Consider the following 288,358-nt stretch of genomic DNA (forward strand, 5'->3'; position numbering starts at 1 on the left):
CCCGTGGATGTCATTGTAAATCCGACAAATATTTACTGCTTTACATCTCATGCTGTTCGGCTGGCGACTGGGCTTCTCAGCCAAGTGATATTAACACCATGAATCACAACAGGCAAGTGGATACACTAATCTGTTTTATGAGCTGATCATATTCACCAATAGATATTGTCCGACTAGGAGCCTCTCAGAGTTTCTATTTTGAGCGCAGACATAAGAACACACGACTGTCTTTTTACAATTAGGCGCCCATTTCGCTATCACAATATGTAATCTGGGATAATCCGTTTGAAACATTCATGCAACGATAAGACCACAAATGAATTATACACATCGTCTAGTTCCCTGTGTAGCACCACCCAGCGCTCACGCAATTAGGGGCATCATCTCCCTCTATTTTATATATAAAGTCACACAAACGTATATATGAGACAACCGATCCTAGCTACGTAGGCTCTTTTTTCTAAGCGCAATCAATTTGTTTACTGAAAGCATGCCGAGATTGCACGCTCAAACTACATATCCCATCAAACCTTAGACGTTTTCACGCATGATCACGTGATACTATTCAACGTCATCGCGTGACTCCACTGCACGCAACCATTGTGCTTAATTGGCCGCTTCCTGTACTTCTAGGTACCTCCCTCTATGACAGCCTAGACGTCTAGGTACCTCCCTCTATGACAGCCTAGACGGATGTCCGGAGTACCGACGGACAGGTAAGCGCGCCGGGAGCCACAAATGTTTGGGTTTTCTGATTTGGTTTTCTGTTGCACTTCTGTAAGAATAGGCGCACGATAGCGCGTTGCCCTTCTCCTTGCAGCTTGCATCTGGAACGAGGATAGTCTGGTCTACGTATTTTCTCAAGTGTACAATTAAGTGATAGCTCGAGCTAGCGTTTTTGTTCTCTGTTGCACTTCTGTAAAAATAGGCGCACGAAAACGTGTTGCCCTTCTCCTTGCAGCTTGCATCTGTAACGAGAATAGTTGGGTCCACCTATTTCTTTCAACGCATCCTGTGCCCTCCTTCACTTACTGTTTTCATAACACTTAACGGATAACTCGAGCCAGCGTTCCCGATGATGAGCGCACACAGAGCAGCATTTAAGCCCACATAGCTGACTCTTGTAAACGTTTGAGTATGCGAATATTTCACTTCAGATTGTATGTGATTACTCGCAAATCAGTCAAAACGTGTATATACATAAAACAACCTCAGGGTTTAATCTGTTATCTCAACTTATGCAATTGACACAGTTTTTAGTCCCTCCTTTATTTTTCCTTCTTCCTTTCTTCCTTTAGAGCGGTGCTCCGTTTCTACCTGCGCTGTAGCCAGGTGAGGTGGGGTGTGTATTCCCCGCAAACCGGGTGAGTGGATATCACTATATCCGTCATTTCTGTCTAAGATAAAATGGCATTTACAAAATGGTCCATTAGATAGGACCCAGTGACCAATAATAGAATTGGCTAATACAAATAACCACATACAGTATGTGTTGTGTAAACTATCGTCAATAACTGTGTTTACCTTTTTTTGTTTTGTTTGTCTGTTCGTCCACTGTCATTTTGTGACCATATGGATCCTCTGAACAGGCGAATTCCAGGTGATACAATTTCATTTATTTGTTCACATTATGCAGTAGCATTAATATTAAGGTCCTGATGAAGCAGGAGGAGATCTTTAGACTCCATGTCCACCACAGAAACATGTCGACCTAGTCCATCTGAGTAGTTATTTGTTCGACACTACTTTGCACTGTTTTTACCTTTGGGTGTGGATAGGATACTATTAAAATATTTTTTCCACTTCCACAACCCAATCTTAACCAATTCTTTTTACACTTAGCACTGTCACTTCACTACATTTTTTGCACTGCTATTCAGTTTTACCCCCTGATGCCATTCAATTGAGCCACTACATCTGAGTTCTTCTCCACTTAATTAGGCTACAGTCTACCTAATCCATAGTGGATGTACATCACTTCCTTCGGCTGAAGGATCCCAAATGATGTAGGGCGGTACAGGACGGGTATCTGATGGGAATCATTGATGGTCACCACGTATCATTCTTTATGGACTTCGTGACTGTACCCCTTAGTTAACACAGTTTTTAGATAGTTTCCTTTTAGTGACCTATTGTTATTTCTATAATTAGTTGATAATCCTTAAGGGACGATAACAATGCTCGGTCAATAAATATTCCCTTCTGACCCTCCTTGTTATTACTGTTGTGAGGTAGCCAATACTGCGTACCCAAACTCCGTCAAAACGTTCTTGTTCGCCCATGGAATATGAGTCTCCTGGAGACAAATAATATCCGGCTGAATCAATCGTATTTCGTGCAGCACTCGCCTACGTTTAAGAATATTATTTAGGCCACAAACATTAAATGAACACATACGAAAATTATGACTAGCCATCAAATCTTAATTTGCACATTAGATGATGACTCCCACAGTTGACAAAAAAAAACAATACATTTGCTCTTGAAGCTTTATAGCTTTGAACTGTCTTTTCCCCCTTTAACCCCCACACAGCCCCCCGTGACCCCCCAAACCCTCCACCAACCCCACCCCACCCACCCTCCCACCTCATGTGACCCTCCCCCAAAACTAAGGCAAAAGGGCCTACCGCCCTGTAGATGTGTGTGAGAACAACTCACAGTGTTTGAGCGAATCCGTTAAATAGGGAGAAAAAAGCATGAGGGTAGAAAACCAATAAAGTAAGTCGATCATGCAATACTTATAACAACCCCTCACACTAATGAATTCAGATATTCCTTAGCTGGGGCCTCAGATGTAAAGAACCGGTTCTGCCCCTTGTACACAATTTTTAAAGTAGACGGCTGGAGAAGGGAAACTTGTTCACCCATCAGTTGAAATGGAGCAATCAGCTGACGTAACCGCCAGCGGTTCTCTACAGTGGCATGGCAATAATCTGGGCGCACAAAAAAATTCCACACCCTTCCCAGAACGCTTGTTATCCGGTCTTGCAAGGTCGTATAGTGTTTGTCTTGCCAGAAAATTGTTTAATGATATCAAAATAGCACATGGACATTGAGAGCCTTGCGTGGCTCATGCTGGTCACTGTCGAAATGGAAAGCGATGTGCCCGTTGAATCTCCTGAGACCAATGCCACTGCTTAACCTCGGGGAAAGCCTCCTCAAAAAGTTTGACGACAAACTGCCGTATGTCCTGTCCCTCACATCCTTCGGGCACACCCAAAATACGTAAGTTATTACGGCGTAGTCTATTCTCCAAATCAACCAGTTTTATGTGGACATCATCCTTCTGAGCCTTGAAACCATCAATGTCAATTTGGTTGTGTGTCACTTGATCTTCCAATGAGGAGATACGGCTTTCTGCCTCTACCATTCTTTCTGTAAAATCGTTACATGATTTCGACAGCCGCCACACTGTATTCTGGAGTTTTTTACAGGCAGTATGAGTTTTCAGATGCTCAGCCTTAGCCTCCAGGGGTTGATCCGAAATTGCCTTTAAAATGACATCTAGTGCAGCTTGGCTTGTAGTCTCGGGGTGTAGCTGTAGTTGGTTTGGTCGACTGAGCCTACTTGGCCTGATTGACCCGGCGTTGAAACTTGGTCTGTATCAGATACATCCCCACCAGAGATTTCATCACCCCAATTGCTATCCACTTGTTGGTTTACCACAGTAATAAGCGTTGTGTCCTTGATGGTAATCTCAAGCGATGAGGTCTCCGCCTCGTCATCCAGGTCGCCCTCCAAATCAGAGCCCCCAGAATGTTCAGACAGTGAGTAAAATTCACTATCTTTACTACTAATAGGATCTCCTGTCCTGAGACATAATTAAAAGGTTTTCTAAATACACTTTTAGTCGTATGCCCCTTTCTCATAGAAAAGCCATAACTACTCTCCTCACCTTTGTGAAGTACCATGGAGCAGAAGATAAATCAAATGGAAGGCACTGAAACTGATATAACCTTCTCCTCCATCGGAACTGCAGAAACTGCTGACTGTTCCTAACCAGGTGTCCTTTAGCAACATATCCCTCAAACAATGGATTCCCCCCCACCCTCAATTTGAAATGTCTGCAAACTAAGTACTTGATCAGTTCTTTTAGGTTTATAACCAGTCTCTATCCTTTGTCTTTTTTATGTACCAAAATCCCTGTACTTATAAAGCCTTTTGCATTCTCTTCTATCTGTGTAATAGCTACTTTCTGAAGCGTGGTTTCCATCTCAGAGTCTACAATCAACTCCTTCTCTTTTGTCAACATATCTCTCTTTATTCTTTCATTTGTTGTGGAGACTCCACAAACTATTTCAAAATCCTAAACTGTCTTTAAGATCCATGGATATTGTGTGGTCTCTTTCCACTCTTTACCATAACCCCTTTAGCGTCCTCCTACCTTTTCTTGGATAAAATCAAAGACAGTCCCTGTACTCACCTCGAGGTCCTTGGAAACTGCAACTTGTGCCTCTACCTCTTCCTGGTTGTCTATTTCTTCCTCTACTCATGTAGAAAATTGCTGCGGGTCGATATCCCCTACTGTATTCTCGTTATTGACTATTTTAGTGTGACCGTTGAATCCCTTCCTAAAACTCCAGCCCTAAAACCCTTCATCATATTAACCCGTGCTTTGTCTAAAGCTGTGAACGTTTCCATATATTTACCTAAACTCTTTACTAGTCCATCACAAAATAATAAACATTTAGGATCTTCACTAGGTTATTTCTCAGCCAGATCACCAAACTTAAGGCTACTTTTCATAGGAATCGCTTTCCTCCACTCAGCCATCAAGACTGCATTTGCATTACCAAGAAGAATAATTGCCCCCTGGCTCCATCATCTAGTTCTAAATCCACCTCATTTTCATTAATATTCGCTTCCTCTGCCATGTTGAAGATCCTGGCTAAAGGACCCAAGATGTCTAACTGCTTACCCTGGCATTGTTTCAAAGAGCGCTCTAACCCCCTCCTTGGGTCTCTGCCCATTCTGAATAAGAAACTGATCCTCTCCGGTTCTAAATTAGGTCTCATGTATACTTTCTCTTCTATTATTGGCTGTGAACATTCTGCATTCAGCACTCTCCTTATCCAATGGTTTTCTCAACCATTCCTTTATAAAACGGCTTCCAAGCTTCATTGGCCACCATTCACAGCTTCTTGGGTGTCTAATGTTATAAGGAGAGAACATATCCTCTTCCAACTGATTCTTCAGGACCTCTTTTGAGTTTGCCCTCAAATTTACCACAAACTCCTCATCAAATTAATCATCCTGAGTTATATCCAAGATATACTCATCCAAATCCCTGTTCTTATTGCCAGGTGATAACATATCATAGTTTTTAAACTCCTCTTCTATTGTGTCATTCAAGACACTCACTCTTAACATGTCAACAAGGAACCCTTTTTTTGTGCCGCTAGGGACACTTATTTCTCATGGAGTCAAATCCACCTTTACCGCCTTTCCTCATATCCACTTCCTCTGTCTTTTGTCTTTAACCTTTTACCACCTTATTCTTTTCTCTTCATTCTCTGATAAAGAAATAAATTCCTCACAAGAGTCTCTATATTTTCACTTTTTCTGTGATAAAATATTATCCAAAGTTTTCTTAACCTGCACTCTCATTTCATTCCCTATTGTTTTTTACCGACCTCCTCATTAACGTCACTCGACACCCCCACACTAGGACCTTGCTCTGCATCCATTGTTATATACTAGCCCTCGAAAAATAAACTATTTGTTAATATTAATCTCTTTCAAGAATCAAACATCAAGTAGTAAAATATACTTACAATCATCTCAACCAGATAATGTGACTCCAAAACAGTAAAGTACAGATCATAAATAATAAGGGTTTATTTTGAAAAAATGAGGCACCTTATTTCCTATTCTTTTCAAAGGTAGCGGGAGCGCACTTGTTCTGGAACTGCTGCAAGGCCACACAAATGGTATGAATGTGTTAGACAAATGCTCATAACTTAAGAACAGAGGCACTATCCCTGGCGGCGATAGTAGCTGTGTAGTTGCATTTAACTAATACTTCCATAAGAAAACTTATTTTTTGATTTGAAAGCAACTTTGACTCTATTTGATGATTTTTTACGAATTTTGGCAGACGCTTTGTGTGCCCATCTCAGACGCTGGATTCTAAACTTTGTGTAGCCCAATCAACGGAAGGCATAGTTTTTAGTGCTGTTCTAAAAGTAGCCTTTTGCAAGTAAAGTCCCATAGGAATTTTGCCCTACCCTAAAGCAGAAATTGTTGAATCAAATATACAGAACTTGGTGAAAATAAGGTCACTTTTTCCATAATAGACCTTTTTTGTGGTAGGGTTGATTTGTAAACCCTGTATGGTCATTCTTTTCATTATTTATATTTTAAAAGTTTCAATGAGTTTTTAAAAAGTTTAGATTCTGTATGTCTTCAAAGTTGGTTTTTAGAGCTGTTCGGTCTGAGAACACATAGGGGCTGATTATGATGTTGGTTGGACTGACATCTGGCCCTGCAGCATAGGGTGGAGGGACCTCCCATGGCGCTCTTGACAGGCTCAAGGAGCCTGTTGGTGCATTGGAAGGCACCATATTCCCCTATGATGGCACTTTCCGCCTCCCCTTTCATGGCAGCCCGCCCGCCATGAAAAGGCAGGCGGAAAGTGACTTTGTGGCCGCTTCGCCCACCGGCCCTCCGCTATGGGGTCTGGGGGCCACCTATGATCCCCCTCTAAACATCTCTGCACTTTGTGGCAGGCACCAGTGCCACACGGTGCAGAGATTTATCAAAACATGCATTTTACAACGAAAGCTTGAGCTGCAGGCCTTTTCTGCCAGCCGCACAAGCTTCCATAGTAAAATGCATGTTTGCGACTGCCCTATGGGCTGTCACATTGTAATCCTACTTTTGAACCACCGACCAAAGGCCGGGTTGTTCCAGACCAATACAGTGTTCGCCCGACATTGTAATTAGGCCCACAGTTAATTGGAAAACAAGTGTGATAGGCTGATGTAAGTTTTCTCAACATACTTGGGGGAAAAACCCACAATTGGATTGGCATTTATGATTGAAGAAATTACAAATACCACCACTAGCCAAAGCAAGAAGTTTGAGGAGTTAATTAGGGGTACATGATGCACCTCCCAACCCCAGTGGGTATCGGGTACCATATCAGAAGGACAGATAATGGCACTTAATCCCAGGTAGAAAACCTAAACGGGCACAAAGAGTTTGAGAACCAAAAACTAAAATAATGCTCTTCTGGTACTTGAATTTAAAAACGTGATCAAAAACAACCAAAAACAGCTTTTTGTTCAAGATTACTCGGCTATGATTTGTGGGAATATTCCAGTGCCTTTGGCCACAGAGGGCAACAGCTAGGGGAACTGGGCACATTGGACTAGGTGCCCATGCATGGCCTTGGGCAGAAGTATTGGTGAATTTGTTGGGCGCAGGAATTGGGTGAAATTGGGGCCCCAGGACAGCTTCCTCTGCATGACAAAAGGACATGCACAGCTGGGCCTATTCCAGGAATCCATGTGCCTGTGTTTTCTGAGGTAGGGCACATAGAGTGGTCAGAGGTCATGCTCTACACCCAAACCCCACATAGCACCTCAAAAAAGGCCAATTGCATCTGAACAGTACAGGAGATGGGCTCAGTGAGTGGAACAATTACAGGTCAAGTTCAATGTGCTTTCGTGCATGAGGCTGGGCACACGGTTTGGCCAGAAGTGGCACAGAGCACCCAGAGTCTGCTGCATATGACTGAAGAATGTAAGGATTCTGGGCCATGGGAACTGGGTTCAGAGCACTGCCATAACCCATGCCATATGGTTTAAGCCTGCTGTGTAAAATTAAAGCTCATGACCAGTAATCTCCTGGTCCAGGCAAGCTGGAGATATAGTGCGACCAAAGACAGCAGGTTGAGCCCAATTTTCAGGTGCAGTGGACTTTGTTGTACATGGGCTAGGCATATGGCATGGCAAAAAGGGACACTCTGCACCAAGAGTTCACTGCATATGACTGGAGTTTCAGGGCACATGCTGTCTGCCCAGACGTTACTGTTCATAATCAGACTGTGTACAGCTGGTTCACGGGTGTGAAGCTTGAGAGCAGAATGCGCAGCTTGTCCTTACGGTTGCCAGGTAACAAAGTACATCAGAAAAGAAAGATTTACTGAAAAACCTTGTGTAGAGAAATATATGGTTCTTTATTGAAAAGAATAATAAAGCTTTGTGTAAAACCCTCGCTTTTTCCCCTAAAAAGCAACATAAATCTAAGGGTCATTAACCCCTTGTGTGCTCCTGACGGAACCACTCCATCATTAGCCACGGGCGCACTGTGCTAATGACGGAGTGGTTCCGTCACGGCGCGGCCGCCCCGCCCATGATGATAGAATTCCGCGTCTGTGAGGCGTGTTCTATTGAGCGGGCGGGGCCATGATGGAACCTCTCCGTCATTAGCACAGCACGCCAGTGGCTCGTGACGGAGTGGTCCTGTCACAAGCATGGCGGAGCCGCGCGCCCCCCCCCCCTTTCCCCTAGCGCAGCGGCGGAATTACCGCCGCAGCCAAGGGGTTAAGATTATTCCCAAAAAAACTCAAAATGAATGTAAATTGTCAGTTCTACTAAGCAAAGACAGCAAAATACCTACCATTGTGTTGCTTATGACATCACACATGATGTTAAAGGCGACAGAACAAAATACATTAGCAGTGAGTTGAGGCACTTTGCACAGTTTTATTAGTGTTGCAGAAATTTCTTTTCTGGATACAAGCACTGGCGCAATGACAGTGCTACACAAGAACGCATTTCTGTGGCTGGAGTGCAGACATCAATGCTGTACCTAGCACGGTTAAAGGCGATGGTGGTGAAGAGCAAGAGGCAGCTAGAAATTATGTGGAGACTCCCAAGCAGGCGGAAGAAGGTTGAGGTGATTCCTAGAAACTGTATCATTCAACATATTCCTAGAGGTCTCCAGTAGGGCCCAGATGAGCCAGTCCTCAATTATTTTGGCATGGAAGAACAAACATGATAGTAATGTGGTTAAAGTCCCCATCCCACATCAGCAAATACTTATGCTGGTAAAATATTTCAATCTGTATTTTGTTTTGCATTGCATATGATGTACCTAAAGGGATTAATGTGAGAAATGTATTGATCTAGAAGGAGAAATGTATTTCATGTAATCTGTTTCAAATTTTATTATTATAAAAATCAATCTTTAAATGGTTAAAAAAACACCATCATGACGTTCCATATTTTTTAATTATCTGCTAGGAACTAGGTCGTGGTACAAAGAATCCGAGCTCTCTGAACGCAAACTGAATCCCAGTATGGGAGAATAATCAACGACCCTGTTAGCACACCAAGTCTGCTGCTGTTAAGTCGGCTATTGGTGTTACTCACCTTGCTAGCACAGCTTTTGCTGCTGACCCAGGAAACCTGTCCTACCAATATACAGACACAAAGTCAGAATCAAGCATTTCACAACCTACATACACCCTGGTATGGATTTGGTCAACTGGGCTTTGGTCCTATTAGTTAAATGGAAGGGGACCTATAAGAACCCCTTAGTGAGAACTGGGTTTGCTGCTAGACAGAAATCACCATTTTGTCTACATAGTTTCTAGAAAGTTATTTGTCATCACTCTACATTATAGAAACACCATAAGGCAAAGAATACAAAGTGTCTGCTAGTGATTAGGAATGCAATGGTGGAATAAAATGAGGGGATGTTACTAATGTTGGCTAACATTTCTTACTTGACAACAGATTGAGATTTCTAAATACTATTTTCACAGAGAACGAAATTAGAACACTGTAGAATTCTATGTATACAATAAGAATATAATATATCTAATATTTCTTCTTGAGAATTCTGTGAATTATCAAAAAGTGGTCTAGATGTGAACATGATGAAGATCGAATCTTTGTTCTGTTTCAAATAAATACCTTTTTACAACGTTTTCTAAAAAAGTGTCTGCAAGGAGAGTACAAATAACATTTCATGCACTTTTAATGAAATTCACAATATCATCTACTGCTAGTTTTGCAGATGGGAATGCAAGTAAGCTACCATCAAAAAAGCCGATCTCTCCATGGAAGCCATCTCTCATATGGTACCAGGTCACGGGAACTCCACTGTTCTCAAGTCTCTTCTTGTACAACAGTCCATCATCTCTAAGCACATCATATTCACATGTCAAAATGTAAGCCTTTGGTAGACTGCAAATGATCATATCTTCAGATAGAAGTGGAGAAGATGCCATTTCAAATGCATCCTTGACCTGGTCAAAGACATTTTCTGCCTCTAAACTGACTGTATGTGGCTTATAACCTCTTACTTTAAACTCATCAGGGATATTATCAGAACTCAGCCACTTTTGAAACTTTAATTTTTTATCGCCTGGAACATGCTCGCCTTCTAATACTTCTTCAATCAGAGAAATATCCCCATTGAGGTATTGCAGAACATAGAACGCAGCACGTTCACGGTACAAAATGGGGACAGAGCGGTTCTGCTGGTAGGATGGCAGATTGAAGTCTGCCATCTGGACCAGTGGGTAGATGAGGACCTGAGCACATGGCTTTGTGAGACCTTTTCGGTCCACCAGTCCTTGACACACTGCAGCAGCGAGGGTGCCCCCAGCACTGTCTCCACTAATAATGACCCGGGAAGGATCCACTCCATAGTCTTCTGCCGTCTTCAGAAAATGCACTGTGGCCTTGAAGCAGTCTTCATAGTGAGCGGGATATCTGTGCTCCGGTGACAATCGATAGCTATAAAATTAAAAATATTAGCATTACATTTTGCATTTATCAAACAGACATAATACCTGGGAGAGGGTAATATTGTGCAATGGGCCGAGCACCTTCTGCAAGACCACTATTTAGGTACCAAGAAAAATTCGGACAGTGATGTGTGCTAAAGAATTTATCTTACTAGTTGAATGCTATGTAAATCTCAGTATTTTTAATGAATACCTCTCTAGGGGCCCGATGTAGGACACCAAATACCGGTCGGTAACGGCCGATTTCGGCCGTTACCGATCGGTATTTGGTTTTTGATATGTAGGGGCCTTAAATTTTACAGAATCAGTAAATTTACCGATTCGATAAAATACAGAATCGGTAAATTTACCAAATCGGTAAATCTAAATGTAGGTGGCACTGAAAACAGTGCCATAGGCTCTTAAGAATTCGTTATTTACCACAAAATAATATTTTGTGGTAAATAACGAATTCCAGTGTACATGCACATCTGTGCATGTACACCTGTGCCATGTGGCACACATACATGCCCTAAGGGCATGTATGTGTGTCACTTGGCACACAAGCCAGAATCCGGGGTGCAAAAGGGTGTCAAAGTGACACTCTGTCCCCCTTGACAATTCGTAATTTTACCGAATCGGTATTTACCGATTCGGTAATTGACATTGATTCCTATGGGTCTCAAGGCCCATAGGAATCAATGGCAATTACCGAATCGGTAAATACTGATTCGGTAATTACCGAATCATACCGATTCGGTAAAAATTACCGAATTATTTCCTACATTTCATTTACCAAATCTAGAATACCGAATCGGTAAAATTCGGTATTCTAGAGTCGGTAAATAGATGTACTACAGTCTTATTGATCACTTGCATGGTCACTAAATTAGTGTCCAACAACCGCCATTGTCTATTCAAAACACTTCCCAGATAAAGGAATAAATCTATTTATGTCAAAGCATTACAGCCATTGAAGGCAGCACTACAGGCTGTGTTAAGGATTAAGGCCCACAGTTATCGTTCTTTCATGCAATGCAACACAGAGAAACAACGTGCTGCTCTGCACTACGTGAGAGGATAGGAATGCACCATATCTACCAAGATATGGGGCATCCTGTCCTCTGCCTGTTTTGGTGCACAATTAGCAGACTAGTGCCAACGCAGGCACTCTTGTGCAATGGAGCAAGGATGCGTGCATTACAGGTAGTGTTGTTTTTGTGCAGGAAGGGACACCCGCAAAAACAAAAACAATCCTTATAAGTGTATTAGTCTCTCTAAGTATGCTGAAAAATGCACCACACTTAGAAAGAGGAATCAGCGAGGAAAAATAAAGCTATGTCTCCTTGTTGCACCTCTGATGAGAAGGTGTACAATTCTGAAGCATTCCCAGGTCCACCACTGTTGATAAATCTGAGACTGCCTCAAAATACATGGGTGGACGTGTGGAACACCCACACTCCACCCAAATAACAACCCCAAGCACGTACAGTAATGGAAGGTATTGACTTGAGCTGCCTTGCATTACTCCAAATTTACAAAGCCATGCAGAACCATGCAAGGTGACCTAGCGTGGCTTGGTAAATCTCATCTAGGTTTTGCGTGCCCCTTGCATTGCCTTGCCTGGAACACAGGCGACAAAAAACTTTCTTAAATATGCCCCTAAATTTGCAGGTGCATCCCAGGAACCAATCCATCACATGTACAAGCTCACTACCTATGGTCACTTTTGCCCAGAAAGCTTAAATTCAGTAACTACATTTCCATGTGCAGAATAAGCAAAAATGACTTATTTATTTAGAAGTCTCTATTTCAGGAATAGTGAACACAGCTACAGTTCCGGCCCCCAACGAAAATGGCGAAAGTCAGAAAAGGCTATGATTGGTTTTTAAAGTGATGCAATTAGCAACAGAACAGAAACAATTAGCAACAGAACATAAACCTGAAATGTTTATAGGTAAGGGTGTTAATCACGTGAACATTTGGGCTGTCACAACCTTCCGCAAATGCATAGTTTTTGGTCACGATCTGATATGAAGAGAAAGCTAGATATAGAGCTATACGTAAAAACATGGAGTGCTTAGGAAGTCCTTAAACTTTTTTACTAAATTTAAATTAACTAAATACAATGTCAGTCCAAATTCTTTTTTCTATCATGCATCTTCCTTCGGTCCAGCCAATGCACAAATATTGCTTGGGAAGCCAAGTAAGTATTATTCCAAAGTTGGCTTGATGTAATGGTCATTAAAATACTGAGATTCTTCTCATAGATTTCAACATAATGCAGGAGCCAAGGTATGATATTTCAAAGCAAATGTATTCTTTACAAAATAGAACAGCAGCCCAGTCAACGCGTTTCGTCCCCAACAGGGACTTCATCAGGGATTAGACAATGTTTTTTTTTTCTTATAATGATGCTTTTCTGGATAAATATATCCCAGAAAAATGCAGGCTTAAAATAAATGTATCTCCCATGGGACCTGCTACATTAAGCAGAATGGCCATTGCTGCTGTTGGATTTTATAAAGAATAAGTTTGTCAAACCCAAATTTGGAATAATACTTATTTGGCTTCCCAAGCAGTTTTGTTCATTGGCTGGACCTCAAAGAAGTTGTTGCATGATTGGAATAAGAATTTAGACGACATTGTACCGAGTTAATTTAAATGACTTTTATTTGTACTTCCTTAGCACTCACTTTTTATTTATATTTGTTCATTTGAATTTATGGTTTCTGAGCGGTAAAACCATTAGAAGGTTCAATGTGATTGTACTCATACTACGGAAATCACGACTGCGCGGCTGGATAGAACCAATATTGCTCTTAATGAATGTATGTGCTAGTTCTACGGGTTTAAACATCAAAGCATCTATAAAATTTCATGTAGCGGCAACCGATTTGCAGAATTCAGCAGCCATTTAGCTGTCTAAGGGTGCAATTGCTTTTCACATATATGTCATGGGCTGCCCTTGTTAGTTACGTGGGTTTATGCAGGGGAGAGATATTGTCCATCACGTTGAATGAATGAATGAAATGGCATTTGTAATGCGCAACTATGCCCAATGGGCGTCAAGGCGCCTAACTCAAATAACTAGCTGTCAGTAATCAGAAACAGAGCTTACTGGTATGCTTTAATGAAAAGCCAGGTTTTCAGTGATTTCCTAAAGAGGTCAAGTGACGGCAATGACTTGATCTCAAGGGGGAGTGTATTCCACATCTGGGGTGCCAGAATGGAAAAGGCTTTACTCCCCCAACTGGCCTTCTTGGCTCGAGGGATTACCAGTTGGTTAAGCTCACTGGAGCGTAGGCATCTGTTCGGGACATACCTAGTGAGTAGGGATCCAAGGGCATCAGCCGGTCCTGCAATTAAAGCCTTGTATGTTAAACAGAGAAGTTTGAACATGATCCTTGAGGGAATAGGAAGCCAATGGAGATTCTTCCTCGCCAAGGTCATAGATGACAGCCAAGGCAGGGCAAGAGCAAAACGCGCTGCCGCATTTTGTATGACCTGCAGGCGCTTCAGAAGGCCCTTGTTGGCCCCGGCGTAAAGTGAATTACAGTAATCAAGCCTTGAGCCACCAAGAGCGATCACAACCTGCTTCCGTGCCTGTGGGGAAAGATAGTGGACGATCCTTTTCAGAGTCCTGATGACGCCCCAACAGGTAGCCACCGTTCTATTGACCTGGAGCTCCATAGAAAGCTGGGTGTCAAAAATGACACCAAGGTTCCTGGCAGATTGTGTGGGTATGGGGCAGATGCCTAAAGATGGGGGCCACCACTCACCTGACCACATGCCCTGGTCTTTGCCGAAGACCAGGACCTCTGTCTTGTCCCCGTTCAACTTTAGGGAGTTGGAAATCATCCACTCTGCAACAAGTTGCATGCAGGACCTAAAGTTTGACGCGGCTAGATTCACAGAGTGGGTCAGGGATACCATAATCTGCGTGTCGTCGGCATACGACACTACCTCCATCCCCTGAGATCTTACTAGTCTTGCAAGGGGGGCCACGTAGATATTAAACAGGGTCGGACTCAGTGCCGACCCCTGTGGCACCCCACATTGCAAAGACTTAGCAGGAGAGAGGTACTCTCCTAGCATGACACGCTGCTCACGTTGATGTAGGAAGGAGCTCAGGAGACTGAGGGCTGGTCCTTCTACCCCTGCCTCCCTTAACCTAGATGTTAAAGTAAGGGGAGACAGGGTATCGAATGCTGCTGTAAGGTCCAGCAGTACCAGCACGGTGGTTTGACCCAGATCGACTTTCCTGCGGATGTTATCCATGACTTTAGTCAAAGCAGACTCCGTGCTATGCAGCTTTCTAAAGCCATGTTGGGACCCATCCAAGAAGCCTGAAGCATCGAGGAAGTTAGAAAGATGAAAGTTCAAATGAGTCTCCAACATCTTGGCAGGGGCCGGCAGGAGAGATATGGGTCTAAAGTTCTTCAATATGCCGGGGTCTAAGGTGGACTTTTTCAGAAGAGGCTTTACAATAGCTTTCTTCCAGACTAGTGGAAAAGAACCTTGTTCCAAGGCTCCATTCATTACTTCCAGCATCGGAGGAAGTATGATATCCCTACAGTCCTTTAGTAATTTCAAAGGGACTGGGTCCAGTGGGGAAGACGATTTCGTTTTGTCCAAAAGGAGATTGAGTCCCTCCAAGGAAAGAGCAGGAAAATGATTGAGGGACTGGGGGGCATCTATATTCCAAGATTCAAGCAGTTTGATTCGAGAGAGGTCCTCAGCACTCAGAGATTTCCTCTGTGATTGTAGAGCTATATAGATATCATCTATTTTATTATAGAAGAAGTCTGATATGTTGTTACATAGCTCCTGTGAGGCAACCACGGGATCTGGTACCTGGAGAGAGCACAGTGAGTCCACAATTTTAAAGAGCTCTTTAGAAGATGTTAGAGAACAGGTTAAGTTGGTAAAGTAGTCCTGTTTTTCCTTTATCACTCTACTTTTGTATTCTCGTAACTGGCTCTTATAAACTTCTCGATCTTTGGGATCCCAGGATTTGCGCCATCCTCGTTCCTTCTGTCTGCATTTTTGTCTAAGAAGCCTCAGGGCAGTTGTGAACCAAGGGGCAGTTGGCTTCTTTCGAGCTACAGATTTCAGAGAGGGGGGGGGCTAGTTCGTCTGCGGCTCTGGAGATAGCATCAGTAAGTTCTTGAGCCGACTCATTCGCCACCCGCTGGGATGTGATGTTAGTATTATGGATGAAGGGGGCCAGAGCCTCATTTGTAAAGTTTCTGAAACTCCTTTTGAAGCATTTTTTGCCAGTGCCCAAATCAACATCAGAGCAAGGGATGTCCAGGGACAGTGGGACTGCTAGATGGTCAGACCAGATTATCGGTACCGGCGTGCCGACAGTTAATCTGGAGTCATTAGAGAAAATCCCATCAAGGGTGTGCCCCGCCTTGTGGGTCGGGTGTAAAATTCTTTGGACAAAGTCGCAGGCCTCCAACGAATTGAGCAAAGATGAGGTGTCTTTCGAGGGCCTATCCTCTAAATGAAAATTAATATCGCCCAAGATGGTAAGATGAGGTCTACCAAAGTAGGGTTCCAAAATTCTAAAGAGTTCTGGGCAGAAATTAACTCTGGAACCAGGGGGTCTGTATAGTAGAATTCCAGAAAAGGAACTCGATGGAGCATGTACAAAACAGAAATATAAGGCCTCGAATGGGTCCGTAGGAACCGATAAGGGTTTGATGGTGCAAGAGATTTTGGATTTAAAGAGAATAGCCAGTCCACCACCTCTGCAACGTTCTCTATCTAACCTCAGGAAGGTATAACCTTCAGGTATGGCCAGAAGAAGGTCGTTACCAGAGGAGTCAGAGGCCCATGTCTCGGTGACAAAAACCCAGTCAGGTTGCCTCATGTTAACAAAACCATGAAATTCTATCCTGTGTTTGATCAAGGATCGTGCATTGATCAGAAAGCCCTGTTTGGGTTGGGAGATGAGCCTACCAGCCACAGGGGGAGGAGGATTCCTAACTGCCTGACTGGAGAAATTCAAAGATAATTTACAAAAGGGGCACGACCGCGCCTTATGCAATACCTCCGGTATGAGCCGATGATGACAGAGATGCAGAGGGAGTCTCAGAGACAGCAATGTACGAAACAAGTCATCCCGGACAGAGGAGAGAGATAGAGCGGGAGTCCCAGGGTCCAGCCCGTCCTGCAGCCCGTCCTCAGCGCGGACGGGCGCAGACGGGCTGAACTCTGGCGTAACTCCGGCGTCAGTCTGGCGTCCCCGCAGCGCGTATCCGCTGCGCGTCAGCATGACTCAGTTATATACCCGCCTAGCGTCCTACTGGCGACTAGAGCGTTACGCCTGCCTATTAGCGCTAAGAATCGGCACCATCCACACCCAAGATGGCGCTACGAAGCGGAACTGCGCCGGGAAGCGGACCCGCCAAACAGCGGTGAGTTTCCCTTAAGTTAGAGTGCAAGTAAGGGCCAGGCGCTATCAGGCGCTATTAAAAACAGGGGAAAAATTACACCAAACTGAAATAAAATATTAAACAAGGTTATCTTTAAAACGAGCAGCAGCTCGATTCCTGAAGTGCACAAAGCGCATGCACCGGTCAACTGGCAGCTAAGAAGGAAGAACGAGCAGTTTACCTCGGTTAAATACACGCCTAGCGTCCTACTGGCGACTAGAGCGTTACGCCTGCCTATTAGCGCTAAGAATCGGCACCATCCACACCCAAGATGGCGCTACGAAGCGGAACTGCGCCGGGAAGCGGACCCGCCAAACAGCGGTGAGTTTCCCTTAAGTTAGAGTGCAAGTAAGGGCCAGGCGTTATCAGGCGCTATTAAAAACAGGGGAAAAATTACACCAAACTGAAATAAAATATTAAACAAGGTTATCTTTAAAACGAGCAGCAGCTCGATTCCTGAAGTGCACAAAGCGCATGCACCGGTCAACTGGCAGCTAAGAAGGAAGAACGAGCAGTTTACTTCAGTTAAATACACGCCTAGCGTCCTACTGGCGACTAGAGCGTTACGCCTGCCTATTAGCGCTAAGAATCGGCACCATCCACACCCAAGATGGCGCTACGAAGCGGAACTGCGCCGGGAAGCGGACCCGCCAAACAGCGGTGAGTTTCCCTTAAGTTAGAGTGCAAGTAAGGGCCAGGCGCTATCAGGCGCTATTAAAAACAGGGGAAAAATTACACCAAACTGAAATAAAATATTAAACAAGGTTATCTTTAAAACGAGCAGCAGCTCGATTCCTGAAGTGCACAAAGCGCATGCACCGGTCAACTGGCAGCTAAGAAGGAAGAACGAGCAGTTTACCTCAGTTAAATACACGCCTAGCGTCCTACTGGCGACTAGAGCGTTACGCCTGCCTATTAGCGCTAAGAATCGGCACCATCCACACCCAAGATGGCGCTACGAAGCGGAATTGCGCCGGGAAGCGGACCCGCCAAACAGCGGTGAGTTTCCCTTAAGTTAGAGTGCAAGTAAGGGCCAGGCGCTATCAGGCGCTATTAAAAACAGGGGAAAAATTACACCAAACTGAAATAAAATATTAAACAAGGTTATCTTTAAAACGAGCAGCAGCTCGATTCCTGAAGTGCACAAAGCGCATGCACCGGTCAACTGGCAGCTAAGAAGGAAGAACGAGCAGTTTACCTCAGTTAAATACACGCCTAGCGTCCTACTGACGACTAGAGCGTTACGCCTGCCTATTAGCGCTAAGAATCGGCACCATCCACACCCAAGATGGCGCTACGAAGCGGAACTGCGCCGGGAAGCGGACCCGCCAAACAGCGGTGAGTTTCCCTTAAGTTAGAGTGCAAGTAAGGGCCAGGCGCCATCAGGCGCTATTAAAAACAGGGGAAAAATTACACCAAACTGAAATAAAATATTAAACAAGGTTATCTTTAAAACCTCGTTAAAGCCATTTTCAGGTGAACGATGTCCATGATGTTTAAACAGTCTCCCATTTAAGGATATTGAAATAGGCCATGTTCTAACTGAGGGCAAAGGGGGAAAAAGGAATAAAGGGAACACGCTACCTTTGTGAGGATTCGATGTAGTTCTCTGATCTATCTCAATGACTGAGCTGCAATGGGATGCTATTAATAGACCACTATTGGTGAATGCACATTTGCATTTGGCGCGGCAGCCGGGCAGTTGAAAACACCGGGGAAGGGAATGCAGCAAACCTAGATCCAGGCAGTATGCAACGTAAAAGTGAAGGCTAGAAGTAGCGTCCGTTGATGGTCTGATATATGTTGTATGGTCTGTGACAGAATGAAGGAGGGGCTAGGCCCACTATGAAATAAGAGGACAACAGTGAAAAAAGAGAAGATTGAAAGGGAGGTGATTGCCACAATTTGGAGTATAAGATTATGGTACAGTCAGTTTTGACACAAAAGGTAAAATTGCAGCTAGTGCACAGAAGGATCTCTGGAACAAGTAATCAAAATAGTGAGCTAATGTTAGGGTGCCCAAATATAATCAGTCCCAGAGCACACACTTTGACCAAATTATTGATAAAAATACAAATAGCAGATATCTTAGCACAGGCATATGAAGCCTATCCAGTCTGTTTCACTCGTGTGATTATTTGCCTCTGTCTGATAAGTTATGAATATAAAAAACTACTTGCAACAATATTTTCATAAGACCTCAAAAATGTATATTCAGCAGCTGTGATGGACTCCTTGGAAAATGAATTCATTTTATAGGCTTCATTATGAATTGACCAGATTGAGGGACACGTAAAACAGCTGGTATTCCAAAACTTGAATACAGCCCTCTTTGACCAAAATGTGGCATAAATAACTTGAATACTGGGTGAAAAACCACATGATTTCTCCCATTTCCAGCACTATTACACTTATATTTACTGCTTGCTCTGAGCAAGTGATAAATGTCAGCAAAGTGCAGTGCAAGTCAGGAGCTCTGTGGACAGGCTAGGAAGGAACTATTTTGTCTGCCCATTTGGGGTTCTGAGGGAGGTTGGGCAGGGTTGTGCTTGTGACTGCAGCCCTTGCAGTTTTAACAGGTGTGTATCCGAAACTAGTATACGATTTAGTGGAGCAATACAATTTTTCTACCGGCCTTCAACTGGACTTCTAGAAATTGGCTTATACGTCTTATTTTCACAGAAGAACTTGAAGGCCCTAATAGACTTTTGATGTTAATGTCAATTGTGATTGTACTACCTTATTACTGGGGAAAATTAAACGCATGGATTTCTCTCAAGATTTTTCACCCGGAGATACAGGGACCACTAGGCATTCAGAGTTTGAAACCCCATCTAACCAGGGCTCTAGATACCTGGTCACGACAGATCATTAGCCTCACTAAGCCTCCGTCGCCCTCACAGTAGATGTGGGTGTGAAGTCTATGTCTAACTCAAGGGAGGTGGTGCATCCCTTAGCCAGTCACAATACTGCTAACACCAGCATGACAGCAGTGTTGTGACTGGTCTGAGTGCCCTGGTTCGGCGCTCAGGCAGGGAGTGGTAGGCTGTGCATGTTCTCCACCTGGCCTTGCAATACAGCCGGTGGGGAACATGCGAAGTGCACATGGCTTTTTGGCCAGCCTAAGACAGCCAGCCAAACCATCATGTGCACTTATGGTGCGGCAACCACTCCTCCCTGTGAGGACAGCTAAGCCCCGTCCCAACCTGGCTCAGGATGCATACAAACGCTAAAATGATAGTAACATAACGTTATTGACGTTGCGTTATTATAATTTTATTTTTCCTTTGAACTCAGTGGGGAGAGGCTCCTCCACCTTAGTGGAGGAGCCGCAGCTGATAAAATACATAATTAAATAAAGTTCCAAATCAATATACTAGTAACACCAGGGAATCTGGCTATGCACGGTAAGTACTGCGATCAATAAAGATTTTGTTAAAAGGGAAACAACGCTTTAGTGAAGAGGATAATACCACATCAATGCTGTTACAAACCCATTAAAAGGGCTAAACACTATTAACTAATAGTGAATGATTGTCATCATTAGCAAATCTAAATCAGTGCTGTTCGATTCTCAATCTCCCCAGCAAAATGGTTACTATATTACAAGTCACAACGGGGCCTACCCTCAATGACGAGAGGGTCACATCATGATCTGGTCCACAGAAATAGAAAAAAGTCCACAAACACAGAGGGGTTTTCACAAGCCACACAGTTCCATCCTGGTCCAGAAATCGAAAAATAAGAACAGGTGCATGGAGTGGGTTTCATGGGTCAGCCAGTGCTTTAAATGGGCCGGTACTGTCCGGTACGGAGCACTGGCACTTTTTTATTTCAAGAGGGAGAGTACCGGCACTTCTGAAGCGAAATGGTATACTTTTAATTGGAGAGTACCAACACTTCTCAGATACAAGCAGGTACTCTGGTACAGAGTCCATGCACTTCTATTTTTCCATTTCAAGCACTGGGGTCAGCCTTCCTAGATCTATGGTATGGGTAAGAGAGGGTTTCAATGTGCTCTGTCCATGTATCTGAACTCTTTGGGCCAGCTGGTATCTTCCACGTAGTCAAAGTCATCAGGATCAACAGGGTAGGTAGGCCATAAGGCTTGTTCCTAGCCAGGAGGAAACAGCCACCAGTCCAAGATCCAAGCCCAAAACGTTGAAAACAAGCTGGAGAGAAGCTTCAGCCTATGTATCTAAAATGAGGCAGTTGGCTGTGAACTTCAACCTATCGGTCACGCCAGCCATGCAGGATGGGCGGCAGGTTCCTTCCTCAGGGAGGAGTCTGTGAATGTCTTCTTCCCATAATGCAGTGTGGGAGTCCCTGCTAGATGCAGAGGGTCGAGTCCAACTTTGAGGGACCTGCTGTGGCAAGACTTCTTGTCAATTCCATCCGCTCCGCATGGAGAAACTGAATACGGCTCAGGAAGAAAGACTGGGCGTTACTGGTCCTCTGCGGGCCACAGCAAAGCTCTCTCTTGCAGCGGATATTCCTGCGTAGATACATGTTCTTGATAATCTACAGATAACCCTAAGGACAGGTGCTTTAGTTGTGTTTAAGAAGCATTTTAAGGGAGTACATTCTGATAATCATTATCAGTCATTTATGTTGCTGATTTTTTTAGCCTGAAACAAAATGTCAATGTCGAACAGTATCCACTGGCTGTATCACCGGTTCACATGCGAGATAGGATGCCACCTCCAACCTTCGGAGCCTGTGGGGCCAGCTTGTGTTGGGGATATCTTCATATGTCAATAGTATCGTTTGTATAACGTAAACAGATTTTGACAGAATTATTTTAATTTTTCCCGATGGAGATATTTTTCCTTTATCATGTTAACTTTTGAAATACCACTTACGTAAAACGAAATATACACTATTTTATGCAGTTTGGTTCTCACATCAAGGACCACATCATTTTACCCCGACAAATTCAGACACAGCCGGCACAAATCACCTTATGCCACGTGGCCAACATCATTGACAAATTTAAATGGCGCAAACAAAAACGTTTTTGCGTGATACATCCCATAGCCTAGAATCATCTATTCAGTGTTGCACCATGCTGTTGATCGGCTTTTTTGAAAAAAGACTTGCTGGATGGATCACATATATACTTGAAATGTTTCTAATTCGTTAATTTGACAAAACCCGACTTTTCCTTTTTTCACATAAAAGTGACTAAAGTTAGACAATCCTCAACTCCGTCTCTTTTCATTATAAATAAAACATAACACTATAGGCAATATACCTGCTGGAGAGAAATGTATCTGAAACTGGCTGGTAGAACGCTCTATAAAAGATCAATGGCATAGCTAGTAAGGGAGTTGAATGGATAACGCCTGCTCCCTTTAGAAACCTCTGGCTTCCACATTCAAATACCAGCAGGGCTAACTCCGCCTTTCATGCTTCTGGGTCCAAACAATAAGTCAATTGAGATGCCAGTAACAATTCAGCATCTAGAGATAATTCAATTTGTGATCTGTATTATAGACACAGGTCCCGATTCACAAAGTCATTTTCAGTAAGTAATATACCTTTGAAGCCATCAATGTCTCCATTTACATCTGTCGAGCATCCAAAAAAGTATACATAGATGGCGTAAGTCCATTTACTACTACGTAATTTGACATCGCGGCTATGTGTAAGCGTAATTGTGAAGTCCTAAACCCCAGGGAAGGGGTCCGGAGTGTGTGGATCAAGGTATGGTTTGCCTTGAGATTTTATGAGCGTCTGCAAACTTGTGACTTTGTGGGAACTAAACAAGCGACTCCCCAACCCTTTGAACTCTGAAAATTATGAAAAATATGCCCTATCAAAGGTCTGGGCTAAATCCACTTCTGATGGAAGGGAAACTGAAGACCCCACGCTTTGTGTGGGCGTCCGAAAGCAGATTTCTTAGGAGGGGGGGGGGCTGTTAGATAGGGAATCGTTTAATTTTCTATCCAACACCTTCCCTACGGTCAACGTGGGCTGGAGTTGGAATAGAAAATTAAACTATTCCACTATCCAGCACCCTCCAGCGAAAGTCGTAACGACTTTCGTTGTAATCCCCGCGTTGTAATGGCATGCAGGGTAAAAGCCCGCCTTGTAATGCCATACAACCATGAGTTACAGGGGGAGTGGTACATAGTCATACTTGGGGTGGCCCCATTTTTTTTTTTGTATGGCCTCCCAGTGATGGTAGGCTGTAGATGTGGTAGGAGAAAAGTAAAGAAAAGAGTGAATAAGTAAAGAGAGAGAGAGAGAGAGAGAGAGAGAGATTACAGGGTAGGTACTATAGTATCATTGAGAGCATTGGCATTGGCATTGGTGTACCTTTTCATCGTTTGATACATTTTTTATTGTTCGGTAGTTCGTTCGGTGGTTTGGTTTTAATGATGGTCAGAAGGGGTCAAGCACTTATCCAGTGGTTCCCATAGATGTCTGGAGTAGGTTTTCCATGGTGAGTATCCTATCGCTAGGGAGTCGGCTCCTCTTAGGTAGTCCAGCACAAGGCGGCCAGTAAATCAGGTAAAGCAGATCTAATTTTCCAGCATAATTTAATGAGTGCGGTCATCCTTTTAGGGGCTTCATAGGATAGCCCAAATTCCAGTCAGGCTTGTGCTTGGGAAATATGTAGTGGAGGATAAAAAATGTGTTTAAATAAGACGGACTGCAATTGATTTAGGGTGGGTGCATCCTTTCCCTTCAACAGTTCTGAGCCGTAATTGAGTGAGGGAAGAAACTTGCAAAGAGCAGCTTGTGTGCCATAGCCCTTCTTTGGAGCAAGTGCCCCTAGAACGTTAGGCCAGAGTCGATGACCACATCTAGATATTTATACGGTCTGATCAACTCTAAGTTGTTCCCTGCTGCTTTCCATTTGAATTTAATGTGATGGAGAGTGGACTTTTAAGGTGAAGTAGATGACCTTGGTTTTCTTGTAATTTAGATCCAAACCCAGTGTTTCTGTGTTGGAAAGTAATGTATATAGCCGACGCTGGAGACCAATTGGAGTTTGGCTACATAGAACTATATCATCCACATATTGTAGGCACCACACTGGAGGTCATTGCTTATTTAGGTGGATCGCTTTGTACTTCTTATAGACTGACATCTAGGTCCGACATGTAGATGTTGAATAGGCAAGGAGTGAGCACACACCTCGGCTTCAAGCCGGTGTGTTTAGGGATCTTTACAGTTGTTCTAGCACCCTTGCCTATTTCGACTCGCAACCAGCTCTCGGAGTACAGGTTAACTATGGCCCCCAGTAACTTCAGGGGAATGCCCCATCCAGCCATCTTCACCCAGATACGCTGTCTTGGGACCACATTGAATGTGGATTTTAGGCCTATAAATCAGGAGTAAAGTTTGGAGGTTTTGTGAAAAGCTTTTTCAACAAGAAGACTCAAGGCAATGAAGTTGGACATGGTGCTCATACCAGCTCTGAATCCCGTTTGGATGATCAGTATGATATTTTTGGATTCGACAGAGGCCTCAACATCTTTTAATAAAGTTTTGCATCAAGGGCAAAAAAGGCAATCAGTCTGTAGTCTCCTGGGTTGGAACAACAACCTGCTTTGAATATTTAAATATAGGCTGGAGCACACTGCCTCTCCAGGCAGCTGGAATGATGTTGGTGGTAAAAGCGTGATTAGACAGCGGGTTCGTTGGAGTACTTGTACACACAGAGATGCACTACTTATAGGTCTATTGTGAATATTACAGAAAACCCTTAACAATGAATATAACATTGTAAATCCTTCACATCAATACACAAGATGTATAGCCATCTCAATTCAATATTGCAATCAACAAACTGAAGAAAGGTTTACTTACCCAACTGACACGACCACGGATTCGGCCTCCCTTGATATGTAACGACACAGGTGGTCATACGAATCTGAAAAATGCCACTGCACCATTAGTAAACTACGTACCATCTATTTACCTGTTTTCTATTCATATCGGTCTACACTGCAATGTGCATATTTAGAAAACAGTAACTGGCAACTTTAGACTAGATTAGGATTTCATCTGTTGAATAAGCACATGTAACAGCAAAAAAAATGAAAAATACAAGGTTGGTGTTGAAGGTAAAATAATAGCCCCTGGAATCTCAATAACCTACAGGTTGCCACATGTTATAGACTTCTGATCTCCAGGCTATGTTAAACCAGATTACTCACCGGTAATCTTCGCCGCTCCTAGTTCAACTTCACCTTGTCCTTACTCATTTTAATAGCAGATTCAACCCTGTGTGTAAATCGGGCCTTTTCCGGTGTCATTTGTACCCCTAGAAGAGGTGTCAACTGTACATTGTGATCAGTCTGTATGTGATGTGCATGAACGCTGTGCACTCTGTGGGGGATGAACACGCAGGCAGCACTAAATGGTGATTACCATTAACAGAGCAAAGTTCAGCCCAGCTTCCCAGCTTTGGAGTATCCTCAAAGTAATGCACTTTCAAGACCATGGAGGAGCTTTCTGATAGTCTGCTTTCTGACTGCAATATCCATTCAACCCAGATACTTTCTCATAGAACAAATACATGCCCTGTGTATCCCCTTCTCCTCTTTTACATAGCAAAAGCCTTTCCCCTTTGTCGGCTGCCTGCCCTGTGTCTCTTCGATTCCACACCCAAGTAGTCGCCTGCGGCTTTCTCTTTCATAAGGAGATGGTAAGCAGTCGGAAACCTCTCAGGAAGTCTACACTGTCTCATACTAACCAACATCTCATTTTATTGTTTGGAGCTATTCACTCCAATCCAGTGAGGTAGAACTCACTGGCAATATGATTGGTGTAGGTATGACTTAACAGATATGGTGCAACCTGTGAATGATTCCTTGCCTTCCCACAGGACTCCCAAAAACGATAAGAGGGGTCTACCATAGCAAAATCCTTGTATTAACTTTGGACTTGGTAGGAACTCTGCAGCTCAGCTCCGGTCGTAGAAGATCATTCAATCAAACATTTGGAAAGCGCGCTACTCACCCGTGTGGGTCTCAAGGCATTAGGAGGGGGACGATGCAGCTACTGATCAAACAGTCAGGTCTTGAGAAGTCTCCTGAAGGTCAGCTGGTCATGGGTCTGTCGCTGGTTGGTGGGGAAGGTGTTCCATGTCTTGGCGGCGAGGTAGGAGAATGATCTGCTGCCGGTGGTCATTCGGAGGATGTGTGGGACGGTGGCGAGGTCAACGGAGCAAAGCTGGTGGTTTGGGGTAGAAGGTGAGTCATTCATTGAGGTATGCTGGTCCGGCATTGTGGAGAGCTTTGTGAGCGTGGGTGAGGAGCTTGAAGGTGATCCTCTTGTTGACCGGGAGCCAGTCCAGGTCTCTCAGGTGGGCAGTGACGTGGCTTCGGTGAGGGATTCGGAGGATGAGGCGTGTGGAGGCGTTTTGTATGCGTTGAAGTCTTTTCTGGTATTTGGCCGTGGTTCCCGCATAGAGGGCGTTGCCGTAGTCCAGCCTGCTGCTGACGAGGGCTTAGGTGACCGTCCTTCTGGGTTCGGTGGGGATCCATCTGTAGATCTTTCTGAGCATGCAGAGGGTGTTGCAGCAGGAGGAGGAGACTGCGTTGACTTGCTGAATCATAGAGAGTGTTGCGTCCAGAATGAACCCCAGGTTGTAACAGTGGTTGGTGGGTGTCGGGGCAGTTCCCAGCGTGGCCAGCCACCCGGAGTCGTCCCATGCGGAGGGGGTGGAGCCGAGGATGAGGACTTCCGTCTTGTCAGAGTTCAGTTTCAGGCGGCTGGTCTTCATCCACTCTGCGACAGCCTTCACTGCCTCGTGGAGGCTGGATTTGGTGGTGGCTGGGTCCTTGGTGAGGGAGAGGATCAGCTGGGTGTCGTCGGCGAATGAGGTGATGTTGAGGTGGTGTGCTCGGACGATGTTGGCGAGAGGTGCCACGTAGATACTGAAAAGGATCGGGATGAGGGATGATCCTTGGGGTACGCCGCAGGTGATCGTGGTGGCTTTGGATCGGAATGGGGGAGGCAGACTCTCTTCGTTCTGCCGGTGGGGAAGGAGGTGATCCAGTTCAGAGTTTTGTTGCAGATCCCTGCATCATGGATGCATGTCCGCAGGGTGTGGTGGCAGATGGTGTCGAAGGTGGCCGAGAGGTCCAGGAGGATGAGGGCCCGCGATTTCGCCGTTGTCCAGCAGGGCTCTTATGTCCTCCGTGGTGGCAAGGAGGGTAGTTTCAGTGCTGTGATTGCTTCGGAAACCGGATTGGGAGGAGTGCAGGATGTTGTTCTCCTCAAGGAAGAGGGTCAGTTGTCTGTTGGCGTTCTTCTCAATGACTTTTACTGGGCACGGGAGCAGGGAGATGGGTCCAAAGTTCTTGAGGTCCTTTAACTCCACCTCGGGTTTCTTAAGTAGGGCGGTGATCTTGGTGCGTTTTCAGCTCTCCGGGAAGGTATAGGTCTTGAAGGAGCTGTTGATGATCTTCCAGAGTTGGGGTGTGATGATGGAGCTTGCTTTGTTGAAGATGTGGTGGGGCAGGGTCGGAAGGTGAGCTGGAGTGGATGAGGTTCATGATTTTGATGGTGTCTTCGTTGTTGACGCTGTTCCAGGACAGCAGGAGGTCAGTGTGTTTGGTGGGCGTTGATTCAGGGGTGTCGACATCTGTCGTCGGAGTCTGGGTGTCGAAGCGGATGCGGATGTCTGCGATCTTACGGTGGAAGAAGGTGGCCAGGGAATCGCAGAGTTCTTGCGACGGCAGGATGTCGTAGGAGCTGGAGCTGGCGAGTTCCTTTACGATGGCGAAGAGCTCTTTGCAGTTGGGTGCATTGTTGTCGATGCGCTCTTTGAAGGAGGTCCTTTTGGTGGGTCGGATGAGTTGGTGGTGCTTGCGTCTGGTGTTCTTGTAGGCTGCGTAGTAGTCTGGTGTCTTGTCGTGGCGCCACTGCTTCTGGAGTCTTCGTCAGATTTGCTTGGAAGTCTAAAGGTTGGCGTTGAACCAGATGGCTCTCGTGTCAGTGCACCTGCTTGAGGGTTTCCTGATCGGGCGAGGGTGTTGGCGCAGTCTTCGATCCATTGTCTGAAATGGAGGGCCGCTGTGTTGGTATCTGAGGGCTCGGATGGAGGGCCTTGGGCGAGGGTGGTGATGAGCTTGTCTTTGGTGACTTTGTTCCAGCTGTGGTGTGGGATTTGTTGCGGTTGGGTGTGTGCGGTGTGTTTCTCTAAGGAGAAGTGGATGCAGTGGTGGTTGGTCCAGTGGGAGTTCAGTGGTGTGGCTGAAGGTGACGTGGTTGCTGGAGGAGAAGATGGGGTCGAGGGTGTGTCCGGTGGAGTGGGTGGATGTTGTGAGGAGCTGTTTGAGTCCGAGGTTGGCGAGGTTGTCGATCAAGGTTGTGGAGTTGCTCTTGTATTTATTTATTCATAAAACTTATATAGCGCACAAATACCGATTGGTGTCTCGGCGCTGATACCTACAATTGCAGAGAGGATCCTCGTCAGTGTTACTGATTGAAAAGCCAAGTTTTCACCTGTTTCCTGAATATTAACAAGGAAGGGCTGAGTTTGATGTGATCAGGTAGTGAGTTCCATAATTTGGACACTGCAACTACAAAACGTCTATCTCCCCACGTAGCTTTTTTTGTCCGTGGAATTTGGAGAAGCTGGGATGAGGAGGACCGTAATGTTCGGTTAGGCGTATATACACACAAGGCCTTTTTTAAGAACTCTGGTCCTATGTTGTTCATAGCTTTGTACGTGATACAGAAGGCCTTGAACTTCGTGCGACTTCTCACCGGCAACTAGTGAAGTTGACGAATAACAGGTGAGATGGAAGAAAACTTAGGGGTACTGGTCAGAATTCTTGCAGCTGCGTTTTGAACCAGCTGTAGTTTGTTAAAAACTTGCTCTTGGCCGTTCAGCAGCAGTCCATTACAATAGTCCACTTTGGACAATACCAAAGAGGACAGAAGGGTTTTACCCGCCGTAGAAGGGAGAAACGGTAACAGTTTCTTCACCATTCTCAGCGGGTAGAAAGAGGTTTAGACTACTGCGTTAGCATGACTGGTAAATGCTAATTTGTTGTCAAATTGAACCCCCAAGTTTCTAACCTTGGGAACTGGTGTTGGCGGGATGTCCAAATCGGAAGTCCACCATACTGGTGATCAAGACGGGGTCAGTTCACCAAATATCATGACCTCCGTCTTGTCCGAATTTAACTTTAAGCAGTTCTGATCCATTCACAGACTGATAGCTCTCATACCCTCCTGGAAATTCGCAGCCACTGCTCCTCCATTTTTATGTATCGCCAGGACCAACTGGGTGTCATCGGCGTATGAAGTCAACCCAATTCCATATGATTTAATGACCCTCGCCAAGTCCGACACGTAGATGTTAAAAAGTGTCGGACTTAGTGAGGATCCCTAGGGGACTTCATACGGCAGAGAGAAAACGGGCGAGTAAAAACTCCCCATCTTCACTGACTGCTCTCTGTCAGCAAGGAACGAGGCCAGAAGTGCCTTGGCTTTGCCCTGAATGCCTATGGCAGCGAGACGGTCGATCAGGAGGGTATGATCGACCGTGTCGAAAGCTGCAGACAGGTCTAATAATATCATGACCGCCGCGCCAGCTTGATCCATGATCATTCAGACCTCCTCCGCCACCTTTATCAGAGCAGTCTCTGTCCCGTGGCCCTTCCTGAACCCAAACTGGGTGTTGTCCAGTATGTCATTCTGGTCGATGTAATTGGCCAGCTGGATATTCATTGCCTTTTCAAATATTTTAGATGGATACGGGAGAGAGGCAATGGGGCGATACATTTTGGGCTCTGATGGATTGAGGTTTGGTTTTTTTAATAAAGGTTTTACAATGGCTTTTTTCCAGATTGAAGGATAATCCCCCGTTTGAAACATGGAATTACAGATGTTAGTAAGCACTGGAGCTATCGAGTTGGATACAGATTTAAGAACTGTTGGTGGGCACGGATCCTGAGGTGATCCTGATTTAACAGTGTTCATGAGTTCTCCTATATAGAGTTGAGATAGCGGACTAAATTCCTCCAGAGTGGAATTGGGGAATGTAACACCATTATTCAGGCCGGATGGCTCAGTGACAGTTTTATTGGAGAAATTGTTAAAAATATCTTTAACTTTTGCCATAAAGAAGTCCGCGACGTTGTTACAGAAGGTTTGGGAAGTCTCAGTAGTGACAGATGCAGGTGGATTGGCAAGTTTTGAGACCACTTGATACAATTGCTTGTTTGAGTTTTGGGATGACTATTTGTTTACTATAGAATTTACATTTTTCTATAGTTATAAGCTTCCTGTAACTTGACAGAGCTTGTTTGTAAGTGTCTCTGTCGTTGTTATCGTATTTATTGCGCCAACGTCTCTCTAAATTACGGCATCGCTGTCTTTCTAATCTTAGGGGTACCGAGAACCAAGGGGCAGAAGGTTTTATGCAATTGGGCCGCAAGTTTTTAACAGGTGCTAACAGGTCAAAGGCGTTATTCAGCCATTGACCATAGTCTTTAGAAGCTATGTGCGGATCTGATGTGTCTTGTGGTCTCGTAGCCTCCAAGGTAGTTTGAAGTAAAGTAGAATCAATATTCTTCCAGTCACGACAAAGGACCCGGGGACCGTTGGGAGGGTGTAAGTTTTTGTGTTTCGCAATTAGAATGGTAAATTTCACAGCTGAGTGATCCGACCATGTAAGCGGAATTACTGTTGGGGAAGTGATATAAGAATTATTTGTAAATAGGCCATCCAAAGTGTGGCCTGCTCTATGAGTGGAAGTGGAAACGCGTTGTATTAGACCAGCAGCCATGAAGTCGGCAATGAGTGTTAGCGAGTCTTTGTCTTTAGGATTTTCTAAATTGAAATTAAAATCTCCCAAAATAGTATAATCCGAATTGGCTGCTGCCGGTTCTAATAAAAAATTAGTGGATTTCAGGAAAAGCGTGCGTGCGGCAGGAGGTCGATAGAGCAGAGTCCCCTTAAAAGTTTGTGTGGGAGAAAGTGTGATGGTAAAACACAAGGCTTCAGCGGATGTACAATCTAATGATTCTGTCTTTATTGCTAAGTTGGCTCGGTGAATTATTGCTAAGCCGCCTCCCCTTTTTTCGGACGATCTATCCTGTCTAATAGCGTGATAGCCATTCGGGGTGGCTATACTGAAGTCAGGGCCAGATGCTAGATCTGCCCAGGTTTCCGTTACAAACAGGATGTCTATATTTTGGTAGGAAATTAGTTCCCCAACGTCTTCTCTGTGTTTTATAAGGGAGCGCGCATTAATAAGTACACAAGTTATGTGTTTAACATCATTCCCGGGGGCCAGAAGAGATGATGGTTGTACGTAGGGTAATGTAAGCTTAAATAGGCAGTTTGGACTAGAGGACGAGAGCAGATTACTAACGGAGTCTGTATCAAAATGAGTGCAACCTAAAGAATTTATGTATGCGTTCTCGAGGTGGAAGTTCGGGTCTCCGAGGAGAATGTAGTCTGTGGAGGCGAGGGCCTGCATCCTGATGAGGTCGGTGATGGAGTCGTTGAACTGCGGTTGGGGTCCCGGGGGTCTGTAGACGAGGGTTCCTCTGAGGGTGGTGTTGTGATCGATGTGGATTTGAAAGTGTAGGTGTTTGGCCCTGCTGGGGGAATATTCGGTGCTGGTCGAAATTCTAATGGTGTTCCTGTGGACGATGGTGATTCCTCCTCCTGGTTTGTTGATTCGGTGCCTGCAGGTGATCTTGTTGCCTTCAAGGATGGTTATGGATATGTTGGGAGCCAAGGAGGCGTTCATCCAGGTCTCTGTCAGGAAGGCGATGTCTGGGGAGGATGAATCGAGCAGGTCCCAGAGTTAGACGGCATGCTTGTGGACTGAGTGGGTGTTGAGTAGTATGCATCTGAGATGGTTGTGGTCTGCTTTAGTGGGGTGGGCAGGACATGCAGGTGTGTGCTGGCAGGTGTTGCGGCAGTTTCGGCAGGTGAAGGGTCTGTGGGTGAGTTTCGTGTGGCCTGGAAGCAGGTGGAGGATGGGCCAGCGTTGAGTGCGTGGATGGTGTTGGCGTTGTAGCGGCATCTGGTGTTGTGGCGCTCGCGGGGGCCAGGGGGTCTGGCTCTGGGCGCGGTCCAGGCACGGGCGGGCGCAGACAGGCTTGCCTTAGGCGAAACTTCAGCGCGACCACGCAGTTGTCGCCATATGAAGGGGAGGGTGGCGGGAGCGGGCCAGATCTGGGCGGGGCCACAGGGACAGCAGTGGCTGGAAAACTACGCACAGCACACAGGGAACTGAAAACTAACACTGGGAGACTAAAGTAAGCAGGAAATACGAAGAAAAACAAGATAAAGCAGGACTGCTCTCTGACACACCTGAACTTATGCGCACCAAGAACAGCTCTTCCCAAGCTGAGAGGATCACAGAGATATGTCTTTTCGAATTAGATCATTTCAGTTTGCCCCCCTGACTGAGGCTGGACACCCAGAATTTTTTAAACCGTCTTTCAAAGAAGAGTCATTGTGAACAGGTTGCTCGCAGTAACCAGTCTGAATAAATGGGTTAAGAAATTTCTCCTAGTCCTTCAGGTATTCCCCAGATAAAGTACCACATATCTAGCACCAGTATCTCCTTCTTTGTCCATGGTAAAGAACTAATACCAAGTGATTTCTAGACTTTGCGAAGAACTTGTGATCTCTGCCAGACATAGACTAACCATAGAATACCATGTTAACTGTATTATGGCGTCTTTTAGCCTAAGTTTGTGGTTCTCAACCTGTGGTCTGCAGACCCCCAGGGTTTCTCGGCACCTACTCGGGGGTCTGCACCTGTATAGAAACTAAATATTATCAGCAGATTAATAAAGTGTACATAAAGAAAAAACTGTAAAATTGCATTTTTTTTAAATGTTCTGCAATGTGAAGGAATTTGAAATTGGTGGCTAAAAATGATGATGTTATCCTTGGCTTGATTTATTGGAGTAGTGCAAGAACAGCAAAAACACTGAATTATATGGACGATGGGTAGCCTCAATTGAAGCACTGACAAAAAGAGCATCATTAGGAGCAAAAAAAGACAAAGTTATATGCGCGAGTTTAGCATATCGCTTTGTCCTTTTAAATGAAAACACTAATTTAAAAAGCAGCAACCTTCCCATTTAAATGTTAAAAATATTTGTACAGGTTTGTAAACAAAAATAAATAAATATATAATCATTTGTGCATTTGTTTGATGAATACTTATTTGTGTGTTTTGTTTTGAAGTTCAAAACGAAGAAATTGTTTAGGCTGAGGTCCTCGACTTCAAGTAATGGCTCAGTGGGGGTCCCCGGATTTCAGTAATGATTCCTTGGGGGTGCACAAAAGTTCGGCTTAGGGAACTCTATCGTAAGTGCTATACATATGTTTGGTGCTGTAGCTTTCTTGTTTTTGTCTATGTCTTAATTGTCTGCGCTTTTGCAATTTGCTATTTTAATTAAAGAACCACATTCCTTTTGAAATATAACTTTGACTGGCCTGTGACCTCTACAGAGTGTTTTTACTTTGAGCCTTTCTGCATCTTTGTTCCAAACACGCATTACCTCCACCTTAAATATGCAATCACAATACCCCTACTCAAGATCTAAATAGAAACCCAAAGAGTAGTACAAAATCATCAAACACCCTGCAGAACCAGGGGTAAATGACTTACTGGCCAATTAACTGCTCTGTCTCTGCTATGGTAGTTGATTTGTTTCATTTTTTTAGTTTCAATATTCTGCATACATGAAGCAGACACCATGTTGGATTCTTTCTGTCTTAACTATGAAAGTTCATTTGCTTCTTTTTCTTTCATTATTACATAATTACACTTTTGGTTTATGTAATCAGATGTTTATGATACAGGAAATGGAAAAATTATTTCTCAAATCAGCAAGGTTATAAATAAACACGGCCAGGTAATTAAGTTCCTTGACCAAAGGTAAAACTAGGTTGTCAAATGTCATTACCAGACTGCACGTTGCCAAAGGACTGTTGTGCTGCCAGGAGAGACTGCCATTTGGACTACTTTCTTGTTGTGCTGGCCTGCTGCCTTTTAGGCTGCTAGAGGGACTGCCGCCTTGAAATCTGCCTTATGTGCAGGCCTGCTGACTGCCCACCTACTTTCGTGCCCTCCAGTGTTCTCCAAGGGATGGGTGGGTTGCTTACCCTCCACGCTGTTCATCTGGAATCCCAGCGACTGAGAGCATTCCATTCTTTCCAGCATGACTGCCATGACTGGCTGTTGGACTCGGAGTCCGGCCATTTTAAAATCCCCAAGGGACAGTGCATGGTGAGCGCTCTTCCTTTCAGTCACATTGGGGAAGCGCTTCGTTGTGCCAAGGAGTGTGTTGGGCATTTCATGCTGGGCCATTGTGAAGGGCAGACGCTGTGGGGGAAAGTTTGTCTACACCAGGGAGTGTCTTGAGTGCTGTGCCCGCCGTGCTCCAGTTGAGGACAGCGAGCTACGCCGTAGGCTGTTGAGGAAGCCTACGCACTCCACTTGAGGTTCAAGTCTTGCGAGCGAGGCCGATTGTGTGCCGGTGTACATGCCCCAGCCCTGCCTTTATTGACGAGCTGGACTGCAGCGCGCCTTACCTCTCAGCTTCTGCATTAGTCCCTGGAGGTCCCGGGATGCAGGGACCGTGTTTCCACCCCCATTTCTGCAGCCGATGCCCAGGTCAAAGGAAGTCTCGGATGCACCCTGGACGGGAGGAGTAGCTCTGGGTGACTGGCAGTTGCACCACATCCTGTTTGGAGTCTCTTTTGAAGTGGGTTCATTGTGTGAGTGTGTTGCACAAACACTTTACACATTGCCTCTGATGACATGCCTGCCTGCTCTGTGCCAAGCTATCAGAAGGTGAGCACAGGTTATCTTTGATGTATAACTTACTTACCCTGACTAGAGTTGTGGGTTCTGTCTGGCTTATCCAATCAGAAACCCCATTTCTAACACTATGTCTTTAAATTTTTTCTAAAGAATAGATTATTGGTACTAGTATAGGTGGATAGAGGGAGAGAATTTTAAGTTTTGAAAACTAAAAAAGAAAAAGGATCAATCCAACCCCGAGAATCATAGGAAGAAAAGCAGATGCAAAGTAAACATGCAAGCAAGATGATAAAGTAATAAGAGATTCATAATGAATCCGGGATCACATCCATAAAAAAGCTCAGTGGCCCTCCGCATTCTAAAAACAGATACTACATCTATGATGGTAATCTCTGGAGTTGCAAAATTTCTGGGGAAAGCATGGCAAATACGAACAAAGCTTGCTTTTGTATTTTAAAATTTGTTTTTATCTAATTTTACATCTCGTGATGAAATTGAATTTACTTTTATGAAACTGTGTTATCGAATAAAGTATTACACCACCGGATATTGGAGAAGTCTGAACCAATGTGAAGCAAATTAGGATTTTGAATATGCTCAACTTTCTAAATAGAGAAGATATTAGCCATCTGCAATAACTGTGTAATAAAGAGACAAAGATGTATCTATACTCTACTGCCCTTTGAGGTGGGGAAAGGAAAAACCTTTTTTTTATATAACCCTCACCCACTCTAGTAGTGGCATGCTTCATCATCGGGTTCACCCAGACTTCGAAAGGTCAGTGTGGGCTCAAGCATATCCCAGGGAGCTCTTTCGAGAAGTATATGTTTTGGGGGTTATATACTATTAGATATAAGAAATCCTCATTCACACCAAGGTATCCTTTTACTCGCAAGTGAGTGGGAATGGTTAAAACTATGAATATGAGGAGCAATCAGGATATTGTGGTCCTGTGATCCTAAGCTAAAAACATCAACATGTTTTTGCTCTACTCTATTGGCCTAAAAGAGGTTATGGGCATCCTTCAGGGTGGTATCAGAGAAAAAGAGTTCCCCCAATGACGCACTCTGCAACTTTTGTAGATAGATACATAGCATGCAAAAGATACGTTTTTGCATGCAGGAAAAAAATAGGTGTATTCGCTGTGAGTTTGGGGTACCTGTAAACAGAAAGCGAAAAGGTATACTACAATTTAATCCATGCATACCTATGATTTGTATTTAAATTTATCTACTCATGTTCTAAATATTTTTAGTTTTAGCCATTTTTTGTCTTTGAATATCGTCCTTGTAATCTGTGTTTATGCCTTGCTGTTAACACCTTCGATGCTGCTGATGGAACCGTTCCGTCACGCCCCTTGGGTGGGCTGTGCTGGTGACCGAACGGTTCCGTCATGGCCCGGCCGCCGCGCCTGCGCGGCGCTGATTTCGCGCCTGCGCGGCGGGTTTAATTAAGCGGGCGGGGCCGTGACGGAACCGTTCCGTCACAAGCACAGCTCACCCGCGAGCCGTGACGGAACGGTTCTGTCACCAGCGCGGGTGAGCCGCGTGCCCGCCCTCGACCGTTAGCGCTGCGGCGGAATAGCCGCCGCAGCGAAGGAGTTAATATTATTGCAAGGCTCGTTATACCATGCTTTAATATATTTCAGCATATATCAGATTTCCAGAATAATCTTTGTTGCGGGTATATTTTAAGTACCTTGAAAAAAACGAGGGCGTGGCTAGCAGCCAACGATGGCGGCCGCAGCTTAGGGAGGCTCCCGGGTAAAGGCGGCTTTCCACATCAATCCGCACAAATATCCTGACTCACTCCGGCTCCAGAGGGGGAACCGGACCCAGAGACCGTGCAGCAACCGTCTCCAGAACTTTCCGGTGCGGCGGAAGCCCGAAACAACACATTGCCGCGGGCCGAAGGCGGAGGAGGAGCCGGGCCTACACGCGGCCACGGGACCACGGAGCCATAGCCTGGTCGAACCCAGCCGGAAGCAGCCAGCAGTCGGGACCGGAAGGCCGGAAGTGCCGGCTCAACGACCGCCTCCTTCCAAAGACCCACGAACTCTCTCCGAAACGACCGGGGCTCACCCTCCAACCTCCTGTTGACCCTCCCCGGGCATACTCAGCGCTGCAGGAGACTCGGAAGACGACGGATCCTCCAGGTTCGTCGCCGCCATTACCCGGCGGAGACGACCGGGGAAGTCACTGCGCCGTCCCGACAAGAACCACGCCATGTCGCACAGAGGCCCCAAAAACACAACAACCCAGGCTAAGCTGGACAAATTTGCATATGACCGACGCTCGCCACCGCAAGACCAACGCAAGACCGTTGGAGGGAAAATGGCGGAGGCCGAGGCGGGGAAGAAAGCCACACTGGACGATGTCCTGGCGGCGCTGGCGCAGGTACAAGAAACTGTGGGGGCCACGGCGACCGAAGTCACCTTAATCAGGGCGGACCTGCAAAAGATGAACGAACGAGTCAAGCAAGTCGAAGTGGTCACGAAATCATTGGTTGAGGACGTGTCCGAACTGCAAATTGCGATGGAGCGCCTGCAAACGGACAACAAACTCCTTAGGGACAAGCTGGACGACCAGGAAGGTCGCTCGAGACGCAATAATGTCCGTATTCTAGGCGTTCCGGAATCGGAAGATACAGGGGCCCTAGACCTGTATGTGGAAGATCTGGTGAAGACTCGGCTCCAGCCTAAAGGCCTATCGAACTTCTTCTCGGTCGAAAGAGCCCACCGAGTTCCGGGAGGGAAGCCCAGGACCGGAGGCCCACCGCGACCAATACTGGCGAGGCTGTTTAATTTCCGGGACAGAGACGCCATTTTGCAGGCTGCCAGAGTGGGGCCGACAATCCAGATCCAAAACTCCAAAATCGCTTTCTTCCCGGACTATACAGCGGAGGTATCGAGAAAGAGGAGAACGTTCCTGGAGGTTAAGAAAACCCTACGGGAGAAAGAGCTACCCTACTCTATGATATTCCCGGCCAGGCTACGGGTGGTAGCGGACAAGAAAGTATGGTTCTTTGACTCCCCCGACACAGCCCGGGACTGGCTGGAGGGCTGGCACACCGTTGGACGACAGCGCAGAACGAACAGACAAGAGTCGGATCGCAGAGGAGGCAGCAGGAATGGCTCGCAGGCGTCAGGGCGCGTGGAGGGCGCAGAACGTTCGCCTTCCCATGGCTTTGAAGGGGGAGGCGACACTGAATGACTCCGGCGACGGCCACTGAACTGCATTAACTCGCCGGCCACCGGCCTTAATTTGTCTTTCACAGCAGCACGTTGACTCTGGCATGGCAACCCCGAGAGCCTACAGGGGAACCGCCAACCCGGGGAGGCGCTCTCCCCCTTACAAGCAAGTACTGTGTCCATTGGGAAGGGTAATGCACTCTGCTCAGTTGGGGTGGCGGGCAGTTGAAGGTCCGTTAAGCAGGGGGGCAGGGAGGGGGGTTCGTTTTGAATGGTTTTTGTTTGGAATGGGTACAAGGGGTCGTGGACATTGTTTCAGGGCTTATGGAATTCGGGGAACACTGTTGAGAACAAACTGTGACACTATGCCCCCATGAGGACTCTGACCACCTCGCCGCGCGGCGGCGCAGCCAACAGATCAGTCCCATCTCTGGGGCGCTACAGCGTCTGTCCCATACTCCCCGATGGCTAGTAATACTGTACAGACGGGGAGTCTGAACCCCACAGAGGCACAGTGCCCGCCATTGACCTTGCTGTCCTGGAATGTGAGGGGCCTGGGTGATAAGGTAAAGCGGGGATTGGTTTTAACTGCTGTGAAGCGCCTGCGGCCTACTGTGGCCCTATTACAAGAAACACACCTGATGGGGGGAGCTACTAAGGCCCTGGATAGGCGCGGTTACAAAATGTGGGCCCACTCTGCCTTCACGTCCGGCTCCAGGGGAACCGGCGTACTCGTGCAGAAGAACTCACGATTCCTGCCCCTATCCACCAAAACTGACGACCAGGGCTGCTTCGCGGCCGTGCAGGGGCAATGGGAAGGGAAACTCCTGAATCTGGTGTCAGTGTATGTCCCGCCTGCCTTGCACTCAGTGCACCTCCCGAGACTAGGAGAATTCCTCCTAACTCTCCCTGAGGGTGCGATCATTCTGGGGGGAGACTTCAATGCTGTCCAAGACCCACAACTGGATAAATACCCCACTCCAAACCAGACTGGGGGGGAAACATATTTCCGACGCTTCACCACGGCCATGGGCCTGACCGACATATGGAGACACCTACACCCAGGCATGCAGCAATACACCTTTCATTCCGCGGTGCACGGTAGCCTGTCGCGCATAGACTACTTCCTATCCCTAGGGGAGGCCCTTAGCCAAGTAGACACTTCAGTGATTCACCCCCGAGGTATTTCAGACCACTCACCGCTCACACTGACGCTTTCTCTACAGACGAAAACACGTAGGCGCATCTACCCCATACACGCATCTTGTCTCAAGATCCCACAGGTTCGCAAGGCACTTAAACAAGCCACGAAACATTACTTCCTCGAGAACTCACAATCGGTGCGCTCCCAGGCGACGCTCTGGGAGGCCTACAAAACGGTTCTGCTGAGGAAATATAAATTTTATGGTCAAGAAATGTTCCCTAACGTGTACCCCACCGTCTCCATGTACGAGTTTAAAGTGCATGTAACTTCCCTCCTGTGCCAGCTATGAAGACGCAAATACATTTGCGTCCAACGTTAACATGTCCTCTTTCAGACCCGCCATGAACGGGTTGAATATTCAGTTCCTAAGTATGCTATGCCAACGTCTTTTTGTGGTGTACTTTACACGTTTTTCAGCTCTGGCGAAGTAGGCCCTGAATTCTGCCATCGAGCCTTTTTCTGCCTTCTGACTCTGAACGCCTCAGCCTGGGCTGCCTCTGTACCCGTGACCTCTGCCTTACTCCCTGCGCGGCTCACGGCGCTTAGCTCAGCCTGCTGCCTGCCAAGACCGAATTCAACCTTCGCATTATCTGTTCCGCTCCTCGAAAATACATTCCTACCCTACTAGTTTAAGTAAACATCCCCCAGCTGCAGAGCAAAGGGGCTGGCCTCACTGTCTCCGTGCAAGTAATTCATAGCCTCTGTTACCATGGTAGGCCCATGCCCCCTCGCATCTCATGCAGACACTTAGACGCTTATACACGCACTCACAGCCAGTATAGAATAGCTTCTGCCCCAGAGACCTTTTCCTTCTAGATAATATGGTTCCTAAACATCAGATATCAGATATGATAGTGGTACAAGTTGATCTGACATGCCAGACTTCTGTCTCTTTCCGCTAGTGTAAATGTCAAGTCCCCTGCACCCTCCAGCTTCACGTCATGCCCACGTCATGCAGCTGCGCGCGCATCCAGACTTCAGATTACTGCTGACATTGCAATATTCTGCTTTGCACCCACCTACTTGTGACACTTACATGTGACGTTTCTAGCACACGCCTCTATGATCACGCCTAGTTCACGCCTTCTAATTACGTATCACTACTACGTGTGTGCTCTTATCTTGTCTCTCTCAGCTGTTACGCCTACTGTATTGGTTTCTATAATATGATTTAAGTATATAAGCTATGTATTGTCAATAAAATATTGCTCTATCCCTTCCTGCACCCCAGTGGTGGCAGGAACCCGATATCCGATCTGGTCCGATCTGGTACCATGACCATTCCTTTTTAAGGAACAAAACCCCTAAGAACTCTAACACCACGGACTCTGCCTCTTTCTTTCCGATTGAGTTATTTTTGTTTAAGTACTTACCTGCATAGAAATTAAGACGGTAAATCAAATATTTACCACATTATTCTGGCGCCCGAATAGGGACCCCTCCCCCACCCCACGCGCCGGTTGGTGCGTTGCAAGCTTTGCCCCCTGCCATCAGTCAAGACGGAACTACGCGTACCCGCAGGATTTCCTGTATCTCCCTCTGGCCCACGGAGGTGACGGAGACTGCGATCAGCACCCAGACGAGGCGGTGAGGAGTGCGGAGGATCCCGACCAGAGCCTAGCCGAAAGAAGCAAGGTCCGAGGTGTCAAGAGGCCCACCAGTTTCCGAAGTATCCACGTGTCGAGTCGAGTCCGGTCCAGTCCAGTCGAGTTTTCCGAGGCCTTCTGTTTCCGTGCTTCCCGGTGAGTACCATTGCTGGGACGTATCTAGACGGGTGCATTCTTATGTATCCGGTAAAGACGGGTTTGGGTACACAAACGCGGTCTGCACTGTTTTAGACAGTGTATCTGTACTGTTTAGCAGTATATCAGTTATTCAAGTTCTTGCACTGTCTTCGACAGTGTATCTGTGCTGTTTAGCAGTACATCTGGTTCCGAGGGTAGAGATATATGTTCAAAATGTTCTCTCATGTGATTAATGTCGTGGTATGAGTGATTGTTTAATGTGCATTATTGTGTTTTTTGTGTAACTAGTTGTGTTCAGAGTTCAGTAGCAAGGATTGAGTATCCAGTATTAAGTAGACAAGATGCCGTTTTTCAATAAGTTAAAGCAGATAGGAACTAGGAAAGGGATGCTAGAGGAAGAAATTCCTATCCCCCCTAGGGACACGCCTGGAAATTACATGTACCACAAGCATGGCATAGACGCCATACTGTATCTAGATTTATGGGCCGAATCTACTAAGCACCTAGAAGAAAGACACAGATGGCCCGCTACAGGAACATGGGATGCCGAGTGCATCCTGATAGTAGAAGAAGCACTGTGGAGAAAGAAAGCCAGACAATCACAGAAAGATGCCATAGAATTATGGCGTAAAGAATCACATAAACGAGCCGAAAAAGAACTCCGAAGAGAAGACAGACTTAGAGAAGCACCGGATAGAGTCCGAGAAAACAAATTAGTTAATGAAGGGATCCGAGTAAAGGCCGAACAAGTAGACCGCGCACGAAATAATCTTGTAAACGGCATGTACCTAGTGGCCGAGGGTTCGCCTGAAGCCATTTCAGAAATACCGAAAGATCTGCCGCCACCATTAGTTCCAACTAAAGTAAACCACAGGACCACTAAAGACATATTCCTGGCTTCCTATCTAGATGATGTAGCGCCCGCTTACACCAACCCACCTGCCCGTGTACCGCCTACTGACGGTGATGGAGGTGGCAACCCGCCTCCAGACCATATTCCGCCATTACCGCAACAGAGTTCCCCCGTTCGACAGCCTGTCCCTCCACCCCCGCCACTTCCCACACCTAAGGTTAAGATACCAAATCCGTCGTTGCCTGATCCTATTAAGAGACAAGTTCAGGCACACATACAGACTCCACAGAGAGATGATGCCCAAGCCTCCGCCCCAGGAGGTGCAACAGGGGGTTTTCAGACCCCGCCAGCAACACACAGGTTACACGTTAGGGACATGCTGAAGCCATATACACCCCAATCACCCCGTCTCGACATACTCAAAGAACCCCTTCCAGTTTGCAGATATGATCCAGTACCTGGTAAAGATGACAGAATGTTGATAGCATCACTACGTTTGCGACAAGCCACAGATTACCTAGTGTTATTCCCGGGGATGACTGATCACCTAGATAGAATATATCATTTTTTTCCAGACTGGGGAAAATCCTGAAAGTATTAAGGAGGCCCTGGCACACCAGAAAGTTGACACTCAAGCATATGTATTACGTTTTTTCATAAATTGCTTAATAAGAGACCGAGACAGGCCTGGGGTAGACCAGGAAGAAATGGAAGCACTAAACAGGTGGGGTCAAAATATAGCCGAAGGAAAGCATGATAAACAGAATTGCATAGCTAGCATGTACAAGAAAATAAGAAAAGCAGTAATAGAAATACACGAAAAAGAAAAAGAAAATGGCTCCTCCGAGGAGGAGGAAGGACCTGAAGAACAAGAAGCGACTACAGATACGATAGCGTATGTAGGTAAAGGAACTTACCTTAGGAAAGGCATCCGCCCAGAAAGCAAGAGAGTTTTTCTCTCTGGCATATCAAAACCGAGTTCTCCTGAATATCTGTTTCAAGACACAGATAAAATGCTTCGAGAACGAATGGGGTACCATGTACTAAATTCTATGGATGAACAAGAACTAGCCCGGTCAGCAGTACTATGGGCTGACAATCCTAATATATACAATGATGACACAGTAGCACATACATTTCTGAACCTTTCCCCAGACGAGCAGAAATTAGCAGGTATATACATGATTCAGCACCTCCTCACGTTATACAGAAATCAACATTCTGATCCAGGTCCCTTACCTGATACGTTAGAAGCACTAGTTATGAATAGATGGAGAGGCCTAAGTACCAAGTTAATTCAAATAATTCTAGAACAACGACACAGATATAACACTTTCTTAGGCCCACAATATGTTTCCGCTCCGCCCCCAGAAAGGAAAATGTTTCATATGGAGCGTTTTGAAAGGCAGAACCCATTACGAGAAGTACATCCAGTTATGGGTCCCGATAATGCCCTGAAACGTGTGTATGTATACACACCTCTGACCAAGTTAGAATTATTGGAGATGAAGAAACTAGTACCCTGTCATGATAAAGATCCCGCAGGTTTTCACAGAGAACTTAAGGATATGTTACTAATGGGAGATTACACCTATACTGATATTATGAAATTGTTAAAGGTTCTGTTGCCTACCGGCATCTACGAGAAGCTCAAGGAAAGAGAATGGGAGGTGGGAGAGAAAAAGATTATATGGACTGAAATAGAAGACGAGGAAAAAATTCGTACTCCAGGGCTAGGCCTTGGGGAAAAAGCTAAAGCATTACCAGGTTTGATAGTACAGGTCTTGCCAAGATTACTGACAACTAAAAAGGAAGACTGGGATGCAATCTCAGCCTGTAAACAGAAACACAATGAAGATACTAGTGACTTCTATTCAAGATTCGAGAAATGTTTTATTATTAATAGTGGCCTGAAACCAAGTAGCGAGTCATACCCACACCTTTTTGTAAGTAAATTAGTAGAGAATTCCTTAACGCAAGTTAAGAATCGAGTATATAAAGTCGAAAGCACATGGCAAGCAAATACACCATCCCAGATGTTACAAAATCATCAGAACAGAATTAGAGAAGAACAAGAACATGAACAAAGACGTATGAAAGACACGAAAATGAAAATACTAGTTGCCCAGACAGCCCCGGCTGACGGTCAGAAAAAGGGTGGGACACAGACAAATAATTCAGCAGCTCCCGTTAAAGGGACATGCAACTATTGCAAGCAGCCAGGTCACTACGTACATGAATGTCCAGTCCTGAAACACAATATAGCAACAGGTAAAACTAAAGAAAGACCGCATCCGCCTAGACAAGACCAGGGCCAACAACAGACTTCGCAGAATTCACAACCGATACATGCTTCATCACATACAGGACAGGCCGCAGCGGCATCACAGCCACAGCCCATTGCCGCGACACAGCAAGTTTCACGGCAGATGTGCCAGTATGCCCAATCTGATTATCCCGATTATCAGCGATACACATGAAACAGCCTAGAGAGGGAGGTTGGCTTGCCTCTTATTGAGATTCCTATAGATCAAGAGGGTCCTTATGTACACAGTCAAGTATTGGGAAAAGACAGAAAGTTTTTAATTGACACAGGGGCAAGCCGCACCACAATCAGCCATGATGAAGTCCCAGGGGCACCCCTCTCAGGCTCACAGAATGTTTCCCTTGGTTTTTCAGAACAGCCTATTGTAAATGAAGTATCGAAACCTGTCCCTTTAGCAGTAGGTCCATTATCACGTGTTACAGACTTGTTACTAACGAAATCATGTCCAGAAAACTTGTTAGGTATCAAAACATTAAAGGCTCTAGGAGCTGTGATATGCTGCTCTCCGGAAGGAGTTAGACTTTTCTTGCGAGACTTCAAGGGTCACTATGTATTACGAGAGTTTGATGTCAGATTGAAAAATGTACCAGAACACCTGTGGGCACAAGGCCCAACTGATGTAGGCTGCATGCACATTACACCATACCGTGTTACACTCAAGCAAGGTGTTGTTTTACCCCGAATCAGACAATACAAGTTACCACCCGATGCTGTAGTGGCTTTACTGGAAATCATTGAAGAGCTCATTGCCCAAGGAGTGGTCGTAGAGACCGACTCCAATATCTGTAATTCCCCTATCATTCCGATTCTTAAACGTACTGATCCCAATGCACCGCCAGTATATCGGCTGGTGATTGATTTACGAGAACTGAATAAATGCATTGTTCCACAGTACCCTGTGGTTCCCGACATCTCATCCTTATTGACTGCTATTGATTCAGAAGCGACGTTCTTTACCGTAATTGACCTCAAGAACGCCTTCTTCAGTGTGCCCATTGATCCAGAGAGCCAATATCTCTTCGGATTCAGTTTAAATGGACGAAGTTTCAAATTTTCACGCGCACCTCAAGGATTCACAGAAAGCCCCAGCATCTATAGCCAAGCACTGAAAAGACAGCTTGATTGTATCCAAATGCCAGTTAACACTGCCCTACTGCAATACGTCGATGATCTACTGATCACCGCATGAAGTGAGCCCGAATGTGAGCAAGCATCACTGACAGTTTTACATTTTCTGGCCGACAAGGGACACAAGGTGTCTCCTTCGAAGCTACAATTCTGTGTTCAGCAAGTTGTGTACTTGGGTCACTTGCTGTCCAAAGTGGGGAGACAGCTCACTCCTGATTGCATCCAGCTAATTGTAAATATGCCGCAACCCCAGACACAAAAGGAAGTGCGGGCCTTTATAGGCCTCACCTCGTACTGCAGACAATGGATTCCTCAGTATGCATTTCTAGCTAAACCACTCATTCAGTTGACAACACAGGAGGCAGCGACTTCGACTGCTCTCCCTTGGACTCAGGAACATACACAGGCTTTTGAGGAATTAAAGAAAGCTTTATGTCAAGCACCAGTTCTAGCTACACCATGTTACAGCAAACCTTTTACACTTTTTGTTACAGAACGTGATGGTACAGCGTTGTCTGTCCTCACTCAAGATCAAGCAGGTTCACATAAGCCTTGCGCTTATTTTTCAAGTACATTGGATTCAGTAGCCCAGGCACTCCCTGCGTGCTTAAAGTCAGTTGCCGCAACAGCCTTAGCTATCAGACAGAGCGATGCAATTGTATTAGGACATCCATTAACAGTACAAGTTCCACATTCTGTAGAGGTCCTTCTAAACCGAACCCAGACTCAACACTTGACTATAGCACGACTGACAGGTTATGAATTGACGCTATTCCAGCCACACATAGAAATCAGACGCTGTAGCATTCTAAACCCCGCAACATTGTTACCTTCAATTATGACAGATCCAGCCCCGCATGATTGTATAGAGATCATTAATGCAGTAACAAAGCCCCGACGAGACTTAACAGATGTTCCATTGACAAATCCAGACCTGACACTTTACGTGGACGGTTCATGTATGAGAACAAGTACAGGAGAATTAGTGGCCGCGTATGCAGTGACCACTGAAACTGAAGTCAAAGAAACACATCGTATTGACACACTGTCTGCTCAAGCGGCGGAGCTCATCGCTCTGACCCGAGCCTGCATACTAGCCAAAAACAGGAATGTTAACATATATACAGATTCCCGTTATGCTTTCGGAGTCGTACACGACTTCGGAGTGTTATGGCAAGAACGAGGTTTTTTGACCTCTCACGGTGCCAAGATCCAACACGGTTCCCTCATTCAAGCCCTGTTAGACGCAATACATCTACCTTCAGGCATATCCATCATGAAGTGTAAAGCACATACTAAAGTTACAGATTCTGTTTCCCAGGGTAACGACCTGGCAGACCAAACAGCAAAACATACAGCATTGACTCACACCCAGACAACTGACGTGACAAAGACCATAGTACCGACACATTGTATGACAGTTAAAGATCCCACACTAGATGTAATCGACATTCAGACACATGCCACTCCAGAAGAAATCAAGAAATGGACTGAACTAGGAGGGATTCAGACAGATCAAGGATGGATGACGAAGGGAAAATCTACATGGTTTCTCCCTGACTCTATGGTTCAAGTCATAATAAATACAGCACATAGTCCAGCACATCTAGGAGAAAAAGCTATGTTAGACAGTTTACAGAATCTCTGGTACAACAAACACGTACGAGCAGCAGCAAAACAGAAAGTGCGTACTTGCATGATCTGTTGTCAGTTCAATCCAGGTAAAAGTGTCCCTGTAGAGCAAGGTGGATTTCATCCTCCCGATCACCCTTTTGAAGTCCTCCAGATGGATTATATCCAGATGGACCGTTGTCGAGGATTTAAGTATGTCCTCGTAGTTGTTTGTGCACTTTCCCGTTGGACCGAAGCATATCCAGTCCCAGATTACACTGCCCCGACCACTGCCAGGCAGCTGGTCCGAGAATTCTTCCCACGGTACGGCTTGCCTCGTATCGTGTACTCAGATAACGGACAGCCATTCTCATGAAACAGGTTTCCCTTCTGCTGGGATATCAGTGGAGATTCCATTGTGTCCGACATCCCGAGGCCGCTGGCCTTGTAGAAAGGCATAACCAGACATTAAAAACACGCCTTGCCAAAATCTGTAAAGAGAAAGGGGTCAACTGGATAGTCGCCCTGCCAGTTGCACTGTTTTACATGAGAATGGTCCCCCATTCGAGATCAGGGCTATCCCCGTATGAAGTGGTTTTTGGCAGACCACCGAATATGTGGGGGACGACCATGCCTAAGAAAATTACCGATGTTGATTGTAATATGCTGACAGATTACCTTGCCTCCTTGATGTCTGCACTCCAATCATGTCGTTCACAGGTTGCCGCCGCCTTTCCCGACAACACTGATGTAAAGCCACACGATGTCCGTCCCGGCGATACTGTGTTGATTCGCAACTTCGACAGGAAAAGCCCGCTGGAGCCCCGCTGGAAAGAGCCGAAGATCGTCCTTCTTACCACGAGGACCGCGATTAAGGTGGAAGGCCGAAAGGGGTGGATCCACACGAGTCATATTAAAAAATGCAACGAACTGCTGCCAGAAACTGACTCGTCCACCCCCTCAAAGGACTGCCTCGAATCTAGTGACTGTAAAATTCCCAAGCGAGAGAAAACTCCCCAAGAGGAGTATCGAACAAAACTTCGATCTAGCAAGTCAGACAGTTTAATTGTTTAAGTCCTCCCCTAGGTGAATCGGTTAAATAGTTTCTGACATGTATCCCCTAGATCGAGATAGAGAGAGAGAGAGACAACTCAAGAAACGTACATACTGTAAATCACTCCGCAGTCACTGTATAGTGACATTATTGGTTATGTTTTTTCTAAGTCTTTTGATTATTGTTGCTAGTATACTATTGCCAATATACTACCCTATCTTCAAGCGTGAACAATCTGCTTACAATGTAACTGCCGAACATTCTTTTAGTGAATTACCGCCTCATGAACTATCTTACAGACTTGCGCTGCGCAACAACACATTCATTAGTATGTTACATCACTCCCATCAGACTAACAATGCTACAAACTGTTGGATATGTGGCCGACTCCCTCCCTACCAGAAATATAAGGGAGTTCTGCCTCTCTTTCCGTACCCGTTCACTCACAATGGCTCCTGTGGTGCATGGTTTAGATTAATTAATTCTTTAGATTCTGATATTGCTGTTTTCGAGGGGAATTGGATTTGGGGAAACCTGAACCTAGTTCTGCTCAACGTCTGCTACCCTGACAAGAAGGGACTTCCCATTAGGACAGGAACTGATCTAGAAAATGAAGTATATGGATTAGGTAATTACACAATTAACCTCATGATTCTTACTGTTGAATCCGAAGCTACACCAGTTCTCCCTGCTATGTCAGTATTACCAGTCACAGGTGACTTATGTGTCAGAAAGAAGGGTTCAGTACACTTAGGTCATAGTAAATGTACTACCGTGGTCGAATTCAGTGATCATGGCAAGTCTTCCTTTAGAGCTACTCGTCATTCCTATTTTGTTTGTGGTCATACCGCATACATACGCTTACCTCCAGATTGGGATGGTACCTGTTATATTGCCTTCCTTCTGCCACCTGTTTTCCTAGCCCCTCCTGATTATCACAGAAATACAAATCTAGTAAAAAGTAGACTCAGAAGAGATCTCCCGATTGTCGACTATACTGAAACGGCATGGGAACAATACACAGATTTCAATAAAGGATTCTTTTTCTTCACAGGCCCCGTCCAAAACAGTAAACTAATACGTAGATTAACCAGAACACTCGAAGCAGTAGTGAACGAAACTACCTCCGCTCTAGGCAACTTAACAGAGGAGCAGTCCGCCATGCGGGTTGTTGTTCTTCAAAACCGTCTTGTTATTGACGTCATCTTGGCAGATAGAGGCGGAGCTTGTAAGGTCATCGGGTCAAGTTGCTGTGTTTTCATTCCAGAAAACGCGCCAACGGTATACCAAGCTATTACACGTCTTCATAGAATTGCAAGTTTGATACATCAGAATCCAGGCACCTGGACTTGGTCCGGTTGGTTCTAGACAACATTGACTGCTTGGGGATGGAAGATCCTATCCTTCCTAGGCGTTGCCCTTGTCATAGTATTCAGTTGTTGCTTATGTCTACAATGTGGGCCAGCGATTTGTGGGCTGTGTGCCACATCGTGCATTGCACATTCCAGTTTCCGCTCAAAACGCAAAAGGAAGAAAGAAGAGCAAATGATGTTACAAGAACAGACTGATCGATTCATGAGGATCGATATATCATGAAGGGTCCGTAGGGAACAAGGAGGGAATGAGGAAATATAAATTTTATGGTCAAGAAATGTTCCCTAACGTGTACCCCACCGTCTCCATGTACGAGTTTAAAGTGCATGTAACTTCACTCCTGTGCCAGCTATGAAGACGCAAATACATTTGCGTCCAACGTTAACATGTCCTCTTTCAGACCCGCCATGAACGGGTTGAATATTCAGTTCCTAAGTATGCTATGCCAACGTCTTTTTGTGGTGTACTTTACACGTTTTTCAGCTCTGGCGAAGTAGGCCCTGAATTCTGCCATCGAGCCTTTTTCTGCCTTCTGACTCTGAACGCCTCAGCCTGGGCTGCCTCTGTACCAGTGACCTCTGCCTTACTCCCTGCGCGGCTCACGGCGCTTAGCTCAGCCTGCTGCCTGCCAAGACCGAATTCAACCTTCGCATTATCTGTTCCGCTCCTCGAAAATACATTCCTACCCTACTAGTTTAAGTAAACATCCCCCAGCTGCAGAGCAAAGGGGCTGGCCTCACTGTCTCCGTGCAAGTAATTCATAGCCTCTGTTACCATGGTAGGCCCATGCCCCCTCGCATCTCATGCAGACACTTAGACGCTTATACACGCACTCACAGCCAGTATAGAATAGCTTCTGCCCCAGAGACCTTTTCCTTCTAGATAATATGGTTCCTAAACATCAGATATCAGATATGATAGTGGTACAAGTTGATCTGACATGCCAGACTTCTATCTCTTTCCGCTAGTGTAAATGTCAAGTCCCCTGCACCCTCCAGCTTCACGTCATGCAGCTGCGCGCGCATCCAGACTTCAGATTTCTGCTGACATTGCAATATTCTGCTTTGCACCCACCTACTTGTGACACTTACATGTGACGTTTCTAGCACACGCCTATATGATCACGCCTAGTTCACGCCTTCTAATTACGTATCACTACCACGTGTGTGCTCTTATCTTGTCTCTCTCAGCTGTTACGCCTACTGTATTGGTTTCTATAATATGATTTAAGTATATAAGCTATGTATTGTCAATAAAATATTGCTCTATCCCTTCCTGCACCCCAGTGGTGGCAGGAACCCGATATCCGATCTGGTCCGATCTGGTACCATGACCATTCCTTTTTAAGGAATAAAACCCCTAAGAACTCTAACACCACGGACTCTGCCTCTTTCTTTCCGATTGAGTTATTTTTGTTTAAGTACTTACCTGCATAGAAATTAAGACGGTAAATCAAATATTTACCACACTGCGGGGCCAAGCCATTAACACTATAACCGGACATAAGAGGCAGCAAACACAAGAACTGGCAGATCTAGAAATCGCCTTGCAGGAGCGGACCGGGGCTTATGAATCCCACCCTTCTCCCTCCACCCTACACGCACTTACTCTCCAGCGGCAGCTCTACAATGACCACTTACGGACGGTAGTTAAGGGTCACATCGCCGACACTCAGAATAGGGTCTACGAAGTAGGGGACAAAGCAGGGAAGATGCTGGCGTGGCTCGACAAGCGTGAGGGCAGCTCCAGGGGGATCCAGGGCCTAAAGGATGCACAGGGGGTGACACACACTGACCCGAGACATATAACGGAGTTGCTAGCGACCCACTTTGAGCAAGTATACACCCCAACACGTCAGGTTACATCGGAGGAAGCCAGGGCACTCCTCACGCCGATTGCAGTCCAGACCCTATCACCAGAGGCATCGAGCGACTTGGATGCGGACATTACAACCGACGAGGTTCGGATGGCCATTGCGGCATTGAACCCGGGCAAGGCCTCGGGTCCGAACGGGATACCGGTAGAATGGTATCAGGTAATGCCAGACACCCTCAGCACACACTTGTTGGGAATGTTCAAGGATTGTCTGGAGGGGGGCTCCCTTCCGCTAGACCAGCGTGTGGCGACTATTGTGACAATCCCAAAACCGGGCAAACCGCCGGAGGAATGCTCCTCGTATCGACCTATTTCCCTCTTAAACGCCGAGGTGAAAATCCTGGCCAAACTTCTGGCGCAAAGACTCCTGCCCCATCTGTCCACGATTATACACCCGGACCAGTCCGGGTTTATGCCGCACAGGAACACTGCTCAGAATCTGCGGCGGCTACATGGTGTCCTGGCTCGATCTGACACTATCACAGAACCGGCGGTTATACTGGCGCTCATTGCCAAAATGGCATTTGACCTGGTGGAGTGGGAGTACCTCTTCGAAACGTTGAAGCGGATGGGGTTTGGACCTCGCTTCCTGGCATGGGTCAGATTGCTCTACACGGCCCCGGTGGCCCATGTGGTGGCAAATGGCCATATATCGCGCACTTTCCCGTTGGGAAGAGGCACACGGCAGGGATGCCCACTGTCACCACTACTGTTTGCTATTTCGTTGGAGCCCCTGGCGACTCTCATACGGGCCTCTCCTCTCCTCAAAGGTGTACCGGGGACCGGGGGTTGGGAAGACCGCCTGTCTCTATACGCAGATGACATGCTCATATATCTTACAGAACCTGAGGAGGGCATACCGGCCCTCTTGCGCATCTGCGACACATATGGCAGGATCTCCGGCTACACGCTGAACTGGTGCAAGTCGGAGTTGTACGTTTTGCGAAGTCCGGCTCCGACTCTAGACGATACGTGTCCACTGCGACTGGCGGGATCGTCCTTCAAATACCTAGGCATACACGTTACTAAAGATGCGTCGGAGTTCATGGATAAAAACCTGAAACCGCCCATGGAGAGGCTCAAACGAGATGTCGAGTTCTGGTCGGGCCTCCACTGACACTCCTAGGTCGGGCAGCCCTTTATAAGATGATGGCGCTACCGCGCTTCCTCTATGTCCTCGAGAATTCACCATACCCGGTGCCTCCCAAATTCTTTCAGAAGGTGGCAGCACTGGTCTCCAACCTCCTCTGGGGCGCCCTCCCGGCAAGAGTGGCACAACCCAAATTGCGCAGGGACTGGTACAGCGGAGGAATTGCGCTACCAGACCTAAAACTATACTACTGGGCGGCCCACCTCAAACCTATTAACCAATGGATCCACGCACCACACACCGAGCCGGCATTCCATTCCGACAGGGTGCAGCTGGGCGCGGAGGGCCTGTTGGGACCGCTGTACGATCACCGCAAGGTACGGACCCTGGTCGGCCCTACCAAATTAACAGTACAAGTATGGCACGCGGCGACGACAGCTCTGGGCTGGAAAGGAAAGATCACGAAGATGACACCAGTGTGGGACTCCCGCGCACTGGGCAACCTTAGGAACACCAAAGGGTTCACACAATGGGACACAATAGGTATCTCTACGGTGGGCGATCTGTGGGAGAGGGATGAAGTGGTACCCTTTGCCCGCCTCCAAGAACTCTATGAGCTCAATGATAGGGAACTATATAGGTACATTCAGATCCGCCACGCCCTGCTTGCAGCTATCCCGGCCAACACACCACTACCAGACTCTTCACCCTTGGAGGACCGCTTACTCACAGACTGCATGATAGAACGTGCGACGTCCCTCACTTATCGCAAATTACTTAATAACACCCCCGAACCCACGTCCCGCCTGAAAGAGAAATGGGAAGGGGAAATTGATGACATGGACGAACACGAATGGAACGAAGCACTTGGGTCCCCCAAAGAGGTAGGCATCTCAGCACGCATGCGACTGGTGCAATTTAAGATCCTTCACCGGGTTTATTACACGCGGACAATGCTGCACCGCATACACAGAGCACCACACCCCTATTGTCTGCGAGGGTGCGGGGAGGAGGGCACGTTCTTCCACACCATATGGGACTGCCCCAAGATACAGGAATATTGGAAACAAATACACCGCACTCTCTCACAGACACTTAATCACTCTATCCTACCTAACCCAAGACGGTGCTTACTGAACATCTGGGAACCCACCGACTTGTCCCGTTATGAGCAGCTTTGGGTCACGACGGGGATAATGGTAGCAAAGAGGGACATAGCGCAACGCTGGGGGGCAGTGGATCTCCCAACTAAATCCCAATGGTGCCTTAACATGGATCGTGTGATGTTAACCGAACGGGCAGTCTACTCCAACCGAGCCTGCCCGGTTAAATGGAATAAAATATGGCTGAAGTGGAACGAATATAGAGGGGACATTTGCGAGCCCTTGCGGGAGGAAGATCTGGATGATTCTGATGACGAGGATGAAGGAGGGTAACTTAGACTGGTTGCCGGGGTGAGATGGCAGTCCTACTTGTGGCGGGAGGCAGCTTATGGGCACCTGCACTGTGGATCTATGAGGGGGAGGGGGGTTCTTGGGACTCGGAGGCGCACAGGTACTGACCAGGGACACCGAATCTTCATGTTCCCGAGGGACGATTGTAATCTGTACTGCACTGATTCATACCAGACCAAATAACCATTCCTACCTGTTAATGTTCTAGGTTTGTTATTTTCCAAAAATGAAAAAACTCCATCAAAACCTCAATTCCTGCGTTGAATAATTGCTCAATATGCACTTTTACTATTCCAGTATGTCCTGTCATGACCTTAATGTATCTATAACTCCGCTACTTGTTTTACTGGAAACACGCTATGCACTGATCCTTGATAGCGGCCGGCCCGCAGGGTTGTAGGCGTTCCGCTGTGTAATATGCAAAGTGCAATAAAGGTTTTGGAAAAAAAAAAAAAAAACGAGATTTACTCATGCTATTAATCTAAACCCAACTGTAGGAGGCTGGCTTAGTATTGGTGCTCACTTATGTAAGTGTAGCACTCTTCACTAATCCAGACAACTCTTATGATGATTTCAGTGGTTTTAGACAACCTTATACAGCTCTCTAAGGGGTAGCTGCGGAGAGCAGCCTTCAGGCTTAGTCCTCCTTAGGAGGGTAAAGCAGCTTGTTTTACCAGTACTAATTATATAGTGTTGGTTAAGTGAAAAGAACCACACAATGTAGTTATAAAAATATGTATTTATTATAAACACTCACTAACACATTGTAATATCTCCTACTCGGAGATATAATCACAATAGACACAATACTTTAGTAATAGAACACATAACTATCACAAATACAGAGTGATCTCCAGGGGGAGCCCAAACCTATACTAATGAAGTGAAATGCCAACCACAACCTAAGTTGAGACTGACCCAAAAGTGGTAGAAATAGCCAGGGACCCAAGGAACCACTCAAGATAAGTGTCTAGGAACCCCACGGTGGCCATGTGCAGAGTGGAAACATGACTAAGTGCTCAATACAAGTCAATGGGTAGGTCGCGGTTGCAGTTTTTAAGAAGATGGACCCTTCCCAGAGGCCCCTGGCCCCTTACCCCTTGCATGTGCCGCAAATGTTTGCGCTGTGCGGGCGATTTTAAAAGTGGGCGGGATTCAGACAGAAGGGGTTAAAAAACCCTGTGGAAGATGGTGGATTGAAGAGTCACCCCACCCGTGTATCAGTCGAATTTACTTACATCTTCAAGGGTCCCTACCTCCTGCAAACCTGCTTGTTGATCCACTCTCATTGGCTGATGGTCTTACAATAACTTGAGTGCCCATTATATCCCCCAGGGCCATTTTATAGTCATTTAATTAGTGAGGCCTGTTCTCGCGTCTGCGTTCATTGTGTTCCACTGAGTCATGTAGGTACTCCTCAAGCTCGAGCCCAAGAGGAGGTATTTCTGTGTGAGACGTTGAGGAGGGGGGGGGGGGGGGGGGGGGGGGAGTGAATGCCAACATGGTTGGCCGGTTTACAAATTCCTGTGATAGCGTCAGTGTGGCTCTGGAAGTGTTAGTGTGCCTACTTCTCCTGAGAGTAACCACAATTGCCTAATTGGAAATTCTAAAGATCCATGGAACCCTTGAGAAAGAGAAAGTTTAGCATGGGGTGATCTGTAAGATATTATTACAGCGATCAGAAGAGAGTCTAGAGTGCTGTCACCCCATGGTTTTGTACAGTTATTCTTCCTATTGAGGGTATTTTTCTAAAACTTTACATCAATCTTTTGCCGTATAAAAAAAGAACATTATACCTTGTATATGAATGTGGTTAGCAGAGGGTGGGCATTCGCTGTTTCTATCATAGATTCAGTTGATGCCATGGATTCTCATAGTTCAATCCTGGTACATTTGTCTGCAACCTGTAGACCCACCTTTGTTCTTCTCCAAAAGTTTGTTGGTGATGTCATTACGTGCAGTCATTTTCTCATTGATTGACCATCTTAGATCTTGGTCTGAATGATTCTTCTTGATAAAGTCACTGTGCTTCTATGTTCACTTATTTGAATTTAGCATTTTCTGGATGTAACGCAGACCACATGGGCATGTGATCATATAGACCACATTGCTGTTGCAGTTTGTGTGAGAGTTATGTAACAATGGGGTAACCCGAAGGACCACTGGACCAGGGTACAATATGGTATATAAAATGTGTGTCACAAGGGGGATCAGTTGCAAACAATAATGAAGAAAAATAGACTTAATCTTGAATATTTGATCACAATAAGACATCACCATATGATTTTCAAGAAATGATTGTGATTTCATTTCACATAACCCGGAGTCACTGACGGAGCAGCCCGCAGCCGTAGGTTACTGATCAACCTTGGTCCCGAAACTGATTCATCATGATAGTTACTTGCAAACTTTCCAAGAGCCTGGTGGGCACAACCATCATATTTACAGTCTGAAGTTTCTTGTTGTACCATATAGGTGCCATCGCCTCCCCCCTCCCTCTTTCACATTGGTCCACTGTCGACGCTTCAACCATAGGGTTGAATCGTCGACAGTGTTGTTTTGTGTGTCAAACATAGATGACAGAGAATGTGTATCTGCATCTATCTACTTATGTTATGATTTGCCATATGTGCACCTGCCAGGTGTTTGGCTGGATAAGCTGAAATAATTTATTTCTGATGTGTATAATGTACACTACCTTCCATTCTCACATCACTAGCACAAATCCTTCCTATGCATTTGTCACCCCACATTTTGTGCACCAATTTTAAACAAACGTCTAATTTGACATGCATTGTGATCCCTGACTTGATCTATTCTTGAACTTTGTGATGAAATAAAATCACAATATTTCTTGAAAATCATATGGTGATGTCCTATTGTGATCAAATATTCAAGATTAGGTCTATTTTTTCTTTGTTATTGTTGTGCAACTGTTCGCCACTGTGACACACATTGCAGGTTGTGTGGGCTTTCTGTTCCCATGTTGTTGCCAAACCCAGGTCACGCATTTGTGTATGTTCAGTCAAGGGGCATACTAAAAGTTACCACAGGGCTAGTGGCGTGTTACTGGGGGTAGGTCCCATATTGTGGATTGGCATTTAGGTGCCTCTTGCCATGTGTTACTGCATACTAATCTATCCCTTATGCTCCTATTTCATTTGAAAGAGAACATTGGTTTAGAAAAGTCTAAATGACTAGAAGTAAGAATACGCAGAGTTCTATTGATAATTTTTGTGATTTTATCTGAGATAGCGACGTAAGTGCTCTCAAAAAGTGTCAGTCTTTAGCTTGGTATTAGTTTCAAGGAGGGCTTCCCTTGGGATATTCTGTGCTCTTTTTATGGCCTTCTTTATGATTTTTTCGGGACAGGCCTTCTCTATTAGTTTTTTTGAAAGACACTCTGCTTCTTTTTTGCAATTCTGTAACTCTGTGCATATCCTCCTGAGTCTCAGGAATTATCCCATGGACAGATTCTGCCCTAATGCCCTAGAGTGTACACAAATGCGATCAGTAGGTTGTTTATACAAGGCAGTTGTCAGCATGCCATCCTTTGCTATTTTGGTAACATCCAGGAAGGATACTGTATTTCTGTCTGCGGTCAGAGTAAACTAAAGAAATGGATTCTCCAGTTGAGCCATATTATGAAGGAGTCAATGCTTGTTGTGTCTGGGGCATGCCAGATTATAACAAGCATTTGCAAAGCAATATGGCTCGCATTTGAGAAACTTAGAGCTATTGGCATTGTAAATGACAAAGTCTTTTTTGTATGTGTTTGGTTGGAGTGGAGTGGATGTATGTGGTTTGTAGTGGAATTATGTGGTTTGAATTGGAATTGTTAGTTGTGGAATTGTGTACGAGTAGTGTACCTGTGTGGTGGAATTATGTGACTTGGTGAATAGATAGGGGTGAGAGGTGCAAAGAATGGACAGAAAGGAAGATAGAGAGTGAATGGTAGTTTGTGCACGAAGTGGTGAATGAACTCTAGACCGAGGTGGTGCTCAGGTGGTAAAGAGAGATACTGAGGTGGTGCTGAGTGATGCTTTGGTGGTGCTTAGGTTGAGCTGTACTAGTGCTCAAGTGGTGGTGAGTGATCCTGTACTTGTGCTGAGGTGATGCTGTGATGTGCTGAAGCGGAGTTGGTGCTGCGCTGGTGGTGGTGGTGGTGCACTGTTGAGGAGGTGGTGCTGTGCTGATGCTGAACTGGTGCTGTGCTGATGCTGAGATGGTGCTATGCTGAGGTGGCTGTGCTGTGCTGAGTGATGTGGTGTTGCTAAGTCTTGCTGAGGTGTTGGTGCTAAGCTGGTGCTCAGATTGTGCTGAGCTGCTGCGTAGGTGGTGCTGAGCTGGTGCTCAGGTGGTGCTGAGTGATGCTGAGTTGTGCTTGCGGTGATGTGGCGCTGAAGCGAAGATGGTGCTGTGCTGATGCTGAAGTGGTGCTCCATTGATGTTGAGTTGCTGCTAAGGTGGCGCTGCTTTGGTGGTTGGGCTGCACTGGTGGTGGTGCACTGATGCAGAGGTGGTGCTGTGCTGATGGTGAGATGGTGCTGCGCTGATGTTGAGGTGGTGCTGCGCTGATGTTGAGGTGGTGCTGCGCTGGTTCTGAGGAGGTGCTGAGTGATGCTGTGCTGCTGCTACCTGCTCTGAAAACCATAGCCTGAAACAAAGACGCCTGCTTTACAGATAAAACACACACTAAGGGGCCTATTTACAAACCCCTCGCACCGCTGATACATCACTTTTTCCCATATAAAAAGTGACGCCGCTGCGGCGCAAGGGGCTTGTAAAGAAGCCCTTAAGAGAGGGACACACTTGGGACCGGTTCCAGACCCCGCATTAGAATCAACATTCCTGGTCTCCAACATGACTATAAAAGGGGGCTGAACCTTCCTCACTTCGCTCCCGAGTTCTCACAGACTAAAGCAATTGCTCTCCACTTAGTACCACTTTTCAGATACAGGGCTAGGCACTGACATAACTCTGCCAATGCTATTCACAACGAGCCTGCAACTTTAAGATTATTCTAAGCCTGATACGCTATTGCCTATCCACCCTGTAGTACCTGCTACATAACACTGTTCCCAGAGGTATAGTCCTTGTGTGGTAATTTCGTTTTGGTATTACAATGGCCGTCTCTTGTATAAAAGATGAGCACTGAAGAAGAGAATCATTTTTGCATTCCATTCGGTAACTGTTGAGATCAGAGACTGTACACACCACACTACCTCACTTAAAAGCCTTGGACTACTTGCCTCACCACCCTAAAGGTCAAGTGCTAAAGGGTTTGCCGTACCATAATACGTCATGCCCCAGAACCGCAGCAGTAACAGTCCTCAAGCACCACGACTGTCACACAGCAACCCTGAATACCATGTAGGCTCCAAGCAGGTTACCTTGCTAGTCTTAAAATGTGACCCTAATTTATCTCACTTTCTAGTTATATACTGTAGGTAAACTCTTTGAGAGAGAGATTCACACGCTGGGAGAATTTCTTGACCAAAAGTCATGCTTAAACAAAGGATTTGACTAAAAAAAGATCTTTGCAACTGTTTGCTATAATTCTGTCAGGTTGCTGATAAAGGTGTCAGAGAAATCAAGATGGAAGCTTTTACACATTACAAGTTATATTTAAGAATTGCCCACTGACTTGGGGAAACTGTGAACCCAGAAGTATAGGATGTCACAGGGAAAGACATTGGACTGATTAAAGGGGTGGATTTGAAGAAATGGTTGTTTAACCAAGTCTAAACCGATTGGGCCTGCAGAGCGCCAGGACACTGCGTGGAGTAACAGGGTATATGTAGCAGCTGCAAACTTCGAAATTTACAATAAGAAATATTAATAAGGATCAAGGCAAAGTAGCATGCCTAACCTTAAAGCCCACATCATGGAGTTTAAAAGTTTGTAACTGAACACATAGGCTATTTGCAATGCCCATGAATGCAATTTTAGGAAACAAAGAGGAAGGACATCCACTGTCTTTTGGCTTGGTGAGAGGGATACTTTAGAAGGTGATGAACACACAAGCCAGTAGTAGGGCCTGCCACAGGCCCCTGAAACACAAGAAGATGTACCATTTACCTGCTCGTGTTATTCTCAGCATTATCCTTTAACCCCTTCGAGGCTGATGACGAGCTGGGCTCGTCATGGTGTAGCCTCCTCAAACACTGATGACGAGCCCAGCTCGTCATGAACAATGGGAATTTTAAAGGATCAGCGCAGGAGGAAAATAACACTAGCATCGATGGTGTTAATCTGTTTCCCCTCGCTCCTGCAACCATGGCCAAGGACACCAGTGGAGATCCCAATGGTGGGAACACATAGCTATTAGTAAAGAGGGAGCGAGGAGAAGAGAAGTGGTTGGCACATCTCTGGTCAGTTGGTGGTGTCTGGCTTCTGTCCAGCAGCAGTTGTGCAGTACTAAGTTTGAGGAGCTGCATTCAATCTCAGTTGCCACAACCAAGCTACAGAGACACTCCAACAGGGCAGTAAAACTGAAGGAAGATGGAAACTCAGTAAATAAGCTACCCTTCGCCCCCTGAGGTGGTCACCATATGCAGCGCAAAGAATAAGGACAGCTTTTTCTTTTTCTACCTAGACACTTGGCACAAGGCAGGTCTGAAAGACACCTTTTTAGTCCACAGTTATCTATTGCTCCCAATTAGACAGATGGACGTTTGGCCCCTATTAAGCGGTACATGTAATTTACTGATAAACCGCATGCCTAGAGCATCAAGTAGAAGACTTCCGGATGCAATCGGGAGCAAAACTCTGAAATATGTAAACAGAATATAGCATGCTACAACGCTTGTTTTCACATCGTGTTCCATTACAACGTGGTCGTTACACCGACCGCGTTGTTAGAACGCAATACCTTTACAACGCAAGTCCTTAGATCGACTTGCACTAGATGGTGCTCCAACCTCAGGAAGTATAATTTATTATTCTAACGCTGCCCAGCGCAACAGTAGGGAGGTGTTGGAATAGTAAATCATACTATTCCTTAGGTGGAGTGCCATCAAAAGCAAGTCGATCTAATGACTTGATTGAAATGGCATTGCGCTGTAACAATGCGGTCGTTGTAACAACGGCGTTGTAAAGATAACGCAGCCATTACGACTGTATTGTAAAGGTGTTTCCCATGTAAACATCATTGCTATAGCAGACTCAAACAAGCATTTACAATGCAACGGTTTCGCCTTTACAAAAGTTAGAGCTATTGGCATTGTAAATGACAATATTTTTATTTATGTGTTGGTTTTGAAAACAGATAAATAAATGTCATTGTTATTTACAATACCAATAGCATAATCTCTCGCAAATGCTAAACACACACACCCACAGAGAGCCCCCCTTCAGAGCCCCACCCACACACACACAGAGCCTCCCCCACATAGAGCCTCCCACACACACCCACACAGCCCGGGCGCGAAGCTTGACAAACTGAAAGCCCACGGCATGGGGGTCTCTCCTGAGCCCACTCCCCAGAGTGACCCACTCTTTGGGGGAATTGTCACTTCCCCTAATCCCATTAACACTGTTGGACTACTCCAAGCACCCTGGCGCCTTATTACCTTACGATTGGAAGGCTGGCAGGAGTGAGTGATTGTGTGTGTGAGTGAGTGATTGAGTGAGTGAGTGTGTGTGTGAGTGAGTATGCGAGTGAATGAGTGAGTGAGTGAGAGTGTGTGTGAGTGAGTGAGTACTTTGCACCATAGCACAACTCTAAATGAAATCACTAAAATAATGCGTTTTCTGCTTTTACACCCGCCATTCCCTTAAACAACACCATGCAGCTTTATAGATAGGCCGGTGCAGCATAGTTTTCATTGAATCCGTTAATAGCATGAAAACGGCGATCACGCTAAGAAAGCGGTTCGAAGCCTTACTAGCGATAGAAGGCACTATCAGATAATCATAACACACTACAGCTCCTCCAGCCTGAACGGAGTGATCTCTCCCGTATGTTTTACATAGTTCTTCATACAGCCTGACAGTTTTTTAACACTGTCGGCTTTTGTCAATAAGAAAAGAGGGGAAAGGAGTGATTTGCCCAGGATCACCGCATTAAAGTACTTAGTCACACATGCAGAGCTCTCTGACATCTTTGTTGATCACAGTGCTCTCCGAAAAGGAGCCTCGCACCCAGCGCTTAATTTGCATATTACCGCGCTGCCAGTAAAGCAGTCTAGCCTGTCCACAGGGCTGGGAACTCTTTATTATGGTTACCCAGCAAAGTCAACATTGTTTTAGCCAAAATCCAATTGAACTGCCTTTGGTAGCCGCGCCGGCCGCTCTCAGCCACGTGTGGACATCCGGCTCGTCGGAGTCTGTGAGGGGTGGGTCTAATTTTGCCTGGTGTATTTACAATAATCAAATAGATCTCTACCCCTTGCATACGCTACATGGCATCTGGTACGGAGAGCGTACAAGGCGACCAGATCTATGCAATATGTATGAAAGCAACGTAAGATGGAGGGAGCACCATCTCAGCAGGATCGGACAGGGTGCCGTGTCGAAGCAGCACGACAACTCCATGCACCAGCCTTCAATGCACCACTTGAGGCACAGAAGCGCCAAGCACCCCCAGCGAGCGCCGGGAAGCTGGTGCGCTTCTCTGCACTTGGGACGGCAGGCCAGGGGTGCGCAACTCACTTGGAGATCCCTCGGCGGGGTCGGGTCATCGATGACTCGGTCTACTCTCTCCGCAATCTTCTTTGGACGAGGCTCCGGCAGCTTCTGAGAAACGACCCGGGTGACGAGGACCAATCAGGTCGCGGCTCTCTCGGCGAGCCCCTAGTGACGTCAGCGGGGTCTTCCCAATGGCAACCAACCACAGCGCGTCCTCGCTATGACACGTCGCCGGGAGAACCAATCACAGCGCACTGGGTGGTACAACTAAAAACCCATGGCGGTTTCATGAAAAACAACGAAAGCCTACAGCATCCATCGTACGTGCCAAGGAAAAAGTTACAGCGGGAAATCGAGTGAATTTTTTTTTTATAATTGAAAAGAAGCAATGATTAGCAAGCGTTCGTAGGAAAATGCAGCACCTCTTTAGTTATAGAGGGAATTATTGCACCTATGTTGGGCGATGACGTGCTTGCCTCGCTATGGAAAGACACGGACAGCGGGGGGGACGGGAAAGGAACGGACAGCGGGAGGGGGGACAGGAAAGGAACCACTCACCTGGACTTCCTCGGCCGGCCGCCAAATGGCCCAAACAAACCTCGACGAGCCAAAAAAAAAGCCCCGCCCACCGCTGCATGACGTGGCCAAAAGAGAGAAATTCTCGGGAACGCCCCTGAATCTGGTCCGGCCTTGACGGACAGATCCGGCACCCAATGACTAGCCTCCATTTATGGAGCTAGCCAATGGGAGCCGGGGGACGTTCCTGAAGTCATTATTGTAATCAATGGATTTCGCCTGCGCTGAAAAGCTGCGCAGAGCGCAGCCTTCGGCAGGCGAAACCCAAAAACGGTTCTAAATGCATTGTAATAGGCTGTAAAAGTAGGAAACGTCCAGGGTTTCTGAATATGAGCAAGAGACCCCCAAGTTTTCACATCAGTTATGAAGTTGCTTATGTAGATATGAAGTTTAGGTTAGCCACTTAAGAATACTGTGGAACCACATCACCTTGTTGTAACCAATCACAACATGCCATAATGCGGATAGCTCGGTGTCTGTTTTCTTTACTTGCCCTTGAATGTCAAGAACTCCAGATAAGTGGTGTTTGAGGAGAAACGAAAACGCTCTAAATGTGAACTGGCCATATTCTTTCTACGTATGTTCTCCTGATTCCCAAACTTGACAAACAGAAATGTTTAAAGTCTTTATTTTAGACTCCAACTTTGATTTCCGTTAGTGAGTCTCTACACGCAAAGGCCAGATGGCCTAATGCTTAATACATTTGTTCAATACCAATATATGAGGAAGGAAAAAAGTCAAAAGAAGTTTTGATATATAAAATTTTCTGGTGGAAAAGTGGTGGATATGGTTTGTATGGTTGTGTTTATTAATGGACTGCTTTCTGCTCAATTTGCCAGCCTTGATTGCTCTTCCATATCATACCCCCTTTTCGGGGGTCTTGCTGTTTTGGTATCCTTTTACTCATGGAACAGTATATCTGCATGGCGCTGTCTGGATTACGGGGTCTTCGCTTTTAACCCTCTTTTTGGTGTACGGGAAAGAACCATCCTGTTTCCCCTGTGGCTAAGTCTTTGTTATAAACGTACATTTTCATAACTAGCTCTCACATACCCTCAGGCAACAAACACATCGATATGCGTTGCTTCCCAAAACATGATACCTGCACCGCAGTGGTCCTCACATATCACATAAAAACACTTCCCATGTAGGCTCAAAATAATACCACTACCCTCCCAACTAAACACCCTACGTGTTATGGCTTGGTACCTATGTGGATAAGTGCTTCAGTGCCCCACACAAGCCATACAAAAGCCACAATACTGCAGACATCCATTTTGCTCTGATGACATCTGAATAGTGGTGGGGAGGCTAAAAGTGAGTGTGTGCCTAAATGAGGAGATTCATGCCAAACCTGGAGAGCTACCAGCTGCCCCATTGGCACACAAGGGTCCTAGACCTCAATTTAAACAATGTATAAATCAATCCTCAGTTGATTATTCAAGTGAATTCAGAGCATATAATCAATCACCAGCTCATAGTAATAAATACAAAACGAACAATAAAGCAACGGACTGAATTATTACCAAGCAATTTTAATTCATTGCTACATCCAAATGTTTTTTTCTTATTCAAGAGCTGTACGATACCAACTCGTTCTTACCAAAGGATCACAACAATATAATCAATATATTAGATATTTTCCAACAGGTTAGTAATTGTATTTTGAATAGATTTTGTTTTTTTAATGTATCTGCATGAATTGTATTGCATTTGCACTTTTATGGCCTAAGACCAAAATAAAGTTTTATGAAACCTTTTCATTATAAATAATAAGCATCTCAGAGGATTAGCAGAGGAGGTACTTCAGCTGACACAGAGGGTCCCTGCATGCTGAGACTTAACCATGCAGTGTTCTCACATCTCCATGAGGGGTGTCCAGTTTGTGATCACGACAAGGTCCTACATTCTCTCCCGAGAGGTAATCGAGTTGGATTAACCCCTGGGGGGCTTCTTGGCTCTACACCGACACACACCCTAGACATACACAGAGTAGGGTTTGCATAGTAGGAGTATGCCTGATTACTACTTTGTTTTATATGCCTGCATAAATATACTCTCTTAGCACCATGGTGGAACTGTATCGGTTATTTACTTTTTTGGTGCTTGTAATCACTTTCATCTGTTTCTTTCTTTCTTTCTTTATTTATTTATTTTATGCGTTTTTATATTGCGCGGACTTTACCCGAAGGTGTCAGAGAGCGTCTTTCTATTTTTTTTTTATAACAGACTTTATTGATAGACTGCACACATTCCGCAGAGCTTTGCACACCAGAGGCATCTGCAGGGCAAATATACGACATCAATTGAAATGCAATAGACTTTTCTTTTTATGAACAGATATATAAGCAAAGCAATACTAGAACCCCACACCCGGCCCCCCAACTCCCCCACCCCGGAACCCACCCCCCGAGTCGCACTAGATCTGCCGCCCGTCTCCTACACATAGCACGCCTAAAGGACTGCACATATATACCCGCTATCATGGCCCTGTCATCACACTCCCAGAGGGTCATCCCGTTCCACCGGCGGCTCAAGCCACAGGCCCCTGAACTAAGCCCAGCGTTTCCAGATACTATAATGCTTTCGTGGGCATCCTCAGGCTGCACAAATCGGCTGCTCCAACCCCATACAAAAATCTAACCCTCTTTTCCATGCCGCCACAGAGGGGCCACGCGGATCCTTCCATGCTCTAGCCACATCCCGCTTTGCCAATATAAGGCACAGCAGCAGTAAATGCCTCTTATAGACGTTGTCACCCAGGGAGCTCCCATCCCAAGACCTCAGACAAGCAGGCCAACCCCCCCCCCCCTCCAGAACCGATCCAGGGAAACACAACTCCACACCGTGTGTATAAACGTCCCCTCCTCTCCGCCACATCGAAGACAATCCGGAATGCAATCATTCCCGCCCGCCATAGCCGCACCCTAGTGAAGTAAACTCTATGGAGGTATTGGATAAGACGTAGGCGCATCGCTATGGCCGCACCCCTGGGGGCTGCCAGCGCCTCCCTCCTCCTCCAACTCTTCCACGTCCTCCTCCCAAGTCTCCCAGAGCTTCTGCAGTGTGGGGGAACAATGTGTGACTAGTGACTGGTATATGCGAGATATCTTCTTCGTCTCCAGATCTCCCATGAACACCTTCGCTTCCAGAGGGCTGAACTCTGGGAGGGAACAAGGGGCGAGCGCATGGCGGAACTGAAGGTATTTAAAAAACTGAGAGCGGGGCATACTAAATTCCTTGCTAAGATCCTGAAAGGACTTAAGCATCGTACCTGATAATACATCCCCTAGGGTCGAGATACCCATACTGTCCCATCCCCGGAAGCCCTGTAGCACTGCGATCCCAGGTAACCGCCCATTATGCCACAGGGGGGTTTCACCAGTCAGGGTGTTCTACCATCCCATACGGCGCAGAGCCTGCCTCCAAATCTGAAACACCACCTGCGTGGCCGATGGTAGTGCCTTCCGTAACGGCGTTGTATACAGAATAGTGTGTAGCGTGTGAGCCCCCATAAGATAGCACTCCAGAGCGTACGCCGGGTCTCCCCTGTCTCCATACCACCAATTGTTCAAGACTAGGAGGTGGGAGGCCTGATAGTAGGAGAGAATGTCGGAGGTCGCCATTCCACCACAATATGTAGATAAAAAACAAGTGCGTAGCGCCACACGTACGGTGCCCCCTTCCGAGAGAAACTGCCTTAGTACAGAATTTACCTGTCGGAACCATTTGGGCAGGATGGGGTATGGGTGGTTTTGAAGTTGGTATAACAGCCGAAGAAGAGCTACCATTTTAAAAATGGCCGACCTGCCATAAATCGTAAGGGGCATACGGGACCATGTCTTGAGATCCGCCCGGACACGTTCCCACAACGGCGCAAGATTTCGCTCCCAGGAGATTGTGGGTACCTCAGAGAGAAACACCCCCAGATATTTAATGCCCCCCACTGCCACTTGGAGAGTTGATGCCCAATCCCCCACTCCCGAACGCTCCCCCAACACCCATAGGGTGGACTTGCGAGGGCTCATAAATAGCCCCGATGTTTCTCCGAAAATTTGCATGATTCGCAAGAGACGCGGCCCGGACCTATTGAGGTCTGTAAGGAAGAACAGGACATCATCCGCGTACAGCGCGATCCTGTCGGAAGGTCCCTGCGCCCCCCAAACCCTCGTAGTTTCGCATCAATGCGCACCCACGCCGTCAGATGCTCCATAGCCAGAGCAAAGAGATACGGTAAGAGAGGGCAGCCCTGTCGGGTACCACGCCCGATGGAGAATCTAGATCAAATGGCCCCCGCCACTCGAACCGAGGCTGTCAGGTCCGTGTACAGAAGCTGCAAATAAAATAGGAAGCGGGGCCAAAGGTTAAGACGAGGGAGGAGCGCAAACAGATAGACCCAGCTCAGCGAATCAAATGCCCTGTCCATATCCACCAGAAGAAGTGCTGCCTGCTCCCCCGCACTCCGAACCGCCGCCACCGCCACATGCGCCCGCCAGATGTTGTACCTGGTCGCCCTCTAGGGCATGAAGCCGGCCTGATCCAAGTTTGCTAACGCTTTGGCTAAGACTTTTGCCTCCACATTCAAGAGAGAGATTGTGCGGTAGGAAGCGTGGTGCTCTGGGAGCCGGCCCGGCTTGTGGAACACCACCACTTCAGCATGTCTCCAGTCTGGAGGGAGGCTACCTAGTTCCCGGGCTTCTTCCAATGCCGCTCTATAGTGCGAACCCAGCTGCAGGTGGTATTTCTTAAAGAATTCACTAGGGAACCCGTTTGGTCCGGGAGCCTTCCCCGGGTTGAGCTCACCCAGGGCCGTACCCAGCTCCTCATCCGTCAACGGGAGCTCTAGGCGCTCCCGTCCTCATCCGTCACCGCACGGGGCGGCAGATCGGCAATAAACGTGTCCACTATATCCTCATGTAGGCATTCTTTCGGGGCATACAGATCTGCATAATATGCGGCAAAAGTCTCCGCCAGCTCCCTCGGGTCCGTAATCAAGGCCCCCACTCCATCTAGTATCCCTGGCAAGGTCTGCGCTTGGAAGGCGCCCTGACACAACTGGTGCAGCATCGTACCCGATTTGTCTCCCCACTGATATATCCTGCTGCGCGTCGCAAGGCATATCTGCCGCGCCTCACTTATCAGCAGAGAAGCGTAGGACTGCTGCGCCAGGAGTAGCCGCCCCATGCAGGTGCCGCCATGTGTCCACCCAATCCAAGCCCCTAATCAGGTCATTCAATTTGGTGGATTAACCCACAACCGTGCCTCCCATGGGCCTATACCTGTCTCTGAGCACATCCATAACATCGTTCCAATCCCCTCCTACTACCGCAAGCGCGTCGGGGATGCCAGCCCACACAGCAAACAACTTCTCAACTAGCGACCATTACAAAGGGGGCGGGGCATACACGCATCTTAACACCAAGGAATCCTCCCCAACCAGGCCCTTAATAAACAGGTATCGTCCCTGCGTATCAACCCATTGAGTAGAGTGGACAAGGCGATTCTGCGATGCACTAAAATAGCCACCCCCGTAGAGCCCCTAGCAAAGCCAGCATGGAAAACTTGTTGGTAACCATACCGCTGCAGACACAGAGCCTTGGTACCTAGCAGGTGAGTTTCTTGCAGCATTAACACATCAGCTCCAGCCCTCTTAACCTGTCGTAGCACCGCCCCCTCTTGATCTCGTCTAGGACTTCCCGCACATTCCAACTAAGGACACAAAGAGAGCCTCAGGAACCTAGAGCCTTATCCACATGCTCCGCCATCAGGGAACACCCAGAGCCAAAGCCCAGATCCTGGGCCATGAAGGTCTACACACAACAAATGTTGAGACCCGCATACAATTGTACGACTCATACCCAACCCAAACAAGACCCCCCCGCAACAAACAAGCCCCCCCCCAACCCCCAACCCCTTACCCCATACCTCAAGAACGTTGAAGTACCCGTCGCAGCATAGGAGACTCTCGGCCCCCAACCTGGAACCTGAGGCCGCCCACACCAATGGATCCCCCCCCAACAGCCCATGAAGCCCAGACCCACCCCCAACAAGCACTGGACTAATGGGGGGAGTCCGCCCTCAATGCAACCCCCTCCACCCCACCACAGCGCACATTAATACATAGCCATGCAAAAAGAAAAGCACATCAGCACCCTCCTGCCCACCAATTAGAAAAGTCAAGGGTCTACGGTCTGTTGCCCAGGAGCCTTCTTCCCCTTGTCCGAGGCACCGCCAGATGTGGAGCGCCGCCTGGACCTGGATCTCCAATTCCCCCTCCTCCGCGACACTCGGGAGGTCTGCAACTGTGCTTCGCTCAACGATGAATCCGACTCCAGCCCTGGCGGCGTGTGCACCCTCACCTTCACCTTCACTGTTTCGTCAGTCCATTTAAATACCTCCTCAGGAGTATCAAAGAAATGAGTGCGGGACTGAAAGACCACCCGCAGGCGGGTCGGTAAGAGCAAGGCATAGGGGAGCTTAAGATCTCGGAGACTGGCCTTGGCAGCCATGAATGATTGCCGCTGCTGTTGTACTAGGCGCGTATAATCCGGGAAAATCAGGATACGTTGGTTCTCATAGAGTAGGGGTTCCTTGGCCCTGGCCTGCTGCAAGATAGTGTCACGATCATGGTAGTTCAGCAATTTAGCAATCCCCGGCCGCTGGCGAGCCCCCACCGGCGGTTTCTGCGTAAGAGACCTGTGAGCCCGCTCTATCACAAAGCATCTAGAGAGGGTATGGGGGGGAGCCAACTTTCAAGCCACTGCGTCAAGAAGCCCTCCATGTTGCCCTTCTCGCAGCCTTCCGGGAGTCCGATGAATCGCAGGTTGTTCCGCCTGGCCCGCCCTTCCGCATCCTCAGCTCGGAGCGCCAGGCCCTTCTGAATGTTCTCCATACTGGCCACCCTACGCTTCAGAGCCGCGACGTCATATTCCACCCCCGAGATTCGGGTCTCCACCTCCGTGATGCGGGACACAGCGTTTCGCAAGTCCTGGCGAAATAACGTGACATCCGAGCCTACGGCTCCTATTTTTGTGTCCAACATATCCCGGGACTGGGTAATGGCTACCAGCAATGCCGCTTTGTCTGGTCCGGAGTCTTGCTGTCCCCCCACAGCCCCTGCACTCCCGCCAGGTCCCGCAAACTTGTCTATAGGCTCATGTTTTGTGGTCCTGCCACCGCCCTTGTCCCGGGTCATGACCGCCAGATGTAGGAGTCCGCCCAAGATGAAACCAGCTGTCGTGTCCACAGGCAGTCCCACACAAACACCCAGTGGCCACTGATGCGCCCCCGGGCCGCTCCCTACCGGACAGAGTACCTTCGGGCCAGGGCCCGCAGTCCAGTCCCGCGCTCCCAGCTCCAGGCCTGAAGAACACCAGTGCCCACACTGTGCCACGAGACACTGCTCCGGGCCCAGCTCCACACTCCTCACCGCCGCAGCCCGATCCGACCACCGTAGGATGTTCTATGGGTCAACACCCCCAGGTCACAGCTCCGGACCTCAGGGAGACCCCTCCAGCCCTGCACACTGGCGATGTCGCAGGTCCTCGCCCCTCTGTCGGTTCCGAGCTCCACCCCTCATTCACGGGGCACACCTCAGCGAAGGACACCTGGCCGGTCGGGGCACACTCTCAGGCCCACAGCCAAGGCCAGAGGAGAAGACAGGCCCAGGGAAGAGCCGCCCCACGCCAGTCCAACCACGCCTTCGCTGCAAACCGGAGTCCTTTCCCGAGGGCCGCTGTACCCCCGAGCGCCCACCGCAGTCACTAAGGCCGGATCCCACTTCCGGGCGGCGTCAAACTCGAGCCCCCGGCTCCACCGCCAGGGCCGGACTGAGAACCTAAACCAGCCCTGGCAAAGTGCTCGGCCGGCCCCCTGGGGGAGCGACCGAGCTCTTTGCGGGCCGGTTTTCAGCCGATTTTGTTACAGGGCCGGTTTTGCAGCTATGCTGCAAAAACGGCCCTGTAACAAAAACGGCCCCCAGGGCCCAAAACCGGCCCCCACCCTTGCGGCGCACCGGGGGTTTGCCCGGTGCCCGCAACGGCCAGTCCGGGCCGGTCCACCGAGCGGCACAAGGCCTTACCGCACCGGAGCCCTGAGGGGATGGGGGGGGAATGCACCTCCTTCGAAGCTTGCTGCCCAGCAGGAACTCCGGGGGGGGCTGGCTAGCCCCTCTTGCACCCTTCGCGAGTCACGCTGTGTCGGGGACCTGCTCAATCCGCCACAGACGGCAGCGCCTTCCACACTCAGGCCTCCGGGACGCGTGAAACTCGACGTCCCTGGCTTCATCCAACCGAACCAGGCAGCACAACGCAGGATACTCGGCTCCAAATACCGGGCACTCTAGACCGCCCAGATCGCCACCGGAGTGTCGCAACGGACTGCTAATTCAGGATCGACCCCCTCCGGACTGCGGGTGAGTGGAGGAGGACAGGATAATTGGAGGATCAATGCCGGGCTGGACGGAGCTTGGCTAAGCCACGTCCACCATGCTGGCTTGCCAAGCCACGCCCCAGTGCTTCTGTCTATTGATTATCGCAGCATATGTATTTTATACAAGAATAACTTTGGTTCAATAAATATATTGAAAACATCCCTTTGTATATTCTCTGTATATTTCTCTGAGAACAAGGACCATGAGTGACTGACCGGAAGGGTTCTAGATCTGTTACCATGATACCAAAGGGTCAGGGTTGTCATGTTCTCTGGTTGCCATGAACTATTTGCGCCGTGTGGGTTAGGGGGGCTTATGGTGGCACTGTGAGCTAGCTGGTCTTTAGGCCATTCTGAGCATCATAATCGAAGTTAGACATAAAAACACAATGTGCAGATTCTACACATCCACAATACCCACATGGCATGTCCAAGGAATCATCCATTAAAAATCATCCACATGTCACTGTTGTTACATCAAAGTCAGGGGAGACTCACTGAGTTTCATAGCTACATTTATACAATTTTTTCAGCCACTTTGAGTCACGCTGGAGTGCTTAGGAGTGCAAATGCTACTTACCAGTATGCATCTGTTCTTGGCATGTAGGGCTGCTGACATTCATATCTGTGCATAGATCGCCGCCTAGTGTTGGGTCCGGATGATTGCACATTGTTGTCCTGGAAGAGTCTTCGAAGTATCACGAGATAGGTGGCTCCTCCCCTGGACTACAGTGCGCATGGGCATCGGCTCCATCCCCAGATTGTTTTTAGCCATTGGCAGAGATGGAGTGAAGAATGTGAGTGATGACCATGCTATGAGCATATATATATATATATATATAAGAAGACTGCAGCTGCTACAGGCGCCGGGGAGGAGGGTGGGCGATATGAATGTCAGCAGCCCTACATGCCAAGAACAGATGCATACTGGTAAGTAGCATTTGCAGTTCGAGGCATGTGGGCTGCTGAATTCATATCTGTGCATAGAATACATAGCAGTCCCTCCATTAGCGGCGGCCGCCTGTGCCAGCTGCAGCAGTTTGAAAAAGCGTCTTGAGAACAGCCTGACCAACAGCTGCCTGCTGTTTGGAGTGCACGTCTACGCAGTAATGTTTAGTGAAAGTATGTGTGGTAGACCATGTGGCTGCTCTACAAATATCCTCTAAGGGAATGTTACCTAGGAAAGCCATAGAGGCCCCCAGCTTCCTGGTGGAGTGGGCTCTCGGTGGGATAGTGAGAGTGCGTATAGCTTTAGCGTAACAGATCTGAATGCATTTCACAATCCACCTAGCGATCCCAGCTTTGGAGATAGCGTTTCCCTTGTGGTGTGAGGCAAAAGCAACGAAAAGCTGCTTGGTTTTGCGGAAATCTTTTGTCCTGTCCACGTAGTACATTAAGGCTCTTTTAACGTCAAGGGTGTGGAGCATCCGCTCCGCCAGTGTCTCTGGGTTTTGGAAAAACACCGGCAACTCGATTGTCTGGTTCATATGGAATTGAGACACAACCTTGGGTAAGAATTTAGGGTTAGTGCGGAGCACAACCCTGTTAGCATGTACTTGGAAGAAAGGTTCCTGGATGGTGAGCGCCTGCAACTCGCTAACCCTCCGTAGCGAAGTAATCGCTACTAAGAAAGCAACCTTCCAAGTCAGAAACTGAAGCTCACAAGAGTGCAGTGGCTCAAAGGGAGGACCCATCAGTCTTGTAAGAACCACATTGAGGTTCCATTCTGGAGCTGGTGGGGTCCTTGGTGGAATGACTCTTTTGAGTCCTTCCAGAAAAGCCTTGATAGCAGGGACCTTAAAAAGTGACAGGTGTTGCCTATTCTGGAGGTATGCTGCCATAGCAGACAGGTGAATGCGGATGGAAGAGTACGCCAAATTGCATTGATACAAGTGGAACAGGTAACCAATGATGTTTTGAATGGAAGCATCTAGCGGGTCAATATTGTGGTTAACACAGTAAATGACAAACCTCTTCCATTTAGCCGCATAACAAGCTCTAGTAGTGGGCTTTCTTGCCTCCCGAATGATGTTCATGCAATCGGGAGGAAGATTGAGGTAGCCAAACTCTAGGACTTCAGGAGCCAGATCGCCAGGTTGAGCTGTTGCGGGTCTGGGTGCTGAATGTCACCATGGCTCTGCGTCAGAAGGCTGGGAGTGAGATGAAGCCTTTGATGCGGTACCACGGAGAGTTCCAGAAACGTATTGTACCACGGTTGGCGAGCCCACGTTGGAGCAACCAGGATGAGAGTCATCGAGTGCTGCCTGAGCTTGCGTGCCACCAGCGGTATCAGAGGTGCTGGGGGAAAAGCGTACGCAAATCTGCCTGACCAGTTCACCCACATCGCATTGCCCTGTGATTGCGGGTGTGGGAACCTGGCGGCGAAGCTTTGGCATTTTGCGTTCTCCTTTGTGGCGAACAGGTCTATCTCTGGATCTCTTGGAGTACTGATGGATGTATTTCCCACTCGTGCATTTGATGGCTGTGCCTGCTGAGCAGGTCCGCCATCTGGTTGTCCTTGCCCGGGAGATGCTCCGCCATGAGGAAGATGTTCCTCTGAATGGCCCACTTCCACATGCTCTGAGCCAGATGAGACAGCTGCGGAGAGTGTGTGCCTCCCTGCTTCTGAATGTAGTACATGGCTGTCATGTTGTCCGTCCGGATCAACACGACCTTGTTGCACAGATGTACTTTGAACGCCTTTAAGGCCATGAAGATTGCCATCAGTTCCAAGACATTGATGTGCATCTTCCTTTGCTGTAGTGTCCATAGTCCCTGCACCGTGTAGTGGAGTACATGCGCTCCCCATCCCTGGAGAGAAGCGTCCGTTGTCAGGATAATCTGCGGCACAGGCTCTTGGAATGGTCGGCCCTTGCAAAGGTTTTGTGGATTCCACCAATGTAGAGAGTTGTAAGCCCGACCGCTCACCAACACTAGGTCTGTCAGTTGCCCATGAGCCTGAGTCCACTGACGTGCCAGGCACTCCTGAAGCGGACGCATATGTAGCCTCGCGTGCGGAACAATGGAGATGCAGGAGGCCATCATGCCTATCAACTGCATGAACACCTTCGCTGGAGTGTTGAGGTCTGAATCGTTGGATTAGCGTTTGGATACTGGCGATTCTCACTGAATTTGGCTGCGCAGTGGCTGCCAGAGTGTTTATAGTCGCGCCCAGATACTGCCGTACATGGGCGGGCTGGAGATGGGATTTCGGGTAGTTCAGAGAGAATCCCAGATCGTGCAGGAGATGAATGGTGCGGGACACGTGGTCGGCGCACTGTTGTTCTGTTTTTGCTTGAATGAGCCAGTCGTCCAGGTAAGGATAGACGTGGACGTTCTGGCGTCGCAGATGCGCCGCCACAGTCGCCAGGCACTTCGTAAAGACCCTTGGCGCTGTGGTGACCCCGAACGGCAGAACCCTGAACTGGTAGTGCTGGTTTTGGATCGTGAATCCGAGATACTTCCTGTGGGAAGGATGCAGGGGGATATGAAAGTATGCGTCTTTTAGGTCCAATGTAGCCAGGAAGTCCCCCTGTTGAAGCAGAGGGAGTACCTGCTGTAACGTGAGCATATGGAAGTGCTCCGAGAGAATATACCAGTTGAGGGGCCTGAGGTCCAGGATGGGCCTGAGGGATCCGTCCTTTTTGGGGATTAGAAACTACAGAGAGTACACTCCTGTACCCCTTTCCTGCAGTGGGACGAGCTCTATTGCGCCTTTTTGCAGCATGACCTGAACTTCCTGCTGCAACAAGAGCAAGTGCTCGCCGGACATAGGACGGCTTCTTGGAGGTATGTTCGGTGGAGTGGAGGTAAGTTCCAGACAGTAACCGTACTGGATAAGAGACTTGACCCACCTGTCCGTGGTGATGGATTTCCACGCGGGCAGGAACTGCTGGAGTCTCCCCCCGACCGGTGTTGTGTGGTCGGGGGGCAGTGACAAGGCGTCACTGCTTGTTGGCGGCGGTGGACCTGGAGCTGTTGTTTCCACGTCCCCTGCCCTTGATGTTGTTGCCTCTGTAGCCACCTCTACCCTTGTTGGTGTACGAGGTTTGGGTATTGCCTTTGTAGTACTGGGTGGATTGCGATGCCTGACCCCTTGAGGTGCCTCTGGTATTAGAGCGGCGAAAGGAGCCACCCCGAAACTGCTGAGACTGAAGGGCCCCCATAGACTTAGCAGTGTCTGTATCTTTTTTCATTTTCTCAAGCGTCGCATCCACCTCAGGGCCGAACAAATGGTCAGGATTACCGTCTGGTTCAGGATGGTTGTTTGTATATCAGGTTTAAACCCTGAAATCCTAAGCCATGCATGCCTTCTGAGCAACACACTAGTGTTGATCGCCCTGGATGCCGTATCAGCCACATCTAGCGCACATTTTATGGAAGCGTTTGTGATGAGCTTTCCCTCTTGAATTAACATCTCCCCTGCCTCCTTGTACTGGTCAGGCAAGTGCTGCAGTAGTGCTTCTAGGGTGTCATAATGAGCCCTATCGTAGCGTGCAAGTAGGGCCTGCGTGTTAGAGATGCGCCAAATGTTAGCTGCCTGTGCAGCAATACGTTTCCCTGAGGCCTCAAATATTTTCGACTCTTTGTCCGGGGGAGGAGCGTCACCAGTTGTCTGTGAGTTCGCCCTCTTGCGAGCGTTGGAAACAACCAAAGAGTCTAGTGGCAAGTGTCCCTTGATATATGTTGGATCCGAGGGCGCTGCCTTATATTTTTTATCAATGTGTGGATTGATGACACGTGCCCGAGTGGGCTCCTTGAAGACCTCCTGCGCGTGCTTGAGCACTCCCTTGAGCATTGGCAAAGTTTTGATTGACTTTTCGGCCACAGAGAAAGTGTCAAATAAAAAGTCCACATCCACGGGATCGGAGTGCAGCTCAACATCGTGGTTAGCCGCAGCTCTTTCGATTAGCGCGTTGAAGGCAGCAGAGTCCTCCGTTGGCTAAGGTTTTGCCGCAAAGAGATAAGGTTCCTGACCCGACTGCGGGTCCTCAGGGTCGTCTCCGGCTGACCAAGGTTCATGTTCCTCCTCCGGATCCGAGTACGCCGGATAGTTGTACTCGACCTCCTCCTCGTTGTCATCCCCCGCGGTAGAGCGAGTTGGGGAACGCGGCAGGTCACTTGGGGACGCCGGCGTCAGAGGCGCTGAAGTACCCGCAGAGTCCTTTTTGTTCTTTAGAGGAATGCGAAAGTGTTCCAGCACCGGCTCCGTGGTGATTTTTCTTTTGAGGAGGGACAGTTTCCCAGTATTGGCGTCGATGATGACTTCACGACGTTCTTCCTCCGCGAGTGGTTGGAGCCGAGGTTTAGACACTACCTGAGACGCTTTGGGCGTCGACACCTCCTTCGAGGGCACCCCCGCCCCCTGATTCGAAGCGAAGGCCTTCGGCATCGACTTCGGCGGTAGGGTGAAGCGGATAGGCGTCTGTGCCTTGGACGGCTTCTGCGCGGGCTTCGACACCCCAGCCTCAGGGTCGGTAAGCACTGCGGCCTTTCGAATCCGTTGCAGGGACTCCTGGACCTTCTTCGTAAAGGCTGGAGAGGGAGTGACCGTCTCGTTTGATTTCCCAGATTTGGGAGTGGTGTCGGCGAGAGGCACCGTCTTCGGAGTCGACGCGGCACCATCCTTGGCTCCGACGGCCGGGGAAGCCAGAGCTTTGGGATCGCCTTGATGCTTCTTCGAAGCCTTCTTCGGGTCGTCGACCGCAACAATCTTCGGCGCCGACGCAGCCGCGTCGGACGACTTTGCCTTCGGCACCGACCCTGAAGCCTTAGGGTCGGCCATGTTGGCGGGACCGTCGGCCATTTTGGATTTTTTAGGTTTTGACGCCTCCAGAGCCTTCTGTACGGCTTTCACTTTCGGTTTCGAAGCCGGAGCTGTTGAACCCGAGGGCTTCACTTTCATTTTTGTAAATGTGAGTGGCACCTCCAAAATGTCCGTGGCCGGGCTCGTAGGCGGGGCTGCTGGACTAATAACAGGGTCTTGGGTAAGGCCCGAAGGCGATCCCTCGACCTGGGCCGCATAATGGGGGTCGACCCCTGAGTCAGTCCGGGGGTGCTCCTCCTCGGAGCTATCCCCCACGGTGGCAATGGCCGTATCGTCGTCCCCTACCTCGTCGTCGGCTTCGTCAAACTCCTCGTCCCCTGCGTCATAGGCCTCCCCCTCGGACGCGGGGCTAGAGTCCGAAACCTGCTGGACATCATCGTCTCCGACTTCTTCCTCGAAGATGTTGTCCGGCGGGGGCGCCGACAGTTTGGCCTGGAGTCTCGCAGCCCGACGAATCTTGAGGGTCTTCTTGCACCGGAACTTTGAGCAGGCCATGCACCTGGCCTCGTTGTGGTCCGGCGACAGACAAGTGTTGCACACTGGGTGCACGTCGAGGTGCGAGTATTTCGCGTTGCAAACCAGGCACCGTTTAAACGGAGTCCGTTCCATGTCTGGAGCGTCGTGTAGGCCTGTCCGCGCCGACATCACGCGGAAGGGCAGCGAGAGTTCGGAGCTGGAGAAAACAGTAAACCTGAACGAAAACGATACCGGCGCCAAGCCTAAAGACCTTTTGGTCTCGAGTGAAGAAAGTTAATAACTATCGGTTCCGACAGAGGGAACCGACACACATCCGAACCCAATGGCGGAAAAAAACAATCTGGGGATGGAGCCGATGCCCATGCGCACTGTAGTCCAGGGGAGGAGCCACCTATCTCGTGATACTTCGAAGACTCTTCCAGGACAACAATGTGCAATCATCCGGACCCAACACTAGGCGGCGATCTATGCACAGATATGAATTCAGCAGCCCACATGCCTCGAACACTATGTACCATTTTTCCATCTCCTTATACCATGCGAGTGATTATGCAAACTGACAACATTCAATATATATGAATATACATGTTTGTTTCTCCTTCAGAGTTTAACTAAAGGGGCTCACCCCCACACCTCGCCAGTTCTAGAGACTTTATCTGTGAAACTCTGCGAGTCCCCCCTGACTTTGGTGTAACAACAGTGATATGTGGATGATTTTTAATGGATGATTCCCAGGAACGTGCCATGTGGGTATTGTGGATGTGTAGAATCTGCACATTGTGTTTTTATGTCCAACTTGGATTCTAATGCTCAGATGCAGGTCTACAAGTCCCTATGGGCGCTTTTACGTGTGGTGCGTGCTCTTTTGTGGCACAAGAGGCCTAGGTAATACCTCTCCCTATAACCTTTGGACAGTTGGGTCTTGGGGTATATGAGTGATTACTCTCTTCTTTAACTTTCCTTTTGTATTTCACAGAACATGAATTGTGTGTTGATCAAGGCATCTCTGCATGACTAGGAGCATTCTCCACAGATGCCGGAGGTAGGATCAGATGGGACCTCCCTTTTTGGGTCCTGATGAATGCAGAGTAACTCCTTCTTTATGGGCACACCTTTCACGGCAGAAACATGTCGACACTTTGGCAGTAAAGGAGGGGTGAAGGAATCGCAATTCTCTCTTTTCACCTCCGTCCTTCAAGTTTTTAATGTAGCCAGATGGCACTAGAATAAATATGGTAGTGGTTACACATCTGAGCTAGTTTTAACTTTCACTGGCTGCACTTTATCTTCGGTGATCCCAAGACATTTGATTGTTTGTATTGTCTTCCCCTCCATGTTGCTCCACCCCAGGTGTTGGTCTGCCCTATGATGAAGCATGTCACAATTTTGTGAGTGAGGGCAGTTTTTCCACAGTGAACATATGCCATTGTTTTCTATGTATACACATTTCTATAGACTTCTTCCTTTCCTTACTCCTCTGTGTTCAGTGATTGGATGGGGAGGCTGGAGTGGGGAGATATCCTCTCCCCCTTCTTATTGTGGACATTCAGCTCTTGTTGCAACCTAATGCTGGGACTCACAGGGAATCTACCTTTTGGAAAAGCTACTGGGCATTAACAGGCCACTAAGTGGCCACAAGAAGTAATTATTAAACATTCTGAACCATTGGACTGAAAGCTGAATTCCTAAGATGAAATAAATAAAGCATCATGGATACGAAGTGCAATTTACACTGGTGCCGGTGTGTTTGTTCCTCTACTAGTGGGAAGCAAATTCATAAGCAGTCATGGGAGGAAGGCGGCATCGCCCCTTCGAAACAACAACAAAAAATCAATGATACGAGGTGTATTTTAAGCTGGGTACCGGTGTGCTCATGACTATCCTGGTGGGTAGTATTCACAGGAGGAAGGTGGCATCAGCCCTGATCAGTAGAGGACAATTGGAGCTCAGTATCGGGATCCGCAAAAATCATCGGGATGTGGGCCCTCCTGATGCACATTGCAACTAATATAAGATTAAAAGAACACTGTGAGAAAGTGCCATCTTTCTTGCATTGGTATGCTCCAACTTTTCGCTGAACTGAAGATGTGCTTTGACTGAGTGTGCCCTGGGCTCCTGCCAACTAGGTGCCCAGGGCCTGTGTTCCTACCCTAAAACTGTATTGAACCTAAAACCCAATTGGCATCTCTGGCCACCTGTCAGCCCTTAGTAAATGGTACCCTAGGTCAGTGGTTCCTAATCTGTGCCCCGTGGCACCCTGGTGCGCCCTCCAAACTAGCCAGGGGCGCCGCGCTCCAAAGCTTTAAGATTTTCGAATTCAAGTCATAAATTGCCGGTAACATCTTAGAAATGTTTATTTAGTATAAAAGCATAAAACCTCTTTGTCCACCAGATGGCAGCAGAGCATTCTTTATTGAGAGTGCAGTACTAAATGTTACTAATGAAGATGATGATTAGATAGACACGTACTGAGAGCGGAGAGCCTAAGTGAGGACTGGGACACCTGGCATCCCTCCAGACTCCAGTCAGAGTTACATTGCTAGTACCCTGTATCTGATTGTGTGCTGTACAATTGTCAGGCCCTTGCAGTTTTAGTCCGGAACTTTTGACAGGTATCAAGTCCTTACACTAAAGTTTCCAGGGGCTTACCAACTTGAATGTTTTCATTGATAGCAGGGCAAACTAACTTGTCTAGTGGCCCCTAACGAAGGAGGGGCCGTTTTAATGAATCCTTTGGTGAATATTTTATAAACGTTGGAAAGGTGAAAAGTGCACGTGGATTTAGACCCTGGCATGCTTGCAGACTGTTGGGCTGGCCTGTAGATGATTCATTTCAAACAAATGCTGTATTAGAAAACAGTCATTCCCTCAAGCGCTGTGAAGCGCTCATTGATTGTTCATACTGCTGTATAAAAACACCCATACTGTAACTTAGCCGCTACGATGCTCATGCGGTGGTGTTCATTTTTGGCCCAGTTGTAACTGTAGGAGGATGTTTTCAGCCTAAGGTGCGTGGACCCAGACAGATGCAGATAATCACTCGAGTAAGACAGAGGTTGCTACTTTGTGTTTCAGAAACATTGGATGGTGGTGGGGGGGAGTGCCGTTGCTAACTGTAAAATAAATACTTCCCATTAGTTTTAATTTTGGGATTTAGTGCACAATCTGCCACACGTCCTCTGCCTGCCATGAATAATTTGACTGCATGTACTATGCGTAATGCAGACGTCTAAATATTTCGAGTCTCCCCGGAGACCCTTTTGTGTGATTTTAGATTGCTGACATTTCCATAAACACAACACATGCGATAATTTGAACTGTGTTCATTGTTTCTATCACTGTTAAGTGTAGAAGGTAATGTATTCAGTGCTTCTACGAAGAGGAGTTACACTGATGTTTTTACTGACCTAAAGAAGTCCATTGCATGTGAAATACGAGGGGTGCTATTGAATGTTTTCAAACCCCCCAAACAAATACCCTCTACTTTAAGTCGTACACACAAGTTGAAAGAAGCGCCTAGTACACGTGCATCACATTAAAGTATTCAGATTTACAACGGCATTACAGTCACCCTTTGTGCACCTGACACAGTCCTCAGACTAATCTACAACCTCTACAGCACTGCAGAACACATGTGCTCATCAGGAGCACCCACCCTGAGCTAAAACGAAACTGAGATAGGAATAAAGTACAACCGACCCCCAGCATTGATGGTGCTCGAGCAGCACAGTTCAACCAATGCAGCTCAACAAGAACAGTGTATTCCATCTACAGAACCAAGTTAGATATAGCCTTGCAAAACTCTGCCCTGACTTTGTGTCTTAGCTACAAAAATAAACTTACCATTAAAGCTGTATTTCTGTCATAGATGGCTAGACAGCCCACAGCACAGTTTTAGCTACAAAGTAACCACAAACATTTACTCTGAGAACAGACTGCAATATTTGGCTTCCTGAAGTTATAAAGTACATCTTCCTAATGTGAATGAAGTCATTTTTCTTCTTATAAATATAAAAGAATTGACATTTATTGTGTGTGAAAAATGTCCCAATTGAACTAGGCGTTCCATCCCATTCTATACTACAGGAGTACCCCATGACTGTTCGGCATGTCATGGGGTACATGACCCAACTTTATCCCAATTATTTTCAAGGAGAAAAGTGTAAGTACTCCCGCGGCTGGACTTACATCCATCCACCCACAAAAGAATTTCACATAATAGGAGCCGCGGCCAACAACCAATAAGCCAAGGGAGCCATGGGTTGAAAAAGTTTGGGAACCACTGCCCTAGGGACCCAGGGCATGGTGACCAGAGAAGACCCTAAGGGCTGCAGCACTTCTTGTGCCACCCTTAGGGGCCCTGTACCCTGACACCCACACACTGCCTTGGCAGGCTGAGTGTCTAATTACAGAACTAAACAAAGAGTCGACATGGCACGCATCCCAGTGTGCCAGGCCCACAAGATCCACTGCCCTGCCATACCTCAGTCACCCCTCTAGATGGGTGCCCTATGCCAGTGGTGTGGGCAGAGGTGCATGAGCCCTGTGCCCCTACAGTACCCAGGGCAATTCCTGGGCACTGTAAGTGCAGTGATGCAATTAAGAGTATATGGTGCTGGGAGGTTGTTATTACGAACTCCACAGCACCATAATGGCTACACTGAAGACAGACAAATTTGATATCAAACTTCTCAGCACATTAAACCCACACTGATGCCAGTGTGGGATTTAATGTAAAATGCACTACAGAGGGCATCTTAGAGATGCCCCCTGAAACCTAACCTACAATCCACGTCTGGTCCGAGTAGCTGCCGAGGCTGCCACACAGCAGACATGTTGCTGGACCCCTGGGTGGAGAGCCCCCGCTCTCCTAGGCCTGCAACAATGCACATCCTGGGCGAGGTGCTAGGTCCCCACCCCCAGGATGGGCAGGGGGAAGCGTCAAAGGCTTGCCGCCTTTGTGAGCTTCTTCAGGCCACTTGCTGAACTCAGCAACTGGCCCCCACCGGTTCTAACCCTCACTCTGGCGGGAAGACTGGTGGGAAACCCTACGTCAGGCAGGGGGGGTTTGCCACCCTGTGCCAACCCCACCCCTCAGGTGGGAGAGGCGAGGTGAAGCACGACCCTAGGCTCCGGCCATCTTGAGGATGGGGAGCCCTGCCCAATCACAGCTAAGCTCCTGCCCCCTCCCACAGGAGAGGAGAAGACTAGGAGTGTACCCACCCCAGGCCAGGGACCTATTGGTCACTGCCTTTGCCCTACCTGTAACGCCCCTAAACTTAGTATTTAGGGGCATCCTGAACCTTCCTTCCTCAGATTCCGATAAGAAAAGAAGAAAAAAGATCAAGAAGAAGAAGACCCGCCGTTCAGCTGCTAACAGGACGACACCAACTGACTTAGCCCCAGCCCTACCGGCCTGTCGATCCTGGAACCTGCTCCTGCTTAATCCCGGCGACTCCTGCGGATAGCAACCTTGGCAAACCCGGAGGACCTGCCTGCCTTCACCCTCTGAAACACTGGGACTCCCATAAGCAGAGGCTCTGCTTCAACAACGATACCCCTGGTGCCAGCCAGGAACCACAAACCCAGCCCACTCGGCACCCACTGAGTCCGGCCCTTGCCCGAGTGATCCAAGACCACGAGGACGCCCCCTGCTGACTGGGACCCGAAGTCCAGTGCCCAAAGACCCTCCTCGATGAACCAGACGACACCTGCAGCCTCAGAACCAGGGACCCCCCAACCGCGACCAGCTGAGGGTAAGATTTCCCGACACCAAAAGACACCCCTGCACCTGGCGCCCTGCGGCTCCCTGTGCCTTCCTTTGGTGTACCTACCTCTTCTCCAAGATCCCAACTTACCTCTCGAAGTGGTGGTCGTACCTGATGAATCACCGTCTCCGAGTCTGCAGCCTTTGTTCCCTTTCTACCTTTTCCCTTGAAACACATTGAGCGCCCGACGGCTCCAAAGCCCCCTGCACCTAGCCGCCCGAGTGCCACTGGAAGTACAACTACTACCCTACTCTACTTCCCCACTTGCCCTGAATAAGTGACCAGGAGCTCAGCTCCCACAGCCGCGTGGCCTGTCTGCTTGCAGCCACCAACAGAAGGCCCCCTACCCTCCATTGGATTGCATTGGGCCTACTCTCTCTGCACCCGGCTGCCCCTGTGCCACTGAGGGTGTAACTACTGTATCTTTCCGACCCTGGGAGACCCCTGAGTCTATGCCCAGAACCTTAACTTCACCAGTCGAGTACTCACCTGGAAACCGATAACTCACTTTCCTGCCGTAGGAGAACATGGACTGGTTTGACTCGAAAAATCTTCTACGGGTAAAGTTTTGAAACTCTAAAATATTCCTATAAAATGAGCCGAGTAACCAATTTCGAATTACTCACCTGGAATCAGGAGAGGAGCCAGAACTGTACCTTTCAACCCAGTACCGAACCGCAAAGGTAATTTTAACTGTACTTACCCATAACCTGAATTTTCTCCCATAGGAAACCATTGACTGCTTTTCGCTGAAATTTCATTTGTCTACTTTTGAAAATTACAAATATTCCTTAAAAATCGTACCAACTACTGAAAAGTAATTACTTACCTATCTTAGGTAGAGATCCCAGTTCTGAAACTAAGAGTACAGTCCTGTATTACAAAAGTAACGAAAACCTACTTTACCTGTGACTTGAATTTCCTTCAATTGAATAACATTGCAAGTTTTTCACTGAAAACTTTCTAAGTGTCAACTTTTAAAATACCTTTATATTTTTTAAAAATCATTGCAATGACTAAAACGTTTTTACTAAACTGTTTTCAGCTTACACCCAAGGACTGAATCTAGGATCCAGTCCTGGAGTTACAAAAGTAATCTATAAAGTAATAAACTGCATTTATGTAGAAAAACCCATTGAGCTCAATGTTAAATTGTGTTTAGAATCGTGTTGCCTATTACAACCAATGTACCTATTGTTTTTACAAAGTTTATTGCCTTTCTGCAATATAACTTCCTTGAGATCACTAATATTGAGAAAAGAATACTTTGATACCGGTTGGTTCTAAAAATAAAACAACTATATCTTTTGATATAAAAACAATTGGCCTAGAGTTCAGTTTTTGTGTGTGTGAAACCTTTTGCTTACTGAGTGTGTACAACAAATGCTTTACACTGTCCTCCGGTACTGCCTTAGTGCTCGACCAAGCTACCACCTTAGAGAGTAAGGTCATACCTGGCTTTAACCTCTGTTATACCTCTGGGGATTGTGGACTCTATACACCCTGTACCTTACTTTGGTCCAGTATATATAGAGCCACTTTCTCCCAAACACATCATGCGATTAGGCAAATCCCGGTGCCCAGTGGTGACCCAAAAGAGGAAAAGGAAGCTGCTAAAGCAGCCAGGCCAGCCATTGGCACCAACACCTGTTTTGGCGTCACCATAGAAAATTGCAACAACTTTACTCCTGGAGGCCTCCAGACCCCCCCCCCCGCACCCCCCTCCCAATACCCCCCGCCCCCGGGAGATTAATAACAGGCTGCGTCAACAGAAAATTACGTCAAACGTTACCTACTTGAAAGATGTGGGTGGCTTATTCTTGAGTAATTAGAACATCAAAGGGCTTCCTGTCCCCTTAAACCCCACAGTGCTGGTACAAAATCCCCCGAGAGGACCATCAACCTCAGCGGGCTCAAAATCCTGCAATGGCCCGGTGACCCTTAAAGATACCCTCTGGATACCCTGGTCCCCTAACAGTATGACATGGCCAACCATGGCATGGATGTTGAGCCGGCAGTTGGAGTCTGCATAAGGGCCAAAACCAGCCTTCGCACTTAGAGCTCTTAGAAGATTCAGAGCTGACTGAGGAAACCATGATAAAAAATGTAATTATTCCTCTGCCAGTAAAACATTCCCTGCAGCAATCATTTAGTCCATTGTTGGGGGTGGGGGAGAGGGAGGCCTGCTCCAGTTAAGAAATCAATTACAGGAGGAAGAAAAGAAATGCCAAATGCTGATGACTGAATCATCACTGGGAACAGGAACGGATCCTGCAACAACAGTACAACTGCACTGAGAAGCGCTGTGGCAGTGGCAACTCCTCCCACAGTGATGAGCCAGAAGGGGCCTATTTCAACTCAAGAAAGAGCCGACAACCTGGCTGGCACCGTTAAAGAGGACTCGCAAGCAGTTGAAAATGATGCCTTGTTCCTCCACTCGCAGGAATGGGAAGTGATGCGTGTTTTATATGGCAATGAGACACCAACAAACTCTAGTCCCAAACCAAAAGGATGCAAGAATCCCCAAGGGGCTCTTTCGTCAACCGTGTTAACAATTCTGCGTAGCTCAGTAGAGGTGCTAAACTTCTAGGCAGAAAATTGGACACACAAATTAGCCTCCTGAACAATATAGTAAGTGACTGGTATCGACAGGAAAATTGCAAACAAATATTCAATAAAGAGAGCACAGACTAGGACACAGAACATGGGGAAGAGGTTTGCTGATCCCCTGTCCTAAAAAGGCTGGCAACACTCCCAGAGATAATTTTGAATCTACTTGTTGACCTTAAGGATGTGATTATAGATGGGCCCCAAAAGAGGTTGGACACTCGAAGGCTGAGGCAAGCTACTCAGAGGCACCACTGATAGTAGAGTCAGAGGGGCTGCAGTGTGGTAACCCTTCCGGTTGGAAGAAGGATGACCTTGGGGCCGCTGGTTCCGACCCTGGGGCGACACTATTATTAATGACATGCTCACTAGAATTTGACAGGACCCAACACAATATGGATTGATCATCATTAAAACAAAAGAGAGCAAGAGAGAGAATGGGTCGTAACAAAAAGCTCTCATGGTCAAGTAGGCTGGTAGCCTACCCAATTTTCAGAACAAGTTCCAGATCGCCTCTCCATCCTAGGGAAGAAGATCCCCATGAGCAACAGTCTGCTCTGGAACAAGGAAGAGGATTCAGCGATAATGAACACCTCTAAGCAAATCAGTCCTTTGAATGAAACACATATACTTGCTGGAGCCGGCCAGGAGGCTGATCCACTGGTCACCTTAGCCCCAGCCGTGATACACTATCACGACCCACACAATACACTATTATAGGCCACCAGTGCAAACGAGCCAAAAATCACACAGGACAGCATCAAATATGGGGCCTACTCTAAACATCAGAATTGGACCATGAAAAGAAGTAGGAAGCATACCTACTTGCACTGGGGCTGGTGTTGCCTACCTTACTCTGCATAGACTTCATACCCCTCCAATTAGGGGTTTATATATTACAAGAGAAACTGCAGCCATCACTGACTGGGAAAGCAGAGTGCATCCAACAAGAGTGGTACAAGAAGCCCCCAATGAAGAATTCAGAAGTTCACAAAAATTGGCTTGCACTTTATTCCACCCTGAATATATCTCCAGGGGCCCTTTTTATATCCTAAATAGAGGCAACATCCTCAAGCTCATTCGGCCACTGGATGGGATGGGCGAGGCCGCCCCAAAACAATACAGTGTCAGGTCAAGTCAGGTCAATGGAATGTATTGATACAGGCCCTGCTGAGCTAAATGAATCAACTAATGTAGTATGGGGCTCTTTTGAGATGACTCAGAAAATTCTGAGTGAGGCCGAGATATTCAAAGGCTGGAGGATTACTTTCTCACCTTTCAAGGCAACCGGATAGCCTCATGTCCTGGAGTAACAAAAACATTTTTTTCAGCACTGGCTTGACCAAGAAGTGTCTGCTCTGTCCTAAGGAATGCACAGATTAAATCCCCGGAAAACCCCATAAGGAACAGGCAGAACATCTTTGTGGTAGGCCAGCAAAAGAACCAGATGCAGCCGCAGGGTGGGGTTGGATGGCGGGTATCCTGAACACAACCAGACTTTTACAGTGACATGATACCTCTCCAATCCCTAATATTGACAACACACTTAGGATTTGTTCTTGGAATATTAATGGCCTGGCACAAAAGCTGGATGATCCAGAAACTTTCCAATACCTCCACAGCTTTCAAGTTGTCCTTCTTCAAGAAACCTGGGCTCAGGCCACACTTCAACTTGAAGGTTTCACAAACTTTTATATTCCTGCAGTTAATGTACACAAAAATCGATGCAGCACAGGCAGACTGCCAATTTATGTTTCAGCTACTAGAGAGATTGAATCCCTACAGCAAGAAAGTTGTGAGGCTGGCCTACAAATTGTGGTTATGAATCTCAAGACAGCAAACCGCTTTGTTCAAGAAAATGATAATGGCAAAAGTTTACATCCAGCCCAATGCTGCACCTAGGGATAAACTAAAGGATAAGCTGATTGGGACAATCCTGGAGCTAACTCTAAAAGGAAAGGACTATGAACTGATAGTCACAGGCAATTTCAATGTGTCTAACTAGTAAATTGTGCACACAAGGCCCAATATGCCCTTTGGATGAAACCAACTCAGGAGCCCCCCAGGGGCAAAAAGAAGTCAGCAGAGGCCTACGTTTACAAGGTAACCTAGAACATTTAGGTTTTAGAGCATTAAATGGCCAGTATAACCCCAATAAACAACCTGGGCCTTCGTGTTCAACCAGTTCCGGAGCATCACTTATTGGGTATACATTTGTTAGCCTTCTACTACTGCAGCCTCATACTGCTCATGGATTCTGCAAGTTATTGGAAAGCAATCACGGGACACAAAATAATTAACTTTAGCCATAGGCTTAGAAGCTCATGCAGCAGCAATGATCAGGGAATTCCAGCTTACGCTATTAATCTCAAATGCATAAAGTGTACGGTTGCCTCCTTACCTGAATTGACACAAGAGGCTAAACTTTTCATATACAACAACTCCACTCCCTCTAGGCAAACTGTTAATGGGATCAACAGATCATACCCAAGGGTGGCCACCTCAATATCTCTGGAGACACCTGGTGTGATTTCCGGCTCAGTCATTATAACCAAGGGGCACAAAAGAAACAACATAGGTGCAACTCCGAATACTTAGGTCCAGTAATCTCACAGCAAATTCCCACATAGGGAGAGGGTACAAATATCAGCCTGGTGCGCCGTCAGTTCATGCTCTGTTCAGAGGCACAATGCAAGGGGATGCAGGGAAGGGGCGCCGGCCCCGAATGGCATCCCACCAGTGATTTACAAGGAGTATCATTGTTCTGGGCCCCGGTCTTTAAAACCGCTATGCAGCTCCACAGCATTCCTTCCTCATGGAGGGGCTCAATTCTTCCCCCAATATATAAGGTAGGGGACAAGGGTGACCCTGGAAACTACCATCTAGTAGCCCTAATTGACAATAATGCAAAAAACTATGCAGGCGTTCAATTAGAGGAATTACATCATTGGGCTGAGGCGCACTCCATTATTCCTGTGAAACAAACCTTCTTCATAAAACAAATAGGGACCACAGCAAACATCGCTGCTGGCTGATTCTGCAAAATGAACTAATACCCAGTTGGCTTGAGTTTTATTGATTTTAAATCAGCTTTTGATATAGTGGATCAGGGAAAGCTTTGGCAGGAACAGGCCAGCCTAAACATCCAGAATGGTTTGTTGAAAGCCTTCGAGCTATTACACACTGACAAGTGGGTCATGATTAAGGTATGGAATGGTTCCCAATTACTCTAGGAAAATTAAAACAATGCAAGGGCTGAAGCAGGAATGTGCCTAGACTCCAACCTTATTTAACTTGTTTCTTGCCGACCTTACTCCTTTACTAAATGAAATGATTCGCACAAACTGGGGGGGGGTGGGGGGGCTTCCAGTTAAAGAATGTACTGTATGTGAATGACCTACTATTTTCAAGTGGAACCAAGGTTGGCTTCCAGCGCTTGTTTGATGTAACCATCGCCTTCTCTGTAAAAAATGGGCTGACCATTAACAGGAAAAAACAAAAATATTATTAGTGCAAGGAAAAAATGCCCAGAAGCTTACCTGGTTTCTGGGGGGACAATAGAAACGAATCAGTAAAACGCTTTAAGTATCTTGGAGTTTATTTTTATGGAAATGGAGGATATAGTGACCAATTGGAGGACGTAAGGAAGAAGGGCAACGCATTGGCTTACTGCCTGATGTCTCTATATAACAAACTTAATGGCCCCACACTCACGCCAATCTTGTAGGTGGCATAAGCTAAGATCCTCCCAACTCACATCTATGAGAGCGAGGCACTCCGGGGTAAGGGATTGTGCCACCCTGGAAGGATGGTTCTTAAAATATACAGGTCAATCTTCCAACTACCTCAGAATAGGGGTGGGTGGAGCTCACGGAGTTTCATTCTGTAGAATTCTGTGGCGTTACCGAAAAACTCCATGAGATTCCCCGGAGTTTCTCAAGTGGGTGGAGTTCACTTGAAAGCCATTGCTATAGAAATCCAGCCCATCCTTCAACATGACAGTGCACAAGTTGCCAGCAGCAGTCAAATAGAGAATATTACTTACAGTAACAGGGCCAAGGTGCACTTCTTGAAGTACAGATTGGGGTTATTACATTTATTAAAAGACCATTAGAAGGAGCTAGAGCACGCCGTCTGTCGGTTATACATCAAGAGCCAGAGAATATCACCACGTCTTTTGCCTGTGCTGCTCCGGCGTGGGGGACCCACAGAAGCTCAGGTGCCAGAAGTGAAAAAACCGGGGCATAAGATTCTGTAGGGAGGCGGTGCTAGCTTGTTTTGATCCAGCAGACATTGCAGGAATTTCACCATTGTGTAATTCAGACTAGAGATGATAAGAATAGGGCTTTGGGGGGGAAGAGAGGGCGATCGACCACCGGGCGGCCTGCCCCGCCTGGGGGGTTATGGGCCGGGGGCCAGCCAGGACTCAGTGGGCGGTTTGGGCTCTTTGGGCAATGTTGGGCTCCCTGGGCTGGTTTTGGGCTGGGGCTATTATATAGCCGCTCATTTTATGTCACGGGCCACCATTTTGGTGGTTGGTGACACGATAGCTGGTGGGGAGGTGCAGTGGGCTTGAGCTTGTTACGTGCTTTGGTGGTGGCGCTTTGGGATTTGGGGGCGGTGGCCTGCGACATGCGTGGTGGACCTGGGCAGAGCGTTGGGTGTTTCGGCGGAGCATTTTGATTGGTCTTATGGTGCGTATGGAGTACCCCAGGGTGTTGGAGGCGATTTGCCTCTTCGAAGACGCGGGCCGCACTGGCATACTGCGACCGACGTTAAGGTAAGGACCCCCTGGCGGGTTTCGAGCGGAGTCACGGCGGCGGTGATCACTTGTGAGCCGCCGCGGGCTTGGAAGTGCTTGACTGGGGAGGCGGGGGGGGGGAGCGGCTGCACAACGCTCCTTCTAAGTGGGCGCGGCCCCTCGGCCGCCGTTAGCTTTTCGGGACGGTGCTGGGGGGGTGGCATGTCCCTCACGGAAGAAGAAGCCTGTTGGGGGGGGGAGGCTTGACGGATGGTCCGTGTCCCTCATGGAAGAAGAAGCCTGTGGGGGGGGGGAGGGCTTGGTGGATAGTGCACAGCTGAGGGGGCGGGGCGGGAAGACACCACGAGTGGTGGAGGAGGAAGGACACGAGCAGGGCGGTGGGGGGACGCCTCGGCGCCGGTGTCTAGCGGTTGGTCATCACCTTTGCTATTGGACAGTGAGGAGGAGAGGGATGGGGCTGGGGGGACTGGGGGAGCTAGATGGGCAGGTGGGGGAGAAAGGGGGTACTGGGGAATGGCCTAAGGTATCAAGGGGCAGGGGTGGCGGGGAGGGGGATGATGCAGGGGCGTGCATGGGGAAAGACAACCGGGGAGCATGGGGGTCACCCAGGAGGTACTGGGGGAGGGAAGTGAAGGGTGGGGAGCGGGGGGGACTGGGGGAGCTAGATGGGCAGGTGGGGGAGAAAGGGGGTACTGGGGAATGGCCTAAGGTATCAAGGGGCAGGGGTGGCGGGGAGGGGGATGATGCAGGGGCGTGCATGGGGAAAGACAACCGGGGAGCATGGGGGTCACCCAGGAGGTACTGGGGGAGGGAAGTGAAGGGTGGGGAGCGGGGGGTGCAGTGGACCGTCAGCGCTGTGGACCCATGCCGTCACTGGACGTAAGGGAAATGGCTGGAGAGGGTGCTGGAAGGTCTGCGCAAGAGGTGGTCGGCCGATTGGGTTTGCGGCGCCGTCCGACCTGGCGGGTTTTATTGGTGGTTCTGGGGTCTTGAGGGGGGTTCAAGGGGGTGGCACGGTTCGTTGGGAGCTGGAGTCGCTGGAATGGAGCGAAGGGGAGGGGAGAGAAGGGGACGATTTTGAGGAGGGGGTGGGGTGTCAGGAGAAGGGGAGGGGGAATGGGGCATGGCGTTCCACCCCGTCTCGGCAGGGGGGTTTTCCTCCAGTGCGTTCGGGGTGGGACGGGGATGGGGAGGTGGGGGCGCGGGGGAGGTTCGGGGATGTGGCCGCGTAGGGGGCAGGATTAACCTCGGCATATCGGGCTCCACTTTCTTTTGGCAGGATAGGATGGCAAGGTGCTTGGGAGAGCGGCATGCGGCTCCAAACCACCGACAGGATGGGCCGGCTCTGCCTTATGTGGGCGGTCGCGCTCCCGCTAGTGACCACACAGTTCAAACAGATAGGAGGAGGAGCAACAGGTCCCCAGTGGCTCCACCCTGATGGGTCGATTCGGCCGCCGGGGACGGGGTAGGAGTTCCGATAGTGTGGATCGGGACTCAGAGGAGCAGCATGCAGGACGGCAGAGAGGGAGTGTGGATTTGAGTGAATTGCTGCATGCCTGCAGGGAGCGGGCAGGCTTGAGTAGGCTGGAGCCTGCGGAGGGCGGCCTCTGGACAAACCGGTCAGAAAGAGGCACAGGGTTGACGGGGCTGAAGTCCGACAGGGACGGCCCATTGCAGTTGGATTACGATGAGAGTGTGGAGGAGGGTGAAATAGTGGAACAGGGGCGTGTGGAGGAGGGTGAAATAGTGGAACAGGGGCGGGGTGAGAGTGGGGACGGGGGGCTCGGAATATTGCTGTGCCTAGTCATTTGCAGAGAGGTGCAACCAAGCGGACCAAGGATGATACATTGATGGCCCCACCTGCATGACTTGTTAGGCGGCGGGATCCGGTGCGGACGTCGACCTTGACGCCAGGTAAGGCACAGCACAAGATAGAGAATGGGCCGGTGGTGGGTGCATCACGGGCCAGGGTCTCGGTCGGCACGGATGCGGGGATGGGTGGGCAGGATGGTGAGGTGCGCTTGATTAAGGGGACATACGTGAAGGACACGGGCGTGGGTCCAGGAAACAAGAGCGCAGTGGTGGGGTAAGGGAAGGAAGGTGTGGAGCGTCCAAGAGAGGTAAAGAGAGCCATGACCTCCCGGTGCGGATGCTGCCATATATGGGAATCACAAAGCCCTTGGGGGCTCATTTGTTGTTGGCCACCATAGAGAAAATATGGAAGGGTGAGTACGTGGATATCTTAAAGCTCCTACACTGGGAACTGACGGCAAAAGAAGGGTGCAAGGAAGTGGAGATAGAGCTCCCCATAGGCCGAGGGTGCCCCTGAGCATCGAGAACTGGTCGGCGGGTTTCCTGATAATTGCCATTGTGTACTGTGAAAAGTACCCTGACAGGTCCATTGCTCTTTTTAAATACATGGATGTGTTCCGGCGGGTACAGGTCAGGCCTGGTCGCACTATGACGAGGAGTTTCAGGCGTGGCTAGCCTGGGACCCGGAGGCAAAATGGGGGGGAAATTGACTGCCCGTGCGATAATTTAGCACCCCAAACAACAATGCACGTGATCCTTTATTGTAAATTTTATGCTAAGGAATGTGCCGGATGGATTATGCCTTTTTTAAAGCAGGGAGCGTGGCGGAGCGTGGCGGCAAGGTCGTCCGGCTTTCCTATTTTTACAAATATTGGACAATGTGTACTGTATTGGAATCATGAGTGGACTTCAAAGTATATGGAGGAAAAGGAAAAGCATAACTTGTTAGCTTTTAAACTGTAAAATTATGTATTGTTGGGCTAGTTGTCTATGTAATGTACTTCTTAATGTTTATTTTAAATGAATTGATTTTTTTTGTATTTTCTGCTTTTATGATTTTATCAAGTATCTAAAATCGAATAAAGCATTTTCTGAATCTGAATCGGACTCATACCAGCAGACCATGGGAGGGGCCAAGTTCCGCAAGACTGTATATACGGCCAGTGGGAAACAGCTCGCGCCACGCCCCTTTCCATCCAGTCTCAACCACGGAGGGGTTGGGCAGGGAGGCAACCCCGCTGGGGGCACAATTGGAGTGTGCTGAGACTTCAATAAAGGAAATTGTGCCAGGCAATATTATAAGTTCCGGCACGAATGTTCAAAATGCGCAGGACGACACCCGGTGGTGCAATGGTCGGGGACAGGAGGAAGCAGTCATGGTCAGCAGTCTGCATCGGTGGGGCATCAGCCGGGGGTAGAGGGGATATGGGGACAGGAAACTATGGGAAAAGTCTCCTACGCCAATTAAGCAGGACCGGTTGGAAACCTTCTTGGTGTCTTATCAACGGATCGAGGACGCGGAATTGCTGAGGCAGGGCTTTCGGGAGGGTTACCGGCTGGGGTATGAGGGTCCACGGGCGGCCAGGTGGGCCGAAAATTAGAAATCTGCCAAGGTGCATGGGGCAGTGGTGCGGGACAAGTTGGGTAAGGAGGTCCGGGAGGGGTGGATGGCAGGGCCCTTTACGATGACACCTGAAATGAAATGATGAAATGATTACGCACTTGTATAGCGCACGACTACCCGTAGGCATCTCGGCGCTTGTACGAATACCGCCGAGGAACCCTTCCTGGCCTTTCCCTGTGAGGAGCCCACTCCTGGGCACCCCCAAGGTGAAGTCAGGCATCCTCAGCGTTGTTGGGGCCGTATTAGAGATTAAGCAAGCTATTGCCCAGAGGTGCAGAGTGGGACTCATGATTAGAATAGGCACCAAAGTGAGAATTATCAGGTCCGAGGACATTGAGCCCGAGACCCGCCGAGGCGGGACTTGAACCCTGGTCCTGGCCAGACTACTGCATCAGGGTCTGCCGCTCTAACCACTGAGCCACACTTCTCTACTATTAGGGACTAGATCATCTCCCCAATTGAGGGAGGTACCGAAGAAGGAACCTGGACAGTATCGGCTGATACAGCATCTGTCTTGCCCAGAGGTGGCGTCGGTCAATGATTTCATAATGGCCGAACTGTCTTTGGTATCCTACTCCTCTGTGGATGTGGCGAGGAGGTTGGTCGCGACGGTAGGGGCAGGCGCTCTCATGGCCAAATGCGACATCAAGTCGGCTTTCCGGCTGCTCCCGGTACACCCAGAGGATTACCAACTGTTGGGTATACAGTTTGAGGGGTCCATATTTGTGGACAAAGCTTTGCACATGGGATGTTCCATTTCTTGTGCCTTGTTTGAGCATTTCAGTACCTTCTTGCAATGGGTTTTTTCGTGGCGCACGGGCAAGGAGATGATGATGCACTATCTGGATGATTTTTTCCTGGTGGGACTGCCCGGTTCAGCAGACTGCCAGCAGCAGCTGGACAGTTTTACAGAGCTCATGGACTACCTGGTTGTGCCCCTGGCGCCAGAGAAAACGCAAGGTCCCAGCACAGTGCTGTCGTTTCTGGGTATTGAGCTTGATTCGGGGGCTATGGAGGCCAGATTGCCGGGAGATAAGAAGGTGCACGTTGCTGCATTTCGATACCATGTTGGTAAAAAACAAGATGACATACGGGAGGTCCAAGTTCTTTTGGGACACTTCAATTTTGCATGCCGGGTGGTGAGGGCAGGGCGGATGTTTTGCAGGAGACTGGGCTTGGCCCTGTCCGGCCTGACTATGCCACATCATCACATGCTCTTGTCGGCGGGCACGAAAGAGGATCTGCACAAGTGGCAGGCTTTTGTGGAACGCTTTAATGGTATCCCGATGGCCCCCCTGGAAGACTGAAATGGCACGTGACCATCTCCTCCGATGCGGCAGGGCAGGAGGTTTTGGATTGTACTGGCAGGGGAGGTGGTGTGCGGAGGAATGGCCATCACAGTGGAAGAATGGGGGATGGAGCATTGCCGTTTTGGAACAATTCCCCCTGGTGGTGGCGGTGTCCGTGTGGGCGCGGGAGTTGGCACACAAGAAAGTGATCTTCAAGGTGGATAATATGCCTGTAGTACAGGTCGTGAACAGGCAGTTAGCCAGGGAGTCGCAGGTGCTCAAGTTATTGAGAGTGTTTATATTGCTATGTTTGGAACAGGATATTTTGTTTCAAGCCAGGCATGTGCCAGGGGTGGAAAAATAACATTGCGGATGCTTTGTCTCGTTCGCAGTGGCAGAGGTTCAATGGGCCAGCCACGGAGGTGGACGAACACAGGACACCAGTGCCATTGGGGCTGTGGTCTGAAGGAGAAAAAGGGTCATTCAACTGGTAAGAGGGTCAGTGGCCACCTTCACGTGGAGGGCGTATGAGCAGGCTTGGCAGGAGTTCCTGGACAGTGGCGCGTTGTGACATGCCAGGTTATGGGTGCGGGCGAACAGGTGGTACAATTTATTCAATCGATGATGGACAAGGGTCTGTCCAAAGTGACAATTGCAGGCAAGCTGTCAGCCATCGCTTTTATGGGGGAAACGTGGTGGGGCTATGCGCCATAGGCGGGTTAATTGGGCATGCGCTTAATGGAAGGTTGGGCAAGGGAGCGTGGCGCTAATGCTCAGCAGCGCCGGCCTATAACAGCGGGTATGCTGAGGGGCATGATACGTCGCATGCTGCAGATAAGCCACAACGGCGAAAAAGCAGTGCGGTTTTCCACCTTAATGTTGTGGATCGAATTCGGGGCTTTTAGGGTTTCGGAGCTCCTGGGAACGAGGGGAAAACAGGGGGTACGGTGGGGGGAGGTGGAATTGTGGGGCAGGGAGGTGGCAGTTCTTTTGCGGTGCTCGAAGACGGACCAATGGGGAGCGGGGAAGTGGGTGGGTATGGGACCTGTGGTGGATCAGACGATGTGCCCCGCGGCATGGTGCAGGACTCTAGCAGCAAGGCCGAGTCTAGAGGCTGGGAGGTTTTCCGCCGGGAGGTGGGCGGCAGGGTGACGGCAGCCCATTTACTTTGGGTACTGAGGCGCACCCTTCAAGACATGGGTGAGAACCCTGGATTATTTGTGACGCACTCTTTTCGCATAGGTGCAGCGACGGGTGCAGCGAAGAAGGGGTGGGGGAGGGACGATCTTATGCGCCTGGGGCGTTGGAAATCGGACTGTTATAAAACCTACTTCAGGATGCGGGGCGTGGGTGAGGGGGAAGGGTGAATTTCCTTCCATGTTTCTCACAAATATGTCTTTGCAGGTGCGGTAATGGGCCGGCCGTGGAAGGATTGTACATATAGTCATCATAGGAGATTATTTTGTGAAGCGATCGGAACGTTACAAATGGGACAAACACAAAAGTTTAAATTTAGAATTGGATCCTAGGTTGTTTCGTTGTTATTGGCAAGGGAAAGGATGCATGAGGTGGCATGAATTGTTTCCGGCACTGAACAAGTTAGTTAGGGGTGGAGTTTGTCCAGATGTATTGACCATTCACTTGGGGTAGAATGATTTGGTGCAATGCAAGGGTTTAGCTTTGTTGAAACAGATGAAGCAGGATTTGTTGGAGACTCGGAGGCAGTGGTCCAATTGTCATGTCATATGGTCCGAATTTATACCCAGGAGATGTTGGAGGGGGGCGGAGCGGCCGGCGGCCATACATAGGGCTCATCGAAAGATTAATAGGGATAGGAACATTTTTTGCGATAGGGAGGAGTTTAGAAGGCTGGAGCATTCGGAGCTGCGTTATGCAGGTGTAGTTATTTTGGAAAGATGGGGTTCATCTGTCCCGCTATGGTATGGAACTGTACATAATTCAGCTTAAGGAGGCTTTGGACAGGTCGGTAGGTGTATGCAGGTACCCGAAGCGACATTAGCCCTAGTTTGGGGGGGGGGGGGTCGAAAAAGTCAGGGAAGCTGTCTTTTTCGAGTGGCGTTTATTCCTGGGTAATGGCTTCTACAGCGGTGTACAGTTACAGTTTTATTGGTTGTGAAGGTCACTTCGGAGCATGCAGGAAGGGGTAAGAGCATAGGAAGTTTATGTAGATAGATAGGTGAAGAGAAGTTAGGAATTGCAAGTTTGGTGTTAGAACTGTTGCAGGGGTAACCTTTTTAGGGGTAACCTTTTTAGGGGAGGGGGTGATGGGTAAAGTAGGCTGACAATATTTAGTGAGGTTTAGTTTTGCACGGCACAGGATAAGGGAATTTGGATGTAAGGTGCACCTGTTTCCAATAAAGTGGCCTTTTTCACACCAATAAGCTAGTCTGTGGTCTGTGCTGCACCCCCTTTTGGCCCAATAGGGGTTTGGGGGGGGGCAACCACCAGGAGGCCTGCCCCGCCAGGGGAGTTGTGGGGTGGGGGAGCCAGGACTCAGTGAGCGGTTTAGGCTCTTTGGGCTCCCTGGGCTGGTTTTTGGCTACTTTTGGGCTGAGGCTATTATATAGCTGGCCATCTTATGTCACGGGCCACCATTTTGGTGGTTGGTGACACGATAGCCGTGGGGAGGTCCGTGGGTTTGAGGTTTTTAACCTCCGCCCTCCCAAAAGAGATGTGGCTGGCGTTTTTGCGGATTCCAGAAGGGGGGTTTTGTTGGTTAGCTGTTTTGTGTTTTTTATCTTTTTACTTACGGTAGTTTTCATTGGGAACAGGTGCATCGGGGGGGGGATTTTGTATTTGGGGTGGTCGCTGGAAGCAGGTGCTGGTGTGAATCATACTGGTTATTTGGGGGCGTTTTTCCTGGGTAATGGTTAGTACAGCGGTGTACAGTTACAGTTTCATTAGTAGGGAAGGTCACTCCAGGAGCATGCAGGAAGGGGAAAGCTTATAGGAAGTTTATGTAGATAGATAGGTGAAGAGAAGTTAGGAATTGCAAGTTTGAGGTTAGAACTGTTGCAGGGGGGAATCTTTTTAGGGGAAGGGGTGTGGGGTAAAGTAGACTAATAATATTTAGTGAGGTTTAGTTTTGTACGGCACAGGCCAAGGGAATTTGGATGTAAGGTGCACCTGTTTCCAATAAAACAGACTTTTTTACACCAATAAGCTAGTCTGTGGTCTGTGCTGCACCCCCTTTTGACCCATGACGACGATTAAGGATCTAGCTGCTGGGGGGGATGGGGGGGGGGTGGCTGTTGGAGAATTTGCTAAATAAGTATTTACATTCTTAGATCTTCTGCTGTATCCTTAATTTCCCAGAATTATGTCTAAATTCTTGAAGGAGGGAGTATTTGCACTTTAATTTTGATTCACGTTACCCCAAACATTGTGATAACATCGTAATTGGCCACTCGTACTCCTCACCCATAACGATCACCGGTTTTAGGCCTACACATTATTGTTAGCATTCGTTTATGAATTTTTAGAAAATGGATTTTACAAATTGAACTATCACTTTCATGTTTTTATTCTATATTAATGGTCGCACTGCACCCTAGACCTTATATTTAGTCCCTTCGAAGCAACATAAGTTCTTACAATTTTAAATGGGTTTTAAATTATCCTATTGTTATGAAATCATGATGATGGGTCGATTTTATGTGTTTTGCATACGTGCTTTATTATGTATTACATTACAATGGTTATTATTATTCAAGCAATAAAGATGTATTTACTACTAAAGTATGCCCTGGTTGGAGCATTACTCATATACATAAACATGAAGCTTTCTTAAAGTGGATGGTTTCTTAAATAACCAATATCAATGAATGTCTTTTATGAACTGTTTACAGGAACCATAAAAAGACACTGTTGAGCTAAGTCAGAAAAAGCCTTTGCCAGTATAAGAGGTAGTACGGGTGGGGGCTTTAACATATGACATGTCTTTGACATTCGTCTCGAAATGTCCAACAACATTTTAGTAAACATGCAAAAAGGGGAACGGTCCTCCATATTTCAATCAATTGTATATGAATATTCCCATTTTAGAAATGTTATGGCAAATTCACAAAGGTATGTAAGCAGTGGCGGCTCGCAGAGGGAGTGCTGTGGGTAGTGAGGCATGGTGGAGGAGGGTGGGGCGTACTGGTGTCGGACATACAACGAGCAGGAGTAAGGTAAGTAAATGAATAAATAAAACTATTTACCTTGCGCTTGCTGCATCGCTAACTCGGCGATGCAGCGAGCGCCAGGTAAATAGTTGTATTTATTTATTTATTTATTTACTTACCTTACACCTGCCCGTCATATGTCCAAATCCACTACCCTCCCACTCTGCCCCTCCCCGCCTCGCCGCCCTTCCCCTGCGAGCCACCACTGCACATAAGAGTATATAAAACAGTACTGGAGAAGTACCACTACACATAATCCAAATTGCCTTTTTGAATAGGGCCCTTTGTTCACGCTCGCAGGTACACAAGTTATTGTGCATGTCAGGAACATACTTCCACAAATAATGGAACCATCATAGGGTAAGCACATAAAATCAATTTTGTAAAAATGACCAGATGACAACATTTTACTTCATACCCGCCGCAATACCGGATGGGGGATTCATAGGGCATAACTTTTAGAGCTTTTTTATTACGTAGGTGTTATTGTTATAGTCTATCTTACCTATGCTTCCAAACATCCAGCCACCTCCATGAAAGAACATGATTCCTTTCCGTCCACCAGAGGATGGTGATTTAGGTTGGTAAACTCTCACTGGGATCTCATCAAACTGCAAGTCTTTGATGAAGAGTTTGGAGTCCTTGCCCACATTTTTTCGTAAGAGTTGTTCTCTTACGTATCGAGTAAAGGTGACTTGGCTGCAAACACCTAGATTTTCCAAAATCTTAGCCTATTGATTTAAAAAAGAAAAGATACAATGTTAGAGAGAGACAGACAGATAGGCAGAGATAGTAAGGGACAGAGGGCCCGGTTTAATATCTAGCAGCCGTTCTCTGCCAGGGTGACATAGTAAATTATTTAGTCGCCATCCCAGAGGTCCTAACTGCCAAACCTTTTGAAATGTTGGTCGTGCATTTAAAGCATTGACAAGAAAAGTTTTTAAAGCAGTTTCTGCAAAAGTATTGTAACTTCGTCATACGGCTCTATCAAATATGACAGACACATACAGGAAACCTACTATTATGTTTTATTTTCAAAAAGAAAATCCCTACGTGGGATTTTATTTTTGAAAATAAAAAACAATGCCCCACCTTTAACTCTTGAGTGGATCATTTTTGCACTTTTCACTGCCGTTTACTACTAGGGTTTTCCTGTCAGTTAAAACTGATCTGCATGTCCACCCATCTAAATTATGTGGGCGGACATACTGGTCAACCTTTGATGGCCCTTAGTCCCTCGGGCTGTCGTGGGGTGTAACCACGGCGGAGCTGGTGTAGTCTTTGCTGTTGTTACACCAAGGGCCACCCACATGTAAATCGGGTAGGCCATTATGTTGGCGGAAAGGATTCTCTGTCGCCATTGCGAAGGAGTACCCTTTTCAGCAACACATAAATTAGGCCTAGAGTGTCTCACCTGGCACATAATGTAAAGCTAGCTATGGTATTAAAGGGCATTCAGTAAATATTTTATTGTAAAATTTATTAAAATCATCACAATCAAGATAACGCATCGTTATTTAAAAATGAAACACGTTTGAAACAGGTCCATCATTTACAGCAATTAAAAGGCAGTCAATGGTAATAATATCAAACATCAAAACTATTGCTTTTGCCTCTATTTATCTTTACAGAGATGTCAAGAAAGTTTTCAAATATGCATAATGCTTGCTAGTGATTACTGTTGCAGCTGCATTTTTCAGTGCGGATATCATTTGCTTTCAATAATTCAGATAGCCAAAAGCTCCTATGTGATTAAAGGCCTGCACACAAATAGAATATGTAGTAGTCAATAATAACATTTTGAGCAAAGTATTATTTGGGAATGAATTCCAGCAACTGCCTTTAATACAGACACAAGGTAGCCAGACTCACAGACAATTCTAAGCAGTCCCAAAGAACAAGTTACTTACCTTCAGGTAATGTCTTATCTGGTAGAGACATGATCTAGCCGCAGATTCCTTACCTTTGAACTTCCAGGCGTCAGGTTGGATCTGGAAGATTTTTTTCTTAGCTAAACCCCTGCGTGCCGGTAGGCGGCGTTGGTCAACTCCGCGTGACATCTTCGGAGTCGTGTCAGCTGTTTTAATGACGTTTGCATCGTCAATATACCCTGCCACTCTGGCGCCCTGACGTCAGTACTTTTCACGACTTTACACGCCAAAAGTGCGGAGCCATGAAATTAATGACCATGATGTGTTAAGAAGACAGCTAGGGCCCTGAAAGGAAACAGCCCTGACACTAACAACAATTTAGCATGCGGGAAGGATGGGTGGGATGGTAAGGAATCTGCGGCTAGATCATGTCACTACCAGAGAAGGCGTTACCAAAGGTAAGAAACTTGTTCATCTGACAGAGACATCTGGCAGCAGATTCCTTACCTTTGAACAGATACCCAAGCAATACCTCCGCCATAGGGGAGACTGCAGAAAGTTTTAGACCAAAAAATCCTGCAGAACAGAGTGGCCAAACAAGCCCTCTCTGCGAACCTGAGAATCAAGGCAATAGTGTCTGGCAAACGTGTGCAGAGATGCCCACGTGGCCGCTTGGCAGATATCTGCAATTGGAACCTCCCACTGGAGGGCTGTGGTGGCTGCCTTCACCCTGGTAGAATTGGCCCAAGGCCTTCGGGAGGCTGGTTCTTTGCCAAGGCGTAACAAATCTTTATACAGAGGATAAGCCAATGGGAGATAGTCCTCTTCTGAACAGCACGCCCCTTCTTGGCTCACACGTGCCCTACTAAGAGTTGGTTATCCACCCGGAACTCTTTAGTGCGAACAAGGTAGATCTTTTTGGGTCCAGACGATGCAGACGCTCCTTTTCTTTGGAAGGGTGCAAAGGTGCATAGAAAGTGGGAAGAGTAACGGACTGTCTCAGATGGAAGGGAGTTACAACCTTGGGCAAAAAGTATTCCCTAGTTCCTAGTAGCTCTTTGTCCTGAAAAACTGTCAGGTTTGGAGGCTGTGATAACAGTGTCTGCAGTTCGCTCACCCTTCTCGCAGAGGTAATGGCCACTAAAAAGGCTGTTATTATCTACTCACAGGTAGATTTGGCTTTGCCAACTACCAAGAGTATCAAACTTCAGGACTCTTACACAAGATCTCATCATTCTTCTCCAAATTTGTATAAAATATCCAACAAGCAGAAAAATCTTTGGAAGTGGCCAGATGTTGTAAACTGATCTACCTTTTCCTTAGCCTGCAGGCAACAACATTATTATTCAATTTCTCTGCAACACTCCTGGTGTTTTTTGCTTGCATCTTGGGATCCACACATTTTACTAGAATTAGCCTGTAGCTCCACATTTACAGCTTTACCAGAAACAAATTATTTCCTCTACAGGCTTTCCAATCTATGTTCCACTTGCTTAGCAATAACCAGAGCTTCCTGCAACATTAACCCCCCCTTTAAGGTAGGACTCCTAACACACTGCTTCAGCTTTCATGACTGATCCTGAATGTTCTTCCAAATGATTGCCAGACTAGGCTGCAAACACTAATCCCTTAAACCAGTGGCTCTTAACATTTTTACTTCAGTGGGCCCCCATTTCATCATTACTGGAACCTGGGGCCCCCATCGGATTATTATTGGAATACAAGGACCTACATTGAGTCATTACTGGAAGCCATGTACCCAGGCCTAACCTTTATCGATGATCTGAAGCGCAAAACAACACACAAAAAATACATAAAAAGCATTTATCAAACAAATACACAAATTGTAAAAAAATGTTTTTTTTACAAATATACTTTTTCAAAAACACAATTTGAATATTAATGGGAAGTTTGGAGCTTCTCTAAATTCGATTGAGGCCACTCATCATCCATACTAAATTATGTTTAATGCACTCGCACTGTTCGCACAAATCAATCTCCCCACTATCTTAATGTTTAACCTCCAATTTCAAATTCCTTCACAGTTAAAGAATGTTTGATAATTTGCTTCCAGACCTGCCAACCTAATAAAACATTAAAAAATTTCACAGTGTGAGGAAGGGGCGGGACCTTCGATGGAGCAGGCCTTGTTCCGGGCACTTTCTCTCTAGGAAGCATTCCCTCGTCGTTTCCCACATACTTTAAAAATCCCACCAATAAAATAAAAAAGCTTGCTGAGGATACTGCAGCGAATGTCTGGAGGTGTTTTCGCACCCATTAATGGACACCAGCAGTTCGGATCCAACAAAAACAGATTAAAAGCACTATTGTGAGGTGGGTTCCAGCCGTTTTCCCTGTCACCATGTGACATTGGCTACTCACCAGGTGACCATGTGAAGAAGGGAGCCTATATCGTATGACATATTAGACCACTGTGTGAGTTGGCAGGTCTTTGCTTCTCTATTTCTATACATGTTATTAATCTGTTAATACTATTTTGTTTTCTAAGCAGTCGCGCCCACCCCCCTTAATAGGCTTCACCAGTCCCTGGGGTTCCCGGACCGCCGGTTGAGAACCACTGCTTTAAACACAGTGACAGTGAGTTCCTACCAAAATATTTGATCTCCACAATCGTGTAATTTGGAATCAAAATATAAATAAAGTTTCTTAACCCCTTCAGAGCTGATGACGGAACCGCTCCGTCATCAGCCGTGGTAGCGCTGTGCTGATGACGGAGCAGTTCCGTCATGGCCCGCTCGGCGCTGATTTCGCGCCTGCGCGGTGCATTCTATTGAGCGGGCGAGGCCATGACGGAACCGCTCCGTCATGAGCACAGCTCAACCGAGGCTGGTGACGGTGCGGTTCCGTCACCAGCATGGGCGCGCCGCGTGGCCCCCCCCCCGCCCCCTTAGCGCTGCGGAGGAATAGCCGCCGCAGCGAAGAAGTTAATATACACTTCTTATTTATTCGTACTCATATAACTCATTAACTTCTCTTTAATCCAGGCACACATTTTTTTACCTCTCTAGCTCCAAACAATGTATATATAATGTGTGAGGAAATAGATTATTAGTTGGGGTGGTTGTGAGATCTCTCAAGTAATAATGTCACTATTCTGTATCAGGTGCACTTAGGTTACTTTAATTTAAACATTATCTCACTCCTTGGTAGTTGTGGCATAGAGCATTCGGGAACAACCAAAAGGAAAAACAAGTGTAAAGCATTTGTCAGTACCAAAGCAGTTAATGAGTAAGAAACTTGACAGTAAAAATCCAATTCAGATTTATAAAAATAGGATAGATTTTTATCTTTATTAAGACCCTCAATGACCAAAATCTCATGAAGGGGATTGGAAAAATGATTTTTAGAAGCTTTAAAAAGTTTCCTAGCACCACAAAGAGCAAAGCACCAACCACAGGCATATGGTCCCACTAGACTGGGTCAAAGTCAAAAGTTAAGGTGGACCATGATGGAGTGCAAGACTGATACAGGGACCAGGTTTGTCCCAGTAAAAAATTAACCTTCTGACTTGGTCTTTTTTTCTGGAGGAACTTTCTCAATGGTGGAGCGAGCTGCTGGCTGAGTTTGACGGGGGCTTGACGAAAGTGGGATTCTACGAGGCACTTGTGCTGGTGAAATCCTTCACGTTGTAACTCAGTAACTTTTCTGGAAGTAGAACTGATTTCCGTGGGGCAAATAAACAATTTGAATCATACTGGTGATGCGACAACAGTGCCTGCTGTTCAGCGGCGGTCCCATGGTCGCCTCTGGTTCTTTTATACAAAAGTTCAGAAAAGGTTTAGCTGTGTCCACTGTTAAAATCTTGAGGGGGCGTGGGTGGAGACCATTCTAACACCAGACAAGGTTTCATGAGCTTTTGGGAGTCATCCTATGAGTTAGGACTCAATCCCGTTAGAACGGGTCAGCTAGACACTTCTTTGTTTCAGGCTTCTTGCAGCTTTTGTGTTTCAGGAGCCCAACATGTGGCTAGCAACAAGCCCTTGTAGACCGGTCTACTGCCCTGGGTTCTAGTGGGGGCAGGTCCAGCCCTTGGGGTTTCTCTCCACAGTAAAAACAGCAGGCTTAGACCTTCTTCGAAGTTCAAGTCCTTTGTTCAGCAGGTGCACCCATTTTGTTTTCTATAGGTTCGCAGTGTTCAGAGGAAGGTAGCCAGGGGTGCCACTTTTATGCCACTCTTGAATTTTTGGGTGGGGAGAACTCCCTAACCGATAAGAGTAACATGTCTATGGTCAACCTAACCCACTCCTAGATCTCTTCCTAGGGATTTGGTACTAAACAATCCCATAGTGCATTTCTCAGCCCAAAACACAGATGTCAAAACCTTTCTTCTCTGGGTCAGAGCTATGGGCACACCCTTCGTGTGTGTCCAGGATAAAGAGGAACTTCCCCTGCAGAACCAGTTCAGGGACAGTTCTCCCCACTGGGATTGGGTTCCACTCTGGCTACTTAGGCATTGGCAGTGGCAGACCTAGGTGTGGGTTACATTTGACTTTGACAGGGACTGTCCCTTTGACGTTTGTACAGTTGGTGAACACATTCCCCAGGCCATCGTGACAGGAGGAATTCACACCTCCTCCCAACCAAGCCCTTTTGTTCCTTTCCCCGATATCAACTCGCACCTACCAGAAGGCTGTTGGTGACAGATGAGGAATATCTTTGAAAGTGCTACTAGACGCTTTGAGCAGGAAAATGCCAACTTTCTAAAAGTGCCATTTTCAAAAGAGTAATTCAAAATCAGACTTAGCCATCAAATTGGATTTTAAATTCCTATTAATGAGACCTTGAATCATCGGTCTAGCTAGTCCCAAACTGAAGTTACACATTATGAGATGTTTAATGTACCCCCTGGAGCTTATCTATGGGAAACCAGCCTTACCACAGTGAAAAAAGACTTGAGACATTTTTACTAGCAGGATATGTACAACTTAAGTACACATGTGAAATGTCCTACATTTTAAATACGTACCCTATGGCCAGTTAGGGCCTAACCTAGGCGTGACTTATAAGTATTAAAAAGAAAGATTAAGGCCGGTAAAAAGCTTATTTGCCATGCTAGGCTCCAGTGTCAGGCCTAGTGTTATGTTTTCACTTTGTCACAGTATTGGTGGCACAAACGGAGCTAAAATCCACTAGTGACATTCAACTTACAGGCCCAAGGAAAACTGAGTATCAAGCAGTAGGGGCTTTTAGGTAATTTAAATATGCCAATCAGGGAGTAGCCAATTGCACATGTACCTTAGGGTCAGAGCACATGCACTGGGGGCTGGACATCAGCGCACCAGTGTTCAGAGTCCGTAAACCAGCACTAAATCGAACTAAAAGTGAGGGGTGATCCTGCAAAAAGTGAGCTTCCTCCCACAATGCTGGTCTTCTCTCAGTCATAAAACTAAGCCCACATATGACTGATACAATCTATCCATTGACGTTTTTCTTTTGACTTCATTATTGAAGGGAGTCCTGGATGATGGGAGCAGGCACCTTTATAGCAGAATATTTACATTTACAGACATCTCCCACTTTCACATTCAGAATACCATTAACATCACGGGCTCTATTAAGTTACCTACATTATGTAAATTGTGCTGGTTGCAGTGGGGCTACCTCTACAGTTCTCACACTTCGCCATGGTACTATGCAGTAGATGTGATTACCAAAGATCTGAAACACACCGTGCCTAACTTGCAGCACTGCTCTTTCATCGAGACCCTTGCACTTTGTATTGGGCTTGAGGACACCCATGAGGGCGAGGGCAACTTTGGTTTCCTCCCTACAGCTCACTATTACCATTGGACGCATTGGTCCACTGAGTCACCAGACATAGTACACAGGCCTGCCCATCGTTCAAGTGGGCACCAATGAAAGTTTTCCTAAAAACCCACGAGCCAGGTCATGAAAGAACCTCTTAATTTTTAACTTCATGAGGCAAGCCATTGCGGATGTCAGAAACTCCCCACATCAGAATTTGTGGGCAATCTTCGAGTACAACTATAGTAAATAAATATTTTTTTAAATCATAAACCGGCTTGCTGTAGTCTGGCTGTGCATCATAAACATCACAGAGGCGTTTTCGGAGGTCATACACATTTTATTAGACACTCACTGAAGTAGTTTTAACTGGAAGTTTAGAGTACACCCTCAGATGATTAGTTTGCATTTTTACAGACAGCTTCTCTTCCAGGAAAAGGTGTAGGTGCATCAGATAGGTAAAATATATATATAAATGTAGAACATCCATTCCAATGAAGGAGCAACCATTGGCAACAGAGCTAAAGTAATAGAAACAAAAAAAATCTACAATTATCCGGTATTGCACAACAGGATTTTAATCCAGATGCCCTCCTGCTTTAGCACAAACAACGGACCACAGAAGTACATATAACAGTGTCCATAGTAAAAGGTAAGCAATGCAGTAGGACAAACATCAATTTGGTTCTGAACTAAAACGTCATCAATGCAGCATGTTCTACCACTGATGACAAACACAGTCCTCATTTTACCATAAGGCGCGAAACGTGTTGTTTTAGGCTGGCCACTTTGCAGCCATTCCAAAGTGCACATATAAAATAAATTTTGATAGGTTTAGAAAATTCTGATTACATTTTTATGAGACAAACAAGACCAAAACGACAAAAATCCAATATGTAGAACCGGAGTTATGAGTTTTTAAAGAAGAAATCAAAAAGTAGTGCTTAGAAGCAAATAGCGCTTAGGGGTTACTTGAGGTCGCACTGGACTGGAATAAATCCAAAGTTCAGGCCGGCACTATGAAGGGCTGGCCGGCTACAGGACTCACGCAGGTCCTTCTGAAAAAGGACCTGGATAGAGAAAGTGTCAGCCACGAAGACTCGCTGCGTCAGTGCCAATGATGATGAAGACTTCTTCAATGAACCCCTTTAAGATGCAGGCACTGTGTAATCATTGAGCCACGCTGTCTGTCGTCACTGAGCTGCGCAGTCCAACAAAGCGATGTCGATCAGCTCCTGTGTCGGCATTGAAGTCTTTGATGGCCCTGAGACTTCAGAACAGGGGGCAAGCGAGCAAACCCTTGGAATCACTGTGGTTTCAAGTGAGATGGGTTCAGTCCTTGTCCTCAGCAGGGCAGAGATCAGCAGACGCAGACACAGCACATTAGAGAAAGCATTTGCAATGCAATAGTTCTCGCATTAGTAAAGTTTGAGCTATTGGTATTGTAAATGATGATGCCAGATCAAACACACACATTACCTTAAACTCTTTAAATGACTCCTGATACAACAGATTCTGCTTGAGTCTAAATCCTTATGGGGTATGGGGTCGATACCAGCCGCGTTCAGATAGGAACTCGATAGGGCACAAAAGCGTGGAGAACGAAAACAATTCAAATAAGATAAGCCAGAAGGGAAATCGATTGAGCCTTTGTTCGTGAGAGTGGCATGTACACTGAGCAAATAACTGCTGTGTTTATGATAAGCTAAACAGGTGGAGCTAGGTTTCGTTAATGGATTTCAAAACAGGTTGAGTTTGAACGACCTGTTCTGCTGCTCTGTCCCTCTCAAATATCTGTATTGACCGAAGCCACAGAGGGTTGGAGCACTTATCTCATCTGGATGCAGAACGACTTTTATTTACTTTATCGTTGGCAGGTCGGGCTCGCTCGTATTTGTGTTTTCAAGCATTTCAGCTTTCATCTCTTCACATGAAACAAAGAGGCAAGCAGATAGGCCAGTACTAAGACCCTTTTTCAAGTAAGGACCTTCACAATATCTCCTGTAGAGAGGTTGTTGTCCCAGCTCCAATCTTCTGCCACAGCCAAAAGAAGCCCGAGAGCTCCCCGGAACCATTTAATGAATGTTAACGTAAACCCCTCAGCTGCTGAGATGTTTCCTATTCCAATGTGTAGTCCCTTTTCTGATGTTTGAAGCACATCACATTTAAGCTATATAAGAAAACGAACATACAGCAATTATTTTTTTTGGGGGGGCGGTAGATTGGGGGGGGGGGGTGCTGTGCAAGAAATCACGGTTTGCTGTGCTAAGTTCACCATCTTCTCTGCTTTGAGATACATTTTTACTACAGATTTTCCATGTTATAAATTAAAAGTCAATTTCTCCGATTTTCTGTTGCTTATACCTGCAACTTGTGAGAGAAACCATGGGTGAACACCAAAGCTATGTGTCTAGAAACTAGAAAACATTTCTAATCCAGCAAGAGGGCTTTTATATAGCTCGCTCAATAGTCGAAAAAAGAATAAAATAATGAGGAAAATAAAAAGAAATGGGTGTCAACCTTTCTCTCTGTATTTTATTTTTATTTTTTGGGGCCACAATGGACAATTTACAAAAATAATATATTGTTACGTCAATCAGATTCTTTCTGGTCGTAAGGATATATAGATATATTAAGATTTATTTTTTGCGGGTATGAACTATGCTTCAATTTATATGGTGATGTCTAGTCAATGAAAAACCTGCTCGCTATTTTGCTTTAATTTGCTTTCACAAGAGAGCACAGGTAGTTAGTTATGCTTTCAATCTTATATTACATTAATATTTTCTTCCCAAAACCAAATTGGACCCCTTGGTAAATAGTTTGTAAGTATTGCTGGTCCTCAAGAACATTCAGGGTTTTCACCGGATAACAATCACCAATGAGCAATAGTAATGCAATAGCGCCACCAAGTGGATACAGAATGGATAAACTTCGATTTAGTGTGACTTGGCTGATTTCTATTACCATTTGATACATATAGCCTGCCACCTAACGGTAGTATGGAAACTGCTTCAGAAAAATACCAATGGAAAGTTGTGTTCTTCACGAGACCACGCGATCAATGCGAGAAGTGGAAAAAGTGCATTGTATACAGAGGGCAGCATTCTGGGTACTTTTGGCAGCTCTCTTGCTTCCCCTGAACTCCAAGCTAAATTTGTAAAATAATTATAAATCTCAAGGAGCAAGGTGTTTCTTGCGAGGCTGCCATCTAATGCAGGGCCGGCACTAGGCATTGGTAGTCTGGGCCGCTGGCCAGGGCCTTGCACTCAGCCCAGCATGGGGCCCGCACTGGTGGTGTGCCCTGTTGTTTCCCTGGCGATCCATTTCAAAGAAAGGTGTTGCCTTGCAATTATGTTCCATGGGAAGCCACCCTCCCTGGGCCTTTCAGGGATGGTGTCTGGAGGCCTAGGGGAGGGTGACGCTTCCTCTTATCCCAACTAATAACTTTAGGACGCCTAAATGCCTTCTGTGAATACCAAAATTCTTAAAATTAGGATTTTTCTCAATTTAGTAGTAATTACTACTACTAAATTGAGAAAAATCCTAATTTTAAGACTTTTGGTATTCACAGAAGGCATTTAGGCATCCTAAAGTTAGTAGTCCTAACTTTACTACTACTAAATTGAGAAAAAACGTAATTTTAGGACTTTCGGTATTCACAGAAGGCATTTAGGAGTCCTAAAGTTAGGAGTCCTAACTTCTGTGAATACCGAAATGAGTAAATTCATTCTGTGAATACCAAAAGTAGTAAGTGCATTCTGTGAATGCCAAAAGTAGTAAGTTCATTCTGTGAATACCAAAAGTAGTAAGTGCAATCTGTGAATACCAAAACAGTAGTAAGTTTAGGATTGAGTCTTAAGTTCATTCTGTGAATCGGGCCCAAAGAGACTGTGTGGTGTCTCATGGGTATAGTTTGTTTCCATAGGTTGAACTTTGTTTTGTTTTAATAAAGTTTGGGATGAACGTAGTTTTGTGCTGGACACATTCTAGTGTCTCAGCAGACACATGCTTGCCAGCCACGTCCTCGAGGGCTGGATACACTTGCACCCCACACTCATCGTCCACAGGTGTTTAGGGGAATCATGCAGTCACTTCATCATAGGTAGCTCACACCTTGGTATTGTGCTCCCACCTTGTAATTGTGCTTATTTGGGTACATAAAGTCTTAACTAATTATTCTCGATAAGTAATACTATGTCTGAGTATTATGTTCTTATTTTTCGTCTGTTAGAGCAAGATACAAATCCCTGCAACCCTCTTGTCTTTGCCAATGCTTATTTATCATTGCTGGCTCTTCTTCATGCCTGTTTGCATGTAGTTAACTTCCCGCACGTGTTTACCGGCATTCGGCTTTCACGTGCGGTCCATGAGTAATCTGGCAGGCTCAGCTATAAAAGGCCGTTCAAGACACGTGGTGGCGCTTCGCTTCATCTGAGAGTCACCGCAAGTGCAGCTGTCGTCTCCGAGTTCCCGAACCCCTCCCTTCTCAGCTGATTCCTGCAGAAGCTCCGAACACAGTGAAGTCCATCACGAGTATCCTTTGCGGGGTAACCTCAATTCCCTTGACTTACCTGATCTTTGGCATTCCGATTGGCAGTCTTCATCTTATCCAGTCCTTTCGTCGCTGGGTTTTCATCGGATTCCTTCACACGGCACGTCACCTCCGGTGGATCAGGCAGTAAGACAATGTTAACTCCGTCCTTCCTGTAACAAGGAACCTTTTTTCCAATAGAGACTATTTTATTTATTCCCTTCCTCCCTACCACTAAACGAAGCCTTCCTTTTGTATCGTCCGGTATTGTGATATTTGCAGAGACAAAGACAAGCATTGGTAAAAACAAAATCGAACCAACAACTTCTTGTGACTTAAACAGGAAACAACCTTTGATGCAACCAAGACTGTTAAATTGTTACTTAAAAAGCTGTGAATCATCGTTTTGATTGTACCAAAAAGTAAAAGCATTGTAGTAAGTGCTTAGTTGGGATAATTGACACCGGTACAAACGTATTCAATATGTAAAGCTTGATGCTCAAGCTTTTGGGTAGTTTGTTTGTTTCTTATTTTTATTTTACAGATCAGAACCCCTTTTATCTTCAATTTGACTGCAATCATCAGGTATGTGGAGTTTACCATGTGTTACCTGAATTAGAGAAACTAACCATATTAACCAGTTGCTAGTTGAATAACCAATAGTTTCATTTGACATTATCACAATTCATGGTCTATATTTTGTTTCAAGGCATTCACAAGTCACGAAGAGTTTGATGATTGTGCAAGTGTCCGCTAGGGCCAGAAAACTGTAGGTATGTTATCATAGGTCAACTAAAAGAATTACATGTTTTAGGTGAATGTTCAAGTGAGTAAGTGACTTTACTTCTTGCATTTTGTGTAGCACCAGTGAGACACCAGAAGGCCCGGCACACTTATTAAGAGAAGCATCGTTGGATCTACAAGACCAGTGTTTTGTTTGTTTGTTTCTCTCTCCACTTCCCCTTTCCCTTGAGGAGCAGTCAGAGTACTCAAGTGTTAGTAATCCTTGGTACCTGATTAATCCATAAGGGAGTTGGGAGTTTGCAGCATCAAAGAGAAACAAGAACAGCAGTCTCGTGGTTAGAGGCTCAACAGCAGGTGTCACGAGTGATGTGACCCTGCAAATAAAGGGGCCCAAGTGCACATGCTCGTGGCCAGTTTAGTAACCATATACCAAGTGTCTGTGTCATTTAATGTGGGCCTTGGGCCGAGGGAGCGTGGCTAGCCAGCCATGATGGCAGTCGGCTGCAGATAGAGCTCCGGCTTCACCCGGGGATTAGATCCTGTTGATGGGCTTCCAAGGGGGCCCAGACGTCTCAGTAGCTGTCAGAAGTGGTGCGGATACTCCTGGAAGAAGTCCCTGCTCTGGTTTGCTCACGGCCATCCTAAAAAGCGGAGCGGGCGAGATGCGGCCTTGTGAGGAGACGAGCCGGGACCTCCAATGCGGGTGGAAGTGAGAGGTAGGGCGGCCCAAATGACTAATCGAGCCGCGGAGGGTGCCATTGCCATGCTCTCTGCTGGGAATTAGAGACCGGGGGCTCCCGCCGACTACCCTCCACAGTCCACGTAGTCCTGCATGACTGGGAATACACCCCGCCCAACCTGGGGGCCTAAACTGGACTCGCCGAGAGGTCACGCTGGCTGCAGTCGCAGATTGCCCTACCTCCTCCACCATTGTCCGGGGGAGACTGATCGTCGGACCGCGGCTCGGAAGTTGAGAGAGACCGATGCCTTGAGTCGTGCGAGGGAGGAGGTCTGGACCGAGGCGATAGTCACAGTGAGAGGGGGGAGCGTCCAGTCCGTGACATAAGTCTGCCAGGGCAGTGAAGACTATTAATAAGGAAGCAGAGTCCCCTTCCCCCCTCCCCCCCCCCGGTGAAGGACGGTGGATGCATCCTGGTGTACTGGCTGATGGGCACGGTCGCTCCTTAGGGCTTGATGATACAAGACCGACTGGATCTGAACCATTGTGATCGGAGTGGCCCGAGCAGATCTGTTGTGGCTACGGCCGGCTTTGCCTTACTGTGGGATCCAACAGGCTGTGATCCTGAAGCTCATTCTCGCCCTTCTACCCTAGACGGGCCCACTCTGCCTTTGGAAGCTCTTTTGATACCACATATTGGCAGCCCTGGCATTGGGTTACTTTGGACCGCAACATACATAGGGTGGACTGCCTTTGGCCCGGGGAGGTCGGTGGAGGGGTCTCCCTGCTTCTTTCTAAGTAGATCATGGTTCGAAAGGGGGCCAAGGGGCTGGAAGGCCTGGGAGATCAAGAGGTGACACGAACTGGATTAGGAATTGGAGACAGCCGGAAAGTACCCGGGCAGTGTGAGCTGGAAATGGCGGGGAACCATCAGCGGACAAATTGGACTTGATCCTGAAAGAAATACGAGACTCTAGGACTGTTATGGAGCAACAATTGGGAGCCCTAACCACACATTTTTCCCTCCTGAAAGCTGATCATGATAAGCTAGTGGATAGGGTCAAGGATCAGGGCCTGGCCCTTACAGATCTAGCGCTGAAGGTGGCAGACCATTCTTCCTCCATACAACAACACCAACAACAGGTTACTTCCCTTACAGATCGGGTGGAAGACGCAGAAGGTCGAAACCGACGTAACAATATACACGTCATAGGCCTGCCGGAACGATGCCAGGGGAACCGCGCAGCAGACTTCATGGAGCAGTGGTTTTGTGACCACGTGGCCACTGAGGAACTCTCCCCATACTTTTGCGTGGAAAGGGCACACAGAATCCCAGCGGGCCGGCCATTGATAGTGAAAATTCTCAATTATAGGGACCGCGACATCTTATTACAGAAGGCTCGGGAGAAGACAGCGGTTCACTTTGAAAATCACAGGATTTCCTTATACCTGGATTATACTAGCATGGTCCAGAAACAGCGTTTGTCGTACCAATCAGTAAAGAAGAAGTTACAGAGGATCGGTTTGATATATGCTCTCCTCTTCCCTGCCTAACTGAAGGTCATTCATGAGCAGAAGACACACTTCTTTGAGAGCCCTTAGATGTGGAAGAATGGCTGGAGGTGATGGAATTGGCAGACAGTCAGGGATCGGCGCAAGGACAATTGAGTCTGACCCCGGAGGGTGAACCGGAACAGGAGGTGCAAGAGTCTCTTGGACCTGTCGGTAGAAATGGACGTACTGGCCTGACAAGGAAAGAACAGAAGAAAGACCAACTGGGAGCACTGGCGGCTGCGGGTGCCTTCCACGAGGGCACGCATAAGATAGGTACAGACTCGGAGGATAGTGCGATCCAGTCTGACTCTGATCAGAGTGCTGTTTTATTACCTACCATCACGCCCAGAGCTACAGATGAGATCATTGACAATTGAAAGCATTGGCGAGCGTATCCGGAAGAAGACATGGTGACAGCATTCGTGGTATCCTTTGTAAACTGTTAATTGATGCAAAGTACAGTATGATTGTGCCTTGAGGATATGTTATGCTGCTGATAGTCTGCCCACTTGGAGATAGGTGGGAATCTCAGCCTAGAATACGCTTTTTGGATATTGAGTGGGGGGGTGGGGGGGGGGGGGGGGGGGGGGTTCGGACGGACGGGGGTCTGCTCTTTTCTTTTGGGGCCCAGATGTGTTTTCCTGTCATCCTCCCTTCCATTCCATGCTCACTTGCTGCCATATATCCTCATTTTCCCCGGGGTGCTTTGCAGTTGAGCACTCGGAGCCGGACACGAACAATGACCTGGTGGTGCTAATGGTCTGCGTTCCCCCATTGGCGTACGCACCACAAGTTGGAACGATATATTGTTTGCAATGTTGTTGGGCCCAGCAATGTTCAGATGCTGTGCAGAGTTTAGTTGGGTGTGTTGTTTGATTGTGGAATACGGGAACTCCTGGTCGCTACACATAGAAGATATCTCGTCAGTGCTACATTCCTTTATACACGAACTAGGAGACACATATGACTGAGACTGCAGGAACGTATCAATTTATCACCCGGAACGTCCGTGGGTTGGGGACGATTCAAAAGTGTCACCGAATTCACTCATTCCTTCTTAAACACCACACACAGATCGCATTCTTCCAAGAGTCCCAACTTACGGCCGCAGAATCACAGAAATTGAGGAAGAAATGGAGGGGCACAAAATATTCTACAACTTACTCGGCTTTCTCTAGAGGCGCTGCTATATGGATACGTCATGGGGTCCCATTCGTAGAGATAGAGAGAAGAACAGATCATCAAGGCAGGTACATTCTAGTAAAGAGTACACCAGATGGGAAATTGGTAGTATTGGGGAGTGCGTATGCGCCAAATTATGACCAGGACAAGTTTTTACATAAACTAGGAGTGGCATTGGCAGACTGGTTGGGGATACCCTGGGTGCTGGGAGGAGATTGGAATGCGGTCCTAGATTTACACATGGACTGATCACATTCCCCCCTACAGGCGGCTGGAGCTAGCAAGCTAACTGACCTGTTTGCCTCTTGGGTTGTTGGATGGTGGTTGGTGGATGCATGGAGGGAGTTGTACCCCACCCATAAAGAATATTCCTTCTACTCTCCCATACATACTTTACACACTAGAATCGATCAATTCCTTTGCTCAAGTTAGATTATTACCTCAGTGAAGAAATCAGAATATTTAGCTAAGATGTTCTCCGACCATCGACCCCTTACTATCACTCTTTGATGGGGCAGGGTGCCGACCCCGGTGCCTACGTGGAGGCTCAACCCCTCTCTTTTAGAGGATCCCCCATTTCACGACTCACTATCTGTGGCACTCACGGATTATTTTCGATTAAATTGGGATTCCGCTTCTTCGAACTTGATGGTTTGGGACGCCATGAAAGTTGTGCTCAGGTGGGCAGTGATAGGGAAATTGGTGGAAGCTCAGCAGGAGGTACTTAAGAAACTGTGCGATGTTGAAGATAGGTTGAAGATTCTGGAGAAAGAGGTAAGGCTTGACCCGGGGAAGAGGGGAAACCTGCAGGAGGGAAACCTAGACCATGCAGAAGTTTTAGAAACACTGCGACTGATCGATTATAAAGAATATTTGCGCCGCCAGCATGCAGAGGCGGATAAGTCCGGTACATTGTTAGCTACATTGGTACGGGATCAGCCCGACCCACCAACTATCACCCAGGTACGCGATCTGCAAGGTACATTGGTCTGTACGCAAATGGAGATCAATCAGGCCTTCCATGCCCATCTGAGTGGCCTTTATGCACCTAGGGCTTGCAACGATATGCCGCTTATTACGGAATTCCTGGCTGATCTCCCTTTTCCGGTATTGTCGGAGGACACGCGAAAGACACTTGAAAGTCCTATCACGCAGCATGAGATACGCGCTGTGATCAAAAGCCTTAACCGCAATAAGACCCTAGGCATGGATGGGTTACCGGTGGAGTTTTATTTGACGTATTCAGATATTCTAGTACTGGTATTGGAGAAAGTGTATAAAACGGCGTTTGATGAGGGGCGGTTGCCGGAATCCACCATGCAGGCATTAGTTACTTCTGTTCCGAAACCGGGCAGCGACACACTAGACATAACGAATTATAGGCCTCTCTCTCTGCTCTCGACAGAATACAAGATCCTCAGTAAAGCGTTGGCAGTTCTGACCCAATCTCACCTCACTACACTTATACATTCGGATCAATGCGGCTTTCTCCGGGGTCGTAGTACTTCTTTAAATACGCGCAGGTTACATGCCCTAATGTCGTCCTCGCCCCTGGACCTGCCGCGAGCAGGTTGCATAGCGCTTGACCTGAAACAGGCGTTTGACTCCCTGGCCTGGTTATTTATGTTTGAATCGCTGACACGTTTTGGGTTCTCGGACGTCTTTCTATGTTGGATACGCCTGCTATACACTGACCCCACGACAAGGGCACATACGGGCCGGTATGTCTCCGACCGATACTCAATACATAGAGGCACTTGGCAGGGCTGCCCTCTATCCCGCTCTTATTCGTTCTAGCGTTGGAACCACTGGCGCTGGCACTACGTAGTGCCTTTGACCAGAAGGGCATTCTGGTAGATGGGTCACAACATTTGATATCTATTTATGCAGACGACATCATGCTGTATTTCCGAGATCTAGAAGCTGACCACACGGAGATCTTTGATTTGTTTCAAAGATTTGAAAAGGTGTTGGGCCTGGCGGTGAATCCGGGGAAATCTGTGGGATTTTTCTTTAAAGAAGACATACACCTCTCTCATATCCGATTTGAAACGTGCCCGATACCGGTAACCCCGGACTCTTTTAAGTATTTGGGCATAATGGTCTACAGGAAACCGGCTGACCAAATTGATGGGAACATTAAAAGTGCCATATGCACGACTCCGTGGCAGTGTGGGCTTCAGGACGTCACTGCCACTGTCGGTAAAGGGCAGAGTTGCCATATCTAAAATGATAATGCTTCCCCGCCTGTTGTACTTTTTTGTGAATATACCTGTACCTCTGCCCCAACACATTTTTAACTCCATTAACACCCTGCTGATTACCCTTATCTGGGGCACTGGTCGGAGACGCATTAGTTTGCGTAAGCTCCAGCTAGGAACCAAACTGGGGGGTCTAGGTGTACCGGATTTCAAAGGATACTTTTATGCCAGCCAGCTACAATGGCTGTCGTATTGGGTTGCCGGTAAGAATCTTCAGGAGATTGCCTACACGAGAGAGCGCATTGACTGTGGAGAACATCACTCTCTGTTATTACCAAAGGCCCGGATACCCCCGAACTGCCCTCCCCTTTTGCACCTGGAGCTAATGTGCTGGAGAAAAGCGTTATCCTATACATCCTCAATACCTTCCTACGCGACGAACATACCATTACTAGGTATTCTGACACCACACGTACTGCACTGCCGACCTGGATGGACCACGGGATAGACGAGGTGGGTGCCTTTTTTGGTGATGAGGCAATGTTAGACTTCGAATCGTTCATGCAGATCACAGGAGCCCCCCCAGGCACGTATTTATTACATGCCGTGACCTCACATTATATTAGGAGCATGCGGGCACCCCTACGATTAAAAACTACACAACATGAACTGGTATACTTCATGTACTATATGGGCGAAGGGGGATATCTGGTTCATTGGCTCTATACAGGGATCCGGGAACATGCGGCAATCCCGCTCACTACACTCGGAGCGTCCTGGGCACAGGATTCTGGTTTAGAGATAACAGATAAAACCTGGCAGCTTATACTAGAACACCCGAAGAGGGTATTGCGTAATGCTAAATTTAGCTATATTCAAACGATGGTACTTCGCAGGGTATACCTCACACCAATGAGAATTCACTGTATGTTCCCAGACTCCCCCTATTATTGTCCCGGTGTCAAGGCGAAGAGGCTGATTTTCTTCACATGTTGTGGTCTTGCCCACGGTTATTGTCCTATTGGGACGACTTATGTAAGATCCTCCATACAATAGCACAATTACCTGTCCCGTTTAAGCATGGGCAAATTTTGCGAATCTGGCGTTCGCAAATTTGCGTATTCGCGAATTCGCAAAATCCGCGAACTCTCGCGAATTTGCGGATTTTTGGGGGGTTTTTGTGTTCGCAAGGGTTTCTGCCAGTGCGCGAGGGTTTTGTACCAGTTCGCAATTGCGAACTTACTTGTCGGCTTGCAGCGGTCGCGACTATGTTGTTTCTACGTCTGGTTCATCATCACAGGTTCACAGCACCCTCTGTATCAACACTGCCACCCTCTGGTTCATCACTGTAGATTATGGGGGGGGGAAGCAAGCACACCTGCCCTGCTTCAACTGACATGAATTAATTTGGGGGTGATTTATTAATGTGTCACTGAATTTAAACTTCCAGTCTGGCACCTGCTTCCTTATCTGTAATTTACTTTCTGTTGCAGTGCAATTTTTTTCCCAGGACCTTTGTGGCCTACTTGTAGCTATTCTATGAGCCTGCTGTGAGGGTCAGAGCAGGGTCATAGAATAGTTGCAAGTAGGCAACTGAACTCTGGAGGGGCCCCTCAGGAAGCACTACAAGGAATGGTTACTAATGATGAGTTTGAACTTTTGCACCTGCTGAGTGCTTTCAGTTTTGCAAAACTCGTTTTTCTGCAGAACAGCAACTGTAATGCCCCAAACAAACGTAGGCAACTGAACTCTGGAGGGGCCCCTCAGGAAGCACTACAGGGAATGGTTACTAATGATGAGTTTGAACTTTTGCACCTGCTGAGTGCTTTCAGTTTTGCAAAACTCGTTTTTCTGCAGAACAGCAACTGTAATGCCCCAAACAAACGTAGGCAACTGAACTCTGGAGGGGCCCCTCAGGAAGCACTACAGGGAATGGTTACTAATGATGAGTTTGAACTTTTACACCTGCTGAGTGCTTTCAGTTTTGCAAAACTCGTCTTTCTGCAGAACAGCAACTGTAATGCCCCAAACAAACTTACTTGTGAAAGTTGATTTCTAATCCAAAAGTGATCCAAAGAAAGTCAAAAAGGCCTCAAATCCAAAAAAGTGCAGGCAAATGTCAACCTGAGGAGTTATTCTGATAAAAATCATCATTTTCAGAAGGTTTATGCTGCTTGCTGGTGGATTTCTTGTACAGAATTGCAAATTTTGTAATTTTGCGAGTGCGAGATTGTTGCTGCCCGCCGCATCTACGTGTTCGCAATTGCAAACTCCCGCGATAAGTGATCACGGCGTACAAGCTGTGCAAGGTGGCAAGCCGCGATGACGTAATCGCGGTCGCCAAACTCCCGCGGGATCCTGCAGTAAGATCCAAAATGGCGCAGCACTCGCAAAATATCGAGAAAAACAACTCGGCAAACGCTGAATGACGGTAAGTGAACGCCAAGCGCCGCAATATTGTATCACCAAGCAAAAAAATCCGCTGCGTGCGAATTTGCGGATTTTTGGCAAATTCGCGAGAGTTCGCGGATTGCGAATTTACCGAAAATCCACGAAATCCGCGAGCGGAACGGATTTTACGCCCATGCTTCGTCCCGTTGGAACCCTTGTACTGTCTGGTGGGGATGCGAAAGATGTCAAAGGCGTGGAAGGTTAAACTGTGACTTATTGATCTGGCCATGCTTTTAGCGATTAGATGTACAACGATGAGATGGAAATCCCCGAGGTCCCCTAGTGTGCATACATGGCGATCAGACCAGTTACAGTGGGGCAAAGGAGAAGGTGCGGCCTTGAGACGGGAAGAAGAGAGAGGTCATAGGAAACAACCTATAGCGATGGACTGGGATGTGAGGTTACTGAACTTGGAAGGTTTGGATGATGAGATGCTTCAGGTAGATGAGTTACAATAATTGGTCAGAAGCCGGAGGAAGGGTCTGCTGAGGGGCCTTGCTTTTCCCTCCCTCCCATGAGAGGAAGAACAGGTTTTCCTTTTCCCTGTAAGCTGTAGAAACACCGAAATATATTACTAGCCCTAACGAACATACTGGAATTTAGTATGAAGCGACCAGGAGTGGGTGGGATAGAGGGTGGGCAAGGGGTGGGTAGACTGTTGAGGGTGGGAGGATAGGGTTGGATGCATACTTTTGACCCTGCTTTTGACAAAGTAAAGGATAAGTTTGTAGATATGAAAACTAACTGTCATTGATGGACATTGGGGTGATGTTATACTATTCTTTTGTTCTGAGAAGATGTTGTATGACTGAAATACGATATCGTCGAATATGATTAATATGTAAAGGCTAAAAAACGAAGAATGAGACTGATCTATGTTTGATCTGAAGCACTGTAAACTTGCCTGTACAGTCTGCAATAAAGAGTTAAAAAAAAAAGTGGGCCTAGTGCCAATGACACTACAGAGACCACAACTCCTCCCTCAAGTGGGGGACTTATTGTAACCTGTTCAGCGAGCCGAACTGTATAATTTTGATAAGATTCACTTAAATGTTTCATTTTAAATACAATTCTGCGCACAAATTTGCTATTAAGGCAAAGGCTCTGAAAGGGCACTTATGAAATAGTTCAGTACTGTCTTGGTGTGTCAGCCAAGTATGTATCCCCAAGTATAGTGCACGATCACCTGTCCTACTATAATTTTGCGAAAACAGTGGCGCAAGTATGCCAGTTTAGACACAATGTTGTTTAAAAAGAACTTTCAGAGGCCAGTGTGTTATAAATAGGGTTCCGAAAATGTAAGTTTAAATAGCCCATTATTTACCATTGGATAGATCTATCTTTGTACTTTTCAATTTGTCAATTGTGCTATTTTCAAGAAGGTTCTCTATCTTATATCAGGACTGAAAACGGGGAAGGGGAAGGATGGAAAAGTAAAAGATTACACGCATCTCCCAATCCGATGCAGCACAGTAAAACTAGACTGTTTTTATAGGCTCATATAGCAGTGCTGTCACTCTGGTTACAGAGACCTTAAAGGCGTAGACAGCAGGTGGATACACTAATACTACAAAAAAGGGTAACAGCTGTACTTCTTATTACTCAAAATCTTTAAATACATATTTGTAAACGCATTCATTTTGCAGACATACTTGTTGCCTTCATTACTACTAAAGCATCCACATTCCCTTCCATGCAGTGGTTTACACACAATCGATTTCAGTGCCTTATGAACAATAAAATGTTGTTCTATACAAAGCAACTTTGAAAGCTGCACAATGTAGCGCACTGAATTTGTGTGAAGACAAACTTAAAATCTTTTCTGTATTAATTTAAATATACTCTCATATAATGATACATTCATGGCTATATGTGCCATTAATAACGTATCTACTCAGTCATCCAAACGCCCCATCCCCACATTTAACCTCCAGTGCCCTCTCTTAACTAGGACAAACCAAGCCCATCAGATGGATGGGCTTAAAGCCACCAACCTTGTACACATGTGTTTGTTTCCCGATGATGTGATGTCATAAAAAAAAAAGTAAAATGTCATGAAATAGATTTTCTCAAGTGTCATGTGGTCAGCAATAGCAAGGTCCTGATCTGGAAACCCGGTCACAAATCATTGAATGTGATCTTCTTTATTGTCAACTTCGTGCCAAAGGGAAGAAGCAAACAAAAGATGAAGGTCTGTTAAATGAGGGAGTAACCTCCCTACTGATGGGGCAACATCCATCCTGAAACACTTGCCAAACCGCCAGCACACTTCAATGAAATAACAGCCCCCAACCCACCTACAGCACCAAACAGGGTCCCCGGCACAGGGGTAGCTCAAGCAGGAAATATGTGATATCACTGCCATCATGGAAAACCACACGTTGGCACCTGCCCGACACCAGCACCTCCACCAGTACAGCAAACCCCACTCATTCAACACTAAAACATATCACCTGTTTGAGGAGGGTGCATTTAACTAACCTACAACAAGCTGTGTATAGTGTGGTGTCATGCCAGTGACGTAACTGGTGCGCGCCAGGGTTAAAATGTTGTCCAAAGGTGGGGGGCGTTTATAATGTTACCCGCTCTGCGGGTCTAGTTGGAGTGGCCCTGCGGTCATGTGTTACTGTTACAATAAATAACTGGGTAGCCGGGCATGGTCAGACAGAGAAATCTTGGTTTCATCTATCCATCTCCACAACAGTCACTCTACAAAATTGTTGGAACTGACACTTTCCGGTTGGCTGAGGTGATGCCTTAGTCAGGCAGAACCTACCACTCCCATCAGGTGCGAGGACTTACACACACTGTATAACCTGCGCTTACCCTTGGGTAGTTTGGCACGCTTATCACAGAGGTAATGTGTAAAACATTTGTACAGAACTCACGATAAATACATGGAGCATCACAAAAAAAGACTTCACACGTGATGTATGTAAACAACTTTTGTATTCAACACACATAAAAATCAACACCATGAACATCTTGTCTTTCTTGGCATAAAACACACTCTGAATTATTGCTTGCAGTTCTAGGCCCAAACGTGTTAAATTGACGTTAATAATATGCTCACTTGGGACAGATCCTATTCTAAACCCCAACCCCAGCACCCTTAAGAGGTGCAATGCGATGTCAACCCCAGGCCCACCCTCGAAAATCTTATAATTCAAAACAACACAGTTATAGGGTGCAACCTGGGTCACAACAATATCAGAAATATGTACATGCGAAGAATTATAAATAACACATTTTAGCAGCACCGTGGGCCAAGGCCGATTGGGTAAACCAATGGCAAACGTAGTGATCTTCTGGCAAGAAATCAATGTGTAAAGTAGAACTGCCGGCCAGTGTTGTGAAAAACAGATGGTCTGCAGACTGTCACTCCCACACACACACTCACTCCGCACCTATACACAATGCAACAGATATCAGGAAAGTTCGTACAATTCAAGCTTGCAAACATACACACTTAGCACCCAAATGTGGTGCAACCGATACCCAGCAGTTCAATTGATTTCACACTGCAGACTCCGTGGCCCAAGCCTCCTTTCACCCTCCAGCTCACCCAGACTGTCATGCGCACACAGATGGAAGATAACCAGCCCTCCTCCCCATCAGATACTAGGCCGCACGCGGCCGAAGTCACACTTAGTCAGTTTATAGTTAGCAGGTCTAATTAGAAGGGGTTGCCAGACAATAGAGAAGTTCCCCTACAGGATGCAGAGCAAAAGCTGGCTGAGGGCAATAGTCGGTCACTCACAAGCAGGGCACAAGTCCTAAAAAAAGAAGTGGGGGGGACTAATCTAGTAAATCAGTATGCAAGTTGACATCACGGCATGTGACATCACGGCGTGTGACATCACAGAAAGTGGCATCATAGGAAGTGACATCAGATCCTAAGCCCTCACATATATGTTTAACATTTATATCATGAGTACATTGGAGCACATTTCGAGTATACAGGGAAACCCTCCTGATTTAGGCAGAAGATTCACACTTTTGTAAGATATACTTGAAACAATGTTGCCTTTTGTCAGCGTAAACTTTCTCTAGCCATAGTATTTTACAAGAAAAAATAGTGATATTTAAATTATTACAACGGGGTAGTAAGCACTATATAAATGCTATTTATTTTGTGTAAGTACTAGGAAGGACCAACATATCTGACATTCTTACAGCGAAAGCATATCTCCTAAACAGAGCCTGAGCAAAGTGAAAAGCTGCCTCTCTTAAGTATGTGTGAAGTGCTAATAAGGTGTGAGCCTTTGTTTCCCTTCACTGCATTTGCTTCTAGGCGTGAGGCTCCTGGCTGCTGCCAGCCAGGAGACTCGAACAAAAGGTGGCCTGATGACCCCTAAGATTTAGCCTTTGTTATGGGCCCAGCAGGAGTATTAACTAAGAAAGCCCCTCCCCGCCTGCACGTTGTACATAGAATAGAAAGCAGACAAAGCAGACAACAATGTGCAGGCGCTACTGTAGTTGTTCCGGTGTTTACAAATTACACCGGAACGAATTCAGCATATTTTTCAGTGATGCCCAACATTTTAGCAGGGTGGATAGCATCCTCTCTGTAAAAATAGTGGGTAGACATAACGGAAAACACATGGAGAGCCCACTTCAAAGCTACATACAGTACGATCTCACGCTCAGATGAGTTAAACACCCTTAAATCTGCAAAACCAATGCAGACGGACACCAGGGAGACAACAACTCACACAGCTTTAAAACAGACAGCTACAGAGAAAATTGAGACCAAAACTGGCACACAGCAAACCAAAAATCCACTTTACGATCGGAATAATCAAAAAGAGGATACTCCTTAATTAGAATCCTGGGAGACAACAAGGTCAGAACCATCCGAAAACCACCCACAGAACACACAAAAGCAGGTACTGAAAATCATAAACTTGCGATAAAATGGAGCACCAGGGCCAAAGGGCCTGACAAACGCATTATTCAGACAAGATCCATCCTTTTGGTTTGGCCATCTCACTCCTTTCTTCACATACATCCTAGAGCCCAGCATGATTCCATACTCCTGACGAGATAGCATTTTACAACCAATATATAAAGCAGGGTCCCGTTCAGATCCATCCAATTGTAGACTGATAGCACTCTTAGACGTTGAGGCAAAAAACTATGCCTCAAACCTGCTGGCTGACCTGGAAGATTAGGTCAGCCGCATAAATCTCATCCCGAACACACAAACGGGATTTCGATCAGGGATGGGCACTCTAACAAACATATCCACAGTTACTCTAGCCAGCCAAGCATTTGCAAAATCGAACATTCTGTACGAGTGCTTTGTAGACCTCAAAGCTGCCTTCGATAAAGTACTGAGACCTAAGCTATGGGAGAAAATGAAAAATGGGGAGCCCCAACCAAACTACTACAGGCAATCAACAACCTTTATACACAAACATGGGGTTCAAAAAAAAAAAAAAAAAAAGGGGAGATGAGCAAAGCCTAACAAAGAAAATTTCAACTAGTAACGGCCTAAAACAGGGGTGCGTGTTGGCCCTGTTTATTCAACATCTATACAGCTGACTTAGAGGAATATCTTCGCTCTTCACAAGGCGACCCCCCAAAACTGGGGAAACATCAATAGTAAGTCCAATATTCAGACGACATTGTCCTATCTCAAGTGTTCTTATGTTTGCAGTGATTGATTTTCCAACTAGCAGAATATACTGCTCTACTTGTAATCAACCACCAAAAATCGAAGGTTGTGTGCTTTTCAAACTCGCACAAAAATGCCCTAAATTCATCTGGACGCTAAATGATAAACCTTTGTTCCAGGTATATACATACAAATATCTGGGGTTCCATCTAGACCGCCAACTCAGTTTTAAGCAACACCTGGCCTCGGGGATAATAACAGCCAAACAACTGCTATTTGCATTCAAAATCTTGCAGAAAAATCTTAGCAGTTGTTCAACTAACCATTTGCTAAAGTTCATTGTGGCAAAAATGTTGCCATCCATATCGTACGGTCCGGAAATGATGAATGCAAAGGACTTGACAGTTTTAAATACAGCGTAATCCAGTCTCTTTAAGAAATTGTTCTCAATCACACGTCATATTTCACAAGCACAGATAAGACTAGAATACGGTCTAAAAAAACAGATACCTGCAAGACAAGGAGTCTTGGTTAAATACTTTTGGAGGATGAGGTCAGCAGAAGACAACACCATAGCCCACTATTGCTGGCAAGAGATCGAAAAACAAACCAGGCTAAGCAAATCTGTGTTCCCAGTTATAAAAGAATCGCTTTCCGCACTAAAGCTAGATGCAGTTTGGCTTACAAGAACGACCTACTCAGGGTTAAAAAAAACAGCGAATAAAGCCATCAAGCACAATCACTGCTAATAGATAAAGCCGCCTTGGCCCACAAAACTCATGCATGGGCCATAATGCCATCTTACAAAACATTGAAACCCCAACCGTATTTGTCAGACCATAAAAAAAAAAAGCAGAACTTGACCCTACTAACGCTGGGCTCATTTCCCTCGAAAGACCTTACTCCAAAATGAATACAGACGTTGACAACAAAGGAATGCCGCTTCTGCGGAGATGGATAGGAGGCATTACTACATCTTCTATGTATTTGTCCTGCGCTACAAGATACCCGGAAAACCCTCCTTCAGGAAATACTCAGGAGAGAACAAATTAGGACCTGCAGAGCGGCTGTCCTAAAATGTCTTGTAGGCTCGTCAGTTCAACTGTCTTGCAAGGCAATTACATTTTGGAATTTAGCGGCAAAAGAACTAGATAAGAACTAATGCTGAACTGAACCTGATAAAACAGAATTGCTTTGCGCATTTATTTTAAATTTCGCTCAGTGCTTGCAGTATATTATATCCTGGAGAAGCAACAAAGTTCAGGTACAGTTTTAACCAATTCATCTAGAAGCTTGCTCTCCTTTATATAAACGAATCCCCATGTGCTTATTCTTTTTATGCATTTTTTACTAAAAGTATTTCATTATTAGTGGGTGAAAACCGTCCACCAGTGAGTACACCCAACTTGTGCCTTGCTCATAAGGGTTCCGCAAGGGCCTTCCTGCACCATCCCAGTACTGCAAAGCACAGGGGTCAAGCATTCTCTTGACCTGCTCTGATCGCTTTCAAAAGCATTCCTCCAGCCCAGTCAATCACTCTCACCACCCGCCCGGGCTGGGTGAGGAGAGGGCAGTTGCTCCGCCACGCTGAGGGCCAAGAAGGGACAGCCGTAGCCAGGCAATCCGGGCACAACGTCTGGTGCACAGTGATTCGGGTCTCACCTGACAATTCTGGTCACACACACAGGCGCAAGTTCAGCAATGCCTCACAAAGTCGAATAAGACACTACTACAGTTACGGCCCCACCTCTGAGGGTCACAACCTGTGAATCGGACCAGCACGCAATAAGCATGCAGTCAGCGTGTCAAGCGAGGGAGATACAGCAAAATTGATGAAACTGGTCATGTCGGGTCCTGCAACGGGTGAATCTGCTTACAGCCACCAAGACCCTTATATGATCCAAGGTGTCTACGATGCAGAGGTCACATACCTTAGATGCAATCAAGACTTCTGGGGCTCTGCGCAAGACAATCCGGCTTCAGGCACAATTCTTAGTTCCACACTCACACCACACTAACAGTTGGGATCCAGCAGATGATGTGGGCACTTAAGAGGGCACCACTCTCCAGGTGTCACAGGTAGACGTGTGGGGCCCTCGTAGGAGCTCCTTGATGTCCCCGAAACCTCAGAAAGAACAGGGGGCAAGCCAACAAGCCCTTGTAGAGAACATTTCAGGGTGCCTCACAGCAGCAGGTAGCCAGCTCAGGCCTGCCACTATTCAGTAAGGGTGCACACACGCTTTCAATAGCTGTAATCATCCTTGTGCACAACAGATTCCTCCGAAACCCCATCGGTGAAGGGCGCACACTGGCCTGAAATGGTGGGCTGGACATATGGTTAGAAACACCATAAGTGCAAAAGCACATACCAGCCTACAACGGGCGGAAGGCCGGACATATGTTCAAGCACCTCATTGGTGCAAGTGCGGGGACCTACGTGCAATGGCAGGCTGGTCACAAGTTTGAAATCATCATAGCTGCCACTGAGTACACAGGCCTGCCTGCAATGGCGGGCAGAACACCGACTTACAACCGCCATAGGTGCCAGTGCGCACACACAAGCCTGCAATGGCAGACCCGTCCTATGTTTAGACACCTCAAGTAAGCACCGTTTCCTAATGTGTGTAGGAAGGGCACGTGCACTTTCATACTGCCTTTACAGTGGGAAAGTGCCCCAGGCCCCAAGGCCACAACAAGAGAATCAGCCACACCCAGGAGGTGTGCCATGGGGAGAGCAGACCCCATAGGTAGGATAAGCCCATTGGGAGTTCTTTCCTTCCCTGGCAGCGAACAGGCAGATGTACCTACCTGCCCTCTCACATATGCAGAGCTCCACCCCTCAGGAACCTACCCTCCGGCCACTCTGGGGGAAGTTAAAGGCCCCCCTCAGGATTGGCTAATGAGTGAGAAAGGACAAATTGATCATGATACATGTTTTACAGGCCATTCCAGTGGGTGATACAATCGGTGCTGCATCCGACTACTAGCCAATACAGTCCCCGCCTTGGGTATGTGATGTACCTTTTTACAGGACACTTACAGGTAAGACACCTAACCCAATCAAGTAAGCACCCTATCCTGGCATGTATAGGAAGGGCATGCGCACTTTCCCACTGCAGTACAGTGGGTAAGTGCCCAGAGTCCTAAGGTCATGAAACAAGAGTTTGCAAAACCAGGAGGACAAACAGCAAAACGTTTTGGGGAGATCCTCCTAAGAAGGGCCATGTCCAACAAGAATCCTCAAGCCCTCTTTTAACACTCAACATTTATACCTGGCCATTGAAACCCCACCCCCTCCCATGCCCTTCTGAGTTTCCATTTTCTTCCGGGAAAGGTTTTGAGACTGTTGACTTTATCCTTTTTTTTTAACTGTCATTTTGATTAATTTGTCTTAATTGTGCAGGGTGTTCTCGGGGGCTTGCTACACCCTCAAGTTTTAGGACTGACACCAATGAGTGGACTTGGGTGTACTGCTCTCACTACTCAGCACATCCTACTCTTCCCCACCAGTCCTTAACCACCCTACAAAAGGGTGGTGTACAATGTTGTTGACTTACCTTTGGGTCTTGCTATTTTCAGGAAGTAGAGTGATTACCCATGGTCTTATTGGTATCGATCTGAACAGGGCAATGTAGATTTAAAACATTTTTATTTACACATGCGAGACTCCCATGGGAGGGTAGCACCTAAGGTTTTAAGCAAGTGATGGGAAAAGGAAGCATACTCTGTAAAGAGGATTTCCTGTAAACAATCCAAGCTTTATACTAACATGGCTCTGCACCTGCCATACAATGCTCTCTTAGATCAGTGGCCAGCATTCCCAATGTGCAGAAACATATTTTGATCAATCTGCCCAAGGATCCTGTCTAAACTACAGAGGGTGTCAAAGAAAAATTAAAGGACAGGCTAGTTGCGGGCAGTGGTTTTGGCTCCTAGAGCCAAAGCCATGAGCCTAGTCTGTACACAATTAACACATTCTTTAGAAAATACAATCAGTATCAACCAGTAAATCAAGGAAAGGATATTAGACGTTTTCTTTATATATGTCATACAACCATCACCATTGGTTAATTTAGTTTCTAGGCTAATCAGATACCTTTAAAAATATAAATCCCTGGTTTTGCTACCACTTTTATTCTTTATTTGTCAACCCTCCTGTCATCTACATTGAGTCCGCAAAAATGGCAAAACCCCAAAAGAAGAATCGTTCTATACCACATTACAAGAGAGAGATTAACAGTGATGTAATGTCAAGATCCTTCTGGAACAACCATCAAGTTCATTTAGGTCATAGTCGCTCTGACCCTTACGCCACATCCTCTATTTGCAGAGCACACACTGACAACAATTGACCAAGCCAATAGTCCAGGCTGGTTTTAGGTGTATGTCAGTAACTACGTTATTATATGGATGCCAATAGCAGAAAGCTCAGAGAGGCATCAAAAAAGCAGTCAGGTGGTTCACTATGAAATTCACAGAAATGTAGTTTACTGTTTAAGCCATGCCTATAACTACATAGACCCCCCCCCCCCCCCTCCTCCGGCCGCCCCCCACCCCCCACACTTTTTTCATCCCACTCGAAGCCCTGCCCGAATGGATACAAAAAAACTACTAAACTTTAACAGACACAATCATTTGGAGGAGAAGGTCTTCCGTTTACCTTTAATTAAAAAAAAAAAGAACAGTTTCATGCTGTGAAGCCCCACCGGCTCCCCAAACACTAGTGCCAAAAAAGAGTGCAATGCAGTTTAATATACTAGTACACATACTCACGACTAGTTGTGCACAGACAACATCCTCGCAGATTTAAGCTGTGTAAGGACTCACTCTCGGCGCCATTACGGAGCAACCATCCTCAAATACATTTAAAAACGCAAACTGGTAGTTCAGTGCTTTACTGAGCATGCCTTACGGAGCACGAGTAAGCAACGTCAATAGGAGGTAGACTCACCAGCACTGCCGTGCCTATCATCATGCCGTGAATGAATCTCAGCTTCCCAGGGTGGGCTAACCCAGGAGGAAAGTCTGAATTTACATATTCAAAATAAATCACCCCGGCTACCAGCAGGAAGAACAGGCAGATCAGCACGACGACCGGAATCCCCAGTGCAACGATTCCCAACCCCATGTTGCCTGCTCGTGAAGGAGCACAGCTGCCCTCTGCCACGGCACTTGTTACTTCCTGGTTCTTGCTGCGTCAGCAGGTTGTGCATGAATTAACATACAAAACGAGCCCAATGGCCCTTGGAAAAAGAGAGCGCAACAAATGGGAACGATTTCCCAGAGTCTTCACCTGATTAAATTCTACCCCCAGGATCATATATAGCAGTCAATTAACGCTAGTAAATAGTTCAATTTGTCCTGCTATCAAATAATTGTTGCTGCAAACTTCATAAACTCAAGTCTCGAAGACACCTTCACCAAGTTTATTAATTTTAACCTACAGCACTGGGCATGATGCTAGAACTGTTAGGCCCACAAATGTAATTTGGAAAAAAAAAATGTTTTTGTTCCAGATTGCAAAATGGTGTTAACTGAAAAACTTGAACTGGCCAAAAGCGTCAACTACTTGGCAGCTAAGCAACTGGCTCAGATGCCTGATCAACCGGTGTGACCAGGGCACCATGTTCCAGTTATGAATTTATAGTCGACAACATAATGCCTTTTGGAAATTGTGGTTTCAGATTACGTCCAATACAACATAGACATGATTCCAAGAATTCTTAGGTGGCCCCATGTCATGTGTCCAGCAATTCCTAACCTTTTTGAAAGCTGCACTTTGTATTCTGGAAAAAAATACTTTTTTTAAAACTTTTATTTTCAAATGAAAATGCACCATATACCACCTCAAACTCCCCCCCAACATTTCCCCAACATCGCATGGAGTCTTGGATTAATTAAAACATGGCTGGCAGAAGATGTCGCACACGATTTGGGGTTATATAATAGATATCCAAAGAGTTAAAAAAAAATTAAAAAATAAAAACTTCGATTGGATCATGGCATCCCTTGTAACATAGAGTAATCGGACAGGCCTATCACTTGCTTTCTAGTAACTTCAAGCATAGCACATGGGCTTTCGGGTACCTGCCTTTGAAATGGACTAGACAGAACAAGTGGAACAAAAAAGGTTCCCTGTACTGGTTTGTGTAAAATACTAATTGCCAAGTGGTTCCAGATCCTATGCCACTCATCCTGGCTTTTCACGCAACAGTTCAGTGCTTGTAGGATATGTTAGTACCTTTGAATGCGAAAGCAATATTTTAAATCCCATGTTGTAATGTGAAGTTGGCAAAAAAAATGCACTGCACTGGACAAAAGAATCACACATAACATTGGGCCACTTGGTAGCTAAGAACCTAAAACTATATACTGTTATCTCCTACAGATCTCAAAATGGGATGGCGCTACCCGTGAGCGCGTAGCATAACTGCTGCACTGTCAGAATGAAGAGAGTGGTCTCCTGTAAGACCACTCTAGGAACACAAGGATGATACTCACCATTTCCTGTAATTCCTCCAAGCTAACTTCCTCTTTCAATGATGTACTATACTCATTTTCAAGAACTGGGAGGTCAACTTTTGCAAGATATTTAGCTATTGCTTCCTATGTGCCCTTACAAGTCTCCGTATGTAATCCAGAATAACATGAGGGGAGACCTTCATATTTTTTTGCTAGGTTGCCGAGTAAGGGCCCCTAATTTGTTTTTGATGAATTTAACAATAATCTGCAGCTGCCCGTGGCCTCCGCAGGGGGCCACTCAGGAGGGCGACCCTCTAGTAGCAATGGACTTCCCCCCTTTTCCATCAAGGGGGGTTGGCCACAGGAGGAGTCTCCTCGGGGGTCGTGGGCGTGCTGCGTCACGTCTGGTGCACCAGGCAAGGCCATGTTTTCTGCCTCTTGATGCACCGGACACACCGTGGATGCCTGGGGGGTGGACACGCCATCTCCCATGAGCTTTGTAATGTTTTACTTTATCGTTGCAGGCAGAGTTACAGGGCGATCTGGAAGCATATGGGTACATAAGGGCACCTCAGCGCGGCACATAGGGGTACCAGAGCCTAACCCCAGGGGCCTTATGGGAGGTTCCTTGAACCTGTGTCGGTGCCCCGTTAGTCCTTCGGGCGGTTGTGAGCCTGAGCAACCGGGGGCTTGCCTAGCTACGCTCCGCCCGAAAGGGGCAAGAGTATAAGGGACCAATGGTCATGTGATCCTGTAAGGGGATCACCAGAAGGTGCAGTACATAGGTAGTTCGCCACGGTGCTGCTTGGATCTTCAGGCGGGCAGGAGGTGAGAATGCTGCATTCAGTGCAGTGTTGAGGACGCAGGACCCCACGGTGCCGCTCGGAGAATTTATCAGCAGACTGCGGGCGGTCTGGCTGCCTCGAGAACAGAAGGATTATTTCTGTCTCTGGAACAATACGGCGTAGTCAAAACGCTGGCGATCACGAAGTGGAGTGTATATCTACACGCACATTAAGTAACTTATTAGGTATTACCTGAAAGTAACTGATTATAGCAGCACCGTCGATACTGTTTACCCATTGATTCCAAAAGATATTTTGTTTAAAGTGGGATGTTATTATTTTAATCCTGAGGAAGGTTTTTGGCTTTGAGTAATTATATGCCATAACCGAAACGCTTCGATGCAATGTTGTGTGGAGATACACTAAGTCATTGAACAAAGAAACTCCTCTGATTGTGAACTTAAATATACAACTTGGAGTAGGATTCAACTATCTGTCCGAACTTGTGTATTCTCCTCTTTTTAATTGGAACTATTTTCCTTGTGTATTGTCCCATTTGTTCTGTTATTAATTTATGATGTAACATTATGTACTGTTTTTAATACTGTTTTTAATATACCAAAATAAAATGTACATTTTTTGTATGACTGTATCATGTTTATCATTTGCTGCTTCTAGTCTGTGGTATTGAAATTAATTGTATATATGTATGTTTAGTTTTGAATTGTGGTTAGCCTATAAGTTCACCCAAAGGGGAAACTTTATTGACAGTTTGTCTTCTGGTACCCTACCCCTTTGGATTGTTTGGGTCCCGCTCTTTTGTTAGAGAGAATGCTGCATGCCCTTGGATCGTCCGTAAGCTAACCCACAAGATGACATACCATTGTATGTAATAAACCTGCAGCAGTTTTTCCCAAGTTAATACTTGTGTGGTGTGTATTTATTTGCGGGATGCATGCTAAGAGGGGGGAGGCAGTTGCCTTGATGCTACTATGACTGTCCCCTTCCCTCTATAGCAATTATATGTAATACACACCCAGCTTTTTTTTCTAACTTCAAACTTTAGTGCACCCTTCTCATTATCTAGCTTTGTCAATTTCACATAGATTACCATCTTGAGTAGAGCCTGTTTGTGACGTGCCTAGTAGGATGGTTTTCCAATACTAGTTGGGAATGTTGGATTTCCAACTACCATAATTTTGCTTGCGCTGTACATTCACATATTCCGATGGAAGTTGTCCTACATTAATTTTAAACAAAAATCAGCCAGTGTTGTTTCTATATATTTAATTTAATCCTGATAATTTAGCAGCGATTTATCACAAGACCACTGCGTTGGAAGTGGTCTGAAACAGCATTGTGGAATCAGCAAAATAACTCTTTACAGTGCTCCGAGACACTGCTCCATTGAATCATGAAATGACAGCTATCTCCCCATGACATGAGTGCAAGAAAGGATTCTATCCATCAATATTGGGAATGAGAAATTGACTAAAAATTAGAATCACGCCTTCTTAGGTTGGACTTTCAGCATATATCTACATCTCTTAAAGAGTTTTAACGACTGAATTGTCTTTTCCGGGACTGTAGTATGGGATATCAAGGATGGAATATCGAGGTCACGCAATATTGTGAACAGAATATTGAAGGGTAAAATATCGAGAAAGTAAGTGCACAGAGGGTGCTATAGATTTACTATTCTTAACTCCACATTCTTTATATCTTTAAGATACATCTATCGCCAAGGTATGTTTATGTGGAGTTAGGTATAGATATTTTGGTATCCTCGATATTCTATGTGACCTCGATATCCGATATTCCGAAGCCTCATCTTTGTCTGGTTGAGCCTGACATTTTTTTTTAGAATATAGTGTCACTTTAATTATACAGTTGAAGTCGTGACAAACAATCATACGGTCTTCCTTTTCTGCCAAAAAAGCCCAAATCTCCTTAGAAACAAATTGTGAGCTTAAATAAAGGGCCCTGTAGTCTAATTATGAACCATAGACGGTGGCAAGCTATATGTGTATCAACAGTATCTGTTTGTTCAAAACAATTATGGCAACCCCTTCAATGGCAGCAAATGTGTTGGTTATTGAGGAAATTGTGGACAGAAACTAGTCTTAAATGTAATCTGATGGGCATGAAAACATGTATAGCTTTCTAGCTACCACAACATATTCGCATTTGAACGGCAAACCTCATCTTCTGTTGATTCCGCTGGTGTGAAAATTCATGCCTGGTCATTCTAAGAATTAATTGTAAGGGGCCAGACCTTTACCCTAATTTATTGGGCTGGTGAGCAGTATAAATCAAATCCCCATTTTGTGATCCAATGTAGTCATCAATTTCACCATGCATTTTTTACCTTTTTTTCAGGTTGAGGACCGTCGCACTGCGTAGCAGTGGGAAGAGTCCGAAGATTTTATGTTTTTTAGTTAGGGGGCTTAAACCCGCCCCTCTTCTCCATTGCCTGGCTTCCTAAACGGAGGCCAGCCATTGGAGGAGAGGGGCGTCACTCGGTTGAAGCCCCTTCTTTTCCGGATTCGGGGGCGTGTTTTTTGCGTTCTTTCCCTCTGTGACATCATCCGTCACTCAGCAAAAAACACGCCCCCGATTCCGAAAATTTCGGACGTTTGCGGCCGCCATTTTTTTTGTTGTTGGCAGGAACAGCCTCGCTGCCACAGGGTTCTGTGTGCTCGCATGGACCAGCTCCCGTGCCTCAGCGCGTGTGTACGCGGGCTGTTGGTCACCAGGATCCGTCAGTCCTGCTCCAGGTCTTGTATGCGCCCCTTGTTTTGTTTTCCCCCCAAATAACACTATATTATCTCGCTCTATTTTCTATGTGCCTTCGCTTTTGTCTTTTTCCAGCATTTTCTCTCCCCGGGACTCCTTACCCCATTGCCTCCGCCGCCCTCACTTCTCTGTTCTTTTCCTCCCCTACAGGCCGTGTTCCGCTGCCTCCTCTCTGAAGGGAGCGTGTGGAAATTCTGCAAAGAATGTGGTGTATGTGGCTCGGAGCTACGGATTTCCTGAGCCAGTAGAACAGGAAACTCCGCTTCTGGGAGCCCGGCCTGCCCTCAAAGGGACCGTGGCGTAGCTAGGCCTTAGGCCCCTGCGTTAGTCGCCTGCAGGAGGTGGGGGCAAGGAAGGCCGCCGCTGGCGCCAAAACTCGTGCCGCCTGGGGCGGGCCGCGCCCCCCCTGCTACGCCGCTGCAACAGGATCTGCCTGCAATCCAGCCAAGTGGCCCCTGCCGGAGTACCTGTTCGGGATCTCAGTCCAGAAACACTGAGGAGTGAGTATTTCTGCTCTCTGCTGAAATCTCAGAGACAACGGGTGATCCTCAAATCACGGGGCACTGAGATCTCAATGCCCTTTCACTCCCTTTATTTATCTTTCATTACCCCACGACACGCCCTCTTTTGTCCTGGGTTTTATCTGCTTTTGCCTCATTATCCCACGCCCCCTTACTAACACTGTCCGTGCTGCCTTTCCCCCTTCCAAAGTGGGATTCACAGGGGAGACACTAGCCTTTTCAATTGTTTATTGTAGTAGCACTACTGACTGTGGCATGCCTCCTGCCCATCACAGGCTTCAGTGTGTACAGCTCAGATTCCATTTTCACTGATTTTGTTTAATGCTTCGAGGTAGACCTGGCGAATGTCTGACATATTATCGACAGACAGAATATCTACACAAAAAAATATAGACAAAAAAATATCGACAGCAAAAATATCGGAGTTATATCTTCAAAAAGGTAAGTAACAAAATATCGGAAAAAAAATATCGTAGTACAAAAATATCGAAATCAAATATATTGTTTTTTTAATGTATTATTAATAATGTAAAAATAATTTTAAAATACATATAATTTTACTATTATTACATTAACACATATTTAAAAATTAATAACTAATACATGTACATTTAAAATAAATTAAAAAGTGTACATCTAAATTAATATATATACTTACTACACATATTGCAACAGTAGTAAAAGCGTTGGATAGCGTAGGGGTAAAAATTACTATTCCTACTCCAGAGGGTGCAACAGTAGGGAAAAGGTTGGATAGCGTAGGGGTAAAAATTATTATTCCTACTCCAGAGGGTGCAACAGTAGGGAAAAGGTTGGATAGCGTAGGGGTAAAAATTACTATTCCCACTCCAGAGGGTGGAACAGTAGGGAAAGCGTTGGATAGCGTAGGGGAAAAAATTACTATTCCCACACCAGAGGGTGCAACAGTAGGGAAAGCTTTGGAGAGTGTAGGGGTAAAAATTACTATTCCTACTCCAGAGGGTGCAACAGGAGGGAAAAGGTTGGATAGCGTAGGGGTAAAAATTACTATTCCCACTCCAGAGGGGTGCAACTGTAGGGAAAGCATTGGATAGCGTAGGGGTAAAAATTACTATTCCCACTCCAGAGGGTGCAACAGTAGGGAAAGCGTTGGATAGCGTAGGGGTTTAAATTACTATTCCCACTCCAGAGGGTGCAACAGTAGGGAAAGCATTGGATAGCGTAGGGGTAAAAATTACTATTCCCAGACCAGAAGGTGCAACAGTAGGGAAAGCGTTGGATAGCGTAGGGGTTTAAATTACTATTCTTACTTCAGAGGGTGCAACAGTAGAGAAAAGGTTGGATAGCGTAGGGGTAAAAATTACTATTCCCACTCCAGAGGGTGCAACAGTAGGGAAAGCGTTGGATAGCGTAGGGGTAAAAATTACTATTCCCACTCCAGAGGGTGGAACAGTAGGGAAAGCGTTGGATAGCGTAGGGGTAAAAATTACTATTCCCACACCAGAGGGTGCAACAGTGGGGAAAGCGTTGGATAGCGTTGGAGTAAAAATGACTATTCCTACTCCAGAGGGTGCAACAGTAGGGAAAAGGTTGGATAGCGTAGGGGTAAAAATTACTATTCCCACTCCAGAGGGTGCAACAGTAGGGAAAGTGTTGGATAGCGTAGGGGTAAAAATTACTATTCCCACTCCAGAGGGTGCAACAGTAGGGAAAGCGTTGGATAGCGTAGGGGTAAAAATTACTATTCCCACACCAGAGGGTGCAACAGTAGGGAAAGCGCTGGATAGCGTAGGAATAAAAATTACTAATTAATTTAATTAAATAATTAATATTATTTAATTACTAATTAATTATTAATTAACAATTTAAAAAAATTACATATGTTAGCACATTAACTCTAATTATTGTACTTAACTAATTAATATTAATTAATTACCAATTAATTATTAATTACCAAAAAAAATAATTCTATTTATTTGCACATTAACTCTAATTAATGTAATTAACTAATTAATATAAACTAATTACCAATTAATTATTAATTAACAATAACAATAATAAATTATATTAGCACATCAACTCTAATTAATTTAATTAACTAATTATTATTAATTAATTACCAATTAATTATTATTTAAAAATATTTTAAATTATTTATTATTTAATTAATTATTATTAAATTACTTCCCACCCTATTCCCCTATAAACTAACAACCCGCTCTGATACTAAAACGCAAAATGTAAACAAAATTACAAATTTTCAAACATACATTTAATAACATATTTAACAAACATATAAACAACATAATAAAATACAAACCACTAAACATAATTTTGATATTATTAAATTTCGATATTAGTAACATACGTACCATAAAAACGATATTCTGTCTGTCGATATTCTGGACATCGATATTCTATACCATCGAAATTAATACATCGATATTATTGTATTTCGATATTTAAATTTCGATATTTTGTCTCCCTACCAGACCTGGCACCTTCTTAAACTAAACAGCAGACTGGATGAGCCTGGCACCTTCTTTAAGCAACAAACTGGATGGGCCTGGCACCTTCCTTAACTCAACTGCAGACGGGATGGACCTGGCACCTTCGTTCACTTTAGAGAAATAGACTAAATGGCCCTCCCATGTTCCTTAAATGCAGCGAAATAGATTTAACATTCGTTAACTGCAGATAAATATTGACTGGATGTGCCTGGTTTGTTTGTTAGTGGAAAATAAATAGCAGACTAGTTGGCCTAATGCATTGATTAACTAAAGAGAAACAGCAGACTAGATGAGAGTAATTATAGAGGAATAGCAGATTGTGTAATCTACAGAGAGATAGCAGACTAGATGGGCCTGATGCATTGACTAACTACAGAGGAATAGCAGAGTAGATGGGTAGATGCATTGACTAACAACAGAAGGATATCGGACTGCGTGGGGCCGATGCATTGACTAACTACAGATGAACAGCAGACTAAATGGGTCTAGAGTAATAGCAAACTAGATGGGCCTGATGCATTGACTAACTACAGAGGAATAGCAGAGTAGATGAGTAGATGCATTGACTAACTACAGTGGAATAGCAGACTAGATGGGTAGATGCATTGACTAACTACAGAGGAATAGCAGAGTAGATAGGTAGATGCATTGAGTAACTAAAGAGGAGCAGCAAACTAGCATGGGCATGGTGCATTGAGTAACTACAGAGGGACAGCAGACTAGCATGGGCATGGTGCATTGAGTAACTACAGAGGAACAGCAGACTAGCATGAGCATGGTGCATTGAGTAACTACAGAGAAACAGCAGAGTAGATGGGACTGACTACAAATGAATAGCAGACTAGCATGGGCCTGGTGCATTAAGTAACCCAGATAAGTAGCAGAATGGATACGAGGTTGCTATCTAACCAGCATTTTTTTGACTTGGCCACTATTTTCTTATTTCAGGGGAAAGATTGAGAAAAATTAGCAAAGCAGGTCTTTCAAATAATAAGTTAAAATCCTGCATACAAGGCAAGATCACTTCAAATGCATTTCCCAAAATGATTGTTAAAACAAATAAGGGCAAATTACCAAGCTGATTATAAATGCATATGATTAAAAAAAAAAAGATCTTACTCGAGTATCAGCCCTAAGACCCTTCAGAAACAGACAATATGAAGAAATTACCAGTATTTTTCAGTGAAAAACATGGTAGGCCTGAATAACCGGTACATCTGCTACCTGCAGACAGAGCAGCCTGGGTGGACGAGTCATGAATTATTTGCACTGAACGAGCAGGCCAGACGACTTTGGAGTACTTCTCCACTCAGAAATGAGCACAGTTGGTGGGCCTGGGGCCATGCTGGCCCCCTCCCTTGGAGAAATACAGTGGCCTGTACTGCAAATCACAGATTCCGTTATGGCCACTTTTACGAGGAAAGACCTATTTCTTTGAAACTGCAAATGGCACAGAGTTATACATTTTAAATGTGATCTGCTTTACAGAAAAATGCAAAATTATATTTAAAACTCTTTTGTTCTCCCTAAAAAACACCCTATTCCCACAATTTCTAATTTTATTCGGAAATTGGACTTATTCCTAAGTGGTTTTGTTGCAAGCAACTAGATTGGACCATCCCAGATCTGGTCATGCCATCCAGCCCCCTGCTGTTGAAGCACGTGATAGAGGGATTGTCTCAGCCCCTCCCCTCTCACAACACACCGACCCTTCTAGGCGCTACTTACTGTGAAGGCTTAGCATCCTCAGGGACACGGGGTCAGTGCTGGTCAACAGCTCGCTGAGGTAGGGTCTGGTCGTCTCCTTCAGCTGAGGTAGGGCTGCACCCTCGTCTCTTCTGCTTATAGTTTGTCCTGTTGCTGCTGTTCCTGGGTGTGAGGTGCAGCCCTTTCTCTGGTCTGCTATTTGAGGTAGGGCCTGCTGGTTTTGGTCATCTGTGTGAGGTATTTCCCTTCGGTTTTCTGCTCGAGTTAGGTCCCAGTAGTAGCGACTTTTCTCTTCTACCTGAGTTAGGCGCTGTTGCAGTTGCACCTTTTTGCAGTCGGCGCTTGAGTGCTTTGAAGTGATGTGAGGCCTGAGGTTTACCATGGAGGCTTCATACCGGACTCAGGGAATTACTCCGTGATGCAATCTTCCGACGAGGAAGCAATCAGAGACAGTCTATTGTGCCGCGAAAAGCGACTCAGTTGGTACTTTACAAAACGCGAGAATTTCTGGCCGAGTAAACTTGTAAACTTGTAAACTTGGGGATTTATAGAGCGCAATTGTTGCCCGAGGGCGTCCAAGCGCTGGGATAACCATGACCTACAGAGAACCAGGAGGTAGGAACAGCAGTTAGCAAGCGGATGTGAATAAGTAAGTCTTCAGTTGCTTGCGGAACATAGTGAGGTTCTGAGTGGCTCTGAGATGGAGTGGCAGAGTGTTCCAAGCCTTGGAAGCGTAAGTGAACGTCCTTCCGCCGGTTCTAGCTCTTTTTATTCTTGGGACCACTGCTAAGAGAGTCTGGCTGGAACGAAGACTTCGATTTGGGATGTAGTGGGTGACCAGATCACGGGCGATGATGGGTCCCATGTCCCAGAAGGCTTGATGGGCTATGCATAGTGCTTTGAACAGAACTCTCTGCCGAACCGGTAGCCAGTGAAGGCTAGTCAGTCCGGTCCTCACTGAGTGTCTGCGAGGGATTTTGAGTAGAAGGCGAGCTGTGCAGTTCTGTACAGTCTGTAGCCTGCGAAGGGTGTTACATCACAGCTCGTTTTCCGAGTTAGTGGCGCGCTTCCTTTGGCTGAAGACTTTATGATCACTATTGGCATTGTAAACGACAATGCCATTTATTTAACGAATAAGCTATTGGCAATGTAAATGACAGTGCCATTTATTTATGATTTAAAAAAAAAAAAAAAAAATCATGAGCAATGCCAATAGCTCTACCTTTAATATTGCTGAGACCATTGCATTGTAAATGCTTGTTTAACATTACCCTTCGCAGCACCAGCTGCCGAAACTTCACCCCGCCACACCTTGCTCCCTGATCGTTGACTCAGCTCTCCTTCTGTCCTCCCAGAAAACGCACACTTTGCAGAGGCTCATTCTTTGGCCAGTGTGTCACGTTGGTGAGGAAAAACAAAGCCTAATACCTACATTAAAAAAAACAATTAGAAAATACTGAAAATTATTTTGCTCTCCTTGTTTCTTTTTTCTTCCACTATACATTACTTCTTCTTATTCAACAACAGAGCAGTCTATATTGTTTGCTTTACATTTCCCAATTTTGGTTTTACATAGCATTTCCAATGTCCTTTACTTTTCTGAAATAGAGGAGACTTTTCCCTGAAATCTACTACAAAGTTTTGCTGATTGTTCCGTTGCAACCTTTGCGCTCAATACAGAAAATGTGTCAATTGTTTGCCACCTTTCTTCCATTGTATTTCAGTGTGACTGTAAAACAAACTTCTGGCCGCCCGGGGTTATCAGAGCTATGTGACATGGTACATTGTAACTTTTTATTGTCAGGGAACTATTTACGTTTATTAATATTGCCAGTGGAATACTGGCTTCCTTAGGAGGGCAAAACTGAATTATATGCGCTCCCTGGGCCTCAACTTCGAAGTCCCATTCCTCCCACCTGCCCCCAGTTCCCAAATGTGTGGTAAAGCCTTACACAGAACTTTAAAACTAAATACCACAGAGTTTGGTAGACAGAATATTTTGTCACAAATGTGTTAGAATTCCCATATATGCTGCATTAGAAGTGCATTATAGCCTGTGGCACTTGTAATAGAGTAGACAGGATATTATCCCCAATTTAACAGAGTATATTGTATGCCAAACTCTAAATAAGCTGCATAATGTTTTCAGGTCACCCACTCAACCCTTTCTTTAATGTAAAAAAAACTGTAGATTATGGTGGCGCTTTCTATTTTCCAAATAATCTAACTTATTGTTCACTTCTTTTTGCTGGTTACTACACCTTGTGCAGCAGCTGCCTGTGAAGCAACAGACTCCAATCCAGAAACCCTCTTATCCATCTATTACCTGTTTGCCCATTTCTATTAGTTGCATATTCATCTGGAGCAATTAGAGCATGTAGCTGAATATAAGATCTAGAGATTTATGTTTCTTATTGAACCAAATGGATGAGTTCAGCAATGATGGACACAGATGGAAATTTCTTACCTTCTCTAGTGCCCTGGCTACCTATAAAATGAGTTACAGAGGTGCGTAATCCTTCATTAATGACATTTCCATTTATCTAGGATCCTAGTCCTGTGGTTCATGTACGTGCCCTTCCAGTTCGTTCTTAATAGCCAAAGCAACTGACCCAGATGATAGACCCAGAAAAGTTTAATTAGCATTACTGAGCCTACTGGGATCCACATTTCTAGAAGAAGTATGGCAACAGGTAAAGAACTCCCTTCATGTAACGAAGTGATATAACTGGATTTCTCATCATCCATTTGTACAGGAAGTGACATAACTCCAGAAAACCAAGCACATCTCTCCTATCAGTTGGTGGGCCAGCTGCATATATACCTGCAAAGTGAAGACAAAATACCCTTTCAATTAACGCGACTTCCATCCCCAAGACACCCATTAGCGGCATTCAAATTTTATCTACCACATTTTTACCTTGTCGGGCTCTTACCCGCCAGGCTAGTAATTTTCCACTTACTTCTCCTTCCTCATACAATTGTTGCCCGTACGTTATAGCACTAATAATTAGCTTCTCCTGTAGAAACTGCTAAAGCTTACACTTTGCCTGTTCTCTCTTTTTAAACTGTATTACATTGGGGGCCTGGGAGAGTTCCACCTCTTCTAATTGAAGATCGAAAGACAATTCCTTAAACTGCGATCTTGATAGCTTATTAGAGAAGAGTTGAAAGGCAATATTCTCCCCCCATAGTGGCTTGGAACGCTTCCCAAATGTTTTCTGAAAAGCAAGAGAGTCAATTTTGCTCAAATAACAAAGGTGCTTGTGCCCTTATTTGCATGAGGAAGGATTGATCTGCAAATAATGCTCTATTAAAGGCCCATCGCTTAACCAAAGGAGTCTTATTACAGGGACCCAAGCCTATACTTATAGCTGTGTGGTCGGATAAAGAGTTAGATATAGTAGCGGGAGTGAAAACCAGCATATTTTTTTAGATAAGAAAGAAATCTATACTCAAAGCAGTGTAGTGCTGAGAGTGAAAATAAGGTATATCATCTTATTTGTGAATAAAGAGCTCTCCAGGGATCCACCTACCTATACTCCTCTTTGATCCTAGGAACTACTTTTGCCATCTTGCTCTGAGGTATGGATCTCCTGCTGATATCTACCTCTAAATTCTGGGGGAAATTAAAATCACCCCATATTATTGTGCTTCTACCACCATTAGCCAATTGAAGAGACAATTCATAGAATGTTTGAGGGTCATCTGAAGTCACCCCATAAAAGAGGCCAAAGAGTACCTCTCATCATTAATGCAGAGTTCAGCCACCACCCGTCTTCCTGACCAGTCTGCTGTCACCCGAACCAATTGATCCTTAAAACTCTTATTAACCAATATCACAACCTCACAATGTGATGCAGGGGCCGAAGAGTAGCAAAGTAGTTGAAAAGTAGACCAACTAAATGAAGACATATTACTTTTCTTAATGTGCGTCTCTTATAATAGCTCCTAGGAAGCCCTTTTCTCCACCAACCAATCCAAAACAGCTTGACAGTTACACAGGTTATTTAACCCATTAACAATGACGGAGAGGGCGGGGCGGAGCCGGACCGGCGGCCAAGATGGTCGCTCGGGATCCCGGCTCCGCCGGCTCTCCTCTCCCGCCGCCTGATTTCTTCGCCCGCTCCGCACAGCTCCGGAGCTCCCGTGCGCCGGAAGGGGCGCTGAGAAGATGCGTTCGACCCCGAGCGCTTTCCGTGCCCGGACAGCGGAGTTACGGACCTCCGTGATCTTGGCCTGCGCGATACTTGCAGCCGGGATCTAGCGTGACTACGCCGCCGCCAGCGAGAACCATAACAGCGGCCGCAGGGATCCAGATGGCACCCGTCAACCACAAAGCAGGTCAGCCCGCCCTTGAAAACTTGGCTCCAGCGCTACCCCGTATATCGGGAGGGCAGAAATACTTGCTTTGGTTTGGTGTCTCCCCCCCCCCTTCTCCCCCTAATGGGCTTGCTCGTCCGCTACCCGCCGCTGGCTACTCGGATGGAGCGCTGGTCGACCTGAAATGTACTGCCTTCTCCCCGCATTTCAGTTACGTGGGGCTGGCTGCGGCGCTGTACCACCGTGGCGCCTTTTGGACTGTGGGGGCCCGAATGTGCTTCTCTGCCACACAGTGGGATGAAGACACTAATGGGTAGTAACGTGGAGCTGCTGGTGACGCCATTCCCTCTTTATCGGACTCGGGGCGTGCGGCCATGGCATTTGCTTCAGCAGCGATCGGATTGGGGATCCCCCCTGTGAGTAGTGCTTAATATGGTGAATCCACAGATGGCGTTGGAAACGCGCACGGTGGCTCGAGGGGAGTGGAGCGGATGCCCCCCGTGCGCTGAGAGGATGGACTGGAAACGAACTGCTACAGAGTGGGCCCGGTGTCATTAGAATGGGGAGAACGCTTTGCTGTGGGCATTTTGGTTGCGAGACTTTGTTCATGTGGCCCCTGCTCGGCCTTCGTTGAACAGGTTTTGTGGTGGGACCCTGTCCAGTCTTTCTCGGAAGCGTGGAAGAATGTTCGAGCAAGTAAAACTCCTTCTTTGAGACTGCGAAATGGCTGCCCTGGTTCTCCTACTCATTGTTCTTTGGATTACGGATGGTTAAAATGGCGGCGGATGCTCCTGACGGTGCAGTTACTCGGAACATTGCAAGGCTTCCTATTCCTTTTGAGTTGATCTGCCCGATCACTGTGTTGCTCTATTTGCTTTCTCCCGCTTATAGTGTTTGCGATATGTTTCTGACTCGGGACATCGAAGTGCATGTACACCAACGACACTCAGCTCCTTGTTCTAGCATGGGGGGGTTTCCATCTTGCCTGGGAGGCTTGCGGGGCTGGGCTGTAACTGTGTTTTTGAATCTGCTTATGCCTTTGATATTCCACCATCCACTACAGTATTATTGCAGGGGTGAGAGGCGGCGGGGGGGAGGGGGGGGCCGGGGGCCTGTACTGGGGACCCTCCATGTTTTCTCTTCCCCTTTCGTGGGGTTTTCGTTCATTTCTTTTTCCTTTCTTTCTCTTACTTCGTGTGAATATTGTCTCTTTCTCTCCTCTTCGTCTCTTTCTTCCTATATTTCGGGTTTAGGTATTGGGCGACAGGCACGCTGCTAGGGGGGTAGGCCGTAGCCGTATGCAGGGGTGCAGGGTGGGGGGATGGGGGTGGGGTATTATTGTTTCTTGATTCACCTTTTAGTTCTATGGCCTTTATTTTTCATGTTATTATTTTGGTTTATCTTTCCTTTCTTCTTTTATCCTTCTCCTTTTTCAGTGGGTCTGATTAGAGGTAATTCTCCGTGCATTTTCCTAGTTCAGTAAAAGGGTTTAATGTTTTTAATGCTCTATGTCAAGGCGGACAGGTACTGTTTGGGTGGGGATATGTAATGTTTGTTGAATATCCTGATTTTACGTCCTGATACGAATATCCTGCCTATAATGGTCCTGACGTGAATATCCTCTTTCAGGTGTAACCCTAGCATTGGCAAGGTCTAATTGTGCGGCATCAGATCCTGCTTTCTTTTCATTTAAAAAAAAAAAACCTTCCCTAATCCTGTGACCATGCTCTACTAAACTCTCCTGAGTTACGCATAGATACTGTGAGGTGTACTTTAGCATTGATCCTGCTCTGTATTGTTTGATTGCACTACCTCTGTACCTTTGCTCAACCGTGACGGTTGGTAGACTTTGAATGTAACTGTGAAATGCTAATAAAGGTTTACCAAAAAAAAAAAACAATGACGGAGAGTATCCTACAATCCCCCCTACAGTCCCGCTTGGCATACCAACATTTGAAATTTAAGTTCCCATAACAACAGCAAATTCTTGCCATACCACCACTTTGCACTTCCCACTTAATTTGGCATTTCTCTGCAAGAAACCCTTTTATCCCCATAAACACACTCATACAAATCACCCTTCAAGATTCTCTGGTCGCTCCACACCCCTTTACCTTCACCCCTGTGCCAATCAAAAATTCAAACCAACATCCTGAATTGAAGCCTACCCTCTACCCAAACAACTCCCTCCCCTTTGTTGTGACCCTGTCGCTCTGTCTCAAGCTCACCTCTCCCATCTAGGCGCTACTTGCACCTTACTCGAGGCCCTGATAGTCCGACCCCACGCCCCAGTTGAAATCTCCCAAACATTAAGCCTAGAAACAGAAAATATGTAAAAAAAAAAAACAGAAATCAATAAGACCAGTACATAATTTCTCCATAGGGCATATCGAATGCAAGTAATTCTTGTTTGCCTGAACACTATTAAACCCTTTCAATTCTCGTTTGACTAAAGTTGTAAATCTGTCTGGTTACAAAATATTTGCTTGGCTGCCAGCTTCTTGGAATAAGAATATCATTTTTTGAAACTTCTTCCGTTGTTTTGAAGTCTTGTATGACATATCAGGAAAGAACTGAATAAACTGTCCCATTAAATGTAATGCTTCTCTGTTTGATAGCACAGTTCAACAATTACTCTTGCACCTTGTAATCCTAAAAATTAACAAGCATGGTGCGGGGTCTTGATTCATCGGGATATTCCTAAAATGGGACACAATGCGCATGTGCTATCATCAAGTCCTCTGTATTACCTGATAGAAGATGAGTACGAATCAAGTCATCCATAAACTCTATTGCTGAAGCCCCCTTTCCCGCCTCCCTTTCTGGTATGCCACTAACCCTAAGATGATACCGTCTTGAATAGTTCTCTTGTTCTTGATCCTTAACATGTTTCATCATAGAAGTGAGTTCTTTTTGTAAAGTAGAGTTTATTTTAGCAAGCGCATTTTGAGTTTCTTTAAGATCTGAAATTTTAGCAGTCACTCCTTCCAATAATGTCCCCAAAGACTCAATTTTTTCCCCATGTCTGCTATCCAAACCCCAAGAGTATGTGCCAAAGAAATTTGTGAAGATTTTACTTCCTGCACCTCTGTCAGAATCTTTAACAATAATGATTTGATCTTAGCTTCAGCTAGATGACATTCTGTATCCTCAGTCACCAGTTACGCTAAAGGAGAGAGATTTTGTAGAGGAAGATCAGTAAACCCAGCAGTTTCCGTCCCCAGGGCGGGTCCTATATTTAATTGGGAGGTTTGGAGGGCATCCAACTGATTTGATTGGATGTTCTGTTTATCTTCAATCACTGAGATTCTGCCTACTCTTGTTGCATGAGTATTTTCCATATTGGAAGCTGAGACAGAGGCTACAGAGGACTTGTCCCCCTTACAAAAGACTGGAAAAAGTTTTTCACCTCCAACAGAAGATTGCGTTAAGGGGGAGAAAGAAGCAGTTGATATCTGAGCCCTGAATAAGCTTCACCCTCTTGTTCTCCGGCAAACCCCACTGCATCTGGCAGATCTCTCAGTCCCTTTTTTTGTCCATTGCTTGAGTTTCCTCAAAGTTCCTACCTCCCATACCCCCCAAAGATAGGTCCTTTGAGGGAGGCCTCCCGCTTAATTTTTCTGGGTTGGGAGTAAGGGATACACATTGGCCTCAAAAGACCCTCGCATGATTGTCTCCGATACCCTGCCGCAGAGCGTTATCGGTTAAAAAGGGAGTCGAAAGTTCAGGGACCAAAGAAGAGCTTTCCGTTATTGCGCCATTTCTTTTCTGTTCTGCATTGCACCCTTGTTATAGAGAGTTAGCATTTCTGATGATACTGAAAGGGCGCGCTTTTTGTTCTGAAAGAGATCAGAGGTTCTGCTTAACGCGGGGGTCCAAACTTTTCTGTGTGGTCCCCCAGAATTAAATGCAGACATAAGCCCTGGCATATTCAAAGAGCTTACAAACCAACATGCTGATGCATGAGGCTAGTGTCCAATATAGGAAACAGAAGTAGCCGGGTACAATATTTTACCTGGGTACTCCAATGGTGTCCCCTGGATCCCCAGGGCACAGCAGCTGTGTCCCTCAAGCAGATTAAGTAACACCAGACAGCGTCTCCTCAACTTGAATCCTCCTGAGACCAATGGTTAATTAGCGTCAAAGCTGGCTCCTCTCTCACTTCCCACCAATCTGTCAGGTATTTTTCCAGGCATTCACCAGGTGTTTCCCCAAGGACTCTAGAGAGCAGAAGCATCAGGCAGCACTTCCATTGGAGGGAGTAAGAGTAGGCAAAAGAAAATGTTTGAGTCACCCGCTCTCTGCTCTACCCTCTCAGCCCACTGCTCCCTGCTTATGGCACCCAGGTTTAGAAGAAATTATCCCATACTCTGGCCAGTCACCAAACACTGAGCACACACTGCCATGTTAGAAGTGGCAGAGTCTGCAAAGCCTGCGTCATGCAACCAGCCTGTGCATTGCCATCCAAAGCTGATGAGTGATATGGCTTTAAATCTTGTGCTTCTGATATCATCATAAGAAGTAGATCCATGTCAAGAAGGAAGGCACCAGAAGAAGATGGGTTCCCTGCAGAGTGGTACTATGCCTTGATCTCAGAGGGGAAAGTCCCTTTGACTGCCTTATTTAATACAATTTTGATGGGTGGTTGTGTTCCACCCTCCTTTCGGAATAGACTACTTACATATTTTCCCAAAAAGGTTAAAGATCCAGATGGGGTAAACTTGTTCTGACCAGTTATGCTGCCGAACTCAGGTTATAACACCGATGAAAAGTTTAGCAGCAAGGATGGCAGAAGTGATGCCTTTTTTAATTCAGGAAGATCAATCTGGGTTTATTCCTGGCTGTCAACTTTATTAAATTGTGCATTATCTGACAGAAGCAATTGGTGACTTTAATCTTACTAAAACTCCTGAAGTGGTTTTGTTTATTGATGCAGAGAAGGCTTTTGACATTGTGAATTGAGATGACTTGTTTTTGGTAATGGAGGTCATGGGGTTCCCATCACAGCTCACAAGGTCAATAGCATTATTGTATCAGGGAACATTCATATCAGTATTCCTAAATGGTAAGGTTTTGGAACCTTTCCAGATTTATAGGGGCACTAGACAGGGGTGTCCCATGTCCCCAACTCTTTTTGCCCTTTTCAATGAGCCTCTTGCATTCCGTATTCATCAAAGCAAGGGAGTTAAGGCTGCAGCTCCTGGGATTTCAAAACTTAAATTATATGTGGGTGACCTAGTGGTATATGTTGCGCCTGAGAGGGGGGTTGCTCGGAGAATTGTTTGGCATTTTTTCCCAATTTTCAGGGCTTTCAGGATACTCAGTTCATAACTCTAAAACCACGATTTCCATTTTTAACACTGATGTTTCTGTTTTGCCTTCAGATCTTCAGAAGATTTATCAGGAAAAATATGTTGGTATCTGGGTACAAGAGTCTCTGAAAAGTTATATGAGTTAAATGACCCCGCCCTGCTTGGTAAGGCTCAGGTTTTGTTGGAAAGGTGGGGGAAGATGCCAATGTGGCTCTAGTTAAAATGCATATTTTACCCCGGTTTAATTTTCTTTCACATCAGTTCCCTTCGTGCTACATAATAATTTTTTTCAAAGGCTGAATGGACTGATTAGTGCTTTTGTGTGGAATAAGAGAAGTCCGATAATTAGTATGGGGAGGCTCTTTCTGTTGAGGGATTAAGGTTGATTAGCCTAAATTATACTCTTTTAAAAAAAAAAATGTTTTATTGATAGAACAATAAAGTACCAAATTCACAATAAAACATAAGAATGAACAGTAGAGTAATAAAACATACATCATCAAAAGATATTATAGTAAGGAACAATCTAATACAAAGACGATGAGCAAATAGGCAAATAAACCATCTTATGGATGAAAATTGAGTAAGAAGATTTAGGGGTACATATTATAACAGATGACAGCGGAATAAAAAAAAATTTAAATAAGGAAGAAGAAAGAAAAATAGGGAGAAAAGAAAAGGAAACAAGAAGAGAAAAGGAGAAGAGAGGGGAAGGGAGGAAAGATAAGATAAGTAATTAAGGTATCGAAGGGTGGGACGATAGGAAAGTTATAAAGGGAATCCAGAGTAAGTCAGATTTGATTTTCTGAGATAACGTTGATGATGAGACAGTAGTGATTCTATGTTCATTGCAAATAAGGTTCCACCTCATTAAAGTACAAACTATAGAATTATCTTTCCAACAAGTTAAAATAACTTTAAATACAAGGGAAATGAAAAGGTCAAATAGTTTCAACTTTGGTGAGGTGTCAGAAAAATCATCGGACATAGATCGAAGAAATACTTTTTGAATTGATAATATATTAAATGTAACAATGTGCCATCCGAGGAGAGACAAGACCAATAAAGGGGAGAGGGAGAGGAATTAATCTTATGAATATGAACCGGAGTGTAAACTGTTCTGTTGTAGAGAAAAAATAAAGATTGTGTGATGTTAGCAGATTTTGAGGTAGAGAAAATGTTATGCCATAGTTTATTCTATCTGTTAGCGGAAATGGATATAGAGAGGTCTTGTTCCCAAGCTAATTCTGTAGTGGATCTTAGTTATCAGATATGGGCGTAGACCAAAGCTTACATTTAACAGAAGCTTTAGGTTTGGAATCGGGGAGAATTGTGTTCAAAGGGATCAGGGATGTAAATGGAATGGTGTCAACAGAAAATGTTTTGGATGACAAGAATGACTATAGGGCATTGGATATTTGTGAGTATAGGGGAAAGTAGGATAGAGGTAAATTATAATGTTCTTGTAATGCAGTGAAGGGTATGACAGAGTTATGGGATACTAGTTGATGAACATAAAAAATACCAAATGGAAGAGACAAGAAATGCTTGCTGAACGGTAGCACAATCTGTAAACAGTGAATGTATCAAATGCAGGGAGTATTTTAAAATTGGATATTGAGAAATGAAGGTACAGTTGGACATAGAGCAGATGTCTGAAAAGGAGAATTCATGTGTAGGAATGTGGAATCTGACTAAATGGTTGCCCCCACTTTTTTTCCAGGTGTTTTGATGGTTTTTGACTTAGTTTGACTGGGATCTTGCTATTCAGGGACCCAGCCTATCTGCTTTCCTCTCTAAAATGATTGCATGTACATTAGGTACACTCCAGATTGGTTACTGGGTTACGCTTGTGAGTCCCTAGTATATGGTACCTTAGGTACTAAGGGCATAGGTACCCCAGAGGCCTACCAGGGGCTGAAGCATGTAATATGCCACCCCTGGGAAGCCTTCCAAAATGGCACCACATGTCTGCTACTGCAGCCTGGGTAAGGTGGTGCATGCACCCCTTACTAAGATATAGGTTATCTATATCTACATTTATCACTGACACATATAAACCTATAAGCCACTCTTATGGCAGTCCTTATCCCTCCTGAAGGCAGAGTGCTTGGTCTTGTGTGAGAGTGTCCCCATGCAAGAGCAGGACCCCTCTGCAGCTTTCGGAGCCTATTCTCTGAGGCTGTTCTGTGATGCAGCCAGACGATATACTCTTAAGTGCTTTATAGCCTCGCAGTAAATGCTAACTTTGGAATGGCTGCAAGGAAACATGTGATGTTTGGTGTCAAACACTTTGGAATTTTGGCAGCAGGGGTAGAATGCCACCCTTCTAGAGGGAGAGACATGTACACACTGACCTAACCGAAAATAGTTTAAAAGAGCCCCAGCGTCACAAAATGGATGCTGCAGCCACAGACACAGGTCTGACCTCCTGCTGCTGGATGAAACTCCGGCAAGGGAGGCCTGGACAATAGGTTTCCTGTCACAGGGAGGAGTAACTACCTCCCAGACAGGTTTTACTGTATGGGGACTGGGTGGGTGCATTTAAAGAATGCTTTTCAGACAGTGCTGGGGGCCCCTTTAGTGTCCCTGTGCATACCTCAGTTAAAACCGTTTGCAGGGGCACTCAGCCCCTGCTCTGGCGTGAAACTGGATAAAGGAAAAGGGGTGTAGCCCCCCTCCCTAGATCCTCCCATAGGTGGGTCCCCAGAGTATGTTTAACCCCCTAACTTAGTATAAGTATGGGACCCCAGTCCTTAGGACTTCAGATTACACCTGGACGAAACTCTGCAATATATATCCTGGAACTTCTACATTCTACACGACTAGAATATGGAAGAATCTCCCTTGGGGTCAAGGAGGGACTCCCCTGCTCAAGCATGCACCAAAGAAGCATCTTTCTGGTCTGCTTTTCCGAGGGTCCCGTCGGACCCCGAAGTATTTGCAACTCAGGACACAGACTTTCAGACTTCTCAGAGGCCAACACGAGATCCCAGCAAAGCTGAGCCCTGCAGCCCTCACGAGTGACGTGGGACCGGAACTCCTGGACATCGTGCACATTTGCTAGTGCATCTACTTCCTGAGCTTTCCTGAAGTTGTGCATTGGGCTACTTGTAGTCCAAGCCCCGAGCACCATCTGCATTTAAAGATTGTGGGCCTATACTCCATGAGTGTTCCATGAGCCCGCTTCTAGCATTTCTGCTTGAGGCCAGTTCACGATCCCTGGTCCGTCAACTGGTGGGTCCCCACAAAGGTAACTCTTCTTTTCCATGGTCTTCCCTGGTTGCTCCAGACGAGCCCTGACTCCCCTTCAAAGGGTGAGTCCCTCAGACCTTGCTGGTCTGCACCAAAGCCAATCTCTGCTTTCTGTGTGGGTTTCTGTTGCCAAGGCTTGTTGGGTCCAATCTGGAAACGGACACAGCAGCACTCGACATCCTTTGTGGGACAGCTCAAATCTAGCACTTGGTCATCGTCGAGACCCCCAGGTCCTTGTGGCTGAAGAGTCAAGCTTCACTTACTTCACCTGAAATCACCCGACATCGGTGGGCCTCCGCTCATCGCCTTCCTGGTACCTGGCTAGTGACCCAGACTCTTTCCCCTCTGCTTTCAGGTTCTTCACATCTCCGATCCACCCTTGGATCCACCCGGACACTTTCCACTTGGTCGCCAGCAGCACTTTGCAGCAGCTCGCCATTGAAATTGACGACGAAACCCGACGCGAAAAGACACCTATGCACCCGCTTCCCTAGGTGGGGTAACTCGAGTAAAATGTAAATGTAGTACACTTGTAAAGTGCACAGCTGCCTTCGCAACAGGGTGTCCTGGTGCTGTATAACCCTTCCTGGCTCTCCCTGTGAGATGCCCCTCCTGGGCACCCCCAAGGTGAAGCCAGGCAACCCAGTGTTGTTGGGGCCATTGTGGAGATTAAGCAAGCTATTGCCCAGAGTTGCAGCATGGGACCCATGATTAGAGTAGGCGCTGAGGCGAGAATTATCGAGTCCGCGGACATTGAGCTTAAGACCCTGCCGCGTCAGGAATTGAACCCTGGTCCTGGGCCTGATCTCTGCTTCAGAGTCTGCCGCTTCTAACCAGTAAGCCACACTTCTCCACTGCTCCCGTGCAGTACTCCAGTGCAGTACTCCAGTACTCCAGTGCTCCCGTGGGTGTTGACTCTAGAACCTTCTAGTTCTAAAGGGGTTTTCTCCAAGTCCTCTTCTAAGTGTCCTTAATCTTTAAATTTCCAACCGCGACTTTCCGCATAGAAGTTAATGGTGATTCGCTGCTGTGTTTAGACACTGCACGTGTCCCCCGTGGGTCCCCTGTGTCACTACCTTGGGTGGTTCCTGGTGGCCCCACCGGTTCTAAAGGCTCTAGGCCTTGTATCTATGTCAGTTGTGGTTCTTACACCACTTTTTTTAATATATGGTTTGGTACGCTCAACGTATAATGTGCTAATTTACTGTGTGCTAATTAGGTTTACTGAATGTACTTTTGCCTATAGCCTCATAAAGAGACTAGAGGGATGTGTTTAGAATAAATACATATATATATATATATATATATATATATATATATATATATATATATATATATATATATATATATATATATATATATATATATATATATATATATACCTGGTGTGGTTCTCCTTTTATTTGGTCATTCATGAGATTATAGACTGGTAAAACCAGCTGCTTTACATTCCTTCAAGGCTTATCCTGAAGGCTGCTCTCCACAGCTACCACTAGGATAGCTTTCTACATAGGTTGTCTTTAAACCTACCATCAATAAGGATTGTTTGGACTGGTGCAAGGTGCCCACTAGAATAGTGGACAGCATATGCCCGGCCAACTTCTCACTTCATGTAGTAAGGAGCGATCAAAGGCAATCCATCTAGGTATCAGTGCGTCTTGTTCGTGCTTATTTAAAGAATAGAACTGTCTAAGTAAAAAAGCAGTACGGTATAATATAAAATTATGAAATCGAACACCGCCTTCGGTTCTTGGTTTAATTAATTGAGATAAGGCAATAGGGGATGGCGTATTATTCCACAAGAATTTAATACAGAGAGAGTCAAGTTGTTTAAAATAATAATTTGGGATTTTAATTGGTAATATAGAAAGTAAGAAAAGAATGAGAGGAACAATCATCATTTTGATAGTATCCAGTCTACCTCACCAAGATAGAAAAAGAGGGGACCAAGAATTAAATGAATTTTGAATCTTAAGTTTTAGTGCAATAAAATTGTGTAAAAGAGTGTGACGGATATTAGAGGAAAGCCATACGCCTAGTTATTTAATTTTAGAGGGACACCATTTGAAATTGGTATCAGAACACATGTATTGATAACAGGTGGTGTTTAAAGGTAAGACCTCAGTTTTGGAGAAGGGGCATATTATCAAGCACGGACTTAAAATTATCGCCACTTTAGTGGCAGAAAACTACTGCTAAAGTGGCCATAATGGGCTTAATAATATGTCCTTGAGAATTCCAATAGAAGCCCATGTTGACACCAAAACATGGGCTTCTATTGGTACTCTCAAGGGCATATTATCAAGCCCATTATCTCTGCTTTAGCAGCAGTTTTCTGCCGCTAAAGCGGCAATAATTTTTACTCTGTTTCTTGATAATATGCCCCAACATTTGTAACCAGAAACCTTAGAGTATAAATCAATTTCCTGTAAGAAAGGAGGCAGAGAGGTAGGAGGGTTAGAGAGATAGATCAGGATATCATCTGTATAAGCAGATAATTTGATTTCATGGGATTTATGTTGAAAACCAGTTATTAAGGGGTTATGACGAATGCGTTCAAGAAAAGGTTCAAGACGCAAAAGAAATAAAAGAGGTAAAAATTGGAAAACCTTGTCTAGTACCTCTATGTAAATTAAAGTATGGGGACAAAAGACCATTGACGGAAACAGATGTCCGGGGTTCAGGATATAATAATATAAATACATTTGGGACTGAAACCAAACCAATGAAGAGTTTTGAACATGAACGGCCAATTTATATGATTAAATGCTTTTTCTGCATCAAGGGATAATGCAGCTAGAGGATCAGGATACTTTTTTCCCATAGCGAGAACATTAGAAAACATCCTAGCGTTATCAGAGGTAAGTCGACCTTTAATAAAACCGGATTGGTCAGATTTGATTAGTAGGGGTATAACGTTATCCAATCTAGAAGCAAGAATTTTCGCATTAATTTTACAATCATAATTAATTAATGAGATTGTGCAATAATTTTGGCAGAGGGTATGATCTTTATCTGGTTTAGGGATGATTACAATAGGAGCATCTACAAAGGATCCCTCTGGTTTTGATTTAAATATGAAGGAATTAAAAATCTCAAGTAGGCGAGGAGTAAAAATAGGGGAGAAAGAAGAAAGTAGTTCAATGGAAAAAACGTCTGAGCCAGGAGCTCTGGCACTCCTCAAAGATTAAATGGCAACAAGGATCTCTTGAAGAGATATATACTTTTAAAGAAGAGACATAGCATCAGGCACAGATGGGGAGAGGGAAGATCATTAAAGAAAGATTGAGTATCAAAATCAGAAGGGTGTGTATCATCCATATATAGAGAATGATTATAGGATTGGAAAGCAGTTACAATATCAGAGTCAGAGTGAAGTAATTTATTAGTGATAGTATTACGAAGAGGACCAACGGTTTTCTTTTCTATTATGATTTTTAAATGGTTGGCCAACATTTTACCTGCTTTATTTTGACCCCCGTGATATTTGGATTTTATTTTAAGTAAGATATTGCAAGCATCAATTGTAGCTAATTTATTTAAATTTGATTTCCCCTTAATAAGGTCTCGGAGATGTGAAGGAGAATTAGACGTGAAGCAAGAGTGTTCGAGGGATTTAATATGTTTAAGAGTAGAGAGATACTGGGAGTTCAGTAATTTCTTCTTTTTGGCAGTGTATGCAATGGTGAAAGCCCTAAAGGATGCCTTAAAGGCGTCCCAGTTGTTATGAATACAAGTATCACTGGCTTTATTGAACAGAAAAAAATCATTTATGAAAGAGGTCGCATCAGACATATAGGATTGGTCAGACAGGAGTGAGTTGTTAAAACTCCACCGGGCATGTTTAGAGTTGGTAAGGGATAGATCAAATGACGAGGAGAAAGGGGCATGGTCAGAAATAAAAATGGATCCAATTTCTGAAGATTGAACAGAGGGTTATAGAGATTTTGAAACCAAAATATAATCAATAAGTGACATGGTATGATAAACATTTGAGAAAAATGTAAATTCATATTTATCAGGATTGCAAGTTTTCCATACATCAAAAAGTGGACGAGAGGCAATAGCATATTGGAATAATTTATGAGACTTATCAGGTTTAATTTGCATTTTAATTTTCTATCGGAAAAAAGATCAATCCAATTGTTAAAGTCTCCAGCAACAATAATATTGGGGTTGGTAATGGAAGATAATTTTAATGTAATCATATTCCAAAAATCAGGGTCAGGTTTAACTGGTCCATAAATATTGAAGAGAGTGATCGTTTTATTATGGACCTTGGCCTGAAGTATTGCCCATCATTCACTTGTGTCATTTTCAGTAGAGAAAAATTGAATTGACAAAGATTTATGGCATAAGATTGCAAACCCACCCTTGAAGTTGACCCCAGGTGAAAAAACAACCTGGCCCACACACTGGCGTTTAAGCTTAAGAGATTCAACATCATTGCAGTGGGTTTCCTGCAAAAAAAGCAATTTGACAATTTAACTTGAGAAGTGAGAGAGTACCTTCTGAGGCTTAACAGGGTGACCCAAACCTCGGACGTTCCACGACACGACATTAAGCATAGATCATTTTAAAAACAATGGTACAGGAACAATAAAGAACACACTGCAGAGACAATGATGAAAGACAAAAGACAACATTTGTCAATAACAAGGAATTATAAAGAATATGAGAGGAGAAAAGGAGAAAATCAATAAGGGGTTGTTAAGAGAGGAAGAAAGTAGTAAAAGGAAAAGGAGGAAAAAGGATGAGATAAAAGGGAACATAAGATGATGACACATTGCAAAAATAACAATGAAAACAAAAAGACACCAATTGTCAATAATAAAAAACACAACAAAATAGTAAAGAATATGAAGAGATAAAGGAGAAAAAACTCATGGAAAATTGAAAGGGGAGAAAAATGAGAAAAGAGAAAAGAAAGAGAAGAAAAAAGGATAATAAGAAGGGGAATGTGGGAGAAGTAAGAGAGATGGTGAAGAAAAAAGACAGATCAAGAACATAAAGCCAGATCTGAAACAAAGGAAGAGGAGGATGAGAAATGGGCATGTCGGCACCTAGAAACAAGAACAGCAGCGGAGAGAAGAAAAAAAGATATTTATAATATAAAAATAATTCGGCCATGTAACCCATATTTGGAGATCATATCTAACAAATAAAAACTAGAAACCAGAGCTCAACTATCGCAAACAACAGTATAACGGTTAAGGAAAATTGTGCATTTGTGTCCATAGGTGTTCTAGTGACGGATTGCAGGAACAGTCTTAACTTAGCCGGGTCATCAAACGAGCGGGAAACACCTTCATAAGTAATCTTACAAGGACAAGGGTGTAAAATGCCATAATGAATATTCAGGGATCTCATTTGAGGGCGAAGTGACAAAAATTCCTTACGTTGAGCGTTGGTTGCATTTGAAAGATCCTGAGAGATGAAAATGTTGTGACCAGACCAGACAAGATGACTTTTCTCTCTGGTGCACTTCAGAACATGCAGCAAGTCAGTGACCTCCAGAAAGAGCATGATGATACCACGAGGCCTGGTGGAGTGGAGTTGAGGATGACCAAGATGATGCGCTCGTTGGATGTTTAAAGAAGTAGAGGATTGAAGATCTAGAAGGTCAGGCACATTTTTTTTTTTTAAAGTAAGTCAGGGCCTTTAATATTCTCCGGTAAACCATAAAGGCATAGGTTATTCCTCCTATTGCGATTTTCAAGGTCCTCAGTGTGGAGCTTAAGCTTTTGAATTTCTTGTTTGAGCAGAGGAATTTTGTAGTTACGTCGTGAAGCTGGCCCACACATTGTTCCATTTCAGTTATTTTGCCTTCCATGTTAATCCAGCAGTCCTCAATAAGCTGTAGTTTTTCGTTAGGGGCATTCATGAAAGGTTTAACGGCACGCAGTTTGTCCAAAATGTATCCAGGACAGGATTAGAAGATGAATGGACTGGAGACTGAGGATCATTTTTTGCCCTTTTTATTTTGGTGCCAGAGGAGGAGCCCTTGGTAAGGTTAGGTGAGTTGATAGACATTTTAGCACAGCTTAATTGATGTTGAGGACTCTTTTTAACAGTGACAAGTCTTCCCATAAGATGGATATTGGAGCAGGGTAGATAAGCAATATAACAATACACATGTAAAGAATACCTCACAACATGTGTAAGTGCAGGCACCACACCTCAGGTTGTGACAGACAGGCACAAGTAATGATAGTCCAGCTATTGACTAAAATAAAAGTCTGTTTCAGGATTCAGGACTTGAGTGTGCCATGGAAGCAAGATATCAGAGTATGAAGAGTCACAGATGAAAAAAAGAAAGAAAGGGATTTCCTTCGCCGTTGTGGTAAATAAGAAAAGTTCATTGAGAGGCATTAATAGAGATGGAAAAAAAGAAAACCAAGTGAGTTAAACACCAATGCACATGGTATAGACAAAGCCATGGCATAAGCAAAGGGTGCATAGGGAAAGCTCACCCAGTAATTGCTGGCCACATGAGGAGAATGTGGGCGAAAACTCGAGCGAGGCGCCACACAACATGTCGGCCGCCCGTGAGTGAAGCTGTCACGCAAAAATGCAGCACATAGGGGTCCTGCGGGTCCGCTCCTGGAGTCGCTTCACTCCAGAGCCATTCTACAACAGGAATCCGTCCTGGGAGCACCGTTGACGGTTGCAGCGTGGCCAAATGAAAGAAGTTGGAGCTCCGTGCAAAGTGGAGCTCAAAGAATCGCCGACATCTAGTTGCGGTGCTCAAGCCACGCCGGCCTTACTAGACTTTAAAGTGCAATATTTTAGTATTTAGCAACCCATTTGAGGAACTGTGCTAGCTAGACTGATTTGAACAAGTGCAAATCTTTTGATAACTCTTTCCTTTGTCCCATCTCTGAAGAAACATTTTGTTTAGAGCCTAGTATCCCCTTGGAAAATAACCCCAAAAAGATTAGGTATCACACACTTATAGTTTGTAGAATTAAGCAGAAGCAACTGTTTCATTCGTTACAAATTCCAAATATTCGGGCAGAGAGCTCCGTTAAGAGTTTTTGTCTTAGGTAGTTGAAGTGGGTAGTTTTGTTATTGGAGAAATATAGTTTGAGGAAAGTTGGAGATTGTATGATGAATGGGGCTCTGATTTCATGGGAAAGTGTTCAGTTCCTTTTATTTTGGAGGAAGAATATGTTGGTATGTCATCAGATTACATCTATTTTAAAGAAACTCTAACCACTACAAATTAAAACAACCCCAGATGTAGGAAGGGATCTGCTATTTATTAATTGCAGGTTTATAAAAAACAGACCCAATGGGTAAAATTGCTGAATTTAGAGGCAGACAACTTCAAGACCCAGTTCTGAAGTATACATGCCAAATGGGCACCCGAGAATGGGCCGAACTTAGTTCAAGCCCAATGGTTGGAAGTTTCAGCCCTTAACTCCAAAGCCTTATGTGGCCCTAATTTTTGTAAAATGCAATTATATTCCCAAAGGATTGTGTATTATACCCCAGTGCCCCAGATGCCCAGAATCAGGCACCTCGATTCATATTATCTGGGAATGGAAACATGTTCAAACCTTTTGGGAAGATGTGCTGAGAGGGCTGTGGGGTCCTCTGGAGAAATGTGATACAGTGGATGTGAATGCGGTTTTGTTGGGTTGCTCAAAGCATTAAGTATTAGCCGCGCTTCAGCCCGGCATTGGTGGTATATAGCAATGTTGTTGGCAAGGTCGACTATTACGGCACTATGGAAGTCTGCCGAACCACCTAGACTGCAAATGTGGATCGAAAAGGTTAATAAGGTATATTTATGGGACCATCTCAATGCAAATCGAGTTGGGAAAGGTAGAAGCTTTGCAAGAATTTGGAAATATTCCACGCCATTTATACAGGCTTGAAATAAAATAGTAATAAGTGTATAGGAGGCAGGAAAGGATTGACTTTAGCTGTCCTTAACATGGAATAGTTCAAAACTGCCTCTTTGAGAAGTCTGTATTTGCGGATATTTATGTACTTAGCACTTAGCACTTTGATCTGTGCATTGGCAATTTAAAGAAGAAATACTTAGCACTTGACACTTTTGAAATCATTTATTAGCTTCCGTTATGAAATAATAATAATGCTGGAATTGATCTATCTCTCATTTTGTCATGTTACAGTTTATCAGGGACAATTTATATATGGACTTTTCACTTGCACTTTATAAACTTGTATTGATGATAAACTGGGTCATATTTTATAGAATGTATGTAGTAAAATGTATGTTCGATTTTTTGTGTGACCCTGTAATAAAAATTAACAAAACAATCAAAAAAGGAAGTGACATCACTACATTTCCTGTCAAACATTTGCACAGGAATTGACATCACTGGTTTCCCATCAAAACTACCTTTAAAAGAAGCCAAGTAAGAGGGCTTAATTTCCCATCATCCACCTGCTCAGGAAGTGTCTACTGAGTTTAGGATCATCCATCTACACAGGAAGTAACATCATTGCATTTCCTGTCATCCACCTGCACAGGAAGTGACATCAATGGTTTCTCGACAACGCTATCTTTAAAAGAAGAAACAAAGCAAGAGGACTTCATGGCCCGTCATCCATTTGCGCAGGAAGTGGCATCACTTCCTGCCTTCTTCTTACATCAATCAACACATCAGGGTGTCCCATCGCCCCTGCTTATCCCAGCAAAGGGCAAAAACAAGGGCATCTCCTGTTTGGGTCTGTTAGGGCCAGGCAGGGCCACCATCTTGTCCAGTGAAACTTAAATGGTAAGATATAATCATGTGTCTAACAAAGCACCTCAGACTGCCAGTGCCCAAAATCACACCCAGGTGTAGACAATCCAGACACTCGCATAGCATTCTCACAATACATAGGCCCACCCTCATACACATCCCATTAACAACCACACACTCAAAATACCAAACACGCATTCCAAATCATGCTCATCAATTCATGCTCTGCGGTACTCCATGCACAAGACATCAAAGAGCTCAGCACCTATGACAATTCTGAGGCCTTATTCATCACAGAAATATGGTTCACTTATGGTTTGCACATCCAAGACATCCTTCTTTCCACAGGTACAGCATTCATTGTGTGGACTGCGCTCATAAAAAGGAGGAGACCTCACTATCATCCATAAGTCCTCCTGGTCCTGCATACAAATGCAAGCAAGAAACACTCAAGTCCATGGAGCTTCTGATATGACATTTTCCAGTCTCTACAACTCAGACTATCACCTTCCATCTGATCTACAGGCGTTCCAGGCAGAAAAAGGACTTATTTGAGGATTTCTCAGATTTCCTCACCACCTCATATATCCAGCATGCCCACACCACTCTCTTGGGTGACTTCAACATCCCAGACAACACAAGGTAAAAAAAAAAACCAGAGGCACATTATAAAGATCATCAATGCACTTAATGTGGTACAGCATGTCACACAACCAACACACCCTAAAGGCCACATCCTCAACATTTTCTTCTCAACATTAACAACAATTCAATGTAAACCTCCCATACTCCTGGACTAGAATGACCAGCTTGCCATCCCTATATACCTACTCATCGTCCTACCAACAAACCATGGTACAAAAAGGGAATAACAAACCTTCAGGTCCTGCAAAGACTTCTACATAGACAACTTAATGGTTGAACTCATCTTTCACTCTATCAACACCACTTTAAACGCCATCACCCTTCGAAACAACTTCAACAACTGTGATAAACTGGGTGTCTGTTGCAGCACCTCCTCATTTTTTGCCTGGTCTTTGGTGCAACTTTAACTGAGGTGTACTGGGTCCCTGCTAACCAGGTTCTCAGTACTGGTGTTCTTTCCCTAAAACGATACCACTATTGGGACAACTTCAGTGGTCCTCGTAAGTCCCTTGTAAATGGTACCCTTGGTATCTAGGGCATTGTGGTACTGAAAATTCTGGACTCGGGTGTCTGTGGTACTGAACCACTGGACTTGTGTCATAAAACATAGTTGAATCATGACGATTTTGGTACTAGCAGACCGGTAATGACTTAAATACTATGCATAAACATTTTCGTCATGTTCGAGTGACAAAATCACCCTGAAATCAAAGTTTTCGTCCTGAACCCTCGGGTTCCATTTTGTGAGCAGCATCCATTTTGCATCCATTTTGCGGCACTTGTGGGACACCCCCGCGCCGCACGGCCACCAGCTGCTGCGTGTGCCCCTTGCCTGCCCTCTGCCCCGCTGCTGCCTCGTTTGCCGGTTGCCGGCTGCCTCCGCTGCGGGGATTGTTTTTGCCTTGTTTTGTCACGTATTTGTGCCTGTTTTTGCCTAACTTCGTTTTTCCCTTGTTTTGTCAATTATTTGTGCCTGTATTGCTTAATTTCTTTTGGCCCGTGTTTTTGGCTTTTCTTCCTTGTTGTCCGCCTACCTCGCCGCCCTCCGCCCTCCCTTCCCGCCACCGCCGCTTGTCCCCGCCCCTTTTTTCTCTTCTGTAACCCTCCCCGCTCCCGCCTCCCAGCTGCTCCGCCCACCCGCGCACTTGGCCTTAAATGGCGACCGTGCGACGCAGGTGAGTGTGACCCACTTGTGGGACACCCCCGCGCAGCACGGCCACCAGCTGCTGCGTGTGCCCCTTGCCTGCCCTCTGCCCCGCTGCTGCCTCGTTTGCCGGTTGCCGGCTGCCTACGCTGCGGGGATTGTTTTTGCCTTGTTTTGTCACGTATTTGTGCCTGTTTTTGCCTAACTTCGTTTTTCCCTTGTTTTGTCAATTATTTGTGCCTGTATTGCTTAATTTCTTTTGGCCCGTGTTTTTGGCTTTCCTTCCTTGTTGTCCGCCTACCTCGCCGCCCTCCGCCCTCCCTTCCCGCCACCGCCGCTTGTCCCCGCCCCTTTTTTCTCTTCTGTAACCCTCCCCGCTCCCGCCTCCCAGCTGCTCCGCCCACCCGCGCACTTCGCCTTAAATGGCGACCGTGCGAACGCGCAGCGGTCACGCGCAGCGGGCGCGCCGATTGTGCGCCGAAGGCGCGCCAAAGGTAAGCCCGTCTGCGCCCGTCCGCGACCGGATCGCGACCAGTGCCAGGACCCCTGGTCCTCGAAGACCCCGACCGACCCGCAGGACGTACTCTGCCGCCACCCTCAACGCACTCAACACCGGCCGACGCCCAGAGTGCCACCAAGCCACACCACGTCGCACCCACGGACCCTTCAGCTGCCACGCCTGCAAGTTCTCCTGCATCCGGACCTGCCTCGCACCAACACCCGCCAAGTCAAACACCAGCAGCACCCACCTCAAGTGCATCCTGCTCAACACCCGCTCCGTCCACAGACACGCCATCGAACTCTGGAACCTCCTCGACACCACAGCCCCTGACGTTGCCTTCCTCACGGAGACCTTGATGAACGCCTCTTCAGCTCCCGACATCGCCATCGCTATCCCAGAGGGCTACAAGATCGTCCGGAGGGACCGAAACGCCAACCAGATGGGAGGAGGCATCGCCATCGTCCACAGGAGCACCATCCGTCTCACGACCAGCACCGACAACACCCTGACCAGCGCCGAACACCTGCATTTCCAGATCCACACCAACCCGAACACCACCCTCAGAGGCACCCTGATCTACCGACCCCCTGGACCACGCACACAATTCAGCGAGGACATCGCCGACTTCGTCAGCCCGCATGCCCTCCCCTCCGCTGACTACATCCTCCTGGGAGACCTCAACTTCCATCTGGAGAACAACAACGACCGCAACACCAGCACCCTGCTCGACAACCTCGCCAACCTGGGACTCAAGCAACTGGTGTCCACCCCCACCCACCTCGCCGGACACACACTCGACGCAGTCTTCTCTTCCAGCACAGACATCGACTTCAGCCACGCCACTGAGCTTCAATGGACGGACCACAGCTGCGTCCACTTCACCTTCAAGAGAACGACGACCCACCACCACCAGCAACAGGCCGCCCGCAGAAGCTGGAACAAGATCACAGCAGACCAGCTCGCCACCTCCCTGAGCCAGCACCCTCCCGCCAGCTCAGCGAACCCCAGCCGGGCCGCCGACAACCTCACGAAGTGGATCAGCAACTGCGCGGACGAACTCGCCCCACTGAGGACCCCGCCGAGCAGACCCGGCAGCAAGAAGGCCCCATGGTTCACCGACGAACTCAAAAGCTCCAAGAAGAACTGCCGAGCCCTCGAGAAAGTCTGGAGAAGGGAACCGACACCGGACAACAGGACCTCCTTCAAACTTGCCACCCGGAAACACCACCAGCTGATCCGCGCCGCCAAGAAAACAGCATTCAAGGACCGGTTGGACAACAACGCACACAACTGCAAGGAACTCTTCAACATCGTGAAAGAGCTTTCCAACCCCAGCGCAGGAAACAACGACATCACCCCATCGCGAGACCTCTGCAACTCCCTCGCTTCATACTTCCACAACAAGATCGCGGACATACACAGCAGCTTCAACAACCAACCAACGCACACCATGACCGAACAACCGCCCCCCACCACCACCCTCCACGCCTGGACCCCGATCAGCACCGAAGACACCATCCACACGATGAACTCCATCCACTCCGGATCACCGACCGACCCCTGCCCTCACCACGTCTTCAATAAGGCCGACGCTGTCATCGCACCCCACCTGCGAGACATCATCAACACATCCTTCGACACCGCCACCTTCCCTGAGAGCTGGAAGCACGCCGAACTCAGCGCTCTACTCAAGAAACCCACAGCGGACCCCACCGAACTCAAAAACTACCGCCCCATCTCGCTCCTCCCGTTTCCAGCCAAAGTCATCGAGAAGACCGTCAACAAGCAGATGGCCGCCTTCCTCGAGACAAACGGATCCCTCGACCCCTCACAGTCCGGCTTCCGAGCCAACCACAGCACCGAGACCGCCCTCATCGCCGCCACCGATGACATCCGAGCCCTGATGGACAAGGGAGAAACAGCGGCCCTCATCCTCCTAGACCTCTCCGCCGCATTCGACACGGTCTGCCACCGCACCCTAGTACGGCGCCTCAGCAACATCGGCATCCAGGACACTGCGCTGGAATGGATCATCTCCTTCCTCGACGGAAGAACACAGAGAGTCCGCCTTCCACCGTACAAGTCAGAGGCCTCCGAAGACATCTGCGGCGTCCCCCAAGGATCATCTCTGAGCCCCACCCTCTTCAACGTCTACATGAGCCCCCTCGCGGCCATCGTACGCAAACACAACCTCAGCATAATCTCCTACGCCGACGACACCCAGCTGATCCTCTCCCTGACCAACAACCCCGCCGCCGCCAGAGCCAACCTGCACGAAGGGATGAAAGAGGTAGCCGAGTGGATGACAACCAGCCGCCTGAAACTGAACTCGGACAAGACGGAGGTCCTCATCCTGGGCTCCTCACCCTCCGCCTGGGACGACTCCTGGTGGCCTCCCGCCCTGGGCACCGCACCCAAACCGACAGACCATGCACGAAACCTGGGCTTCATCCTGGACTCCTCCCTCTCCATGACCAGGCAAGTCAACAACGTCTCCTCGGCGTGCTTCAACATCCTACGCATGCTACGGAAGATCTTCTGGTGGATCCCCACCGAGACCAGGAAGACCGTCACCCAGGCCCTCGTCACCAGCCGACTGGACTACGGCAACGCCCTCTACGCCGGTACCACCGCCAAGCTCCAGAAGAGACTCCAGCGGATCCAGAACGCCTCAGCCAGACTCATCCTCGACATCCCACGAACCAGCCACATCTCCGGACATCTGAGAGACCTTCACTGGCTCCCCGTCAACAAAAGAATCACCTTCCGCCTCCTCACCCACGCACACAAGGCCCTACACGGCCAAGGCCCGAGCTACCTCAACAGCCGAGTCAACTTCTACGCTCCCAAACGCCACCTCCGATCAGCCAACCACGCCCTCGCCGCCGTCCCCCGCATCCGAAGAGCGACTACAGGAGGAAGGTCCTTCTCCTACCTGGCCGCCAAGACCTGGAACTCCCTCCCTCCCGACCTGCGCCTGACCCAAGACCACCTCTCCTTCAGGAAGAAGCTGAAGACCTGGCTGTTCGAGCAGTAGCGGCACCCCCCCCCCCCCCCAGCGCCTTGAGACCCTACGGGTAGGTAGCGCGCTTTATAAGTGTCACTGATTGATTGATTTTGTGATTGCCCTCACATAGCCAAATGACTAAGGCCGAATTCGACCTGAAGGACACGTACACTTTTGTTGACTCCTCTGTGACCTGGGCAAGCTGACTCCACTGCCCGGAGCCAAACCTGTTTGGGCAGTTCCCATCCCAGTGGCCGAATGAGATTAGTATCAAGGCACAACCATGCCTAATCTTACTCACACCTGTCCCTGTTTCTTCTTTATGACCTGCTTTACGAGGAGGAGGTGCTCATTTTTATTGGGGGTCCGTCGATATCTGATGGAAGTTCTGGGCCTTGCCGGGTAATTTATTATGGACTGGACAAACTGAAATGTGGGCTTGTCATCATGACTCTGCTTTTTCTTTGTAGTGAAAATATGTGTATGGTGAACTGTAAAATAAGGAATGTTTGCCTGAAGCTTATTATTTTGTATAAAAAGAGAAGGCTGGCTTTGTGTTTTTGAGCAGTCTCCTGAGCACATACATGCTGTTGTACTTCTAGGATACCTGTTACTGGCTGCAGCCAATAAATACGATCTTTGACTTCACCAAGAAGACTCTGTGTGTCTGTAGTCTGAAACAGGAAGGACTCAAAGTCTTTGGGTGTTCTCCCTGGCACCGCTGGGTTCTTAAAAACCCGGTACTTTAGTTGGCGCCCAACATGGGGCGGTATCAGCGGTACCGGTCCAAGCCAGAGGTTCGTGAGGAGCTTCGTGTGAAAATTCTGGAGGAAGGCCAGCCACTTCATCGATCCCTGTATGTCGACGTGGTCCGAAAGTCTTTGCTGCGAGGTTCCCCGCGTCCCGACGGCTACGAAGGACTGCTGCCCTGACTATTGCCCTGTTTTGGACCCTTGATGATTGGTAGAGCGAAACGATAGACGAGTCTTCTGGTGACGTCATCGATACCTCAGTTAAGTATAAGTGGAGCGTCTCCCAGTCCTTAGTTTGGTTCTTAGTTTGGTATCCCTTGGGATCGCTTTGTTTGGAACTTGCAAGTGCCAAAGCCGAAGGACTCGTGTATTCACGAGACTATCGTATTCGATAATCCTTTGAAGTTTGAAGCTAGACTAGAGAGCGAAGATGCCTGGTCTTAGCAGACTTGGAAATTTGTTTTGTCTTGGTTGTAGTAGGGACTCCCGATTGGAGGACTCGTGTCCAGTTCCTCCGATTGGAACTCCGACCTATGAATTATATGTGAAGCATGGCGTAGGCCCTATCACATATAACGAAGTATGGATCCGTTACACCAGAAAGGACGGTGTTTTAAAATGGCCCAATATGGTAGTTTTGACACAGAGATTTTGGATAATCTAGAGGTTAAACTTTTTAAGAAGAAAGCCCGGCCGGCGATGTTTGACTCTTTTTGCCTATGGCGCAAAGAAGCTAAACAGAGAGAAATGAAATTAGCGAAGAAAAATAAACGAGAACGAGGTATGTCAATGGTACAAGCTGCTGTTGCATTTAGGGATAACGAAGAAGAGCAAGAAAGTGAACAGATGAAACGAGTAAAGAAGTTAGCGGTAGATAGATGCTACCCAGTTTTGCCAACTAAAGAACAGGAAGCAAGGAACGATCTTGAAAAAGATCCTTTAATGTCACATCTCTTGAGTTCACCACCCCCTTATGCACAAAATGCTACGGCACCACCGCCACCAGTTGTGGCTGTACAACCTCCGATTGTTATGCCTCCTGTGATTCCTCCACAACCAGCTCCTCTTCCGTTGGTTACCGTTCCTTTGGCGCAGCCTCCTCAGGGGCAGCCAACTTTGCCTTTGCCTGCTACTTTTCCGTCTGTTCCTATTTCTCTTCCCTTATTCTTTCCTCTTCTCCTTCTACCAGACAGCGAATGACTGCTGCCTTTTCTGGTTTCTTTTCTCCTTGGTTGGGACAATTGGGTATGTCCCCTGCTACAGAGCGTAGACCGTCACGCAGTCAGTTGCCTGATTCTAGAGAGAAAGAGATATTGGATCGTTTGGCACATAAATGGGTTACAGACCCGATACGATATGACTTAGAATCTATTATGGATGTCTTCCATCAGTGGAAAGCATCGAAGCAGAGATACGTTTTCGAGAAAATGTGTGTTTTTTTCCACGAGGAATTGGAGGAGAATAATTTAGAACCCAATATGTCTGAGTTGTACCGTGTACGGTTCGAGTTTGCAAAAGGCACAATTGTAGGTTCTGATGTTGAGAAAGCAGTTGCAACATTGTTGTCGTTTAGAAGTGAGAGTGTTTCTCAGTCGTTGTTTGACTCTGAGGTTAAGCAGAAGGCAAGACAATATCCCATGAGAGAGGTTCCCCCAGTTTGGAGGGAAGGGGACGCAAATGCCGTTCCAGCCATCCCGCCACATTTTCAGCGTGTGTGGGTACATGTCCCATGGAAGCGAGCTGAAGTCTTGGCCCTTAAGCAGACATTGCCTGATCCCCGTAAAAATCCTGCAGGATATTACAAAGAATTATCACAGACTGCAGGCTCCTGCATCATGAATTTAGCCGATATAAACATGTTGTTTGGAAATGTTGTTCCACAGCCTTTATGGGGAAAGATTCGTCATACGGATCATGATCAAGAGTTAGGCGACATATGGGTTAATATTGCCGCTGCTGATGCTAGTTGGTGGTGCTAAGCCCAAGCCTTTAGTAGCAGAGCTTCCTGATAGGATTATTACGTATATGAAGACTTTAATGCCCGAATTGCGTGTTGATTGGGACAAGTTGTCTGCGTGCAAACAGAAGAAAGATGAGACTGTGTCTGACTTTTTCACGCGGTTTGAAGAGACCTTCGTCGATCATAGTGGTCAGGATATGGCTACTGAGGGTGGCCAGAGATTGTTTGTTGACAAATTTGTACATAATTTGCTTCCTGAACTATGTAATAAGTTGAAGGATTCTGAGAGTGCTTGGGCTGTTTCCACGTCAGCACAGATTTTAGCTACGGCCCAGTACTATGAAAATAGGCGCAAAGATGAGTTAGAGAAAGCGGATAAAAAGACTAAGGAATTGAAAACTAAGGTCCTTCTACAGCAAGCTTATCCACCTCGTACTAATGGTCAGCGCGATTACCAGCAACCTCAGCAGTATTCGAGAAACTCGCAAAGAAACGAGTCTTCTCAACAACGTTTACCGTATGGACCCAATCAGTGTGCGTATTGCAAGGAAGAGGGTCATTTCAAGAGTAGTTGTCCGGTTTTGTTACAGCGTACGAATGGTGCCTCTGGTACAAGAGGTCGAGGTGTTCAACAAGCTCCTAGGGGTAGGGGACGTGGAAATTTCCCCCAGAACGCTCGTTCCTTCCCGCCTCAGAATTCTATGAATAGTTTCGACCAGCAGAATAACGCGTTCGCTAGGACGGCTCAGTACTATGCTGATGACTACTATGCAGAAAACGAGAATATGGAAGGTGATGATTGCTAGGACAGCCATGGACAAAGAGAGGGAGTTGCTTCAGTTCCAGTAGATCAGAGTGGACCTTATGTTGAGGTGATTACATCAGGTGTGTCAGAGCCTTTTCTGTTGGATACTGGTGCTACACAGAGTTCTATTATGCACTCAAAACTCCCTGGTGCACCTTTGTCTGGCAAAATGAACGTTTCAGTAGGTTTTTCTGGTGCCCCGGTTAGGAACCCGATTTCTAGTCCTATGTCCCTTTCTGTTGGACCGTGTGAATTCGAAGCACCCCTTATTCTTACAACAGGTTGTGGTGAAAACTTGTTGGGGTTGGATCTGTCGAAAAGATTATATGCGACTTTGTACTTTTCTCCTTCGGGAATACAACTTACACTGGGTAAGAAAGTGATTTCTCCAATGTATTTGTCATAGGATATACTTCCGACAGAATTGTCTTCTCTCCCGGATATTCTTTGGGCTACTGGTCCTAATGATGTGGGTCTCTTGGAAATAGCGCCAAATGTTGTAACACTAAAAGCCAATGTTAGAATGCCACGTATTCCGCAATACAAGATCTCTAGCGAAGGTGAAAAGGCGTTGTTAGCGATCATTTATGATCTGATTGAGAAAGATGTAATTGAAGAGACAAGAGGCAACGTTTGTAATAGTCCTGTTCTGCCGGTTTTGAAGTGTACTGATCCTTCCCAGCCCCCTGTTTACGGGTTTGTGATTGATCTTAGAGAAGTCAATAAAATAGTTGTGCCACAGTTTCCCGTTGTCCCCGATATCACTGCCCTACTGACTATGATTCCAGCTTCAGCCACTTGGTTCTCAGTGATTGACTTGAAGAATGCTTTCTTCAGCATTCAGATTGCCGAGGAGAGCAGGGATATTTTTGGCTTCAGTTTAGGAGGCCGAAGTTTCCGCTTCAAACGCGCTCCTCAGGGCTACTGTGAAAGTCCATCAATATACAGTCAGGCTTTAAAAACACAGCTTGATACGATTGTTTTACCTGACGGCGCTACCCTTATTCAGTACGTCGACGATTTGTTAATCGCTGCAGATACTGAGGAGATTTGTAAAGAAGCCACATTGTCATTGTTGCGTCATTTGTGTGATCTGCATCACAAAGTCTCTCTTTCAAAGTTGCAATATTGTCGACAAGAAGTGACCTATTTAGGTCACCTCTTATCGAAGGAGGGAAGGAAACTAACCCCAGAAAGAATTCAGGCAATTGCAAAATTGAGTGTGCCAACCACACAGAGAGAAGTGTGTGCTTTCTTGGGCATTACATCATATTGCAGACAATGGATACCGAATTTTTCCTTATTGGCCAAACCTTTGGTGGCATTAACTTGTAAAGATACACCAAACGCCATTCCATGGTCTGAAGAGTGTCAGAAAAGTTTTTCCGAATTGCGTGATGCATTGTGTTCGGCTCCTGTGTTGGGTACCCCCGACTACAGTAAGTCTTTTACATTGTATGTCCATGAGAAAGAAGGTTGTACATTATCAGTTCTGACACAGTCTTTTGGGGACAAACAGCGTCCATGTGCGTATTTTTCGTCAACTTTAGATCCGGTAGCTAAGGCGTTGCCGAGTTGCTTGAGAGCCACTGCGGCAGCAGCTGTTTCTATCCGACAGTCTGCTGGGTTAGTGATGAATAACATGTTAATTGTGATGGTCCCGCATGCAGTGGATATTCTGTTAAACAGAACAAAGACACAGCACTTAACTAGTGCTCGATTGTCAGGTTATGAGCTGACACTGTTAGCGAGTCATGTACACATAAAGAGGTGCAATACATTGAACCTAGCCACGTTGTTGCCGATTTCAGTTGAGACAGATGATGATAGTGAAAAACAGCATGACTGTTTTCTGAGAACTGAAGAAGAGACGAAAGGGAGAGTAGACCTTAGGGACACTCCTCTTCCTGAATGTGATGGTACTTTGTGGGTTGATGGTTCTTGTTTCAAGTTGCCGAATGGTGATACGACTGCAGCATATGCTGTGACGACTTTGCATACGATTGTAGAAGCTGCACGTATCCCACACAATTCAGCGCAAGCAGCAGAGTTGATTGCACTTACAAGAGCGTGTGTGTTGGCGAAAGGAAAACGAGTGAATGTGTACATGGACAGCCAGTATGCCTTTGGTGTGGCTCACAGTTTTGGACGATTGTGGAAAGAACGTGGGTTCCTGACTTCGCAAGGTGCTAAGATCCAGCATGGTCAGTTGGTGAATGAGCTCCTCGAGTCACTGACCTTGCCGTTACAAGTTGCGATTGTGAAATGCAGTGCACACAAAAAGGTTACTGATGACGTTGGTCGCGGAAATGCGTTTGCAGATGAAGTTGCGAAAGAGACTGCAAGGAATGTAATGAGTCGAATGTATGTTGCAGGCCCTGCAAGATGGGTTGGTGACGTTGGTGTGTGTGAAGATACGATTGAGAGTGTGAAGTCCATTCAAGCTGAAGCCACAGAGAAAGAGTTGAATGAATGGAGAGAAAGCAAGGGTAAATTGGATGCGAAGGGTTGTTGGGTTGAATTGTCAGAGCATCAGAGATGGTTGCTACCCGATGCGTATGTGCTTGCAGTGGTGACAATGGCTCATGGAATGGCTCATATCAGTGTGAAAGGGATCTGTAAGTTGTTAGCTCCAGTATGGCAAAATGTTGGAATTCCTAAGTGTGCAGAAAATGTGGTCAAGAATTGTATGGTGTGTCTGAAATACAATCCTGGTAGGGGAACCCCAACTCCAGCTGGTCATTTTGCGTCTCCAACGTATCCATTTGAGGTTTTACAGCTAGATTTTATCCACATGGAAAGGTGCAACAATTTAAAATAAGTACTCGTTGTTGTTTGTGCCTTTTCAAGATGGGTAGAAGCATATCCCCTTAAGGACAATACTGCCTTATCCACAGCTAAAGCCCTTGTCAAGGAATTCTTCCCCAGATTTGGAATGCCAAGAATGGTTTGGAGTGATAATGGGAGTGAATTTGTGGGTCGAGTGATGAAGAAAGTGTGTGAGGGGCCAGACATACAGCAAAAATTCCACGCTGCAAATCACCCCAATCAGCTGGACTAGTAGAGTGCTATAATGGCACGTTACAACTGAAACTGGCCAAGATTCAAGCGAGCACAGGTCTTAAAAGCCTGACGCCCTGCCCTTGGCACTCCTATCAACGAGAATGACTGTTCACTCTAGAGTGGGACTTAGTCCTTATGAAATTGTGTTCGGCCGCCTGGCCAACATATGTGGAGTGCCAAGGCCTACAATGTTTAGCGAGATAGAATACCCTGTACTGCTTGATTATCTGTATGAATTGACGGCTAAATTGCGTGTTTTACACCAACAGGTCCACAACACTTTACCTCAGGCCTCTGAAGCTCCAGGGCATCCTATCGATCCTGGATCCTATGTGCTAATAAAGAACTTTCAGTGAACAAAGAATGACCAGCCCCGGTGGACCGGCCCTCATCTAGTTCATCTCTCAACAAGATCAGCTGTTCGAGTGGAAGGAAAGAAACACTGGATCCACGGCATTCATTGTAAGAGGGTCCCACTGCCTCTTCCGTATGACCGGTGGGTCCAGGAGGGGATCGCTGATTCTGAAACTGAGACCGTGCCTCGTTTTCTACCTTTTAGCGATGCACGTGTAAAAGGAACAATTTCTGAAAAGGAAAGCGACAACATCTTGCAAGAAGCTGTGCCTCCGTCAATTCGATTGAACACTACAGAGCCTGAACTCTTATTCCAAGACCAGACAGCACCTGGAAGAAACCGTTACAATTTAAGGCCAAGACCTATGACTATGGACAAATAAAATATTTCTTTTTACTTTTTGATTGTGCAGCTCTCTCATCCGAGAAACTTGCTCATTTTTGTTTTTCGAACCGCCATCCGGTTCTGCTGCTAGGGTCGCGGTTGCCCAAGTCTTTGGAGTGCAGCTGGAGACGTTAGGTCAACAGTTCTGGTTGGTCTAAGGGAGTTGCCCTGGACTGACAGAAGCACTCTTCAGCAGAAACACCCTACCACCGCGGGCAGCAAATTAGAGAGGATGGAGTTTTCTGAGATGGAGAGACCTGCCAAACGAATGAACTTTAAAGACAAAATGTGTAAATTAATGACGAAGAAGAGATCGTTGATATGTTGTATTTTCATGCTGTTTGGTGTGATGACTTTTTTAACAGGATATGTTTTATACACCTTTCAAGTGACATTTGCACCCACTACACAGCCCATACCTCCTCCCACTGTTTCCTCGCACTCTTTTCACCCCCTGCCTGAACATGAGTCCTCTAGAAGATTAGAATTTATTAATAACTCTTTCATTCAGCTTTTACACCAACACCAATTAGTAGTAAACACAACTAACTGCTGAGTGTGTGGTCTTATGCCACATACGACAGAAAAGGGTATCCCATACTTGGTCTTACCATTCAGTTACAATGGTTCTTTGTGGGCATTTCAAACAATGTTCATATTTGCCATCGAACCATATTCCCCACGTTCCACGAAAAGTAACTCAAGAAACAAAGCATTAGTAGTAGTAATTGCAAATATGAGCAGAACAATTGACTCGTACAGAACGATTCCTAAAGATGAGTTGCAAGCTTATGTTAAATGGAATATGACAAAATATGGAGTTGTTTTGAGTGAGAACCAGCGAGCGAAGATATCCTCCTCTATTTGGATTGTACCCCATCAGGGTCACCTATGTCTGCAAGGTAATGGCAAAAATCCCAGAGCTCAGTTGGGGAAGAGCGTCTGCACTGAAACATATGTTTTTGCATCTCGAAGTTCCCCTTCGTTCTTAGCAGCTAAGGGTACATATTTCATCTGCCATGATAGGGCCTATACATGGTTGCCCCCTGACTTCTCGGGCACATGCTTTATCTCGTTCCTGTTGCCTCCCACCTAAACGGCCATGGCAGATTACCATAGGACAAGTATAGTTAGAGATGTCATCAGTAAAGAAGACACTGCAGGACAAGAATTCGGAGATTTTGCAAAGGGTTTTCTGCCGTTTTGGGAGCCTATGGTGAACAGCAGGAACATAAGACAATTGACAAGGGTGGTTGAAGCCACTGTAGTTGAAACTACCGGTGCCCTTAGTAATTTGACTGCTGAGCTCCAGTCGGATCGCCTTATGACTCTTCAGAATAGGGTCGCGTTAGATGTCATACTTGCAGACCGAGGTGGGGTATGTAAAGTGATCCAATCGAGTTGCTGTATTTTCATCCCAGACAACGCTCCGACAGTATATCAGGCCATTTCCAAACTGCATAAGATCTCTGAATCCATTCACGTGGATGAGGAGATTGGTCCTTGATGGGGTGGTTCTGATATCTGCCTGGGGATGGAAGATTCTGATAGTCATTGGATGATCTTAGCCATTCTTTTCCTGTTCTGTTTGTGTGTACAGTGTGCTCCTGCAATATGTGGCCTCTGTGTTACATCATGTGTAAGGAAACCTGTATCAAGAGACAAACTAAGTAATAGGATGATGCTACAGCAACATCTCAATGACTTTATGAATACAGACCTGGACTCAGATTAGCGTGAGTATAGGTTATTGCCTATGTAAGGACAAAAGGAGGGTCTGTGGTACTGAAAATTCTGGACTCGGGTGTCTGTGGTACTGAACCACTGGACTTGTGTCATAAAACATCGTCGAATCATGACGATTTTGGTACTAGCAGACCGGTAATGACTTAAATACTATGCATAAACATTTTCGTCATGTTCGAGTGACAAAATCACCCTGAAATCGAAGTTTTCATCCTGAACCCTCGGGTTCCATTTTGTGAGCAGCATCCATTTTGTGATTACCCTCACATAGCCAAATGACTTAGGCCGAATTCGACCTGAAGGACACATACACCTTTGTTGATTCCTCTGTGACCTGGGCAAGCTGACTCCACTGCCCGGAGCCAAACCTGTTCGGGCAGTTCCCATCCCAGTGGCCGAATGAGATTAGTATCAAGGCACAACATGCCATAAACCGTTCATCGCACACGAACCATGCCTAATATTACTCACACCTGTCCCTGTTTCTTCTTTATGACCTGCTTTACGAGGAGGAGGTGCCCGTTTTTATTGGGGGTCCGTCGATATCTGATGGAAGTTCTGGGCCTTGCCGGGTAATTTATTATGGACTGGACAAACTGAAATGTGGGCTAGTCATCATGACTCTGCTTTTTCTTTGTAGTGAAAATATGTGTATGGTCAACTGTAAAATAAGGAATGTTTGCCTGAAGCTTATTATTTTGTATAAAAAGAGAAGGCTGGCTTTGTGCTTTTGAGCAGTCTCCTGAGAACATACATGCTGTTGTACTTCTAGGATACCGGTAGTCTGAAACAGGAAGGACTCGAAGTCTTTGGGTGTTCTCCCTGGCACCGCTGGGTTCTTAAAAACCCGGTACTTCAGCATTATCACTGAAAAGAGACCCCAAGGGTAGTAGCACAAATTGTTCCATACTAGGTTCCCTTCACCAAGGCCATGCACACTACCATTGCAGACTGTGTGCGTTGGTGCACACCAAACCGAAGAGTAGACATGGAACACATCCCTGTGTGCTATGCCCACAGGCAATGCATGGGATGTCGGTACTACACCCATCTGGCAGGCCTAATAATCCTAAAACAGAGTGTACTATATCTCCTGTGAGGACATATCTGCATGAGCAGATATTTCCCTGCAATATTCATATTGCTTTCTTGGATATTGTAAGTGAACAGGGAGCCATAAGGAGTACATAGGCTGGACACTCTTCATTACAAGTTCCCTAGCTCCATGATGGCTTCACTGCATTATGGGAAGTTTCTTACCAAGCATCTTGTGTTAATAAACCTGCACCAATTCCAGTGTCAGGTTTATTAATAATTGCATGGGGTGAGCACCAGCATGCTCAGAGGTAGAGAACAAAGCCTGTCCTGGGCAAAGGTTTTCACATCTTCCCCCGACCAGGAAGAGTCATCTGTATTGGGAAGCTTTAAAGGCCTTGCTGCCTTTGAAACGCAACCTCAGCCTCTCCTGATAGAAGGAGTATCGCCCCCTCTTATCCTCACCCCTTGTGGTAGGAACACAGGCAGGAAAACCAAGTTAGAATAGTAGGTGTGATCCCCTCTGTCAACTCCACCCCTCAGGTGCTGGAGGCGAGGTGAAGTAAATTTGTCAGTGCCCTCCATCCTGAATATGGTGGGACTTCTCCAATCAGGGCTAAGGGTATGTCCCCCACCCACAAGAGGTGGGCATAATAAAGGGCGTGGACACTCCAGGTAAGGAGCCCATTGGCCACTACTTGTCACTCCCTTGTAAACGCCCCTAAATTTATTATTTAGGTGTCAACCCCAGACCTGAACAGGAGTATCCACAGACACAAGAAGAAGACGAATGAAGAACCACTGTTGGACTAAGAACTGCAGACCTCATGGTGGACTTTGGGCGCAAAATCCTGCCAGCCACTACAGAACTAAAAAATCACCATTAACGAGCTTCTCCAGCTCATCTCATCGCTGGGTAGCCTCTACGAAGCCCGGAGGGTCATCAGCACTTCACAAATCATCTGAGCAACTCCCTTGAGATTGAGGTACTGCCTCACTTAAGTCGCAGGATTCCAACACAGCAAGCAAGGACCAGTCCAGCGCCATCCAGCTCCCAAGCCCAACCGATGTCTCCCAGGGCCAGCCCAAGGTACACTTGCTCAGGAGGATCAGCTTGGCCTCTGCACCAATACTGGGGGTATAAAGTTGTTGTGTTATTATCATTTCTGCTGTATGGGGGCTGGGCATGTAGCATTGGTGTAAACTGGCTGCTATCTGATGCTGAGAAGTGTATGTAAATGTACAGGTAGCAATGCTGTGTGAACCATTAAGATGTGTCTAACTCTGCATACTATGGCCTGTGATTATGTGATTTGCATAAATATTTATTAGCCCAATCTCCGCTTTCTACGTAGATTCTCAGACAAAACCTTTCAGTGAGGTGTTCATGATGGAAACATTAAGCAAAGGAAAATTAAAAATATTGAAAAATAATAGGCCAGCTGAAACTTTATAGCCATATTTTTTGGACTGAGTGTAAAATAGATAGCTCTATAGTCTATTTTAGGGAAATTGTCCTGAAAAATCCAGTTTTATAACCTTATTTTAAAGTTTCCTTGGGGAGGGTAAATGCCAACATCATCAGGAACATCTACATTTTTTGCCATTTAGGTCAAAACGGTATTGTAACCACCCCACAAAAGCCAGACGTGCTTGCTTCATTTAAATGCTCAATCCAAATTGAGCCTGCTGGTTTATGTTCAACCACGTTCAAATTTCCTCACCCAGCATTGCTCAGAGTCTGTGGTATCAAGTGTCTTCCTTTTCTGTGTCTCTTCTTGACCACCATAGCCTGATACCAGCTCTGTCCATCAACTTAATTTGTGTCTATTCTTGACTATGCGGCCCCTACATTCACCATGCCTGTGCCTTCACTTGCTTCCCCTTGTCTATAAGTATCTGTATCTCCCTATCTCTGTCTCTTTATATGTCTCCCAAAGTGTCCCTTTGTCATCCAGAATGCATATGGCTCTGAAATCCTGTCTCTCACAATCTGTATCTCCTAGTGTTTTTTTCCACATGGCTCCCAGTATTTGTCTCCCCCTGTTTTGCCGAGTCTGTGCCTCTTTGAGTCTGTCTGCTCGTGTATTTATTTCCCCATATCTGTTTCTCCATGTGCCATGTCTCCCTGTATCCCTGAGCTTCAGTATCTGTGTCTTCTAGTGTTGAGGTCTCCGAGTATCAGTGATTCTCCATATCCATATTTCCCCATGCCTGTGTTCTCCCCTGTGCCCATGTTCTCCACATATCTGTGTTCTTCCCTTCCTGGCTTCCTCCTATCTTAGTGTCTTTCTGATCTCCTACCCATATTTCTGTGTCTCACTGTCTGTGCCTCTTGGTCATAATGTATATCTGTATCAGGACCTGGGCACTAGGAATGTTTGGTGAGTTTCTATTTTTGTTTCGTGAGTAAAGGGCCACTCACCCCAGTAGTTACAGTTCCAACCTGCATTTGACACATGAAAGCTGTCAAGTGTCTCCTTAGAAGGTCGCAGTTGTGAGGAAAAACACAAAAGCTAAACAACGTCTTTAAAAGTCTTCTTGTTCATGATTAAAGATAAGATAACGTGCCTGGCAGAAAGCCAGGAAATTTTGAGGGTGGGAAGCTAGGTTAACGGAGCAGACCCCACTCTGGGACTGCAATATGCTGGGTGATGTTCGACGTTTGCGAGGTTTTCATAAGTGGAGACAACTGGCACAGTGGGACAATGATCGCCTTTGACAACTTACAGACTGAATACCAGAAGGGGGTTGGGGAACATTTCCAATACCTACATCTGAGGACAGACTTCTACTTGACCCAATGTTCGACAAAGCTATTACCCTAACATACTGGAAAATTACGAATAACTCCCCAGACTACATGGGCCCCATGAGGATGGCATGGGAATCAGATATAGTGCTCCTAGAAGGTGATGATTGGTCAGACGCCATAGAGCCCCAGGGAAATTGCCATGCTGGCACGGTTCAGATTGATCCAACTTCGGATCGTGCACAGATCATATGTTCCTAGGACACGGCAACACTGTATGGATCGTTGCGATTCAGACGGGTGTGCTAGAGGGTGTGGGGGGACGGGCCCGTTCTTTCACAAATATATGGACCTGCCCCAAAATTCAACTGTATTTAAGGGGTGTTGCCCAAGTGATGACAACAGTAGTGGGCCTACAGGCCCCGGTTGATGCACGATGGCACATACTGGAAATGACAGGAGAGATAGTCTGGACGAAATATATGAAAATATGGCTCAGGCTTGCAGATGGAGTACCAAAGAGGAATATTGCACGAGCATGGGGAGCTCTCATGGCTTCAAAGTTTGGAGACTGGAAAAGAGACTTAGGGCCATTTGTAGGTAAATCCCAAATACTGATTCTTAAAAACCGATTATTAACGAATTTTACGGAATCGGTAATAAGAGTTCGGTATTTGGGATGTAGGTAAAAATTCGGTAATAATTACTGAATCGGTATAATTCGGTAAATAAATACCGATTCCCCAACACCGATCCGTAAATACCGATTCGGTAACATCCGAATCTGTAAATTCCGATTCAGTAAATACCGATTCGGTAAATACTGAATCAGTTATTCAAAAATAGAAACAATCAAGGAATCAGCCAATCCGGTGCAACCACCCCTCCTCCCAACCAGGAAGTGGCCACACCCATGCAGGTGCACTCAATCTGAAGCTGCTGGAGAGGCTCGGAGAGCAGAGCATGGCCCTTGAGCCACTGGGAAACTTGCTCCAGGAAACCTGCAAAATGTCAAGCAAAGACACTGAAAGGGAAGGACCAGAGAGAAAGAGGAAGGTGAAATTCAGCACCATGGAGCTGCAGGTCCTTGTGGAGGAGGTAGTGAAGGAACACCACACGTTGTTTGGCAAGCAGTCCCTGCAGGTGGCAGAATCTGCCAAAAGGAAGATTTGGCTGGCAACACAAACAAAGGTTAATGCCATTGGAGTTACATCACAGGACATTGACGACCTCAAGAAGAGGTGGTATGACCTCCGGAGCGTGACAAAGCGAAAAATGGCTGAGCTCCAGAAACAAGCAAACCTGACAGGAGGAGGGAGGAACAGGGCACCTCCACTGACTGAGCTTGAGGAGCTGGTGGAGTCCACCATTGAACCAGACAGCCTCTGTGGGATTGGGGATGCAGACAGCTCAGCCCGAGCTGCCTCCAGAAAAAGTAAGAAGCATGCACAGCAATCACCCCCACCCCTTCCCCCTTCCCTTTCCCCTCCCCACTGTGGTAGTGTTAACCCCACCCCAGTACAGGTTTTAGTATACACCAGCAATGCATTATGGGAGATGTAGTCAGTGAAACACCTACCATGTCAAACAACACACCAAACAACAAGGCATGCAACACACATCAGCGATGAGCAAGCTGAGGCAATAGCTACAGTGTTTCAGAGATGAGAATGTAATTGTATAAGCAGGGCTGCAGGACCACAGAGCTAATGTATGATTTTCTGTCCACAGGCGAGACATCCCGCAAGCGTCCCAAGGACAAGGAAGGCAGTGCACCAAGGAGGGAAGGCACACAGGAGGTGAGTACCAGTGCAGGGCAAACTACACAAGCAACATCGGCATCAAAAACACTGCCAGCCTCGCAACACCTGCCAGCGTCACCACAGCTGCTGGCCTCCCAAGACCTGCCAGCGTCGCCACAGCTGCTGGCCTCCCCAGAGCGGTTGGCCTCATTACTACTTTTGTCCTCCAGCGTCACCGGCTGCAGCAACACCTGCAGTGCAAAAAACCAAGAGGAGTGTCGTGGTCACACTCGGGGAAATGGAGTCTTCCGCAGGAGACACAGTGGGGGTGACACATCAACCGTGGCAGTTAAGGACAGCAATGCTATTCAGCAGTCCACCGCCGAGGGGCCCCACACAGGTGACAGACGCCGCAGGGCCTGGGACAGCAGTCAAAACCAACATGGCGAGGGTCCTGGTGTCTTCTGCGGACTGGAGGCTAGTATGGTAAAGGTGCAGCACATGCAGGGGAAGGCCATCCAGTCGATCCAAATACAGATGAAGCCCCTAAATGAAAATGTGAAAAACATTGATACAGGCATCAGCTCAATGGCGGAGGGAATGAGAGAGAGGGCTGCGGGCATGCAGGACTTGTCCCAGTCAGTGCTGCTGCTGTGCAGCAAGCTGGACGAGGACAGGGCAACAAGGCGCAAGGAGAGGCAGAGGTCAGAACAACACACAAGGGCAGTGAACTGCCTAGCCACTGCCACTTCCCTGCTGTGCAGGCGCTGCGTTAACATGCAGGAGGGACTGGCACACAGCAGCAGTGAAGTCTCCAGGGGCCTTGTGAGGGTGACAAGTGCAGTTGAGGTGCTGCTGACTGCTCAGTCAGCAAATACTGTTGCTCTGGATGTGGGGGAGAGCGAGGTGACCACCAGTAGGAGAAGCACAACCCTCCCCTTTTGCTGACACCCGGAGGAGCAGCAGGCACCATGGGGCTGGCACCGCCCACACAGCCAGTGAGGACAGTCAGCCAATGGCATCCAGCACCGGTGGGCGTGCCCGCAAACACTGATGCTGTCCACACTCCGTGACCTGGAATGGGTGAAGTAACACAGGATTTCCATAATGGATGGCAACAATTGGACTGGCACATTTGGGCCTTTGTGTACTGGCGTAGTGCTAAAATATAAAAACCTAGTCGTGTACATACTACAACTGGCTGTGTCTCCTTACTTACTTAGAAATAGTCGCGTGTGATCTCTACTCGTCTCTGTCTCCCATCTGTTGCTGGCACCACTCCTGCTGTGTTGGGCTCAGGGTGTGCAAATTCATCATCATCATCCTCAATATCTGTTAATATCTGTTAATTCTACTGCTGTTCCTTTCTTAGTGGCAAGGTTGTGCAGCATTGCGCAAGTTACAATGATTTTACAGCAGATGAGGGGTGAGTACTGACGTGCGCCTCCACTTTTGTGGAGGCAGCGGAACCTGCTTTTTAACAGCCCAAAGGTGCCCTTCACAACATTTCGTGTAGATTTGTGTGCCACGTTGTATCGACTCTCACGCTGGGTTGATGGGTCCAGGTAGGGTGTCAGGATGAACGAGCGGAGGGCATATGCACTATCCCCTATGTGGAGAAGAGAGAGCCATTAATCCCATGCACAACAACAACTACATCTGCAGTATCTATCAGGGTGTGTCACAGTGTTTTACCAAGCAGGTATCCTTCTCCGAATTCCCCCGCTGCCAGGCGTGTATAGATCCCACTGTTTTGGAAGATGTAGGAGTCGTGGGTGCTTCCAGGAAATTTGGCCACGATGTCTGTGATTATGTTGGCAGCATCACAGATTACCTGCACATTTATGGTGTGGGTGGACTTTCTGTTCCTGTAGATGTACTCAGTGGCTGCAGGTGGGCAGATTGGGATGTGTGTGCCATCAATACAGCCGATGACATGTGGGAACTGTGCCCTTTGGTAAAAGTCAGTCTTGGTCTTCAGAAGTTCTGCATGTGTGTCAGGGAAGCTGATGTAATGATGCATTCTCTGCATCATGGCCTCCAGGAACCTCCTGAAGAAATGGGACAGGCAGCTCTGGGACACCCCACCGATCGCAGCTATCACCCCCTGGTAACTACCAGATGCAAGCAGGTGTAGGCTACAGAGCACCTGCACATGTGGTGTTAGGGCCTGCGTCCTTGGTGTTGGGTGCTCCAGGAGTGTGTGCAGGTCCCTTATCAAGTCCAGGATGGTGTGGGGGTGTAGCCTGTACCTTTCATGGATCTCTGCCTCAGTAAGTTGGAAGAGTGTGATCCGCTGTCTGTAGACTTGCTCCTCCCGTCTCCAGATACTCTCTCCTGCTGCCTGTAGCTGTAGCAGCATTGCTATCACATAGAAAGCCGCCATTCTGATCACGCTGTTGCATTTTGGGGCCTGTTTTACAGCCTGCACCTGGTTACCACCTGCTTTCAATCCATGGTAATTACCAACTCTTAAATTCCGCATTTCATGAAATTCGGTATTTTCGAAGTTACCTCCATCTCTATTCTCATTTTTACAGTTTCTTATTAGGATTCGGTAATTCAGATCCGGTAATTTCGAATTCGGTAATGATGAATCGGTATTTACTGATTCATAATTACCGAATCCTTACTTTTGGCCTCCTACATCTCAAAGGCCTAAATACCGGTCGGTAACGGCAAATTTACCTAATTTTGGCCGTTACCGACTGGTATTTAGCTACCTACATATGGCCCTTAGACTGGTGCCAACAGGCTGAAAAACATCTATCAGAGTAGAGGCTGCCCTCACAAGTGAGAAAAGATCTGGGTCGCTTGGATACAATATAAGAGTTAACTCATGGAGAGCCAAATTGGGAGGGGATGGGAGGGAGGTACATTGGTGAGATGCAGACGGTAGAAACGGATAGCCTTACACACTGGCTGTATATTGCACTGTAAACGGATCAATTATGAGCTCTCTGAACCATTGATTGCCATGTTTCATCCTGTCTATGTATTGTACTGAAAAGTGTCTGAAGGAACTGTTTAATAAAAAAAAAGTTTTAAAAAAAAGATTAGATAAATATAGAAGTAAATAAGAAGACACCAAACTTCCTCTGACATAAGGGGAGAGGGAAGAGCCCAGCAAAAATATCCAGAAGTAAATCCAATAGAATTTCCAGCTGCAGAAACAAATATCAGGGACACAAACAGTTATGAGTTGGCAAAGATAACAAAGAAAAATAATGAACAAATGCGTTTCGGCACATCCATCACTTGTAAACGCTTCTTTCTATATGATTCAAATAGTAAGTGGCATTACAGAAAAAGACTCTTGTTCATCTTGGATTTCGAATTTCAGATTGAATGCTCTGGACAGACCACCATCTTAGAGAGGAAGATTAAGAAGGCTTGTTTAAACCCTTTCCTGAAACTCATGATGTTTTGGCACATGAAGATGTTTACGTTTGACATCCTTTGCTCACCGTTGAGCTCTGCAGTCATGCCGCAACCCATCTTGCCATATTCTCCAGGTGGCTCAGGGAACACCCATTTGGGTGACTGCAAGCGGGGAAACACCAGTGTAATCTAGACGGCGAGGGCACTTAACCACTTGCTGAGCACTGCACAAGAAGGGCACGGGCCCGATTCACAGAACTAACTTACGTCAAAATCCTAAACTTACTACTCATGGTATTCACAGAATGCACTTATGACTGTCCAAGTTTATGTTCACACTCGGGCCGGAATTTCCGCACCCGGAGTGTAAGCTCCACACCCAGAGTGGAAGTGCCACACCTGGAGCGGAATTTCCACTATCAGGCCGGAATATCCACTTCTGGGCCAGAATACCCACAATCTGGTGTTAATTGACTATATCTGATGCATTCTGGGTATTCTGGCCTGGAAGAGGAGATTCTGGCACGATGGTGGAAATTCCGCTCCGGGGTGTGGAGCTTACACTCCAGGTGTGGAGCCTACACTCCGTGTGTGGAAGAGTGTCAGGAGTGGTTGTTCCGAGTATCTAAGTGTACAGGAGGAGTATGTTTGATTAATTTGTATTTTAGAAATCTTGCCTATTTCTGTACTTTGCATTGGATTATTTGAGCTCTGTAGGAACTTCGTTTGGACATTCGGAGCCAGCGAAGGAAACACAGCACTAAGAAAGAGTGGTCTCTGCCCCTGCGGTGCAATAGCTGTCTGCACGTGGGATTTTGAGTCCATGAAGCCTGCACCCTGGATAGGAGGCGTAAGAATGGGTTTATTTATGTAGGCTCGCTGTGGCCTTTGACCACTGACACCAGACCGATGATCTCTCCAAGTGGACCTTCGCATTCTATTCCTTCCAGATATGGGGTGCAGCTCTTGCCTCAATGGCTGGCACAGCTTTTTATATGTTCTTTTTTGCTTCTATGGACATTTTGGCTCGTTACATATGTTTTCTTTTTGCACATTCACCTAATACACCACTTACTGCCATGTTACAAAGTCCTTAGCAAATGTGAAGTAGCAGGGATAGCACAGCTCGCTGATTTGAGTGCTGCTTGCATAATTTACAGAATGCTTTGTCATTCACAGCAACTTATCCCAGTTTCCCTTCTGTATGGAACGTTTTAACATTCACAATGTGTTTCATAATTCATGAAGTGATTCCTACTTAGCATCGTGAGTTCTGGTTTCCTGTCGGTCTACACTAATGTTGTTGACACTGTATAACAATGTTTTGCTACAGCGCAAATTATTCACCTTTGCAATATTACAAAAGTTCTTTGCATTAGTGATTATTTTTGAAACACATGTCTGCATCTCATAAGATGTTTTGGTTTTATAAGATTAGTTTTCACTAGGGTGTGTTTATTTTAAGGTCTGCTGTTGTCATACCGTGCTTCTAATGGCCAAAGCTGCCGACCTTGGAGCTGGGGAACCAGGTTCAAGTCTTGGCAATGACGCTCAACATCCTGTGATTCTGGGCAATCACTTAATCTCTCCGTGACTACCAAATTATGAATTTTTCCTTGGGTAATGTAGCCGGTGCTCATGTAAAACACTACAATACCTTCAGGTCGAGTTTGTGCTACATAAAACAGCAAAAAATATATTTTCTGCAGGGAGCACCTCTGCGACGAATCTCGTGATCTTATATCAGACACTGAAGAAAGTGCAAGTAAGAGAGTTGAGAAAATGGTGGGAAGCCACCTCATTACAACAATATATTGACTGTGATTGGATACCAAGGGCTCTACGTATTTTTACGGTCCCCCCTTATGAGAACCCTGACCCACAGCTCCTAAAAGACTGGGCAGAGCACACCACTGAATCTGCGAAAGGGATGATGAAAATATTAGTGAAATACGCATGGAGTGATCGGGAGTAATGTCTACGAGAAATAGAAAGATTATAGGAGCTGATAATCAAGGAAAAGGATGTAAAACAAACTGAGGACCTTAGGAATGCCATGATGAAACGACTAAAGGACTATGAGGCAGTGATCAGATGCCGAAAGCAGAGTCAATTTCAAAGGGACGAGCAAGATTACCTTACGGGTCGCATTCTAACATTTGCCCGTAAATTCGACGGACCCAGAAAGATCCTAAACCAACAAGGAGCAGTGGATGGAGAAACCAGAGACACCTCAGAATCAGAGGTGGAAACCTCAGAAGAGGAGCAGTCGACAGGCACGGAAGATAGAGGAAACAACCAGGAATCCCCTTATTTTCAGGAATATCAGCTACTAAGAGAGACAAGACAAAGACCCACCCAACGAACCCACCCTCCCCAGGAGAAGAAGTTAAAAAAGCAAAAAGCGGAAAACAAGGAGGGGGAGGAAACGAAGAAGAAGAGGGACCTACCCCAAGAATTACACGCAGCAAAGGGAAGAGGGGCAGGTGGTAAATATGAATGAAGCAGGAAAAACTGTAATCAATCTGTCTAACAAGACATTAACCACAGACCAGATAAAAATATTACAGCTTAGTCCCACTTTCTGCCCAACATCTGGCTTTAATTACACAAACACTCGGATTGATCTTTTTAAATATATCAGGAAACTTAAATTACAGAAAGTTTTCTTGTTACATCCTGAAAGACAGTTAATGAGAAATGAAAATGAAGAACCGACCAATGAGGATGTAGAAGCCAACCTTCTGGTAGGGCATGATCTTCAAGCCTTGCTCACACTACAGAACTTAGACACATCAATAAAGGACATTGAAATTGATTTGGATGACTATCTGGAAGTGGCTGGAATAAGACAAACCAGTGGACATAGTAAATTCAAAAGAAAATGTAGAACGGTTCCACAAATGCCCTTTGATGCAATAGATGTTTTTAATGAAACTGTCATCACGGATTTAAAAAATCTTGCAAAATCACAATCTCCACAAAGCCGAGATTTTAATCTTCCAAGAAAAGAATGGGAAGCCATGAAATATTTGAAAGAAGACACCAGTATAGAAATCAATCCCTCAGATAAGGGGGGGCAACATGGTTGTCTTCAATAAAGAATATTATCCCAAAGAGGCTTTAAATCAATTGGAAGATAAAGAATGCTATCTCCCAATAACGAGGAAGGACTATGTCAAATGTATTAATGAATACCACCAACAATTGAAGGATTGGTGAGACAAGGACATGCTGGGACAAGATAAATATTTGTTTTTATACTGTGAAAATCCTATTCTACCCTCATTTTATCATCTGCCCAAAGTGCACAAAGACTTAAAACGGCCACCTGGTAGACCGATAGTGGCTTCAATTGGAAGTCTTTTAGAGAACACAGCGATATACATTGACTCCTTCCTAGCACCTCTTGTAAAAGATCTGGCTTCCTATGTCCGAGACACGCAGGACTTCTTGAGATTAATTGAAGGCATCACGTGGGACAATGATATGCTTCTCATAACTTTGGACATAACAAGCCTATACACGTGTATAAAACATGGGGATGGGGTTAAGGCTGTGGCGTGGTTTCTCAAGAAAAGAGAATTGAAATTTCGTAGATAATAAAATGCTTCTCAATATGATTACTTTTTGTTTGAATAACAATATCTTCACCTTTGCAGGCCAGCTGTATCAGCAACAACGTGGAACAGTGATGGGCACATGCTTCGCCCCCAGCTATGCAAATCTATTCATAGGCTGGAGGGAGAAGCACATGGCCTGGGGGGAGATCAAGGACATGTGGATGGACAAAATAATATTATGAGCTAGGTATATAGACAATCTGTTTGTTGTTTGGCGGGGCAGCAGCTCTTCGGCTGAGAAGTATGTTGCCTCGCTAAACAACAATGAGCTGAACCTAAAATTTACTTGTGATATCTGCGACAGATCAGTGACCTACCTAAATCTGGAGGTGTATATAGAGAAAGACACCATACTAACCCGACTCTATAGGAAACCAGCAGTGGGAAATGGGGTCTTACATGCATGCAGCCATCACCCGGTGAGCCTAATAAAGAATATACCCTTTGGAGAGCTATTGCGTTTGAAACGCAATTGTGCTACACCATAAAGTTATGAGAAAGCCAAAGGGGAAGCTCTGCAAAGATTTAAAAGGAGGGGTTACACCAAGGATGACTTGTCACAAGCTGAGACTAAGGTGGAGAAAATCAATAGGCTGGATCTGTTAGTAGCAAAAGTTCCAAAGAAATCAAAGGAGAAATGCCCTATAAGAATGATAAAGAGCTACAATGAAAAATCTAGCAACATCGTACAGATTTTCTGAAAAAATTGGCACATCTTGCAAACAGATAACATCTTGAAAACTAAACTCCCAGAACGACCTCTAATCACATATAAAAGATGTCCCTCAATGGGGGATAATCTCATCCACAGCCATTTTAACATTACCCCGAAGGCTCACAACCGCCTAAACATTGCTGGATTTTTTCCAGGTAAACGTTGTAAAGCTTGCAAGTTTAGCGACAAAGTGACGACCTATCAGGGCAGACCAGGGGATCCTAGGCCTGTCCGTAAGATACAGAGATTCCTGAACTGCAGTTCTGAGTACACTGTGTACTGTCTGACATGCCCATGTCAAAAACATTATATTGGCAGCACCATAAATCCAACAAAAAAGCGCATCTTGAAGCACAAGCGTGCAATTACAAACAAAGATGCGACTTACCCTGTTGCTCGCCATTTTGAGAAATTCCACCAGAGCAACAGGTATTTTTTTTATTGTATAGATCAGATGGACAAAAAAGAAAGAGGAGCAGATAGGATGCACCATTTACGGGCCTTGGAATCTAAATACATTATAGATCTGCAGACCAAGGCAACGGTAGGTTTGAACAATGAAGAGGAGCTACGGGTGCATTCAGAGTAATACAAAAATACAGAAAGAGATTGTAAGCAGAGGTCATCTTTAGCTTTAACTCTAGATAAACCATACACTCCCTACCCTCAGTAAGACTTGACATGTTATGAAAGTCCATTCAGGGCACAATTGTGGTAGCACCCTAAAGACACTGATAAACTTGGATATACTATCATGTTTATTTAATTGGTCTTTTGGACATCATTCTTGAATTATGAGATATACTAAAGTCTTTTAAGAATTGACAAGAATGCATATATTTATTCACTTATATATTCAATTATGAATTTAGAAATGTGAAGGAGATGGCCAAATTTGCACATGGTTTCGACCAGAGATAAGAGGGAGTTTAATATGAAATTATGAAGGTATAATCCTGATTCTTATGTGTAAATAGTAAATAATGTGTCTATTTTTGCTACATAAATGTTTTTAAGTATAGCACGAGCACTTTATATTGAAGCACTTTATGGAAATAGTTTGTTCGAATATGGCCGCCATGAATTTTAAAACAAATGGAGTGTAAGAAGTCCTATTTGTATTTCTATGAAATAATCATGTGATGTATGACCTTTATTTAAATAAATGCACGAAGAAAACTGACATTGAGGAAGCCGAAAGGTGAAACGCGTTTGTCAGGGGAGGGGGAGAAGTCTGCACAAATAAACACCAGCGAGGAAATTATCCGTGTGTGCTCTCCGTTTTGTTCAGCTACGGAAAGGCTGCTGAGTGGCAGAGTATATATATATATATACTAGAGGAAAACTACACCTCTCTCTGCACTGGAATCACAGCTGTCCTTGATGCCCATGCCCCTCTAAAAACACGTAGCTGCAAGGGTAAGGACTCTGCCCCCTGGTTTAATGACGATCTAAAAAAATCTAAAACAGGGATGCAAACAAGCTGAGAGAAGGTGGAGACGTGACTATAACGATACCTTTAAAGAGGTGTCGAAAAATAAGGACCTTGCATATAAGAACCTGATTAAAAAATCTAAGGCAGATTACTATTCCTCTCTGATCTGTAACTCCACCAACAATTCCAGGAGCATTTTTAACATACTAAATAGCGTCACTAACCCGGAATGCTCCAAGAATGCTATTGTCTCGTCCCAAGACCTGTGTGATAACCTTGCTGTATTTTTCAAGGATAAAATTGAACTTATCCTTAAGGACTTGGAAATTGCCCGGGATTTCGTCCCTCCCTCCGACTTGAGACTTGGCTCTCCGGTAGACCGGATGGCTGGCCCTGCCATGACTACGAAAGAAATGTTACTCGAGTTCCCACAACTCTCGTACGAGGCCTTCACTAAGTTAGCTAGAGGGATTTCCTCCGGGTCTCCTATGGATCCTGTGCCTCCCAAAATTTGGAAGGAATTTGAGGATGAATTATTCCCCCCACTCCACCTAATTTGTAACCAATCCTTAGTGACTGGTACCGTTCCTGCCCAATGGAAACGGGCGTTAGTATCTCCTTTATTTAAAAAGCTTCCCTAGATCCAGACTGCTCAAAAAACTACTGGCCCATCTCCCTGCTTCCTTTTCCTGCCAAAATTGTTGAGCGTTTAGTTAGCAACACTCTCTCCAACCATCTGGAATGTCATCATTTACTAGATGGGGACCAATTTGGCTTCCGGCCTGCCCATGGAACCAAAAAAGCTCTTATCACCGCTATGGACGAGCTGCAAAGGCGTGCAGACAGAAGACAGGCAGCGTTCCTGATCCTGCTTGATATGTCTGCCGCCTTTGACACGGTGAACCATAAGATACTATTGAGGCTGCTGTTTGAGACGGGAGTGAGAGGCACAGTGCTGCAATGGTTTCAATCATTTCTGCAGGATAGGCAGCAGGCAGTGTCCATGCCACCTTTTCAGTCAGCCTTTTCCTTGATAACGCATGGGGTTCCTCAGGGCTCAGCAATCAGCCCAATCCTTTTCAATCTATACCTCAGACCTCTGATTTCACTCATCAAAAGCTTTAACATCAGGATTGTCAACTACGCTGATGACACACAGATGATCCTCTCCTTGGAAGGGGAGGACTCAACATCTGTGGAGGTCCTACATAGCTGTCTGCGTGACACGTCTTGGTGGCTAAAGGACAACTCCCTCCAGTTCAATGCAGGGAAGACGGAGGTGCTCTTTAGTGCCGGAACTAGGATTTCCCGGCCGTTTCCAAACAACTTTTGGCCCCCGGAAACAGGGACCAAAGTACGGCTGGTGGAATCAGTCCGCAATCTAGGGGTCATGCTGGACCATAGGCTTAGTATGGAGACGCATGCCTGTTGTTTTGCCATCCTTCGCTCCCTAAGGAAAGTTCTGCCCCTCCTACCAACCCATGCTCGCGCCCAAGTGGTAAGATGTACCATTCTCAGCAGGCTGGACTATTGTAACGCCCTCCTGCTTGGGTCCCCTGAGTTCCTGTTGGACAGGCTCCAGAGGGTTCAATCAGCAGCTGCTAAGTTGGCTTTGGGGCTTCCGAGAAAAGCTCACGGACCGTCCGCTCTGGGAAAACTGCACTGGCTGCGGGTAAGACAGAGGATACAATTTAAGGCCCTATGCATAGTATTTAGGTCTCTCCACGGAACTGGCCCAGCCCCTTTACAATCGAAATTCGCCTGGTACACTCCAACCAGACAGCTTCGATCCTCTGAGGCCAAGCTGGTAGTCGTACCCAGATTCAGGAACGTCAGAGCCGGAGGCAGATCCTTTGAGGTGGCAGCTGCCAAACTATGGAATACTCTCCCTGTCGAGATTAGGCACCTAACTGAACTCCTCCCGTTTAGAAAAAGGATTAAAACCTGGTTATTTCCCTGTTAACCGCCTGAAAGCTCACACTCCCCGTGTTCACTTCCATATCCTCTGATCTTATCAGCGCCAGGATGCCTGCAATGGTGACAGCCGCGCTCTACAAATTCCTAAAATAAATAAATAAAATATATATATATATATATATATATATATATATATATATATATATATATATATATATATATATATATATATATATATATATATATATATATATATATATATATATATATATATATATATATATATAGCGTTGGCCAATAGGGCTGCCAATGGTTTGGCTTCTTCAGTACTTGCTTTGTTTTGTCATGGTTTTTGGAAAACTATATTTTTGAGGAAGCAGCCGGACCCTTAGCAATCTAAAAAACAGCTAGAAGCAAAAATATGTATTGCATCTCAAAAACCACACATTTCTACAGTAGCCCATGGCACATAAGGAAACTACTTTGGCACCACCACCAGAGTGTAGGGGATATTAGGGTATGTGTGCGGAAGCAAGCTTTAAAGTGTAATATCAAATCTCTCCTGTCTACGTCGTTGGAAACCTTTCACCATCTGCCCATCTGCCACAGGAACGCCAGTGTGTTAATGTAGGAAAGTAGGATCTGCTTTCATGGTCACCCCCACTTTTAGCTGGTGTCATTATGTTGTTCTGACTATTCTGACTGGGATTCTGCTTATAGGGACCCCAGTTTCTGTGCCTCTTCCCCAAGGACCCGGAAGTTGTTGATCACGTGGGACGCCGGGCTAGGTAGTAGCCGGGCGCCCTCCTCCGCATCCTCTGTTAGCTGGAGAGAACTTAGAGGCCCGATGTGCTTACTGAGAAAAACACACGGAGTCGGCAGATACCGTATTTTCACTTGAAGAGGACGGCGAGCATCCCGTGTAGGGACCTGCAGCGATTAATAATTATGATATACACCCGCTTTTACGAGGAGGTTATCCAGTCCCCTTGGTGCTTCTTGGTGACCACGCACTTATGGGATTATTAGATCTCTTATCACCCTTGTCCTGAGAAGGCCAAGATTCCTGGAGGCCGAAACGCGTCTGTGTCGACATGCCATTTTTCGACAAGAGGAGTCAGTTTGATACGTTGTACTTGTGTGAACATGTTTTGTTGACCACAATCTGAAATTTTGATTCACAAATCTGTAGAATCAATTGTGTTGGTACACTACTTCCTCTTAGTGGACCCCCTGAGTAAATGGGGGGCACTTGATTTGATTTAATAAGTTCTTTGTTGGGTGTAAAAAAGAAAGAAGAGAAAAAAAGATTTGCCTCTATACAATAGAGTTTGTTTTTTCCTGTTTTGTTTTACTTGAGAATGTGTATATAGATAATTTTTCGAAATTGAGATATATGTATATATGTGCATTTGACATGATATAATGTAAATAAAAGAAAATAACTGTTTACTTTAAAACAGGGATTACTACAAATAAAATTAGTAATCACGATAATGATCATGCATGTGTTCTTCTGTATATAAAATATTCTAAAAGTTAAAATTGAGAATTGGGTTCCTCTAATCAGGAAATTAATATTCCTTGATTTGTATAGGATTTTTGGTATTGATCCCTCTCAACCACTTCTTTTTTTAAAGCTCTTCCCTAAATTGGACACAGTGAGTACTTAGATGCACTCTAGATTGGCTACAGGTGTACTCGGATAAGTCCCTAGTAAATGGTACTAAGGTACTCGGGCATAGGTACACCAGGGGTTTCCCATGGGCTGAAGTATGTATTATGCCACCCATGACAGACCACTCAAATTGTGACTACAGGCCTGCTATTGCAGCCTGTGTAAGCTGGTGCTAGCACCACTTACAACAGCTATAAGTTTCCTTATATCTGAGGTCACTGCACTTAAAAGCTATAAGTCACCCCTAAAGCAGCGTTTTAATCCTGAAGGCAGGGTGCTCGGTTCTAAGTGTGAGGATGCCCCTGCATGAGCAGGACACCCCTACAACCTCTGGAGTCCATTCTCCCAGGTTATAAGTGCACAGACATTAAGATACATAGAGTGGTCATGCGTTATTTCGCGATGACCATCATTAAACTGGCTATAACAAACCCTATTATGTTTGGCATTAAACATGTTGGAATTATACCCCCCACACCGTAAATGTTGTGGGAGGTATGATTCCATGCATTATAAAGATCCTCCGGGAGGGCCTCAGTGCTCCCGTACCAGTCTTTTAGACCCAGACAGCAACCTATGGCTGCTGCTGAACGGAGACACGATTCTGCCCTCTTGCTGCTGAGCTGAGCTCGAGCAGACAAAGGCAGGACAAAAGGTATCCTGTCACAGCGAGGTGTTACCACCTCTCAGACAGGACTTTGTGTATTGGGACAGGGTGGGGGAGCTTCCCACTCAGACTGATCAAAGGGCACATTTGGTGCCCTCCTTTCATACTCCAGTCCAAATCAGTTCAGGGAGCTATTGGCACCCTCTCTGGTGCAAAACTGGATAAAGGACATGGGAATATCCTCCCCACTGTCCAGCCACTCCTCTGGGAGCGACCCCTGAATAGTTTCAACCCTTTCCTTGGGGTATGTAAGGACTTACCTGTGGGAGAGTCCCTAGAATCATCGTGGGACAAGATTCAGATCACATACCACTTTAACTGCCACCATCTGGGCACTCTGGACCTCGCTGGACTTCTCGTTGGGAACCAAGACTGTAACTGGGAAGAGGGAGATGATCTCAGTCCCTGTGTAGGAACTGCTACAGAGGAACTTGGGCCTGACCAGGCAGAGTTCTTGGGTGCAGGGACCCATCCCAGGGCAGACTTGAGCTTGGAGCAGCAATACTGTCCCTCTCTTGAATAGCTCAGATAGCAGGCGTTTGCTGAGGAGGCAGGGAATGTCAGTGGGTCCCATAGGATCTATTGGGAAGATGGGCTTCTGTATTCTGAAGGAAGAGATCCCAAGCCTGGTGCTACCAGGAGGATGGGAATACCCCAGAAGTTCAGAGGTTTTCTTCTCTCCTTGGCACATGATATTCCCCTTGCAGGACACCATAGGCAAAGTAAGTCTTGAGGCAGGATTGTCCCTCATTTTTACAGGCCCCGTATGTCTAAGGACACCAAGGAGTTTTGTTGCTCCTGTGTCACTTCCCAAGACAGTGATAAGACAGGTGACCCTACAAAGGCCCCCTTAATTCCATTTCCAGTGGTTTGGGTTCCCTTTGAGAGGGTAGGTATTGGCACTGTTGGTCCCTTGAACACTCCAACTGTATCTTGACACAGTTACATCCTAGTGGTGGTGGACCATGCCACTAGGTATCCAGAAGCAATTCCCCTTAGAACCACTACTGCTCCTGTACTGGCCAGGGCTCTCTTTGGAATCTTTTCCAGAGTGGGCTTACCTAAGGAAGTCTTAACAGACAAAGGTACCAACTTCATGTCTAGTTATATAACTGCAATGTGGAAAGAGTGTGGAGTAAACTATAAGTCACCACACCCTACCATCCATAGTGTACTGGGCTTGTTGAAAGGTTCAACAAGACCCTAAAGGGTATGATCATGGGACTCTCAGAAAAGCTCAGGCAAAAATGGGATGTCGTATTACCCTACCTTCTCTTAACCTACAGAAAGGTTTTTAAAGAGGGGGTTGGCTACAGCCCATTTGAAATTCTGTTTGGGCATCCAGTTAGGGGGTCCTTGTGTCTAGCTAAGGAAGGCTGGAAGCAACCTTTCAAACCTCCTAAACAGGATATTGTGGATGTTGTCCTTAGACGGAGTTCTTGTATGGCCGAGTACATGAAGAAGGCCAGTAAAAACCCTGAGGCCAGCCAAGAGGTTCAGAAAGGCTGGCATCACCAAAAGACTGTCCTGGCTGTATGCCAGCCAGACCAGAAAGGGTGGGTGTTGGAGCCTGTGGCACCAGCAGCTCTTCCAGACAAATGGAGTAGCCCCCACACAATATCTTTTACTCATTGTTCTGCATCTCCAATGCAAAAACAAACCCACATGCCCTCAAATTGCCGGTAACAGCCTCAGACCCTGCGAATGCCACCATCACTATCTACAACAATGGTAATATCCTTATTCAAGCCTCCAACGCTAATCTCGATACCATAGACAGGATTTTCCCTACTCTCAAGAAAGCAGTAAACAGTAAGAATAGCACACTCACCGCAACCTCTCATCTTCAGTATCTAGATGCCACTCTAACTCCACTACAAAATCCCATAACAAACTCTTCCAAACCGACAACTGCTGACACCGCCATCGAGCCCTATCGCCCAGACACATCGGACTCAACCATACACGGGTCCCCTGGCCTAGGAGAGACAGGGTTGCACTTAGCCACAGATCTCATCAGTGTAGACACCCCCAGTGATCCCTACCCCCCAGTCATATTGGTCGCTACCACACCTGGATCTCCCAGCCCAGAAGGGACAGGGTTAGTCTTAGCTACTGATCACTTCATTGCAGACTCACAACCGTTATCCCTGATGTCTGTGATTGAATTCATCAAATGGGATTCTCCCACACCGCCCTACTCTCCCCCTTTCATCCAAAGGGGGAGAGTAGGGTAATCTACTGATTATCTACTGATTACCATGATATCTGAGAGGACCCTAACACCCACTATACTCATCCCACCCATCCAAACACAGCGCACAAAGACTATTCTTCAATCTTGCCTCAATACCATACCACACACTGACTTGGACCCCCCAACAAACCTCCCGGTTCAGCTTCTCTCATCGACCCATAATGAAGATATCCCCAAGCAATTGGAGAACGTGATCATACAAATAGACCCAACCTGTGGATCACCCACCATAATTGATCATACACCCACACATACTACCAACTTTCACAACTCTGTGTAGATCGCACGACTTAATGAGTTAGACACAGGCCTATTCCATCTCAAGGCCGAGATGCATAATCTATCAACCATCACTAAAGAACTTCTAAACATACACAGAGCCTCCAACGCCACCCTGAACCAAATCAGTCACCAAACGAGAAATTACATCCCCAAGAACTCACACCCGAGAACACTAGTCAGAGTAACCAAACCAGTTTACAAACTAGTAAATACATACCCAAGTTCTTATACCCCGAGAACACTAATCAGGGTAATTAATTTCCACATCTTGGCCTAGGAGGGCAAATGATGATCTATCAGATAGAGACATTGACGACCTCCTCATATCTTATGCCTGGGCAACAGATAACAGTAAGTCGCAATGTGACACTATCCAATCCGTTGTAACCAACCCCTTCAGAGAACCAACTCACAACAAAAGATCCGTAAATAGAGAAAACCTCACAAATATTAACATAGAACAGACTACCCTAACCCACTCTATTAACAAGATGAAGTGTGCACTCATTAATTGTAGATCTGCCAGCAAACATGCTCCTGACATTTTCAACCTCATCCTAGAGAATGATTTAGACATTATTGTCCTCACTGAAACATGGCTAAATAGTTCCTCCTCTCCTGTCATTGACCTACAGGTTCCTCGTAGTCACGTCCTAATACGCCTAGACAGAAACGTGAAACTCGGTGGAGGCGTAGCCTGCATTTATCGTAATTCAATCTCGGTCAAGCAAGCAGACTCCATTGCTCTATCCTCCTGTGATTATCTCTGTATTAATATCTCAGCTGATAAGCGCATCGCCAGCAAGCTTCACATATTCTACCACCCCCGGGTGATAACTTGACTTTCATCGACGAGCTAATGGAGGTAATTTCATCCAATGTCAACTCACAAGTACCTCAAATTTTCTTGGGTGACTTTAATCTCCACTGGAACAACACAAACGATCATGGTGTAGGTTGTCTTAAAGCGTTTCTGTCGGACCAGGAGCTATCTCAATTCGCCATTCCAACTCACAACAAGGGAGAGACACTGGACCTCATCATAGAAAAAACAAACACCATCTCATTAGAATCCATCACCCCATGTGACTGGACTGACCATCATTGCATCCTCTTCTCCATCAATATCGAGGTGATTCCAAAAGGGGGCCAACCATCAAAAACAAAGCAATGGAAAAGGAACTTACAAAATATCAGTCCCATCACCTTGGTAAACCCATGCAACTCTGCCCTGGCCCCCACAACAGATATAACTGATGTACATGACCTCACAGCCTTCTACAATTCCACTATACTTGAATTCCTGGACTCTACCGCGCCGCTCCAAGAAAAAAAGTCTCCTCCAAAATGTCCAAACCTTGGTTCAATGAGACCCTGAACTCGAAGTGATGCAAGCCAAGAGCTGCTGAGCAACTATGGAAATCAGCACCCAACACTGCTCACCTATATCACCTTAGAAGGTTAAGGAACTCATACAACAGGAAGATTCTTAAGGCCAAGGCAGACTTTTTCAAAACCCAGCTGAACGAAGCAGTCAACCGTCCCCAAAAAAGTTTTGAAATCGTCAAGCAACAAGCATGCAACACAACTAACTCTAGGGAACTAAACGTCCTGGCAACACCTACCTACGAAGAGTTTGCCAATTTCTTCAGTGAAAAGACTAAGGCCATCAAGCTCGACATCCAATTTAAGAAGGCTCCCCCACAACCTGTGGTCCAGGATACTGAATGTTGCGCACAACTCAAGGTCCATTTTAACACTCCAGGGGAAGTCACAAAAAACAATGCCTCATGACACACCTTCTCGCCAATCTCTCAACAAAAAATCTATAACACTCTTCAAGCAATCAGCCCCTCCAATCACTTCTCTGACCCCCTTCCTCCTGCTCTATTCAAAATGATAAAAACAACTATTCTACCACTATGGGCAAAAATTGTAAATGACTCTGAGACAAGGCTCCATACCGGACTGTCTTAAAATAGGGCAGGTCACACCTATACTAAAGAAATCTGACGCCACCCCATCTGATCTCAACAACTACCGCCCTATATCCAACATCCCAACTTTGGCGAAACTGCTTGAGAAATGTGTACAAATTCAATTATGCAACCATATTGAGAATTACAACCTCCTAGACAGTCACCAATCTGGCTTCCCTCAAGGCCACAGCACAGAATCTGCACTCACAAACATAATGGATGACATATTAAAAATGCTTGACCGCAACGAATCATGCCTTATGATACTTCTTGACTTATCCTCCGCCTTCTATACGGTCAAGCATGACAACCTATTTTCCCTATTGGAACGAAGGATGGGCCTCTCGGGCACAGTGTTACAATGGTTTTCCTCCTACCTTAATAACAGAACACAAAGAATCAAGATGAGGAATCACTCTCTCAACCCTCCGTGGTCACCCTGGGCGTTCCACAGGGATCAGCCCTATCACCTATTCTTTCCAACCTATTAATGGAACCCTGGCGAACGCATTGAAATCAGGAAATATTCTATATCGCCTGTAGGCGGACGACACCCAACTGTATTTGAAAATCTCCTCTCCAGAAGACTTCATTTCCCTCAACGCTTTTCTACAAAAACGCAAAGCTGGCTCACTAACAACCACCTCATGCTGAATACCCAAAAAAACAGAATTCATTCTCATCTCTCCACTGAATCACACACCTAAGATAGACCTATGGTTGAAACACCTAAACTCCTTTGACTGTGCTCCCCTCATCATTGACTCCGAAAAATCCTTAGGAGTCACCATAGACAAACACCTGAATATGCAGATGCACATCACTAATGTCACTAGGGGAGCTACTCACAAGTTGAGTATACAAGGAAACTCAAACCCTTCCTCCATCAGGCCGACCTAACAATGGCAGTGCAAGCCCTTGTGCTACCAAGATTAGACTATGGAAGCACCACTCTTTGCGGTCCCCCCAAATACAAGCTGGCTCTGCTGAGGGCATCACTTAATGCTGCGGCGAGACTGGTACCAGGAACGAAAAGAAATAGCCACATCTCTCCGACCCTGAAAGCTCTTAACTGGCTGCCATACGAGGCAAGAATACACCTAAAGGTTGCCTACATGACCCATAAAGCACTACATAACAATACACCCAGTTACTTTGCTCTAAAGCTAGAAAGGTCAGGAGGATGCAGACAACTACGAAGTGCAAGTACGTTACTTCTGAAACCACAATCCTTCCATAAGAAGAGTACTGGTTGCAGAGCTTTCCCAGGAATTGCACCAACGATTTGGAACTCCTTACCTCCAGGGGGTACGTGGAATCTCTTCCTTTACAGCATTAAAAAAGAAGTAAAAATACTACTAATGAACAAATTCACGTCCTCAGACTTAATTCTATTCTGACATCGAGTCACCTATACGTTCTTCATATCACTGCCTACCTCTGGTGGAATGATGGAGAATTTTATATGTATGTTTATTATCACAACCTTGTAATGCTCATTAACTGTATATAGTGTAAAGTTCTGTGGGCCACCGGTCTCCTATATCAACCATATACCATATACCTATGGTAGGAGAATATATAAGTATGTTTATTATCACAACCACCTAATGTTCAATAACTGTCTATAGTGCAATGTTCTGTTGGCTACGGGTCACCTATGTTATCCATACACTACATACCTTGAATACCAAATGCTTGTATACTACCTCATCTTTTTATGTTTTATATTGTATACTTACTGTAAAGCACTCTGATACCCTTGTGGGTCACGTTCACGCTATATAAAACCTTATAAATAAATAAATAAAGGTGAGGTCACCTACTTGGTGAAACTAGGCACTCCAAGAAGTCCCCGCAGGGTACTTCATGTGAACCACCTAAAACCTTTTATGGACAGGGCTGGCATGAGCTTGCTTATGGCCACTGATGAGGGACAGAAGGAAGAGAGTGACCCTCTTCCTGATCTCCTCTCTCAGAACCCTATTGATGGGTCAGTTGATGGAGTAGCCTTGGCAGGCAGCCTCACTGACCAGCCGCAAGCTGATTGCAGGAAGGTCCTCAATCAGAACAAGCATATATTTTCTCTAATACCCAGTCAAACCACCTGGTGTACCCGTGAAGTGGACACAGGTGACAGCCTGCCAGTAAAGAACAAAATGTACATAAAGCCTGACCAAGTCAGAGATTGTATCAGGACAGAGGTCCAAAAGATTCTGGAATTGGAGATCATTAAGCCTTCAGATAGCCTCTGGGTTAATCCAGTAGTCATGGTACCAAAACCTCACACCAAGGGTGGAAAAAGAGAGATTACGTTTTGTGTGGACTACAGAGGCCTCAATGTAGTCACTAGGACTGATTCCCATCCTATTCCAAGGGCAGATGAGCTCATAGATACTTTGGCCTCAGCCAAATTTCTGAGTACATTTGACCTGACTGCTGGATACTGGCAAATCAGACTAGCTGAGGAGGCCAAGACAAAAACACAATTTTCAACCCCCAGTTGGCATTATCAATTTATTCTGATGCCCTTTGGTATGAATAATGCACCTGACACATTTCAGAGGTTGGTGAACAACGTTCTCACAGGTCTGGAAGCCTATAGCAGCTTATCTAGATGATATTGTTGTCTTTAGCTCTACTTGGGAGGATCACCTGGTCCACCTCAAGAATGTTCTAGAGGCCCAGCAGGAGGTAGGCCTCACTACCAAGGCCACCAAGAGTCAGATAGGGGAGAGCAAGGTTGTATACTTGGGTCACCTGGTAGGTGGAGGCCAAGTTCAGCCATTGAAGAGCAAAATCCAGACCATTCTGGACTGGGCTTCTCCCACTACCAAGACTCAGGTCAGAGTTTTCTTGCATGTGACTGGGTACTACAGGAGGTTTGTTAAGAGATATGGGTCCATTGTGACTCCCCTTAAAGATCTCACCTCCAAGAGAATGCCAAAGAAAGTTCAGTGGACAGTTATCTGTCAAAAGGCATTTGATGACATGAAGGAGGTCACGTGCACTGATTCCATTCTGCAAAGTCCTGACTAATACAAAACCTTCATTTTCCAAGCAGATGCATCTGAGATAGGGGTAGGAGCTGGTTTGTCCCGGTGCGGTGCGTCCATTGGGGCGTAGGGGCGTAGCCCCACTAAGTCTGGGACGCACAGTTGTCAAGCACTGCAGTGCACACTAAGAAATAGCGCAGCAGCGCTACTGTATCTTCGGGAATCAGGACACACCCGGAGCATTCAGGATTGATCAGGGGGTGGGGCTGGGCTGGGCTGCTGCAGCTTGAGTGACAGTCCAGTCCACACTCAGCTGCAGCAGTCTTCGCAGGTTAAAATTTGGGCTGTAACTAGCTCAAGCATGCGCGGTTCAGCCTTCCCCTTTCGAGTTGCCCCAAGGGGGGTGCTGTTTCTTACAGCAGCCGTGCCGCTGCCTGCCGCAGACCCCGGGGTCTCAAAAGGCGAGTAGTGACTGTGCCCCCCCCTAGCCAATCCTGGCTCTGCATGCAGTGCCAGGATTGGCTGTTCCACCGCGCAGAAGTGCAGGCAACCCATCATTGGCTGCCGTGTGTGGGTGGTAGCACACACACTGCCTCAGTCGCACTTAATGGCCAATCACTGTGTGACTTCATGTGAAGCCATGCAGTGATTGGCCATTTTGGGATGCGCGCGCTGCTGGCTGGCTGCTGAGTGTGTGTAGCCAGTGGTGTGTCGTCGTTACTAGGGCTCGTGTCGTGTGCTGCGCAGTCCGACTGTCCGACTCACCACGTGGCTGCAGACATAACTCTGTCTGTCTCTCCGTTCGTTCCCTGGCAGAATTGGTCGGACAGCGTTTTTTGGAAATACTATACAGTACACAGCAGCTAGAAGTTCAAGTGAACAGGTGTCTCTGACTCGACTCTGTGGCTGGTAGGCAGCATAGGCAGCCTTCTTATCTTTTCAATTGGGCGGGGGTGGGACGGGCATGAATCGCATGGAGGCCGACTCAGAGGCTTTAGTTTACCAATGTTTGTTACCATGATGGCTAAGGGACAGGAGGATCCCGGAGAGGGGCCGGGGCTGGATGGAAAGGCAGCTGGGGGGGGGGAATAGACACCACCAGGCAGAAGCTGCTTTGTGCGCGGTCAGGTGGTGTCCCGGCCTGGCTGAAAAAGGCGAGTGTTTCTTTGTACCGTGTCATTGCCCCCTGCTGCTGGCTGGGACAGGCCCAGTGTCGTGGTGTCGTTAGGGCTCGTGGGCTGCGCAGTTCGACTCACCACGTGGCTGCCTGTAGAGAGACACTAACTCTCCGTCTCTGTTCGTTCCCTGCCTGGCAAAACTGGACACAGGCCCAGCATTTTTTAGAAGTACTACTGCTGTAGTGTGAAGTTCAAGTACTTTGTATTATACCTTTGTAACGAACCTGCACAGATGTCACTTTTTTCCTCCTATAATTGTACCGTTTGCTACCTCTTGTATTTTGTTTGCTCACATTTATCACTTTTCGCCTCATGAAACTTAACGTTTGCTGTTGTACGTTGTTTGTTCACCTGTAATTTTCTCCTCATGTGTAGTATCATTACTGTTCCCATTGTTGTGAAGCACTCTGAGACCATCGGGTAAAGTCTGCGCAGCGTGCTATATAAAAATGCATAATATCTTTTCAATTTGGGTGGGGGCGGGCGGGAATGAATCAAATGAAGGCCGAGGCTTTAGTTTACCAATGTTACCATGATGGCTAAGGGACAGGAGGATCCCGGAGAGGGGCCGGGGGCTGGATGGAAAGGCAGCTGGGGGGGAATAGACACCACCAGGCAGAAGCTGCTTTGTACGCGGTCAGGGGGTGTCTCGGCCTGGCTGAAAAAGGCAAGTGTTTGTTTTTACAGTGTCATTGCCCCCTGGTGCTGGCTGGGACAGGCCCAGTGTCGTGGTGTCATTAGGGCTCGTGTGCTGCGCAGTTCGACTCACCACGTGGCTGCCTGCAGACAGACACTAACTCTCTGTCTCCGTTCGTTCCCTGCCTGGCAGAACTGGACACAGGCCCAGCATTTTTTAGAAGTACTACTGTACTGTAGTGTGAAGTTGAAGTACTTTGTATTATACCTTTGTAACGAACCTGCACAGATGTCACTTTTTTCATCCTATAATTGTACCCTTTGCTACCTCTTGTATTTTGTTTGCTCACATTTATCACTTTTCGCCTCATGTAACTTAACATTTGCTGTTGTACGTTGTTTGTTCACTTGTAATTTTCTCCTCATGTGTAGTATCATTACTGTTCCTATTGTTGTGAAGCACTCTGACACCATCGGGTAAAGACCGCGAAGCGCGCTATATAAAAATGCATAAGTGAACAGCAAGGTGTCTGACTCGACTGTAGGCTGCATAGGTAGCCTTCTTTTCAATTTGACCTAACATGATTTTGGTTCAGATTGGGAATACAATGCATCAAAGCGCTGAGTGTCCCCAGCCCAGGCTGCTTATGTACTGGAACCAAGGGGGGGGGGGGGGGGAATTGTTGACTTGGAATGAGGACGTGTAGTGCCGTGAATCCTAGTTTGAGGGGCACAGTGGCGGGGTTCGAGATCCCCGGGGCCAGTTGTTGAGTGCATTCAGCTTGGGCCTTGGGTGCTCTGTCAGCCTCCTGTGTATTTCAGCTCACTGTTTGACTGAGACATCCTGGCCTCTGAGTCATTCTATTCAAACTATGATAAATACATTCACTTCACTCACTGTGCTGCACAGTGCACTGAAGTATCTTTCAAGGCGCACTGCGGCCACTAGCAGGGCAGCTGTTAGAAGGGAGAAACCTTGCGGTGTGCGAAGGTTTTGCTATAAACAGACAGATCCCTTCTCTTTCTTGTTCAGAATTTCTTTCAATTTTTGAGCATTGACCTGTGTTACAACTGCCTGTATAACGATTTCTGTGACCTTTTTTTGTTTATTTCCTTTGCAGTATATGCATTGATCATCTGGGAAAGCTGCATTAATACTCCCAAATATTTTATACAAAAGTAAAGTATCTCAGTGTGTTACTATAATGCTGCAGGGATCTAAGTATAGTCTGAAGGTCACAGGTTCAAATACGGTTGGCGCGGCTTAGCATTTCATCTTTCCAAACATGATAAAATTAGTACGCTGAATTGGGTAATAGTGATTTCTGAATTCAGCGTAATAGGACGGAATGTATGAAGCTCTGTGGTTATACTGAATAAGCAGCTACCTACGTTATGACATCTATTAATGTAATAACTTTTACAATTGCTTTATTAACCTTCCTGCTTTCTCAAATTTGCTTGAAAATGCACCATTTGTCCATGCTTTTTTCAAAATTTTCTCGGGGGGAAATCCCCCAGAACCCTCCTTAGGGGCATCGGGCTCGCTCGCTGCGCTCGCTCACTACGGTGCAGTATGATTATCATTTTACGCTCACCACTTTCAAATGTCACCAGCCGCCCCTGGGTTTGTCACAACTAAATGCAGAGAGCCAGGACCAACCAGTAGCTTTTATAAGTAGAAGGTTAACCCCCAGGGAGAAACGTTGATCAGCTATAGAGAGGGAGGCCTTTGCTGTGTTCTGGGCCTTGAAGAAGTTGAGACCATACCTGTTTGGTACTCACTTCATTGTTCAGACAGACCATAAGCCCCTCTTGTGGCTTAAACAAATGAAGGGTGAAAATACCAAACATTCGAGGTCGTCCATTTCCCTACAGGGGATGGACTATTCAGTAGAACATAATCCTGGGAGTAACCATGCCAACACAGATGAAATCTCCATATATTTCAATTTAGAAAATGAAGACTCAACTGGGTAAGATTAGTCTCATCTCCTTACGTTGGGGGGGGGAGAGTTGGGTAGGAAAGTAGGATCTGCTTTCATGGTCACTCCCACATTTTGCTGGTGTCATTATATTTTTCTGACTATTCTGACTGGGAGCCTGCTAATCAGGACCTCAGTCTCTGTACTTCATGCCTAAATTCGACATGGTGAATACTTAGGTACACTCTAAATTGGCTACTTGTGTACTCGGATTAGCCCATAGTATATGGTACTAAGGTACCCAGGGCATAGGTACACCAGGGGTCTCTCACGGGCTGAAGCATGTATTATGCCACACATGAGAAACCACTCAAATTGTGACTACAGGCCTGCCATTTCAGCATGTGTAAGCTGGTGCTAGCACCACTTAAGACAGATATAAGATTCCTTATATCTGAAGTCGCTGCAATATTACAAAAGTTCTTAACAATAGTGATTATTTTTTTAAAACACATAAAGCATGCCTGTATCTCATACAGTCTTTTGGTTTTATAAGATCAGCTTTGACTGGGGTGTGTCTATTTTAATGACTGCTGATGTTATAATGTGCTTCTAACGGCCAGAGCTGCCAACTTTGGAGCAAATCGGTTTGCAACACAGCACATGTAATTAATACGAAGCTGTTTGGCATTCTGGGGCCCAATGAATGGAAACAATGCTTTCAATTCGAGATTGAAGACACAGAGCCTACTAAAGGTAAGACTTTTCTCTGTTTAAGGACCACAAGTCCCAATGTGCACTTGAAGAATGCAACCTTGCAAATCCCACTGGGGGCGAAGTTCAAATAAATAGAGTGCAGTAAATACTTCGAACAGAGCTTCCTGTGTGCCATTCTCTTGCTGCCTATGAGTGAGAGGCTCACATGCCTCAAAACGCGTCAGGAATAAAAGCAATAAACACTGCATTTTTCTATTCACAAAACATGTAAAATTACATAACTTTTCCATGCTTGATATTTACATTTTATCCTCTCATTGACCTCCTGATGTCGAGAAACACTGTTATTTAGCCGTCTATTGATATGCAAGAGCAATGAGAGGGAGACTTTCCCACTACTAGTAGGATAGCTCGCATGAGCCGATATACAGCTAAATAACAGTGTTTCTCGACATCAGGAGGTCAATGAGAGAATAACATACGGGCCAAATAGAAATTTTGTTGTAATAAAATGTAAATAGCAAGCATGGAAAAGTAATGTAATTTTACATGTTTTGTGAATAGAAAAATGTTCATATCATGAAATAAAAGATTTTATTGAAATGTACAGTAATAATACATGCATTTTGACTAATCAAATATGGCGGGTCATTTCGTAGAAATGAAATGTCTGTCTTTGATTACAATGCCCTCAAAACCATGTGATCAATTATGTATGTTGAGCGTTTTATAAAAAAAACCCGTAGTTTTGGCGTGTTTGTGAAACATATGATTAAGGCGCTTGCCGAAATGTGCCATGTTTTGCTAACGGAATAAAATAAAACGGATGAAATACAACCCCCAGAGAGTGCCTATTTTCTAGAGATTAACGGAAAAACGAGTATATATATATATATATATATATATATATATATATATATATATATATATATATATATATATATATATAAGGTGGTTCTTTTCCGAGGAGAAGAATCGAAGGCCAAGAGGGGAGTTCAGTGAAAACAGCAGCTTTATTTCAAGGGTCCCAGCGGTGGCGGATGCATTTCGGCGAGTGAGTCTTCTTCGGCGCCCCATGCTGTAAGGAAACCGTCCCTCATTAACTCCTCCTGTTAAAGTCTCTGCTCGCACCTACATCTCCTCCCCCTGGCAATCGGCTGACCAATCAGAGTTCGTGTTGAGTGTAGCGAACTGCAAGTCCCAGCATGCAGTGTGGTTGCATTGTTGAGATGGTCGCGTAGAGGAGTGAGTGAACATGGGATCGGTGCAAGCTTTGCAGGTGAGTAGGGCGGATCGAGGAACAGATGAAATAGCAGCCTTCCCTCTGAGTCCCCTCCGACTGCAGCGACCAGTCGCATCAGGTAACATGTAGACAAGGCTACAGGTCGAACGGGTGAACGGAATTACCCCAAATCTTGCTCTAGTAAGCACACTTTTGTTTATTTGATGTAAATTTGTTCATTAGTTTTTGAGAAATATCGAAATTTACAGATATCAATATTTGGGAATTCTGCCATCTGATTGGCTGAGGCGTTACAAGCACGAGCTTGCTGCTGATTGGCTGCGAGCAGTGCGAGCGGTTGCAACTGGGAAGTGTTGACTGCCATTTTGTGATTCCGATTAAGCGACTAAGGGAAAAAAAAGGGTGAAAAAAGTGGGAAAGAGGAGGATAGGAGCACTGCAACCTCTGTGGGGTGCTTAGGGTGTGCTATAGAGCGGGTGAGAAGCGAAGTATTCACCCCTACGGGTGTGAAAGTGCTGGGCTACGGAAATTAAGTGAGGTGTTGCCTAGAGTCGGATGCTGGTAAGGTGATCTGGTGCGGGACTCAGGTATTAAAGCGTTAGCTCAAAGTGTGTGTCTTATGCTGTGAAGTCATGTGCCGTGGCCGCTGCACTACAACTGTGGAAGTAGTGTCAGCATGTGTTTACAACTACTAGGACGTACTACTGACCCACACTGGTCTGAAAGTCCTGGGGTACAGAAAATATGTGAGTTATTGTCTAGAGTCTGATGCTGCTAAGCTGAGCTGCTGCCGGACTCTGGGATTAAAGCGTGAGCCCAAACTGTGTGTCATATGCTGTGAAGTCATGTGCTGTGGCCGCTGTGCCACATCTGTGCAAGTAGTGTCAGCATGTAGTTATAGCTACTTGGATGAACTTTTGTGTTGAACATTGTAGCTTGTGTATGGTGCTTAGGGGGCATTATAGAGGGAGTGCGAAGGTAAATTTGCATGTATCAAATCAATTCGGTATTTGTGAAGTGCTAACTACTCACTCCTACGGGTGTGATGGTGCCGGGGGCGTAAGCTGGGATGCTGACGGACTTGGGGTAAAGTCGCTGAACTACTGACACCTACCGGTCTGAAAGTGTAGGGTACGGAAATTAAGTGAGGTATTGCCTAGAGTGTCATGCTGTTAAATTGAGCGGCTGCTTGAGTCGGGATTGAAACCGTGAACCTAAACTGTGTGTAGTATACTGTGAAGTCATGTGCTCTGGGAACTGTGCCTCACGTGTTCAACTTGTATATGGTGCTTAGGTGGTGTTGTATAGGGAGTGCGATGGTAAATCAATATGGTATTTGTAAATAGCCAACTACCTCCCCTTTATGGGTGAGTAAGGCCGGGGATCAAAGCGAGAGGTCTGTGCTGCAAAGTGAGATGGTCTGGCCGCTGCGCCACAGCTGTGTGGAGAATGCATTTTGGCGAGGGTCCGGGAGTTGTCGTTATCTGGCCCTAAAATAGGGAGCCTAAGTTGTAAGTTATGGGGGTGCCCCTAAAAAGAGCCCTTGTGGTCATTAGTTGGAGCTGCATATAAGTGTGGATGCACAGCTTCAAGTTATTAAGGAAAACTCTTTTTCCCTGATCTGTGAAGTGTACTCCATCACTTCTGTATATATCTGCCATATCAAAACATACATTGTTGTTGTATATGGACCCCATTTTGTGGTCTCTGAGGTATGCAGGTATGCAGAGACAGCTTTGTTGACTTTTTTTCGAGATTTTTCAATCTGAGGAAAAAATTGTTTGGACCATTTCCACTTCTGTCTTTGGCATATATTGGAATATACAAAGGCAGTTTAAGGCAAAAGTAACATCAATTGTCCAAAGGTGTCTTTTATAAGCATTTGCAAACGTACTGCAGTCAATGTGCCTAGGTCGTTTCCAGCACAGTGCACAATCATGAGGTCAGGGTGTAGGAGATGCAAACAGGTTTTAACCAAAGGCAACAATTGGTGCCACTTCAATCCTCTCTGTCCAAACCATTTAATATCCACATTTTGTAAACCGAGGTCTAAGTCAATACGTCTCTGTTCTGCATACCTCTTGCACCAGAAAACATAGCTATATCCTACGATCCGCACTAGCATTTTGAAGGTATGGCTGGAGGTATGGAAAGATGTCTGTAGCTCAAGCAGTTCCTTCGTAGAATAAGAGATATGTTTAAAGGTGGGGAACTTGTTTTTTTTCGCATACAAAACGGTGCCTGATTGGGAGATGAAAAGCATTGTTTTTTAAAAGTAGGGTGAACATTAGTTTTTGGGAAAAGCATCTTTGTGATTGGTTAAAAAAAACAGTTTGCACGTGGAGTACATATTATAGGATAACATTTGCTCAACTCAACCACACCTGCTACTTGCATTTGGAAGGCACTGTATGAACTTAAAACAATCGTGAACTTTTAACCTGCACGTGCCATTAAATGTTCGAGAAAACGTTGCAAAAAAATATTGTTAGGTTTAAAAAAATTGATGAACTTTTAACCTCCGCGTATTGTAGAATGTTTTAGAGTGTGTTGATAGAATACGTTGCATTTCTGACTTCTATGTGTACTTGAGTATTAATTAAAAGTTTTTATGGAAAATTAGAAAGACAGTAATAGAGAGAAGTTTTGAGAACTATTCTAATTTGTTCTTTATTACCTACTGGCGGTCACCAGTAGGTAGTTATCACTGTTACCAGTCTGAAAGTGAGGTGTTGCTCAGAGTGGCATGGTGCAGATATGATATGGTGCTACACTCGGGTATGAAACCGAGAGTCTAAACCGTGTTTTCAATGCTGTAAAGTGATGTGCTCTGGTGTTTGTAGCATACGTGTGCAAGTAGTTTTAGTAGGCGTTTATACCATACAGGGAGTGGGAAGCTAACAACTGACCGGTACAGTGCGTTTATACTAAACTGGAAGTGGGAGGCGAAGTACTCACGCCTACTGGTGTGAAAACTCAGGGATCAAACCGAGCTGATTGTTGTAAAGTGATGGGCTCTGGGTGCTGTAGGATACTAACCGCTGTAGTATAAGTGTGTAAGTAGTGTTAGTATGCGTTTATAGTATGTAGAGAGTGGGAGGCGAACTACTCACCCATACTGGTGTGAAGACTCGGGCATTAAACCGTGAGCGTAAATTGTGAGCTCATTGCTGTAAAGTGTTGTGCTCTGGGCACTGTAGCATACCTGTGGAAGTAGTGTTAGTTTGCATTTATACAATACAGGGAGTGGGAAGCGAACTACTCACCCCTACCGGTCTCAAGACTTGTGGATAAAACCATGAGCTCATTGCTGTAAAGTCATGTGCTTTGTGTAGTATTCCAATGTAAGTCATAGTAGAATGTTAGTATGTAATTCTACTAGAATCTAAGGAGCCGATTAGGATCGCGGACGGAAACGGGTTCCGTCCGCAAAGGAAGCGGCCAAGATACTCCCGACCACTCCGCGGATAAATCGCAGTTGCGATTAGGATAATAATGTAACGAAACTCCGACCGCGGCGGACGGACCACATCAAACTCGGTCCGCGGCGGACGGATTACACCAGAGACCGCCGCAAGCGGACGGAACCTAAGAAACACCGCCTGCCGCGGGAACAGGCACAGCCACCGCAAGACCTGCGGAGGCTCCGTACCCGCGATTAGGATAACGCCGCCAGTCCTACGGAACTCACCTCCATCCATGACCGCAGCGGAAAACAATGCAACGATAAACGGAGCATCCCAGCGGAAGGCCAACACGAACACCATCCCTACCGTCAAACCAATTTCAAAATGGCAGACGGAAGTAAATACAAAACATACTAAACAAGACAACCACCCACCTGAAACACCCACACCAATCACAAGCCACAATGACAGCCCCCCAAGCACCTAAAAATCCACACACAAGTCAACACACCCACCTAGCACCTGACTGGCAACAGCCATTGGGACACAACCACGACACAGAGTATAAAATGTTTCCCACCCACTACCACAATCCTTTGCATCACAGCATAGCTGCTAGCAAGAGGCTCAATACGACGAACAGCAGACACAAATTTCACACATACAACCAGCCCACAAACACACCCACCACACAAACACCCACCACCCCTTTCCTACACACCACACACCTGCACATCCCAACCCACTCCACCCACACCTTGAACAGCACACACCATGGCACCAAAGAAAAACCCTAAATTCACTGAGACAGAGTTGAACGTCAAGGTGGATGAAATCATCCGTGTTGAACCTCACATTTTCGGGACACTAGTCCAGCAGACCACCGTGGCAAACAAAAACCACATGTGGGACAGGATAGTCAGTCGGGTGAATGCATCAGGGACCGTGCCGAGGACAAAGCACGAGATCCAGAGGCGGTGGCACGATCTCAAAACCAGGGTCAAAGGCATCCGTGCAAAAAACCACCTGCGGGCACACCACACTGGCGGCGGCACACCCCCGGAGTCCCTACCGTATGCAGAATGGGAGGAAAAGGTGCTGGGCATACTGCACCCAGAGAGCCTGGAAGGAATCGACGAGGGAGAAGAGGCTGGTAAGTACAAACCAAGCACCACTATCACACCAACATGGTCTGCCTTACACAACTGAGAAGACACATCTCCCAGGCCCCAACCCATGCACGTGGGCCACATACTCACCAAAATGTGAACGACTCCCAACAGGCCCCCATGTCCACAGGGAGGGTGGTGGTGGGTGGGGTGTGTGAGAGGTCACTACTACGACTCCCAACAGGCCCCCATGTCCACAGGAATGGTGGTGGTGGGAGGGGGGAGTGAGAGGTCACTACTACGACTCCCAACAGGCCCCCATGTCCACAGGGAGGGTGGTGGTGGGTGGGGTGAGTGAGAGACCAGCACAACGACTCCCAACAGGCCCCAATGTCCACAGGGAGGGTGGTGGTGTGTGTTGAGAGGTGGGTGGGGTGTGTGAGAGACCAGCACTACAACTCCCAACAGGCCCCCATGTCCACAGGGAGGGTGGTGGTGTGTGTTGAGAGGTGGGTGGGGTGTGTGAGAGACCAGCACTAAAACTCCCAACAGGCCCCCATGTCCACAGGGAGGGTGGTGGTGGGTGTTGAGAGGTGGGTGGGGTATGTGAGAGACCAGCACTACAACTCCCAACAGGCCCCCATGTCCACAGGGAGGGTGATGGTGGGTGGGGTGAGTGAGAGGTCACTACTACGACTCCCAACAGGCCCCCATGTCCACAGGGAGGGTGGTGGTGTGTGTTGAGAGATTGGTGGGGTGTGTGAGAGACCAGCACTACAACTCCCAACAGGCCCCATGTCCACAGGGTGGGTGGGGTGTGTGAGAGGTCACTACTACGACCCCCAACAGGCCCCCATGTCCACAGGGAGGGTGGTGGTGGGTGGGGTGTGTGAGAGGTCACTACTACGACTCCCAACAGGCCCCCATGTCCACAGGGAGGGAGGTGGTGGGTGGGGTGAGTGAGAGACCAGCACAACGACTCCCAACAGGCCCCCATGTCCACAGGGAGGGTGGTGGTGTGTGTTGAGAGGTGGGTGGGGTGTGTGAGAGACCAGCACTACAACTCCCAACAAGCCCCCATGTCCACAGGGAGGGTGGTGGTGTGTGTTGAGAGGTGTGTGGGGTGTGGGGCATGTGAGAGACCAGCACTACAACTCCCAACAGGCCCCCATGTCCACAGGGAGGGTGGTGGTGGGTGGGGTGAGTGAGAGGTCACTACTACGACTCCCAACAGGCCCCCATGTCCACAGGGAGGGTGGTGGTGGGTGGGGTGAATGAGAGGTCAGTGACATGTAATGTTGGAAAAATAAAAAATGTCATGTCCACAGCATTGACCATGCAAATCTTGTCCCTCAGGTGATCGCAACTTGACTGGCGAAACCAGCAACCACCTGCAGCAGTCGCCCCACTCACAACCAGGACTCTCTGGGGACGATCCCATTGACAGCTCCGGTGCGGAAGACGGAGCGGGCCCAAGCAGACTCCCAGGGCCATCAGGCTCACAGGACATCCCTGCCCCCACAACCTTGGCCTGTGTCACTCCAGCAACACCTGCCATAGTGAGCTGTACAGCCACCACCACCACCTCCACCACCACCAGTACCACCACTCCTGCCTGTGCCACCCTGCCTGACCCATCGCACGACGCAGGGCCCTCTACATCCCAGCCAAGCAGGGAGAGTGGACGGGAAAGGACAGAGCTGAGGGCACATCGCACAAGCAGGAGTGCTTCTCACCGGCGAGCTGGGGAAGGACACCCACCCCATCCTGGCGCTGAAACACTGGAAGCCCTAGCCAGAGTCCAGGCCTCCTATGAGCGGGGGCAGGAACAGGCTGATCGTGCCCACCAGGACTCAGTAGAGAACAGTAATCTGTTGCGGTCCATTGACATCCGCATAGGGCAAATAGTGGACCTCATGGGCCAGCAAACAACACTGTAGAGGGACTGGTTATCCCGCACCACACCAACCCCCTTACCCAAGTGCCCAGCCGCCACGGTCACCAACACCACCGCCACCGCCACCTGAGCCCATGGACACGGATGTGGCCCCTGACCAACCTGCCCCCCCAGCTGTCTCCGTTCCGGCTCCAAGACAGAGGGGCCGTCCGAGGCTGGAACTAGATGAGAGCAGTCGGGATGCTCCATCTACCCGCTCAAAGAGGGGCCGCCAATGACTCTAACCTTGCCTGAGCCTGCCATCCACCCGCAAACTATCCTGTCCCACAACGCCAAATATTGGCACAGGTCTGCTGGACTAGCTGGACATCACCCAATGTGGTGTTACCATGGTCTTTTCATCTACCATGACCTTCAACTCACACTCCCCCACCCAACACTTACTTGTAAATATCCACCAGCATCAATTCACAACCTGTAAATAAATTTCACTTAAACACTCAATGATGTGTAGCCTCCATGTTTTAATCACATGATTGTGTCAGAAACAGACGTTACCAGGTGCAGGGATCTTTGTCGGTGAGAATCATGCCTCTGTGGGAGTGACCTAGGGAAAAAGAGAGACAACAAACACACGTCAGGAAACTGATTCACACCCATCACAACACACTGCACTGCAACATCCCACAAACCACACTCATCACCAATTCTGTGGATGAGAGGACACACATCATGGAGATTTGCATGTACACAAAATATACCACACACACATGCAAACATGACATACCAGAACAGCCAGCTTAGAAACACCACATCCACACACCACCAGCAAACAAACATCACGCATTGTCAACCTGCACAAGAGGTAGTTACTCACATTCAAGGGAAATAGCGATCAATGAGCTGACGCCTCTGGTCCACACCTTCTTCCTAACCACTATCCTCATCAGTCGACATGGGTGGGATGGGAGGCCGAGGAACTTGTTGGTCTTCAGGGTCCAAGATCAGTTCAATATCATTGCGCAAGGTCAGGTTGTGGAGCATGCAGCAGGCAATCACGATCCTGCATACTTTGCCTGGTGAGTAAGGCAGGGCCCCTCCGGTCTATCCAGGCATCTAAACCTAGACTTTAGCAGTCCAAAAGTACGTTCCACCACTCTACGTGTCCTTCCATGGGCATTATTGTATCGCATTTCATCAGTTGTTGTTGGATTACGTATGGGACTCAGCAGCCACGGCCGGTTTGGGTATGCAGAGTCGCCTATGTAGGGGGATGACAGACACAAATATCACAACCAGAATTGGTGGGTACCCCATGCCAAACAGAAAACACAACTGTCCCCACAGCATACTCACCAACAAGCCACGCACGTTCTGGACGCAGATTTGCCATCAGTTGGGGGACAATGCTGCTCCACATGATGTGGGAGTCATGTGCAGAGCCTGGAAATCTTGCACACACATGGGATATGATGTTGTCAGCCAGGCACACCACCTGCACGTTGAGCGAATGAAAGTGCTTCCGATTTCGATATACCGGCTCACGTGCCCGGGGTGGAATGAGACCGATATGGGTGCCATCAATGGAACCCACTATGTGTGGTATCTGGCCCAGTGCATAGAAGTCTGCTTTGACTGCTGCCAACTCTGCCGGCCGTGGAAAATGGATGTAATCATCCTTGTAAATCATCATGGCTTTGAGAACATCCCGCAGTACCATGCTGAACATGGACTGTGACATCCCCCCGGCATGTCCAACTGTGTACTGAAAGGTGCCAGTAGCAAAAAAGTGAAGTGCTGCCATCACCTTTGCTGTGGGTGTAATGGAACCAGGATATGTTCTTCGTGGCTGGAGATGTGGAGACAATTGGTCTACAAGCTCCAACAATCTACGTCGATCAAGCCGGAATTTCCTGATCACCTCCTCGTCAACCATATCCTCCAGCACAGTGTATGGGCGATGCACATTTGGAGCCCTCCTGTGTGGGAGTAGATGTAGTAGATGTCAATTTACCAACAACGCATAGGTATCACATGTAAGCCAACACTAACAAAATGAGAAATGTTGTCGACAATTATCATATGTGTGACATCTCTGAAATTACCTACAATACGGAGTAGCATAAAAACTATGTGCAGCCACTAACAACATGATGTGTGTCAACATGTACAATGTGACTTACTCACATGTCTAAAGAACTGCCAACAAGACATGCTTAAGGACCCAAATGTGGACAAGCGTCATCACAGACACACATGCACGTGCACACACAATGCGATAACGCTACACACACTCCATGTCATCATGCACCAATGACCACACCTACAATGGTGAGCATCCTCACATGACATGCATGGTCACACAAGAGGCAACACACATACGCATACACAGAATGCATGTGTACCCCCACCATTGTTACTTGCACACACAAACCACACACTGACAACAGATTCTGAATGTGGCCAAACAGCCTTGATGTACTGTGTAGATGTGAAGAAGTCGAAACGTGTGTACGGAAATACAAGACGTCAACACGTCGACATGCACATGTGTAGCAAATTGGGTGCACATCAATGGGCATAGTATGAACACACATGACATAGTGCATGACATATGCTGTTTCGCCATCACGGTCACAACCCTCACAACGCATGTGCGGACTACCACGACGGTGCAGCATTTGAAAATATACATTCAGTGGCGCCGCCATGGCAGTGCACGGCTTCTGCTATTTTCGATTGCGCATACGAGCCCCGCGTTACCTCTTCCCATTGGCTGCATGTGCACGGACCGTCACGGTCACACATCGGCAACCGCATGTGCACGCTTTCGCGACGGATGCATCTTTTGCAACAATGTTCAATCAGTGGCGCCACCATGGCGGTGCACGCATTCCGCGGGGGAGGTGCAGGCCAACACATCCTTGTGATGATGAAATTCAAAATGGCAGTTCATGACCCCCTTACAGTCACATTGCATCATCCACCGTAGACCGGCCGGCCACGGCCGGTCCACAACCGCCATGCCGGGCCAGTCACCCACAATAGCGTGTACATCTCAATATAGTAAGCGGCTCTTCGTTTATTTTTAGCAATGGACTGAATAAGAGCCTTACAACTCGAGCATTTGATTCCTCAAAGGAAGTTTTACCGTTCACACGGATTACCGGTGAGTGCGGTTTAAAATAAATTGCCATATATGTAACAACAACGCCAGAAAGTATATTCATGGCAACTATGTATCTAGTTTCAGATACCAAGGGATAACTGACTCGTCCTACTCATATAAAAACGCTAACGGCCAAGAGACAGTTACATTGAAGCGGCGGTGAGTTTTAGATAATTGCAGGAAGTCTCACATCAGCACAGCAAGGTTTTAGGTAAAGATATTAGTATAATGTCAGCCCCGACATGAGCAAAAGGTATACTTCTCCACTTATTTATGTGAGTTTATAACGGTGGTGAATATGCTTGACAGACATAAAATTTACTAGTGGTACTAAGGGTACGTCATGGAATCAAAATGTTCTTGAAATCGTTTTATGATCATGGGTTTCTGTGTATAAATATGTATATTACTAAGGAGAAAACAGAATTGTCTGTGACTTAACTAAAATGTTAATGAAATCTTTATGAGACCATTGGTTTCTCTATATTAACATGTATATTGCTGAGGACTAAGCATCTATAACTGCACTTTATGATATTGCTAGAATAAGATTGATTGACATGGGGACCTCAGACCAGTAAACCAGTTCAAATACAAGTTACCCTGGATGTATATATGTATAGTAATTGAAAATCTTTATTTGCAGAACAATGCCAATGAGGAAGGAACACGCGTTCCGAAATGCATTGGGCCAGAGACTAAATTAGGTTCAATAGCAACAATGGAAGCATCTTTGAAATTATAGAGATGAATAAGTTCAATGAATTGTAATGAGAATAAGTACTTTTCAAAAACTTGAATTGTTATCATATGTGATGGAATAACATATATATGGAATACAAGTATGAAAAAGTAAAGAATTCTTGCAAAAAGAAATATTGTGTGAATAGTGATATGCAATATATCAACATTGTGTTATTATGTTTATCGTTTGATATTAATTACTGATTGAAAATTGTGAACAAATAGTTCAATAGGTACAGTGCACACTAGAGCGGGTTTTATCCTATTCACGGTTTGAGTCAGCACTGTTGTCACAGACAGAGAGTGGGCATATCAACACCTTCGGTCGGGACACAGCACACAGGGCCCACATTGCCGCCAACTGCACCAAGTACTGCTCGTGCACGCAGAAGTAGGGGGAGCAGAGTGGCCTTTGGTGTAGGCACCGCTGCCCCTGCCCCGGTGACCCAAACTGCACTTTGTGCTGAGGCTGTTGATCTGCTGCGACAGCTGTGTGTGGGGCAGACCAACATGATCAATGCATTCCAAGACCACAATAGGAAGTTGGGGCAGGTGGTGGCATTCATGGAAGGGATGCATGGCGATGTTGCTGGTCTACACAGAACAGTTCAGTCATTGGCAAACACTGTGTCTTCTGCCATTGTACAGTCTCATAGACAGGGTGCTACTTCTGTTCCCCCATCTACACCACTTGATGTCTCAGGGGGGTAGTGAATTTTCTGACCAGGATTCTTTTACAGGTTATTGCACTAGAAGCAGCCACAGGCAGCACGGCAGGGCACGGAGGGCACAGACACCATCCCCTAGGACAGGAAAATCTGTTACCAAAGACGACGTGAGATACACTAGAGTTCACACACAGGATCCCCAAGGGGTGGTGGGGGAAATGGCTTCACATGCAACACAGGCATTCCACACAAAAGGTACTCCCAAGGCAAGTCCAGGGACACTCCCTTGGACAAGGACACTACAAAGACAAAGGTACCTCAAAAGAGCAGGGACACTCCCAAGGACAAGGACACTAATAAGGAAGGGGCAACTCCCAAGAGCAGGGACAAGGACACTACAAAGACAAAGCCCCCACAGAAGAGCAGGGACACTCCCAAGGACAAAGACACTACTAAGGAAGGGGCGACTCCCCAAAGCAGGGACAAGGACACTACAAAGGCAAAGGCACCTCAAAAGAGCAGGGACACTCCCAAGGACAGGACAAAACTAAGGAAGGGGCAACTCCCAAGAGCAGGGACAAGGACACTACAAAGGCAAAGGTACCTCAAAAGAGCAGGGACACTCCCAGGGACAAGGACAAAACTAAGGAAGGGGCGACTCCCAAGAGCAGGGACACTCCCAGGGACAGGCACACTACAGAGGAAGGGGCATCTCCCAAGAGCAGGGACACACCCAGGGACAAGGTCACTTCTAGAGACAGGTACACTACAAAGGACAAGTTTGCAGCCAGGGACAGGGCACCGTCCAGGGAACAGGGAAAGTCCAGAGACAAGACTCCTCCTATGGCCAAGGCACATCCAAGGGACAAGGCTTCTCACATAGACACTAGCTCCATCAAGGACAGGCATACATCACCCCTGGCTGCACTGAGGCTGATGTTGTTGAAGGAAGGAAAACAGATGTATCCGCGGCGGAGTTCCCCCATACCTCCACTCCCATCCAGGCCCGTCAGAAGCAGAGGAAGGACTACCCTGTTGTTGCATCCCCCATTACACATGATGCAGAGGCCAAAAGGCAGGCACACAGCAAACGACATGCAGGGTCCAGCACGTCCCCAGAGAGGAGACCCCCAGCAGCAGATGCTCCACCTTTGGTGGGTGATAATTCATTTGAGTCCGCACCACTTGCCAGTCCTGTCATGTCCAGGGTGCCCTCACATATCCCTAAGAAACGTAGACACACACCATTGACACATGACCACCCCGATGTCGCTCCAGTACAGCTATCCCCAGCTCCCAGAGCCACCCTGCCTCCTGGCCCATACAGCCCTGTGGCTCATCATTTCGGTGTTCCCAGTGGCGCATCAGAGGTTCACTCTCAGTTGGCAGATGGTGGCACTGTGTCTGTTGTTTGCTGTCATGCATCATGTAGTGGCACTGTGTCAGTTGTGCCCTCTCCTGTTTCTGGTGCTGGCAGTGTGTCTGGGTCTGTGGCTCATGTGTAAGTAACTAGAGCTGTGGCTGTGTCTCACACTCCTATGTCTGGTGCTGGCAGTGTGTCTGGGTCTATGGCTCATGTGTCAGTCACTAGAGCTGTGGCTGTGTGTCACACTCCTGGTTCTGGTGCTGGCAGTGTGTCTGGGTCTATGGCTCATGTGTCAGTCACTAGAGCTGTGGTTGTGTCTCACACTCCTATGTCTGGGGCTGGCAGTGTGTCTGGGTCGATGGCTCATGTGTCAGTCACTAGAGCTGTGGCTGTGTCTCACACTCCTGTTTCGGGTGCTGGCAGTGTGACTGGATCGAGGGCTCATGTGTCAGTCACTACATCTGTGGCTGTGTGTCACACTCCTGTTTCTGGTGCTGGCAGTGTGTCTGGGTCTATGGCTCATGTGTCAGTAACTAGAGCTGTGGCTGTGTTTCACACTCCTATGTCTGGTGCTGGCAGTGTGTCTGGGTCTATGGCTCATGTGTCAGTCACTAAGACTGTGGCTGTGTCTCACTCTCCAGTTTCTGGTGCTACTAGTGTGTCAGAGGCAAGTAGTTCAGGCAGTCCACCAGCTTCCGTGATGTGAGGTGTATTTCCCTTCACTCACATGTAATTTGACTTGGTGTGTAGATTGTCCATAGTAACTAGACTTGCATTATTGTAGTCATTGGGACGGGTACCTTGAACCACGTACTTGTGCTGCCTCGGATGTCCCTGCTCTGTTGGCCACAATGCCCTGTTGCTGTTCTGATACTGCAGTCTGCCCTCTCATGTGCTGCCTCTGATGTACCTGTTCAGTGCAATGGACTGTTGATGCACTTAGCCCCTCTCATGTGCTGCCTCTGATGTACCTGTTCGATGCCATGGACTGTTGATGCTCTGTGCCCCTCTCATGTGCTGTCTCTGATGTACCTGTTCAGTGCAATGGACTGTTGATGCACTTAGCCCCTCTCATGTGCTGCCTCTGATGTCCCTGCTCTGTTGGCCACAATGCCCTGTTGCTGTTCTGATACTGCAGTCTGCCCTCTCATGTGCTGCCTCTGATGTACCTGTTCAGTGCAATGGACTGTTGATGCACTTAGTCCCTCTCATGTGCTGCCTCTGATGTACCTGTTCAGTGCAATGGACTGTTGATGCACTTAGCCCCTCTCATGTGCTGCCTCTGATGTACCTGTTTGATGCCATGAACTGTTGATGCACTTAGCCCCTCTCATGTGCTGCCTCTGATGTACCTGTTCGATGCCATGGACTGTTGATGCACTTAGCCCCTCTCATGTGCTGCCTCTGATGTACCTGTTCGATGCCATGGACTGTTGATGCACTTAGCCCCTCTCATGTGCTGCCTCTGATGTACCTGCTCTGTTGGCCACAATGCCCTGTTGCTGTTCTGATACTGCAGTCTGCCCTCTCATGTGTTGCCAATGACGTACCTGCTCTGTTGTATCCAGTGCCCATGCTCTTGCATACTCAGTGATTATACCCCTATTATGTTTAATAAAGCAAGTCAATCATGTGTTGTGGTTTGTCATTGTCATTCCTGCTTGTGTACTCCAATTTTGGATATCTTTTTGCGATCTAATGTGGTTTCTCAAATATGACACTCCCCCTCCCAACGTCACGGCCCTGGCAGGTACTCCCCTTCAAAATCTGTTGTAAACAGATGATTTTCACAATAAATAATAGACTAGTGTTGTCAGAAAAAGAAGACCTATACACTCAGTTATTTATTTGGAAAAAAAGTAACCTTTATTAAAACACAAATAAATAGAAATGTAACTTTAATAGAAGAAACAGTATAACAAAAAAAACATGGGTTGGTCTCCAGTGGAAGCAGCGTAGGAAACCTGCAAGACAAAAATGAAACATAAGTATGTGTGCTATGTGGAAGAGTTAAAGAAAGGAAGTCCGAATGAAAGGGCGATAGTGAGAATGGAAGCGAGGGGTAGTGGGTGGAAGGGAGAAGGGGAGGGAGAGTAAAAAGAAGACAGGGAGGAGACAGAGCGTCGGCCTACTGCACCCAGCCCTTAGTGTTAACCCTCCCCTCACCCATTTTTCTCGCGATTCCAGAGTACTAGACAGAGTGTGGTTCAGCAAGTCCTTAAAATGAAACACATGAGGCCAGAGCTTATAGGCCATATTATCAAGGAACGGCGATAACATTATCACTGCTTTAGCGGCAGGAAACTGCAGCTAAAGCAGCGATAAGGGTTGATAGTATGCCCTTGTGAATTTCCATAGTAGCCCAGGTTCTGGTGTGAACCTGGGCTTCTATGGGAATTCAGAAGGGCATATTATGAAGCCCATTATAGCTGGTTTAAGTGGTGATAATGTTGGTGAGTAACCAAAATATCGAAATTAAAATATCGACATACAGTAATATTGATGTTTTAATTTCAATGGTACAGAATATCGATGTGCAATAATATCGATGTACAGAATATCGACTTTAAGGTAAGTAATATCGATGGTTTTAACATCGAAGTTAGTAATATCGATATCAAATACATCGATGTTACTAATATCGAAATTTTGTTTAGTGTTATGTATTTTATTATGTATTTTATACGTTTGTTAAACATGTTTTTTAATGTATGTTTAGAAATTAGTAATTTACGTTTTAGTATCGGAGCAGGTTGTGGGTTTATAGGGAAATAAGGTGGGAAGTAATTATAATTATAATATATATATTTTTTTATATTAATAAATGATAATGAATTGTTAATTAATAATTAATTGGTAAATAAATATTATTAATTACATTATTAGAGTTAATGTATTTAATATTTTGTTTGTTATTGTTAATTAATCATTAATTGGTAATTAATTATTATTAAGTGATTAAATGATAATTACATTTTTTAGTGATTTATTTATGTGTAGTGGGTTGTGTGTTTATAGGGGAATTGGGTGTGAAATAATTAAATTAAATTAATTAAAGAGATTGTATTTATTTATTGGTATTTATTATTAAATAATTGTTAATTAATTAATTGGTAATTCGTTTTTTAAAATTATTTTATAATATTAATTTTAAATAATTTATTATTAATTATTGTTTATTCTTATTGTGAATTAATTTCTCGTTACTTAATTATTAATTAGTCAATAATTATTAATTGGTAATTAATATTTGTCAATTCGTTAATTTATAATTACATTGATTTATTAATATTAATTGTTATTAATTGAATAATTGATATTTAGATTATTTGTGTTTTTTTGTATGTGTAGTGTGTTGTGTGTTGAAGGGGCAGTAGTGTGGTAAGTAATTTTTTGTTATTTAAGGAAATATTAATTACAAATATTTGGTATTTAGTAATATATTTTTGTAAATAAAATATTACTTTTTTTTTGTATAAAAAATATGTAATTGATAAGTATGTTAATATAACCCCTACGCTATCCTACGCTTTCCCTACTATTGCACCCTCTTGAAAGGGAATAGTAATTGTTACCCCCACGCTATCCAACGCTTTCCCTACTATTGCACCCTCTGGAGTGGGAATAGTAATTTTTACCCCTACGCTACCCAACGCTTTCCCTACTGTAGCACCCTCTGGAGTGGGAATAGTAATTTTTACCCTCATGCTATCCATCGCTTTCCCTACTGTTGCACCCTCTGGAGTGGGAATAGTAATTTTTACCCCCACGCTATCCAGCGCTTTCCCTACTGTTGCACCCTCTGGAGTGAGAATAGTAATTTTTACCCCTACGCTACCTAACGTATTCCCTACTGTTGCACCCTCTGGAGTGGGAATAGTAATTTTCACCCCCACGCTATCCAACGCTTTCCCTACTGTTGCACCCTTTGGAATTGGAATAGTAATTTTTACCCCTACGCTATCCAGCACTTTCCCTATTGTTGCACCCTCTGGAGTGGGAATAGTAATTTTTACCCCTACGCTATCCAACGCTTTCCTTACTTTTGCACCCTCTGGAGTGGGAATAGTAATTTTTACCCCCACGCTATCCAACACTTTCCCTACTGTGGCACCCTTTGGAGTGGGAATAGTCATTTTTACCCCCATGCTATCCATCGCTTTCCCTACTGTTGCACCCTCTGGAGTGGGAATAGTAATTTTTACCCCTACGCTATCCAACGCTTTCCCTACTGTTGCACCCTCTGGAGTTGGAATAGCAATTTTTACGCCTACGCTATCCAACGCTTTCCCTACTGTTGCACTCACTGGAGTGGGAATAATAATTTTTACCCCTACGCTATCCAACTCTTTCCCCACTGTTGCACTCACTGGAGTGGGAATAGTAATTTTTACTCCTACGCTATCCAACGCTTTCCCTACTGATGCAATATGTGGAGTAAGTATATATATATTAATTTATATGTAGAGGTTTTAATTTATTTTAAATGTATATGTATTAGTTATTATTTTTTAAATATGTTTTAATGTTTATATCTATAATTTTTTTAATTATATGTATTTTTTAATGATTTTTACATTATTATTAATACATTTTAAAAAACAATATTTTTTACTTCGATATTTTTGTACTACGATATTTTTTCTCGATATTTTTATACTTACCTTTATGGAGATACAACTTCGATATTTTTGATGTCGATATTTTCGCTTCGATATTTTTGTATGTCTATTTTTTGTCTTTCGATATTATGTCATACATCCGATAATGTTATCGCCAGTCTTTGATAATATAGTCGTACATTATTAGCTACGGTAAAATCGCTTGCATGCACCTGTGCACCCAGGGTGCTGAACCCAGGGTGCTGCACCCCAGCCCCTTCCCTCGCACTATGCTCAGTTGTAGGTCTTGCATACCGAGGCTTCACTGCACACCTGCCACCACCGGTGTGTCCCACAACGTGTTGGTGTAAGCTCCCTTCTTGAGACAATCAATGGAATGTCTGAAAAGGGAGAAATAATTTAATTGTCGAAACGTCTGGAGGTAAATGAAGGTTTATTTCAAACTTGATAGAAAATAGGAGTTGAGTACATCCTTCGTTTTTGAAGTATGATCTATCAACTGTTAGTAGTAATCATGGTTCAAAGAGGAGTTGGCGTGCACGAGAACACACAAGGTTAAATAATAATATGTTATACCAAGGTTCACATGTAAAGGAACAGAGCTCATGCTAGAAGCATAATGTGCGCGTGTAATGTAGTGGCGGAAGCCTGTGTGCATGTACACTTAGTAACGAGCTCACTACAGTGTCCTAAAAGCTAACACAACGTGTCTGTAGGGCAGTGCTGCCCACTGGCTCAGGCCTACAGTATGGTCCAGCAGGTCCTTAAAATGAGACGGACATGTGACTGAATGAGGTCAGAGATCACATCATTACGCAATGCAACATCGCTTTTTCGCACCTGCGCACCCAGGGTGATGCACCCCACCCCTCCTGCAGCATCGCGCTCAACAGGTGTCTGTAGGGCAGCGCTGCCTGTAGGCTCAGGCCTACATTATGGTACAGCAGGTCTTTAAAATGAGGCAGAGATGTGACTGAATGAGGTCAAAGATCACATCATTACACATAGCAATATCACTTATTCGCACATGGGCACTCTGGCTGATGCACCCCACCGCTCCCGCAGCACTGCTCTCAAGAGGTGTCTGTAGGGCATCGCTGCCCGCTGGCTGAGGCCTACAGTATGGTCCAGGAGAACTTTAAAATAAGACTGAGATCAGACTGAATGAGGGCAGAGATCACATCATTACGCACGGCAACACCGCTTGTTCGCACTTGCGCACTCAGGCTGATGGAGCCCAACCCTCCCGCAGCACCGAGCTCAATTGGAGGCCCTGTGCACAGAGGCCGCTCTGCTTACTTTCTGTCATTGTTGTGTGAGCAAACACTACAGGGAGTTCTCACAATTCAGATGGAGTGTTGATTGCAGGATAGTGTACACCTCATGGATCCCTTTTGTAGACGACGGGCAGTAGGGCTCACAATTTAGAGCCCGTGTTGATTACCAGGATGGTGTACACCTCATAGTTCCATTTCTTTTTAGGTTTCGACCTGGCGAGGGGCACGTGCCCCTCCCAGTTTGAAAACTTTTGTTTTCAGTAGGGATGTTCAGACCGCCTCTGTTTCCAATTGGCTAGCTCCATAAATGGAGACTAGCCATTGGGAGACAGAGGCTGTCAATCACGCTTTCTCGGGGAAAACGCGATTCGGGGGCGTTTCTCGGGCTTTTTTTAAGTCCCGCCCCTTTGTCCCGGGCCGCGCTGTGATTGGCTGCCGGCCCGGGACACCCCCGTGACGTCATTCCCCGGGCCGCGCTGTGATTGGCTGCCGGCCCGGGACACCCCCGTGACGTCAGCCAATCACAGCACGGCCCGGGACCTGACTTGTTTTTTTCGTCGCCTGAATACATTCGGGTTTGAAAAGGCGCCGTCTCTTGTGCCAGCACGCGGCCGCCACCCCTGCTTCACGCACTGGGACTGTGGCAGGGACATTGTGTCTGAAGCAGATCTGTAGTAGGTGACACCACAGCCAGGAGCAGTGCTTCTCTTCCGTCACGAGGGCATCACCCGCTCCCCTCACAGGAGCTGTCGGTGACGCTGCGCACCTCAGATGAGTGATGCAGCCGCGCTGTTCACGGTTCTCGTGGTAGGTAGGCCGACAGCGTCTGTCACCCAAACCCCCGCGCTTTCCCGCCGCCTTTCTGAGGTTTGCACCGCCCATCGCTCGGCGGAGTTGTCTCCTTGCGTGTGAGTCCGTGTGGGCCGCCGTTTGCCAGAGCCCTGCCTCGCTCCTACCCTGCTCTTGGAAGCTGTGAACAGGTGCGTGTTTGCGGCGGGCATGTGAGGTTATTCAAGCTGCCTTAGTGCTTGTCTCCGAGAAAGTGGGTCGTGCCATCATCCACCTGCAAGCGGTCGTCCAAAGTAACTCTGCTCGGGAGCATTGCCAAAGGCCCCCAGGCGTACGCATACTGGAGGGGGCCCCCTCATCCCCTGCTTATGTGAGTGTGAGGGCCCCTCCAGCATACCTTGCAGGGGGCCCGCTCAGGTTTTGTTACGCCACCTCAGGGGCGTAACACAAGCCCCCGCATTGCGGGGGGCCACGCGGGTCCCTGCGCTCCGGGGGGCCCCGCCGGTCCCCTGACTTAATACATGTGCCGGCACTGCTGCAGTCGCACAAAGTAGGCTCTGAAAAATGGCGCGCACTGCGCAGCGCGGGCCCCGGCTGGGGCCCCTGCGAGCATTGGAAATGGTGCGGCCGGGGCCCCTGGGAGTCTTCAAAATAGTGCGGGCCCCGGCCGGGGCCCCTGCGCGAGTATTCTAAACGGTGCGGTGCAGCCGGGGCCCCCGGCCGGGGTCCCGAGAGACGAGAGTCTAGTTGAAGTTCGAAATGGTGGGGGGGTGCCCTGCCGGGGGCCGTCAGCCGTGTGAGTGAGCAGGCTGCGGCAGTGGCACTTATGTTGTCTGCCCGCACTGCGTTGTGAAGTATATAACGCTCAGTCTCCGTTGTTAGTTTATGTATCTTTAATGCTCTGGGCAATGTTCGCCTCCGTCCGCCATTCATCAGGCAGGCCTTGGGGTGTGGAACCGACGGTTTCGATTTTTGTGGTGTCGCTCTGTGGTCACACTCACACACTGTGCCCTTGGCAGTGAATTTTGCCAGTTAGTTGGCACAGCTGCCACCTGCTCTTTCATAGAAGTCTAGGTGCTGGTTTTTTAGGGTACACAGCGGGTTATTTTCACGCACATGCACTCTCTCTACACAGAGTAACCCTCTGCCCATGGGCGCCGAATCGCGCAGAGAGGCTGGCACAGCACGGCACTTGCTTCTTTGGGCCGAGATTATATTTTTGGAAAAGGGATGGGGTGGTTTGAGAAAGTAGATGTATGAAGTGCGATCCCCCACGAGCCTCTTAAACGCACTCACCTCAATATATGACGCCGCCCAGTCTCTGCCTGGCACTGCTTTTATTATTTCTCGGGGTCTAATTTTGTTAGGGGGAAGCGATAGCGTTGCTAAGTGTTTAGAGAAGTTGTGTTCAGTATGCCAATGTGCTAGTTACCACCCACCCTGCTCAAAACCCTACCCTCCCCATTTGGGTCGTATAGCGCCAGGCTCGCCCACAGCGCTATATAAACATACACACACGCACGCACACACACACACACACGTGCAGACACACACACACATTTTTAAGAAAAAATGTGTTTACCAAGTTGTAATTCTTCAGATTTTAAATCCCAGCACAAGTAAGTGGAAATCAGAGTGACTGCAAATGTAAGTATGATCGACGGCGACATGAAAGCGGGAAGGGAAACGGCCGTAGGAGATAATGTTTAACTTCAATATTTTTTTTTGTTTTTAATTGTTTGATTATGGAACATGAGCAATGCCCACAAAACACACAATCTGAAAGCTAAATAAGTTGCTGTCTGTGTCAGGGGGCTCCCTAATGAATATGCCATCCCTGCGTCACGGGGTGCAATTAAATGAAATTCGCCTGCACTGGAGTTCACAAATCGGAGTGTAGCAGTTGCTCAATAAATTATGTGTGATAATTTAGGATGTACTTCTTGCTACATGTGCCTGTGACAGCTTTAGACTAATTGCAACCCGGGATGGCATGCGCCTTCTAGAAGTGTTTTGTTTATCTGAGCGCTGCCACGGAGCCCAGGACTCCCCGGCTGCTCTTTCTCCTTCACATCCGATTCATCATGATCAGCCAGTTTGTTAAATAACTGCCCTTCCCCGACATAAATCATCTCCAAAAAAGAGAAAAATATATATTTATACACATCCTTTGGCTCTGAGGAGATTTCACCTGGCTCTGCTTGCAGGAGATAAGCACTTCCATCTTCAGAGATTTATTGTGCTTTGATGGGCCACAGACCCAGGCATCATTAGCTGCTTAAGCAGATTCCCACTCCTTCATTTTGTGCGGATTGATTAAAAATGGCGGCTCCGCTGTCCCGCGGGGACGTCCCCTGCAGTCCTAGGCTGAAGTGTGGGATGTCAGTTATTGCTTTATATTGGCTTCGGTGAGGGCAGGTTAGCAGTGTTTTTACAAGCAGGCCCTGTCAGGCCTAGACTACCCACACATCTTATTTATATTTTTTAAGACAGTCCTTTGTCACCCCTCAGCCCGATGGCCATACTTTTAAGTGGCAAGAGCGCGCGGGCACACCCCTGAAGGAAGCGGCCCTTTCTTTTGTCCCCGCTTCAAGCGCTGACATTAAGGAACGCTTAGCGATTTTAGACTAGGTTTCTTTTCCTTTGTTTATTCCCCGTTTAGCAAAGGTGACAGAATGTCAGGGCCAAACGATTTCCCCAGTCCTGTTTTTTTTTTCCCACTCCCATCACTACCCTCGCTCTCCAGGCGTGTCCCTGGAGGGCCCTTCCATTGTACAGTTATATTAATTCTGCTAACTTTCAGCCTTCATTGCTGACAACAGGCCTTTTGGCTTTCGCTGCCTATTACATTAAATTTTCCATCAAACCGTGTCAGCCTCCGAGGTCAGAGATTCGACCAGAAGCTTTCGATTTTTTTGTTGTTTGCCATCTGACTTCATGGGCAGGTGTTTTCTAAATTGCTTTCTACAGTGGCGGTAACCCGTCCAATATTAGTTAAAAGGAAACTAAATCAGCTATATGATCATTTATCAAGACAGGAGCAGAAGGAGGGCCTCGAGCAGGCTGCTCGGTACACAACCACAGTTTTAGAGAGCTGAGATCAGAACATAAGGTAACAAATGCTGTGCAGTTTGACACAGTGTTACCTAAACAGTTACCTGCGTTTTTAGTCCTCTGTGTTGCTTCCTGTGGTCTTGACAATTTTCTACTGTGTGTGTGTGTGTGTGACTGCTCCTGGGTGTGTGTGTGTGTGTGTGTGTGACTGCTCCTGGGTGTGTGTGTGTGACTGCTCCTGGGTGTGTGTGTGTGACTGCTCCTGGGTGTGTGTGACTGCTCCTGGGTGTGTGTGACTGCTCCTGGGTGTGTGTGACTGCTCCTGGGTGTGTGTGTGTGTGTGTGACTGCTCCTGGGTGTGTGTGTGTATGTGACTGCTCCTGAGTTTGTGTGTGTGTGTGTATGTGACTGCTCCTGAGTGTGTGTGTGTGTGTATGTGACTGCTCCAGAGTGTGTGTGTGTGTATATGTGACTGCTCCAGTGTGTGTGTATATTTGACTGCTCCAGTGTGTGTGTGTGTGTGTGTGACTGCTCAAGTGTGTGTGTGTGTGTGTGTGTGTGTGTGACTGCTCCAGTGTGTGTGTGTGGGGGGGCTCTGGGTGTGTGGGTCTGGGTGTGTGTGTGGTAGTAATTGCTGTCTGCTGAGCTCGTCCGTAGGGTACAATAGTTCTCACATTTGCGAGATATTAAGCTATTGGCAATGTAAATGACAATGCCATTTATTTATCAGTTTTCAAAACCAACACATAAATACAAATTTTGTCATTTGCAATGCCAATAGCTCTAACTTCTCCAAAGGCGAAACCGTTGCATTGTAAATGCTTGTTTTTTATTGCGCATTGTGATATGCGCAGTGGATGCGGCATATCACCTGAGGCAGTGTGGAAGAAGAGGGACGTGGCGTAGTGGTTATCCTATTTATCCGTACACAAAGTGGGCTGGGCTTGCGTATGCCAGGCCAGTGTAGTGGTGTGAATAATTATTCCAGGGATCTGGGCGTTGCTCAGTTCCTGTCTGGCCAGGAAGTGTACTTATGTGTGTTTCTTTTGTAGTTTTGACCTCGCAGAGTGTGCAATATAGATTAGTGTAGCATGTGTCGGGAGGGCGGAAACTATCGTCAATGAGATGGTGTTTGAAAAGATTGAATGGTGAACATTACATGTCGTTGTTAAGGTTGGGGATATGCGCAGACATGCATGTTAATGGTGTGCCGTATTATTGAAAGTGTTGCTAAAGTGAAGCGTACACATGTGAAAGTGCTCGGATGGAGGGAGGATCAGTAGTGAGGCTACTTCATACACAGTGATAACACTCATTACAGTCAAGCAATGCATGTCAAATGTAAATCTGAAAGTCTTACATGTAAGACACTACTATATTGGTAAAGCCTGAAAACAGAGAGTACAGCAAAATAAATCTACGCATTGATGTTTACTGTTTTGTCACATGTGATCTAGGATGTGCACTCTGCCCATGGCTCCTGATACTTCTTAGAGCCACAAATAGCGAGGCCGAAAGGGAGCACAATAATGTGCACACACAGACACCAGGGGCATCGTGTAACACATGTTTGTTTTTTAATGGAACGTCTGAGATGCATGGCAATCACACGTGGAAGGCTAATTTACAGAGCATGAATATTGATCAAGATGATCGTTGCATGTTGTGTGTAGTATAAGATATGTGTATACAGGAAAATACTTTCCAAAAAAGCTTTCTAAGCAGAAGAGGTGTCAGTCAGCAAACACTGTAGAGAGAATGAGTAAAGTTGGTGGGGCCGTCCAACTGTTACAATGGGAAATGTTATGAACCAAGCAAATGCGTTTTTTGAAGGCCACATGGCAATTGCGCACCGAGCGCGCAAGGAGGCCGCATCCGACGCGATTTTGACAAAATATATTTATCATTATGTAAGTTTATTACAGTTAGAAATATATAAATGTTAAAAATATTTTAGATTATCGCTTGATCTCATATACTGTTTAAAGTTATTTAGATATACTTTTGAGACAAAAAAAAGGGAATGGCGTACCCGGCGCGATACTATACATCTGTGATGTAACACAGGGACTGGCAGCGTGTACTCGTCGCATACACAAAGCACAGTGGGTGCGACCCTATACGTACATGATATAATGCGTGGTTTGGTACTGCGTATCCATCGGATACCGAAGTAGCACCTGGGTGACTTCAAGCGTATATGATGTTACGCGGGACGCGGTGACACGAAGTTTACGAGTTTAGCAATATGGCGGATATCATTTGTGTGGTGATGGAGCGTGGTATGCTACCAGTATTTGAGTGCAGTTTTTCCCCCCCCAAAAAATATATATACATATTTTGGGGGGTAGATATGAAACATTACATAATTTTAAAGTTAAAAAAAGAAGTATAATAGTGTTCTAAAATATTTTTTAAAAATTGTGAAAAAATATAGGTTTTCTAAACATTAAAATCTGAAATTAACATTTACAAAACCTTAGAAATTCACTGAAAAAAACATAGGTTTCAGGCACGTTATAGTTAGGAATTAGCATTTAAAAAACCTTAGAAATTCACTAAAAAAACATAGGATTCAGGGACGTTATAGTTAGTTGAAAATTTGACTCATATAAAACCAAAGAAATTCGCCTGTTATAGTTAGTTGAGCTAACTATAACTTGCTCGCCCGCAATGCACTGGTGATGACGTCACATATTACATAACTCATGACAGGGTCAGTGACATCACTGATGACATCACTGATGACATCTCAAACAGAGTACAGATTGACCGCAAGCAACAATGTAAACATTTCTCACAGAATGGGCATGGCATAGGCAGCAACAATGTCAGCCTCCTCCCATAAATATACAATAGCTACTGCATAGCCACATACAGAAAAGTGCAGTGCTATCAGCAGAAGTAGAAACCTCCTCCCACACAAATACAAGACTGGTGTAACATGGGCAAAAGTCTTGGCATCACACAAGGACGGATTAGGAACAGTGCTGACAGCGCAAGCACAAAATTGCCTACACAAACAGAAAGGTTACACTACAGCAGCAGATGTGTATGCTTCTATCACACACACAATAAGTGCTTTCTTGCCAAAAAGAACCTCATGGTTACAAACCATTTCTTCAATGAGGACTTCTTGTTCTTTTTCAGAGAATTTTTGCTTCCTTTTCCTCTTTTCTGCAGACAATTCCTCCTGTGTGCTTTGGGACTCCATTGCTCTCCAAACAGGTCTGCTCTGCCTCACAACACTCTTCCAACTGCCACTGAGTGTGGCTCAGGCAAGCAGGTGCAAGCAATCACTGAAACTTCCTGGTTTTGATGTCATCAGCCTGTTCCTGCATTTCAGATTCACGTTTTTGAGATTTCTTAATTTGCGAAATTCGCTAATTAAGAAATCGCAGAAAAATCGCTAAATATTCTGCGATTTTTAAGAATCGCTAATTTATCGCAAAAATGTACATACATCCTATTTTGTGATTCCGAAATTGCGATTCGCAAAAAATCGCAATTAAGGACTCGCAAAACATATTGTTGATACATCTGCCCCTTAATACAGAGAACAAAATACTCAGTAAACTTTTGGCGTCTAGGCTTCTCCCCTTGCTCCCTCAACTCATACATGTAGATCAGTGTGGGTTTGTTTCATGCCATACTGCATGCGACCTCAGCACAGTTCCAGCGCATTGTGTGTTTATCCCTGGATATACGCCAAGCCTTCGATACTTTGAGCTGGTCTTATATGTCAGCTGTCCTGCCTAAGTTTGGACTACCTCCGGAATACTGTAACTGGATAAAATTACTCTATACTAACCCAAGAGCCCGCACAAAGACTGGTTTGATCATATCACCGGCGTATAGTATTTATCAAGGCACGCAACAGGGCTGCCCCCTGTCACCATTATTGTTCATCCATGCACTCGAACCTTTAGCTCAATATCTACGGCAAGTTATGTTTCCCTATGGTATTTCCATACATGGTACAGTCCATTCTGTGTTACTCTAGCCAGATGACATGTTATTGTATTTTCAGGATTTGAATAAAAGTATGCAGACAACAGCTGACGTATTTTCACAATTCGGGGTGCTATCAGGGTTACATCTCAATGCCACTAAGTCAATAGCGTATTTTTTCAATAATACATATGCTGCCTCCTTTTAAATATTTGGTCAGTTGCAGTTTAGAGTAGAACCCGTAACCTTTAAATATTTAGGAATCTATATATATAGAACTACAGCTGGCACAATAGCCGGCAACGTAGTACGGACCGTCAACTCCCTTCGGTCCCGGGTCTCCTTTTGGAATACTCTACCGCTCACAGTAGTGGACCGTCTTGCGGTATCCAAAATGGCCATGCTGCTTCAGCTCCTTTACCAATTTGTAAACCTCCTGATTATCCTCCCAGCATGGATTTTTAAGAGTCTAGACACCCTTTTGACCTCTTTGCTTTGGGGTTCAGGCAGACATAGGGTAGCGTTAGCCAAGATGCAGCTCCCCAGCCCTGCAGGCGGGATGGGAGAACCCGATTTTAAAGCATACTGCATAGTAGTGCAATTGCAATGGCTGGCATATTGGATGACAGGCCATATTTTATTTGAGATAGCGTATTCTCCAGACCGCCTTACACGTGGTACTTTACAAGCGTTACTGTGCCCAGGGACAAACAAGAATCCTCCTTTTCTACTACACATAGCGCTTCACTATTGGAGACAAGCTCACAAATATGCGAAAATATCTTTCCCATATGCTCCGAATATCCCCCTTTATGACTTACCCACAACGCGTGGAATAATTAAAAGGGTACAAATTCGAGCTTGGACACAGCTAGGGATTCAGACAGTCGGAGATTTCTTTCATGAGGGTAACCTGATGTCACACGACGAATTTGTATGCACCAATGCAGAACCTGACACTCTTTTTCTCATTCACACCACAATTACACACTTCATTCGAAAATATTGACTGGTGGACCTCAGGGAGCCTCCCACCTTTCACTTGTTGAAGTCCATTCACATAATGGGGGATTGCCATCATCTACTCCGGTGGTTGGACAAAGGGTTGCAGGAAAATCTGAATATCCTGTTAGGGCCTCTCAGATGTAAATGGGAAATAGAGTTATCGCGAGATTTAGAAGATAGTTAATGGACCCAAATGTTGGAGCATCCTAGAAAGGTATCTCGTAACTGCTGATTGACAGCAATACAAATATTTATTTTGCATAGGGCCTACCTTACCTCGAAAGCACAACACAAAATGTACACTACGGCCTCCCCGTACTGCCCCAGATGCCCCGCCCAAGACGCTGATTTAATCCATATGTTGTGGTCATGCCCGCGTTGCATGTATTTTTGATGGAAATTATTCAGAACCTGTCCATATTAACAGAACGCACGCCTTGGGATACTGTAGAAGCCTGCATTTTAGGCCTTTTTCCACTTCCCAAGAAATTGAAGCTGCTGCGCTGCTTTGCTGGACCAGCCCTGATGATTGCAAAAAGGCTAATTACACAACGCTGGAAATCTCGCACGCCACCACGTGGGCTAAATGAAGGAGGAAGTCCTCCGTTGGGCTACTGGGAGACACTACAGCAGGAGGAATACAGGGGACTGCGAAAACCTCCAATATCCTTAGAATAGGCTAATTGGTAGAGCTTTTTAGAACAGACACAGAGGAGATCTCAGGAGAATCCCATCCTCCACAAATTCCTAGTGGTGAGGCTATTCGTTCCCCCCTCACGCAACGATTGGACCCCTAGCGGATGTCCTCTGTGTAGATTGTCATACTCCTCTCTCTAACCTCCCTGGCCCCTTACATTGTACTTGCCTCCCACCCTTTGTCCTCCCTAACACTATCGGTTTGCACTTATCACCTGGTACTTTCTACCATGATATGATGTAATAATTTCACAGCTGCAACTGTTTTTCTTGTTGCAGGTTTAGTTACAGGATGGGTTAGGGAGGGTGGGATATGTTGGGGTCTAGTTATAATATACTTCAGTCGCGAAATGTATGTTGTAATATTTTAATGGAAATATATCTGAATTGTTCCTTGATTAAAACAAAATGATAATGCACAAGTGCATATGTACAACTTGCAATATGAAGATGTAATATGATTTGCATATAAACTGCAGATTATTTCCTTACAAGAAGAATATGTAAGAAGAATTGCGTTCATATGTAAAAAACGTCGGAAATACCCAATAAAGTTTGTTTTAAAAAAACAATATAATGTAATATAAAATTTTAAAAAACCACATACAATCAATACATAACTAAAACACAAAAAACGTATAACTATAACATAAAAAGGCCAACAAAACTCACCTACCACACCTACCACAACTACAACACATTTCTAACACTAACTAAAAAAGATACTAAAGGTCAGTGACCTAAATTGATCCTATACAGACTCTAAACCCCCCAAAAATGAATAAATAAATAATCATACCTGACCCGGACAACGGAAACAAGGAACTACAGCTGAAGGTAACCAGGAAGCCCAAAGTAACAAAGATAGACTACACATTTTATAACGTGGAAGACAACGGCTGCTCTAAAGACATAAAAAGACACAAATCCCATAAAGAACAATGAAAAATAAAAACATTTTATTCCTTCATAATTTATTATATTATGTAAAAATAATATAGGAAATAAGTGTACTTAAATTGTAAGCATATATTAAAAAAACTATCAATGCAAAATTTTAAAATAACTAATAAATAGTACTTGTTAACATATTAAAAAGTTTCTTAATATACAACGTTGTATGACTTGTATGTACAAAGAAAAAATATACTACAAAAAAATGTTAAAAAATATATGGATATAAAATGAACTATAAAATATGAAAATTCTTCAACATATGTTAAATAATTAAAACATGGAAAATAAATATATGTTTAAAAATGTTGATGCTGATAAAAAAAAGAATGACAATTATGTTGAAAAAAGGTATGACAATGAATGTTGAAATGCAAATAATTTTATAAGGGCCTAGTAACTGCAACTTGTAGTGGGTTTAGTAGTACTACAATAGTACTACAACATACTATGAAATGCTTTTCACAAAGAAATATGATGAGTTTACACATCCACTTCTCCTATTTTTTTCTGATCTTGGCCTCAACTGAAGAGTTTTCCCAACACCCAACTATATATTTTAGTAGTAAATGAAGGAACTACAGAGGGGAGAATAACCAATATTTACTAGTATATGGAAGAAGAATTCGAAGGATTAAAGAGGGCCTTCGGGTAAGACATGCACCCACCCACTACAGAGTAAGCCCATTGCGATTTACAAACTGCACTTCCAAAATGACTACATCCAAAAGGAGGCACAAAGTCATTTACTCAAGCTCAAGGATAAAATAAGTCCAGCACCACAAATGGCCAACCACTGGTCTCCAATAGAAAATAATAGAGTTGGGAACTTAAAATAAAAGTCCATAGAAAATAATTATAAAATAAATTAACTTATTTAAAATAGTTAAACATATAAACATAATCTAATTTTAAAAAACAAACATCTAAAAAAATATACTTTTATTATTTAAGTATAAAAGATTTTAACAACCTTTTTTGAAATGGACAAAATAATGTAACATTCAATTTCAGTGCAGTACAATTAAATTACATATAGTTAATTCTTTAACCTCACTTTTTCCAACTATTAATGCATTAAACAAAATGGTTTTTTTGCAGTAGTAACGTCCACTTTCGAGAAATGTTATACTCTGATTTTATGAATAGAGCAAAATAGTAAATTTACTCAAAAGAATAAGAGTAAATTACACATGTTAATTAATCACAAGTATAACTTACCTTTTTGAATAGCCCCAAAATTAATAAAAAGAATAAGAGAAATACACATCTGCATAGTCTATTAAAATCACTGCCTAAAATAAATAAAAGTGCCTTACAAAAACAGTGATTCGTGAATTTTCTCTTGAGAACATAATATTTAAAGCAAAGTATGTTAGTAAATATTTAACATTTACATATCAATACTACTTTCATCCATAGAACTACCTTTCATCTATAAAATTACAAATAACAAAATAAAAAATAACAATATTTGTTCCTAACAAAAGTTAAACAAAGTAAACCAAGAAATCATCTGACAAGCATGTAAATTAAATATTCCAATTCCAAACTAAAATACGTTGTAGAAGCTTTGAAACAATAAAGGGTGCACATTTACTATTCACACTCCAATATAACCCACATTGGCAAAAAGATCTGTGCCAGACTTTCAGCAGACTATAATTGAATGCTGAATGTTCAGATGCCCACATTGTGTCAGTGTAAATGTGCGTGGATGTAATCCGAGCCATTTCCAACATTGCAAAAGTATGTGTGGTATCTTTCAGGAGAAATGGAATGTTGGCTGGACTCTGAAACACCTGGTTCTAGGCGTTCAGTGGTTAATGGTTAATCATGGGAGCTGTGTATGGAGTTTATCTGAATAAAGCTCTTACTTTAAAAAATTGTGAAAGCTGATCGAGCTTCTTTACATTGGCAACTAGTGCCTTAAACCCCAACAAGATCTGTGACGTGTGTGTGTGTGTGTGTGTGTGTGTGTGTGTGTGTGTGTGACGTGTGTGTGCGTGTGTGCATGTGTGTGTGTCTGTGTGTGTGTAGATTAGGTAACTAGTGTGTGGGAGGAGAATTCCAAAAAACCAAGTATAATTCAAATTTGAGCATCATGGACTACAAGCTGAGTCTGAGTGTTATTGATCCATGCCGCAATCATGTTCTAGGAGGAGAGGAGGGTGTAGATTGACCAACTTTGAGAGTAAGACATTGTGCCACTGTGATGCACGTTGTAGACATTTTGTGATTTTGGGTGGAAGTCAATGCATACATTACAATGTATTTCTTGAGCGCATCGCACATGTTTGGTGGCCATATTAGAAAATGTAGATCCTTGCACTTAATGGATCGTCATGTGTTCCCATCTTAAAGAAAGAAACATCATCTTGCATGGTTGACGGCCATGTTAACTGGTTGGGAAGTGCCTGCTTTGCACTTAATAAAGTATCATGTGTCCCTCACTGAAAGAAGGAAATAAAAATCGGCCTTTTTTTTGGAGGAGCTCTCATTCGTAGTTGCCAGTTTGAAAGTCATGGTGATTAGCACACCTTGAGCATTGCTACTGTAATCTTAACCTTTTTTCACAGGGATTGTTGATAGTTCTGATCCACTCATGATACAATGGGCACCTAATTCTGAACTCAAAGGACCATAGAAATTGTTAAGCAGAAGGTATTGTGGAAATTGTACCTATATTGGGCTAATGAAGTGGTGCTTTTGATGTGGCAGTTTGTTCTGGCATGAAAAACTGCCTGTTTATCAATTATTTTTCATTTTAATTTGGTTGGAATATCATGAGGACTTTCTAGTGGGACTTTTGAACATTAATGGTAATTAATGTGTGTCAATGAATGCATAGTGTGTCTGCACCCATCCCTTTATGTATTACAGAGGGAGCATCCTATAAAGTGAGCTACATTACCTGCTCTCGGTACAATTTTAGAACGGATCCATGTTTGTAAAATGGTGCAGGGTGATTGTGAGACCATGGAGGAGTTAGTGACAAGCTTAAGGAAACTTGCTGTCCCTTATAAATTCGAAACATTAACTGAGGAGTGTATATGTGACCAATTTTAATTCAACTGCAGAGATAAAAACGTAAGTGAATACAGGTGCATGTGATATATGAGAGGAGGTTGAATGCAGTGGAATTGTATCTGGAGGTATTTAATAATAAGTTAGGCTTTCTGAAATCATTTGTACAGACAATAAATTTGAAGAAGGGTGCCATGCCCTTAGTTTCCAAGATGCTGAGACGACCGATAGTGGTAAAAGAACAAGTCAGGTGAAAGTTGTGAAGATTGATGGATCGGGGGGGGGGTTGTAGGAAGGTGGATATCTGACTATGGTTGCCCCCAACTTTTTGCCTGGTGTTTTGCTGGTTTTTCGACTTAGTTGACCTGAGGCCCTGCTATTCAGGACCCCAGGCCCACTGCTCTCTCTGTAAAATGGATTCCATGTACTCTAGGTACATATCTAATTGGATACTGAGTCACCTTATCAGCCCCTGTACAGTGTACCTTAGGTACCCAGGGCATAGGTGCACCCAGGGCCTACTAGGGGCTGAAGCATGTATTATGCCACCCCTGGCTGGCCATCCAAATCTGACACAACCGGCTGCACGACAGCTGGGGCAAGGTGGTGTAATCCCCCTTTGCTTTAGATATAGTATCTCTATATCTAACCCTAAAATGGACACATATATTCCTATCAGTCACTCCTATGGCAGGCCTTAACAATCCTGAAGGCAGAGTGCTTGGAATTATGTGAGATGGTGCTCTGGCATGAGCTGAGCCCATTTGCAGCTGGCGGAACCAAGTCCTAATAGCTGTTCCATGATAACGCTATACCATATACTCTTAAGTGCATTATGAACCTCGCGGTCAAATGCTAACTTTGGCATAGCATTATCAAAACATGTCGAGTAAGGTGTCATACGAATTGGAATACTAACCCCTCGCCAATTCTGGCAACGGGGTTAGCATTCCACCCTTCTAGAGGGACACGACATGTATGTAACTGTGAACCCCGGTTAAAGTTAACTCGAGCCTCAGCATCACAAAATGGATGCTGCCACCACAGACACAAGTCTGACCTCCTGCTGCTGGGAGTCCTTCCAGCGAGGGAGGCTTGGACAAAGGGTTTCCTGCCTTGGGAGGTGCTAGCACCACCCCAGACAGGATTTTGTATATTAGGTAGGACAGGGCTGAAATGAATGAGACATGCCTGGGGCACACAAGGTGTCCCTGTGCATATGCCGGTCCAAACCAGTTCCTGGGGCACTCCAGCCCCGGAGCTGGCGCAGGACCGGACAAAGGAAAGGGGGTGTAACCACCCCCCTTCCTGGTCCCACCCAGAGGAGGGACCTAGTCGTAGTGCAGCCCCCTTTAGCTGGATAAAGGTAGGAGCTGGTCCCATTCTAAATTATATTATCCTGATCAACTTCACAAGAAGAAACTCTGGACCTCGACGTTCTGATCCACAGAAGACCGAAGGAATCTCCCTTGTGGGCAAGGAGTGTCCACCCTGCATCTGCAGGCACCATCAGCGTACCACAACTTCCCTTTGTCGTCTTCCTGCAAAGGATCCAGACTTCAAAGCCCGACGAGACCCCGACTCCCAGACCTCTCCGACCTCAACCCACATCTGCAGCTGTGCTGAGACCCGTGGGTGCGACGAGACACGTAGGACCGGCCATCTTGAAAGAAGCAGCACTTCGCTCCAGCACGACTCCTGAGGTATCCTCATCCAAGTGCTCTGGGGACTGAGAAGCCCCGACCCCGAGCAGCTCCTGCATCGAAGATCAGCCCTCCAGCATCCACGAGATCTGCGTGGGGCCTTCTGCCTGTTTGCTGCTCGACGCGTTGTCTGGTCACTTGCCGGCTGGCTAGTGACCTCCTAGACGACGAACACCGACAACTTTGCTGCTGGTCTGGTTGCTCCAACCTGGCCCTTGCTCCCTTCCAAAAGAGGAGCACCCCGGACCCTCCTGGTCCACTCCAGATGCTGTTTCCACTCACCGCGTGTGTTGCCTTTGCCAAGTCCTGTTGAACCCATTTCCGGAGACAACACCGCCGACAGCGAGAGCCTGCGTGGGACAGCTCGTGCCTCCATCCTGGTTGTCGAAGACACCACCTGGTCCACGTGGCTGCAGAGACAAGCGTCCACCTTCACCTGATCTCGACGACGACATCTGGTTCCACTCCTGGTTCCACTCCAGTCACTGGCTAGTGGCTTTGAACATTGTCCCCTCTGCTTTCAGGTTCCTTTCTTCACCAATCCACCCTTGGATTGCACCGGACATCTTCCTCCTGGTCGCCTGCAGCATCTTTCTTCAAGGCTCCATAGACTTCGACGCGGAAACCCGACACAACTTCGCACCTATGCACCCGCAGCCTGTGGGTAAGGTAACACGAGCATTTCGGTGCTCAAGGGTAGCTTGACTATCCTAGTGTCCAGTTCCATTGTCGTTTCAGTCCTATCTAGTCAGGAACGTCCGTACTCACCTTTTCTTTAAACTGTACTGTCCATAAACGTTTGTACGCATCTCGCGTGTGAGTTCACACTCTGCACACGCGCTCCGTGGGCCTCCTATTACTTACCTCAAGTTAGTATAGCGTGGTCCCAGCGATCCTACAACCTCTGGACAGCTCCATTCCTTTAATTGACTTTCACATTCCATTTATTTAGTATATGGTCTGTCGTGCCCCTAGGGCACCATTGTAAATCGTGCAACTTAAACGTATTTTTCCTAAGAGTTTGTCATGTGCTTAGCCCTCTGACCTCATAAAGAGTTCAGAGGTGTATGTTAGTTAATAAATATCTGTTTATTTTCATAACTACCTGTGTGGTGTCCTTTTCATTTGGTATTCAAAGGTTATATGTGGTAAAACAGCTGGCTTCACATGCCATAAAGAGTTTAGCCTAAAGACTGCTTTTGTCCACGCTACTAGGATAGCTGGTCTATAAGGTTGACTTACAACCAATCACCATAAGGGTTGTTTGGACTGATACAAGGTGATCACTAGAACTAGTGAGCATCATATATCAGGCCAACTTCTCACAGGGGTGATCGCACCCATCAAAGCAAGTGACTGGTTTGCCCCTGCAAGTGTGGCCAAGTGGCTGAGTGAGCAGGTACGTCTATGCATATGCCTTAGGGCTCTCAAAAAGAAAGTGATGGTATATAGCCATCTTATGGCCAATATGTCAGAGATTTTATCAACGTTGGGTGGCGTCAAGAACTTTAGTTCCCTCTATATGGCTTCCACTTACCACATGGAAAGTTACAGAAGGAATCTCAAGACCTCACACCTTTCATCACTCCAACGGGGATTCTTATGTATGCCGTTTGGGCTAGATTCAACCCTCTTCTATTTTTCAGAAAGTAATGGAAAATATTCGTGGAGTGAACATAATGAAAGGTTGAGGCAGGTCTTGGTGAGGTTTCTGGAGAAAGGGCTCATGCTTTGGGCCAATAAGCAAAGGTTTGGTTGTGGGGAAATTTGCTATTTGTGACACAGGGTTCTGTTGGAGGTTTTGTCTAAATAAGTAGATGGTGGACACAATATGCAAGTTACCTTCTATGTCTAGGGGTAAGCTTCTGTCAAATACATGCATGCTGGCATTTTAAAGCCATATTGTAAAAGGTTTGGCAGAGAAGACCCATCACTGAGCCGACTCCTCAAAAATGAGACTGCGTAGTGTGAGATGGAGTTTAAAAATATGAAAAAGGCAAACTGCTTCCTTCTGGTTACCAATGCCAGTGGTAGAGGGCTCGGTGCAGTTCAGATGTAAGAGTCAGAAGGATGTGAGCTCACTATTGCGTTCGAATCAATTCAATCTTTTAACACCTTCAGTGCGACGCAAATTTTCGTGCTGTGCTGAAGGTTCGAAAAATGGGTGTGGTCGTGACGGAACCGTTCCGTCATAAGCGTCGAAGGGGTTAAGAAGATAGTGTCGAATTATTCCGTCATTGAAAGGGAGACTCTCGCAGTGCACTGGGCTCTAAAGAAGTTCAAGAATTTTCTGGAGGGGGGAGATTTACTGTGAGAGAACAGATCATAAGCCTTGTGGTGAGATTTTTATGTCTAAAGGATTGGGTTTTGTCTTGTCCAGAATTAGACATTGGGTTATTGTTCTCCAGCAGATTTGTTTTTTTGTTGAATATATTCCTGGAGTCTCTCTAGGTTGATGAATGAAGAGTTGGGGAAGGATGAGGAATGTGATCGGGTTGAGGAAATGAATGTGAGTGTGTGTGTGATCATTGAGGGGGTGGTCACTGAAGAGGAGTTGAAGAGGGGGTGGAGTCCAGTGTCTGCCGAGAGGAGGGTATGTCAAAATTCAAGTGTGGTTGGGACAAGAGGATGGAAAAGAGGGATGGTTTGAGACCATTTTGGAAGGTGAGAGATGCAACTTTGTGTAAACTGGACCTTATGTTCCGTGGGACCAGACTGATATCACCAGGTTTTCTGGGGGACAGAAATGTGAAATCTAGGCATATGTGTCATGCTGGCATATGTTGAAATTTTTTTGAAAGGATTTTTGGTGGCCAGGACTTGATCTGATATAGGATGAGTCTCCACTCAACAACAGGGGACTTATTGAGAGGAAGAAACCCGAGCACGTTGGTTTCTCCTTTTTTGATGTCATGGTTCAAGGAAGGTTTGTGTGTGTCCTGTGAGGGTTTATGTACCAAGAAAGAAGTGAGGAAGCGCTTGGATAATTCCAATTTACTGCTAGAACCACACCTATTGGGGTCGGGTGAGTCAAAATAAAAGTACCTGTGGGGTGTGTGCCATGATCGAGTTTTACCTTACCAATAAAGTGGTTAAATTGTTCAAAAATGACATCTGGGTCTAGAATTTGGACTGGTTATCAATGTGTCCATGGACCTCAGAGGGCGGTGAATCCAAAAACATAGGAAGCAAGCACATTGTTTCTCCAAAGTAATCAGGTGCTATCAGAGGCGTTGTTTTGTAGTCGGGGTTTGCAGAAGTATGAGGACACCCCCGGAGGCCTAGTCATCTAAGTGACTTTCAGGAACATGCATTAAGGTAGGATTCTGCGAGTCCTTAATTGTGAACATTAAGGAATCGCAATTAAGGACTCACATAATCCTATGCATGTAGGAATCGCTATAAAAAAACGATTCCTACATATTTCTTATTTGCGACTCACAAATTGCGAGTCGAAAATAAGGAATGGCTTCCCATTCATTACCATGGGCCTACAGGCCCATAGGAATGAATAGGAAATTGCATACGCAATTTGCAAGTACCAGTAGGTACTCGCATATTGCGCATGCAATTTCAAGGGTGCAAGTGTGTCAAAAGGATACCCTGTTGCATCCCTGAAATTGATCAGTGCATATATGTTGCACACACACATGTCCCAAGGGCATGTGTGTGTGTAACCTACAACTCTGAAAAAGGCACTTTAGTGCATTTTTCAAAGTTTTTACCTTTTACCATCTGGTATGATTTCGCGATAAATAGCGGCCAAAATAACGAAATCGCTATTTTAAAAGCCATCTTGCATTGCATTTAAGGAATCGCAATTTGCGATTCCTTAAATGCAATCGCAATTTGAGAAATCGCAAAATATTGCGATTTCTTAAATTGCGGTGGCAAGTTGTTTCATGCATCGCAAAAGCTAATTTTGCGATCGCAAACGGACGATTTTTGAGAATCGCACCGCTTGCGATCGCAAAAATATTTGATGCATGTGCCTGTAAGTGTGCCCTTCAGAACTGTTTTCTGTGTTGTAAATCCCAAGCATATTATTGCGTTATTGTTAGGGTAATCTATGTCTTTTTGCACAGTTTTTTGGGGGAATTTCGTTTAGTTATTTTGTTTGTTATTAAATGGCTTAGTTTGAGGAAAAGGCTGAATTGCTATATCTTGCAGTAGAAATTGAATTCGCTGGACTCTGCAGCTCCTGGTTCAGACAGTTCAGCGGTTGATGGCTGGTCATGGCAGCTGTGGATGGGGTCTGCATGAATAAAGCTCTTACCTTAAAACATTGTGTCAAATTTCATTACAGTATGTACATAAATGGGCAGCCATGGGCTTTCATACATGTGTTTTTCATACGGTGGAAAGTAGATGGGGAATTTATGAGCATTCTTTTCAAGATATGCACATGCCTAGTCCATTCAAAGTTACACATAGATTATTTGCTGGACATTACTCATAGGCAGTATGATATTAAACGATGTATATCTTCATATTCTCTGTCTAGATTCTGGTATGAGTAGGGGTAACGTACATGTGTCATACTAAGCCAGTAGTACTCCTGGCTTACTCCTGGGATACAGAATGAAACATGGAGTACTCCGAGGGTAAATTTGTGAATAAGACACACATTTTCTTTTACGAATCAGGTCATGCGAGAACGCAAAACGTTATCTGCCTCACACTTCATATAGGGTTGGAGGGGAGAAATTCGAGTGGGGTCCTAGCATGGAAAGGCAGTGCATGCACATGTACAAAAACACTTACTTCGAAAACATACAGAACTTTTAAGTATTCAGCCTGAGAATCACATGCCTAGAAGGGGACTTCACAAACCACTCCCAATCTTAAATTCTATGAGAAATGTAACTGCATTGATATTGGATAGATATTTACATAAAACACGTGCCCGACTGTAAAAGAAAGCCAGGTGATCAAGCAAACTCAAACATTTAAATGAACGAAGCACTACCCAAAATGTAAGGCAACCCGCATAACCACCCAAGGTATATGCTGTAAGTCACTACAAGAGTCCTAGGGTTCAGCCACGAAAAGCAGAATGAATTCAATGGGTTTCAATACACCTGACAGCCGCTATGGCATGAACTTCAACTAGGAATAGCACAGGAAGCAGATGCTAACTCTGGCTTACATTTTGGCAAGCCAAGTAGTGCCCCTGCTACATAGAAAGTGAATAGGGCTCTTGGAACAAGGTTTACTTCTAGGGCCGAATTGGGGAACTAAGAGCAGTCCTGACAAAAAAGCTCAAAGTACCCTCTATTCCTTCCTCGCCTCAATCTACCTCTCCATTCTCTTGCTGTCCTTCTCTTCTCTACCTCCTTTGTTCCTTCTATGATCTCTTTCTCACTTCTCTCTTCCTCTCTCTCTCTCTTTCTCTCTTTCTCTCTCTCTTTTGAAGCTCAACTCTGCCTGCTGCAGTTAACCTTGAGGTGCTGGGGACAGTGGCACTAGGGCATGCCAGGTGGAACAACAGGCCTGTCCAGCCCTGTTTTCTTTGTAAACCTTCCCTTCTTCCCATTTCTGCAGCAGATAAGAAGTGTTTGAGGGATAAGAGTGGAATAAGGGGCAATCAATGTGCTGTCATCTGGGATCCAATGGTATGCAATGTAATGTCCGCTACACCAGCTCTTGACATATTGACATCTATGGCTACTATTCTGTCTGTAGAACAGAGGCAGACAAACTAAGCCAAGTGCTATAGCATGCTACCACAATAGCGTAACCAAAATATTCTCTAACAGAAATACTGAGTCCTAAATATTGCTTACAAAATATTGTGCAACTGGAGTTCATAATAGAAAATCTATCCCCAAATGGATGACATTTTTGTGAACGATATTTAGGACACTATGGGCTCCATTATGATGTCGGGCGGATCGCCACCACCATGGTGGCGGTGGCGATCCGCCCGACAGAAATGCCCGCCCGCCACCCTTTTCCCCCCCCTTCGCCACATTACAATGGCGGGGGGGGGACCGCAGCGGAGGCAAACACCGCCCGCCACTTTTCCGACCCAGTCGCCTTGCGGCCGGGGCGGAAAAGGGTTCATACGGTGGCGGTGTCTATCAGACACCGCCAGCCATATTTGCATGCGTGTGTATAGGTGCCTTTCCGCGGCGACGATCCCGCCACGGAAAGGCAGGCGGTCGTTGCTAGTGGGCGGGCCCCCATGGTGAAGGCAGAGGTGGGGTGCACTACCCCCCTTCATTTGCATATACAAAGCGGCAGGCACCACGCGGTGCCTGCCGCTTTGTATATGCAAATGCAAAAATGCATTTTTAGCATTGTGGCGGGCGGTGCAGAGTGCACCGCCCGCCACAATGCTAAAAATGAAGGATGTGCCTGCCACTGTGGCGGGCACATCCTAATTCCCCCAACGTGACCCCCGCCCTTATGGCGGGCGGTCCAGAATACCGATAGGGTGGCGGGCGGACAAAGTCCGCCCGTCATCCTAATGGAGCCCTATATTTCTTCCAAACGATATTTTTTGCTAAACATATTCTAAAATACTACCTTATTGGACTCCTGAAGTTGGGCCCTATTCTGCTCTAATAGTACTTTTAGGGGCAGCTTTGGACTTTAACAGCAAAGAGTCCTAGCTATGTGTTAATATCACCTTGTAGATAAATAGTGTCTTAAATATTTTTTACAAAATATCCAAAAAACAGAATCACCTCCACTGGTTTTCGATCACAGGTTGCATACCCTCCTTGCAACAATCACTGAATTTATGGGCTTATTTTCGTTCATATTTCTCAATAGAGACATTTATCACACACCATGTATCATTCTGGTGGAAGAGTGAGTGAATGTGGGTATCAGCTGCACCTCATCACAGGCTGGGATTTACCAGGAGAGCAGTGCCAGCCAGAACACCCCTCACAGAGGAGGGAGCATCCCATGTGGCTGCTCCTGCTGGCTTACGGTAAGCTGCCTTTCAATGCCAAGTGAGGTGTCTGCCAAGTTCAGTCAAGCCCAGCAACTGAGAGGTATTCATAGCTGTTTGTGTGCCGTGCCACGTGGCAGCAAAGTGGGAAAGAAAAACACAAGTCGTCCATTCATAAGAGTGCAAAGAAGAGGCAGGTAAAATAAGCACTGAGGGTTGCACCCAGAATGCATACGTGAGGGAAGGAGCTAAGTGCACACGCCCAGGATAAGTGGCAGAGCCCTGTGTCAAGGACCGGCCTGCTCCATAGTACTAAGAACAAGCATTTGCAAATGCTTCTACAGAATATTCTTCTTCGTGAAGTAACCATGCCTTTCCAAGTCCATGCTGTATATCGGTCAGAGAGAAAGCAGTTGTAGTTAGGCTTGTCTTTGTAGTAGTGAAAGAGCTTGCTGATTGATAGGATATTTGTGTATGTGTTTGAGTAAGGGTGGGTTAGGCAGTGAATTCAGGGGTTGAGTGGTGGGTATTTATTTGTGGTTGGTTGAATATGGGTTACCTGAGTGGATGATTGTGAATGACTGGATATGTGAACTGATATTTAATGCGTTTGGGAATGCTTAATGCCATTGAGTGAAGGCGAGTGGGTTATTGGGGGAATATAAGTGACTGAGGGTTAAATGTGAATGACTGGGTATGTGAATTAACATTTGAGGTCAGAGGGAATGTGTAATGCCACTGGAAGAATGTGAGTCAGGAGGGGGTTAACATAAGTGGATAAGGGTTGAATGTGATTGTTTGAAGTTTGGTGTTTTTGTAGTTGCAGCTAAAGCTGTTTCTAGCCAGATCTGAAAAAAACTGCTAATTAGAAAGTCTGATACCTTGGCAATGATAAGATGGAAATATCTCTGCAATTGGAGCATCTTCCAAGATGTAGGTGCGACAGAGAAGATTTTTTGGGAAAGAAAATGCAAACAGGTAACATACAGGAAATAGGTAAATACTGTGTTTTATTTACTCTGCCTCTGTGGCCATCTTGAAAATGTTATGTTCTGATCGATAAAGACATTACAGATTTATTCACAAAAACGAAAACATCATATTCTCATTGTTCTTTAGTCAACAGGCCCGTTTCGAGTACTCTTGAGTTTTAACTTCTCAGGGACTGGAGTGCACAAGTTCTGTGACCTGCTTTGATTGTCACGTAGAGCCCTATTTATCAAGGGGGTTGCCTTGCTTTTGTACCATGCAACGTGGTGCATGGGTGATGCAACCCCAAAATGTGATTTATCAAGCCACCCAAGGCCACTTTGCGTGGGTCTGAGTGACTTGATAAATCAGGAGTCACGCAATGCAGCACAAATCGCTGTGTTGCAGTACTTTGCCCCAGGGAGGAGTTCCATGGGCGTTGTGCGAGTGTTTTGTGTTCTCAGTGGCTCGCAGGCAGGAGAACTCTTTGACGATTCCTTCGTGCAGTTGGCGCTTGTTTCAATAAGGTCTGTGAGGGCATCTCTTTTTGTGTCTTTGATGCATTGGTGATACTTGTTGAGGGCTGGTTTGAAGGTGGTTCAGTCGGTGAGGTCTTTGTTGGTGTGCCATTATTTTCTAGTTGCCTGCAGTTGCGCTTGATGGTTCTGAGTTCTGGTGTATAACAGCGGGTTTGTCTTGAGGATCTGCCTTTTTTGGCTAGCTTCATGGGGGTGACTATATCAGTGCATTTGGTGATCCAGTCGGAGAAGTTCTGGATGGCCTGTTCCAGGTTTGATGCAGCGTGGAGTTGAATGGTGTTGAGGGTCTCCGTCCACTGGGTCACAGTCACTTTGTTCCAGCTGCGGTAGAGGAGCTCGAGGGCTTGGTTGTGGTGCCTGGGAAACCTGTGATGGTGAAGTGGATGATGGCGTGGTCAGTCCAGGTGAGTTTGGTGACATGGCTGTATTTGAATCTTAATCCCAGTGATGAGGACCTGATAGCACAATGTGGACATGTGATCATACCCAAGAAAATGGTTGCACTAGACAGAGTGAAGGCCAAATAAACACTGAAAATGTAAAATGGCAAGCAAACCCTCCATATTGGCACATGCCAATATGCATTACTCAGATATAATAATCGACAAGATGCCTCTAGACCCTATTTCCAAGTTGAAAGCCAATCAAAGAAGCATCTGCATTTTCACATGTGCAAAAAATGCTTCGGACGTAGAACTGCTTGGTGTATAAAGTCTACATAAATACATAGGTAATTTGTGCCTTGCAGGTTCAGCAAGACCATCAACTGGCACAACTGGGTCATGTCATGGGCCTGGTGTGTTTTGAAAACAGCCGCACTGCCACATTATTCCCCATAGCTCTGACAAGACTGTCCTGCCCTGCAGATGTCAGAACAACAACATTGAAATATGTTATTTCAAAAACCCCAGTGTGCAGATGCAGCTCTGTGGTTGTCTCCTGCCCTCGTCCAAAACTGTCTTTAAAAGAAAAAGCCAAGCAGGAGGATTCATTTTCCACCGTCTATCTGTACCGGAAGTGAGATCACTGAGGGCATAGTACCAAGAACGGCGTGAAAAATGATCGCTGGTTTAGCGGCAGAAAACTGCAGCTGAAGCGGCGATAACGAGCTTGATAATATGCCCTTGAGAATTCCAATAGAAGTCCATTTCCTGGTGTGAACACGGGCTCCTATTGGAATTTTCAAGCCCATTATCGCTGCTTTAGCTGCAGTTTTCCACCGCTAAACCGGCAATAATTTTAACACCTTTCTTGATAATATGCCCCCAGATTTCCCAACATCCATCTGCACAGGATGTGACATCATTGGCTTCCCATCAAAACTGTCTTTAAAAAAGTAAGCCAAGCATGAGGATTATTTGCCATAGTGAGAGTTCATCCCTCTGACAGCTAGCTCCTCCAGTGTAAGCACCTCTCGGGACCTCTGCACCCAGCTGTCCCTATTCATCAACAAGATCACTAGCCTCTACGAAAACATTGAGCCCAAACTAGACCATTGCACCCATCATGCCCATCTCTACCAACACTCAGAGGACCACCCTGACCACCTGGCCCCCAATCAACAATCAAGAAACTGCAAAGGCCATGCAGTCTATACACTTCAGAGCAGCCTTGGACCGCTGCCCTCGCAACGTTTTCATGAAAGCACTGAACCCTATCAGTGCAGCCCTCACCCCTATCCGGAATCACAGAATCATATATTCAGAACCACATGCCCAGAATCTTGGAAACATGCAACAGTACTCCACGCACCTCAGGATATCCTCAGCAGATCTGAAAACAATAGCCAACTACGGGACCGTCGTCCGATTATCCTACCCAGCAAAAGTCATGGATAGATGGCAAACAAATACCTAACCACCCACCTGACTGACAGCTACCTCCTTAAAATCATTCAATCTGGATTCAGGCCCAACCACAGTACAGAGACTGCCCTCATCGCCGCCCCGGGCAGCATCTGGATGATCATGGACACAGGTGGCACCTTGGCCCTCATCCTACTGGATCTTTCCGCAGCCTTTCACACAACCTTCTACCCCATCCTTATTCAATGACTGCACAAAGCTAGCATCCAAGGTCCCACACTTTGATGGATTTGCTCCTGGCTGTACCCAGTCGATTAGACTGGCCCCTTTCACATCGGACCTCATCTGCAAAAATGCACAAGGAGTCTCACTCACACCCACTCTGTACAACGCCTACATGACCCAATTTGCCAGCATCATCAGTGCCTATGAAAGCAACTGGACTGCGGCAATGCACTCTATGTTGGAATCAACGCTCAACAGACCAGAGCCTCCAGACCATACAAAACGTAGCCGTCAGGCTCACCCTCAACCTCCCAACCGCACTCACATCACCACACCTCTCAAAGAGCTCTACCGGCTCCCAGTCCACAAATGAGCATCCTTCAAACTCCTCACACACACATACAAAGACTTACACGTTATGTGCCCCATGTACCTCAAGAGCCACATAAACTTCCTCAAACCTACCAGACACCTCCTCTCAGCTGGACTCCTACTTGCACGTACCATTTCATGTGCAAAACCAGATCCGGTGGTTGTGCTTTCTCCTACCTCGCTCCTAAAACCTTGAACAACTTGCCCTGCACATCAGAGCCACAGTCTCAGTTTTTGAATTTCACAAGAAACTGAACACCTGGCTCTTCACCTAGCCCAGACCCTGGCTCAGCCGTACATCTCCTGATGGATGTACGTCATTACCACGCACACTTTTACAACGCGTTCCATTACAATGCGGTTGTAACAACGCAAGTCGTTACAACGACTTGCGTTGGGGGGGGGGCGCAAATTAAAAACATTTTATTTACTATTCCAACACCAGTCCCCGTGGATAGTAGGGAAGGTGTTGGGATAGTAAATTAATTGATTTACTATCCTTGAGCGCCACCCAGCGCAATTGGTTGTAACAACTTTCGTTGTTATGACCGCGTGGTAATGGTACGGCGTTGTAACGCTTGCTTTGTAAACTTCGCATACCCTCCTGATTCAGCACCCGAATACCCTCCTGGGTGACTTGTGTGCTATACAAACACACATAACATAAAATAATATCCTTTTTGCGCAAGTTGCAACTTAAAATCGGGCTCTTGAACACTAAATATTGAAGGATAACCCCCCAATCTGTCACTCATCCACTTTGCAGACTAAGCCACTACTACATTTTGCTCATAACTGCCTTGCTCCCAGAATTCAGGAGCAATACAAGAAGAATAAGTCACAGCAAAATCTTTGAGAGACTCACGTTGTTCCTCAGTCCATCCGAAACATTCTTTGGCGACTTCTAATTTCAACCTTCTTGGGTCAGGCTGGAACGCATTTCCGACAAGGGAATGAATCACTGTTGGGATGGAGTTCCACGACTTCTGTCATAATTCAAGTCACACCTTGGGTTTAAAATCGTACCACACTTTAAATTCTCACAGAGAAGAGGGAATTTACAGTAACACTGCAGCATGATGCAGTATCACCCTTGAATCTATGTTTAAGAGTGAGTTTTAATCCTTAACAGTTGTTTTATGAAATTAGTCATTCCGTATGTTGTTTTGAAAAGGAAACCTGTCCTCCATATTTGAACGTTTTGAGTATGTTAAACAAAAGTGCAAAGTATATTTCAAGTATTTACCACTAGATGGCGCAAAAGCATTGCTGATCATTTGAGGCATTCGCTGTACTAAACACGTGGGAGGAAGCAGTGAATTTAGTTTAGCCTGTAAAAGTGTCTACTGCGGTATCAATTTACAGAAGATGTAAACCACGAATTAAAAGCTTAGAAATACGGCAGCATCAAAGGCATGCTACTGTAGGAGTGCAAGGCCAGCTGCCAATGTGCACTGGAGGGATGGGCGTTACCAGCCCATCTGAAGTCAGGATTAGTAACGGCAAGCCCTGTAATTTGCTCAGTTCATATATGCACCTACAGAACGAACCAAAACCAGAAAAAAGGAAAACCCCCAATGCGCTAAACATTCAAACATGGATTATGTTGGTAGAGACTTTATATGAAAACCCGTAGGTACATGTCAGCATCCTTCATCGTGTTTAACCTGTTTCTTATTTAGACTTGGCAAAGGTGATAGAGCGCTTTGCTACGTGCAAATTCAGGTTCAAACAGCGCCATCTGATGAATCTTTAATTCCGACTGAGACTGACAAGAAGGGGCAGATTTACAAGAAACTGCCGCATCTGTAGCGATGTGTCAGTTTCCCTGCGCCAGCCTGCGATACCCTTGCTCCGCCATGGATGCGCCATATTTACAATACGGTGCACCATGGCGCAAGGATTGACGGATGCGTCAGAACTTCTGACGCATCTGTTAGCCCAAAAGTCACGCATTGCTGGAGTCGTGTCCAAGCACAACGCAATTCCAGCAATGCATGTTGAGGCCTATACTTATTGTACTGAGTCACTCCTTACTGCTTCAAGCAGTGGCGTACTACAAGTGGAGCAGTGAAATCTTGTAGATTTTACTGTGTCACTTTTACAAGGCTTTCCTGCTTGGGAACGCCCACCCTGCATACATTATACCTGACGCAGGTATAATGTGACACAGGGCTTTACAACGTAACGCATCTCCCTAGATGCGTCTCATTGTAAATTGACGGCATTGTTTACTCCGCCACTGCGTCACAAAAGTGACTCAATGGCAGTGCAAAAGTGTTGCATGGGGTTTGTAAATCTGCCCCTAAATTTCAATAACATGAAGCTCATTTGAGCTCATAAGGAAGACAGAGAGTAGTTAAGCTTAAAATCATACAGGTTTATAAAAGGATTTACAAAGTTACAAACTCAAATCATCAGTATTAGTGGTAATCAATAACCAATACATGGCTGCACTAGCCAGTGTATAATTCAATGTAATTCAAAGTTGATAAGGCAAAGGCAACCTATTGTAAAGTTGTCTCAATAGGAAAGTCAAGCTAGATCATTTTTCCCTTGAAGGGCGCTACACTGCTAAGGCATGGAAAAAAAGCTTCTGTAAGCCAGTGGAAAGGGGGGTTTGAATCTAAAGGCATGTACAAAGGAATCTCCTCTAAAGGCAGTTGAATCTGCATCTGCACTGTGTAACGTTGCAGCTTTGGGACGGATCGTGGTCCCAGTACGGTGTCGGGCCTAGCGCAGGGGCAAGAGTGCTCTGTATACACAATGAGGCCACGCTGCTGATATGCTCGGAAGTGACCTGCCCCGAGGGCCGTCACCCATTTATTACTTCCCCGCAGGCCATGCCTGGCCTGCGGATGTCAGGGGTGCGTGGGTGCTTAAACAACTAGACCACCAACTATTATATCTCTCTCTCTCTGTCTCTCTCTCTGTCTCCCTCCCTCTCTTTCTCCCTCTCCCTCCCTCTCTCTCCCTCTCTCTCCCTCTCTCTCTCTCCCTCTCTCTCCCTCTCTCCCTCTGTCTCCCTCTGTCTCTCTGTCTTCCTCTGTCTCACTCACTCTGACTCTCTCACTCCCGCTCACTTCCTATCACTCCCTCTCTCCATCTCTCCCTCTGTCTTACCCACTCTGGCTGTCTCACTCCCTCTCTTCCTCTGTCTCACTCACTCTGACTGTCTCACTCTCTCTCTCTGTCTCCCTCTCTCTCCTTCCGTCTCCCTCATTTTGGGGTCTCCCACACTTTGAGGTCTCCCTCACTCTGAGGTCTCCCTCTGTCTCCCTCACTTTGAGGTCTCCCTCACTCTGAGGTCTCCCTCTCTCTCCTTCCCTCTCCCTCACTCTGAGGTCTCCCTCTCTCTCCTTCCCTCCCCCTCACTCGGAGGTCTCCTTCTCTCTGAGGTCTCCCTCTCTCCTTCCCTCTCCCTCACTCTGAGGTCTCCCTCTCTCTCCCTCCCTCCCTCTCCCTTTACCTCCCACTCTCTCCCTCCCTCTCCCTCTGTCTCCCTCTCCCCCCTTCCTCTGTCTCCCTCCCTTTCCCTCTCTCGGTCTCCCTCTCCCTCCCTTTCCCTCCCACCCTTGCTCTCCCTCCCTCTCCCTGCCTGTCCCTCCCTCCTTCTCGCTCTCCCTCCCTCTCCCTCCCTCCATCGCTTTCCCTCACTACCTTGCTCTCCCTCCCTCCCTCTCCCTCCCTCCCTTTCCCTCCCTCGCTCTCCCTCTGTCTCCCTCCCTTTCATTCCCTCCTATTGTGTTTTCATCTAGGAACCTGAATCAATATTGCTATTTTATGCCCTTGTACGGCTATAATCAATAATATCCCTATAAAAGCATACGAATCAGATCTATATTTAAGTAAATTGCTCTTGCAGTCCAAAGCACGGGAAAAGCTACTTCCTTGGATTCCTAGAAAGCACAACGAGTTCTTTCGACACACCAAACCTCCAGCAACCTGGGAAATCCCCACTTGCTTTGTTTTGATTTGTAATAGAACTCCTGTGAGCACTGTAAGAACGGCCAGTTCTTAGTAACATCTTTTTTGACATCTCATGTCCAAACCTTACGTCAAACTCTGCACCTTTCAGGTATAAATATACCAACGTTGCCTTAAGCAAACACACGGTGGTGGTTTTGGAGCAGAGCAGCTATCTACTTGCCGAGAGCCCAGCTGATGCGAGAAGCCCACGGACGCTGCCCCTCCTCTTTGACGCGCTGAGAAAGACACTGTCTTTTCTCCTGCCGAGAAAATCCAGCTCCGGCGTTTCCAGCCTACCCTTGCGGGTTGCTGGGATATCAAGTCCTGAGGAAAGAGATACCAGACCTCCTACATTCTATTCCCAAGGTACAGTGCTGACTAAACCCTTAAAGAGAATTCTTGAATCAGATTCTTGGCAAAACCAACTTAACTTAAACTGCTACTTACTTACTCCTTCCCACGTATTAGGCTTAGGTCAGGTACACCGGGGTAGGCGTATTTTAGAAGCACCAGTTGAGCACGTTAGTCAATGTATATATGTATGTATATATTTTATCCATTTTAAAGTATCTCATGGCTAAGAAACCATATCAATGCTTTTACAGTATTATTTCATAATACTCCTTTTACAGTACATACTTTACTTTATATTAAGTATTGCAATTGTGGCAATTCATTTCTCTTGCATGAGAAGGAAGACTGCTCAATAAATAATACCTTTTATTGAAAACGCCCGTCTCTCTCTTCTCTGCACTCTGGTGAAACTAAGAACGCACATTTGACTGAGTGAAATAGCTGTCTATTGTTTTCACACGACTCTAGAGATTTACTCTTATTCTGAGGGAGCAAAGTTGTCATGTTATATGGTTGTCGGAAACTGAATCCCTTCTTGTCTGAGCCAGGGAAGCTTATCCCTCCCTATTCATTCAAGAAAGTTTCCAGTGACCTCTGAGCTAGCTGGCGCAAACCTAAATTAAGTTTAACATAGTCAGTAGACACCTAGATGACCTCAGTCCTACGTCTACACTGCTGTTTATGTTATTCCATTGCGCAGAGCCTATTGGGAAAATAGGAACTACACTACATGGCGCCCAACGTTTGGTAAGGCGATAAAACTAACGCAAGACGTTAGAGTAACTCAGTCGTGCTTTTTCACACAGACCCTTTTTCCCGTAAATACTCCAATAGATGTCTGGAGTGGGTGAAAGGTTAAAATCTTCCAGAACTTAGTAGGAAGAGATTGGTATGTAGAGTTTTTGGTTTAGTCAACGTTGAAGGATACAGTGTTCCAAAATATTGTGCACCTAATCTTTGTCTCCTTGAAAGTAATTCTGCAACAGAAAAACTTTTAGTCAGTAAAATGACAGAAAGTGATGGTGACAGGGAGCGACTAAAACTAGCAGCTCAACTCCTAGAGGAAGACACAAGTCTCCTAAAAGCAGAACCGAATGCAATACTCATTCCGGTCAATTTAAAAAGAACTATAACTCTTAAACTTATAGAAAATAGACTGACATCACGAGGTGGTACAGTCATATTTGTGATAGAGGCACACGAATACCGGCAGACAGAGGTGTTCTATTCATGGATAAACTTTCCAGCAGCAAACGCTGTAACACACGAATTCCACTATTACAAAATAGAAGAAACTTCGGAAGAATACACTCCTTTCGAGGATGTTGAAATCCCACTAAATTACCAAGAGCATCTGCTCTGGTTTAAAGGCGCCCTAAAACATAATGATCACATCACCAGGCTCGGTCCACTAGGTAGACCAGGAGCAACGTGGCCGGTTCTAGCCAGCTACACACCAATTCCAGACATTGATAAAATGTCAAGTGAAGAACTCTTAGTTAAAATAAAAGAATTAACAAAGGGATATAGAGAGTTAGTTCAATTGACAATGGAGGATATAACTTACCTCCAAAAATTGAAAGAAACTGATATAGCAGACCAACCAATTGAACTTGCCAGAATCATAGAAAAATCCTATGAAGAACTAGGTAGAGATAGTTTGGGTGGGAAACCGGTAAAACCCCAACTACTTGAAAATCCTGAAAAGATATTTATTAAAAATAATCTAAACACCCCAAAAAAGAGCTGGGATGGAAATAAACAATCCACTCCCAAAGAAAAAAGATTCCAGTCCAGTGGAAGGTCTCCTCGGCGAAGGGAAAGAACTCCAAACCGAGAACACAAGTCTCCCCAAAGGGAGCCCTCTGAAAAAAGATACAACCTTAGAAATAGGGATAGTTTGAAAAAGCCTAATAGATATCAAGATATTGATACACGTCTCTCTCGATCTTTTCAGACTTCCCCGCAGAAATCGGAAAGAAGAGGACGGTCAGAACACAGGGAAGAGCACGTCAAGTCCAAAGACAAGGAACCTGCTCAAAGTAAAAAATTACAACTTCCAAGAAAGAAGGTAGCAAGTATTAAAATAATCAAACATGCAGAGGATACTGAGGACACAGCTGAAAAACGGAGATTGGGCACAGACAATGCTAGACAGCGCAGCAGAAGTGACCATAGCTCGCAAGATCCTGATAAATCATCTGGAGACAATGGACACGAATGAATACATTCAGGTGGAAACTGCAGATACCAGAGTTAGCGAACCTCATAAAATATACGAAATAACATTGCGTATAGAGGGAGATAAGACTAGGAAGGTAAGGGGTCTGTTTTGGGATAACCTCTCAAAAGGCTATGACATCCTATTAGCTGAGAAAGACTGGCCACCAGAGTTTGTCAGGGAGTGCCCTCATGGCGAAGAAATGATTATGCCTGCCTTCTCAAATCATATTCCAATACATAGAAAATACATATATGCGAGAAAATGGGCAGTAGCTCAAGCACCTGCATTATATAAGAATCATGTAGGATGGGATGAGGACTCTCCTCCTCACAAAATCCAGTTAAAATATCAACCAACTGCACAAAGTACCCAATTAAGCAAGAAGCTAAAAAACAGGTCAGGGAGATCTTAGATCAACTTGAATACCAAGGGGTGATTGAAACATGCACCTCTCAAATGAACAATCCTTTGTTTCCTGTCTCCAAACCAGACGATTCATATCGTCTAGTCTTGGACTACAGACACCTTAACTCATGTTGCAAGACATTTGCGGTACAAAATTCGCACAGTGCCGCACTAATGAATAACATCATTCACAAAAAATACAAAACAACATTAGACATTTCTAATGGATTCTTTTGTCAAAATATCGCACCGGAAAGCAGTTATTTAACTGCTTTCTCAATAATGGGGTCACAGATAAATTTCTGTCGACTCCCACAGGGATTCAAGAATAGCCTAGGATTATTCTCAGCAAGAGTTACTACAAATATATGATGATGAGGCATTATCTTATGTCGATGACATCTATCTCACAGATGACGACCTGGATACTCACTTGAAAAGAGTGAACACCATAATACTTGGGTTCGCAGCAGAGGGTTACAAATTCAACTTTAAAAAGTCACGAATTGCCTATCTAACTGTCCTATTTTTAGGATATGAATTATCAAGTGAAGGCAAAAGCCTAGCAGACAACTTCTTAGAGAAGTGCGCTGTACTCCAAGCACCAAAAACGCTGAAGAACTTACAATCAATACTAGGCTTCCTGAATTTCGGAAGAACTTACATTCTAAATTATGCAGAGAGGGTTAAACCTCTCTATGAATTAATAAAACCTGATTTTAAACCAATCAATTGGACTCAGAAACATTGAGATCATTGCAAACAGACATGTTAGCTAAAACAAAATTAAAAACTCGAGACAATACACGCAACCTTGTAATCCGAGTCATCCCAGGAAGATGCGGATTCACGTACCTGACCTCTAATGAGGTAGAAACGGTACCAATAGCTACCAAAACACATTTGTACACAAAAGCTGAAATAAAGTTCAGTTCAACTGAAAAAATTCTAACTGCGGTTCAGACTGCTGTAGCAAAAGAAAGGGCCCTAGCACAAGGTAAACAAATAATAATCGTTACACCGATACCAGCCCTAGAAGCGGTAACAAAAGCAAGCATTCCAAATGCTTTTAAAGCACTACATACGAGATGGATCCAATGGGTTAATTCTCTTGCTGCAACAGATGTAGTATATGAATTTGATCCTAATCTAAAAACACAAGAATTTCTACAATATGAATATGAATGTCCTCTGCCAACCGGAATCCTGCCTCTTGAACACTACGGATGTATAATATATACAGATGGATCAGCACAACCCGCAGTTGAGGGTAAACAAGCTTACAGTGCTGCGTGCGCGATTGTTAAAGGTCGTTGGCACAAAGGAAAATTTAGACCACTGGTCACTAAAACGCAATCTCTAGGAGATTGCACAGCTCAGCGAGCTGAACTACTAGCATTTAAGATGGCGTTTGAAAATACCGATCGAGAATTCTTCACATTTATAGTGTGCAATTCATATTACTGCGTTCAGTCTTATAATGAATAACTGCAGAATTGGGTTGAAGAGGGGTTCAAAGATGCAAAAGGTGGCACAATCAAGCATAAAATGCTTTGGGAACAGGTAGTTCTTTTACAAAAAGAACTACAAAAGACTCACGTGATACACACATTGAGTCATCAATGTGATGGCGTTCACGTTGCAGGGAATTCATTGGCTAATACAGCCACAGCGGAAGCAACTCAACCGGCTTCCGTAGCCACAAAAAAGTGTTCAGAAAAATACATAGACGAGGAAACCATGCTGGCGGTAAAAACGTCTTCAAAAGGCGACTGTGCAGCACTACCCATGAACTATCCACTCAATTATACATACGTAATTGATGCAAACTCCGTTCTTTTTGCTCGAATCCCTGGAGTGGGGGATAGAGTAATTCCAAACACGAACAGGAGAGTCTTATTAATAGCAGACGCACACATGGGTGAGGGACCGAGGCACAAACAGATCAAAGAATCTCTGAAAGAATTACAATCAGAATTCTGGTGGCCGGGGATGAGCCTGCAACATTATAAATTTGCAAAGAGCTGTCCAAACTGCAACAGAGATCGCAGTAGCGAACCAACTGGAGTATTGCCATGGCCATTTCTGTAGTTAGCATAAGGCTATCTATACGTAAATTCCAGCGTCGCATTAATTTCCTTTTAAGACTAGATTCACTTAAAAAATACAGGCCCCAGCGCTCGGCTGACGCCAGAACTGTTCTAAAAGATTTGCGAGTCTTTATCGGCACATATGCAATTGGCATGCTACATTCTGACCAGGGTGCTGCTTTTAGCTCTCGAGCTTATAAGGAGGCGAAGACCAGCATGGGCATTGCATTGCGGTACTCTTGTCCCTTCCATCCTGAGGGAAATGGGATTGTGGAAAGAAAAAACCGAGACATAAAGCAATCTATAACGGCAAAGGTATTAGGTTCGGGTGATGAGTGGGTCCAACATTTAACAAGTGTCCAACGTAGTCTTAACAATCTGCCAAGAAATTCTCTAAAAGGTTTCAGCCCGTACGAACTATTGTTCGGAACTAGAATGTATATTCAGGATTTAGATAGTCAGACTTCAGTGGTAGAAGATAAGAAAAAATGCTTTGACTTCAAAGATCGTTTGGCTGTTTTACAGGACTTAAACGAAACAAGAAAAGCCCTGAGCAACATAAAGTTAAAACAGCAGCCAACAGCCACTGAAGAGAAACCACCTGTCCCAGCAAGGCCTGTCTTGATTCCAAAGATTGGGGATCTGGTCAGAGAGAAGATCGCGGTGAAGAAGGAATTTGGGCTTTCTTACAGAAAAGCAGTACCTGTCTTAGCTGTCAGTGGAACAAGATCAGTTGTACTACCGCCCCTTGCTGGTAAAAAGGAGAACCGAGTTGTATCCATCGACCTGGTAAAACCACAATCATGTGGCCAATAATAAGTAGTAGGCCCAGTGGACTCCCAAGAATTAGCAGAACTCCAAAACTTGCTACAATCCAAGAGGTTCAAACTGAGAGACTAATCACATTTGATAAACCTGCAGTGAATCAAAAAGGACTATGCAACAATGCCATGGAACTTGTGCCTCTTGAAACTCAAATTGAAACAGTTCGTCAAGAAACACCAGTCTACAACGATGTAGCCTCGGACTATGCTAATGAAAGAAAAATTGAAAAAGCAATTCCAACAATTGACAGAACTGCATCTGGCTACTTCATCAATTTCGATAACTTTTCTGAAGATCCAAGCGAACCTGAAGAAACGCCAGCAACAAAAACTTTTAAAGACAAAGCAACAGAACTCTGTCATCAACTCAAAGAAACCTATCTGATTCCTCCATAGATTGCATTTTGGATTGTGTTAGGTGTACTTTTCCTCCAGCTTTGGCTCATCATGGTACTTTGTTTGGGAAAATTCATTGAGGGAAAATACAATACAATGGACACAGCAAGTCAGAACATCAACTTGGTCCTAAAGCCACACAAGTCATCTCACATCGAGAAAAGAGAACTATCATCAGTGAATGTCACAGCCATTCCAATACCCGGTGGGGTAGTTTGGGACAAAACGGATTACGAAATTTATGGCCCGGTTGAACTCTTGAAATATCCTCACCAATTCAAGGTTTCATTAAGTGACTTTCTAAAACCAAGCACATTCTCTGATGATTGGGACTTTGAAAGCATAAATAATATGATGTCAGATTTAGTAATGTCAGCAAAATTTACAGAACAAGATTATTTACAGGGTTCATCGAACTATGAACAAATGTACTGCTATAACCACTATGCACATCACTATTTGCATAAATCTGCTCAACTTAGAAATGTTTTTAAGTATAATCAATGGGAACATTGTGCAACTCCACCTAAAAGCAGTTCGAAAACATTTTATGAGAAATTCCCATACTTCTCAGGGTTTAACACAAGTGATGCAGAAACATTTTATTATAAACTGTTAGATAAAACAGGGATAAAAACTATGTTGACAAATACTAAATTGATTTATTCGGAAACATTTTATGAAAAAATGATTTCATTTGGTTTTGATTTCTAGAAAAACAACATTGAAACAAAAACCATCTGGGGTACAAAAGAATGGCAGGTCCAATGTTTAGAAGCATTATTTCGAGCCTGCATGATCCCAGAACAAATAATGTTCTTGAATGACACCATTCAACAGACTACTTGTCTTGGCCTAGCTAAGATTAAAGACTTAAACAAACCGTCTATTCCAAAGCCAATACCTGATAATACAACCACAGATATTGAGATAGACGTATCCCATATTTTACACCAAAACAGTACACATCCTGATTGGAAAAAGTGGTTAATCTGGCCAACAGACACAAATAACTGTCAAGATAGATTCCTGAACAAAATACAGGGGTTCAAAATGACCAGACAAGACCCTAGATACTTCCAGAGACAACATCAAGGGATAGTAACAACATACAGTGTAGGGAAACTATGCCTTGAATGGCTACAGACATCCACACTGGCAGAAATTAAGCAACACTTGACTTTACTTAAAGACGGTGCTGACTTGCGCGATTTCATAATGGGACCACGCAAACAGCGTCAAAAACGTTTCATAGCGGCCAGTATATACGCTGCATACAACGAAGCTTGGAAAGTAACTCAAATTGAGACAGCAGAGAAAATAAGAGAAATTGATCGTATTAATTTTGAAAAATCACTTTCTGTTGTGGACAATGGGTTAATGACTCTGTCCTCCAGAATATATTCACTGGACAGTATTGTATCATCTGCTATCGATATAATAGATCAGGACTTGCTAATGTTACAACACGGTCAGTCCCAATTAAGTTCTATTGTACAGCTAGGCTGGACGTTGCAAAATCTGCGTTCAGGCTACGTGCCATGGCGTTTAATCAAACAGCGTCATTATTCTCTATCTTTAACCTTACTGATAAACAAATCAGTTTGGCACAAAAAGGAGCAGACTATACGATTCTGAGCATTGAAAAACTTGAGAGATTACCATTGACAATGTCAGAAAGACCTGTCATTGAATGGATAATACACGGAATAATCACAATTCCGATAACAACTTTCCAATTTAAAAATTGCCAAGAGTATATACCAGCAGGCCAGTATGAAAGGTTGGGTAAAGGGTACATTAAGTCATCATGGAAATTACCTTACACACACATGTTATAGTGACAAGAACCAGAATGTATTTCTTAGTGGTAACAATTGTAAACGATCACTAAGCAGTATACTTCTGTGCCAAGGTATTAATTTGCATGGGGCCTGTGAGGGGACTTCAAATAACCTTTCATGCCACCAGCACGGCACGCCTACAACACAGATAGAGCCATTCTTTAGACAACTTTCTAACGGGAATTACGTTCTAATAACGGACCACCGCTGTTGTGGCATGGTACCAGGGAAATCATATCTCGTGAGCGTTAGTTCCATGGTCACTTGCTGTATGCAAGTATTGTATCCAAACGGCCCTCCTGATACAGAGGCGATGATTTGGCCTTCTTTGAATATCTCTTCTATACGAATTGATACTTTAAGCAGAATGAAGTCTGTTCTTTTACAGACAACCGTGCCTTTAACGTCATCAAAAGAAACGTATGATCTTCAAGTTGCAAGGACAACAGCAGAGATACATACACTTTTATCAACTAATTGCCCCGTGCATTTCGTAGAAATGCTAAGCCAAATTCTAAATATGTCAGATACCAGTGGCATCGCACATGTATTTAAGACAATTTATTCGGGACTGTTAACACCCTTCGAAGCAGTCCTGGGCATCTTTCCCAGTTTTGTCCATTCTGTCTTTGGCGGCCTACCACTACTTTTGGGACTCGTAGCAGGAATTTTATTTTTGACTCTTCTGCTCCGATATGGCAAGCCAAACCGCAGACAAGACTCCAGCAATGATGGAAGAAACGATCCTAGCTATACGCTATCGAGACCACATAACTAAAGTCCTTGGATTAGCCCGGCTAAGAGATCTGAATATGACCTGGTTTCTTTCATTCAGACCTATATGGCAGAACTGCATCTTACCTGTGCTTAGATGTATGCTATGCAGAGAAGAATGCGTGTTGGACACCTGTCTTACACTACAATCAGCAGTACCAATGGATATCGATACTTTGCTAAGTCCTGTAACGGCTCATGCATCGTGTTGTCCCCAGCGGTTACCAATCCTGATGACGGCATTCGTTGAAACTTCAGGACTACGATTAGGTGGCAGTGAAGCACGAGATGAGAGCAACATCACCCAGGTACGACCTTCTGTGAGCATTGCTGATCCTGACATCGATGATAGCAATCATTCTCACGACTGTCCCGTTGCAGCATTTTCAACCATTGTCGAACTTTCACCTGAAACTGTAGACTACTTTTTTGCACATCTGTCTGAAATGATGTTCTCCTCTGAACAGAAAAAATAACTTTTTAAGCAAACCGGCACACAGCGTTCCCCTGAACTCTGAATTCGGCCTTCAGCTTTGATAAACAAAAGCTACTGAAAACATTTGGAACTATTTCTCCCCTGAAAACGAAATTATTTTTTTTCAAAATTCCAAAATATTTACCCTTTTTCTGGCACATGTACTCTGCTTAAAGTAGAACTACTCTTAAAGAACAGAGCTTCTATTTTTAGTAATTCTAGAGAAAAAATATTACCTCAGCCTCTAGCACACTTACAAGCAATTGCATTTATATGTGATGAAATAGTCTCGACCTTCTTTTCTGTTTTAACCGCTTCCGTGCGGGGCGTATTTTCCGCCTGTGCTGACTCCGCCTTGCGCGGGCGGAGTCATGACGGAACGGTTCCGTCATCAGCACAGCTCAACCGATGCTGATGACGGAACCGTGGAAGGGGTTAAGAGACATTTCATGTGTAATTTTCGCAAATCGTTCAGCTAAATATATATGCATCCTTTCCTTTTTACTGAATGATTACACTGCTTGATAAACGTACAGTACCAATAATCTTTCGTGTATTTTGCATACACCATGCAACACCGGTTAATATTTGAAGAATCACAGCCGGCTCCCCCGGAAGGGACGCCGAATAGGGATATGTATGTGAAGTTTGGTCTTTCCCCTATAATGTACAGCACGTTATGGAGGAAATATACCAAAAAGGATCCTGAGTTACGATGGCCTCTGTATGGATCGTTTGATTTGCGGAAAATTGAGTATGTAGAGCAGTGTATGTGCAAGCGGCGAGTGAGGCAAGATATGTTCGAGTGTATACGTATGTGGGTGAAAGAGGTGCGAGAGCATGAGAAGCGTGAGCGGGCACTGATTGAGAAAGCGTGAGAGAGCGCAAGAGTCGAAAAAACGTTAAGCAAAGGAATTAGAAGAGAAACAGGAAAAAGAACGTCGGTTGCAAGTATCTGGACAGTATGCTGTTCGACAGCCTCTTTATCCTGTCCTTAATAAACATGACGATGATTTTTTGTTATTAGATCGTTCTCCGCCCCCGTACGTCGGCCCGTCTGCTCCGAGAGGAGGAGATCAGGATTCTGGACCGCCCGCACAGAAGGTGGAAACGCGGTCCATGTTATCGGCCGACCATATGGCTGAACTTCGAAAGATTGCTTATCGGGTTAACAAGGATACCGTTTCCCTTGCAGAGTTACTGAAAGATCTTGAAGTATGGCAGGATAGGGAGAAATTATACTTTACTGAGTTTCTTTCTAATGAAGTAGTGACAGCTTTTCGGAAATATTCCGATGTTCTTGAACCTGATGATGTGGTAGCTGATTCCAAAGATCTGCGTAAAGGTTTTCTTCTTCCTTATCAGGTGCCTGATGCGGTTCGACGGCTGTTTGCGTTGCGGGATGAGATGTTTCAGCTACGGGGTGAAGCGCGGAAAAGGAAAGCGGACGAGGAGAAAACAAATCCGAGTGGCGACGGAAAGCAGTCATCCATCTTTCATTCAGATAAGATCGATGCAGTGCATGTTAAACCGATGCGGGAGGGAGCAACTTTGTACGTTCCTCCTAAAGGAGCGGGTACTAGTCCGGATACGGGGTCTGCTGATGCTAGAGGGTATTTCATCTATAACTGGGTTTATACTCCTTGGAATAGAGCATTAAAAGCTGCATTACCTGATCCATGAAAGAATCCTGCCGCTTTTTATGAGGAAGTTGAGGGGGCCCTAAATTCCTGTACTATGACCCTGGCCGATATTGATCTATTTTTCGGGCTTATATTACCCCCAGATATGTGGAGATCTGTACGAAAGGTGGACGATCTTGTAATCTTTAAGGCTAGATGGATGGATCTTGAAGATGAGGATAGAGACAGGAAGCCCGCACAAAAACCACCCCAGTCGATTTTAGATCTTCCCACTGCCATTTTGACTAAATTAAAAACGTTTTTTCCTCCTAAAAAGATTGATTGGACTATGTTAGCGTCATGTAAACAGAAAGCAGATGAATCGGTCTCAGATTTCTTTACACGATTTGAGGAAACTTTTCATGATTTCAGCGGCCAGTCGCTTACGGACGACACGGGTCAACATCTTTTTGTTGATAAGTATGTTTCAAATGTATTGCCGGGAGTAGCAGCTCAATTAAAAGCGAGTGAAAGCTCTTGGACGACTTCGTCACCGGCATCCCTCCTGACGATGGCTCAGTATTATGAACGTCAGGAATTAGAAGCGAAGGGTAACGAAGAAAAGAAATCTAAAGATTTAAAAACAAAGGTTATGTTAGCACAAGTGTATGGACCGCCATGTAGAGGTAATGAAAGGGGCGGTCTGAATTTTCCTTGTTCTTCCGTGGGCCGCAGTGATCTGGCCCGGGACCAATGTGCATATTGCAGGTAGAGAGGCCATTGGGCGAATGAGTGTCCATTGTTGCGCGCACAGCGGCAAGAGCGTGGGCAGGGACCTATGAGGAGTAGGGGAGGTTCTTCAGGCCCTAGGGTCAACACAAATGATCGAGCTAGATTTGACTCTAGTTCACGGCCACAGGATGGGTCTAATGTTTTTGATCGACGGAATCAATATCAAATGTCTGAGTATGCACCTCCTGAACATCACGATTCACAGTATGCATAGGATTGCGTAGGATGGGGTAAGGAATCAGTCGAAGTGCCAGTAGATCAGAGGGGTCCTTATATTGCAGCACATGTTTTGGGTTCTACTAATCGGTTCCTGGTTGATACAGGAGCTACTCGTAGCGCTTTGTCTAAAGAATTGGTTCCAGGGCTCCCCTGTCTGGCTTAACAATTACATCTATAGGGTTCGATGGAACGCCTTCTCTTAGCCCACTATCACAACCTCTTGCACTTCATGTAGACAGGTTTGTTGCACCATGTCCATTTTTGCTCTCCCCGAACACGCCTGAAAACATTGTGGGCCTGGATATGCTCAAGCATTTTCGGGCTACGATACGATGCTCCCCTGAGGGAGTACGTGTTATCTTAAATGACAACTATCCGACAATGGAGAGGGTGTGTACGATTAAAGAAGATACTGCATTGGCCTCTTTACCTCATACCCTGTGGGCTACTTCGGATACTGATGTGGGACAGATGTCCATCCCCCCGGTACACATTAGTGTAAAGGAGGGAGCTGTGCTGCTGCGCCTGTCTCAGTATCGAATCTCGCAGGAGGGGGAGGAGGATCTCATACAGATAGTGTAGGATCTGATTAAAGTAGGGGTTGTTGAAGAAGTTCCATACAATGTGTGTAACAGTCCTATACTACCGATATTGAAGAAAGACACTGACACTAGGATCTATCGATTTATTATCGATTTGAGGGAGGTTAATAAGATAGTGATACCTCAATACCCAGTGGTTTCTGACATTACGACACTTCTTACTCTGGTCCCGCCAACTGCAACAACGTTCTCTGTTATAGACTTGAAGAACGCTTTCTTTTTGATCGCTATTCATCCTGACAGCCGATATCTTTTTGGATTCACTTTGAATAATAGATCGTATAGATTTTGTAGAGTTCCTCAAGGCTATACTGAAAGTCCTAGCATGTATAGTCAAGCATTGAAATGGCAATTGGATTCTTTCATTCTACCTGAAGGTGTGGCGCTTATACAATATGTCGATGATATCTTGTTGGCAGCCGACACCCCCGAACAATGTGAGGAGTGTACATTGTCTTTGCTTACTTTCTTGGCATCGCACAATCACAAAGTATTGAAAAAGAAATTGCAATATTGTAGACCAAAGGTAACCTACTTAGGTCACCTTTTGTCTGAGGAGGGGCGTGCACTTACACCAGATCGCATTCAAGCCATTTTGGATACACCAGCACCCTCCACGCAGAAAGATGTTCGAGCCTTCCTGGGTCTCACCACCTTTTGTAGACAGTGGATATTAGGGTTTTCATACATAGTTAAACCACTGTTAGCACTTTTGACAAAGGATACTCCAGTTCCCCTTCCCTGGACAGATGAGTGTGAGAATGCTTTCCAACAATTACGATAGGCTCTTTACTCAGCACCAGTGTTAGGTACCCCTGATTACACGAAGCCTTTTACATTGTACGTACATGAGAGAGATGGATGCGCATTATCAGTGTTAGTGCAGATGTACGGTGACAAACAGCGCCCTTGTGCAAACTTCTCGGCAATGCTTGATCCTGTTGCTCGAGCACTGCCTGGTTGTCTTCGCTCAGTTGCAGCCACAGCTGTGTCAATACGTCAGAGTGAAGGGATTGTGTTATCTCATAAGCTGTTGGTGTTGGCCCCCCATGCTGTTGATGCCCTTTTGAATCAAACAAAGACCCAGCATCTAACTAGTGCTCGTCTAAAAGGATACGAGCTAACGCTGTTGGCTCCTCATATTACATTGAAGAGATGTGCAACACTGAATCCAGCCACGTGTTGCCCTTTCCAGTGACTCGGCCTGAGGCGCAAGAGACACATGACTGTGTCTTTGTGACTGAGGAACAGACAAAGGGTCGTATTGACTTGCAAGATACGCCCTTTACAGATGTGGATGGAAAGCTGTGGGTGGATGGGTCTTGTTTAAAGTTACCAGATGGGACTACCTCAGCAGCATATGCAATTACTACGCTACACACAATAGTGGAGACAGCACGCATACCGCAGAAATCAGCACAAGCAGCAGAACTGATAGCGTTGAAACGAGCATGTGAGCTTAGTGCAGGGTTATGTGTGAATGTCTATACGGACAGCAGCTATGCTTTCGGAGTAGCGCACGATTTCGGCCTACTCTGGAAGGAAAGGGGCTTTCTGACATCACATGGAGCACAGATAATGTATGGAGAATTAGTACATAATCTCTTGACTGCATTGACCTATCCAAAGAAGATAGCTATAGTGAAATGTAGCGCACACAAGAAAGTGACAGATAAAGTGGGACAAGGAAATGCTTTTGTAGATCGAGTAGCACGCGAAACTGCGATGCAGCCTGGCTCCACTCCGATGTATGTTGTGAAGTCACAAGCTGAGCGGTGGCACGATGCTAGGGAAGAGGTGTTAGAGATACAAAAGACCGCTTCTGACAAAGAACGAGAGCAATGGTCCAAGGATGGAGAATTGGATGATGAAGGTTGTTGGAGGAATAAACAGATGGATAAGTGGAAGTTACCCACAGCCTTTGTACAACCTATGGTTCAGATGGCACATGGGCTAGCACATGTTGGAGCTTCGGCAATTGTGAAATTGCTTACGCAAGTTTGGGAGCATCCAGAGATTGCTAGCACGGCAAAGAGAGTAGTACAGACCTGCATGATTTGTCCAGGAAAAGGGACACGGACTCCAGCAGGAGGATTTGCAACTCCTACTGCACCTTTTGAAGTATTGCAAATAGATTATATTCAGCTGGAACGCTGTAATAATCTAAAATATGTCCTGGTTGTGGTTTGTGCATTCAGCAAATGGATTGAAGCATACCCTACGAAGGATAATACTGCAATGACTACTGCCAAGGTGCTGTTGAAAAAATTCTTTCCTCGCTATGGTGTTTCCAGATTGTTGTGGAGTGACAACGGGCCCCATTTTGTGGCGGGCGTTGTTAAGTATGTCCTGAAAGGATTAGGAATGACGCAAAAGTTTCATGCAGTGTTCCACCCACAATCCGCAGGATTGGTGGAAAAGTATAATGGCATGTTGAAGCTCAAAATAGCAAAAATACAGGCTTCTACCTCTCTGACTTGGCCAGATGCTTTGCCTTTGGCATTATTGTCTATCAGATCAGTACCGCATTCTCGGACGGGCCTAACGCCCTATGAGATCGTTTTTGGGAGCCCCATGAACATATGGGGGGTGCCCAAACCAAGCTCAGTGTACGATGTACCTTGTGTTTTAATGAATTACTATTTGGCACAATTAACTGATAGGTTGGTTTCCATTCATCAACAGGTTCGAGAAGCACTCCAGGACCGGTCCACAGGAGAAGGCCATAATCTGCGGCCTGGTGACTTCGTCCTTGTGAAGTCCTTTGAGAGGTCGAGCAGCCTGGAGCCGAGGTGGTACGGCCCCGAGCAGGTTCTCCTCACTACAAGAACAGCTGTCCGAGTCACCAACCGGAAGAACTGGATCCATTCCATCCATTGCCGGAAGGTGCAACCTGACCTGGTGGAGCCTGCTGTATTGACCGACCATCGAGAAATCTTGACTGCGGAAAGAGGCCGTGCTGTGGTACCTGACGAATCTGAGGAGTTCTTCCCGGACCCGACAATCCCTGGATCAAGAAAATATAATCTGCGACCAAGAAAAGAACCTGCAATTGTGTGAGAAGTTGTCAGAACGGTCCCTAGGTCAGTGAAACGGAGAGCCGATGAGGCAAGGGGGGATCAGCCCTGCATTAGTGTAGTGACACCCGTCTTGGCGCGCTGGTGAAGAAATCAACGGCTACCTAGGGGTAAGAGTTCTGACAACACTTTAGTTTCAGGAAGATACTGTGTGTACATTTGTTCGAATGGAAAAGAAGAATATTTTTGGTTTTGTAGGTTTCATTGCTGTTGTAGCAGTTGTTGCTACAGTCCCGTGGTTTGTAGAGAATAAAGCTCCTGCCCGTGAACTATATGTTGTTTCTACTCCAGTCCCAGATGAGCATTTCTTCTATACACTTCCATATCAAGAGTTGAAACATCGACAGTCGTATTTGAATAACACTTTCATTCAGATGCTGCATCATACCCACGTTGCTACAAATGCCACGAACTGTTGGATATGTGGGATGATGCCGGCGCACCAAAAGAAAGGGGGAACACCGTTCATACCACTCCCTTTCTCTCATAATGGCTCTTGTAGAGCATGGTATACTTTGCTTTTTGCTACGAGAAAACCCACAGTGGGTAGACTGCTTTTCAGACTGAATAAAGAATGCCATCAAGATAAGGAAGGCTATCCACAAGCCAACTGAACTATATGGGAGTGGGAAGAATATCGACCAGACAATGATTCAACGCCTTATATCTTTACGAACACTGGAGACACTGTTGGAAAAGAGAAGTTTGTGATTTCTGTGGCCCAAGCACAAGCAGATTTATGTGTACAAAGTGTAGGCCATATCCCTGTAGGTGTTAGTGATTGTATTGTTGTATTGAATATTGATGGTCTGAATAATAGCACGTTCCTAGCCTCTCATAATACTTACTTTGTATGTGGAAACAAAGGCTATTATCGATTACCAGCTGGATGGTCCGGAGTATGTTATGTATCATTTTTACTACCACCTGTATTCTTGGCACCTGCATCGTATCATAAAGATTTGAAATTACTGAACAATGTGACTGTAAACAGATACAAGCGAACTTTGTCTGTTGATGATGTCGATCAAACTGATACCAGTCTGCAGCAGTATATAGATTTCAACTTAGGCTTGTTTTCTTTGTGGGAGCTGCTCTGAACAGTAGAAAGATACGGCGATTAACGAGAGTAGTGGAAGCTGTTACTAAACAAACTGCTGCATCCTTTGGAAATCTTACTGAAGAGTTGCAAATTACTAGGATTGTTGTATTACAGAACCGAATAGTTTTGAATGTGATGTTAGCAGACAGGGGTGGGGCTTGTAGAATTATTGGAAGTAGTTGTTGTGTCTTCATCCCTGACCATACTCTTTCTGTGTACAAAGCCATCAATAAATTACACAAAATTGCAGCTGATATACATGTTGAAAACGGGTCTCGGACCTTTTCAGGCTGGTTCTGGACTTTGATCTCCATGTGGGGTTGGAAGGTTCTCACTGGACTTTGTATAGTTATTGCCATATTATTCACATGATGTGTATGTATCCAATGTAGTCCAATGATATGTTCTTTATGTGTTTCATTTTGTGTGCCTAATAAACAATCCGTTGCAGAGGCCGCCCATAAGAAAACTATAACTAGAGAGATAGCTGAAATGATGAGCATCGATATAAACGATGAGTATTCAGATTATCCAAGAAAACCGAATGTCTTAGGCAAATGCTGAAAGGGTCGTCTGTTGTAAATAAAACAGCGATAGTATTAAGCATTCGCTGACGACATGCTATTGTGTCTTTGTTCTAGTTTTCCCGCCCGTACTTAAAATATGGCCAGACTCCATTTTGTTTTCTGGCGTCCACCTTGTATGCCATACATTGCCATGTGCTCGCCAAGAGGCGAGTCCTAACACACTGATTGTCACCCCTGGAGTTTGCCCAGAAACAGGCTATAAATAGTTCCTTGTGCGTCTAGCGCATGCTCAGTAGGAGTCACATCTGTCTCGGATTAGCGTAGATTGGAATGTGCATTTCGGCGGGTCTCAAGAACCGTTAGCTCCACCCATGTATCGATCATGTTCAAGAAATGTCCATATATGGTCGTAAATCATGTTTTGAGCTGTATCCACCTACTTATGAGCCCCTTCTTTGTGTATAAAAGGGGACCGCATGTCTGAGTTCTTTGTGCTACCTTGTAAAATACTGTAGAGTGTTGTGTGGGCTGTAGTACTACATTTAAAGGTTTATTAAACTATGTTTTTGTATTTCCAGTTTCCATGCCGATTTCTTTATGTAGTCTGAGGACTCCGTGAAAGGAAGGGCGAACCCTTTGCATTCACAGGCCTTGCTGAGGCCTGTATTCATCAATGGGAAATGGAATACAGAGCTTTGTGAGTAATGCAGGCCAGTTTAAATTATATTCTGGCCTCAAGGAAAAGCCAGTTCAGTGCTTTGAGGCGGGCAATTTTTTTTGAGCCTGTTAGGAGTCTGGCGGCGGTGTTGAGGCAGGCTTTCAATGGGGCCAGAGAGTTCTTGGGTAGCCCTGCAAGAGTAGAGCATCCATATTCAAGTCTGGAAATGACTCAGGCCTGGGTTGCTGTTTTAAGGTCAGACGCATCGAGGAAGGGTTTTAGGTTTCTTAGGTAGCTCAGGTGGAATCTAGCCGTTTTGCCCATAGAGTTTATATGGCCTTTCATATTCAAGCTGCTGCCAAGGGTATTCCAAGGGATTTCGCCGGGTCAACAATGGTAGGAGGGCAGCTTAGTGCCGTGATGGTCTTGATCCATTCCTGGATGTCTGGATTGGGTTTGGGTGGGGAGATCAGAAGAAATTCAGTTTTATTTGCATTGAGTTTCAGCTGGTTGGCAGTGAGCCAATTCACTGTCAACTTCAGGGCCTCATTAAGGAAGAGAATGTCGTCAGGGGAAGACATTTTTATGTAGACCTTAGTATCGTCGGCGTACATGAGGTAGGAGATGTTGGCGGCACGAAGCACCTCAGAGAGCGGTTCAAGGTAAAGGTTGAAGAGGGTGGGCGAGAGGGTTGATCCTTGTTGGACTCCAACAGAAACCGGCGAGGGGGCGGATAGATCACCATTGATGACGACTCTCTGTGAGCGGTTTCGGAGGAAGGATCTAAACCATTCAAGGACAATGCCATCCAATCCCATCCTGAGTTTGAGGAGTTCTAGGAGAATTTCATGATTCAACGTATCAAAGGCGGAGGAAAGCACTAGAAGGATTAGGAGACAGGTTTTGCCTAGTTCTAGGGCTTGGAGGGCGTCATCCACAATGTGGAGGAGGGTGGTTTCCGTGCTATGCCCAGGTCTGAAACCTGATTGGAAGTCATCTAGCAGGTGAAAGTTGTTGATATGTAGACTTAGTTGCTGTTGCACACATTTTTCCAGAACTTTTGCTAGGACTGGGATATTAGATATGGGTCTATAGTTCTCAGCGGCGGCAGGGTCCAGCGGGGGCTTTTTTAGGAAGGGAACAACTTGGCCAGTCTTGAGCGAATCAGGGACTGAGCCCTGTAGGAGGGAGGCGTTGATTATTGCGGTCCAGGAAGTTATGATAGCCTGAGAGGCGGCAGCTAGGCAGTTAGAGGGGAGAGGATCATCAAAGTGATTGTTCGGTTTTAAGGAGGCAAGAATTTGCGAGATAGAGTGATTGTCATAAAATTTAAAGTTGGACCAGTGCGCTCTGTTTTTTGGTGAGGTTTGGGAGGACAATGCGGAGAGAGGAGGTGGAGCTGGCTGATTTAGATTTTGGTGGTGGGATGCGGATGGTGTGGTGTGAAGTCTGACCATCCATGCTGCAAACAGCCCGCCTCATGAAGGCAAATTAAATATGTACCAACCCCTGCTTCTCCGAGTTTTACCTTGCGGGTACCTGTCTGCCAACTAAGGAGGCGCAATACCTGACACCCGCTACGGTTTCAAGAGACGAAGTGCCGCACTACAAGCAAGTAGTCGCCCTGTATGTGTGACTTCCCTACGCACTCACTGTGGCGCCAGGACCAAGCCAGCCTTTATTGATCATCCCACGGCCAGCTTCTATAATCCTACTCCCTCGAGCCCAAGACATCTCTCTGCCACCACAGCGGGGTCCTCCTGGGCCCACCCATATTCCACCAAAGAAGACGACCAGCAAAACACCCAACAAGGTCTCAAACTTTTTTGCACCGGCGGACAAGCGCCCTTGGCCGAACCCTGCGAAGGTAGCGGACAACATGGCCCTGACGAAAGACGTTTTTCTGAGCATCTTTTGGGACTTTAAGACAAAACTTCGGAAGGACCTCAGCCAAGACATCCAGTAACTTTTTATAATCATGTAACTTTTACTGAACTACCTACGCCCTACCCCTCCCCGCTCTAATCCTCTCCAATCTTCTGCTACTGATTTCTGCCCTTACCTGTCCTGGCCCTAGTCCCCACCCTGTTTACCTGTGAATTTTCCCGCGTCATTTGAGAGCTAGCTATTCTGTTTGATGCCCGATGGAGCTACCTGGTTTCGCTATAGGGGAGACAGGTCGGGAATTCCCTCCTTGGACGTCACCTACCCAGTCGGTCTTTAGCCAGACTTCCTTTTGTCTCTCCTGTCGTCTCTTCCCGCTTCCTCTATCTATTTATTATCTCTACTTCTCTCCTCTTTCAATGTATTGAGACTGAACTTTTCTATCTGTTGCCCGATGGAGCTACCTGGTTTAGCTATAGGGTAGATGGGCCGTGGACTACCTCCTTGGTCGTCACCTACCCAGTCAGCCTTTAGACAGTTTTCATTTAGTCTCTTCTTGTTGTCTCTTCCCCTATCCTCCCTTTCTCACCTTCCCTGTCCCCTCCCCTCTACGCTCCATTTATTTTGCCATCCATGTTCCTTAAATTGTTTCTTATTGAGACCTAGCTATCTGGCCAAAGCCCGATGGAGCTACCTGATAGCTATAGAGGAGATGGGTTTTGGGACTTCCCCCTCAACCGTCACCTACCCAGCCGGTCTTTTGGCAGACTTTCCTTCGTCTTTCTGCCGTATCTCCCTCCTATCCTGTTTTTCTGCGAACCTCTTCCATCGATACCTGAGACCCAACTACTTTGTCTGATGCCCGATGGAGCTACCTGGTTTTGCTATAGAGGAGACGGACTGTGTATTCCCTCCTTGGTCGTCACCTACCCAGTCGGTCTTTAGACAGACTTCCTCTCATCTCTACGGTTGTCTCTTCCCTTAGCCTCACTTTTTCACCTCACCTATCCCCCACTTATTTTCTCTCTCCTTTCTCTCCTCTCCTAACGTAATGCTGACTGTTCATTGTAAGGTATAATTGTTGATATTTTTCTGTTATACTGTTAAACCACATTGTTGCACCTCCTTTCTTCCCTCCTGCTATCTCCTCCCACATCCTCCCTCTTTTTATGTCTCTCCCTCTCCCTTCTCTCAATGTCTTGAGACTGAACTTTTTTTTGTCTGATGCCTGATGGAGCTACCTGGTTTAGCTGAAGGTGCGATGGGCCGTGGATTCTCTCCTTGGTCTTCACCTTACCCTGTCGGTCCTTAGACAGATCTCTTTTTGTCTCTCCATATTGTCTCTTACCTTATCCTCCCTTTCTCACCTCCCCTGCCCCCTCCACTACCTCTCTCTCACCTTTCCCCCTCTCCTAATTGTATTGCCTATTCTTTTTTTGGGATTTATTGTGTAATTGTTGAACTTTTTCTGTTACATTGTTGATTCTCATGTAAAGCGCTCTGATACCTCCGGTTCTAGCCAGCGCTATATAAAACTCTTTAAATAAATAAATTAAAAATAAATAAATTTCCTAGAGCAGCGATTTTTTTCACAGAAGAAAGTGGAGAATTCCTCGCTTGATATTAGGGGTTTAGGTGTTTCTTTGATGGTTTTCGCTAGTTTGTTTGATTGTTGTTTGACCAGGTCGAACAGCTTGCGAGGTCGATTTTTGGCGTTCTCCAGTTCAGTTCTGAAAAATTCTTTTTTAGTGTTGAGGATTTTCTTGTTGTAGGCATTTCTGGCCTGTCGAAGGAGTTTAAAATGTGCTGCAGATGGGTGTTGTTTCCATATTCGTTCCATCTGTCGAAGGGATCTCCTCTCATTGTTAAGGGATCCATTAAACCAGGGATTTCGGTCCTTGATCTGGGTTCTTTTTAATTTTAGAGGTGCCAGGTCATCTAGAATGTCGGTTATGGTGGAGGAATAATGGTCCGCTAGATTGGAGACGGGTGTGCACTGTGGCGGGGGGAGATCAGACTCACAACGCGCTGCCAGTTTCTCGTGGTCGAGGTTCTTGGTGTCCCTAACCCATCGTTTGGGAATCACAGGTTGAGGGGTCGTTGATTTATGGGTGCTGGGCAGGAGGAAGGTGATGGCGTGATGATCAGACCAATCACAAGGATCAATGGAGATAAGTTTGACCGCTGATTCCTAAGCTATGATCCAGTCTAGGGTGGCACCTTTCGAATGAGTGGGGAGGGAGCAGGCTTGGGTAAGGGCTTGATCGGCCAAGAAGTCTCTGATGGCATTGATCTGAGGGTCCTTAGGATCGTTCCAATGCAAGTTAAAGTCACCAAGGAAAATGTTGTAAGAGTTTGGAGACACCTTGGCTGTGATGATTTCCATGAGAAGGGCTGTAAAGGTGTCGTTCTTGCCAGGGGGGTGGTAAAAGATGTGAAGTTTGCACAGGTGTGAGGTATTATTGGAAATGGCAAGTGCAAGGTATTCGCAGGAGTCCGAGGGGACCACAGGCAGTTCCGTAACAAGGAGGTTAGAGCGGTATATACAGGCAATGCCACCCCCTTTTTTCTTTGAGGGCCGGTCCATCCTTACGATGTTATAGTTGGGCGGGAGTAAGAGGTCGAGGTAGGGTGAAGAGGAGTCCTTGAGCCAAGATTCAGTTAAGACCGCTAGGTCGGATTTATGACTCAGGATGAGGTCGGCGACATCAGATGCATGCTTCACAGCTGACCGGCAGTTAATTAGGAGGCCGGCTAGGGAGGGGAAGGAGTGTGTGTCGAATGTAGAGGTAGAGGTAGAAACTTTAGCTTGGTTGCTATTGACCACCCCTCTGATGTGGAGGGTAGCAGATCTGTTAGGGTTTGGTTGCAACCGTGCAGATAGGGTGTTCTCCCCTCAGGTTTAAGGGGCATGGGGTTGTCAGGGCCGAGTCATAGCTACTGAGGAGGTCAGCCACTTCTTCCTCCGTGAGTTCTGAGGGTTTAGGCATGCCATGGGTGGATTCGTAGGCGTGAAGGACAGCAAGGATTTCCTCCTCAGAGAGGTGGCTGGGTTGCTTATGAGGGAGCAAGTGTCTCAGGGATAGTGGTAGAGAGTGGAGGCGGGGCATCGTGAGGGGGTTGTGGGTCGCATTCTGTGAGAGCCGTAGATTAGAGAAGGAGAGTTCAGTGATGTGAAGGAGGTGCTTAAGGTCCAGAATCGATTTGTGGCTGCTCAGTGTTAACTCGGAGGATCTGTGGTGGAGAATATCAATATCACTAAGAGAGGTATGTGCTGGTAGGCCAGCGTCCCGTTGTCCGGGAGCGGTTCTGATGGTGTATGCAGGTGGCCTAGAAGTAGGTTTCTGTTGCCTGAGGGCTGGTAGGAAGCAAGCTGTTGGGAGGGTGTGAGGGGGAGGCTAGGTCGATTTGCATCCCAATGGATGGGGCCAGCTCGGCCAGAGTTGTGGGCCAAATTAGGCGTTTCCATACTAGAGTTGTGACCTCTGGTGGGTGTTACGTTTATATTTTTTAAATACTAGGGCAGTGCTAGAAATACATAAATATACGATGTATTGTGTCTATTTTTAACTTATTAATAGTTGATTGCGTTTAAATCATTTCGATTTCAAACATTGTAGTTTATGATTTGCCCTATTCCAATATGATATGGGTGAGTGGCGTCTAGCACACTTGATTAGTGGCTTGGCGCTACTCGCATATGGCCCATTGCAAATGTGAAGCTCAACATAGATTTAATTATCGGACACTTTTTCCGTGGGTTGATTTATCAATTTAAAATACCAGAGTAGTAGAAACATCCGAAGCATTCTGTTTAGCTCAAACGCACTAATAGTTGATTACGCTGTCTTTCTCTAAGATCTGTTTTTTTGTAAATCACCCCACTCCAATATGACGCGGGTGAATAGTGTGGCACACGTGATTAGTGGCTTGACGCTACACGTATGGCCCGACGTAATTGGGAATCTTTCTATATATACCAAGAGAGACATGGCGCCCAGTTTGAATGACCGACTTTCGGATCGTGTCCGCGTTACACAGGTAACAGACTTCTGCTGCTCTGAATCCGTTTTCCTTTCATCCCGTAACAGTTGTAGATCTTGGTCCTTTACTAGTGTAGTGTAAGTTATAGACTGGGGATTAGCGTATTAGGGGTCTGCTCATTACTGGGTGTTTGTTTTTGTTGCCAACAGAGACTATGGGGGCGTCTTTTAACACATAGGTCCCCCCAATTCTGTGTACAGTAATAATTTTGAGTGGCCATACGATGGGCCTCGAGGCTAAGCTAGCAGTATAAGTTATATGGCGAAAAAATCGAATGTGGGCACAAAAATAACTTTCAGTCTGAGGTCTAATTAAGACCTTATTCGAAAATAGTAATTATGGTGTCTATTGGGATAGGTTTGACCAATTTTTACTGCTGCTATAGTTGATATTGATATGTATTGCGAGTACCTGCTTGATTCAAAGAGGTGCCCAAGTGGGATCTATATCATTATCCTGTTTGCTTTTAAGTTGTGTATACTATGCTTGTATTTGGAGATAGGGGGGTAATATATATTGTTGCTCTCCTTTGTATTTCCAGGACGGTGGGCTATCATTTTGGCACACACCATTGCAATCTACACATTGGGGCAATTGTTACCCCTATGATTATATCTCTGGAGGTAAGGGCATTTTTTGTCTTTATTTGCATTTGGAATGAATTTGTAAACATTCAAGTGGGGGCCATCTCATGATATTGACATTTCCTTGCACCTAACTCTGACCATTGACAAGAGTGAGGTGAAAATAATGGAAATGGTATGTCAAAGACAGACTATACTGGTAATGTGAATCTTTCCTTTTAATGTCAATTGTTGCTTCATGGTGGACTATTCCTTATATCTCTTTAAAATAGGAAGGGAAATGGATATTTATATTCAACAACTGTTTGCATATATGCTGGGATTCGCTGATCTAATCCGCGTCTAATACAGAGGTAAGATATGGGTGTATCTCCTTTGATTAAGGTCATAGTTATCTCCCCCCTATGTTTTGGATGGCGCGTAGCAACTGGGAATGCCACCAGTACTAGGTACCTCCTTGTGGACAGAGACATTCCTTAATAATACTTCCGGTCAATTCCTTTCTCGACCTTAGTCCATTTTCATCTCCTTTTTCTCTCATGCTTAATTTTTTCATTTTTTCCAGCCCTTCAGTCTTTTAGATGTAGGACAAAATATACAAGGAAACGTATCGTTGTAATTTTGTTTGACTCCAAACTTTAGGACTCCTAAACTGAGAAAAATACTAATTTTAAGACTTTCGGTATTCACAGAAGACATTTAGGAGTCCTAAAGTTAGGAGTCCTAACTTTACTACTACTTAATTGAGAAAAATCCTAATTTTAAGACTTTCGGTATTCACAGAAGGCATTTAGGAGTCCTAAAGTTAGGACTACTAACTTCTGTGAATACCGAAATGAGTAAGTGCCTTCTGTGAATACCGAAATGAGTAAGTGCATTCTGTGAATACCAAAATAGTATTAAGTTAAGGATTGAGTCTTAAGTTCATTCTGTGAATTGGGCCCATTGTTCTTATTTTCTTAAAGAATTTAGGGCCATATGTATCAAGCTAATTTTTAGCCGCAAACGCTGCGAATCGCAAAAAACAGCGTTTGCAAATAAAAATTTGCTATTTCCAATGTATGAAGCAAAATAACATTGCAAAGTGAGAAATCGCAAAAATTGTGATTCCTTACTTTGCGAGACCCAGAATTCTGCGAATTTCCTAGCAATTCCTTATTTTGCGATTTCTCAGTTAGCGAAATTCGCAAACGGGAAATCGCAAATTAAGAAATCGCTGTGGTATGTATGAAAAATTCGCAATTTGCGAATTTACAAAAATTGCAATTTAGAGAATCGCAATTACCACCAATTAGGAGCAGGTGGTAACCAGGTAAAAACTATTTAAGGAGTCCCAGAATGCAACTGACTCTTTCCACAATGGCTGGGCTGTACGTGATAGCCAGGAGGCTGTGACTCAGAGCTGCTGCACAGAGGAGGAGACGCCAGGAGAGGATATTCCGTGCGCGTAATACCATGTTCCAGCGCACTGAGGAGGACATCTATACACACTACAGACTGGATGAAGAGAGTATCCTTGATTTAATTGAGGAACTCAAACCCTTCCTTGAACACCCCACACACAGGACACACTCCATCCCCACCCACATCCAGGTCCTGTGCTCACTGCACCTCTTGGCATCAGGTATTTTCTAGGGGGTAATAGCTTCAGCAGGAGGGGTGTCACAAAGTGCACTTCCGTGCCTTTTCCACGCGTTCCTTGATGCTATGGTACAGAGGCTGCATCACCACATCCACAACCCAAGCACCCCACAGGCACTAGACCAGACCAAGCAGGACTTCTATCAAATAGCCCAATTTCCCCACGTCATTAGATGCATAGATGGGACACATGTTGCAATATCCCCTCCCTCCCAGAATGAGTACGTGTTCAGGAATCACAAATCCTGCCATTCCCTGAACATACAGGTGGTGTGTGATGCCAAACACATCATCACGGACATTGTTGCTAAATACCCAGGCAGCACGCATGACGCTTTCGTCTTCTTTCATAGTGGGATACACTGTAGACTCACAAGTGGGGAGTTTGGCGAGGGATATTTACTAGGTAAATGCATTTGAACAGAGGCCACACTTGTTAAGAATAGCATGTGCAAGACAGTGTTTAACCATATCCATTCCACCCACAGGTCACAGTGCGTATGCGGTCCGGGACTTCATACTGACGCCCTACCTGAATCCAGCCAACGCTGGGGAGCGACGGTACAACAGCGCCCACATAGCAACCAGAGGCACCATTGAACGTACATTTGGGATACTCAGGAGCAGATTCAGATGCCTACACAAGAGTGGAGGGGCACTACAATACAGCCTTCCAGACCTGTTGCAAGATAGTGGTAGCATGTGCCATGCTGCACAACATGGCCACCAGGAAAGGCACACCGGTGGAGCTTGGTGAATCGGATTCATCAGATGTGGAGGGGCCTGCCCCAGGACATTTAGCCGGTGTAGCTGGTGCAGCTGCTGGGCGCCAGAGGTGAGATACGATTACATGCAACTATTTCTAGGTAAGAAAATATGACACAATGCTAGATATCATTTGTGAGACTGTGTTTTATTCCTTAATTTCTGTATGAATGATGTCACACAGCCGGAATGACACCCAATGTCTCTTCCAATGTCCAGCACATGTTATTGTCACAGTGCAAGTCTTTCAACAGGAGCAAGTGTGCATGTAAAGTGGGTAGCTGCACCCATCCAGTGGTCACATTTGGTTCACCTCAAATGTGGCGCTGTCGTGAGGAAGCCCCTGTTTGGGGTTGCACAGTGCCCTCCTCACTTGGGCCACTAGGCCTACTGGTACAGCCACTACAGTGCCTATCCATGGTGGGCGGGGGGTGATGCTGCTCCTTCCTGACTGTGCATCCTCATTTGTGGGAGTCAGGACTCCAGGCCCAGTAGTGCTAACTGCCCGCAGCACATCTACTGTAGATGTAATTTGAAACAGTGCCCTTGCAACGCCCTGGCTGTTGTGTGCCCCTACGCTGTATGCAGATGCTGCGTCTTGATAGAACATTGGTGGCAGAGGACAGGCGGTTCACCGCCTGTGTGTACAGGTCTAGGCGCTGCACCTCTCTGCGCCTAGCAGGACGGTCAGCCTTGAGTTCTGCATAGAGTGCCTCCAGGGCACCCGTCATGCCCCTGAATCCTGCCCTCACTTCCCTCTGTAACGCTTTGATATTTTTTTGCTTGCAGGCGCTGTACCTGCAACATGTGAATCTCCAGGCCACCAAAGACTGTTTCATCCCCTGGATCTGCAGCACTGCTGGATGTACGGGACCTGCGCCTGGTTGGGACTGTTGGGATTGGGTCAGCACGTGCAGGGTGTTGTCGCTGTGGCTGTGTTGGCTCAGGTTGCACATTGCCATCGCTGTCCTGGCCCTCGTCCTCCAATGGGGGTAGTGGTGAGACTACATGTCTCCTGCGGCGCTTTGGAGGGTTGACTGGGCTGTCCTCCTCCTCTGTGTCCTCCTCTTGCCCTGCTGCTTCTCTGTTTGGGGAATCGCCCTGTCTTCCACTGCCTGTAGGCTGTGTTTCAGATGGTGCTGTGGACGTAAATGCACACATTTATTAACTGTTCTGATTTGCACTTGTCAATTATTAAATATCACTGTTTGTGATTACATGCGTCTTGTATTTGCCTTTCCTGCAGTGCACATGCTATTGGGGACTGGCTGGGTGTAAATGCACCACTGTAATGTGCATGTGACTACATCTTCCATAATGCATTGCAGTGTGTGCTTGTGTACCTGCACTGGACTACTAATTTTGTCCTGCCTCAGGGTCGCTGCTGGGATTGTGGGGGTGGTTGGGGGGTGTCAAGGGTGTGATGGCATGCTTCTTACCTGGTCCTGGTACCTGGTGCTCAGAGCTGTCTAGGTCAGCCACGCCCATTACACTTTCAAGTAGCAGGGTCCCCTCCACCAGTTCCTCAAGAGGTGTGGAGTCAGTGGCTGTGGAGTTCCCTCCACCGGTCTTCCTGGACTGCTCCAACCTGGCAGCCACCTTCTCCTTGGAGCGCTGGTGGATATCATACCAGCGCTTTCTTAAGTATTCCATACTCCTGTGTGTCACACCAACAGCATTCACTTTCTGCTGGATTTCTGCCCATATGCGCCGCTTGCGTGTCTCAGGCACCCTGAGTGATTTTTAGCCAAATAGGTGCTCATGGCTGACCACCATTTCTTGGACTAGCACCTCTCAGAAAGCTTTTGCTTTCTTTTCCTCTGGCCTTCCCCCTGCTGCTGTGTTTCCTGGCTGGCCATGTCTCCAGTGTCTGCCATTCTTTTCACCACTGCAGAGTTCCCTCTCCACCACTCCTTCTCTCTGACTGTGATTCAGCAACTCAGGTGCAGCATGGGTAGTCACACTTCCTGGTTGTGATGTCATCAAGCTGCACCTGAGTTTCCGATTAGCAGATTTGCAAAAATCGCAAAATTGCGATTTTGTACGTTAAAGAATCGCAAATTCGCGATTTTTTACATTAAGGAACCGCTATTGGGGATATCGTAATGAAAATAACGATTTTTACTGAATCGCTATTTTATTGCGATTTCTTACATACATACCATTTTGCGATTCTGAATTTGCGGTTCGCGAAAATTTGCAAATTCAGAATTGCAAAAAGGTAGCTTGATACATATGGCCCTTAATCTCTACTATTTGCCCACAGCAACACAGAAGTTTTAAACTCCAAATTGAAATAACCAGTAGCTTCAAACAATTCACAAGCAATACTCATTAGGTCACGCATTTAATCCTAGCTCAACATCACTGTACCAACCAACACAGCATGGCACCCAATCCCGTAACAGCCAATCCCAGTGAGGCACACACTAACTGACCAATCCCAGCGCAATACCTTATGATGTCACTTGCAGCATCCAGCAGTAGTTCTTACTCCACACTGATCAACTCAGCATAAGTAAAATATAAAAATTGTTAAATAAAACATTAACTCTTGTCTGTTCCGCTAAAGAAAATCCAAAGTTGGCAATCACTCTAGGAGTAAAGGGAAATGCTACCCTCCTGGCACTATCAAACACACAAAGAATTATCTCAACCAGAGGGAAATCAACCTTGACTAGTGTGATCTACTCCTGTGTGCAAAGGATCAACTGAATACCAATCTCAGGGCCCGATTCACAAAGGTAAAGTTAGACCAAAAGTCTAACTTAGACCAAAAGTCTAATTTGACTACTTTTTGGTAGTCACAAAGGTAAGTTACTACTAGTAACTTTACTACTAGCAAACTTACTAGTAGTATGGAAAGGGGCGACCACTCGGTCCCCCCGAACGTATGGTAGGGGGCCCGGATCCTCCCGGGATACCATTTTGGGCGGGGGGCGTGTCACGGCTGGTATGCCCGAAGTGGCGTAGCCGGGGCGCGCCTTTTCCCGCCCAAGAAGGGTTGTCCTAGACACGTACATCATCGGCCACGCCCAGGAGGCGTATCTGAGGAGGGTACACGCCCTCCCGGAGAAGAATAAAGAGAGCGGGAATCCGAAGAAGCATCCTCTTGTTCCTGTGCTTGGAATCTGCACCCACTCGTTGCACGTGAGCCCTCGACGGAACAAGGAGCAATTTTGACCCACCCACCAGCCCCTTATGGCAACGTTAGTACTGCAATAAAGTGATATGCTTCGATCGATACCAGGATGATGTTTAGTTCTGCAAATAAAGGAATTTGTTTGATAACATTTTTTCTCCTTGGTTTAGCAGACGATAACGGTCTGAGTTTATTGATATGAAGAATGTCTAGTAGTAGTGACAGAGATTGCTATGTACAGTGTAATTTTCTCCCTTAGTAGTTAAACAAATGAGTATTTATTCTTTTTGGTCGGGCGGTAAGGTCATGATCGGTGAGCAGTAATTTCAAGGTCCCTAGAGGGGGGGCGCCACCCAATATGGATGGGAGCGCCCGGGGGGGGCGGCCATTGGCCCCTCACACGGGGAGGCGGCACCCACTAAGTATGGGTCGCCTAAGGGAAGACGGTCATAGGCCTCTTCCAGGGGAGGAGGCGGCTAGATGCCCCTCCTACGAATTTCCCGGGGCCCGGATATCCGCGACGGCGGATATGGTAGACAGTGTGGGGTGGGAGGGGGGTCCACGCTACCTTCTTACGGACACCTCACACGAGTCCTCGGACGACCCTTAAGATGGCGTCGAGTTAAAATAGGGGGCCCCCACAAGACAAGGGAAATTGGAGTTGGCACAGAGGTACAGTCCTCTGCGCGCCCGCCCTCACACCGTGAGGGGGAGAGTTCCGGTTGTAGGGATCTGACAC

The 288,358-nt window shown here is 45.9% G+C and overlaps 1 protein-coding gene across 1 annotated transcript; it reads right to left on the reverse strand.

Moving 5' to 3' along the window:
• Nucleotides 1-8,696: 8,696 nt before the first annotated feature.
• On the reverse strand, nt 8,697-131,652 carry LOC147711078 (arylacetamide deacetylase-like 4). The gene is made up of 4 exons (XM_086921891.1): nt 131,414-131,652; nt 100,366-100,591; nt 25,012-25,075; nt 8,697-10,754 (listed from the first exon to the last, which is right to left on the reverse strand). Exons 1-4 carry the CDS (start codon nt 131,588-131,590, stop codon nt 9,980-9,982), a joined length of 1,242 nt encoding a protein of 413 aa, XP_086778017.1. The 5' UTR covers nt 131,591-131,652; the 3' UTR covers nt 8,697-9,979.
• Nucleotides 131,653-288,358: the final 156,706 nt, after the last annotated feature.

Source organism: Lissotriton vulgaris, chromosome 5, assembly GCF_964263255.1.
Source record: "Lissotriton vulgaris chromosome 5, aLisVul1.2, whole genome shotgun sequence".
Classification (NCBI taxonomy): Eukaryota; Metazoa; Chordata; class Amphibia; order Caudata; family Salamandridae; genus Lissotriton; species Lissotriton vulgaris.

Coding starts and splice junctions, on each gene's coding strand:
- LOC147711078 (XM_086921891.1), bottom strand. CDS start 131,590: ATGGGGTTGGGAATCGTTGCACTGGGGATTCCGGTCGTCGTGCTGATC. Junction 25,076..100,365: donor CTGGATGTTTGGAAGCATAG/GTAAGATAGACT, acceptor GGCATTTTTCAG/ATTCGTATGACCACCTGTGT. Junction 10,755..25,011: donor TCCGTGGTCGTGTCAGTTGG/GTAAGTAAACCT, acceptor TTAATTTTATAG/CTATCGATTGTCACCGGAGC.